At 42.4% G+C, this 282,121-nt stretch overlaps 22 protein-coding genes across 43 annotated transcripts in view; 11 read left to right on the forward strand and 11 right to left on the reverse strand.

The window, feature by feature from the left end:
- Positions 1-4,852: 4,852 nt before the first annotated feature.
- On the reverse strand, positions 4,853-7,026 carry LOC133162040 (heme transporter hrg1-A-like). Its single transcript, XM_061290932.1, has 3 exons — positions 6,636-7,026; positions 5,673-5,840; positions 4,853-5,539 (listed from the first exon to the last, which is right to left on the reverse strand). The coding sequence occupies exons 1-3, from the start codon at positions 6,763-6,765 to the stop codon at positions 5,403-5,405; spliced, it is 435 nt and encodes a 144-aa protein (XP_061146916.1). The 5' UTR covers positions 6,766-7,026; the 3' UTR covers positions 4,853-5,402.
- Positions 7,027-7,221: 195 nt separating this feature from the next.
- On the reverse strand, positions 7,222-13,057 carry LOC133162038 (uncharacterized). Of its 2 annotated transcripts, XM_061290928.1 has the most exons (4): positions 12,724-13,057; positions 11,913-12,469; positions 8,407-8,450; positions 7,222-8,338 (listed from the first exon to the last, which is right to left on the reverse strand). In XM_061290928.1, the coding sequence occupies exons 1-4, from the start codon at positions 12,902-12,904 to the stop codon at positions 7,519-7,521; spliced, it is 1,602 nt and encodes a 533-aa protein (XP_061146912.1). In that variant the 5' UTR covers positions 12,905-13,057; the 3' UTR covers positions 7,222-7,518. The 2 variants fall into 2 exon arrangements, with proteins under 2 accessions (XP_061146912.1, XP_061146914.1); XM_061290930.1 differs by lacking the exons at positions 7,222-8,338; positions 8,407-8,450 and adding an exon at positions 8,970-9,519.
- An 85-nt stretch (positions 13,058-13,142) lies between these two features.
- On the forward strand, positions 13,143-17,563 carry phf13 (PHD finger protein 13). Its single transcript, XM_061290931.1, has 5 exons — positions 13,143-13,485; positions 14,419-14,523; positions 14,723-14,902; positions 15,003-15,402; positions 15,470-17,563. The coding sequence occupies exons 1-5, from the start codon at positions 13,441-13,443 to the stop codon at positions 15,712-15,714; spliced, it is 975 nt and encodes a 324-aa protein (XP_061146915.1). The 5' UTR covers positions 13,143-13,440; the 3' UTR covers positions 15,715-17,563.
- A 346-nt stretch (positions 17,564-17,909) lies between these two features.
- Positions 17,910-25,887, reverse strand: dnajc11b (DnaJ (Hsp40) homolog, subfamily C, member 11b). Its single transcript, XM_061291502.1, has 16 exons — positions 25,789-25,887; positions 24,827-24,956; positions 24,632-24,705; positions 24,464-24,565; positions 24,215-24,343; positions 24,022-24,144; positions 23,328-23,401; positions 23,035-23,224; positions 22,572-22,657; positions 21,896-22,012; positions 21,658-21,813; positions 20,763-20,832; positions 20,624-20,681; positions 20,079-20,221; positions 19,881-20,010; positions 17,910-19,419 (listed from the first exon to the last, which is right to left on the reverse strand). The coding sequence occupies exons 1-16, from the start codon at positions 25,861-25,863 to the stop codon at positions 19,394-19,396; spliced, it is 1,683 nt and encodes a 560-aa protein (XP_061147486.1). The 5' UTR covers positions 25,864-25,887; the 3' UTR covers positions 17,910-19,393.
- Positions 25,888-27,514: 1,627 nt separating this feature from the next.
- Positions 27,515-77,789, forward strand: LOC133162363 (calmodulin-binding transcription activator 1-like). The gene is made up of 23 exons (XM_061291501.1): positions 27,515-27,668; positions 29,572-29,667; positions 36,664-36,767; positions 54,516-54,583; positions 58,528-58,663; positions 60,135-60,206; positions 61,821-61,974; positions 62,849-64,704; positions 65,360-65,486; positions 65,757-65,891; positions 68,373-68,521; positions 69,192-69,376; positions 69,448-69,526; positions 69,601-69,868; positions 69,979-70,487; positions 70,595-70,743; positions 70,807-70,868; positions 70,938-71,053; positions 71,215-71,283; positions 72,135-72,280; positions 72,364-72,435; positions 72,562-72,592; positions 73,767-77,789. The coding sequence occupies exons 1-23, from the start codon at positions 27,644-27,646 to the stop codon at positions 73,797-73,799; spliced, it is 4,641 nt and encodes a 1,546-aa protein (XP_061147485.1). The 5' UTR covers positions 27,515-27,643; the 3' UTR covers positions 73,800-77,789.
- Positions 77,790-78,421: 632 nt separating this feature from the next.
- Positions 78,422-87,371, forward strand: hipk1b (homeodomain interacting protein kinase 1b). 5 transcript variants are annotated; one of them, XM_061291257.1, is made up of 18 exons: positions 78,423-78,770; positions 79,716-80,446; positions 80,552-80,743; positions 80,819-81,000; positions 81,075-81,198; positions 81,308-81,427; positions 81,515-81,601; positions 81,678-81,862; positions 81,972-82,122; positions 82,193-82,379; positions 82,574-82,692; positions 83,259-83,393; positions 84,339-84,499; positions 84,829-84,900; positions 84,988-85,158; positions 85,236-85,450; positions 85,541-85,653; positions 85,733-87,371. In XM_061291257.1, the coding sequence occupies exons 2-18, from the start codon at positions 79,718-79,720 to the stop codon at positions 86,216-86,218; spliced, it is 3,429 nt and encodes a 1,142-aa protein (XP_061147241.1). In that variant the 5' UTR covers positions 78,423-78,770; positions 79,716-79,717; the 3' UTR covers positions 86,219-87,371. The 5 variants fall into 5 exon arrangements, with proteins under 5 accessions (XP_061147240.1, XP_061147241.1, XP_061147242.1 ...); XM_061291258.1 differs by having other exon boundaries at positions 84,342-84,499; XM_061291256.1 differs by having other exon boundaries at positions 78,422-78,770; positions 79,716-80,743.
- A 2,339-nt stretch (positions 87,372-89,710) lies between these two features.
- On the reverse strand, positions 89,711-90,971 carry LOC133162225 (E3 ubiquitin-protein ligase RNF186-like). Its single transcript, XM_061291261.1, has 3 exons — positions 90,862-90,971; positions 90,448-90,786; positions 89,711-90,052 (listed from the first exon to the last, which is right to left on the reverse strand). The coding sequence occupies exons 1-3, from the start codon at positions 90,870-90,872 to the stop codon at positions 89,944-89,946; spliced, it is 459 nt and encodes a 152-aa protein (XP_061147245.1). The 5' UTR covers positions 90,873-90,971; the 3' UTR covers positions 89,711-89,943.
- A 3,039-nt stretch (positions 90,972-94,010) lies between these two features.
- On the reverse strand, positions 94,011-97,459 carry ube2j2 (ubiquitin-conjugating enzyme E2, J2 (UBC6 homolog, yeast)). Its single transcript, XM_061292372.1, has 7 exons — positions 97,299-97,459; positions 96,689-96,819; positions 96,469-96,509; positions 95,820-95,922; positions 95,571-95,709; positions 95,412-95,492; positions 94,011-95,175 (listed from the first exon to the last, which is right to left on the reverse strand). Exons 2-7 carry the CDS (start codon positions 96,817-96,819, stop codon positions 94,885-94,887), a joined length of 786 nt encoding a protein of 261 aa, XP_061148356.1. The 5' UTR covers positions 97,299-97,459; the 3' UTR covers positions 94,011-94,884.
- Positions 97,460-97,788: 329 nt separating this feature from the next.
- Positions 97,789-132,396, reverse strand: LOC133162875 (arf-GAP with coiled-coil, ANK repeat and PH domain-containing protein 3-like). 9 transcript variants are annotated; one of them, XM_061292364.1, is made up of 26 exons: positions 132,159-132,396; positions 116,647-116,704; positions 113,927-114,046; positions 113,573-113,626; positions 111,395-111,453; positions 111,097-111,280; positions 110,898-110,942; positions 110,699-110,794; positions 110,435-110,509; positions 109,810-109,821; positions 105,768-105,880; positions 105,615-105,666; positions 105,397-105,497; positions 105,063-105,174; positions 104,734-104,966; positions 104,377-104,446; positions 104,113-104,207; positions 103,820-104,040; positions 103,636-103,725; positions 103,394-103,486; positions 103,095-103,318; positions 102,912-103,021; positions 102,707-102,817; positions 102,440-102,501; positions 99,058-99,104; positions 97,789-98,173 (listed from the first exon to the last, which is right to left on the reverse strand). In XM_061292364.1, the coding sequence occupies exons 1-26, from the start codon at positions 132,203-132,205 to the stop codon at positions 98,105-98,107; spliced, it is 2,553 nt and encodes an 850-aa protein (XP_061148348.1). In that variant the 5' UTR covers positions 132,206-132,396; the 3' UTR covers positions 97,789-98,104. The 9 variants fall into 9 exon arrangements, 7 of the variants coding, with proteins under 7 accessions (XP_061148348.1, XP_061148344.1, XP_061148347.1 ...); XM_061292360.1 differs by having other exon boundaries at positions 103,394-103,494; positions 103,635-103,725; positions 132,159-132,395; XM_061292363.1 differs by having other exon boundaries at positions 103,636-103,728; positions 132,159-132,394.
- A 224-nt stretch (positions 132,397-132,620) lies between these two features.
- Positions 132,621-138,192, forward strand: pusl1 (pseudouridine synthase like 1). 2 transcript variants are annotated; one of them, XM_061292370.1, is made up of 8 exons: positions 132,630-133,442; positions 133,518-133,578; positions 133,852-134,039; positions 135,591-135,740; positions 137,116-137,286; positions 137,496-137,550; positions 137,690-137,852; positions 138,096-138,192. In XM_061292370.1, exons 1-8 carry the CDS (start codon positions 133,351-133,353, stop codon positions 138,158-138,160), a joined length of 945 nt encoding a protein of 314 aa, XP_061148354.1. In that variant the 5' UTR covers positions 132,630-133,350; the 3' UTR covers positions 138,161-138,192. The 2 variants fall into 2 exon arrangements, with proteins under 2 accessions (XP_061148355.1, XP_061148354.1); XM_061292371.1 differs by lacking the exon at positions 135,591-135,740 and having other exon boundaries at positions 132,621-133,442.
- On the reverse strand, positions 138,163-143,922 carry ddx19b (DEAD-box helicase 19b). 3 transcript variants are annotated; one of them, XM_061292369.1, is made up of 12 exons: positions 143,733-143,922; positions 143,223-143,262; positions 143,069-143,140; positions 142,223-142,358; positions 141,852-141,944; positions 141,661-141,763; positions 141,434-141,548; positions 141,167-141,344; positions 140,824-141,061; positions 140,475-140,637; positions 140,049-140,240; positions 138,163-139,921 (listed from the first exon to the last, which is right to left on the reverse strand). In XM_061292369.1, exons 1-12 carry the CDS (start codon positions 143,793-143,795, stop codon positions 139,860-139,862), a joined length of 1,455 nt encoding a protein of 484 aa, XP_061148353.1. In that variant the 5' UTR covers positions 143,796-143,922; the 3' UTR covers positions 138,163-139,859. The 3 variants fall into 3 exon arrangements, with proteins under 3 accessions (XP_061148353.1, XP_061148352.1, XP_061148351.1); XM_061292368.1 differs by having other exon boundaries at positions 138,163-140,240; positions 143,069-143,137; XM_061292367.1 differs by having other exon boundaries at positions 138,163-140,240.
- Positions 143,923-150,289: 6,367 nt separating this feature from the next.
- camk2n1 (calcium/calmodulin dependent protein kinase II inhibitor 1) lies at positions 150,290-151,809 on the reverse strand. Its single transcript, XM_061292054.1, has 2 exons — positions 151,297-151,809; positions 150,290-150,719 (listed from the first exon to the last, which is right to left on the reverse strand). The coding sequence occupies exons 1-2, from the start codon at positions 151,463-151,465 to the stop codon at positions 150,646-150,648; spliced, it is 243 nt and encodes an 80-aa protein (XP_061148038.1). The 5' UTR covers positions 151,466-151,809; the 3' UTR covers positions 150,290-150,645.
- Positions 151,810-153,901: 2,092 nt separating this feature from the next.
- On the forward strand, positions 153,902-155,992 carry cdab (cytidine deaminase b). The gene is made up of 4 exons (XM_061291853.1): positions 153,902-154,123; positions 155,221-155,332; positions 155,460-155,517; positions 155,597-155,992. Exons 1-4 carry the CDS (start codon positions 153,937-153,939, stop codon positions 155,735-155,737), a joined length of 498 nt encoding a protein of 165 aa, XP_061147837.1. The 5' UTR covers positions 153,902-153,936; the 3' UTR covers positions 155,738-155,992.
- LOC133162572 (dnaJ homolog subfamily C member 16-like) lies at positions 155,978-161,599 on the reverse strand. Its single transcript, XM_061291851.1, has 15 exons — positions 161,226-161,599; positions 161,043-161,109; positions 160,644-160,780; positions 160,328-160,503; positions 160,059-160,243; positions 159,640-159,744; positions 159,382-159,540; positions 159,105-159,235; positions 158,851-159,028; positions 158,548-158,730; positions 158,400-158,476; positions 158,091-158,171; positions 157,908-157,997; positions 157,483-157,653; positions 155,978-157,296 (listed from the first exon to the last, which is right to left on the reverse strand). The coding sequence occupies exons 1-15, from the start codon at positions 161,411-161,413 to the stop codon at positions 156,807-156,809; spliced, it is 2,418 nt and encodes an 805-aa protein (XP_061147835.1). The 5' UTR covers positions 161,414-161,599; the 3' UTR covers positions 155,978-156,806.
- Positions 161,600-161,947: 348 nt separating this feature from the next.
- On the forward strand, positions 161,948-164,544 carry b3galt6 (UDP-Gal:betaGal beta 1,3-galactosyltransferase polypeptide 6). Its single transcript, XM_061290418.1, has 2 exons — positions 161,948-162,216; positions 162,398-164,544. The coding sequence occupies exon 2, from the start codon at positions 162,408-162,410 to the stop codon at positions 163,425-163,427; it is 1,020 nt and encodes a 339-aa protein (XP_061146402.1). The 5' UTR covers positions 161,948-162,216; positions 162,398-162,407; the 3' UTR covers positions 163,428-164,544.
- Positions 164,454-167,021, reverse strand: LOC133161798 (axonemal dynein light intermediate polypeptide 1-like). Its single transcript, XM_061290419.1, has 6 exons — positions 166,612-167,021; positions 166,212-166,351; positions 165,977-166,146; positions 165,726-165,904; positions 165,213-165,377; positions 164,454-165,132 (listed from the first exon to the last, which is right to left on the reverse strand). Exons 1-6 carry the CDS (start codon positions 166,690-166,692, stop codon positions 165,097-165,099), a joined length of 771 nt encoding a protein of 256 aa, XP_061146403.1. The 5' UTR covers positions 166,693-167,021; the 3' UTR covers positions 164,454-165,096.
- A 105-nt stretch (positions 167,022-167,126) lies between these two features.
- tmem167b (transmembrane protein 167B) lies at positions 167,127-169,144 on the forward strand. Its single transcript, XM_061290423.1, has 3 exons — positions 167,127-167,287; positions 167,922-168,053; positions 168,197-169,144. Exons 1-3 carry the CDS (start codon positions 167,278-167,280, stop codon positions 168,277-168,279), a joined length of 225 nt encoding a protein of 74 aa, XP_061146407.1. The 5' UTR covers positions 167,127-167,277; the 3' UTR covers positions 168,280-169,144.
- Positions 169,145-169,779: 635 nt separating this feature from the next.
- Positions 169,780-179,631, forward strand: mapk14b (mitogen-activated protein kinase 14b). Of its 2 annotated transcripts, none has more exons than XM_061290417.1 (12): positions 169,780-170,231; positions 173,155-173,284; positions 174,828-174,886; positions 175,159-175,270; positions 175,746-175,775; positions 176,096-176,143; positions 176,383-176,497; positions 176,677-176,748; positions 176,854-176,933; positions 177,566-177,644; positions 177,845-178,018; positions 178,112-179,631. In XM_061290417.1, exons 1-12 carry the CDS (start codon positions 170,116-170,118, stop codon positions 178,177-178,179), a joined length of 1,083 nt encoding a protein of 360 aa, XP_061146401.1. In that variant the 5' UTR covers positions 169,780-170,115; the 3' UTR covers positions 178,180-179,631. The 2 variants fall into 2 exon arrangements, with proteins under 2 accessions (XP_061146401.1, XP_061146400.1); XM_061290416.1 differs by lacking the exon at positions 176,854-176,933 and adding an exon at positions 177,215-177,294 and having other exon boundaries at positions 169,785-170,231.
- A 482-nt stretch (positions 179,632-180,113) lies between these two features.
- On the forward strand, positions 180,114-190,752 carry srpk1b (SRSF protein kinase 1b). 3 transcript variants are annotated; one of them, XR_009716130.1, is made up of 18 exons: positions 180,114-180,217; positions 180,756-180,810; positions 183,726-183,853; positions 183,942-184,050; positions 184,170-184,257; positions 184,372-184,459; positions 184,838-184,944; positions 185,019-185,184; positions 185,547-185,572; positions 185,653-185,860; positions 186,043-186,462; positions 186,581-186,675; positions 186,761-186,868; positions 187,073-187,142; positions 187,228-187,320; positions 187,502-187,917; positions 188,899-189,119; positions 189,280-190,752. XR_009716130.1 is itself a non-coding variant. In XM_061290415.1 (16 exons), the coding sequence occupies exons 1-16, from the start codon at positions 180,205-180,207 to the stop codon at positions 187,681-187,683; spliced, it is 1,956 nt and encodes a 651-aa protein (XP_061146399.1). In that variant the 5' UTR covers positions 180,114-180,204; the 3' UTR covers positions 187,684-188,481. The 3 variants fall into 3 exon arrangements, 1 of the variants encoding a protein (XP_061146399.1); XR_009716131.1 differs by lacking the exons at positions 188,899-189,119; positions 189,280-190,752 and adding an exon at positions 188,652-188,812; XM_061290415.1 differs by lacking the exons at positions 188,899-189,119; positions 189,280-190,752 and having other exon boundaries at positions 187,502-188,481.
- Positions 188,067-189,736, reverse strand: lhfpl5a (LHFPL tetraspan subfamily member 5a). Of its 2 annotated transcripts, XM_061290422.1 has the most exons (3): positions 189,328-189,736; positions 188,844-189,080; positions 188,067-188,707 (listed from the first exon to the last, which is right to left on the reverse strand). In XM_061290422.1, exons 1-3 carry the CDS (start codon positions 189,734-189,736, stop codon positions 188,697-188,699), a joined length of 657 nt encoding a protein of 218 aa, XP_061146406.1. In that variant the 3' UTR covers positions 188,067-188,696. The 2 variants fall into 2 exon arrangements, with proteins under 2 accessions (XP_061146406.1, XP_061146404.1); XM_061290420.1 differs by having other exon boundaries at positions 188,067-189,080.
- Positions 190,753-196,473: 5,721 nt separating the features above from the next.
- kif21b (kinesin family member 21B) lies at positions 196,474-235,407 on the forward strand. Of its 2 annotated transcripts, XM_061291225.1 has the most exons (34): positions 196,474-196,867; positions 208,492-208,714; positions 209,091-209,273; positions 210,291-210,440; positions 211,167-211,304; positions 211,739-211,921; positions 212,104-212,219; positions 212,330-212,525; positions 212,985-213,174; positions 213,251-213,314; positions 215,574-215,804; positions 216,328-216,451; positions 216,526-216,661; positions 216,770-216,958; positions 217,034-217,233; positions 217,303-217,410; positions 217,631-217,947; positions 218,018-218,201; positions 218,282-218,485; positions 218,627-218,728; positions 219,236-219,401; positions 219,490-219,550; positions 219,635-219,683; positions 220,140-220,390; positions 220,586-220,654; positions 220,732-220,842; positions 222,424-222,462; positions 225,241-225,377; positions 225,472-225,652; positions 225,776-225,940; positions 226,468-226,585; positions 226,676-226,846; positions 229,610-229,809; positions 231,119-235,407. In XM_061291225.1, the coding sequence occupies exons 1-34, from the start codon at positions 196,827-196,829 to the stop codon at positions 231,165-231,167; spliced, it is 5,046 nt and encodes a 1,681-aa protein (XP_061147209.1). In that variant the 5' UTR covers positions 196,474-196,826; the 3' UTR covers positions 231,168-235,407. The 2 variants fall into 2 exon arrangements, with proteins under 2 accessions (XP_061147209.1, XP_061147211.1); XM_061291227.1 differs by lacking the exon at positions 222,424-222,462.
- Positions 235,408-243,863: 8,456 nt separating this feature from the next.
- The window catches only part of cpne5b (copine Vb), a 48,937-nt gene continuing 10,679 nt past the window's right edge, over positions 243,864-282,121 (forward strand). The window contains exons 1-11 of the mRNA XM_061292344.1: positions 243,864-244,291; positions 254,256-254,296; positions 254,594-254,640; positions 257,137-257,240; positions 257,932-257,971; positions 260,483-260,559; positions 271,809-271,872; positions 275,443-275,546; positions 276,893-276,997; positions 281,528-281,569; positions 281,668-281,743. Coding sequence (XP_061148328.1) covers positions 244,173-244,291; positions 254,256-254,296; positions 254,594-254,640; positions 257,137-257,240; positions 257,932-257,971; positions 260,483-260,559; positions 271,809-271,872; positions 275,443-275,546; positions 276,893-276,997; positions 281,528-281,569; positions 281,668-281,743 — 819 coding nt within the window. The 5' untranslated portion in view covers positions 243,864-244,172. The remainder of the gene's footprint in view (positions 244,292-254,255; positions 254,297-254,593; positions 254,641-257,136; positions 257,241-257,931; positions 257,972-260,482; positions 260,560-271,808; positions 271,873-275,442; positions 275,547-276,892; positions 276,998-281,527; positions 281,570-281,667; positions 281,744-282,121) is intronic.

Genomic DNA, 282,121 nt, shown 5'->3' on the forward strand with positions numbered 1-282,121 from the left:
TATATATAGGCTTCCACACGCACACAGGGGGGGCTTAGGTATCAAAGAAGACCGAGATATGCATTGTCTGTCGGGCTCTCTCCGCCATATGGTTTGCTCTGAAATGAAATACGGCCACGGTGAAGCGTTTGAAGAGCTCCGGGGAAATAAAAAAGAAAAAACGGTTTTCTTTAAGTTCATAATGCCGTCAATTCAATTACCATCATATGGAGAAAGGTCGAAGAGCTGCGGAGAGAAGGTGTACGAGACTGTGACCAATCCTAAGTGATGTGTTTGGAAACCCACGCAGTCTCAAGCAAAAGGAACCGATACTAAAATTCCCCCCTCGACTTCACGCTGGGAGTCTTCGCCCTCTCGGCTGCTGTTATTGATGTTTGCGCACACGCGCGCCCTCCTCTCCCCCCTCTCAGCCACACACCCATCCTTCCATGGCTCCATCCCTCCTGAGGAGCCGATAGTGGCACAAAGGCGCACATCTGGGACCCATTTCCCCCCTGGAGAAGCCCTTCCTGTGGGGTATCCACTTAGAGTGGCTGGGGAGGAGGATGGCGGCCGGGGGGAGGCTGAGGGTGCAGGGGGGGAGGTTGGGAGGGTGAAAACTAATAATGAGGACGGGAGGTGTGGATGATAAGCAGGTTGAGTCAACGCTATATGCCTGAAGACAAAACGGTCCAGCGTTCATTAAATTAGTTGCATTTTCGGTGCCTACAACACTCTCGACTCTTTTCACGTTACAGTCCACGTGCAAATGATATTTTATAATGAGATATATATTATTATTTGATGTTTTAATCTAAGTGTTCAAATTAATTAACAAGTGTCATTTTTCATAGTCACAAGTAGGCAGTACCAGGTACTAGTACCTGGTCAGACAGTGCTCAAAGTGTGCTCAGCTGATGCTATAAAGGTGACCATGGTAAAGCAGATTTTCCGCCACAATATCGTTTGAGGGCAGAAACGAGGAAAAAAAATGAATTCTTAACCTGCCCTGTTGCTGTGTCTTCACTCTGGATGCTCCACAGTCCACAACGTCCACTTTGCTCCATCTGCATCATGCATTTAGTATCCTCGCAAATAATAGTTCACTCCTCCTGCATAGAAAAAGCGGCATTAGTCATGACTATTTAAATGGATGAAACCTCACTGGCCGTTTCAGGTCATTTCCAATCTTGCATATTCCAACAGTGACAGTTGTGTGGAAAAAACAAAAGCAGCAAAGCTCCATCTGTTGAGAATCATGCGATAAGATCACACGCTCCAAAGCAGCCACCAAGTGGACCCTGAGGTGAGATTGTTTTCACAAATGTTTGTAGACGTTATTCTCATGTATGGAGTGGCAGTATCTCTTCAAAAACTGCAAGCTCCCCTGCTGCGTGCCTGCCGTTATTATCCTTGTGTAGCTGCGTCTTATCTTCTTGCATTAGGCTATAATTTATCATAATATTTAGCGCACGGGCTTCCTTCAAATATCCCAGCTTTCATGTGTAATTTAGCTAATATCCTGCCCCGGCTCTGATTACACTGTTTAAGTTCAGGGGTCCGTCCCGCTGGAGCTCACAGCTGAGATAGGACTGCGGCACGCTGCGTCGGATCCATGACTCACTTTTAGACATTTTTAGATTGCATGATATTGACAAGTGGAACTTTAGTAGGAGACCTTCTCTGCCTCTTTTAAAGGCATGCAGTTCCAAATTCCAACTTGCCTGAAAAAATAATCGCATTTCTAATCTAAAACCGCTAAAGACCTCAGGCTCAATTTGATGAGGATGGAAAGTGATTCTGCTTGCGTGGCTGTCAAAGAGAGCGTGACCAGGAGAGAGGTTGCGTGGACATGCTGCATCATGTCCACATGGGTAAACACGAGGTCAGATGGTCTTTGTGTGCATGTGCTAATGTGAAACACATACGTGGACCAAGTGTTGATAGGAACCTTCAAGTGACCCAATTTCTTGGGAGAAAAAAAAAAAAAAAAAAGAGGACACGGTGGGTTGAAAGAGATAAATGAACATCTGAATTTCTATTGACGGCTTAGGCGAGGGCGCAAAACACGAGATAAAAAAGAACATTTTTGCATATTCATCAGGCATGAAGCAACACTATTTATAGCAAGGCAGCACATGAAAGTCGTTTTCACCGCTGAGTCAGCAGCTGAAATTCATTGCAGTCCCTTCGATTTGTGTGCAAAATTTTGCAGTGAGTCAGCAGACCCAGTGACCATATGGCCTCTGTGGGCTTTACCAGCTCTCCAGATTGCTGCTCAAGGGAAATCATAGAAAAATTGTCACGTTATGTAACACGTGTCGTGTAAGTTCATCACGACTGATGAAAAACAAGACAAAAAGAAAAATGCCTGTTTTTAATGTACATCAATGAATCCCAACTAGGGTGTCACGAGATTCAAATGTCACTGAGTTGGTCTGAAAATTAGAATACATTCGTAGTGTACAAAAAGTCACACACACAAAGAACCCACTGAAAGTGCAAAACGAATTCTTGCATTTCTTTGCACAATATTCTGATGAATAACATGAAGACAAACTCAGTTTCTTTCCAATCTGGAGAGATTTCTTTTTTTTTTTTTTCCCAAAAAGTGTGACCTCAGGGGTGTTCAAGTTATAAGATTCCGTTGTACTGAGGTCCTTGGTGACCTCATCGCTCACAGTCACAAAAACATGATCTCCAGGCTCCAAATGTTCCCATGTTTTGATTGATGCCACGATTCACATCAAGCCAATTCTGAAGCCTCAAAGGGAAAAGATCTTACAGATGAGTCTCTTTTTTTTTTTTTTAAACCTTCTTTTTTTGGTTAAAAAAAATGATGTGATCATCTTCTATCTCACTATCTTGCTGCCTGGCCTGAAAGGCCTTTGTTGGGAACCCCAACAACACGTGAGCAATATCTATAATCTCACACTTCAAATAAGAGTTAAGGGAAGCAGCGTCCGCTTGGGATGTGACGCTGACACGCATCCACCTCGGCTCGGACTTACGGCGTCTTGTGTGCGAGCTGCAGAGGAATGCGGCGTTTCTACAACAGAGCCATTGCATTAGGAACGTCAACAAAGCTCGGCGGCCCCGCTTCAAAGGACTTGGCCTTCACATTGAATCAATCCCTTCTTCCATTAGATTAGGTGATTTTACCAAAGTTACATAGCGCTAACATTTCTTCATGGCTTTTCCAATCCCTAGCTCTGGTTCTGGTTCCCCCTGTGAAGCCACATCAAACACACCCTGTCATGGCAGATCCCTTTGTGCTCGCTGCAAACGGCAAATATGTGTCTCCCTAAAATGTTTCAGATGCAAGCTCGCCGTGGTCCCGAAGGAAGAGCGTGCAGGGGCGGCAGAGACCACGACAAAGAGGGTTGAGATATTTGATTTTGAAATTACAATAACAAAATACTCAAGTACAAATACCAGGAAAATATAGTTCAGTGCAGTAAACAAAGGGTTTGATTTCCCATCACATATCGCAAAGAGCTTCGAACATTCAGATTCCGTTTGGATCTCTCACTATGGATATTCCTTAAATGTATGCCCGACTCAATCTGCGGAAGTTCCTCGGAAATCATTCCGGGACCACTGTCTTAAAATGCCAAAGAAGCTTCTTGATGTCAAGAAGCCCATCTGGTTCTCTAACAGTTCAAGATGTGAGCTTTTTATTTCTCTCTGTCTCCTTCCTTTTTTTTTTTCTTCGTCCTTTACCAACACAATAATCATCATATAAGTGAACCTGTCATAATTTCCATCAGCTGCTCTAAATATGATGATTGGAGTTTACATGTCCTGTTGCTTTTTATAACAGTTCTGTTTTTTTAGAATCGCAATGCAGGCTGGTCCACAGATGCTCATATTTGTTTAAAATCAAACACTGTATTTAATTGCATGCAATCAATATAGTTTGGTCCTCAGAGGACCCCTGCTGTGTAATATATGGACCATTCTGCCGTCTCTGTTGTTAAAAAGCCGTAACTTTTGAGCTTTTCATTGTACGGGATATTTAAGATATTTGAAAGGCTAAACTATAAACACCCAGTCTCACCGCACTCTGCCAGACTGCATTTAATACTTCGAGACTACTTCCTTCCCTGATTTGTGTAGAAAGGGGTCCCATAATTGAATAAAATGAGTCCCCTCCCCTCTTTACATACCATGTATACACACACACGCGCTCGCACACACACGCACACACTTTACAGGCTAGTATGTAAAGTTAATAGGGCGCATTTGGTTTTCAAACCCCCATTCCGCTCAGTGGAAACTGAGACGAGTAGTTTTTCAGTTTCCTAATGTTGAAGTTTATAACACTCAGCTAAAAATGTTGCCATGGTGATATGACCACCACATTGCAATTACCAAGATGCAAGCAGACTGTGGGAGCTGACAAACAAGCTAGTTGAATGCAATTAGGACAAAAACAGTGGACCAAAGAGTGTTGCATGAACGGGAAAGAGTCACACGGCGAAGGTATATTTTTCACACATTTAAAAGTTGCTCCGACCAAATCAAACTGCAGTAAGCGGATGTCAGCTAACTTTTGATGGACAAAATCAAAATATGGACTGTGTAATGAGCGGACTTCAAAGCTCAGGTTATTGGGCAGCATTTATTGTCGCTTTGGCGTCGCTGAAGTGTGTTTTTCTTCAGAAATGTTTCTCAGGCCGCTGGCTGAGCCTTTTCATTGGTGCAAATCTTGCTGCTAATACCCAACAGTGACTTTTCTTTATGGCTAATTCCTCTAACGCCAAGTTTTATTCTTTTGACACAGCAATCAAATATTGTTCAGGAACAGAAACTGTCAAATAATCCCTCTGCGTAAAAAAGGGAAGTGTGTGTGTTTCACATTTCTCAGAGGTATTTTTAAGCACTTTATTAATGCAACTCTTCTACAAAAATATTCACTTGAATACACAAAGTACCTTCTCACATGGTGAAAAGACAGCACAAATAATCTCACTGATCATATCAAATGTTATATTAGATTGAATATTATCAAGAGGGTATGGAATCAATAATTAAAAGCTTTTCTATTGTACATAAAACAGCAGACCAATTTCATTACCTTATTCCAAGGACAAGTCACGTAATAAAACGAAATTTAGAAGAGAAAACGTGAAAAATATATGTCATACCTCACTTATGTGATTGTGAAACATCATATGTACTTGTACGGTATAAACCTTATTGTTGGATTTGTATTGCCCTCTACTGGCGATCACGTGAAACTGCATTTACAGATGGCACAAGTGCGTGTGTGTCATTGTGTGCTTACTGACCACCAAAGGAAAGAGGTAACTGGGGTGAAAGTTCATCCAAACACTGAGTATTACCTTTAAAAAGTCATCCATCACATAAGACGATGGAAGCTGGTCTCTTTAGTTACTGTGTGACATTATTAACAACTTTCAGAAGTCACTGAGAATACTGATGTCGGCAAATTCTTTACGATAGCGGTGGGCTGACAGAGCGAGAAGGAAGGCCCACTTGAGGCTCATGAAGCTCCAAACACAAGACAGGTAAAGACTACGAGGGTCAGTTAGGGCTGCAAGAGAGAGAGAAACATTACATTGTTACTTATATTAGCATGGACTGATGTAACAGAATTATTCATTCATTCATCCACTCAAAAGCTTGCACATTTCAACCTCACTCCTACATAACGAATGAGTACTCACGCTCCTTGTAGTGTATGGCAATCGACAGGAAGGTGATGAAAGCAACGACCGCGAGCACAGAGAAGAATACACCAATGAAAAAGAACAACTTGAGCCCCTTTAGCCAGGTCCGCCAGTGATCTTGTAGGTACATGATGTGGGTGATTAGCGTCCACAGTGCCAGCACACCTGAAAGGTAGAAGAAGAAGAAAACATCCTTGTTTAGGGCAATCGTTACACGTACACAAATAGAAAATGAAAACACACGCAAGGAGCATGAAAGAATGTTAATGATGAACTAAATGTGTGAATAAATCATTATGGTGTTTGATGCGTTGCCGCCACCCTGCGGTACCTATACGCAATTACAACGATCATTCCCGATCGTTTAGTCACTACTGCTGCCACTAGTCACTATTTTGAGAAATAGTCACAATTGGGGTCGGAAAACTTGTAACGTACAAGATCGACGATTGCAGAAAATCGCTTAACTGCTCATGTACAATAACTGCAAGAGTTGGAGATTTTTTGACCCTTGTGCTCACACCATGACTCGGCAAGTTTCCAAAGGGACGCTTCAGTTCCTGTCTTGAGTCACATGCAGTGAGGCTTCGCCAAATCTACACAAGTGGATCGTAGCCCACCACATCGAAAAACGTCTCATTAATCCACTCGCACAATCTAAATGGTTGCGTCCACTGGGAACCGCATCAGCCAGCTTTAAAAAAAAAACATGACATCAATGATACAATAAGATATTCTTAGAATATGAAAATGTCATTTCAGCTCGCGATTAAAATGTTAGGAAACAATTTGGCTCGGGGAAAACTTACAGTTTTGGGAGCAGTATAAACCAACGTGGGAATGTTTTAATAATCGTGTATTTTATAAGTCGGTGTGCCGGATGGCTCTTTTTTTTTCTTGATCTAAAAACCAAGGAAGAAGTCAGTTTGTTGACTTAAGACGTGCACGTTTCTCGCTTACCTGACAGTCCTCCCATTGCTGCTGTCCACGGCTGATGGTACACGACGTTCCAGACCAGAAAAGCAGACGTCCCCACCAGCAAACCGACCGTAGCGTAGCCAATACTCACGTACGTTTTATTTATAGCCATTGTACCACAAAAAAACAACAAGCGTTAAAATGAGATTTTAAAAAGAGAGGCTTCGCGAGTTGAAAAGTGTGCGCTGCTTCAAAACAAACAGCGTTTGGTGAGCACATAGGCGCAAAAAGAGAAACGTGGCACAGTTGCTGTCCTGCACAAAAATCCTTCTCCAAAGCGCAGCGTTTTACAATCGAATGTTTACCTTGTGGCCAGTCTCGAATAGAACGCGTCCGTTTTACGTCATCTGACTGACTGGGCAAATCAATTCTGTTGTGCGAGCGCAGCGACCTCTTGGGGCGAAGAAGGAAATCTCGACTTCTGGATATTTATGACACTTATCAAGGTGACAGTTATCGAACCTTTTTTGCCATCGCAGCAATTTCTTCTTTTTCTACAATGCTATTGAATTATTATTTTCTAAATTAATTAAATATCCTCTATTTGACACAAGAAACTAGCCCACGATTGAGAGGGCACCGCCCTTTAATGCATTTGCAATATATACAGCAAACTGAATCAAAATACAAATCTCTGACTTTAAAACAGTATAAACTATAAACTGTCACTTGTTAAGAACAATATAATTAACATCTTTTTATATAATATATCGCTCTGAGTAACGTAGAACACATGCATAGGGGAGTGGGGGATTTTTTTTCAGGGTAGATTCATGGAGAAAAAAGAACAAACAACCACAATGTATTATTGCCAAAACCTTCCAGTAACATGAACAAATTGCAGTGCATGTCAGAACTTCAGCCCTTACTTTGAAAATTGGGGCAAATACCGATCGAAATAATACTCCTCCACCTTTGCTTTCATTTTCTCAATGAAGTCTCTGTCTCTGAAGATTCTCTGGACCAGTGCGTCCTCCTTGGCGAACACCAGCAGGTCACACCAGGACATGCCCGTCACCATCATCTGTGCCTGGATGAGCACGTAGTGCTCATCTGTGTTTTCCAGGCAAACTTCTTCATTCTCAAATCTCAAGAACTTGCATTCCGCAAAACTCCAGAGGGGGGAACAGCTGACATATACCAGTCCAAAACAGGGATCCTGCTTTGGGTCGTACACCAAGCCATGAGGCCGGGCCCCAAGCCATGGAAAATTCAAGTCAAAAACCAAATCGCAGGGCCTCCAGTTGACACACACGTTGCGACAATACAAACGAAGCGCTTGACTCCTCAGTTCCTCCTCTTGCTGAGATGATATGGAGGTTTTTTTGCCCATGGTAAAGATGAGGGGCTGTGGCTGATACGGTCCCGGTTGAACTTTGCGGCCCGCTTCTTTCTTTTTTTCTGCGGTCTGCTCCAGATTGCCGGCCATCTCCCGCTCGACACACGTTGAGGTGTGATGTGGCAGGGGAAGCTGCGGCCACTCGCAAACATTATCGTGATACGTAAAATCTTCTTTTAAGGACATGGGGTGATCTTGAGGAACATGATCGAAAGTGATGTCCATATCTTCTATTTTAGAAATCGGGGGGTTCTGTTCGGGACAATCCTTGGAGCGTTGGTTGAGTTTGGCCAAAAAAGTATGAGGAGGTGGTGAAGTAACGTTTGTAGACTTGTCGGGCCTTTTCCTGGAATAAATCATGCAACATCAAGCATGTAATGAAAATCTCATAATGTGCTTTTGAATCATTCTTACCTTGGGAATTCTAGGATGGTCTTCTGCACACAACATTCAGGTATCTTGTTTGGGGGGGAAGGAGATAAGAGAGAGATTTGATGCCTAGACTGCAAAATGCTTCAATAAATGAGTCAATAAATCTTTTTTTATGTCCAAATATTTGTAATATAACTAACAGTAGACCCTTGAAGGTTTTGGGCAATCAAACAGAAATACACAGAGGACCAACTTTAGTCAACATGAAATATTTAATGACTGTCCAATGTTTTTTCAGTCATAATTTAGCACAGTATATGTGGTTCTTAAATGGTGTTTAATTGAGATTGTCTATTTTGAATTTCTGAACTGTATCCAGAACATTTGTCATACGTGACAAGCATTTTATTTATTTATTTTTTTAAAACAGTGAGCATTGTAAGGTGCAATGACGTTATGTGGGTGCATAAAAAGTCCCGATACTCCGACAGTCCCTGTTGTTGCACGTTGCGCCTCAGTAGTTTGATTTTGGAGTCCCTACCGGCAACGTCTCAGGACAGCGAGCCCTTTTAAAGGTCTTCTTCGCTCTTCTTTGGTGTCTTGACGAAAAAAAAAAAAATCGTGTTATGAGAGAAAACGCTGGATGTCAATGTTTTGAAATTCATCCTCAAATCTCTTGATATCTCCCTTTTCGGCTCTTGCAGCCTCCCTCGGTCTGAGCACGCCGCGGATTCCGCTTCTCTCCCTGAAATTAACAAACCAGCCCTTGCTGGCCTTGAACTCCTCCGCACTGCCCCCAGGGTTGTCTCGGGTGAGGGCATTGTGCAGCTCCCTTGCCTTGTCACAAATGAGGGTCTCTGACACAATGTCGCCCCTCAACTGTTTATGAGTGATCCACTCGAGCAGAACCTTTTCCACCTCTTCCACTTTATCAGTTCTTCTGCTGCTCAGCGTTTTAACCCCTTTGGCCACATCGGCAGCTTTGATGGCTTCTTTTCGCTTCAATATGGTCGATACCGTCGACTTGGCCATTTTGTACTGAACAGCCAAGTCAGAGACGCGTGTGCCTCTCTCCCACTTGGCGATAAGTTCCTTTTTCAGTGCTATAGTGGTCATCACCGTTTTCCTCTTTGGCTTGTCATCCTGGGTACCCTTCTGTGGTGACGTGGGATAGGTATCACATATGAAAAGATCATGAAAATGAAAAAAACAAAAACAAAAAAAAAACACTTTAGTATTTATCCGTTCAACTTTCATACTGTATACAGTGTTTAGTTTGTCCGCCCCGCAAACTGGACTTCCAAAAGGGTCCACTGTGGTTTTTATTCAAGCCCTTCAGAAAATGTATTTAACATGCAACTAGGCACGGGCCAATTATGAACACACAGTAAACATATCAGTCAAGACAACACATCAGCCCCATTGAACGCAAGGCCTTTAGCCATTAGCCTATACAGCTGTAGGCCGTCACCAGCTTGCCCATGTTGTCTAGCCCTCCTTATGTGGCATTATAATCCATTCAATTTCAGAATTTTTTGACATCCATATTTCCTCACTTGCTCCTTCTGAATGGCCTGTTCTGGGCCTGGCTGCTGACTGCTTGGTCCTGGGGCTGGCTGCTGACAGCCTGGACCTGTGGCTCGTCATTTGTTTTGGAACTGGCTGACACTCAATCTCATGATCTTCTTCAGAGTCATTGTCAGACTCTGAATTTTCAGAAATGTGATCCTCAAATTCTGAATCCTCTCCCACTACATCATCAAAAATGTCTCTCTTCCAAAATCAATCCAGGGCCCTCTGCGCAGAGTACCTTTTGGCTATCTTGATCGTTTGTGATAAGAAACCCCACTGGCAAAGCTATAATTATAGTGTATAAAATTATAATTGTTAAAAATCCATGAGACTCAAGAGTTCTCTGGAGGCGTGAGTAAATCGAGTGAGACAATGTTTGAGATTTATTGTATCATTTATTAACTTGACATTAACAATCAACCACTTTATGTTAGGATATGCAGAAAAACACATTGTTCACAAAATTTGACAGTATGTGCCCCACAGATGTACTTTTGGCAGTTTCTGCATGTGGTTTGTGTCTTTGTGTCCTTGAGTGCAACACACACCTCGCAGCGCTTTCTCTTTCCACTGGATGCCACCTAGAATAAAAAAATAAAAGATCAGGATGGTTCAGGATTTATTTGGTTTATTTCTGACCCCTCCCAACACACACACAACTGCAACAGGAAACTTACCTGAGAAATTTGAGGCTGTGAGAAAAGTTTTCTTTGAAGCGTCTTTTGGTGCCCATCCAAGATAATTCCCATCCAGATTGAAGATGCTTTACAAGGCCTGACATCCAGCAAAAGAGAAAATATGGCAAGTGGCCACTGAAATGCTCTTCTTTGTCGCAGGCCAGCACCCTGTCTTCCTCCAGCGGTGAGTCACATAAGACCTCTGGTTTACAGTTCCTTGTTCCATCGCCGAGTAGCAAGCTCGTAAATACACTTTGAAAACTTTTTGGTTTGTAATAAACCAGAACAGTGTAATGGAGGGATATCCTCTCACACTTAGAACTTCAAATTGCTCCATCTTTCCTCCCCCATCTAGGTTGTACAAAATGTGACTCAAAGAAGACATTGAATCTCTTGGGGGAGATTTTGCCTCTAAAAATCACCCTTCCTGTCTCAGCATTCCACAGACTTGCAGTTAGCGACACTAACAAGGATGATGGTGCCAAAGTAGGTATGCAAGATACGTGATGTTCTTCTCTTTCCACTCGTAGAACCATTTGTTTGGTTGATACGTGTTGAACTTGATAGCTTGAACAACAGGTTGAACTTGATAGCTTGAAGATCAAGGCAAATTATTTGCATTATGTCAGGAAGTGAGTGGAGTGAAGATGAGATCGTCCCCGTGCCTGGCTCTTGGGTTACTCCAGCCGTCGCCTGTGGTGCTCCTCCTTGCCGTGAATAGTCCGAGTGAATCTTCAAAATTTTGTTTCAGAATTCCATACTCCGAATCGATTGCTAAATTATGCCCATATTCCCAGACCCCTTTCTCTTTCACAGGACCTGACTCTCCATTTATATGTAAACTGTCATAACGTGACAGGTCGTATTGAGGGTGGAAGATTTTGAACAATTGATGTCATCTTTTATCTTCTTCCATTCAAATGTAGGTGCAAGGCATATCACTCAAATGGTATGCAATATCAAAGTAAACAAGTAGTTGGCGGTTGATTTTTTTAGCGGCAAAAAAGACAAAAAGAAAAAAATTCTACATCCCCCTGTTCAAATGCTCATTTTTTGTGATCTAAAACAAGGGGAAAATAAACAAATAAACAACTCTATGCACACTGCGCACACACATTTTTTAAAGGACATTTTAGGGCTATAATTCTAACACGTTGATACCTCACTATTTTTGCTCATGGTTGTCATACCGCCAGAATCTAGTATAGGCCCATGCCTACTTTTGCCAGTTTTGGTTTTACAAATTTGAAAACCACACAAGAGTAACAATCATCTTCCAAACAAATAGTGAAACATTACCTTTTTGAGGGATATCATAGGACGCTCGGGATGTAGCAGGTCTTGTTTTGTGTTTTCCCCACTAGTGCTTGGCTGAGTGAATTCCTTGGCTGTGTAGAAGTCAAAAGTTGTAGTTTGAAGTCCAGGCGTGTCTTGCTCTTTGGGATCACTTCTAGGACAATCCATTGCGGTGCCACCGTCCATTCCACTCTCTTGTTTTAGTGCCAAATTCCTATTGTATTCTATATGCTCCTCATGTGGTCCATTTGCCAATGGCTCTGACACATTGTGTGCAAGTATACCAGCTCTTTCAAATGCACATGGCTCTGACGGTCCTGTTTGTTGCATAGCAGCCATTGCCTCAGATTGTCCCACTGCAGATGACACTAATACTTCCGTTTGTTCCTCTTTAGTTGTTTTAGCAACAGGATGCAAGACATCCGTTGGCTTCTCTTCTTGCACATCAGCCCATACCTGGGTATGCTCTATTTTGTATCTTTTGGGAATTGGCTCCGCTACTGTCTCCTCGGGAACGTTCGGTTCAGGTGGTTGCTCTCTCACAGCCAATCTGTTGTGATCTTTGGGCGGAAAAGAAGACAAACGTTCTACTTTACTTTTGGTATAAGAGGTGCAAAAAGTATTTCCTAGTCTGTTAGCAAGAGTAGAAAATGGTTCTGGGGGGGCTCACAATTCTTCGAGAGCGCGATACAAACAACTTTTGAGGCTCAGAAGGAAAAGTAGCCTAAGAGCTACTTGAAGCGACTTCCGATTAATATTATTCGTTCCCATTTTTCAAACGCTGTATGTGAATGTTTTAAATGAAGTTACTAACCTTTTAAGGCTATATTCCACCGAAGGTTCATCTCTTTGTTCAGTAAGGACCGCAGACAGTCGATCTCCTCTTGGTATCCTTTCACAATGAGCGCCACTTCTTGGGATACCTCCATGGCGAAGCTGGTAAAGCGCTCAGTTAAATGGGTCTGAAACGCTTGCATTTGGCTGACGGTCGCCATGTCGGAACAATGAAATGCAACGCAACAGCGACTGTTTATCTTTGAGGTACACGCGGGAGTCGAATGGCATCGACGACGACACGAGACAAAAGAGAACCCGGAAAAGAAACGATTCTCGCTTCCGGTCAGTCTTATCTTGAGCTCAATGTTAAGCAGTGCCCACTTAAGCGCCCTGCCTACTCAAGAGGGCGTCCGTGAGTCACGCCGTTTAGTAGCCAACGAGGATTCACTGAAGCAGAAGAAGAGCGGGCAGTGGGCAGGCTGCTGTTGGTGACAGCCGCCAGGCGAAATGAGCTACACCCCCTCCACATCTAACTGATAGGGAGAAGACATTACGGGACGTTTTCATGGGCATACAGCCTTATGCTCACTGACGGCACGGTTTCCAACATTTAGCTGGCCCCGTTGCCAATCGAGCATTTACTCTTGGAGTTTTTCAGTCAACGTACGTTACGTTAGCTTCGGCGTTTAAACAGTGGCACCGAAGCTCGTACGACACCACAACCGCGTCGCCTGTCAAGGTAGTATTCAAGAAGATGGGTGACATCAAGCCGTCGACATCTCCTGCTTTTCAGTCGGAGGTAAGTGACTGTCGATCGCAGTAACTCATCGATGTGCTGCCAAGTTGTTTTGCTTCACTGCTAACGACGCGAGAGAATGTCAACTTGCTGGCCGCTTGTCATCGCACTGTTAGCCTGTAAATTCACTGACATCATGTTGGAACATGAATGTGATCAACTTGCTCACGGTAATTTCGCATTTGCACTCACCGTCCGTCGAGTTGATCACTTTTAAGTGTGTCTTTGTTAACCTGCAAGAAAGAATTCATCGGTTTGCACCACTTTGGATACATTGTTAATGTTCAATCATTTCGAAAACATTCCATCATCATCATTGCTAACATGCTAACGTGTGCTAGCTAAGCATAATGGTAGCCAAAGTCCGTTCGATAAAAAGATTGCCTCTTATTTCGCGAACCAATGTGTGCTATTTGTGTTCAAGAAAAGAAAAGCAACGAACATTGCTTTGTTATTGTTGAGGCTTCACTGGTACTTGCTAGCCGTGGCTAGCCTTACAGCTCTTGTGACTGCTTACTGTCCATTGCGAGCCCACATTTGTTGTCGATGAGAGTTAACGTTGAGTCGTGGGGGGTTGGGAGGACTGCTCTCAAGATACTTAAAAGACAAACTCGCCCTCTTTGCCCTTACGCAGTATTTCTTTTCAAATAAAGCACATTGTCGCTATGTTATTCTTTTTGGATGACTGTTGCTAAATCTTGGATCAGTGACACACACATTACACACCCACTAGAAACCTTATGAGACGATGTTTATCCATCTTAATCAGTGCTCGACTTAAAGCCCCCCTTATTTTTCCACTAAGATTGAAAAAAATCGATCACCATTATGACAGAATAAATGTACAGGGGAACATTCAGACTTAATAGTAAAGAGACCTCCTCACTGTTTGTAACCTTCTCACCGCTGGCGCTAACTCATGTTTTTGTGTTCTAGAGCTTCAGTCCACCATACAGGAAAAGGAAAAGGACAGTGGAAGATTTCAACCAGTTTTGCACATTTGTCTTGGCCTATGCTGGTTACATCCCTTACCCACAAGAGGTAAGTCAGGCTCGTGCTGATATTTTTGATATCTTCTTTAAGAATCAAATTTGGACAAACAATTAAAAGTGGAAGGCCATGTCAGGAACAGGAGAGCCTAATTCTCCTAAATTTTTTAAAACAAAGCCCCAAAGACCCTTGAGTAAAGTTGAGTGGAGCAAATGCCAGCCAGACCTAAAATTGTTTTTACTATTTACAGAACTCTTCACTGCGCAGTACTTCCAGCCCTCCCAATAGCACCGGAAGCACAGTTGATAGCGATGGCTGGACTCCGGGGCCATCGCCATCTTGTCCCCAACACCACTTCATGGTCCCCCTGGACAGGAGCAGAAGCCATCCACAGATGGGGGCCACACTGTCCAGTCACATCAAGAAAGATGTAAGTTGAGCTCAGACAAGGGTGTGGAAGTTTGCAACCGATTTTGCTCTCAGGGTTTGATTCCATTCACATACTTCCACGTCTATCTTTATTTGCGCAGCACACATTCACCAGCTTGCATCCAGAGGATTGTAGGAAAGCCGAGAAGCTGAAGAAGAAAAAGAGGAGAAAGGAGAGGGAGCTCCAGGCCGGCGAAGAACACGGGCAACCCAACTTGCCTCCTCCGTTGCCCTTTGGCGACTTGCCTATAAAAGAGGAGCCGGAAGACGACATCAGTATTCCGCTCCACCCTCAACGCGTCACCAGTCCGTCCCAGTGCAAAGAGGAGCAACAGGAAGAGCGCAGGCAGTGGGATGGACGAGACCTGGAAGAAGGGGTAGTCAAGGTCCAGAAAGTGGAAGGCCTTTCTGGAAGCAGAACGGTGTTCCGCCAGGGCAAGCAGGTGGTGTTCCGAGATGAAGATGGCTCGGGAGAGGATGAGGACATCATGGTGGACTCGGGTATGTGCTTCAATATGCTGGTAGGCTTCCAATGACTAATTACATTTCCTCTCCCCTGTGCCCTCAGACGACGACTCATGGGACCTGGTGACGTGTTTCTGCATGAAGCCGTTCGCCGGCCGCGCCATGATCGAGTGCAACAAATGCCACACCTGGATCCACCTGTCGTGCGCCAAAATCCGCAAAAGCCACGTGCCCGAAACGTACGTGTGCCAGAGTTGCCGAGAAAATGACGGACCCGCAACCGCAGGAGCCGACGCCCGCCGCTCCCACCGCCCACGCATTGGTCCGCGTAAACACCTGCTAGAATAACTTCCAAACGCCCTCCTGAAGATTTTCTAAGAACACTTGTGGACCTTTAGCAAGCTCTCCTATACCCCCACTTGGGGTTACCTTAGCTCTGCCGATGTGTACTTGTGCTTCCCTACAGACTCTCCGCGTAAGGCAATCACTGAATGATACACTACTCAGAAACAGTTAGGGCTCCCTGGACTTTTGTTGGAATTTCAGGATGTCCCTACAATTACTAGAACGTTGACAGGAGAACCAAATTCGACCTTCTGTGCAATTTTGAATGCAGTCTAACATCACCGATTTTGCCTTTCAGCTTCTTAGCGAACGTCGAGTCCTGCCGAAAGTACCGAACCATGTGAACAGTTAGACGAGCATTCAAACGTTTTGACGTAAAATGAAGCTCACCTGTCAAGGTTATGGTACATTTTAGCGCCACCTGAAAATTTCATCCCTAACTTTTTGACGAGTGTCTGTAGATGACTAGCATAGCAGCCAACGGCTACAGTTGAGACCGTAGCGACTTGCGAACACTGGAAGCTGCTATGTCGAGTCCCTCTACAAACTGCCACCCTCTCTGGTGCATGCTGGGATGTGTCGGAAAGAAACGTTTGCACTTTTTCCTCACTTTAAAACAAACCTTTTGACCCTTTTGGCAAACAGGTATGTTCAGATGTGACTCGATTTGATTTCTTTCCCCAAGCGGCTTCTTGTTGGTATGAAACCCAAGTGGCCGTTTTGAAGGAGAAAACAAGTAAAGCCTGCTTCAGATGGTGCTATAGTATTAATCTGATAATTCAATAGACGAGAGCTAAGATCTAGACTACATCTGCTTCTTCTGTCCCTTTCGTTATTTAAGTCCATTGTGGACACACACAAGCCCAGAGAGGTGGTTATTCTTTCCTTCTCAAGCTGTCTTCCAATTTCGGATGCTGTGTGTATCGAAGGTTAGGGCGATATTGTTCACTTCTTTCCCTCCTACACTTGACTTAATTTCCACTGGTCAAGGATTGTCGTTCATAAGTATTTTACCTTATCAGTTCAGATGTTTCATTTTTAAGCTTCTTGCGTCAAATATATTTATGGAAGGGAGTGAAGGCCGTTCCGTTCAGTGCTTCTGCAGGAAATGTCATGGTTAGTTGACTGGAATAGGGTAGAGAGTCTCTCAAGAGTGTATGTGAGTGTGTTTGAGGGAGGGGTGGAGGACAATGCATGTGCTGCTATGAACAGATCTAATTTCTGGTCTTTTATTGTAAGATGCTCATCTGCAAATGAAATAAGCTCTGGTGTCTCATCACTTCATAAAACTTCACAGCAGTATTCACATACTTTCACCCTCTGCAGCGTTACTGGGAAATTGCTTTTTTTCTTTTTTTTTTTTATCCAGGCACTTTTCTCTTTAAACTCGCTGCCATTCGGATGAACTGTTTAAGCGTATGTGCCATGGACCTGTTTTGTGTCAGTTCAAGAAAAGCCATACTCCAGCGTAGTGACATGAAAGACTCTGAGAGACCGTTTTTATCCTAGGATGGGGTTTTACAACCCACAGTGGCAGACTATGACCAGAGGATATTCGTGCGGTTGGCAGACCGATGCCTTCTGGTGCTGCGTTGCCAATAATCAGCCCAGTTGGGATGTTTCGTAAATGACAAGCACTGTTATGTCTTTGAGAGCCCTCTTTTTTTTTGAAGATCACTTAGATGTATAAGTACTATTAACAGTGGTCCGTGTGATAAAAGTTGGTTTATTCTGATGGGTTGAGTTTGTCCTCTCTCTCTCCCCTTTGAGAATGTGTTATTGTGTACTGTGTGGTGAAAACTGTTTCTATGAAACTAATGTAAAGTATTGTAAATAAAGATTTACCATTTTATCCATTGTTTGTATTAATTGTTGTATTATCGCATCTTAAACCCTAATATAAATACTGATATATAATACCAGCAGTGGGACAAGGCCAAGATACACATGGACAAAATCATTTAAGGTTTTAAGCAAGACTTAAGTGGCTTAATTAATTTTGAGCAGCACACACTTAGCTCAATGTCAAAGTGAAGCGACCTCACTTGTGTTTTTTCACGGCGTGGGTTATAGAGATGGAGGAAATGTCAGTTGTCACATCTTGAGTTGCAAACCTTGAATATTGCTGTTTGCCATTTTTAGATTTTTTTTAATTTCAAAGGCAAATGTACTCTTGCTCCCCAGTAATTAAAACACTGTACTTCTGAATTGAATTTATTGTAGTAGTTACAGATGAGAGCAAACACTACAATTTATTTTGTACTACATAGGGACATTTTAGGAATGGCTTGGAATGTAACAGTTCGGGTGCTTTTCTCATGCTGACCTGAAAGTGACGCTGCAGCAGACATGAGCACAACACCTGCCAAAAGAACTCACTCGGTCACAACATTAAGTACACGCGCAATTCCAAAACAAAAATAATGTCTGTAATTTAATATGGTGATAATATGTGGGGTCGAACTGCTTGAATAGTTTTTTTCTTCCCATGGTTGAATAAGGTCTCCTAAATATAAGAAACAGGATCTGTACTCGATTGTAATTCTACAACTGTCTGAAAATGTTAGCACTAAATTACTTCCCCTTATAACCAGAATTATTTGCAGCATTCAATCATTTCAGCGCAAAAATATTTAATATTTTCTTCTATTACAGTCTTGATTATAATTGCTATTATAATGCCTATAATCACAAATAATTGTTAGAAAGAATAACATTTGAGAGAACACCTCCAAACTCAAGGGGGCACATTATGTGGAGAAAGTGCAATTATTGAGACAGAAGAAAAAAATAAAATAAAATTAAGATATGACTCATATGCTCTCTGCTGATTCAGCCAACATTTCATCTCAAAACAATTAAGTGAAATCCATTCCAGAGGAGCTGGATCCTTCTGTCCAATATTCACGATGAAAACGTTAAATAAAAGTAAACATTTGCATCAAAGCTTATGTGTTAGTAGCAGCCAAAATGAAAAAAAAAACTATTGCTACTAACACAACTAATAACGTAGAACCCAGAATTTGAATGACAGCAGATGACCATTTCCCACAACGGCCAGATCAGCACCATCGTAAGCACGCTGTCACTTCCGTTTCCCTAATATCCTATTTTTCACACATTTACACACAGTGACACCAAAGTGGGGCGCACACATGAAGTAACACACGTCGACGTGACCTTAACAAAAAGTACCCTTCAGTCCGAGTCATCCTATGACTTAATCCAGTTTGCATGGTGAGTATATTAGACGCTGTGATACATCATAAATGTTCCGAAGGACAAAGGGTGATGAATAAAGTCCACAATGGAAGTAGAAGCGCACTTCTCCTTGCGTGACTGCATACTTGACACGGTGATGAAACTTGACATCTGCCTGCAAAACTTTGACCAATCACCGCTGGCACCATCATGATTGGCCCTTCTGTTGAGTGCTACTCGGTCCTTCTTCGGTGGACAGATGATATTTGTGGCGCTCTGTCAAGTGTCAAGCAGACGTGCGCTGCAAACTCCCAGCGGATACTTTAGCTCCACAGCTGGGAGTCGCTTTGTAGGAAAAAAAAAGGAGTGGAGGGACTTAAAAGATTCACTATTACCACCACAGAGGAGGACCAAAGGCCGGATAAAAAAAAGTCCAAAAAGTGCATTTGTTCCTTCATTGCCTTTTGGTGCTCTGTGGCTCCTAGGATTCACTTTCAATCCTGTGAGCTGGAGAAAGAGAGAAAAAAAAAAGTTTTGTTTAACTATGAGAGCAAAACCACCAAGTGGCATATTCTCTCACTGATATGACTAAAGTCTGATAAAACGTCAGAGCAGTGTGACACAAAAGTGTTCTTATCACGTCAATTCACTAAGCCAGCCTTTCCCAACCATCATTGAGCCAAGGCACATATTTGACATTTGAAAAATCCCACAGCGCCACCAAACAAAAACAGCGCATAAAATATTATATCCGCTGAAATAAGGATGATGTCACCTCTACGGCTAAATGCAGGCATGTTAAGATGAACACTAAATTATTATTCGGTTTTAGGAATAGCAACAGGTGGATGCACAGTTTTAATTGTGTCTTCTGCTCCCTAGTGGAGGAGCACCTAATTGTTCTGCCTGGCCCGGATGGCTGGCTAGATGAAGCCAAAGGAAATGCTCGGAAGCTGCGGTCAACTCACATTGCTTGGGTATCCGCAACGCTTCGTTGTCTGCGGAGATGACCTGGTGCATGACTCCTCGGAACTGGTAGAGCAATTTGAGGGCCTTCTCTTCTCCCACGCAGGGATCGTAGAAGCCCGGCAAGCCCGCCTGCGCCGAGGGAAGCACTTCATTTGCATTGCATCGAAAAGGCAGAAAATCCAAATGCACACGCTCACCTTGGAAGTCTCTGTGAGGATGAGTTTGGAGTCCTTGACCAGGCATTGCAACGGCATGGTCACATCAATGACTTTGGCTTTCTCCTGCTTCTGGCTGGTGTCGGACACAAACTTTCCATACCAGGCATTCAGGATGATCAGCCCTACAACAGTTCAAAGTGTCATTTGCTTTTGTGCCTCTAGATGTATTCATCTTGAAGAGCATCTGAAGGACAAACCCATTGAGCAAGTGTCTCCTCAAATAACCATGTGCAACCTCTACCTAAACGTGACAGCAAATTAATTAGCACACTGAGGTCGGCGTTGTGATTTATGGCAAAGTGCTCCGACGCAGATTTACACATTTAACCTCTGTAGACGCTGCGGCATGCAGATTGGCTTCACAGCACGGGATGATGGAAGTTTTGAGTCCTGGAGCTACAGTGTACATCATGTGGCTGACAGCCACCGTGACAAATGCGTCTGATTTACACCTTGGGAGTCCTATTAAGTTCGGAACCTGTCTACAAACTCAAAGTGGTCATTTTCACACGCTGCGTTTTTACCCATCTTGGATTCTTCTGCCTCTATAATCCTCCTCACAGACTCCTGCATCAGCAGAACCTGAAAAAGGAGAAGGTGCAGAAGTTCAGTCCCCAGCAGCGGTGATCAATGATTTCATGTGAAAAGTTGAACAAGACTCACAGCGGACTCAGCCTCCTGCTTCTTCTTGGCAATGTCTGTGGCTGAGCTCTTCCTCTGCAGCTCCAACTCCCTGAGAAGCACAGGAACATAATACTAAGTAGGTCTGACCGTGGAGGCTCGATAGTGCCCCCCCCCCCAACCCTGTCACAATATTGTCAGCAAATGAGGCAATAACAATGCCAAATAGAGATTGCGAGAAATGGAGCAACTTAAGTGGTAAGGCAGCCGATTAAAATGCAGAGACTGCTGTCACGGCCCCGTCAAGGAAAACTGAAAAACTCTCTGAATCCCAAATTCGGGGTGCCATCACACCACAGTTAGTAAGTCGAGTAAACAAGTTAATTGGCGTGACGGTGGAGTGGCTCTCCTGCAATGATGCGCAATCTCGGTGTAATGCTATCCAGCTCGTAAGAAGCATTAGACTCGAGATTTTGCGTCACTAGTATATATTTGAAGGCGAATTGGAAATGAAATGTGTTCATCCACTATCTTGAAGCTGCCGCTCTGATGCAAAAAGCAAAAAAAAAAATACTTCAGTAACGGCGGAGGTTCAGCTCCCAGCGGCAAATTCTAATTTGGCTCGCTTTGGGGAGTGTCGAGGATATGGTTGCGATATTTCTGTGAGCTACTTGTGGCTGTTTTTGTATTTTTATTTCTTGTGTCCAATTATGGAAGGCAGTAGCGTGAATGAGCATTGATCACTTCAAAAAGAGATATGATTCATGCAAGGTCATGCAAAAAAAGATTTTTTTTTAATTATTTACATTCTTAGGATTTACTTGTAATCTTTTACACTGACCTATTCCAGTAGCTATGAATTTGAAAAACAACATCTCTTGATATAAAAAGCAAAATAAGTGAACACTCCGGCAAACTGAATAAAACATGTACTGACTCTTCCTTCTGCGCTCGCGTGTAGGGGATGATGACAAATTTGTGGACGGCCATGTAGAGCAGCAGCGGCCCCACCGTAGCATAGAACACAGCACTGGGCAGCACCTGGTCCGTCAAGTGGACTGGAAACAGATACGTCTGACTGGCACGCGCCAACCTGCAAGAAAGCACCCATGACGTCATCCCACATGGCCCACATTATACAAGAAGGATCCGTCAAACGCTGGGCCGGTCACTACTTGATCTTCAGCGTGACTCCCTGAGGGACGCCGACACTGACGGTTGCTGACAGAACACTGTGGCGACTGATCTTCCTCTCTGCTCCGTATTCCAGCACCGTTCCGAACCAGCCTGTCCTGGAGAAGGAAAGGCGCAGACGTCAATGGGGCCGCTACTGACGATAGCAACGTGGCCGGAGGCTGAACTAATCATATAGGATCAAACATTACACACAATTAACATTTGCAGTAGAGCAAATATTTGATCATCAATCATCTGAGCAAACGGTTGGAAACATCCGATTCTTTCTTTGAATAAAAAGATGTTTGATCGCGAAATACGTGCAATTATTTAATCTCCCTTTGATACTGACACAGAGTGCGAGTGTTAGATTATTCAAATATTCAAGAATCCTGATTTCTGATCAGTCCAGCTGTTAAATTAAATTAGTTGGACAGTCACGATCAAGGCTTGAAATGACATTGTGAAAGTGATTAGATTCTTTTATGAATTAGATGATTATATTAATTGGAGTATTTTTTTTCCCCAAGAACTTGCAAATTGATTGCCTGGAGGGCTTTTGCCATAGCCAAAGTAAGCATGCATGATGTGCTTCTTCATTCATGTCATCAACAATCAATTCCACATAATCAATAAATATTTTTCAACTCAACTACTAGATCACATGCCACTTACTTGACCGAACCTTTGACTTTGGTCTGGTCCTCGTCTTGGAACTTGTACTGGTAGCTCATCATGAGGTAGGAGTGCAGAACACCAAGCTAGGGAGACCATTTCAATATTACATCTTAATGGGATACACAAACTAACTGCTCCCAAAAAAAAAAAAAATAGAAAAGGGAGGGCTAATAATCCTCAGTCTGGATTCACGTTTTAAAGCGCCTTCTAATTTTATGATGTAATAACATGAACACCTTTCCGGTGCAGTTCCTCTCCATCTCCGTAATGATGAATGAAGCCATTAAATAAACAAGTGCATCTCAATAAATTTGAATATTGTGGGAAGCTTAATTAATTACAGTAATTCAATTCACAAAGTAAATTACTTTTCTTTTTTTTATTATTAGTAATTTAGTTAGTTGCGGCCGGTAGAGTTTATTTCCTGAATGTTACAAGGACAGAGAAATGTTGGGATCACCTGTACAGCTAGAGTGAAGTGACTGCTCTTGGTGTCGCGCACCACGCTCGTGGTCATGGCACTGGTGGGCCCCCAGCGCCACTGCAGATAACCCATCGTGTTTTGATCCAGGTGGCGTGCTGTCATCAAAGAACAGCTGGGGCGTAAGCCACGGGGGGAAAACTGCAAGCCGCACTGCGCTGTCAAGAAACTGTGCCGAGGATGGCAGAGAGCAGATAGATCAGGAAAATAAATAGATCAGAGGAATACATAGATCATAGAGAATAACAGGAGGTTAAACACTCGGGTCATACCATCGCTGTGTGACATTACGAAACACCTTCAGTCCAATAAGAGGTCCTAATATGTCTCCTGCCCCAAACTCCACCTGCATGCATATGGGATTACAAAAGGGAGACAAAAATAATTAGGATCGCAAGCAGCAACGATTATATTGAAGCCTCGAAACGATCATCAAAATTTGACGCCATGCTCCGCCCGCATAAAATGGCGTCGGAAAAGAGCGATGCAATTAAGAGTCCATCTGTCGAGGATAGTGATTCCCAACCATCAACGGTGATGAGGCAAATTAGGCAATTTCACTTTTGTTCCCATTTCATTTTCAAAGAATTTTTCACTATAAAAATGTTTCGATCCAATCTAGCTATTTCAGCAAGTCATGCCATCATAGAACGAAAAGCAACAGACGTTCATAAATAATGTTAGCGAACAGATTTTTGGAGTGGGTGTTTTGAGGACTCCTACCCGACTCGCTTGCAAAAAATAAAACATCAGGCATGATGAATTGGCCAAAAAGACAATTAACTTGTTGGACAAATAATAACGCTGATTCCAAGGATGGCTTTTGCACACCTGATGCTCAACCAGAACAATCGTGCGCACTTAATTATGATTCATTTATCCATTATGATTATGATTGAAATCTCACAGCGGACACCAAACAAAAATATCACAAAAATTGTGAAGACCAAAATAAAGATGGCTCACCTCTCCCCAGCCTTTAGCAGATGTAAGCCTCCGAACAGTCATGTTGATGTTGCCCCCTCCGTTGCCATTGTGTGTCGAGAGCGAGCCAGAGAGCACCGCTGTGTCAGAGTTCGTCAAAGGGGCCTAAAGAAAACCGATAAAACGCAAGTGTCTAGATTGCGCCGTGTGATTTTTGCATTCTAATTTGTTTTACCTCAATGGACTGTGAGATGTGCATCTTGTTGATCTCAAGGTGAGGAAAACCTCCCCCTGGCGTCTCCTCAAAGTCCTCATCGTAACGGTCAAAGAGGTCGGTCGCATCCACACCCACGCTGATGGTGCCCTATTGATGAATAAATAACTGTTTGATTGAAGGGATGCGGGAGGTACAAAAAAATGTCCAAACGGAACATCATTATCTTAGTTTCGGGTTTGTGTTTTAAAGGCACATGACGAACAGAACCTTGGGGTTTGTTCTTTGCTGCAGCTTCCTCTCTTCTCTTTCTCGTTGAAGACGTTCATACTCCTCACGAATTTCTGCCGGTGTTCGTTTCCGTTCCACCACCTGGACCAGCATATCATCGTATTGAGGATAAAGACATAAAAAAATTGGCGGGAATACAAAACTTACCTCCCAACCCTCTACTTCCAAACCTTTCTTCCCAAAGAGGTCATAAATCGATCGAGCGTGAGGATCACTTAGCACTTAGGGAACAGAGGGAAGCAACTTGGTGTGAAATACAGAAAAACACTTTTAAAAGGTAGATGGAGAGACACACGGCTAGATAGAAGGCAAATCAAATAATATTTCATTACATGTGCTTACCTTCAAAGGCTTGGTGTACCTGGTTGAAAAGCTGTTCAGCCTGTATTTTCAACTCAGGGTCGCGATGTTTGTCAGGATGGTAGAGCATGCATAGCCTCCGATACGATGCTTTCAGCTCCTCCAGAGTCGCCTGTGATCACAAGGAAACAAACAAGACCGAACGCAAAGTACATTAAATAAATAAATAAACATTCTCGGATACAAACAAACACAAAATCAACTTTGGGGATTTAGGAATCCAGGACAATAAAGCTGAGAGGCAGAACATACAAAATATTGTAGGAAGAAAAAACGGGGAATACTATAAGAATACTGGCTTGGTACTGGTTCTACAGGAGGCGCTGTAGCCCACTTTGACTCGTTGGTGCACTACTTTTTTTCTGTTTTCAGAAAACAGTCAACGAGGTTGCAAGTGCAACTGCTAGAATGGCAAATTAACTGGATCACCAGGTATGCAAGTTTTATTTTGCACATATATAATATTTGAACAGTTTAGTCGGATTGAATGGGTTTTCCCTAATTGGGGTGTATTGCACAGCGAAGCAATAGCTCAGTGTTCGAATATCAGCTGCAACCTCGCTGTGTGAAGTTTGCATGTTCACTCCAGCCTTGCTTCTCTCGGGATACTTCAGTTTCGTTCCAAAAATATGAATGACATTTGTGCACCAACTAGTAGCATGCAGTCAACGTGTGCCTCACTAGTAACATCCTACTTACTAGTAAGTGCGTTGAATTGTCTTACTACGAATGCATAGGGTTTAGGATTGACATCAAGATGATCGAATAAATGCTAAAAATAAGGTTCATTGATGTCTTTGCAGCATCACCCCGGTCTTAACCTTTTACATCCTCGCTAGCTGGACGACGCTCCAAGCGCTTCCTCGTGAAGCGACCTAAGCACAGCGATCACAGTGACGGACCCTAAAAAACTCAAGGTCGGTGTAAGACATCAACACGCATACCTCTTTCCTCACGTTGAGTAGCGAGTAGTAATCCTGGTTATTGAACTCGACATCATCGTCTAAGGACGCAGCCATGTTGAAGCTTACTGTAAGTTCCGCCCACACCTCGAGTGAAACGAAAGCTCATTGGCCGACACAATCTGGAGCGCAAACTGTTTTTGGCGTCCTCTGCAGGCAATGTGAGGAAACACTACCGTCGTCAACCTCATTACTACCTCATTACTTTTAACGACTTTACTTCACATTTCAAAGTTGAAGAACAAATAAAACGTGAAAATTATATAGCAGGGATACCAAATGTAGGCATACTCACCGTACTAAAGAAGTGGTACAATAGAATCCTTCCATCTGTCCCTCAATCCATGGGTCCATCCATTTTCTAGTGTCTTTCCTATTCAGGGTAGCAGGGAACTGGAGCCTATTCCAGTTGACTCTCGGCGAAAGGCGTAATTCAAAATGTCATTATTTAATCAAAATCACATCATTGCAAATAGGCCTACTAAAAAATAAACGATTATTGAGTGATTTTTCTGAGTACATAATCGTTATTATTATCCAATTACCATATATAGGAAATATATTAATGCGGCTGCTCCGTGTCTTTGGCTAGTCAATTTTTAAGAAGGTCCTTGCTCAACTTGTCAGTGTCATATCGCGTAAGCCATTGATAGGATGTATTTATTCATGTAATGCTCTGGGGTCTTCTCCGTTTTTATTAGCGCACTGAATCCTTTAAAACTGCGCAGATTCAGTTCTACAAGATTAAAGAGAAAGTAATTTCATTGGAATCCTTTTGAATCTCTGCCATGACTAACTGATTTTGTGTGACACAATGATTATACTTTCATAAAGACAAAATAAATGTAATATAAGGTGTCATTTAACAATTCATGAATGCCTCGCCAGCACTAATTAGTTTCTGTGCGTTAACATGTAATAGTAGTGTTAATGTCAGTGTCATATTTCTGCTTGGATTATGTACTGTATAATCATAGATCCACGTGGCTCTCTCTTTCTCAAGGTTAAGGTGAATGGAAACGTCTTCCTATGATCTGGAGCGAGATTGTCGATGCCAAACTCAAGACATTTTTTGCTTTTATTTATGTACACGGGGTGATTCTGTTTTTTAAGACAAGGGTTTGAGTATTCTTACCGCGTTAAACTATTTTTAAAGACGCCAATGAAAGTCGTGTGGTCTTTAGAAACTTTGTACCGATCAATCTCCTGCTGCTTTTTATCACGTTTCCAGCTGGCGGATGCTCCTCCAATGCGCATGCGCGCGGCCTGTGCGGGCGCGTGCGGAGCTGTCCTTTCAGCACCAATGACAGCGGCCGCCTGTCCACGCGCATCTGCAAACTCTTTCCTCTCTCGTGGCTTTCAACCCCGTTTTATCACTGCTCTTTGAAACGGCGAGAAAGCGACTGCAGCTTCTGTGCGCGAGACAAAACGATGAAGCAGCGCTCGAGGAGGATGAGGAGGCTGTCAAGGTTGTCCTAGAATACAGACGTGGTGAAGTGACGTTATAGGGGTGGCAGGGGAAGCGAGGGGCGCGCGCGTGAACGTCAGTGGGCGGGGCCTGCGGGAAGCGCTCCCATCGCGGATCCCCGCTGTCGATCACCACTCGAGCCAATCATACGACCCAACGCGGCAGGTTCGCCCGCCCACCGCCGCCGAGTAAACTTCTCGGTCCCGCCCCCTCCTTGAGCTGTCCTCTCCGAGTGTGCACGCGCGTGCGCCCCCCCACCCCCCTCGCCTCTCCCCACCCCGCTCCTACCACCACCACTAGGTCGAGTCGAAGAGGAGGAGGAGGAAGAGGAGGAGGAGGAGGAGGGATGAGGCGCGCGGCGGAGGGGAAATGGCTGCCGAAAACAAGCCGGAAGGTAAGACAGAAATATCGGTTTTAATTTGAGGTGGCACCGTGTCGCTATATTAAGCCTTCAGACGAGGCGATGACGGGACGCAGGGGGACCGACGAGGGAAGAGATAAGAGCCGGGCTTTCCCCTTTCTTGCTGTCCGTCCCAAAAACACGGAGGCAGGTTGGCTTGGTGCTGAAGCAGCGACAGCATAAATAACCGAGACAGAGTTACTGTGTGCTGTCGGTGGTGCTAGGATGCAGTCGAGCCGAGTGCTTTCGAAGCGATTTAACGCGGAAAAGGATGAGGAGAGGATGAGAGTGGTTCACGCTGAAGGAATTCAGATGCTGCGCGCGTGCGTGTGTTTATGTGTCTCTGCTTAAAGTATAATAGACCGCTGCATTTCAAATTCCTGACACATACAAGACTCAAGAGCTCTCAGTGTTCCATGTCGTGTCTGTGTGCGTGCATGTGCGCGCGTGTGCGTGTGTGGAGTGGGCGCGCGTGTGCGCGTGGATTTGTGCGTGTGTTTATGTTTATAGCCATGTGTGGTTCTGGTAGCTTCACATGACTATTTGGTTGCATTTAGGTGGAGGCGAGAGAGAGAGAGAAATAGAGAGAGAGAGGGAGGTTTATGCGTAGTAAAGTATTTGTGCCAGTTTCAAGCAGTACTATTTGTTTCAAATTTTACTCCCCCTATTGAACTCTTGAGGTCATTATCACTCACAGCCACCATTTAATCCAGGCTGGTATGCATTGGCTCATGCATTATTTAAAAGGCGGCAACGATATCGCTATCTCGTCTCGTGGATTCATTAATTTATGTTTTATTCAGTGTGTTTCGTTTGATTTGTTTATGACCACCCCCCTCCACCCCCCTCCCGCCGCCACCCATGTCAATGTGTTCAATGATTGCTTTCGTTCAAAGCCAACAAACATGCCACGCATGAGAAACACACCTCAGATTACAGGGCAAAATGATATTCATACCTAAGTGTTGACTGGATTATTATTCAACTATTAATTGGACAGGGTTGATAAGTGACAGAGTCTCTCCGCTAGGGAGCGATACTGGCAGGTATGTCTCCAAGGGAGGGGAACAATTTTTAGCAACATACATGCAGTGTCATATATTTGTAAAGGCCCTTTTGTGCCACGGAGCACTTAAAACCTTTTTCCCATCCTCAAATGCACACGTGCAAGCGAGCGTGCAGCGAGTAGCCAAAGGCAGGAGGAAGGTCGCGGGTTGAGAGTCCCATAGCGTGAAAATACTTGAACTGAAAGATGAGGCAGAAGGCCCATGGGCAGTTCAGTAGGCAGTGTACCACATAAATATGAAACCATCCCCCTGTCCTTATTGTAGCTTCACACACGCACACACACACGCTCACACACCCTCACACCGCACGAGGAAGCCTTTTGTCCACTGCCCCTCAGTGTTACATACAGGGAGGATGTTACAATTTACGAGCCCCAGCCAAGCTGAATGAAAGCCAAATGAATCACGGCAGCGAGGGCAGTAGACAGCCGTCCACTCTGCCCATCCCGTGGCAGATGTGTGCGGCGCCGATCCGCAGAGCTCACTCGTGGGCATGCGAACGGCATCCACCATATAGCTCGGAAGACCCTCTCCCCGTTGGACTAGTTTGTATCATAGCAACAGTGGTCAGGGAAACAGAAATGATGAGGGTGAGGAGAAACTAAAGCAGGGTACAAGTTAGTCACACACGCGCGCGCGCACACACAGATAGCGTTTCTACTGTGGCTAATCGATCAGAGGGTACAATTGATGCTCAGAAAATGGATCCGCCCACATTCATATCAGTTGGAGTTGGATTTGTAGGCTTAAGAGGAGGAAGAATGGGTAGAGGAGGAACAAATGCCAAGAGCTTCTTCTAAATATGTCTTTGTCTTTTTCTCTTTTTGCAGGACTGAAGAAGATTAGAAATCCAGAGCGAATGGTCAGGATTGCAGTTGGTTACACGGGACACACCCCTCCCAAGAGTGATGACACCGACGCCAACAGTAAGAGACACACAAACAAACGTGTGTGTGTGTGTGTGTGTTTTTGTGTTCGTTTAAGTGCCGTGCTCACGTTTGTGTATAGCACAGGCAGGCTAACTCTGGGCGCAAGTATAAAAGCTTTCTGGCAGAATGATGTGATGCAGGAACTGAGGTCTTGCTCTGTAACACATCTCACACACACACGTACACACACGCACACACACACGCCAAACATACACTCTGTCTCCATGTTTCACTGCTGAGACATCATGATAATTCAGCACTGTAACACATCATGTTTATTCATGCATGCCAGTACCGTATTAGCGCTCACACACACAGACACACACACACACACACACATTAAAGTGCGCACTCCCATAGAAAGTCACTGTAAAGGCAAGGCTCATTTCAGCTATTAGTAGTTTATTGTCAAACCTAATCTGTACACATGGCATTATGTATCTGTAATCCTCAACGGGCCTGCTTCAAGTCAGCACTGAGGCATGCTGAGTAGTCTCGGGTCGCTGCATGCTTGAGAATGTGTGTGACAGCGGGGCTACATGCGCAGTGATCATTTTGATTAGTTATTGATAAAAGGTGACATTGGACATTTGGGCACATGCGCATTATCAGTGGTGGGCAGACTTGAGGAAGCTGAACAGATGTAAGGACAAGCAGTCAGACACGGTTGGGTTATTGATGGCTATCAAACACACACACACACACGCGCACACATACACACACACACACACACACACACACACACACACACACACACACATTCACACGCCTACGCATGCTGCTGAGACACGAATAGGAATAGGATAGAACGGGGGTGGGGAACAATTCTTCTACCAGGGGTCATTTGATATTCATTGTTTGGGAAAAAAAAAAAAATCAAACAAAAATTTATTGTTGCATGTTATGGCTTCCAATTCCTCTGAGTTTTTTCTGTTTTGTTTGTTTTTTGCTCACTGGCCATAGTTTCTCTACCGCTGAAACGGAATAAGAGTTGGCTATTTAATATGAAAGCAAATGCGCCATAGCTCTGAGGTTGGCAGTTTGAATCTGGTTTCCAGTTCTTCCGTGTGGAATTTGCATGTACTCCAGTTTCTTCCCACATTTCAACAACATGCATGTTAGATGAACCAAAGAGTCTAAATCAGGGATGGGCATCTTAAATGAGGGCACTACTTTTCTTCAGTACTACTGGGGGGCACAAAGGACCATGCATCTTGTATGTGTTTGTGTGTGTATGTGTTTGGGGGCGGGACTTAAAAACAAAGTGTCCGAAAATGCTGATAAACCTCCATTATGCATTATTTTCAATGAATATTGAAGGTTCTCTGACCACCCCCCCGCCCCCAATGAAAATGCACACAAAACAAAATTTCATTTGAAGAATATTGACCAAATATATCTCTTAACTGGTCGTATGCGAGTATTCGGGGGCCACTGTAGTGGTGGAAATATGTCTAAATCTCCCAAACGAAACAAAACATTTTGTCCTTTGAATTAATCGAGTGCCCACTCAGCGTGTGCGTGTGTGCCACTCGCGGCCCATGAGCCGCCATTTGCCCATCCCTTCTCTAAATTGTCTTTGTCAATTTGAGTGCGAGTGGTCGTCCGTCTCTTACGCATTGCGATTGTCCGGCGACCAATCCAAGGCGTACCTCGGCTCCAGCTCACCTGCAGCCCTAATGAGGATAAGCGCTTGAGCAAACGGATAGCTGGTTGGCTCTTCATCGGGAGTCGAGGCTTGCTATCCCTGTCTCCTATCTGTTCCGTAGTCCCAGTTGGAGGATTACCGGAGGAAAAGTTTATCAGCAGAATGATAAAATTAGCATGCACGCCCAGCTCTCCACTCCCCCCCTCTTCCCCTCATCTTCCCCTTTCTCTCTTCCCTGCATCCATCCTTCCCCCTACACCCTAACTCATCCCATGCAGCGTCCCCCCCCCCCCCCCGCCTTTCTTCTCTCTGCCCTCCTGCCCTCCCTCCCATCCCTCTAGCTGCTGCGCAATGAGCCTTTCTTTCTCTATGTCACATTAATTTTATCCCGAAAAGAGAGACAGAGTGTGTGTGTGCGCGTGTGTGTATTCAGGATGGGGTGCGGGGGTGGAGGGGGGGGAGTGGGGCATAAAAATTTCCCCTGACGCATCCTAATATCAGAGGGGGGAAGCGTTAAGAGTTGCGTTTGGAGCATCTCTCTTTACTGAGGAGAGTTTTATAATTAACTGACAGCCTTCTCACAAGGGCATTGGCTTGTTTCTGCGTTAAATATGGAGATGGCAGTTTTATGAGGTAAAATATTCATTAGTCGCAGGCCTGCCTTGTGTGTGATTTTGGTGTAAATCACAGCATTTGATCAGCTCCTGGAGCAATGTTTCACTTTGGTCAACACTTTTTGGCAAGCATGTGACTTAATACGCCATTAGCTCCTCTTTTAGCATCCTAGAGTGGTCCTTTTTTTTTTGACTCGCGTGTTGGACTAAAATAACACGATTAAATTATTAATGTACTTTATATTATACTGCATGTAAAGTCCAACGCCAAGCGTTCCGTGATGCTCGTTGACTTCCAGATTGTCAAAACTAATTTCCCATAGGAAATAATGTAAAGTGAATTAATTTGTTCTAGGCTCAAACTGTCACTATGATGACATATTTATGACTTTACAGGCAGTTTTTAACGAACAGTTGAACATAAGCGTCATCCAAGTATGTCGAGCGCTGTAAACACAGCCAGATGAAATTAAAATGAACTCAAACTGCTTACCCTTGGAAGACACCTGACAGATATAATAGACGGTCTTCACAGTCTGTTCAAATGTTGTTGTTTTTTGCAGTATAATAGAAAATGGACCAACATGACTCATTTCAGAATCTTTTCCACAATTAATCATCAGTCAACTTTTACAACCCAAATGAATTACTGTTTATCTTTTCGAAAACGGGAAGTAAAAATAGACAATTACAATAATGGAGTTGCACATTTGTGCTTTTTGTCATGTAACTCATAATTAAGCAGCCACATTTAATTTAAAAAAAAATGAAATGGGACTCAGTACACGCCTGCTACCATTTCAAGTGCAACTGTTTTAGTAGGCTTTTCATGCAGAAGCTTTGTGCTAACACTGACTGCTATTTTGAACTGTTCATAATTCCGTTCACCAGTGCCAACAGAAACAAAATAGCTTAAAAGCTAAAAGCCGTGCTTCAACGTAGCTAGGATGTTCTTTTGGTGATAAGTTGTGTTCACTCGTTTATTTTCACTCCACCTTTTTTTCAATTGAGCAGTTCAGGCTGTAGGTGAAATTACTAGTATGAAATGGATTGAAATTATTTGTCTTCGTCCCATCTTTGATATCACAAAAACCTGGCGTTCGAACAGGGGTGTGTAGACTTTTTATATCCACTATATGAATGGAGAGGGATCAGTGGGTTGCAGAACAATACTGTCACCTAGTGGCACTTAATAAGTGGTATTGACAGATATGAAATGAATTGCGTTGCTAAAGATTTACTGCACAGCCAGTTTCGTTTTTGGTTAAACCCCCCCCGGAAACATTCTGTGGTGGAATGACGAAAAAGAAAACGCAAAACACAGTCACAGGATTTGCTGACATCTTGCGTGATGTAACATGATGACGGTTTGAACTTGACGGTATTTTTCCGGAACATTTTGGTTGCTCTCCAAACAACACGATATTTCTATATTTAGAAGCCCGGCCATAGCGTCCTGGGACAGATCATTTCCCTGGATAGCCAAAAACTTCAGACAACTAAAGTTTTTTATTTTATTTTTTATTTTTTTTGCCACATGTCCCATCGTAGTGCAGCTCCACTGAGGATCATTTGGAACAGATGGAAGACGATTACCCACAGTAGCCAGACAGAATATTTTGAAACGGGGATGCATTGTGTGAAATAACACAACTCTTCAGGGGGTTAAAGCTCATCTGTAGCGTTAGGAAGAAAGCGGCATCAGGAGGGCGGGTTAATGTGGCGATCGTGTCCATGAAGGTGTGCTTTGAAAGGGATTTCAGCACCAAGGTCAGCGGTGGGGGAGGGGGGGGGGACACAAAAAGGCTCTGGGACAAATACTCTGATGTGTGTGCCTTGATTGGCAAGCACTGTGTGTGTTTGCATGTGTGCTCGCGTGGGTTGTGTTTGTGTGCAGAATGGCTTTGTTTGATGTGGTGGTTCTGGTACATTTCAAAGGCGAGGCTCTGATGAGAATTCTTCAGAACAGCAGGGGGAGGGGAGTGCGGGGGGGCGGCGGAGGTTATAGCCAGGAGAGGTGGGGTTTAAACGCTGATTGGCATTCATGGCAGAGAGGCTGGAGCGCTGCTAAAAAAGAAATTAGGCTTTAACTAAGCTGCACCATTCAGCTGTTTAACTAAGCTGCGGCACCGTTCGACTGTTTGAAATTCTGTCTTCTCAGGCCTTCTATTAATAAATGCATAATTGATTAGGGGCAGCATACGTGCTTGAACACACTTCCTCCCAACACCAATACACATACAAGACAAGACCTCCCTCTGCTCTTCCTGCGCATCTTTGCGATGCTCCACCTCTTGTCCTTGCCAAATTGTGGCCGTGTAAATAGTTTGCTCCCCTGCTAAATTTCTTTTTTTTTTTTTGCCCCACCCTCCCCTGGCGTCTTCCGCCTTGACCCCCCCCCTCACTCTTCTTCTGTCGTTCTCTCATCTGCCCTCAGGTAGAGTACATAATTCTTATCTTCCCAGGGGAGTCATGAATGGACGCCCTCCACTCAAATGCTTATCAATAACCTTTGAGTGCAACGCTGCCTTTGATTCCGAGCGCCATATCTGTTGGCCGCACGCTCGCAAATGGACACGGATACACTTGCGCATACACAGGGGCTCTATCTTAGAGAGGACATTTTGAACCGGCCAAGTGATATTTTTGCGATGCACCGAGGGATTTTTTTTTCCATCGTCTTCTCAGTATTTCATTGCGCCTCTGTTTTGACAACCTGCCCTTTGCAGTGGTGGTTTTGGTGTCACCATCTACTATGATTAGTGGTTGCGCGCTTATAGATCTCCCAAAAAGGGCAACAAATAACTTATATTGATATTTTTGCACGTCACCTCACAGCGAGAATTTTCTGGCTTTGATGTTGCTCTGGCTTCCTCCCACAGTCCTTCATGACCCATCCCCGAAAAACAATCACAGTAGATGGATGGGTGGCGATACAGTAAAGTTTTCCAAGATTTTTACACTTTAATAAAAATCTTCACCACTATCAATATTTGATGTATTAGTAACTGTCAGCAGATGCCATAAACAACGCCTGAAACAATTGTTAGCTTCTCTGCAGTTATGAGACTTTTTGCGTTAGATTACCTAACAATGCGTGTAACCGTTACGCTTCCACGGTTCTCTAAATTTTTGTCCTGTTGAGTTTATAGCAGCAGGTTGTTTTAAAGTGGAAATAAAACGTGGCTCCTGTAAAAAACGTTTTTGTAATGTTAAATAAAAATAGACTGAGATAAAGCACCTATGGGTTTTATTACAGTGTTCAGTCTTCTTTGAAAATGAGTCTCTCCGCATAGAACAGCTTGACTAGGCAATATTTGCCCAAATGTGCTTCAAAGTGGTTTGATGGCTCGGGCCTCTCCCGTACACGGCCTCCGGCCCCAATTTTTTCAATTGGATTTAGGTCACCTAGTGTCTTTGGAGGTTTATTTACGGGATTTGCACATCACTCTCATCATAATCATCATTGTCGTCATCTTCGCCAAATGTAACCGATTTTCTTTCACTCGATGAGTGTAATTTGCTCTCGAGCTCCTTTAGAAGACGATCACAAGTCTCCTCTCATGACCCAAAACACACTGTAGAGCAGCACCACTATAAAAGAGAGTGAGAGACACACTTGCAATTGTACGTGATTGTTTCCAACCAAATGAACTCATAATGTATGATAATGGAACCAAATCTGTATCGGTGTGGGCCTCGGATTTTATGTGTGCGGTGCCATTTAGAGTCCAAAGTGAAATATTCTGCCACTCCCTTATGTGCATTTCATGCTTTGACTCGATGCCGCGCCGATAAGATTAGCAGCCCCACCATACAATTCGATACATCATAACAAGCATCAGCCCCTAAATGAAAATTAAAATGATGGATATTCTAGTGTGCACTGCAATGTGCGTGTGTTCTCCTACGGTATTAATAAGGTAAAAAAAAAAAAAAAAAAAAGATCCCCCTCAGACGTATTTTTTCTCATTGATTTTAGCTAACTTTTTGTAATTGGTTTTTCTCATTATTAACAAAAAAAACATTGCAGTATTATAATGGATTAAGCCGTTTTAGCACAATCAGCTTCTTATGTCCTTCTGATGGTTTGAACAAACAATCGTACCAAATCACTTGCTTGAAATGGTTTAACGCTATTAAAACAACTAGCGACTGTTATTTGAATGCAACCTAGCACTCTTTCTAACAGTGATCTGGCATTTATTTATTTTCCTTGAATGAATCAAAAGATAATTTGCTTGAAATTGCTTTCAAGGATGTCTGCTTATTATGGATTTTTGTTGTCCTTTTTAAATAAAAGCCCAGAGAACTACTCCCAAAATCATGCATAAGGGGATGGATTGGCGCCTTTTATTATTAGGTTACTTAATTTGAAGTACTGAACAAGGTAAGGCATAATGACAAAAAATGGAAATACTGACAAAACGGCTTTCAAATCCATAAAAAAAAGTCTACTCATAAAGAAAGAGGGATGGATGGAAGGATGGACAGATGCACGGACAGACGAATGGATGGATGAAGGTTGACGTGCAATATGCAGCTGTCTGAGAAACATGTCGGCATCAATAAACAGAAATGAGATGCCTTGAATAAAAAACAACCAGTGGATCGAAGTCTTCGAGAAGCCGTTTGGATTCACCTCCCTCCAGACATCTAAAAAATGTGTCTTCTTTTGTAATTCTTAGTAATCCATTGCGTTATCTTGACCCTGCTCTCCCCTCGTTGCAGGTGAGCCCGGCCAGTTGAAAATCTACCTTCCTAAGAAGCTACTTGAGTGTCTGCCGAAATGTTCCTCTCTGCCCAAAGAGCGCCATCGTTGGAACACTAACGAGGTGAGAATGTGACACAGTGGTGAGGGAAATATGCGTGACAGTGAGATGAACTCACTATTTTGGCTGGTGACTCATTTCTGGCTGAAGTCACCACGAGGGCTGCATGAAGAGGGGGGTAAACAAACATGAGGGTCGTTTGTCATTATATAAACCTAAAACTGTGACACGAGGGAAGAAAATAAACACACAAACTCAAGCTCAGCACTAAAATGGCATTGATTTTGTCATACAATGTAGCTTTGTAACCCCAAAAGGGTTGACGGGGACTGTACAAAGAACACAAAGGCTTTTGAGACCGACTTTTAATTCCACTTGTGCGGTACCTGCTCAGCTTGCCGCGGCTCTACTTACTGTTTACGTTTTTCCATTGACAAAAGCAGCTTCTATTTCTAGAAATACAAATTGGCACCCACTTGGTTTTTATCAGTGTTGTCCAGTTGTATGTGAAGAATAACTTTTGAGCATACACAATTTGCAATACATATTAATTCATTTTTTTTTTATCATATTATCATATATTATTACATTATTATTATATATTATTTAAAAAATTGTTTTAGTCTGACCAATACAGGTTACTGATTAATCGGCAGATTCATTCTAAAAATATATAATTCATGATTTCTTTGTATTTTTTTTCTACTGCCAACGTATTTTAATGGCCGTCAATTATACACAGATTTTTATATCCATATTTCTGTTCCCTCTTTCCCGCAATCATCTGCGACCAGAATGGAATTGAATTTTGCCTTAGCCAGACTGTCACTGTGTCAGACGTTATACTCCACAGTCTCCACTTTGCTGCAGCGGCCAGCTCTCTGGCTGCTCTTAGCCTCCGCTTGACTTATTTTGGTCTCCCCAGCTACATGCCGTGAAGTAAACACAGAATACGCTCATTCTCCCCCGTTTACGGTAGCGTGTCTCGTTCTGACACCAACCGCCCCAAACCGAGACGAGGAGAGCCGAGCCAAGCTGCGTTGTGCCAATTTTCATCCATGGCGTTTTCATCCCGCGAATGGAATGAACCATGGGTCAGAAGAAAAAAAAAAGACGTTATCTCAACATTGTTACTAGGCAACAATAGACGCCGTTAAACGCATGCTATTTTAGGCTCTTTTTTGCCTTGTGTGTAAACGGTGGCTTAGATACTGTGTGTAACGTAGCCGACAAAACAAAAGGAAGAGTGAACAATGAAAATCTCTGTGTGATGAGTAAACAACAAAAACAGTGACCAAGCACCTTGAGGATTTGATCATCGTGTGTTATTTTTTTCTCACCTCGTTAGTCAGCTCCAAATGTGTGAATTCTTAGTAGAGGAAATAGGACAGAGCTCCCGCAGATTTTTATACAGTGAAGGATGCCGGTGAAGTTTCAGCCCACATAGTGAACTAGATTTCAGGGTTTCCCCATTAAAAAAAAAAAAAAAATCATCCCTACATTATCTAAAGCAACCCTTCTTTAATATTACACAACCAAGACCTTGGGCTGATGAATTGCTATGCTGGATTTGATTTTTTTAGTATTGATTCCCCCCCTCACCCCAATTACAGGACATGGGGTGATTTTATAGCAGATGCCAAACTTTTTTTTTGCTTCGTGTCCTTTAAACAACTTTAACTGGAATGACTGTGGCGCCTCTCAGATGCTAATTCCGGTTCTCATTATGCATCCACGGATTCTATCAGCATTTGAAATTTACACCAGGGGGCAATAATATATACTCGACTCAATATACACAAATATCAAGAACGCCTACAGAGCCATTTCCCTACCCCACATGGGCAACCCTGACCACCTATACGGTTCATCTAATAACAAAGTTTTGTTTCAAGTTTTGCTCTTCTAATAAGTGCCGTATGCTTTTTCCAGCCTCTTGTCATCTTATACACAAAATGGCCAATCATTTGGATCTTCACAGACTCGCATTTTACGACAGTATAGAGATCTCAGCGAAGGAAAGTAGAAATGGATCTCATGTAATCACCAACAGCGTCTTGTGTATTCACTGCATCGCTCGACACTGGTGGTTTGCGACATCCATGGCGATGCGGTTGGCCTCTGTCGGGACAATTTCTCTATGTGCAGGCTGAGCACTCCATTATGGATGAGTGTTTGTGTGTTTGTGTTATTGATTACCAAGTCCGGCATTATTATGCAATGCAAAGCTGATTTAGCTTGTGGTTTTTCTCTGAGGAAAGTCATTACATTTCTCATGCAATCCATCTCAATGAAGGTCATACTGTGAGTTAAGCAACAACACCGAATGGGCTCACGTGAATAGGTCGTGCGTGTGTGTGTGTGTGTGTATGCGTAACCACATGAGCACGACTGGTAAGGTTAAAGCAGCGCCAAGCAGAGCACCCTCTCCCATGTATACCCAACTCAAAATCGAGTCCCCTCCATTAGAGGCTGACATTTTTCGGATTACTCGTGGGACTGAAGCCAATTACAAAATTCATCATGTGACTGGGCCACGTCAGGAGAAATGTCAGCGGGATGCAGGTGGGGAATCATAACAATCAGGGCAGTTTTTATTTACTAAATACACTAAACACTTTGAGATTTTATTCTAATGTCTAATTGACATTTGATTTTTTTTCTGCTCTGCTAACGGGTTGCAAGCAGCCACCGGGGCAGAGTGTGACGTAATTGGATTGATGACACATGGTGCCGTGCCAACGTGATGGCCATATGGTGGGAATAAAAAGCTGTGCTGCACAACACAAAGTAATCGGAGACAAGACCGGTGATAACATCACATCAAAACAATTGCGTCGCCTGAAGGGGGAGGAAATATTCTGTCATGGGATTGGAATGAGACAGGTGTATTTTTGAGGAAGCCGCTTGTGCACAGCAGAGAATTTACACTCCTGCGTCATCGTCTTTTCTATCAACAGCTCTCATTGCCTCTCCTTCCGCTCTCTCTCTCTCTCTTTCTCTGCTGAGGAGGCACAGGCTCAGTTCAGGGGGAGGTTCGGCGTTCCTCAGTGAATTCCTTCAAAGCTACTCTTCCATGCTGGCAAAGTTTGCTGCATATTTAAAGACACCATTGTGCTTCTTGTGCTTTCATTGGGCTAGCGAGCCGCGTGTGCTCGGGTTGCTCCTGTCCTGATCCGTGTGTACTGCTCTGCATGCTTCAACGTGTGTTTGCCTCACCTGCACGCAGCTCCGGATGATTGAGCCGGATTATCTTGTTGCTCCTGCAACAAAAACAGATTTTCTTCGCCGTTCCTGTTGACATTAAGCGTTTTGTGCCACATATGGAAATCAGGACTGAAAATAACATCTGCATCATCTACAACATTCAGCGCTCCAGTATAGTCTAAGTGTTAAATTGTAAAAGAGTGCCACTAAAAATATCCAACCAATCATAGCCAATAAAGAAAATCGTAATCTTTAACAAAATAATGCCCTTTTTATTCCCACCAAATATGCTAACATATATTTTTTTCTACATTAAAATGAATATACACGAAAAATGCATCTCCCGTATTATTCAGGGAGTTCACGTTTAGATTTTGTACCAGGGCCTTTTTTCACCATCCATTCTTTTAGCAGCAAACTTGGAATTTCTTATGCCACCTAGCTTCAATATGTGAACTTGTGCAAAAACAAAACTGAAATATAAAAATTGCCCTCGTAGCAGTGAACTCTGAATGACCCGGTCCCATTGTGTGTGGTAGAGATATTCTCCTCATTGCTAGTTCAGGTAAGTGGGCTTGTCACCACATCAGTGTCGGCCAGAACACCACTTGAGGCCAGACTTAGAGGAAAGATGGTAATATATTCACTGAGGCGGTGAATGTGTGGCTTTCCCTGCTTTACTTGGAAGGATACAATTGCTCTTTTTCTGCGCGTGGGTGTGTGTGTGTCTCTTTTGTGTATCATTGGCATGGAGAGAAAAGTCCAGGCAAACACATAGTAAAGCTCGTAAACACAGCAGCCGAGTCGGCCTGTGCTCTAAATTATGAACCTGACTTTGAATGATTGTTTGTCTCTCCGTGCACTGTGATTGATCGGCAAGCAGTCGCTCAAAGTCGGCAATTGTAGGCTTCAGGTCGCCCGCAGTGTGAACCAAAGGAGAAAGAGCATTATTAAAAATGAATGGATGGATTCTGCAGGTGTACCTAATGCCGTGTCCGTGAGTCTTGACCGAGCCAAACAACAATTTATCCCGAGCAGATGCTGCTCATGAGGATTAGTGATGTGCTGTATAATAAAAATGATCCCCATTACGACCGCAGCGTATGTATGCCGATGCAGCGTAGGACATCATTTGTATGGTATGTCATCACCCACTGTTTTAGTGAAGATCTACATGCTTTTTATTAATGACTCCACAAAGAAGTGCAACATGATTTCCCTCGTTACCGTGCGCACACGCGTGTGTGGAGAAAGAGATTACCATTCAGATCTCATGTCTCCGATAGAGCTGCGCCAGTCATGCAATCACCAGATATGTCCTTATACTCACCTTTTCCTTGGTATGCGTACGCTTCACAAAGTGTGTGTGTGCGGCATTTGTGCGCGTGTGCGCGTGGCGCATTTGTTTCTTTGCTCGTGTGCGCGATGCCATATGATCCTCTGATCTCTGTTTTGTCACGCATGGCTCCCCCTGACACCTTGGCCTCCCACAAGCACTGAGCTGAAACCCCCGTTCATTTTTACTCCGTCCACTCCTCCTTCTGCTCTCTGTCCTTTGCCTCTCCTCCTTCCCTTGCCTCGCTCCCTCTCTCTCTCTCTTTTGTGTATCTACTGGTGTGTGAAATTATTCTGGGATGGAGGGATGGATTCCTCCCCAAAGGGCTGAGTGGAGGCGTCAGCCTTTTGTTCAATAATAGATTGGGGGTGTATGTGTATCTGTCCGTGGTAATAGACTATAGACTAGTTTTAGATAACAAAACCATACTCAGGTGGACGGATGATAATAAAGCCTTTTTTTCCTCCGTAGGCAATAACTTGTTCGATTGCAGTAAATTGGTTGTTGAGATACAAAATAAGCCTGACAAACTTTGTAATACTGACACGTAAAATACTGTTGGGATTGTTATGAACGTGAAGCTACTACTCACTACATGAATCAAACGTTGAAATAAATATGTGGTATATTTAGTATAGTATCTTTGTCATCGCCACAAACTATTTCATATTCATATTTTGCTAACGCTAACATTTGTTATGTGCCGTGCTTGCAATTGCTGTCCTCCACAGCAAAAAATATTACCCTTTATTACTCTGTTTTGACTTAATACCAGCATGTTTCATTTGTGTTGGGTGCATTTTTTGGCAAGTAAATACATGTTATTGATTCATCATCGCCGTTCGAAATCATTTTGTACTTTGGTGGAGCTTTGTTATTGCTATGGAGAAACAAGTCATTTAATAAGGTAAAAAGTGCAAATACACTCATTTGTGATTTGTTGAAATTTCAAAAACAATTTATAACCTATAGGATAAAATGAACATTTTAATTACAATCAAAATTTTAAACCCTCCATTAAATTTACAGGCAATATTTTAAGGCTCTATTTTTGTGACTGCCGCAAGTCCGGCTCGCCGAGCTGCGTAAATCTGACCGGGTGTTACTAATTTTGCAGACGCACGCAAGCAAGCCGGCACATAAAAAAAAAAAAAAAGGTTTGTGCCGTTGTGGGTGTGAACACAGCCAACTCCTTCTCCCACTAATCAAAGCGGCTTCTCTCATTCTCTTGAAATGCAGCACACTTAGATTACGCGTGGAGATATCTCTGTGCGGCAAACGAGGCAAACGATCCGTGCTTGACCGTGGCTCTTTGCTGGTGTGGCAACCGACATTAAATAGAGAATGAGCTGCTGGTGACTCAATTATATCAGCCGACCTCGTGTATTTATTCCTCCAACGTTTGATCTGTGATCTTCATCAATAATACCCTTCTTGGATCATAATCATAGAATGATTGGATAATAGCCTTAGAACATATGCTCAATAATGTTAAACTGTATGACTTAACGCTTGACTAAATTATTAACCTTTTAAAATAAATAGAAATACTGGATGAATAAAATGTGTTTCCGCGATTAAACAAAAGGCGAGGACACACAATGATTCAAGATAACTGACCGTCAAAATGACACTGAGGAGTGCGAAGCATAAATGACATCCATACCGTGCCAACATTTTTTACGTCACTACATAACTCTGGCCGCAAAAACAAACTAGCATGATTTGTCTGTAAATGACTTGAAATTAAATATTCATGGTTTAATTGGTGAACATTTCCCATGGATACGCTGGTCTCGGTGTGACCAAATGGAGGGATCTCGTCCCATGGGTGACACCGACATGATAGCTTGAATAAGAAGATCAAAAAGCATATATATTTAAGACGACTGCCCCATTTACTGTGTGTGTTGCTATGGCAACCATGTGTGCGTGCGTGCGCGCGTGTAGTTGTGCTAATGGCGTGATCGATGGTGCAAGTGTGACACAAATGGAGTCCATGATTGCGCAGTACATCCGAAGTGATAAGAGAGACATCTGGTAAAGAAGTGTGATTGTAATGCCGAACATGTACGACACATAAAAAAGAAAAACAGCTGATGAAGGACAAAAGTAGTGTGCGCCTCTGTGCACTCTAGGCTCTGATCTTATAAACCTTGTCTGCTGCCAAAAACTGCGTTTGCACGTGTAGCTAATTTTAATTTTTGTCATCACCGTTGTTTGTAAGCCATTAAAGCGATGCCGCAAATTAAATATGCATTTATTGTAATCCGTCGTGTATTTGCAGCGATAGGTTCTATTCTCCTCACATAGGTAAGACATGGCGGAAGATGTGTCTCGGAAATAATTTACACCTGAGGGATGGTATTAAATGTCAGCTAGCAGACTGTGGAAAAGTGCTACGGATCCATTATGGAAAGTCAGAATGATATCGGGGAGCAGACAAGCAGTTTTCGGGGCCTCTGCTGTTTTGAAGGGTGTCCTTGATTTATGACTTTGATGCGAGACTTGCTAATGTCCGACTCACTCTGGCACGAGGCCGCCAGAAGCTGACACACTCCATTTTGTCAGCCGTGTCGGAGCCGAGATAAAAGAAGCGTGCTTTTTGGAAACTTACAGAAATGTTCATTTTTAGAATAAAATGGATGTGCTGTTCATGCACCGGTAGGATTCATAGTATTTCTGTCAGTACACGCTTGTGTGTGTGTGCGTGTGTGTGTGTGTGCGCGCGTGCACGTATGTGTGTGTGTTTCCCAGAGCGTGCCCATAGCGCCAACCTCTCCAGTTGACATTGAGAACTCTGCTGTTACCGTTTACCAGAGTAAAGCACAATTTAATGAGAGGGCATAGAAGCCGAAACACTGACATGCAAACACACATGCTCAAGTGAGTTCACACACTGACATACACACACGCATGCGCACACACAGCCTGTGCACAAACCCGTCGTGTGTTCCCCAGCTCCTTATGTTGATTCCAATTCTTTTATTTTTAATCATTCCTCTGTCTTTTAGGTTGAGAAATATTTTATGTTTGGAGAGCGCCAAGTTATAATCACTAATTAGTCCTCCAGGCTCTCTGACTCTTCTTAGTTTCTATCTCTCCATCTCCATCTCCATCTCCTTCTCTCTCTCTCTCTCTCTCTCTCTCTCTCTCTCTCTCGCTCTCTCTCTCTCTTGCTCTTTCGCTGTGCGTGTGAGTCACACATAGCCCAATTAACACCCGGCGTCAGCTTGAATCTGTTTTGACTTTCTATTTCTCCTCCAACTTGAAACATCGTCTCTGCCCTGCTGACCCAACTGGCAACCGAAACCAAATTCAGCTGCAATGCAAAAAAACAACAGAAAAAAAAACAGTCATTAGATTAATTAAATTCATAGGTGCAATTTCCTTGTCGGCATGTGTAATTAACCCACGTGCCTTAAATGCGACTGCTCACGGAAATGTGTTAATGGGGTTTCACAGATTGTTTGGATCCGTGTTTCAGCGGTTCTCACTGCAGTCCACGAGGGGCTGGGATTCACCGTTCACCAGTACCCCCCTCTCCCCTCCCCTCCCCTCCCTCACATTCTGCTCCTGCTCTATTTTCTCCATGTGGCGCAGACCCTCTATTTATCTTGCCTGCTTTAATTTGACACAAAATATTGTTAACTGGAGACACAGAGATATATTAAACCGTGGGAATGTGTGACTGCGAGTGTGTGGGTGTTGTGCGTGAACCTTGTGTGTACCTGCGCGTGTGTGCAACTTTGTGATTCAGGTCCCTGTTAGACTCTGAGCCCAACCACCCACCGAAACAAAAAAAATGTCCAGCAGTGTGCCGTAATGAGAAGTCAGACTATTCAGTGGCTACAATACGTTTTGTGTCCGTAATGTCCCCACATACAACCTCTGTATTATCTAAGTCCTGTGTAAATTAGATTTAATTCATGGGAGACAGATAAAACATTCAAATGTGTGCGTGACATCATTATGCTCTCATTCCGAGTACCTGCTCAGTGTGTGGGTTCGGGTACAAGTTTGTCCAGAACACTTTACAACTTTAATAACTTTCTACATTCATTGGTAGGGTCAGCGTGTGATGTGATGGATAAAAGTAAATCACAGATGACCCAAAGCACAGTAAATTGAGACAGAAATGTCATTATTTCAGTATAATGTACTTTTGGTGACATTTTTGTTTGGTCAGTTCAATTGAGGCGTGTTAGCGCATGTTAGTGGTTGTCCGACTCCAAGTTAATTTTAATGGGAACGGATAAAAACCACAGCTGTTTGTTTTTATGACTACAGAGAATCTGAAAATACAAAACTGTAGTTTGTAAAGATGGACTCCATACAAACAAAAGCATATGAAATCAATACAGTCTGTGCAGGTCAGTGTCAATTATTAAATATGAAAAATTGTTGTTGTTATTATTAGTTCACGAAGACTAATGATGAGTCCAGTGTGCACCCTTCCTCTCACCTTAAATCAGCTGGGATAGGCTCCAGATTCCCTGTGACCTTGAACATCATTTTTAAAATGAGCAGCAGGACTATTATTCAAATCTGGAGTTGAACCCCATGTGATATCATCGCCATCGCTCTCAGAATTAGAACTAAAGCAAAGCACACATGGTGCAGCTCATTGGGGATGCATGAGGCACTATTTGTCTTGGTCCAAAATACTCAATAGAGGAGAGATCAAAGACAGAAAAGCAATGAAAGATTACAGCTTACTCAGCATCCAATCAATGTTCTGATGTCATCAGTATACAGCTCACATATTTGGATGATATCTACGGCTCGCTTGGGTGCTGTTTGTTGCGACATAACTCATTTCCACCCTCGTTTGTCATCCATCTATACATGCGTCAACGTGTTAGTGTTTCTTTTTTTTCCCTTTTTTTTTTTTTTTTTTACAGCGAACCGACATTGCTTTACTGTGGCGTGAGGCACATGCATGGAGCTGTCACCTTCAGTAATCTGCTGATCTCTGTATCCGCTAAAGGACAGTGAAGGACAGCTGGATATGAAAGGGAGAAAAAAAAACAACAACAACAACATCCCGTTTTCCAAACTAAACACACAGTAAGGTGGAGAGTATCGTCTGCTGCTGTGACTAAGTCGTTCTCCCAACACTATCCCAGGAATGGAGCCGATATTTAGATGGATTGTAAATATATTGTTTCCCATGTTTACTCGCCTGGTGAAATATTGTGTTTGTGTAGTGTGGCCGTTTTCAATTTTGCTGGCGATATCTGAACGCTTCCACTCAGGAGACACCCAGTATTTGTCCAGAGTGTTCTCCCATCAAATGGCCATTCTACTTGGTATCACATATTTCTTAGTCTGCCCATCTCTGTCCTCCCTCGTCCTCCCTCTTCCTCCTCCCTCATGCTGATGTATGAAATGTCTGCTCCCATACCGAGGGTGTTTGTAACAGTCAGTGTAATCAAATTTCACTGATTCCTCAGGGATTAAACAGTGTGTGTGTGTGTGTGTGCGTGTGCACGCACGCATGTGTGCTTGTTGGATATTAGCTGTGTACCAGGTCTGAATTGTATTCCTGCAGTGTCATTAGTCTAAGACTAGCTCAGCTGTAATAAAATATCCATCATCTTGTTCTCTAAGGAAGAAGAAGTTTCCGAATGACACCGACGGTGCATTTGCATACGAGTGGTGCATATATTTAAATTTTGACTGTATCGTATAAAGCGGTAGGTGGGTGGGAGATTGATAAACACATTTCCAAATGAGAGCATCTAATTTGTATCTTGGCCAAAATGACAGGGAAGTGATTCATTCCTGTCTTTGACGGGTAAATAGTTTGCCCACAAAATCTTTGTTTTGCTCAAAGGAAAGAGGCACTACAATTATAAAGTGGCAGGGCTGCATATCACTGCGGCCAGTTGGCAGCATCAGCGCTATGCTATATGTTGTGGATTTTGTAGCTCCAAAGTCTTAACATTGTCCAATAGGCAAGAGCGGCGTCAATATTAGTGTTAAACGGCCGCTCTCAACGTGCAAGCGGAATTCAAAAGCCACACACCATTGCGGTTCCTACGAGGCGGAAAGTTACCCCGGCAGGATATAACTGATGTCCGACTCCTTTTTAGTCTCTAAAACTGCATTAAATTAGAGCAATTATTATCCGGCTGTGTAACAACTATGAATTTCATTTAATGGATGAAAAGAAAAGAAGTGGATTTAAGCAAACAAAGGTCGTGACGGCGACAATACAGTAAGAAGCCCACTCCTCCTGTCTGACAGCCAGTGTTGCTTTCTTTACACAAGCTGCCAATTCTTTATTTATATACGTGTATCTTACATCATGTTTAAAGATAGCTAGCACACTTTGACACCCACTGCATGAATCACAGTACTTTAAGAGAGGGTGATGACACCGGGCTCTACTTTGTGCAGTGCATCATCACCGTGCATGCAGCGACCGCTCTTGCAGCTGAGAGGAGTCCTTTCAGATGTGTACTTTACATTTCCAAGTATTTATGCCCTTGCATATGTTTGTAGAACATCATCATTTCTGACTGCGTATGCATTTGTCCGCAGTGGGATCATTACAACTTGTCATTCGGGGGGGGGCCGCTTTCATCCAAACAAACATCAAACAATGCACAGATTGTGCTGACTCCTGATTTGTGGTGAAAGTCAACAAGTCGAGCAAATTAGTATTCCGGGATTAAAAAATGATGTATTTAGACAGTGATAAACATTACCGTCATAAAGTGTTATTGCTGATATAAAAGTGACAGCGATTCCACAAGCTGGAAATCATCAGAATTGGAAGTGTGAAAGGTTTATCGCGTTTTTCAGTGGAGTGAAAGGATGAGCGCGGGGGGGGGGGGGGGGGCATAGTAACGCTCTATTCAGTTCAAGCACAAGGATTCGTCCTTGGCAAAGACGCACCGCGCCGAGTACGAGTCAGTCGGCAGAACTAGCTTGATAACCTGCAATGTTAGCTTTTCCTTATGATTGCTTTTACCCCTCCCGCCACGCTCGCTGCGTGCAGCCGCCCGGCTTGTTGGAAGAAGAGGAGATAAACTCGAGGTACTCGTACTGTATATCTGTATAATACCGCTTGTCTTTCCTAGTTTGTTTTTGAGGCCTGAGGATAATTAAATATGCATAGCTTCAGCATGGGGGCGAGGCAAGTTTTTCCCCACACAACAACACACAAACGACATGAAATCTTTATTTGTCAGAGAGGAGCGGCATTGATTTTTGAGCAGCCCGACGCCGGCCGCCACGTGAGCTCCGGCGGTCGGTCGGTCGGTTGTACGTTTTACGCTTTCGCCCAGGTGAGCGCGCATCTATAGGAAGCCGGTCGAGCGGACAAACCCAAGGATCACAGCAGCGAGCCATCTTTCAAATGTATTCATTAAACTCCCAAATGCTCCCCTTAACGAATGTAATTAGAATATGGTAATGAGAGAGGGTTGAATTACGCTCAGCAGCACACAGCCAGGACGGGAGAGACAAACAGAAAGGGAAACACAGTCAAAGGGTTAGAGGAGAGAGAGGAAGCCAGAGACTGACTGACAGGGTGCCAATTTGTGTCTTGTAAACAACTATTTATGCCAATGAGAGCGTGTGCCACCCTATTTTTTTTTCATTCATTCTCCCAAGCGCGCCGGATAACAATAGCGTCGGCACCGGCAACCGCCTCAGAGGGCCTCACCCTGAGATGACGCGTCTGGGGGGTTAACAGAACCGCTGGAGACCTTTTCATCCAAAGCCCTTCGCCGCAACCGCCTCCCGCTGCCAAACAGCCATCCATCATTTTTGACTTTCAAACCTACGTGTCTGACTGTGCCCGCACTCTCCTGCTTGACTTAGTGAGGAAATTTTGAGGAGTCTGACAGTCTTTATTCAAGATGCCCCCCGGCACAGCAGGGGTCCTGGCATTGTGTTTGACACCACACACCTGTTGCCGTCTTTGATGTGTTCATCCCCCACTGCGGGGAGAGATGGGGAGGTTGTTCTCCTCAAATGCAAATACTGGATAGAAGGATGAGGAGAGAGAAGCTGCGTAAGAGAATCTTGATTGATGTTCCCCGGGTAGATTAGGGCGGCCTCTCCTGCGCGCTTAGGTCTCTGCTCAAAAAGTTGGAGCTACTTTCTGTGCAGAGAGTGAGTGCAGCAAACTTCACCGTGGGGTGATGAAAGGCAAACGGGACAGTGGGACGGGTGAAAGGTCTGGACAGAAGGAGAGCCGGAGAAGGGAAGAGTGACAATGTCACCATAAAGCTGTCACTTGGGCGGACAGAAGCCATGGCGTGGATTCTTCCGAGACCTCCCGTGCGCGTACGTTGCCGAAGACCTGTGTATCCCAGCATGCATTAGTTATGACACGCTCACGGTGTTGTGTATATATTCATGTCTCTTGCGGCATGATGAATGTGATGCGCGTGACTCCCGCCAAGCGGGTGACAGGGGTGAGCCCCAGCTGAAGGTCACGTTTCATCCTCCAGTGACTGGAAAACGCTAAATGGCGAAGGTGTCCGCATGCTGCATTCCAAAGCGTGTCAACACAGGCAACTTTTAACCTTATCTGCTTTATTTATTTTTTTGGGCTCCGTCAATGCAAATGTAGAGTGTGGATTTGGGTTTGATTTGAGAATTTCCAATCATATCAAAATATAATGCTTACGTCAGATTGTATATTTTGAGCCCCGTTGTGGCCCCTTTTGTTTATTGAGTTGCAATCGTAGCGTGTGCGTTACAAAGGTTCATTCTGGGATCTACCACTTGGAAATGCTGCTTTCGATTACATCATTCATTACATTTTGAACCAGGGACCGATTTCATGTTGTATTCTTAGTTTCCAAAAGAAACATTTAATGGCTTATTGCACAACAAAGAAGCAAATTAATGATGCAATTTTGATTTTAAGAAGTGGAGATACCCGCTGCTGACCATGGAGAAAAATTAAATTTTAATTTAAGAAGAGGAAACTCTCGCTGCTGGCTATAGAAAGACTTTACCATTAGTACTGTAAGAAAATGGGTGATAATATATAGGATGTTAATTTTTCAGGTTGGTTCACAGCCTGCCTTGTGCAAACAAATTCAAATTAACCTTTTTTTTATTCACGACAAGAACTAATAAATATATGCAGTAGTAGAAGCAAAAACAAATTAAAAGTACATCTTCAAAATGAATGATGCGGAAAAAAAAAACCAGCTACAAAGAAGCTGAAAGAAGAAAAATCAAAATGAGGCCTGGGGGTTAACACGCAGACAGTTTGTCCGCTTGTGTATACAACGAGTGCATGACTATGCACGCGTGTGTGTGTGTGTGTGTGTGTGTGCGTGCGTGCGTGCATGCTGCCCAGTCCCTGATTAGGTGTTTATATGATAAACACAAGGAAAGCTTGAGAGGAATTCTGATCAGGGGCTTTGCAACAGTTGTTATGGAAACAGCATTAAGCAGCTGTATTAGCCAGTGGAGGTAATATAGAGGCTGTTGAAACTAACAAACAGTGGCGAGGACGGCAGTTTGGGAATATAATACAAACTACACATTATTGCTCCGGTGTACAATAGCCTTGATGAAATTTTAATTGTGCGGCGAGAACAGAACAAAATGATCCATGTCGTAATTCAATGTCTGCCTATCTTTCTGTTTAAGAGCTTCACATATTAATTAACCACGCCAGAGGAATAGAGTGCAAACAAGACATTATTGGGCTGGTTTACAACCAACATAGAATCATTAACGTCAGCGGGAAGTGGAACATAACTTGGACTGTTTAGTTCTAGGTCTTATAACGCAGTCCTGAGTTGTGAGCTTTTAGGGAGAAAAAAAAGCCGTTGCCATTGGTGAGTTTCAAGGTCGCATGAGAATTAGTACGTGAGTGGTTCTAAAAAAGTCACTCAATATCTAGGGTTTTGGAAATAACAAAAAATACCAGAACAAAAATGTTTCTTTTTCATACCACTATCAATCATTTACTCCTTTTCTTTTTTCTTTTCGGAAGGGGAACTGAGACAATGTGTGCACGTCCTCTTCAGATAAAGCTGGTCTCATCAGGCAAATGAAAAATGTTACCACAAAAAAAAGAAAAAAGAAAAAAGAAAAGAAAACCAGCCAAGAATGATTTTCCTGACATTTGTGCTTTTCCTGACAATGCTTGTCCAGCATCATATTGTATTGTGAAGACATCACTGGATAAGGGTACAAAGAATTCCCCAGGCATTGAATATACCATGAAACACTGAGGACGGTCATTTTCGATAAGAGAAAATTTAGTGACATTACCAAGAAGTGGACATGCCTCTGAAAAATGTATGAAAAAACCCAAAATAGTTTGGAAGGCTGCCAAGAGGCTGACAGCAACACTGAAGGAACTGCAGGGATTTCTGGCAAGTATTGGCTGTTTTGTACATGTGACAGTAATCCCCTGTCTTCTTTATTTGGCTGATTTTCAATGGATTATCGATCATATATCGTCAATCCGTCTGTCAATGTGTGTTTTTGCATATCAAAGCAGAGTGTGAAATCTGCAGATCAGCAAATTGCTGAACAAGTCTGAATTGGAAAAATTTTTTGGGGGGGGGGGCAGGGGGGGGGACACTACGGCAATCCCTGTCAGATATTTTCAAAGTTTATCTGCAAGTGCTCAGCAGTGGTGGTGGTGTTGAGTACAAATACCAGGAACATCAGCAAACCTCCACGGGCTAATGCTACTGCACTTCTTTGCTCTATATGTGTAAACAAGACAAAGGCAAAAATGGACTCTGGGTGTACTTAAAAGCAAACCTCAAGGTGCTGCCTCCCATCTCCATAAAATAAACACTTCAATGCCAAATAATGTGTGTGGCGAGAAGGAGCGTCAGCCTTCGTTTGAGCTGCTGCTATGGAATGGATGTGACAGTTCCAGTTTACAGACAACTCTGTTTTCCCCTGATATCTGCCAGGGTGATGCTCGTCATTAGACTTCAAAACACACACACACGCTCACACAAGACACTCGCCTGTGGCCAGACCCTTAAACGGAATCCCCCCCGGTAACGCTGCCGCATAAGTCTGTTGCAGTGTGGGCGACCAACCAAGCCGCCCCCTCGTTCCTCCCGGGGAAATATGCTCCGGGCCCGGGTGTGTGTGGAGGTTGCCTGTGTGTCTTTTGCATGCGTGCAAATGCAAGGACTTTTTTTTGTACATGCCATCCATTTCTTGGAGGGAGATGGCCTCTTCGAGACCTGAGTGGGTGGCTGATTTCCCCACTTGCATCGCTCGCAGTCTGGCTTCCCACTCATGATCCCAACTTTGTTAGCTACAGTATTGCTTAAGTAGCTCTCTCGACCAGTCTCTCCCAGTCAATCTCCTAGCGACACATCAAAGTACGACGGGGCGGGGCGGGGCGAGGTAGCATGTGCCGGGCCTGCTGGAATGCATTATTGTGTAGATTGACATAGACATGCAGAATAACTAGGTTTATAGAGTAGATCCCCGGAGAAAGATCCTCTCTGTCCCTGAGTCTGGCACAGGCAACACATACACGCACACACACACTTCCTGAGTATTCCTGACGGGTCAGTGTGTCGCTAGGCACGCTCACCGCGTTCTTTCACTGGCTGTCTGTCGGGACAATAACGGTGACTTCCGGAGGATCGACCTTCAAGTCTCACTTGTGTCACTCTGGGCGTGGAGCTTGTGTGTGTGCGTGTGTGTGTGTTTGCGCGGTGAAGGAGAGCAGCGTTTGTGTATGCGTGCGTGTGTGTGTGCATGTGTGGGGCTGGCATTTCAGCTGACTCCTCTGTTTCGGGCTTTTTAATGGCTCTTATGGGGCGGGCCTTTAATTGCAAGTCTCTCTCCCTCCTTCGTAATCCTCCCATCCTTCTGTCTCTCCCAGCCAGCCCCTTGTCTCCGCTCTTCCCACCTCTCTCCTCCCGCCGGCTGACAGTCACTCGGGGAGCCCCCAGCGCCTGGCCGGAGCTGTGGAGGCCGTATAACATATTGACTTGCTGCAGAGTGGCTTGGGAGGAGGAGAGGTGGCTGCTTGTCACCACTAATGAATAGATGCATAAATGAATGAGCTGCTCTTTGTATGCCAGTGTGTGCATGCCTTGCAAAGGGTGAAAATGTGAACGGGAGCGTTGGGATGCGCCTTTTCAACCTAGACTCGACCCTGTGCAATTTTCTCTCGCTCAGAGAGACAGACATTAACAGTTGGCAGATTGATGGTCATAATAATTAACGGTGTGATGGCAGCCTGGCCCTCATACGTACATGCACACACATGCATGGGTTGAGGCAGTGGGGGTTGGGACATGGTAAGAGAATGGAGGATTCTAAAAACAATACAGTTAAGTGGCAGCACGCTCCACCTGAACCCCCCCCCCCCCCCCCCCCCCCTCCATCTCATCTGGTCAGCTTGGAGCTAGAGTGCTCTCGTGCCAAACAGGGACAAATAACAGCAAAACGCACACATGCACTCACGCAAGTACAAGGGAAAGTGGAAGAGGAGGTCTGGAGGAAAGATAGATGATCTGAGGGGGCAGATGAAGAAGGGCTGAATTGTTGATGTCTTCTTCACTATTGCTTTGCGCCACATTTCAAACACTGATTGCCTTAAGAGGACAATTTACATTTCATAGGCCTGCACAACAAGTGTGTGTGAGAAGGAATTCACAGACAGGGAAAGAGACAATAGCGTTAAAAGGAGCAGAGACTTTCCTCGGTGAAGGGAAAAGGCATTGTTATTTCTCTGTGTGAGCCATTTTTTTTTTTCCTTACTCTCGCTAAAATACACCTGTATGACTGCTTTATTTTTCCTTGCTGAGCTTTACCCCTGGAAAAAGAAACAGTACGAATAGGACGGCCGAGGAGATGAAAGGAGAGCCGGAGGAATTAGGAATCAAGTTATGAGCGGACTTTATCTGGCGCAAAGCTGCCAAACTGCAAAGAACAAGGAAACTTTTCCTATTAACGCACTCACTCAGCTATTGTGTATGTGTGTGTACGTGTTGTTGGCCTTTCCTCACCAGTGGAGGCAGGCATCAGTGAGTCTGCTGCTGTGATTGGTTGCTAACCCTGAGGGTTTGTGCTCAATGTCTGTCTCCTGACTGGCTGCTCTGTGACCAATCAAGCGCCTCGACTTCACCGTAGCAATCCGATATAATCCGACGCACACACACATGCACACCCTCTGTGGGCATCAGCAGGTCATCTGGAAATACCTGTTATGGTTTATCTCCCTGTGACACACACACACACACAAAAAAAATATATACAGTAACCTTTCTGTCTTGCCTTTGTCTCACCAGGAGATTGCTGCGTATCTCATCACTTTCGAGAAACATGATGAGTGGCTGACGACATCGCCAAAGACCAGGTGAGGATAGAGAAGACAGTCTCCCCACACACACATGCACACGCACACATGCACACGAAGGGTGACTCTGTCAGCGGGTGACTCATGTTGTTTTAATCCCTATGACTGAGCGACTGTTTGATTAAAACACTGCAAGTGTGTGTTTCTCCAAAGAATCCTCCTGATGGGCTGCTCTACATGTACAGAAGGCTCTCGTACACGGTCGGACTGCAAAGCACCTAGTCAGCTGGAAATGGAGTATTAATGAATGTAAATGTATTAGGCTAACTGATGTATAATTCAGACATAAGGGGGAATGAGGGGTTCAAGGGATGCACGTGGGTGTGTGTGTTGTGTGCGTGCGTGTCTGCGTTCATGCACGCGAATGCGCGTGCGTGCGTCTGCGTTCATGCATGTGAATTTACATGCAAGAACTAAATATTCATCGTTCCCACTGAACCCTTCTTTGCTCATTTCCTCGAGTATGGCGATGGGGAAAAAAGAGCATCTGAATAAGGATTCGCCAGGTTGATGTTTCCTTAAGATGACAATTTAGATAAGTCCTTAAAATGACAACATGGTGGATGAGTATGATTGTGAGCATCCAAGCTTAAATGATTTTGCTACTTCCCACCACTGGTCTCTATCAATGACATTAAAACATAGCAAGGGCATGATGGGAGAGAAGAAAAAGTCGCGAAAAAGTCAAGTAAGTGCAGCGGTCACCTCCTGGCCGCATTTGTGATTACCGATGCCGCTGAGCGCCTGAGGTGATACCTCTGTGCTCCCATTGTGCGAGCTGAAGGACTCTTCTCAGGAGCAGCCTGAGGCCAGCAGCACAGTTTATGTTGCGGATGGATTTCTCATTGATTGCTTGCGCTGCCGTATCGCCTCGGCTTCCCAGCAGCCACAGCAGCAGCAGCAGTCGTATTGCTGTTATTGAGCAGCAGTTAGATATAATCCCATTTATACATGACATCAGGCACGATTAGAACAGATTACACGTAATCCCATCAGATGGAAAAGGAGCTCAGCAAAAGGAGACGGTGACATTTTTGCGCCCGCGCCGCTCTGCGTGTGTTTGTATCCGCATTGCCGCCACCGCTAAGACAACAATCAACGACCTTCATTTGTCCTCTCGCTGGAATCCCAGTTTAGAGTAACGACTGTTGCCCCCGTCTCGCTCGTCTCTCGTCTTCTCGCCTCCTTCTCTCCTCCCTTTACCGGACACACTCAATAGCCCACTCTGTCTCTTTATCTTTGCCTTCTCTTTTTCCGCTCTTCTCCCCTTGCCTTCTCTGTTTTCGCTCTGCTACACCGTGGAACGGTGGAAAAGCTTTTTATATCCCACACATCACAGGCCAGTTACAATCAATAGCATTTATGTCTGCTTGAATCGGAGGCTTTTCAAGGAGCACGGGCACCATCCTCACGCACGTACGCCAACGTGAAACGCACACACATCTGATCTCATCCATCGTCTCCATAACATAATTAGAATCAGCAGCCCTCAGATGACTCACACGGCAAGAGACAGACTAAACTCATCTTTGATAGGAAGGTGGGGGTCTCCGCTCGCCTTCCAAGCTGGCAGCCCCCCCCCCTACCACCATCACCACCACCCCTAAAAACAGAACAGATTTGCGGTGTCAAAGAAAATCAGTTCAAAGCAAATTCAATTTCACTACACACTGTGCGCAGCGTAAATTGCAATCATCCCAGTCCATATGTGCCCACGTCAAACTGGAGGCGAGAGCGGCGTAGTGAAGGCAATGCACGAGACCAGAAGATGAGAATGAAAGGAAGGCCATGAGAACGGAGGGACGCAGTCAAGACAAAATAAAGAGATGGTCTGATAAGAGGGATAAAGACTGTGTGTGTTTGTGCACGCGCACTTGTGAGTATCTGTTAGTTTATTGATTGTCTCTGTTGTCATGAGATAAGGCAAAGATGCATTTTCCACAACAACGCCCCCCCCCCCCCCCCCAACACACATGCAGTGAACACATACACTTGTCCTTAACGTTATAGAAGAATGATTGATCGCCGGGCAGCAGATTTGACATTGAGCGCCGAGAACACATGCTTGTAGGTCCCGCCATCTGTGACATTGCTATTGCGGCTCTGTCTTCTCACGCATATGCTCACCTGGCCTCCGTGCGTGTGCGTAGGCGTGTACGTTAAAGGACATTCGAGCACTTGACTGGAAAAACTCATTTGAAATTCCGTTTGTTTGACAACCATGGTGTTTGATGGGGTTGGGGTTAAGCAGTAAGATGAAGAATTAAGATTCGAATAGAAGTGATGGCTTGATTTCTAGCACGTGATCAGTCAGGGTCCCGATTGTGTCACTACCGTGTTCTCTGTGATGGGCCATCAATCTAAATTCGAATATGAATATTGCATTAAGTTGTATAAATTAATTCCCAAAAGTCTAATTTCCTCACCCCATTAGCATTTCTCTTGGCTGCTCTGTATGCACATATGGAGGGTAGATTTTTTTCAGATTTCAGTTGTGTGTATGTGGCACTAACCAATAATGCTCCAAATGATGTACGTGGCGCAGTTGTGTGCTGTGTTTTTTTTTAAACATATATTATAGATTATATATATGAAGTTATTATTATTATTATTATTATTATTATTATTATTATTATTATTATTATTATTATTATTATTATTATTATTATTATTATTATTATTAGTTGGGTTTTGTTAGTCAATGATATAACAATGGTCATGACACATGAAATTCTAGGTGCCGAGTGCTCAGTGAAAGAAAAATGGCGTGTACTAAATTTTTTTTCATCAAGTGGGTCGTACAAACAGATGCATTTTGTTAAGTAGACTACACATCTAGTACGTCAAAATGTATCTGGATCTATAATATTTTATTCTGTGCAACCATTTGACAAAATAGAAGAGAGTAATTTTACCTTTTTTGTTTTTCATTTCAGGACCCGCCACTGCATACTGTAACTCATATATGACGTATCTTCTTATTAGTCATAGTGGCGATGGCAAGCCTAGCCACTTGCACACTGCATTCATTGTGAAGTGGCAAAGGCATAACTTGTGCCTTCCAGACAGAACATGCAGAAGCCTGACACTGCGCGTTTGTACAACTGATGCGATTACCCCATTAAAATAATGAAATGCATGGCGAGGTCAGTGGAACGGAGGCGATTGCTTTCAACACAATGGGATGAGGACAGTGAGGCTGATGTGAAACGCGCTGGTGGTTGTTCCACCACTTGATGCTGCACCTTTGATTAGGCTCTATTTGTCTTTTCAAGCATGTCTGTACAGTATTGTTTGATTTTCATTGTAAACATCAAAACACATGAATCAGTCCATTAGTTGTCAAAAATATTTATATCTTAAAATGTGAAGCAAATTCACATCAACGGATGGCATTTTCTGACTCAGCACACTAAATTACCCAGAAAACAAAATAAAATAAATGAATAAATATTGTTAGCCAGCGTAATCAGTCCACTTTCATGGAAGACTGAGATGAGAAGATGAGATTGTGAGCATTAGGACGATTTTAAATAAAATTACAAAAGGGTATCCAAATGATTCATCGATTATCAAAAATAATCATTTATAATTTGACAATAGATTTACTGCTAATCAATTAATCATTGCACCTTGAATTGTATGTATCGAGCCTGTACTCAGACGCTAATGCTTGTGCTGTGTTAATGGATGGACCTACTTAAATATACACGTCTGTGTGTGTGCGTGTGTGCGTGCGTGTGTGCGTGCGTGCGTGTGTTGAATTTGGGAGTTTAACCTTGACATTCTTTGCCAATAACACTGGGAGATTTCCATCTCACTGAGCAATGAAACGCTGACATTATCAATGACATCACCACGTTACACAATATTTATTCTCCCGTGTCATACTAATTCTCACAGCGCGCCCTTCGTTGACACATTTTACTCTTCCCTCCTAACAGGCCTCAAAATGGCTCCATGATCCTTTACAACCGCAAGAAGGTCAAGTACAGGAAAGATGGCTACTGCTGGAAGAAAAGGAAAGATGGGAAGACCACCCGGGAGGATCACATGAAGCTCAAAGTGCAGGGTGTGGAGGTGAGAGGCTGCCGTGAAGAAGAAACAAGTCTGTGATCTCTTTTTGTGCTGAGTTGTGCTTCGCCGCCAATCCAATCCATAATGTTAGTCACTCCTTCACTCCTTGTAGACACCTGCGTGGAACGCAAGGGCACACACAAACACACACACACACATGCTGGAGCTACAGGGCTAAGAGCGATATACCTGTGTACGTGCGCCTAAGTGTGTTTGTGTGAGAGCTGTCACTCCTCTGCGCTCTCCCTGCTCCTGCTCCTGCTCCTGCTCCTGTCCCTGTCTCCCTTCCCCTTGGCTCTCTCTTTTCTGAAGGATAAGAGTGTGTTTGGCCAGCAGCCAGGAATGATGTCAATGCCTTCTTCAGCAGAACAGAGAGGGGTATCGATCCAGTCTCAAGGCAGCGTCTGTGCGTGCCTGTGTGTGTGCGCGTGCGTTTGAGTCACATCGGCCAGCTCCGAAATTGATTATTCAGCAGGAATGTACCAAGAGGTGAGAGCAGCGAGCGTGCATGTGTCAGGAAGAGAAAGACGGAGGGAGACTGGAAAGCAAAGATGCGACGGCGAGGCGGCGCTCGTGGAAGGCTCACTAGTTGTGCATAAATGAAAAGCAGACATAGGCAAAGGGAATAATTGAGATCAACTCTTCCCATCTGCACCTCTATTATTTACAACCCCACACTCGCACTGACAATCATCTGACATGCATTTTTCTGTTGCCGTGCACAAACACACACAGACATACACACACACGCACAAACACATCCAAAGGCAAGTGTTTCTCTCCCCGGTAGTTGCTCAGTAATTGTTTGTGTCACCTCTTCCCGGGACCCCCTCAAGCAAGAAAGCATTGTGTCGTGCAGGGGGCAGGAATGGCGGAGCGGCGGTGGGAGAGGAGGAGGACAGTGAGAGACAGGAAAAACACAACCCCTGGATTGAGAGCCTCCTCATATCAGATGGAAATATATGGAAATGCACTCTGCCTTTGGCCAAACACACTTTGGATAGCTTGCGGGCTTTTTCTCTGAAGAGGCAAAATGGCAAGAAAATGAGAGTGCGAATGAGACAGCAAACAGAAGCGACTTTTCGTGTTGCTATTATACATCCTGCATGTCAAGTATTCGCCGCCGCTGTCTGTACAATTGTGTCTTAACGATGTGATGACCTTGATGGGAGACCGTTTCGACCTTCCACAGGGAAATCCCGCAGGAGCCAGAGCAGGTTCAGCCTATTGATCGATATTCATACCCCGGTGCCAATTATTGATATTTTACAAGTCGACAACATCTAACCAAGGACCTTTTTCCAAAATACGTACATCGGCATGTTTAGCTCCTAAATGAATACGACCTGAGTGGCTATAACCTGAGTTCTCCTTTGCTGTTCTCTCCTTTGCTGTCCTCACCTCCATCCTCTCCTTGTGTCCCACTCCCCCCCCCCCCCCCCCCCACCACCGAAATCCCCTCTCCTCTCTCTAGTGTCTGTATGGCTGCTACGTCCACTCCTCCATCATCCCCACCTTCCACCGTAGATGCTATTGGCTGCTGCAGGTAAGCCACCCGCCCCCTTTCCCAGCTTCTCAACATTCAATCAAGACGACTGTATAACAGGGAAGGATAAATTATATAGAGCCATCGTGACACGTTGAAGCTGTTTACGGCCACGTCGCTCCGGCTCGACACGGATTTCTTCTTCAAGCATGTTATGTTAATTCACAACTCTAAACAGGGCTAAACTACCAGAAACTGGATAGTATATTGTTAATTTTACGCACCACATGTTTAATCTCTTAAATTGTCCATTACATTTTCAAAACAGCACACTAACCTCCAACATAAAGCATTGATAAACATCCTCCTCTTCAAAATTTAATGAGGCAGACTGTACTAAAAAGTCGGGTGATAATAAAAGTGGACGCCATTGCTGGCTTTATCGTTCCACTCAGGATATATCTGGTGAACACGCTTTGCTGAGGAAACTTTTTTTTCCCCCGCCTGAACTTTTCACGCTTTTCCTCACTTGCACAACCTATCAAGGTCTTAAGGCACTTCTCTCTCCATGTGGTCCTCCCCAGGAAAACACCCTGGAGCGGCGTACAACATGCACACACACATTTCACACATATAGATTTTTTAAGCTCACCCCCGCCCCCTCCGGCTCATGTGGAAAAAAAACACACACACGCATGCCGCCCTTGATTGGCCATGCAAGAGCGGGTAACCAGAACTTCATCATCTCCAGACCTACATGTTGAATCTTAAACATTCCCTTCGTTTCCAAGAAAATATTGGATGCCCAGCGATATTCATTTAAAATATGGAAATCTAATCCATATTCATGCATTCCTTGCCAATAGGTCGTGCATAATTTGTCACATGAATTTTACAAGGACGTTGTCGCCACATGGTGTAAATTGAATTTGCCCCCTATCAAATATATTTCATTTTTCAGCGCGCTTGACTCCCTTGTGACTCTCAGAGTTGAAAATTTGGCAGGGGAACTTCTGCTTCCTCCCTCAGTAATGTGCCATTTTCTGCTCTTTGCACATATATCACATCACATCAGTGAATATGATCATAAATGAGCCTGTCTGTTCTGTTGCATTGCACAGTGTGGTGCTGCAGCAGCCCACTGTGCCATTTTCTTGTTCCACCTCAGCACGCCCTCCCCCTCACCTGAGTCCGTCTACTGAATCTTTTATCAAGAGGAGCCTCTCTCTCTCGCTCTCTCTTTCTCTCTCGCTCTCTCCGCTGTCCAGCCACATACACACTTGTTGAATCATTCATGGGATATCAATTCCATAGGTCTGCCGGTGGGCTACAGTACGGCGAGCACCGTGCTGACCTGTTCATTCGTTAATTCACTCTCTAAATCGCACGCACACCAACACACGTGCGGACGGACGTTTCTGCTGGCCCTGCAATGCAAGCGAGAGCAGTGACTGGGCTTGAGCTGTTAAATGTTTTATAGGCAGGTGAGAGAATCTTGTCTGACACGCTATACCCGACCTCCTTCCTGACCTCCGCATACTCCTCTGCTTTCCGTGTCCTTTCCTTCTCCTTCTGCAAATACACTGCATCAATGTACTCTTTTGTTGATAGAGACAGATGAGCAAACATAAAGGCCATGTTTTACCAACGGAGACGTGTCTCGCTGTCTTATAGAACCCGGACATCGTGCTGGTGCACTATCTGAACGTTCCGGCGGTGGACGATAGCGGGAAGCCATGCGGCCCCGTTCTCTGCTCTATCAACACGGACAGGAAGGAGTGGGCCAAGTGGAGCAAGGAGGAGCTCATCGGACAACTCAAACCGATGTGTGAGTTATGGTTTCCAGCCCCTTTGCCGCTGACTGGCCCAGCCCGCAGAATCATACTGTGTCAGCAACCAAAGCGGTTATTGTGATTAGGATTAAACAAAAAACAATCATACCCAAACTTCAAATGTACGACTTCAAAAACACTGCTGGCTCAGCTTTCCCAAATCCACTTGAGATAAGAGGCAACTGCAGAACTTGTGATGTAGAGACTACTATAAAGAACCGGCTGTGCAATTTCAGCTGTTCTTTTTATGTTTTTGTTTTTAGGGGATAATTCTAAAAGTCAGTGCCATGCTGCCACCTACAGGCAATTACGCATTGCACCAAAGAACCAATAAAAAGGGGTGGTTGCATAGAGGGGCCCAGGCTGGAGGTGCCCAAAATATCTAGCATGTATTATTCATAAGTCAGCACCAGAGAGGGAGAAGATAACTTCAGTACACACATACACACACACACACACGCGGAAAATTACCTAATCTCTCATCTTTTGATCTGGTTTTGAAGGACGAATAAGGACGGCTGCCCAGAACAAAAGTGGCTTGTTGACTTAAGTAGTACTCATATCTCTTGCCAGTGAATCACATCTATCCCTCCATTGGCTTCATGAACAAATTCAGGATTACAATATTTTTTGTATCTTGTTTGAATGTAAATGTTTTACAAATCTGCTCATGCATTTTGCATGAGCGTCACGAAGAGATTTGGATCACTGACCGTAAGCCGCACGACAGATGAGTACTGTCACTTTACATTACAGTCACTGGAGGGCGCCGACGTGCACTTGAAATAATGCGATCGAGTGAAATTAAACGCTCTTTCCTCATGTTTGATGTTCATTTTTTATGTAAATCTCGTATTGGTTGTGTGCCAGGTGCGGGAAGCAGCCTACACCAGAAATGCTCCAGTGTCAAGCAGCGCATCATCTCATCCAAGCAGGAGTCAGGGGCAGCAGCAGGGGGTGGCGCGACAGCGGGTGGCGGCGTTACAGCAGGCCAGAGATCTGAGGAAGCAGATGGCACAGAGGTCCAGAACAGCGATGTTTCAGAGGGTCAGACAGAGCCCAGTCCAGGGGGGCGCAGGAGCAGGGCAGGCGGGGGTGACAGGAGGAACGGACGAATGCCAAAGCCCTCCCTTCTCCCGCAGAGCAGCATGGAAGTGTCCTCCTCCACCTCCACCAACCAGGTGGAAGTCCCTGACACTACCCAGAGTTCCCCGCTCTCAATCACCAGTGACATGGCGGACAGCCCTGCGCTCGCCATCAGTGCCGGCCTGTCGCAGAGCACTGCCGTGTTCATGTCCGAAGTCACCACGCTAACCGGGGATTCGGTTTATTCAGCTGGCCACACCCACCTTCTGCCGTCCACCCACGAGAGCGCCGCCACCGGCATCCTGTTGGCCGTCGCCCCCGAAAACCAGAGGTTTGCCTCCTTTCCCGGAGGCGTGGGCTTAGGAGAGGGAGGGGAGTTGGTTCTTTCCAGTTCGCTTGACACGGGCGGAGGAGTCAGCCTTCCGGAGGCTGCCATGACCTTTGACCCTGACTGCTTCCTTAATAACCCCAAGCAGGGTCAGACCTACGGAGGAGGTGGAGGAAAGACTGAGGGGTGTAACGGTAACGATGGGGGGATCCACTGTTCATCTAACGGCTTCGTGTACAACCCGTCCCTCGTCAACAACATCAAGAAGGAAGCGACGCCTATGGAGCAGCCGCTGGCCCCGCAGAGTAGTTATGTCGGAGAGGGGGCGGGCCTCAGCCCCAGCACCACTCTGGAGCAGATGGACTTTAGTGCTGTCATGTCATCACCGTGCGTCCCGGGTCTCACCCAGTCCGCGCACCACCCTTCGCCAAATCTCTTCCTCCAGACCTCCACGCACACCAACCCGCCCTCCCAGCAGCAGACCAACGGCACTGAGGCGGCACAGGAATCCGATGACGCCAGAGCTTACATCAGCCTGCCGGCGGATCACCCGATCACCAACGGAGACCACCATGCACACCTCCACCAAACCAGTCAAGATCAAATCATGTGTGGGAGGAACGGAAAAGGAACATCAGTGGCCTCTTTCCCCCTAACGGGCCAGGACGCTAATGTTGAGCAGCCCGGCGGCGGGGTTCGCCACGAGGTCGGTGGCAAAGTTCTTGAGAATGGCGCAGAGTTGCTGCTCAAGCCTGGCGCTGCTCACGAGGCTTACGCCAGTGTGGACGCTGAGCACTACCTTCACCCTACGGATGGCAATGGAGTTGGGGACGAAGCGGGAGGGGGTTGTGGACCTGCAGGAGGAGGAGAAAATGAAATTCTATGTAACGGAGTAAGCTTGTCCGGGGTCGGCGGCTCGGTCGTGGCCAGTCCTCAGTCGATAGGCGCTGCCGGTGCGAGCATGGAGAGGGCACTCTACAATTCCTCTCTTCCTCCACAAGGTGGAGGCGTAACTGCCACGGCGGCTGCAGCAGGAGCAGCCATCAGCCTGGAGGGCTTTGAGGCTTCGTTTGGAAGCCAGTTCTCTGATCTAATCAATGATTTCATCTCGGTCGAAGGGTCTGCGGGCGGGGTAGGGGCTGCCGTCAACGGGGTGCTGATGCCTCAGGAGGGCGCGGTGGGAGAGGAGCAGGGCACTGGGGAAGGCCACCTACAGGGCTCGGAAGTGGAGCAGGGAGCTCTGGGAATGCTCCAAGAGACCGGGAGGCTGTTTGCTGTGACAGACTACTCCCCAGAGTGGTCTTATCCAGAGGTTAGTAACAACATTAGTATCATTATTTATTCATCATTGTTGCCTGGAGTAAAATCAAACTGACACATGATGGAAGACGCCTTGTACTGCTGTTAAAAAATGGAATCACGCTCGCGACTGATTGCCGAGTTAATGAAATTTCAATATTACATGGATTCCTCTGGGTGGCTTCATTAATTCATCCATCTATCGCACTGAATTGTACAGTTGTTGAACAACTTTGGCACGTCACTCTTAGGACAATATGCTTTGTATTTATGGGGAAACCTAACAAAGGTGCAATCCAGGGCGATTTTCTTTTTCTTTGTATTTGTTTACGCTTAAGACCTTTCCAAAGGCATTTCCGTTGAGAACTGTAGATGTGAATTAAAGCATTTTATTCTTGTTTTCTTTTCTTTTTCATTCCCATTCTATTGTTGTTTTGCACATTTGCAGTCCCTAATGCCTTTCGAAGTTGAAAGAGCATTTAATCATCTGTCGATGCTTCATTTTTTATTTTTTTATGAAATGCTTTCCTATTATCTTCACTTCCACCTATGATTATTATTGTATTGGTTCATTTCTATTTTGGGACTTGCTGTTTACTCCACTACAGCTTCCCGTGACAAAGTCACCATATTGTGTCAAATTCCACTAACCGGTGCTTGTGCCGCAGGGTGGCGTGAAGGTCCTTATCACGGGGCCGTGGTTGGAGTCAAGCAGTGAGTACAGCTGTCTGTTTGACCACATCAGCGTCCCCGCGGCCCTCATCCAGCCTGGCGTGCTGCGCTGCTACTGTCCAGGTATGTCATCTATCTACACGGTATCTTATGATGGATTTTGTCATTTGACATGCATACACACAATATTATTGACACCTACTTCCGATGCTCATCCCTAGACTCTAAGCACAGGCCACTTGGTACAGATGCTCCTGTATCAATTATTCAGCCTTATCGATAATGTTTATTGAGAGAGCGACAATATAAAAGTAGATATGTATCGCGAAGTTTGGGGACGTCTATTACACTTCAGACTCCACCATTTATTAATCTTTCATCTTTTTTTTCCAGCCCATGACACAGGACTCGTCATGCTGCAGGTAGCAATGGGTGGCGAGGTCATCTCTTCTTCTGTGGTTTTTGAATACAAGGCACGCGACCTTCCTGCCCTCCCATCCTCTCAACACGACTGGCTGTCTTTGGACGGTGAGAGCATTCAGCCTGTGTATTGCCAAACCGTTATACTTGCAAAGTGGCCACAAAGTGCTTGCAATTCTTTCGAATGCTTAAGATTTAATGACTTTCAAAGATCGGGACGTGCGTTTTTTTTCCTTGTGAGCAATGTGTGTAAAATTATGACTATGTGAATGAAAGAGAATAGATGAAATTATGAAACATTCATAAACTAGAGGAAAATACAATATGTGTTCATTTCTTCACACTCTCAGTTAAAATGTCTGCTGTGGTTCTGACATCGACTCAGGCTGTGCTTTGTGAAGTTTTCATTTTCATGTTCTCGCTCTGCTTACGTTGGTTTTCTCTGGTAAATTGTAAAACTGCACCAATCCTCCAAGGAACCATACTTTGTAAATTGCACTCGACGTTTGCAGCGCACCTGTGCGCCCAGTGAGAATAAGCGGTCTAGAAAATGCATGGTTGGATTTTATATGGTCCTCTGAGGAGTAAAAGGGTCAACGTGATGTGTGTGTTAGGTTCTAAGTGTGTGTGTGAGTGTATTTGGACTCTCTCTTCACTTTCACTCTGGTTTTGTTCTACACATCTCATGCAAATAAGGAAGCATATTGGTATATATTCATTTAGCATTTCACTATTTTTAATGACGTCAGATTTGATTTCAGGCAGGTTGTCTGGGCTTGAATGCAAAGTCTGGTAACACTCGTGTCTCCTCGGCGACGCATGCCCTGATTTTACCGCGCGCGCTCGTGTGTGTGCATGCGCCCCCATTCTGCGCCTTGCGCACTGCGGCAATGCGGCTACGCGGTCACAGCGTACATGCACGACTGAAGGGCAAACACAATGTGGCTCAGTCGCCGTGCCATTGACAGCCCCGCTAAAGGTTGCATTCATAAACACGACTTTGGTGAGGGGCGCTTAGCCATGGTCAGCAAAGTGCGGAGGTAAAATAGAAAATGGTTCAAAAGTCATCATCTTATGTCTGCTCCAGTTTAGTTGGGTGTGCAGTCTTCACATGCGGCGATGACGACCTAAACCTCCTGCTGCTCCAAAGTCTGGCGGGCTGATTTGAAGAGAAGAGCGCCGCTGCTCTCTTTACGCACAACGTGTGATTTCTCTCTCTCGCGCGCGCGCTCGCTCGCTCTCTGGTACCCTCCCCTCTCTCACTGTTGTTGGGAGTATCGACGTGAGTGTCGCACACTTCAAACTAACGCGGTTGAGCAGAAACTGGAACAAAGAGACAGTCGCTGTTCGGGTTCGTAGATGATATGATTTCATATTATTTTAAAATTCATGTTTGGAAATTGCTGGTTTTGCCTCCATGTGATGCATGATTCAAGTGTTTGTTTATTTGGGTGATGCTGCATGCTTGCATTCAAATTATTTATTGTTAATCGATTTCATCCGATGGTAGTCTTTGTGTTTGCTTGCTAAATGTTTGAGTTAAAAAAAAAAAAAAAGAATCTCAGAGGTTGATTTTGTTGGAAGCAGAGCTGGAGAACAATAACACAACAAGTGCGGGGAGGCTATTTACCTCCTGGAGCCGCTTACACAATTGCAACCAATATTAACGTGCTGTTTATGACTTATGTGTATGCCATGCACATCCAGTTGACCTTCCATAACAGCGTGTGTGCATTGATATTTCTTTATTGGTGTTGTTGTTATGATCTATGATGTTTTTTATAGATGGAAATTGCCTGCTTGAAAATGGATGAGTCCAGGGACTATAACAATCTCATTAAAAGTATGACGATAAGCAGTTGGTAGTTGCTCGAATGATTTTGTTCATGATGAGTTTTTCCTGGGGAGGAATAGTGTTTAAAAAAAGAACAATGGCAAACTTCTGACATGGCGGTCTCACCGAAGAATAACTTTTAACAGGAATTGATGGTGAAAAAGAGGAGGCAGTTTAGAGCGGCTTGAGAAATATATCAAAGCATTTGCCAGCTGACAGTATCGATAAAGAAAAACAGATATTCAGTGTTGTTTTGAAATGTACAAAATGTGTGTCAAATTTTGAAGTCCATCTTTTTCTTTCTCTGCTTGTACATCTGGAATATGGTATTTGTCGTACGGTTGGCTTTTTATTCACACTGATCGATAATCTCTACCTCTGATTGGTGAACTGGAATGTTTGGAGCCTGATGTTTGTGTCACTCACATGGCTCCTCCCTCTTTTTTCCCCTCAGTCTGTGTGCTACAGACAGCGGAGAGGAGAGGGAAATAAAGAGCCTGAGTGACATGATGTGCACTGCAGCAAACTGCAGCTGCATGGGAATGAAGGGTCACACTTGCAGCCATGTAAAAATTATTCATAAACTTGTCTGATGCTGGATGTACTTTCACTTTTAATTGCTGATTTAGACCCTGGATGGTCCTTGGGTGTGTCGATTTATGTCAAGCCCCTCATAAACAACCTTCCTTAGGACTGCATATCTTCTAAGAGACAGTAACTTTTGTTTTGAAAAGCTCATCTATTATTTTCTGCAGATACCCAGTTCAGGATGTCCATCTTGGAGCGTCTGGAGCAGATGGAACAGAGGATGGCGGATATAACCAATCAAAACCCTGGCTCTGAAACTATGGCAACCAAGAGTGGAGGTGTAGAGGGAGGGGGAGCCGCCGAACAGCAATCTCAAGTAAGGCAGAAAGATGCAATTTGTTTCAATGAGGAATTTCTTGAACATGAATGAACGACAAAAGGAAAAATAAATCTCAGGCGGGTATTTAAAATTAGAATGCAGACATTTGCGGATATTCGGGTCATTTATATTTCCTTGTTTTGGGTACAAAGGATTCTCTAGTCCCATTTGTCCTGTAAAAGGGCGCTCGAAACTCCAGCTGGCGATAAATGGGCTCAAAGCTGTTGGCTTCGTTTAATCTGCATGTCTGTTATACCGGCCCCTGGTGGCCAAGGTACATGCACCATCAAATGACACACAATGAAATGAATCATGGCTGTTGAATTGTTTACATTGTATTTAATTATGTCATTACTGTATGTTTTATTAAAGAGGTGACAACGTTATTAAGTGCTATTGTTCCCATTAAGAAATAGGAGGCTAGAACGGCTTGATGGGATATGCATTCATTTCAATGGAGGAAGCTGATTTGAGATACAAGCATGTTCACAGAGTGAATTAAACTTGTATGTTAGGCTCCTCTTCATTTTTTTTCCCCCTTGTTTGCACCAAACATTAACAGCTTATTTCTTGGAGGAAAACCTTGTCGACTTTTTCTTTTTAACATGAAAACATCCTTGGTGGAAATAAAACAACAATTCAATCACTGTAACAATTTCTTCCCCAGACGTCCCCTGACCACAGCTCATTTGAGGGTCGTGTTGTAGTCGTGTGCGAGAAGATGATGTCCCAGCCCTGTTGGGCTTCCTCCAATCAGCTCGTCCACAGCAAGAACTCGAGAGGAATGACCTTATTGCATCTGGCTGCAGCTCAAGGCTATGCCGGGCTCATTCAGACTCTCATCCGCTGGCGGTGAGTAACAAATAATTATAGCAGAACATCGAGAGGGACGCAGCGTCTCACGTGACCATTTTGCTCTGCAGCACCAAGCACGCTGACAGTATTGACCTCGAGCTGGAGGTGGATCCTCTTAATGTCGACCATTTCTCCTGCACACCACTGGTGAGTGATCGATATGTCCTTATGCGGACTTTTCTCCATGTCCGTGTGTGATGACATCCCATTGGTCTTTCCAGATGTGGGCATGCGCTCTGGGTCATACTGACGCAGCACTGGTGCTTTACCAGTGGGACCCAAGAGCTTTGGCAATTCCCGATTCTCTGGGACGCTTGCCGCTCAATATCGCCAGATCTCGGGGCCACACGCGACTGGCTGAGCTCTTGGAGCAGCTACAACAAAGTCCTCAAGCTCAAAGTCAGCCTGCTGATACGTGGATGGACAGGTGGAGAGGAGGCGCCGAGATCAGCAGAATACACAACAGTCACTCCTCAAATGGAAACTCAGGTGGGAAAGAAGAAAAGAACATATGTTTGGCTGAACTGACCCATTATATCATGTAATTGGGATATACATGAGATTTTGCTAATATTCGGTTCTTATTCCAATTCCCCTAGAACTGAGGCGAGCCCGCACCGAGAGCCAGCCCAGCAACCAGACCTGGAACCAAACAGGACACAGAGCTTCACAGACAACCCAGGGAGAGCAAGGGGGTCCACCCCCAGCGAAAAGACTCAAGCCCACCCAGCAACAGCTCGCTAACTCAACCTCCAGCAACCTCAACTCCCTCCCCAACCACCACAGCCCGAACACTCACGCTTCCCCTCTTCCAAGTCCTCAACAAAGCCAACATCCCAACCTCAGCAATCGGAGCGCACCTCCCGCCAGCTTCAGTCCTGACTGTCTTCAGCTCGCCAGCCCCTCCTTCTCCCACCTGCAGGCCAGGATAGGGGCGTCTGGAGGCGGGGCCAGGTGGAGTCTGAGACAGACTCTGGGGCAGCGTAGTCTAGCCAGGAGGATTCTCGGCAAGGAGCGACTAGCTGTTCACCTGCGCCAGAGAGTCCTGTCAGATAGGGGAGAGGGGACGGAGCTGCTGACCTATCAGGATAACACAGAGGACTTGCAGGTAGGACTGGGACTTGCACCACATTTACATAAAGTCAGCGGTACCTTGACTTACAACCACACAAGTGATTTTTTTTTAAGTGACAAGCGTGTGTGTGTTTGTTGCAGATGGACATTTCAATGCTCACTGATCACATCATGGAGACATCCGCTGCTCGACTCAAACAGGAGGATATGGAGACTGAGACAGACTCCGGAAGGGTGGGCCTCGGCGGCGATGTCAGACTACTGTCCGGTTATCTTGCTGAGGTGGAAAGGTAAATGAAACCAACGTATTCTGATCGTCTACGCTTGACTTAGACATACATTTTGCCCCACAGGTTCCTTAATGCCAAGCCCCAGACTCCTGGCCCGAAAGCAAACTCTCACTCAGGGCCTGAGGGTGAGTAGTGTCCTCAAGCTAAGGAAGCTCCGTCAACCCCCTCTGATTGGAACTCCTTCCTCTCCGCAGCTATGAAAGCCGAACGCTTGAAAACGGACTCCTCCTTTCTTGCCATGACAGAAGCGGAGCAGAGAGAGCTGTGTGACACCATCAGGAATGCTCTGCACTCTCTTCGAAAACACAAGGTAGCCGTTTTCTCGCGTGACCCCCGACCTCCACTCCAATTTCACATGGTGTAAATGCTTCGATGATCTACTCTTCCTGTCATGTATCTATCTTGAGTGATACATGTTTGCTTGCTTGCATGAGCAGCTTTTATACAAATTCTTACCATCACCCCCTTCAGGGTCCTATTCAGGAACAACGCAAAGAGATTGCAGCAGTGATTCAACGCTGTTATAAGAGATACAAGCAGGTATGGGACAATCATACTTAAAACCTTTTGGAACTAAAGCTGCATTATCGTAGTCAAAATCTTTTCAAACAGATTTTTTTTATAACTTAAGTCCTTTTCTTAGAGCGTAAAGGCATCTCATCTAGAATAAAACATTACGTGTATGTTATATTTTTTTTAAATATTACTTTCTTTTCCTGTTAAATTGGACTCCAGTATCATAATATATCTTAGAAAAATGGTTCTAACAATAAATGGCGCCGTACCAGCACAGGGAATAGGATCCAAGTCACTTTGCATACGCCCAGCTCTTTCTGCAGTCTACATTTCATTTTTCTTTTATTATTCTTATCAATTGATTGTACTGAGCAGCCTGGACAGAGATGCATGCACCAGAAAAGCCACCGTTTGACAGATTTGCTCAGACACCAAGCAGGTGTGCAGGGGTCTGCGGGCAATTTTATTTTTATCATTTTTTTTATTATTATTGTCAACTGAGCCGCCAGGACACAGACTGCTTCAACAATTTGCATGTTCATATTTTTTCTTTTCGCCATTGGTCATTTGTCATGGTACCTTTCTATTGTCATCACAAAGAAAGAAATGCCCACCAAGCATTTGAATGATCAAGAGTCCTGTAATATCTGTTGCATTAGTTCAGCCATTCGAAAAAGAAAAAAAGAAAAAAACTTTTCCTTGTGTAACTGAACTAGATGTCATGGATATTGAATACATGCTCAAATGGCTTTCCATATACTGCACCTATTGCAACTCCAAGGAGCCAGTATCTTTCTGAAGCATTTTTTAAAAGTCTGTTCGGTAGTGAATTTTTTTACTGTCATATGACGAGTTTACAACCCAACTGCTTTCAGTATGCACTTTATAAGAGGATGACCCTGGCAGCCATCCTGATCCAGAGTCGTTTCCGGAGTTTCCATGAGCAGAGGAAGTTCCAGCAGAGTCGCAGAGCAGCAGTCCTCATACAGCAATACTATCGCTCCTACAGACACTCCCTCAGGTGCTGAAAACACAAAACCCGTATTCACAATCATTGTGTCCCATTAAAAGAAAAAAAGCTCACACTTATGCCTTTGCCCGCAGCAACCTTCTGACAAAGAAACAGAACCAGGCTGCACGCAAGATCCTGAGGTTTCTGCTCCGATGCCGCCACAGGTGAGCCGTAATGTTGGACTCGCACGTGCACACACACCCTGCACATTGCCCACACACACGTTCAGAGCCCACTGCCACACGGGCATTGGTGCTAACAGCTGCTGTTGTTTTACTGTTCCTGCGAAGCCCTTTGATGGACCATAGGCCCCTGAAGCGGGTGAGTCCACCCCCACCCCCCCTTCTCTGGCTCTCTCTCTTCCTCTTTCTCTCTCTTGGTGGCAGATGCCTGTTTGCATGTGAGGGGAGGAGAGGGTCCTCTCCCTCCCTCCCTCCCTCGCTCTTCTGTCTGTCTCGTCAACGATTGCGGAATGATGCTGCTACTTCTGCATGACTGACAGATAGATAGAGGAGCACTCTTGCACATGATCTTCCTGGGGGCATGACATCAGTCGGGGAATCAATCGTCTTGTTTGTCTCCTTTTTGTGCCTTGAGGGGGTTGGGTAGAATTTCCAGGGTGGAGATTTGCCCAAAAAATAGCTTGTGGGTATTTATTGTAGAGGAATTACAGGGATGGGCAACTGGTGGCCTGCGGGCCTCATGCCACTACATTATGAGTGGCTCCTTGATTCATTTTGGATTTAAAAATAAAATCATTGATAAACATTCAGGAGATGTTTTTCATAAACTTCAGGGGAAATGGGGTGTCCTACGAAAACTGCGGAAAATAAAGAATAATACAAAAATATTGAAAAGAAGAAAATTGCAAATATATGAATCTGCAGAGGTTGGCTAGTTTTCGGTTGTAAAATCACCAATCACCACTAGATGGCAGACCTTTTTTTCATTCCACTTAAACTTGGTCTTACGCTGCAACTACAACGCGAGTTGGCAGAACAAATTTAGTACCTCAGTCTAACAATTTTGATGAGTTGATGTCTGTGATAAGATATTTTTAAAAAATGAGATCTTGCACTTAATGTCGTTTCCTTGTTCAGCAGTTTTGTGCTGTCCTTCAACGGTATTTTTTATGCAACCAGCTCTTTGCACGACGGGGGAGAAAATACATTATGTGGCTTTGTCGTTTGCTCAAAACATGTTTGGTTCAGAGATTTCTCGTTGAATCTTTTCAGTAGATGCATTGAAAAATGTATTAAGCACATGTTTTGCACGTATGCACTTATTTGATCTGTATTAATTCCTGCCATACGTCTAGTTACAAAGTGCATGGTCCTATGTGGCCACCGAATAGCACTGATGAAAAATTCGACCCCCGCTCCAGCATTTAAGTTGCCCATCCCTGCTGTAAATGGAAAGAGACGTGCACACACACATACACACACAAAAGAAAAAAAACACCCTAATGTGTTTTCAATGTGTGTTTTTACACCAGGGTCAGAGAGCAGAAAAAGGCCAGGGGTCCTGAGATCCCACCGCCAGGCCCCACCCACAGCCCACTAAGCCTGTGAGCAACCCCCCCCCCACACACATTCCCCTTCTTTTTCTCTTTCCTCTCCAATCTATATTCCTCCCTGCCTCCCTCTCCTCCCCCATCCATTCTCTCCCCCCCTCCCCTTTTTCGCTCGCCCTCTATCCTGTCCTCTCGAGAGGAAGACGCTTCCCATAGAGACGGAGGATAGGCTAGGTGTCCATCATGGCAGCTCAGACAGACAGACTACCAGGGCGAGCCCAGGGATCTGGCTCCGTCCGCAGCACTGATCCTCCTCCGCAGTTCCACTGGGAGGCCATCGCATTAACCTCATGGCATTCTTTGCACTCTTCATGGGTATGTTTCCAAGCGGGAGGAAGCGGATGGCTGCCGGCGTCGGCGCGGCGCCGCCCAGTTGTGGTGAAAAGCTTCAGCTCCCTCACTCGCCAAAGGCAACTCGGACTTGCCGAACTCATGCAAAACCCGTTGCGTTTTGTACCCAAACACTGATCCATGAAAGGATAAGAAAACATAAACCAAAAAAAACTCACGTCTATGTCGCATATGCATGCAAGTTACTTCTTGGTTCTTTTTTTGCTTATTCCTCCTCTCCATCATGCCCAAGAGCTCTCGAGACAAACCATCCTGTTAATCATCATAATGTCACCAACCAGTCTGACTCTTCTTACATTACTTACAAACCTACCAATCAGTCACCTGATCAAAAAGGGGAGGAACCACTTGAATGTAAGAGGAGCATTGTTTCCGAGAGGGTGGGAGTCTGAATTAACGATGTCTTAATTTGTTACATGGACTTTGTATGGAGTTTGTTCTCAGAGGCGACACTTTGCTCGCCCGCGTGGTGTCCGTGTTCGTTCAATTCAATGCATGTGTTTGAGCCGTGAGCTCCTGCATGCTTGCCAAACTGCTTTCGTGTTGTTTCTTTTGTATTTCTATGTGGAGTTGTGTCTCACTGTTCTCATCGACTTATCCTTGCCCTGCGTAATGTGAACTGTGTTAAGGACAAATGACAATATTTGGGGTGCTTTTTTTAAAAAAAAAACAAAAAAAAAACAGCAACAACAACAAAGTTGTTTGTTTTTTTTGGTTTATTTTTGGGGTCTAATTATTTATTTGAGAAGTGGTTAAGCTTGAGACTGGTTTCCCCCCCCCTGCCCCCCCCCCCCCTTGTGTGCTAAAATATGACATGTTGCGGTGATTAAATGTCTCTGTTAGTTCTTTGCGTGAACCTCTAAATCCTAGCTGTGGTTTTGAGGAAAGAGTAACATACAGTAACATTGCCTTGACTTCTTCCTGACTCTGAGAGGTCTCTATGCTTGCTCTGTACAGGACACGGGTCCAGTACCTTCCCCGATACGGGGCATTGATCCCCATATTAGCCCATACGGGCAATCAAATCCTTATTTTGGACTATTGCATATTCCTGTATATAAACTGACGAGGTAAGGGGATACGAGGACCCTGAAACTTTTTCATAAGAGGACTGTATTTAAGATTATAAATTATTTTACTCCCATAATGAGAACTTAACATAAAGACCTGGCTACACAGGATGGCTGTATTGCTTGTACATAATGTAGATATTACAAACTGAGTAATGTGCATGATATTTAAGACGCAGAAACAACAAAAAGAACATGTTAGTGGCGGCTATGGACTGTGAGAGGATTTTAACGACTTCACTTTAAGAGTATCCAGTATAAGTGTTACTGAAAAGAACATTTTGTTCAAGCATGCAAATGAAAAATCTAACGTTAGAATTAAATAAGTGGGAAAAACAAAGTTAGCTGAAACAATGATCTTTCAGACAAAAACATTTACACGTTGTGCTTTTGTTCCTTGGCTCGCAAGAATCCAACACTTTTTGCCAGTAGTGCCAATTATTATGAATGCTATTTTGCCTAATACATTTTGTTGGGAGAAAAGAAAAAAAATACCAACACCCAAAAGATATCAGTAAGATGCACAGAGGCAACACACACAGACTATAAACAGTAGACAAGATAGTAAATAGCTCAACAGTAGTTTGACTAGAGGATGACATTGAAGATGCAATTGTTAAAATAACGGTGATGAAGACGCTGACAAAGATCGTTTTTAATGTGAATGCATTGACCCAAAAAAGACAAGAAGAGGGTGCTACGTTCTTTACAATGTGGTTGTGCTTCAGCAACATACTACTTTTCGTTCAACCATTCTCACCATTCAGTCAAACAGAATGTCTCCGTCCCACTCCTTACATATCATTTCAAACCTTCTCTCCGTTCTCACTGCCATGATGTAACACGTGCTTAAGCGCTCTGGAAAGCTCTGTTTAGGAAGTGCCTGATCAATAACAGAAAATTGCAAGTTCATATCAGGAAAAATAGCTATTGTGTGTTCTCCGAATGGCTGCCAGTTTACCTTTTTATTTCTCCTAAATGGTGTGTTAAAAAATGACAGTGTTGGACTTGATTCGAGTTATGTGCGCTAATTTGTCAGAGGCTAGACTGAATGCTCATGATCATTTTTGCCCGCTTGTGTGTGTGCAATGTTCAGTATTAGAACGGTCAAATCTCTCAATTCTCAGTCACGAGTCAATCGAATGCCTTGGAGTCAGAGCCTGTGTTTTCCTGCACGGGTTCGCATGGAAACGTTCTCGTAGCATTAAGCAGAAAATAAGAACACAGCCGTTTTCCAGACAACATGTCTTGTACATTCTCTCTCGCTTTCTCCATTCACCCCATGTCTCTCTCTCTCTCACACACACACACACACACACAGACACACACGTACACACACTCAAGTGCACACGGTCAGAAACACCAGAAGGCCACAGTCTTTCTCTCTGTGCTTATGTCTTTGGGAACGGTTCAATCTCTCCCTTAGATTTTACTCAGGGTTGAAGAACAGGGAGATAAAATGTGGAGTGTCACTAACTCATCGCTAACACTTTGTGTATGCACGTGTATTCCGTACGTTAGGGATACTCCGGTTTGTTTATCTATCGAGTTGAGTCAGCTCATTTTCTATCGTGGTTCTTAACTGGCCCTCTCTCATGCATATAGTCTCATTTTGTGAGGCAGTGAATGTGATTTATTGAAACTGTAACGTGTGTCATTTTTTTTCTACGAGAAAAGGGAAATAAGGATTGAGTGATTTCTAATGGTCATAAACGCACAAGATTAATACAAAGAATTCAAAATACAGTACTGTAAGTTTCAGTCACGTGCTACCTTAATTCAAACACAAGTCTAGTGCTAAATATTTGGAAGATCTCAAAATTGCGCCCTCAGTATCTTTCTCAATTAAACACTCCTCCCACATCATCACAACTTCTTTTTAGATTCTCAAAACACACACACACACCGCAATATCCTCACGCACAGAACGGCTAACACGGAGATCACTATACTTTTGTTTATGGAGAGAGTGTTGGCTGGAAGAAGAACAAAAGAGATTATGTCAAAAAAAAAAAAACTTGTCAATGAAAAAAAGTTAAGGTATGAATGAGACAGTTGATGGCAGACGTGCGGAGATGTCCTCTGTTTCCCAATGGTGCGCCTGGAAAATGAATGGTACCTGTATAACCTTTTATGCCTTGTCTCTGAGGCAGAGTGCCCAAACACCACATTGCATGCTCGAATGGTAGACCCTCATAGATAAGCTAAGGTTTAGACCTCTCCACTCCCCTGTCTTCCCTCTGTCTCATCTCCTGCTCTATTCCAACCTTGCCTGCTGTTGTGTTCTCCATGCCTATCATTCCTCTTCTTTTGTAGCCTACTTTGACTTCCTATGTTCTACTTTTTGGGTTTGCATGCACAAGCATCACAAAAACTGTTGATGTTTTTAAGAGAATATTTTGTTGCTGAGGCCATGCAAAGTGTTTTGAATATTGCCCTTATATGTGGAAAATGTCCTCTGAATGCTTTACATAATTTCTGCTGTAAAATGAAATCAGAATAAAAAAGAAAATTTGCACTTTAATGTGTCTTTGCCTGCTATTTGTTTAAATGTATCTTTTTCTTATTGGGGGGCCATTTGAGTTTTTGTAAAGTACTTTGAGGATCGTGCTAAATGTACGGGGGGCAATTATATCCTAAAACAATTCTATTTAATTATTGTATATGTACAACAGGGGTGGGCAAACTTTTCTACCACATATAATTCTTAAAATAAATGGTCATATGGGCCAAGTCATCCCTCGCAGAAACGAGCATGTGTATGAAAAATTTATAAAAATCCATTTCATCAACATGTGGTGAATAATTGCTTATTTTTCCTCCTTTGGATGGGTAAAATGTTTCACCCACCTATCCACCCACCCTAATGTAGAAGGACCACAGGAAAATTACTGGGGAGCCTATGACGTCAATCCATATTACCGTAAACTAAAAAGTATGGGTTTGTACTTGCCACTCAATACGACAATCCAAATGATATATGGAAATTTCTGAAGATATATGACTATTTAAAATATTTTTAATATTATTGTTAATCAGTTGTCCAGGTCATCTTTCAGACGTTTGTTTCTTCAAAATATCACGTTTTGTCATTCCATATCTGCGTTCTCGATTGTAACTATCGGCATTACGGTAACAAGCGGAAATGACATCGTTTTGCAGCTGATATAAGGATGCGCGTTTTTTCCGGTGTATAATGGGATTTTATGCCACAGGACAGAGCGTGTTAGAGTGGAACATAGTCACTATTTTAAAGGACAAATGTTTATATTTTAATACCACAGATCGACGTTCATAAAGTAATGTTGGGCTTTTGCTCGTGTAAACTCGGAGCAGTAGCGTCCTGTATGGCTGTCAAGCGCTCCTTCGACTGAGAAAACAATGCAGGCCTGATAGCTCATGTTAGCATCTTCTACTCGCAAAGCTGCTCCAGTGGACCGCCGCAGTGAGGACTTGAAAGCCTTGGGCGAAGCCGTTTTGTGACTGCGCAACCACACACCACTCGGTATGTAACCTGTTCCACCATAACACCATTCCACTTTGCTGCAGCCATCTATTTTGTTTATTTTTTCGAGGCGATTTTGAAAGCTTTCACCTAACCTCTCCTCTCCCCTAAAGTTACGTTTAAGCTAGTTGGTTAGCCTATCTACGAAGATCAACGCTGATGATTTGTTCACTAATATCCCCAGACGGCTTCACTGAGAAACAATCGTGGTTAACAAAGATATGTCACATATTTTAATCGCTTGATTGTGTGATTAGAGTCGGGCCATTTTGTGATCGTAGCAGGGCTTTAAATGTCGGGCCCAACATGACTGCTGCAAAGTCTGCATAGTGGAGCTGCTGACGCTGTAAATGTGTCGTAATCTCGCAGGACCAACGTTTGGATTTTTTATTAACATCGGTTCCGCCATTGTGGTTTCCATCTAGTCAGTTCAGTCCTGTATTTGTACATTGACTCGATGCAGCAAAGTATGTATGTCTGCATGTCGGATGTCATACGTGCAACTATGTCTAGCATCGATGCTTCCAATGCGTTTTGCTGTTGAAAAATGCACACAATGTTGTTTTTCAGAATGCGCAATTCTTGAAATTAATCATACAGACTATTTCTCATATTAAAGCGTCCTCATACTGAGTGCGAGTCACGCCCTGGTCTCATACTTTACTTGGGAACGTCATGCATAAACGCCATCTAGTCTTGACTAATGTCTGGAATTTCCTACTCATCGTTTGAATTCAAATCATTGTATGGCCTAGATGTGTATTATTCAAATAATGTTACAGTGACTCGCATGTTATGGCTACCTAGTTAACACTGTATTAGCATGATAGCATGATGTGTTTTCTAACTGGTGTACAATTTTGGGGTACCTCATTGCACAAGGCACAGGGCTGCTGAGGAGCCTAGCTTCTTTATAATGTCTGAAATATCATCTTTGTTTCTCAGCTATGACCTCACAGCTGCAAGTCTTCTCGCCTCCCTCCATCTCCTCCAGTGCCTTTTGCCGTGTTAAGAAGCTAAAGGTGGAGAACAACATTTGGGATGTGTCCACTACCGAAGCGTACAACTCCATAGCGGGCCAGTCGGCGTATACCTTTACCCCAGCCATGGCCGTCCCACCCTTCGCACCATCCCTGGTCTTCCCCCCAACAGCGCCTGGATCTCGGGGCCAAGTGGTGGTTCGGGCAGCTGACAGCACCGGTAGTCTTCCGCGGGGTTCCAGTCGGCGTGTCACTGAGCACGCGACATCCTCTTCTTACGCTCACGTCGAGGCGGCCTCGGAAACAAGAGGGCATCGGCACGGGCAAAAGAGAAAGATGGAGGAGACCAATGAGGGCAGCGGGAGCGGCTGTGGCAGCGTGCAAATTCTGGAAGAGCTTTCTGCGCCAGCCGCAACGTTCTCCACACGCACGGGCGGCGGAGGAGGCGGCACCGGCCAGTCCATACCTCACTCGGCCCCGACCACCAAAAGCAGTAGCTCCAATGGCGAAGGCGACTATCAGCTGGTGCAGCACGAGATCCTCTGCTCCGTGTCCTGCAGCTACGAAGTTTTGGAGTTCTTGGGGAGGGGCACCTTTGGCCAAGTGGCCAAGTGCTGGAAGAGGGGTACCAATGAGATTGTGGCAATTAAGATTCTTAAGAACCATCCTTCCTATGCTCGCCAGGGACAAATTGAGGTACCATCTCATCTCCATATAACATTTACGACCAACGTATACGAGACTCATTTCCTTGGAGCGTTTTTTTCTTTAACTCCTCATGTTTTGTTTTTTTTCTCCCAGGTGGGCATCCTGAACAGACTGAGTGCGGAGAATGCAGACGAGTACAACTTTGTGCGCTCCTATGAGTGCTTCCAGCACAAGGGTCATACGTGCTTGGTGTTTGAGATGCTCGAACAGAACCTGTATGACTTTCTCAAGCACAGCAAGTTCAGCCCGCTGCCTCTTCGGCACATTAGACCAATTCTACAACAGGTATGCATACCTGCTCCCGGTCAAAATCCCTTTTGAATGCAGTTTGCAGCCAAGCACTAATTTCGATGTGTTTAGGTGGCGACGGCACTGATGAAACTCAAGAGCTTGGGACTGATTCATGCTGACCTAAAGCCTGAGAATATCATGCTGGTCGACCCCCTCAGGCAGCCGTACAGGGTAAAGGTCATCGACTTTGGTTCTGCAAGCCACGTTTCCAAGGCTGTGTGCTCTACATACTTGCAGTCCCGCTACTACAGGTACTGCATGTCGTCAGAGCCTCAGTTTATAACGGCATGGTGCCTGTCGATCTAACCTGTGCTTTGCCGTGCAGGGCCCCTGAGATCATTTTAGGTCTGCCGTTCTGCGAGGCTATTGACATGTGGTCTCTGGGCTGTGTGATTGCTGAGCTCTTTTTGGGTTGGCCTCTCTACCCTGGAGCCTCGGAGTACGATCAGGTCAGTTCAGCAATTCAAGCTATCCCACAAACAAGAGACTCAACATTTTCAGTGTTCCCCTCATGCAAATGTATTAAGTACAATTTTTTTTTCTACTCCCTCTTTACAGATCCGCTACATTTCTCAGACTCAAGGCCTGCCAGCTGAGTACCTACTGAGTGCAGGCACAAAAACCAGCCGCTTTTTCAACCGAGGACCGGACTCTAGCTACCCACTTTGGAGGCTTAAGGTCAATAAACCCACATATCAATCAATCTGAAAAGGATGTGGGCTCTGAAGGTTCTTGAGTAATAACATTGTCATATCTGTTTTGCAGACACCATCAGAACACGAAATGGAGATGGGCATCAAATCCAAGGAAGCTAGAAAATACATCTTCAACTGTTTGGATGACATGATGCAGGTGCCTGTTTTGGGAGGATTATCATGAAACTTGGCAACACCTGAGAACATTTAACTAAAATCCCATTTTGCTCCAGGTCAACCTTTCATCTCATTTGGAGGGTACAGACATGCTGGCTGAGAAAGCAGATAGACGCGAGTTCATAGATCTCCTGAAGAGGATGCTCCGCCTGGACGCGGACAAGAGGATCACGCCTACAAAGACACTGGGTCACCCTTTTGTCACAATGAGCCACCTCATGGATTATCCACACAGCTCTCAGTAAGTGGACTATTTCAAAAATCTCCATACATAGCGCCTACCAGTAGGTACGCACCTGCTTTGTGTGTGGTGATGGTTTCTTAAAGAAGATCTTGTTGTTTCTCCCCAGCGTGAAGTCGTGCTTCCAGAACATGGAGATCTGCAAACGCCGGAGCACCTACGACAGCAACAAATCCCTCTACTCTGCCAACGCAGTCCCCAGTGCTGCGGCAGGAAACCTGACTGTTACCTTCAGTAGCCAGCTCAACCAGCATAACCAGGCAAGCTCAACACTCTTTCATGTGAAGTCATCAAAAAAATTGATACTAATTCCTAGTGGATGTCCATCAGGTGCCTTCTGCAGGGGGAGCGGTGCCTTTACTAAATTATCAGCCAGCGTTGTACCAGCAGGCAACCATCAACATTCCCGGTCTGACTCAACAAAGTGTTCCTATTCCAACGCGTCCTGCCGGCCTTTGTAGCCAGGCAGAACCCTTCCAGCAGACTCTGATTGTTTGCCCACCTTCAACCATTCAAGGTACAAGATGCATAGGGAGCTGCCGTGACTTTCGGGTTCAATTTTTTCAGTGCCTAAGGAAGGAGTTTGCTGCAAATCGTTTTTTTTTTTAAATGAATGGAATAGCCATGAATCCGTTCCAATGCCACAAATCCGTCACGCATCACACACACGAGATGTTCACCAGTATGGTTGTGTGTGTAAATGATGCGCAGGGCTGCAGTCCTCAAGCAAGAGCTCCAGCTTCCCCATGAGGATGGATAACTCGGTTCCTATCGTACCTCAGAACCAGCCTGCCCAGTCCTTGCAGCTCCAGCCCAGCATGCTCACGCAGGTAAGAGTTTGGCGGTCGTTTGCATGTCTGATGTCTGCCCATCATCCGATTGAATAAAATCAGCTTTTCTCGTTTGTTTTCACTTGTGTTGGTTGGTTTTCTGGCATTTATGTGCTGCTATGGCAGGCTTTGTGGTTTGTTTTTAAGAAAATGAAAGTTTGCTTTCTTGCTTCCGATGTTGGTTAGATTGCTGCGTCATGTGCGTGTCACCTGCATCTCCTCCAAAGGTTACATGACATCCATGAACCCAAAATGAAGCCTTTTGCCTCGTTGGAATGCATTTGAACTCATTTATGATTCTTGTGGTCATTTTCTTTATGTTGCAACTAACTCCACTTTGTATTTCCATATTTGATGTGACTGCCACTGAGAACTTTAGGCGTGTCCTATCCTGAGCTTCATTCGGCCATAAATCTGGTTCCCAGCTATAAAAAAACAACAACAAAAAAACAATTTCTGCACGTTGCAGTTTGCGTATCCGGCCGGATTGATCTGCTCTCTAAATCACACGGCAGCTCCGTTTGCTTTTCTCACACTGCCTCCCCCTATGCCCTCGCCTCCTCCAGGGTTCCTGTACACCGCTGATGGTGGCCACGCTGCACCCACCCGCGTCAGGCATAGCCTCCCAGTATTCTCTACCAGTGGGGCTAGGTACCGGGGTGGGCCGGCCCACCTTGTTGGAGCACACAGCCACAGTGCTGGTAAAGAACCACCAAGAACGACGAGCACTTTTCCTGTTACCAATAAGGCGTCGGCTCCCTCCCGTCCCACTTTCTTTCATTGGTTTGCTTTTCACTCTGCCTCTGCATTACACATTGAATTTCAGTCTTCCTAGTTATATGTGCATTGCATCACATAATATAAGATTTGTCTATTCAAAGCCGGACAAATTCTAATGAGGTACACCTCAAGTACCCTCTGTTGACATTTTATTTGTGATTTTTCTTTTTTTTTTTTTTTAGATGCACATTGACTAAACACATGATCGCAAAGGACTCCTCCTCCTTTTTTTCCTTCTCCTCACATTGTTCACACACTCTGACATTCTCTCCCCCATTCTTTCCCCGTAGGTGTGCTTAGGGCATGGAGCGCGCATGTGTTGCTGAGTTGGTCTGCGCTTTGCTTGCAGCTTCTCATATCCTGTCCTCCTTTTTTTTTTTTTTTTCAGCACAGGATGGTGCACCTCCCAAGCACATCAAAGCCGCAACAATTTCACTCTGAAACTTTCTATTTCAGCCCCTCAACTTGTGGCATGCTGCAGACACACTGCAAATATCAGTTAACAAAACCAACTAACTCCGGTTTCTTCTTTAACAGGCACCATGACTTACTTTTTTTTTTTTACACATCCTGGTCTGTTTCCAGTGCTTCAGTGTTTATGCTTTGCATGGTTTTGTTACGTTGGTTTGTTGCAGGGCCGTGCTTAGAAAATAAAGGAATGGCTTGGGAAAGTTGCTCGCTTATCTTGTGCTTTGCCTGCAGCAGATATTGGCTGGATTGCCCTCAGTCGTCTTTGGGTTGATTTGTCAGCATGGTCTCAAATGTCCGACTTGTCCCAACAATGGAATTTTTTTTCAATGATCACTGATATACTATATATATATATAACTTAGATTAAAATGTGACTCTCTGGGCATTTTACCTAGCAGGCCTGGCCCACTGGAACTCAACAAATCCTCATCCCGTCATCATGGCAGCAGGTCCCGGGCGTAGCCATCCACAGCGCTGCGCACCAGGCCAATATTGCAGAGTCACCACGAGACTCCCACCACACCGACGCCACTGCCCAGCAGGGACACAATTGGAGGTATGTCAGCCAAGCAGTGTTCATTACGTTTGCATCAGAAAGGTTACGTTGTGCAGTAAATAACATTGCTGACTCGCTTGGAGGGGAAAATACAGTATATTTAACAACAAGGAACATGGGCTACTATGTGAACTTAGTCTTAAATTTAGTTTCAAATGGGATCAAAAAGTATGACTAATTTGCCTTAAGCTGTAAGAACCCCAAAGTAATCAATGTTTTTCCTATGTTTACTTAGTTGTTTAGGTTCTCTCTGTTGCATGTAATATAAATATAAAATCATTGAATTAGTAATGGGATTCTGTTTCATGTTATGTTTTGTATTCTGACAGGAGCACAGCACAAACCAAAACTCAGCAGGAGAGGAAGAAGGTCAAAGCCAGGCGAGGAGAGAACAGAAATAGGTGAGTGACTCAGAAAGATTTATGACAGTTGTTCACTTTTGCTGTTTGGTTACAAGCTCAGGGTTTGTATTCAATTCTCGTCTTTAGGGGTGCAGCCACCACCTCCTTGCTTAGCACCAATGCTGTGACGTCGTCTAGCCTCATGGCCACGTTGTCGCAGCCCATCGTCATCTCTGACACGCCCAGCCCGGCAGTCAGCATCATAACCATCCACAGCGACACCGACACTGAGGATGAGCGCAAGTTTCACCCTGCCAGGTGAGCACCCATTGACAGCGTGATAAAAAGATGTTGGAGCTGATTTTGAACTGAATCTTTTTTTCTTTTGACATCAGCGTTACGTTGGGCCAGCGCACCAACGTTATCAGCTGTGTGACCGTGCATGACTCTGATTCGTCGACTGCCAGCCCCCTGACCCCGCGTCCCCGCACGCTAAACGCAGCCAGCACCGTTTCCTCTCGCCAGGCCAAGTCTCTGGCCGTGGTGGCGCCTTCAGTCAAAATCCAGGCGCCTGAGAGAGGAGCAACTTCACGTAGCCGCCCAGAAACTGGTGAGCGGCGTACTCATTCCTCAGCCACCCGCCATTGTGGCGTCGAAAGTTCCGGTAGTTAACGCTCATTCTTTTCTTCGCCACTCCCAGTGAACTACATGAAACCCAAGAGAATGTCTCATCAGCAGCCAAGTAGTTCGGGGGAGAACCTGGAGCGACACGGACTGATGCTGAGCCAGTCACGCCCCTTAAACCTCAGCCAGGTGAGGCCGCTTTTATGTTTAGAAAGAGGAATTATTTGTGTCCCATGCTGACGTAAATATTTGTGCGTGTGCCGCAAAGGTGCAGCCCCTGGTGTCTTCATCTCAGGAGCGCACGGGGGCATCCCACAGTCGGCAGCAGACCTTCCCCGCGGCCGCCTCTGCTCCACACTACAACTTCCCCGAGGTGTCGGCCCTGGCCGCCGTCTCGGCCGCCGGGCCCGGCCTGTACACCTACCCGGCCTCCACCGCCCTCTCGTCCGCCTCTCAGGTCATGGAGCAGCTGCTGGGCCGTGGCCACGGAGGCCACGCCGGGCACGGAGGCCACGGACACTCGGGACACTCCCCCTCCGCCTATGCAGCCACATACACCTCTTCTTCCTCGTCCTCCAGGAGAGACTCGGCCGGCCGCAAGGAGTCTGTCAGCAGCCTGCTGCACGGCCTGCCGGCGGTCTACCAGCAGCAGTTCGCCGCGGCCTCCCCTTATGTTAGTGTGACGCCGCGGGCGGAGGCATACGGCGCCTACCAGCTGAGCCCCAGACGCCTCGCGCAGTACCCTTACCTATAAGATTCTTCATTCCCTTACTTACAAGGGACGACTGTCACTTATCCGATTGCTGCTTTCCATCACAAGGCTTGTCCTTTCTATTTGTTTTCCCTTAGATCTTATCTGACGCCCTTATTTTATCCACTTCATATTAGGCGTTGTGCTTCATTGTTTTTGTGTGAAGAGAGATTCTGCTCCTGTCACAAGCTGCGATGACACTTTTAGGCCAGCTTCCTGTGCTCGTGGAGGGACTAGCTGACACTAATCCAGTAAGTCCCTGTGTTTTAGCTAACGGTAACTGTACTTGACACTTGTCCGTTGACTCACAAATGTCTTTTGCTATTTTTAAATTATGTTTTGTTTCTTGTACGGTGGGAAGACGGTGGCATAGGGATGGCTTTAAGCTGCAAAAGGTGGCCCAATCGTGATGGCTCAATGTTAATTTAAGTGCACATGTGATCGTGTGTTGATGTAGTGACAGTGTTTTAGGCCAGATGAACCATGCAATAGTTTATTTAGATTTTGCTTTTCTTTTGAACTGAATGTATTTATGAAGTCCAGATGAGTGAGATCGTCATGCTGACAAATGATGGGGAAAAGCTTTTAGGGTTTCAGAAAGCAAGTGATCCTGTTTCACTTTCAAAGAAAAAATAAATCCCAATTGTCATAGTGACACTTATTAAATGACACATCCGCTAGCCACTGTTAAGTAGGACCTTTTTAATGGGTTTAAGTAAGGCCAGTTTTTATGTAAAGAGCTAAATAAATAAAAGATACATCCCTTGATAGGCAGGGGATGCATGCTCACTGATTGACTGCTGAATATTGGCGTATAATCTTTTGGTTGATTACTTCATGTTGTGCAAGGAGCACTTAGGAGAAGGAGTTATTAAAAGAAAAAAAAGAAAGTCCAGCCAAAATGTTGCGGAAGAGAGATGTTTTCCTTCGGTTAACTGCAGTGAAGTCTTCTGGTGACTGTGGGTTCTCAAAAGCTTTTTAGTCAATTCTTCCCTGTTGTGTTTGCATTGTTTTGTGTTGTAATGTCTGAGTATTTAACTGTCATTTGACCTTATTCTAGTAGTTAAAGATGCTACTCTGTAGAACTAATTCAGGGAAATGTTTCTGCTCAATAATCTACCATCACTGTTTGCAATAAAATAACCACAAACACAAACCCGTCTTGTCACTCAGTAACTAATCGCAAGCGACCACGTTTTATGGGGCTGTATAGAAGCATGAGGTGCTAAAAGTGGAAGGTGGGTATTTGCCATACACTTTCTCATCACTTTTCTGGAAATCGTTTATTACCTCTAAAACAATCCATTGAATCATAAGGTTTCATGTGAATTAGTATAAAACCTGCTTATACTAGGGCAAAGATGCACTTTTGAAGTTATTGATCATATTAAACTGCTTTCCCAAATAAAATAAAAACCTAGCTAGTGTTTTTAAGCTTCTTAAAATACTGAAATCTAACCAGTAATACTTTAAAACAAAATGTTTGCCAACAAAACAGAAGCTTAGCTTCCAACATTCTTCTTTGCACAATCATTCATTAAGTTGGTTCCTCTTCTCTGCACTCTCCTCTTTGGCTCATTCCACAGGTTTTCAAGAAAGGTTGAGGACTGAGATGGTCAGGGGAGGACCTTGAGTCTGTGCAGTTCAGCGATTGCATAGAAAATACACAACTTTGATACAAAATGTGTTTCAAGAGTGAGCAACAAGAAATGTTGCATTGGTCCATATGAAAGTCAGATAACAGAAGCTTCTGAAGGCCAAGAAATGTGTCCATCATCCAGCCCAAAGCAGTTGAAAACTTTCTGCAGCTTGGACTTGAAAACCGTGTGATTTGAATCCGAACTGGTGAGAAATAGAGAGAAAAAAAAGTGGGTTTGAGTTTTAATCTCCAACATTTGACAATGTTAGAAAGAAAAGTTCTGCTTACCACACTGGCCCGATGAGTTGCTTTGCAAATTTCTCCCTGGTCCTTTTTTGCTCTTCCTCTGGTATCTGATCCCAAATGTCAGTGTTTACCCACAATGCCTCAGGTAAGGCCAGGTTAGCTTGAAAAGTGGTGACCCCACGACAAAGTGGGCAGCAGATGGTTTGGGTCGCATTCCCAGCCTTGGTCAGTTTCTCCAAACATGGAGCGCAGAACGTGTGATTGCAGTCCAGCAGGCGTGGGACTCGATGACTTCGTGAGTAGTTGTAGAAACACACAACACACTCGAAATCTTCATTTGGAGACATGTTGACCACACTTGATGAGAGTAGTGTTGCCTCGAGAAGTTAGTGGATTAGCTGGCTGAGGTTTGTTTTGAATGCTTCCTGGTGTTTACGATGCTTTTAAGCACCCAACTGTTTATTTTGGGCACGTGACACACGAGCAGTCTTCCAGGGAAGTCTTGATTGTATTTCCAAAGAGTTTCGTTCATATGATGCAATGGTGCAATGGTTACGATAATCCGTTATCTTAACAACAAACTGCAACCCGTGCGAGTGGTGTATTGCCACCTTTATTTGCATACGTTGCACCTTCACACTCCAGACAGTCACGTGCAAGGGTAGCGCCAACAGAGAGAAGATCGAGTCCAGATCAGATCATAAATCGGTTTAGTGAAGCCCGAAAGAATATTTCTAAAAGTCAGTTTCACTTGAAAATGTTCAAAAAGTGTTTTAAAATACAATAAAAAAAATTAAAATACTGTGGTGTGCAAGGACTGGAGTCGGAGGCGGAGCCCACTACAATACAATTATAAAATAATTCTGCAGATATCGTAAAAATATTGACACCATATCCCGGGTTTTCACCTATCGTGGGGGTCTTGGAACCATGCATCAGAGAATCACGGCAGTGTCCCCAGGCATCCACAAGGGGGCGCAAAATCATTCAGCCCCATCCATCGTCAAACAAATGAGTTGAGTGCAATACGAGATAAGAAGCTGTAATGAAAGTTAATCTTTGACTTTGAAAATGACAGCAATAGGTACGTGCAACGACTGCTCTACTAATATTACACAAATTTGAATAACACAATTTTGAAGTAGTTAAGACCACTAAATGTAGTGCATAAAAGTTTAATAGGCTGCACCATGGAGACTTTTTAAATTAGATGAAAAAGTGCAGTGATGCTAAGTATAAGAATTATTTGTTTAAAAGACAACAACAACACGGGGGGAAATAGAAACAAACAATAATAAATATAAATATGTCGCTCTGGCTAATTCTGACTGGTTTTACACTGGGATGTTTGTATATATGCCTATATCTTGAGTGTTCATCAAACCGGAGCTGTCCTGTCTAAATAAATAAATAAGTTTAAAAAAAAAAAAGTATGTTTATTCACTGTCAATCCTGAAGAGTAAATTATACTTATTCTCAATTAATTTAAAAATAATATAAATGATAACTATGTGGAAAAAACAGATATAAAATGCATATATTTATTCAGAGGATTCATAGTTTTCCATCATTAGGAAATGTATAGTAAATTAATTAAATGGAGATAGAAATATTCACAGTATTTTTTATTTGAGCACCATTCAGAAAAGTACAAATTCACATGACTGTTAAGTTTCCTTCTGATGGACTTAAGTGTAGGTAGACAATGGCATACAACAATAAACATGTATAAATAATAAGTAAACAGTATGTTTGCTTGTTGGTTTACAGTAATTTCATTTCTTAAAAGACTATATACAAGTTGAATAAAAAAATAAAAACATGGGCTTGGTCCAAATGGAAGTCAAAAGACATTGGAAACATCAGTGGCCTGCAAATGTTGCTCATGCACTGCAATACAGTTGAACACTTTTTGGAGTGTAGACTTGAGAGCAATGTGCTTGGAATCCAAGCTGAGGAGGAAAAGAGAAAGATGTTTTATTATATTCATATTGACAAGAACCGTGACAATATAGTAAGCTCTTTGAGCATTCATCAGAATAGTGCACACTTTGTCCTTCACGAATAAGACTTCAACGCACAAGTGAAACGAATATGTGTTGAATACGTGTTTTTTTTTTTCACAACTCAATTACTGTCAACTGTTGGATTCAAATGGCCTCCCTCCTACATATGCTTGGACCGCTCAGGTGTCAGACCCAATAATTGACTTTGGGATGTTTTTCAAATTTTCCGGGAATATTTTCCATTTATCGAGCGCTTTACAAGTAGTACTGAAGTTTAACATGTATGTCAAGGGAATATATGCTTAAACAGCTTTTCCAGTGAGAAATGATTTTCTACTTACAGCATTGGCCTGAGGAGCTTCTTCGAGACCTCCACGGAATTTTCCCTCGTCCTTGTCCTGATCTTCTTCTGCTCCTTTCCTGCTATCTCATCCCAGATCTCGGTATTGACCCACAAGGCCCCGGGCAGGGTCAGACTGGCCTGAGTGCAGGTGACCCAGCGGCACAGTGGGCAGCAGATGGTCCGGATCACGCCGTTCACGTTGGCCAGTTTCTCCAGACATGGAGCGCAGAAGGTGTGACTGCAGTGCAGCATGCGTGGGATCCGCTCGCTGCGCGAGTAGTTGTAGAAACACACCACACACTCCAGATCTTCATTTTGAGACATGATCGAAGGCACTCTTTGAAAACATGGCAATTATCAGTTAATACACTTATCACACACAAAGACTTCACAAAGAGACTTTAGAACTTACCGGGTGTCCATGGGAAGTTATTGCAGAGCCGGCTGAGGCGTGTTCTGAGTGCTGCTGAGTAGCAAGCGACTCTTAAAGACGCGTGTCCTCGAGCCACACGTGACATGACGTAAGCACCCTTCCAGGGAATTCTGCTAAGGTAAACAAAACCACCTGACGGAAGAATTGTATTCAGCCAACACAAAGAAGGGAAATACCCTCCCACTTGATCTGATCAACAAGCAGTCTATTCATTTTCCATAAGTTGTGTCAAGATTCTTTTTTAAATTCACGATTTGATTAAGAAAAGCATGTCAGTGTGCCCAAATGATACTTTTATTTATTTATTATTTTTTCATAAATTGTGTTAAGAATTTGGTTTTAAATTGACAATTTAATTAAGAACAGCCTGCCAGTGTGCCCAAGTGATCATTTTAAATATAGTCATCACGCTTCAAATGATGACAATTTTAAATATAGTCATCATATTTCAGAGTGACAGAAATTTGATATTCATCAAGTTAGAAGAGTAGGTAAGGGTTAAAAGTATTTTGATTAGGGACAAACTTGGACTTTGTGCAATAGCACATAGCTGACTTTCTGTCACGTGCAACTGCAGACAAAACCGTTGCAGTGCGGTCTTAATCTGCTCTTCCGGCACCTTATCGCTCATTGTGTTTTCTGAAGCATGCACACCTCCTCCACTTTTATCACCTAAAATTTAGGTATTATACACGATATTTCCCCAATGAAGAGGCCTTATTAGGTACAAAAAAAAAAGACTGTTAAATGGAAACAACTGGAACGCACATCACTAATACAAAAGAGTGCAGACGGCTAAATGCTGCCAACTTGAAATAGCCGACTGGTTAGAGCAGTGCTTCTCAATTATTTTCTGTTACGCCCCCCCCTAGCAAGAAGAAAACTATTCGCGCCCCCCCTCCCCACCGTGACTACCCTAACTTGTCTTGTAAGTCGTAAAATGTTGCACTGTCGCAAACGTGACAGAAGTAACAATGAGAGCGCCACTGCCCCCTGCTGTAGTAAACGCGCAATTACACTTTATTCTAGTACTGCCAAAAAAAAAGCCTGTTCCCCAGGGTCACACGCGCCCCCCCAGGAGTAGCACCGCGCCCCACTATTTGAGAAGCACTGGCTTAGGTGACTGATTCACAATTTGGTTTTGTCTGATATCAGAGATTAAATAAAGAAAACCAACTGGCTGATTGATTTGTTTTAATTGAGAGGAAAAAAAAACAGCAAAAGCATTTCACTAGCTGACCAGGTGATGGCGACAGCGTGGCATCTGAAGACCATGGATTGTTTGTTCTGCTATAGCCTAGGTGACTGATTCACAATTTGGTTTTGTCTGATATCAGATATTAAATATAGAAAACCAACTGGCTGATTGATTTGTTTTAATTGAGAGGGAAAAAAAACAGCAAAAGCATTTCACTAGCTGACCAGGAGATGGCGACAGCGTGGCATCTGAAGACCATGGATTGTTTGTTCTGCTATAGCCTAGGTGACTGATTCACAATTTGGTTTTGTCTGATATCAGATATTAAATAAAGAAAGCCAACTGGCTGATTGATTTGTTTTAATTGAGAGGGAAAAAAAACAGCAAAAGCATTTCACTAGCTGACCAGGAGATGGCGACAGCGTGGCATCTGAAGACCATGGATTGTTTGTTCTGCTATAGCCTAGGTGACTGATTCACAATTTGGTTTTGTCTGATAATAGATATTAAATAAAGAAAACCAACTGGCTAATTGATTTGTTTTAATTGAGAGAAAAAAAAACATCAGCAAAAGCATTTCACTAACTGACCAGGAGATGGCGACAGCGCGGCATCTGAAGACCATGGATCGTTCTGCTATGCCGGTTTAAAAAAAAAAAAAAACGTAATTAGCTAGGGGTCAAAGGTCAAAGTTTACGGTTCAAAGTTCACCCAGGGGTCAAAGGTCGGTTCAAAGTTCATGGGGTCATGTGCACATTTTCGATTTTTAACTAGAGTTGAAAGTTCAGGGTTCAAAGGTCACCCAGGGGTCACCACGGGGTCACCGCAGGGTCACCGCGGGGTCACCGCGGGGTCACCGCGGGTTCAAAGTTCAGGGTTCACTTTTTTTTTTTTTTTTTTTTTTTTTTTAGGTTAACCTTTATTTAACCCAGTGCTTCTCAATTATTTTCTGTTACGCCCCCCCCTAGCAAGAAGAAAACTATTCGCGCCCCCCCTCCCCACCGTGACTACCCTAACTTGTCTTGTAAGTCGTAAAATGTTGCACTGTCGCAAACGTGACAGAAGTAACAATGAGAGCGCCACTGCCCCCTGCTGTAGTAAACGCGCAATTACACTTTATTCTAGTACTGCCAAAAAAAAAGCCTGTTCCCCAGGGTCCCACGCGCCCCTCCAGGAATAGCACCGCGCCCCCCAAGGGGGGCGCGCCCCACTATTTGAGAAGGACTGGGTTAGAGACACGTGCTCTGGCTCGGTAAGAGCTTGGTTCGATCCCAAGAGTGAGCAGTTGCCTGATTGTGCTTTTAGAATTGGAACCTCGCTTTGTATGCATATGCAAACAAATGCAAGTATTTATGCGTAAATACATAAGGTGACCCATATGGTGGTGAAGAGAGTTAGGGTTTCACAGCAGGGTTTAAAGCTAGGGTTAGAGTTTCAAAATAGGGTGGGTTAGGGTTGTAGAAGATGCTTTATTGATCAGGAAGTTAGTAGTAGTACTAATTCTAACAGCAGCCCTATCAGAGTTAGTCAACCCATGACAATAAAGTAAACTGAAACAGAAATAGTCTCACCAAGGAAGAAATTCAGTGCAGAACCGCCACTGGTTGTATATAAAATGCATTCAATTTCTCATCGCACTGCATTATCTATAACTTGCCAAAGGCCAAGATTATGTGGCCCACTCAAACAATTAGATTGTATTCTTTAGTGTAATTCTTTTTAAATTGCCTGCCATATTGTAGAAAAATACAATGATGACACACGTCGACCCGATAAAGCACATTGGCACAAATGAGCGCTAGGTGATCTAGGTGTGCCCAATAAAGCGGCTCACGTGAGTGGGATGCTTTGAGAGCAATTTGTCACACCGTTGGGTTTAGAAGTGTGACAACAGGGCAAGTTTGCTGCACAATCAAACAAAAACACACCATCATTTATAATTCATTTATTTCGGAAGTGTGGTTGGTGAGAAAAAGAAGTCCACTAGCTTCACTAAAACGCAATGCACAACGGTACAATGATCAGCGGTCATGTGGACACTTTGTGTCGTCCAAATACACTCACTCTCCAAGGCTTTGTCTATAAATTAAAACAAAACTGATCAGAAAGAAACTATACAGAACCAAATATTGATTCGCTTCACGCGTTCTCAAAATTGGACGCGTATGTACAGAGCGATGCAAGAGTGGTTGGCTAAACCAAACCCAAACTGCGCTGGTCCCGAATTCCCAACGGATTTTGGCTCATGGGTTGACTGGAGGAAGCTGGTTCGTCCACTCCAGTCGCTTTGTTTGCTTTGTGTGTGTGTGTGTGTTCATGCGTGTTTGGGAGGGGCATACCTTCTTGGTTCATGCATTTGCCTATGAAGACTTTTTTTTTTGTGCTTGAGAAAATACTAACTTTAGCCAGAGGTGTGTAATCAGTCAGATAAAAAAAAAAAGAGAGAAAATAATATATATATTCTGCTTGACTGAGGTAATTGAAGGTTGCCAACTAGTTGCTGATGTGCCTCAGTAGGTCACTGTGATCTGCGATCTTGGCGTCAGCTCTTCCCTCTCTTTGTAAACATTTTGCTGACAAAAACAAATAAAAGCAGGAGGAAATGTGTTTGCCAATAGAGGAGGAAAAAAAAAGGTCACAAAAGCAACCTGTGAGCAGAGGAGTAAAAGACTATGTTCCTCCAAAACCCATGAGCCACGTTGGTTTCCCTCCTCCACAGTCACAGCCGGGCTGCTTTCTGTCCCCCAGAGTCCCCGATGGTCCCGGGACACGACGTCCCCATCCACTTGACGTTAGTCCAACTCTCAATCCTGCGCTATGCTCCTCAGCACATACTTGACCGTGTAGGCAAAGGCGGCGAAGCCGACGATCACAAACAGGTTGGCGAGGGCTCCACCCAGAAGTCCATGGTTGCGATTGGGTTGCTGCAGGCCCTGGGCGGGGTTGGCGCCGCCGAGTGGGATGGGACCTCCATTGAGGCCGGGGAGGCCGTAATGAGCCTGCTGGGGGTCGCCGTCGGGCACCACGTCGGGTAGGGGGAGCGGTTGAGTGCGGGCGTTTAGCTCTTCCTGCAATTTCTGTTTTTGCTTTATCTCCTGGCGACGGAACATAAACAGCAATTCAGAACAACAAATAAGCAAAGCTAAGGAACAGGGCTGATCAATTAACCCAAATTCAAATCATCTTTTAAATGCAGAATATTGGAGTGAGATTGAAAGAGAAGCTAGGGGGGAAAAAAAAAAATCCAATTTGTTTTTATTTTTAAATTGCAATTGTAATATCAGAAATGGTTTAGCACAACACTGAAAATATCGAAGTTGAGATGGCTCACCTCCACAACCTCAGGGAACAATTCACAAAAGACTTTGTCCTTCAGGTTGAAGGTGAGGCTTTGGGCTGAGAGTTGTCTTTTCTGGGAATAAAATTAAAATAGCACTGTATTGTAATAAGGCTGCACTGTGCTCGATCACGCTCGTTTGTCTGGGCTCACCGTGTGGTCTGAGGTCTCAATGCTGCCCAGGGTGGGTCCTTTCTCCACCATAAAGCTGAGCAGTCCTGTGAGGATGGTGGAGACGGACCACGCCGGGTTCCACGTGTCCGGGTGGAAGTCCGTGATGGACAGACATAGCCTGTGGGTTCAAATGGAACGTTACAGCACGGCAACGTGACACTACTGTGAGTGACTAAGTCCAGTAATAAAAAAATAAAAAATAAATAAATAAGGAACACATCCGCTTACCTTGTATTACATTTAAATCTGCCGTTGGGGGTTATCATGTAGATACTTGGTGGTTTAAAGGGGAATTCCCGAGGAAAAATGAGTTTTCCGTGATAGTAACCTCCTATTAGGAACACAAGTTGGAACATTTTGATTATTAGAATAAACAATTTAATTCTAGCACAGTGTGAAATTTGTATGAAATTAGATTGGATTCATCCGGATAAAATATATTCTTGCTTAGTTAAAAAGCAACTATGAACACACAAGATATATGACGTTTTACTTAATAATGTCCGACTGTTGGGTTCAAAAGGTTAAGATGAACTGAAACAGCAGCACTAGCTCAACTGCTAGTGTGATAAAAATGTTTACTCTGACGTGTGAGAACTTCGCAAAACAGCAAATTGGAAGACTCTCTTTTCATTTATGAGTTTAGTACACACTCATCACAAATTGACGCATTCTTTTTTTTTTATTTCAAAGATTTCAATATCCTGAAAGTCAAGGTCATGTGGCGCCAGAAAACCTAAAATACCAGTGTGATAATTAAGTATGACACATGGAAACCACTTTTCGATAACTGCTGAACGCCTACTATAGCAAATTAATCACGAGACCAGTAATTAACCTGACAGAATATTTTTACGCATTTTTTTTTTTTTTTTACCTTCATAAGGAGTTTTTTCAGGACCTCTCACCACATAGTGCCTGCAGGAAACAAGAGAAAATGTTGCATGTGCTACTCCATTTGAAATAAGACAAGAAAACCTTCTTGGTAGGGATCAGTAGCTTTTGAATATTCTCAACTTCGGTTTGACTTGTTGCAAGTCTAAAATATGAAATGTACCCCGAAACACAAAAGTGTGGTATAAGGATGGGGAGCGTACCATTCTAAGATGTTAGAAGGCAGAGGCTCAGCACAGATGTAAGGCACAGGGTCTTTCTTTATCCTGAGGTAATCCTGTTTAAGTCGCTGAGTGGCTGTGGTTGGAGCTCTCTTGTTCCCGGTGTTGCTCATCTGTTGACAAAAAAAGAACAAGCAAACACAGATTGAAGGCAATAGGACCACCAAGCAATGTGAAAATGTTTCTTCTCATGTTCCTTAGAGGGAATTAAATATATATATATATGGGGTAGGGTAAGGGATCTTACGCCAAACAGATGTAGAATGATTTTAAAACCGACACTGACGTTTGCCGATCTTGCGTCACGCGAGGCTCGTTGCGTTCTCACTCGTGTCATCTAAGAGTGGCTACATGCAAAACCTCGAAGCAAATCGGCTAAATTAACGTTTTAACGTGTGACTCCGTTATTACAAAACAGCCGTTAAGACTACCCTTTACGGTGAAGCCCATACCGAATCTGGTGTGTAAACACTAATTAGCTACCAAAGGCTATCACAGGCCAGTGCTGCGCTTATATGGCTAATGCTAGCAGCCATGGCGCTTCGTAGTAAGAGTTGCACGAGTTTCTTATTATGTGTTGTATTGGACATACCTCTCCAGAGACCCTAGTGAAAAGGGGGATTCGGGCCTGGATACGAATTTGGGGCGTAGTCTCAGCGATCAGACCCCAAACCGATAGGACGAAGACACTGCCGGAAGGGTACGCTTAATAGCGGAACAGAAAAACTCAATTCCGGATTTATTCTTCGCGTTCCGTCGGGGCGTGTCTAAAAATGCTCAGAAGTTTTGTTAGCGCCGTCTTCCGGTGTGGCGGTGTTACAGCATCGAAAAATATACACCACAATGTTTGTCAACATTTGTGTCAGCAGTTCAAATATAGTGCTAGTCACCTGCAATTTTTGATTGATTGATCATTTATTGATCCCCGGGGGTGGGGAAATTCAGGCCCCAGCATTTGCATACCACAAAGCAGGTATACAAAAGACACACAGATGGCATGAGCGCAACTTGTGCATTTATAATGGGAGTAAATTCCATTCAGGGGGCAAATATTACAAAAAAACTGGACTGAAGTCAGAGGGTGTGGTGTTTCATTGAATGGTCATTTATTATGGCAACAAATATTTGACTTCCTTGGAAAAGTTTGACTGACATTTTAATATGAAAGCTGCAATAGTCCTATTGTTTCCCATGTTTGCCTTTAACGATCCTTCTGATATCCAAACATCTGAATAGAAATAGGTCAGCCATTTGGATAAATGCACAGAAGTCACGTTTTGACCTACACCCATCTTGAGTATATACTAAGCGCTGGCTTCCAGACTGTAAGATGATGATGAGGCGGTGAAAAGTTCCCTTAAGGTTTCTCGCAGCGGCTGAACTGGAGACTTCTCCTCCTCAGCTTCTCGGGCTGGAGAGATGCGAGAAGAGAAAACTCGCGAAAGACTTCACCACGGGAGATGTCACCTGAAAGTCAAGGCGTTTTCATCATTACAGCTGTGATGTGGCTGCCAAAAGAGGACGATAAATATGAACCTTGCACCATGAGACACCCATAGCCCAGCAGCACGTGATTTGTTTTGAAGAGAAAACACGACAGCTCTACCACATCTAGCAATACAGTCGATTTTGGTCAGAAGAAAAGAAAATACTTAGGAAGAGAGTGGGGAGCATCCTGTTCGTTATTTATGAACTATATCAGTAGTTTCCCAATATTTATTGGGCCGAGGCACTTGCTAATCCAATTTATGGCACTCCACTAAACAAAAAAAGGCACACAAATATGTGCAACAGACTTAGATAATGATGACTACGTCTAGATTTACTCACAAATGTATCATTCTTGTGCATGAATGGGGTTTGTCGTCCTTTTGCCATGTAGTGGAGGAGCATTTAATTGTTCTTCCCGTAATTTACTGGCCTAGATAGACGAAAAAATACATAAATCATTTTCAAACCAACTTAGAGGAATTGGATAATTTTCCTGCAGGACAGCAAAGTAATGTGCTGTAGAGCAGTGGTTGGTAATCATTTACATACACCAAATTAATTTCTCGTATGGTGGCAATAAATCAGATTGCATCATGTTTAGTATTCAAATGTAGCAGTGGAGTGGATGGTACGCTAAGCGCTTGTGTGTTTTACAAAACAAACAAAAACCACTAGTGATTACATAAAGACCTCAAGTATGTGATGTTTTGCAAAAAGACAAGCAGGCTCCAGATGTTTTGCCCCAGACAGACAGACCAAAAGACCCCTGACAAAACACACGGTAATCAGAGCAAGAAAGAACCAAAGCGTCCCTCTACACGACTACGTATCAAAGAGACGGCCCAGGATGCTTCACTCACTCTATCCCGTGGTAAGGATTTAACCCTTCTGCTGCCTTTGGCAACCCCTGCGGTGAGAAAAGCAATGACATGTCAGTTAGTGTCCCACGCTGTCTTTCCTTGAATATTAAATGACGCTTTAAAACAGTCCTGGCAAGTGAGTAAAAATTTCATAGTTGGTGTTAAAAAATAAAACCAAAAAAAAAAATCTTGTGAGGTCACATGAATGTTTTACAAGTGAAGACGCTGAATTATTCAAGGCATACAGAAGTGCTGCGGGCCTAAAACCCCTGCACCGCTTGATACTGAGCACTAAAGTGAATTTTAATTTTAAAATGAAGCATTTAAATACGCTACGGCTCACTTTCATAAGCCTCTTTTAATGCTTTGAATGAGTCCAGTGTTTCTAGGAAAGGTTGGCCACTCCAGAGCAGATTTGAAAAGCAGCAGTCTCCCAACACAGAGCAATCACTGAAATCAAATATTGAAAAACGGATCAATTTGCAACTAATTTAAATAATGCTACAATGCCGAGAGAATGCAAGAGAACAAGAGAAATGAAAGCAAGTACAGACTGGGTTAGTTCATGAAGAGTTTCTCACTTTTATTGTATTCCTCTTCTTTTTCTTTTTTTTTTGTTCACCTCAGTGTGTCTAAAGACATGAAATAACAATTTCCAAGACTGTTGGGTGTTTTTGGAAAGAGAATCAAAAGACAAACATGAAACGGATCCGAGCGTCACGACCCGCTATGGACCCTCTGAGAGGCAAGCATGGAGTTGAATTACACGAGTGTACTATTTACAGCCCTTTTTTTTTTACCACTCCTATGTCAACACACACAATGGACACGACACTGAACACTTCCTCGAGGGCGTCGCTCGCACTCGCCCCTAAACTTGTACTACTTGCAGTCTGTAACTATTGCCATGTGCGAATCTCAGTTCTGTTTTGAATCATGTGAGCATACCAACAGTGTTTCTACCACTCTTGTCACTTCACAAAGCATCGTAGCACTTAAGCTGCATCTACTCAGAAATTGTTTCACGTTGAAGAAAAACCAAACAAAAACAAACCTGTGATATAATACAAGGTCGGACACTTTCCCTTCAAAAGTCTTTGGCAGAGGAAACTAAAAGCACAAAAAATATGAAATTACTGCTCGTGGAAAGGATTTTGACTGTGACATTAGAGAGGTCACGTTGGTACATGCTTATTCCACAGGACTGCACTGCACAATGTGATCAAAACGGTAGAAAAATATCACAGCATGCTAGGAGCGGCAATCGTCTTGACTCGCCCACAAAGCATGCAGAGAACACTGTCGGCTATTCGGCATCGGAGCCTAACAAAGTGTGTAAACATGTCCGGAAAATGTGCTCCATAATCTCACTGATACAGATATTGTAACATGGAAGCGTATTTACAAGTATAGTAAATGCAGGTGTGGTTATATAGCCATGAAGTTGTTTTGTTCTTCACTAAAGGGCAGTGAGCAGCACATTCGCTTTCCATGGAAGTCGAAATTCTTCCGAACTGCTACGTCCGACCACTGAGCTCACGTTTTATGGGTTTATCACCTCCTCCTCCTCACCATAAAATGCAACAATGAATGAAAGTCCGTCAACTAAATACATTTCTTTCCATAAACTCAGAAAATCTCTCAGTGCTGAATGCTGATTATTGGATCATCAAACGTGACGTAAGGCCTTTCCACATTCCGAAAACGTGAAGAAATTGGGGTTCTACGACTGCTATCATCGAGATACCATCAAAAACATTTTTGTCTCAGAGTAATATTTCAAGACAATCATTAACAGAATATAATAAACTGCATCAGTGAATGCATTGCACGGCTCCTCTGGGAAGACAAATAAAATAGACAGACAGGCAGAGAACAGACGATAACTTGAGAAAAGAAAGATTACCTGAAAACACACTATGACATAATCAAATTATAATACTGAAAATAGGAAAAGTGCACAGTATTAGCACTCAATAAAATGAAGCATTGACTATTCTTGACAACGTCAACAGCCTCTCTGTAACGTCTCTTCCTGTAGCTCGTCACAAATTATTTTCTTGATTCAGTATTGTTGCGTTTTCAAATAGAAAAATATTGTATTGGCATTATCCTGCGACATTTTTGCAGTTGTCACCGAGGAACTATGTTGACGTTCGAGGAGGAGCTTTACTAGACAAAAATGCTTTTCTGCTATCTTGTGGCAACCAACGGCAATTAGAGTATTGACCTTTTCGGTCTATTACTGTTTTTTGCGATTCATCATCCCCAGCGAATGGCTGGGGAAGCCAATATTAATTTTGAATGATTATAGTCCTGCGTAATAAATAATGAAAATTCAATCATCATATCATCCAAAAGAAAAACCTCTGGCACAGTTTTTAGCAGTATGTCTCTATGGCAACTGAATGAAATGTTCAGTTAGCAATAGGAAATACATATCTGCAGAAACTGAGCCTGGCTATACTGTAACATCACCTCCTGTCATTTCATTATCATTAGCACTCTTGACCATTGCAAACAGCTATAATAATCTACAAAATGTCCGCCATAGTAGTATTGGTTAGTAAGGCCTCTGCCTTTATGTCATTTGTTTCTGTTGTATAGTATTGATGATTTCTATAATTGAAAATGTGATAGTGTTGGTAGCAGCAGGAAGAGACGGCGCATTACTCTCTTTTGTATTTTGTCAGCTAAACAACCCCAAAATTAAGTTTGAACAACGACAGGGCTTGGCTGACAAAATCAAATTATGAGGAACTGGTTGACATGAAAAATCCTTACTTCATTTTCGCGAGAGTTTTTTTTTCTTTTACAGAAATGTATTATAATGTTAGTTTCAGTCCTCACTCTACAAAGCAGACGAGGCTTTCTTCTCCTCTTTTTGTCACAGTTTTACTCTTACATCCCTCCCTGACACCGCTTTATACGTATTTTGTTCTTTCATGAATGTTAATGGCCTCATGCCACATCACACACGGTGAATCGCTTATAAATGAGACTATTTACACCTCAAGCTGAGGAGAAATGGTTCGCTCTGGGTTAATGCCGCGACCATGAGAGGTTAAACGGCAGCGTGAGAGGATGTTAGCAGAACACCAACAAGCAGATGTCATTTGACTTGGTGTGATGTGGCTAGGGTGGAATGGTGAGCAGAAACTAGCAGAAAATCAGAGGTGCATGAGGGCAGTTTAGCCAGTAAGAGTTAGAAAAGGTCCTTCAGGGGGTTTGTGTTGCTCGTGAGCCTCAATCTAGCTGACATCAGTGTCTAGAGGAGAACTCTATATCTAGAGAGGCTAGAACTCCTCTATGGTGAGGCAGATGAACTCTTGGATGCACTTCCTGTACTGCTGTTCAGTGGGGCTGGTGCTGGGGTATTGACCTGGTTGTCCCAGGGGGGCTTCTGCCTCTCGCATCTCCTCGTTCATCCGTGCCAAACGCAGGCTGGAAGGACAGACGGGACAGAGACCGACAAATGAGATGAGCATTTTTTTTTTCAGCTTTTGCTTCATTTTCTTGTCATATCCATCTATCCTCAATATTTATATATACTTTTTTTTTTTAACAACTGTTGTGCTTATCACGGCCCATATGCAGCCCCCTGAGCTATCCTTTGGCCAATCCTGGAAAAAAATGCGAGCTCACTCACAGGGTGACGATGTCTGCATTGGCGGCCTGCACAGCGATGCTGAGCGGGTCGTAGCCCTGCTCGTCCACCTCTGTCTGCGACGCACCTCTCTTCAGAAACAGACACACCTGGCTGCAGGACAACACAAATACGAGATGCTTGAAGTATGAGTATTCCCTACTTCCGGAAAGGAGATCACTTAGTGACACGTAATACGTCCTCATACCCAGTGTGTCCCAGGTAGGTGGCGTGATGCAATGGGCCTCTCCCCCTCATGTCCCTCTGGTTGACATCAGCTCCATTCTGAAGCAGGAACTCACAAGCTATCAGAGAGCCCTGACAGAGAAGTGCACATTAGAAATGCTGCTCTCAAGATCCCCCTCCCCTCGCAAAACAAAGTTCTCCTTACCCCCATTACGGCCTGTATGAGTGGCGTTTTCCCATCCTCCTCCTCACTTGGAGCGTGAACGTCGGCGCCGTGAGCCAGCGCCTCCGCCATGAGTGGCAAATTGTGCAGACGGGACGAGCGATGGAGCAGCGCCCCGGGATGGATCTCCCTGGGATCCTCAGGGTCTGATGGTACTTCCTGTTCAATTTCGACCTCGCCACTAGAGGACTCTTCTGATTCCTCGTCTGGCGGCAAAGAGCAGCAACAAAAGTTCAGCTCGTTGCAATGCAAATGACAATTTGCAGGGATCCTCAACGTACCTTCTTCGGTGACGCTGTCCACCACAGAACCAAACACCAGGATGTCGGTGCTGCCGTCAGTGCTTCCTCCCAGGCCGCTGTCGCTACTCAGGCCTGCGGGGCCAAACCATGCCAAACCACGGACACGTTAATTATTACATAAGATACCTCCTCGTGCGCCATCTTTTGATTTCACTTTTAATAAGTTTAGTCAAAGGGCGGGCAACGTATGGCCCAGCTGGAGTGATACCAAGTGGACTTACTGCGAGGACCCGAGCCCGTGTCAAAGTAGGAGAAGAGGGAGTCCAGCTCATCCGGACAGAACAGGGAATCCCGGCGAAACTTGGCTGCCGCTGCTGCCGAACGTTCACAAGAATTAAAGACTCGAGTAAGTTCTGAAGTGGCTCATCGTGACAAAACAGCCACAAGGTTTGTTGCCCAACTCACCTGCTGAGAGATTGGCAGGTGAGGCACTGCCAGGCTCGTAGCGGTGATATTTCCTGCGGACTTTTTTAGGTGCCCGGACCGAGCTGTTGTGTCGGTGGCACTTCTTCACCGTCCACGGTCGGGACTTCCTTTCACCTTCCACCAACGCCTCGCTCCCGCTCATCTTCTTTAGGAAGCGTTTCTCCACATATTTGGACTTAATCCAGGCTTCTTTCTCTTGTCTGGAGCAACAAAGTGGACATTTTTTTAAATTTGTTTATGACAAGTTGTGATATCCTGGTTCAAACACTGACCTTGTACTGGATGGTGCGGGCTTTTTTACCCCGAGTTCTTCAGAGGCTCCCTCATAAATTTGATTGATCACAGTGTTGCCTAATTCACACATCAGCTGAACACAAGAGCAAGAAAGATGGGCGTCGAAGGATGTCACTCAAATAATAATGCTCGATAATGTTAACCCTCGCTTTGCTTGCATTTACCAACTTTCCCACTTAGAAAATTGCTGGAATTTCATAACTCGAAGTTTAATGAACAACACAAACAGAAGAACGACTTACCTTGAGTAGTTCTGGTTCCCACGAGTCAAGAGTCAGTGATCGTACTTTAGAGCAATGGACGCCGAGACTCCTGGAAGAAAAAGTTGAATGCCAAATGAGACTTTTTTTCATTGTATTGGTCATTTATTTGTAGGTGTCTGACTACTTTAATTATCTTACATCTTTATCTCTGAACATATCGAAATGACACATTAAGGTATAGAAAATGACTTAGTTTACCCCTTTAGAGGAATAATAGTGCTAAAAGACCTTCTTGGAAAAAGATTATACATAAAAACCGAATGATTTTTATTACTATGCATTGAGTCTATCTCACAGTTGGGACAATTTTTTTTTGCATAGAGTCAGAAAGTGAACCTGTGGATCCCGGAGCACTCGATGCACAGCAGCACTCCGAGGTTGATGGAGGCCCAGCAGGGAGCACTCTGGCCGCAGTCACAGCACAATTCATTGCCCGGCAAGTTCTGCACCCTCTGGAGGAGGCCTTCACCACCTCCCCGAACTGCCTTATCCGCCCTCTCCCCCCTGTCCCTGGGCTCGCTGGCTGAGTCGATGCTGCTAGTGGAAGGTGAGGCTGTGCGATCCAGGCGCTATGGAGACAAGGGATCCGAAAAATATAATTACAGTTCAAATAATAGAACAAACGTGGCTCAGAGTTAATTACACGGCGCTGCCCTGATTCATACCTCAATGTAATAGTTGTCAGCGATGTCTTTATAAGCTGAGGCAATGCTTGCTTGAACCGCTTGGATCCAAGCCTGCCTCAGTTTTTCGGACTCAGCCTGTAGCATGCAGCTTCTACAAGGGGATGGAGAGCAACTTTTCACATTCCACACAACTGAACTGCTATTAGCTGAATCATAATGTGTGCTTTGTTCCATGAGTTGAGTTAGAGATGGTGACACAATGTTAGGTTTGTAACGTGAGATGACTCAGCAACGAAATGACTTGATGGTGACTCGTGACGAAACTAATATGAGTAACTGCGTGTTGGGCCACTCTGTACATATTTACACTTACTTGGTGGGTGAAACCACCTCAAAACAGAACCTCCTCTCGTTATCTTCACACGGTTTGACGGAGCACAGCCTCAGGTCCTCCACTACCACCGTCAACGAGTCCTGTTATTGGAGGAGAGCAGCGTCACACTTAGAGTTTTAGTGACAACTTGAGATCAAAATTCATCTTCACAAAACTCATACCACTGAATGAGATACATTCACAAAGCCTAATTGTACCTTAAGCTTCTTTTGGTAGACCAGCTGGCTGTTCTGTATGGAAAACCATCGCCTTGTGGGGAGAGGGGGGAAATGAAGTTAGGGGAAATTAAAACAGGTAAAAGCAAAGTATTGCAGTTACCGTCCAATATATTCAAGTAGGTCAGGCTTTACCTGTTCCAGGTCTTAAAAGCATTGCTGGCTCTCTTGAAGAGGTAGCCCTCCATGACGACACCATTGGGGGCATCCACATTGAACTCCAATTTGGGGTCATCGTAGGAAAAGTCCTGTGGAGACATGTTGCTTAAATTATGTATTGCTCAAGTTTGGAATCAAGTTCCTGACTCATTTGTAACGAGTGGCTCATTCATTAAACACTGCTGATGGTTTGGATTTTAGAGACGAGATAAGATCGTATTTGGCGTCTACACGACAATTAGACGCTAATTATATATTGATAAGGAACGACGCAACTGTGTCGGCGACAGTGGCTTCATTGTGGGAGTTGGGAGAATCAAATGACGAGGGAACTGCTCAGTTCAGGTGGAGTTTCCATTGTGCAGAGGTGAATGCCACGCCATCTGTTCCTCAGCTTACCTTTCCATATTACCGCACAGTCTGTGTCTTTCTATTTGTCAAGTCACCCTCTCAGTTTCAACACTAAGATGCAATTCCACAGAAAGGGAATTAAATCCACTTGCTCAAAGAGGGGGGCGACAAAAAGACGGGAAACGAGATCCATAAAAGACAGTTCCAAGGTCATGTTTTCCCTTTGTTGAGGGCCGCTTTAGACAGTTAATGTGATGGATGATCACTGAACAGTTGGACAGCAAATAACATTATAGACATTTCTGCCCAGGCTCCTCAGTACAATCTGGCTACAGTGACAATAAATCACTATAGGTAAAAAAAAAAAAAAAAAAAATCATACAAATTTGGATAATAGTAGTACAATACCATTCCATAAACAGCAATGACGGAACAAAACAAGTCCGCTCAGGTGTACGAGTTTTCCGAGGTTCAAAACAAGAGCAGGTGACGCAAGCGTCAACCAAAAGGATTTCGCAATACTCCCACTGTGACAACTAAAGCAAATTTTCTCACCAGTGGATAGCTGAGCCGTCCAAGAATCTTCATCTTTACAACAGTGACTTCCAACAGCATGTTACAAAAAAAAGTTAAATTATTATTAAAAAGTTATATTAAATAAATAAATTATAGTTGTCTTTCTGAAGAAATGTGGATGAGGAAAAAAGGTATCTTAATATCGGGAAACTAGCGCAGCCCTCATCCATTGAGACCAACGGCAGCCCACTCGTGTCGTTCCTCAACCTCCACGCGTTGGTCTGCACACTGGCGCGCCGCGTGGAAGCGACACGGGTGCTTCATTTGCATACAGCTGTGAGGTCTCGCTGCCCCTGTGACCCCACCGCGGCTGCCGGATCGGGGGGATCAAACATTTCATCGCTGCCTTTGTCAAGCTCGCGGCTACATCCTCACTTTTATGGTGGAGTTGGCTTTCCATCTGCCCGTGGAGGTGACAAGTGTTCCTGCCTAATCAAGCTGACATTATGGCTCCCCCAGCACCGGCACGGAGCCCCTGCTTCCCACCTTAAATCAGTCGCGACCTGAAGAATGCAGCACACAAGTGGCACAAGGGTAGTGCACCACAAAGCTGCTACGGAGACATGTGACACGGTGTGATATAAAACAATTGTTTAAAAGTTACAGGAAAGTGGGGAAAATTAATATTATATTCCATGTTACGATAAAGATGATCATATTAAGGCACTGAAAGAGTCTCATCTCAATAGTTCACCACTAAAGATGCGACCAAGTCAACAAGTTGTTACTGTTATTATTCTGCATCAAGTATAAATGCATATTGCATTTGCTTCATTTCACCAGGCACATGTGAGAATTAAGAATATATATTTCACTTTGCAAAGAACTAATGTTTGATTTAATTATTACAGTTATTGTAACCTAGCTGCGCAACGTTTAATCGATTCATCCACAACTCATTAATTACTGAATTAATTGATCATTTTGATAACCAATAAAAAAACTATTTTAAAATCGTCACAAAAACAATTTGTCAATCATGCGATGGGCTAACAATTATTATTTATTCTAATTGCTGCTGTTTGCAATGGTGAAGAGCTGCTGTGCAGTTAATTTGCTGAACTTCAGGTGATCTCATATATTTGTATCATCATCAACTATCATTAATGTTGTGGCGTCTGATTGCATTTTCACCCTCTCATTTGCCAAAAGTCACTCTGTGCAATTTCAATCCAAACATTTGTTTTCACTACACGCCTCGCACACACAACAAAGTTGTAAATGCTGGAGAAATGGAGGCAGAGCAAAGTAAGGCAACAATCCTCTTGGGAGCCACAATCAAGTCGCCTGTCAACAAAAGACGCCAGTGAAAGGACAGCAGGGAGGAGTTTATAACAAACGAAAGGAACAAGCACCGATTTAGCACGACGACAAAAATATAGGGAATAGCATGAAGGCGAAGGCACCTGCCTTCATTCCCTCACCTGCACCCTCATTTATAACTTGAATTGTACTCTTTCACATCTCACCCTAATTCAACTTGAGCCGAGCCCACAATCACAATCCTCTCATCTACTGCATTGATGTAATGGCCATCAAAAAATAGCAGCTTTCATCTATTATTCACAAAGTCGGCTGTCTCGTGGCTTCCTGGAGTTTAAAAAAAAAGAAAAAAAACTTTTTCTTTATGGGGGGGGAAATTGTGTCAAATGCCTTGTGGCGAACATTCTCTGCTGCTTTTCCTCAATTTCTTTTGCAGATGTTTCTCCCGCCATTGTGTCAAAGGCATTTTGTCACAGGCCACATAGTGAGCTACAACTAGTGAAAATACTGAATTTCCTCATATATAACCGCCAGTGGATTGTGTGCTAATATCTTCTGTTGCATTTGGCTACGATGAGGAGAAAGTGGGTTAAAACTTCTCTTCATCTCTCCAATGACCTCCTGTCCTCTAGTCAGTGGCACAAAACTACAGACCCACATCTGAGTGTCAGGCCAGCTGCGGTACTACTCAGAATAACAGTCCCATTCCCGCGCCGGTCGTAATCCCAATCCGTGAGGTTTAGCGGGATTAGTCTTTGCATTATGGTGCACGCTGACAGCTCAGCGTCGAGCGGCTCTTTCAGCGGGCAATCTGATTGATCGATTGCAGGAAAAAAAATAAAAAGGGAATAAACAATCATGCGGAATCACAACAAAGCCTGTGAGTTGACAAAAAAAAAAACAATAAGAGGAGGAAACTAAAGAATGCCACATTTTTTAAAATGAAAGTGAAAACAAAAAGCGCAGCCCACCTACTGCCGGCCATGACTGGAAATGAGCAACACTAGTCTAACTTCTTTCTGGCCTTTCCTAAAATAATTTATCGTAATAATTGCCAGCAACAGGCAGAACAATTAAATGCCATTAAATGGCAGAAGGTAACAAATCTGTGAATCCACCTGTTGTCATTCATACAAGTCATGACTTGCTGCATGAATATTAAATTAAATATAAGATTATGATGATATTAGTACTTTTTGTGCTATTTTTCTTGGCTCAATAAAGGTTGGGAAACACTGCCTTGACCTTAATATAATACGCTCCCTATCACTCACTTGGCTGTCATTGTGAGAGTTTTAGGAAATGCAGTGTGTTCAAAATTGTCATCACAAAGACATAATTATGTGTGTGCATGCGTGTGTGTGTGTCTGTCTGATTTTTTTTATTTGCAAAGCAGAACAGATTGAGTGACTGATCTATTCAGAGCAAGTTTATAGCGGGAGCCACAATGCGATGACCATAAACCTGAATCAATGGGTTTGTTGCAGATGGCGTGTTTATGTCTGTGTGTGTGTGAGCGGGAGACACACACGCGCGACCGCCAAAACAGGCAGACATGCCAAGCGCACACAGACATGCACACATGTTCAGTGAAATCACACCGCCAAACAATAATAACCCTAAAGACCGTTTCATTGGGAATGTCGTGACACAAAAGTACACATTCATCACATTGACTTATATTAAATTCCTTCAGACACAAATTAAACGCTAATACATTTGTAGGCACTAAAATGTTGTCTTATCCATCTGTCGGATATGTCTGCAGAGATTCATGTGCCGAGACGCAAAACAGTTCATGTTGAGTATGAAGGCAAAACAAACTCACCTGCATCAGAGTCTGAAGAAGAATGCGGTCGGTTGAAGGCAGAGGGAGACAAACACACACAATATATTAGATGACATTGTGATTTCTCAAACAGCTTAGATGAACGCCATTAACAGCGTTGTTCATCAAGTTTGGCATTAAGCCTTCACTTGGCAGCTGATTTTATCTGAGGGATGGGCTAAATCAGGCCAAAAAATAGAAAAGTTGTTGGCAACTACTGCCCCAACAGATGGATTATCTCTGTGAGGCATAGCCAAGCAAACGATAGCTTTTATTCAGCGGCTTGACCCATAAAATATATCAAAGTGACTCCATGTGAGCTGCTTTTCCTTTTCAAGTTGACCAATTAGCTACAAAAGAAACAGTGAAATCTCAGCACAGTGAGATGAGGAACAATCTGAAATTCTATGGAAAAAAAGATCCAAATGGATATAGTGGTACGTCTGACGTCATTTGAACGTATGGTTTGAGATTTCAATACTCAATAATTAACACATTGTAAATGTTTAACAGAAAAATCGAATTTATAATGGTTCACAATAAATAAAAATCATAATGACAACTACACTAGTATTAATAATATAGCAAAAGGCAACCAAAAGTTAAAGATGTCTTGCTCTCTCACCCTTTGCTGGATGAGCGCATGTTTATGCTCCAACTCCCTCTTCTCCACCGCTGAGTCGATGACGAGCTGATCCAGCTGCACAAAGCGGAGCAGAGCGAATAAGATGGAAATGGGAGCCAAATTAAGGTGGAACTTGAACTAACCGCCAGATGCTTTGACATCTGGAAGCAGCATGTTCAAATAATAATGGAGGAAGGGTTGCTAAAAAACTTATTCAAAGGAGTTCCGTCATGTGCGTGAGCAATAGTATTTGGTTTTCCTCACCTGGGCAGCCAGCTTTTTCATGTAGGGGTCAATCTCATCCAGAATGTTGAAGCCTTGTTGGAAAAGAGTATACTGGGCACGCATGAAGGACAGCATCTGTACAGGTTGAGAAGCTTCCACTTGTCATCACAGAAACATGCAGGTCTTTTTTTTGTATACAAGCAAGTTGAGCAGAAAATTAAAATTAATGTGGTCTCACCGCATCCAGGATTTCAAACTTCTTCCTGGCCTGAAGCACATTAATCTGTTCAGGAAAGAAAACAAAACCTTAATTGATGTATCTAATGAAGAGATTGGTGGAAAAAGTGCCAGTGTTTCATGCATTTAGATGAAGTTGCTGTGGATCATTAGCGCTACCTTGTGGGCACTTTTTGTACGGCAGTATGTATGTAGCCCACCTGTAGTACGTAGTCCAGGGCGAGGTGCCTGAAGGCTTTACGGCTGAGGACGAGAGCTTGCGTGGCCTCCTCCGCTTCATGGACCTTGTTCCTGGGGGCTTGGGCGTTCTTCACCTGAGCCAGCTCCATGTCCTCTCGAACGCGATCAAACTGCTTCTTGGTATCCTTGAACTTGCGCACGTCACTATCGTGAAGAAGCACGTAACACATGAATCAGCGTATTTAAACTCACAAGACCTGAAATATTTCATAGGCATAATTTAGGCCAATAGGGAAATCCAATCTATGGAATGCTTACTCTTTAATGAAAGCGTGAAGCTGCTGCTTGATTGACCGCTGAGCTTGATCGAATAAAATCTGTGGAAAGTGAAGACAGAGGACATAAGATACCTGTTGCCGTTCACACAAAAGAATAATAGATTTGTTTTTTAACTAAACCCTTTGTGAGTAACTTGATACTCAGTTGTAAAATTAGGTGCATTTTGTCACATTTTCCTTTGGTGGTGTGCAATATTTATTTTTCTGCACCGCTTGCTCAATGTCATTGGGAGACACAAACTGTAGTTTAACCACAAGGTGGCGTTATAAACTTGTATCCCTTTGGAAGTATCTATGCATGGGGAGGAGACGTGAGGTAGAAAAGGCACAGGAACAATGTCACTCTCACCCAGGCAATGTTATCTCTATAAATGCTGCTCTTGTGTTGGAGCTCATTTGATTGTGCAGGAACACCACAATCATATTAGAAATGCATTGACATCGTACCGTCAATAGTTAAAGTCCTGATGGATAATCATATAAACAACTGCAGAAAGAAATGTTCCAAATGGTGGGAAAACAGCATGACAGGGTAACTGCTGCAGTGAGTAACAAGTCAACAAGCTAAGCTTTTATGAGTTTGTGGCTTGACAATACAACCTTTGTTTACCAAATAACACTCAATTTTCCATGTTGTCTTGGACTACTCGTGTTTCATTTCCTGTTTTTCTTACAAAGGTCAGCAAATAGGTTATTAATAGGTTATTATTTCATTGTCTGACATGATCAATCCAATTTGCATCAACACATTCCAGTTAGAGGACAATTAGTGCTGTGCTAGGAATTGCTTGGTACTTTCCACAGTGGTGAGGTTGCCAGCCCACCCCGAAATCTAAAGCAGCTCCATCAGGCTCACTGAAAAGGAACACCAGTAATCCAAAAGTTCCACGCAAACCTGCTTTGGATTATGGTGTCCTGTTGGGCGTGACCCCCACATATCATCATGTCGACTCACGTTGCCTTGAAACATTCGTGTCACGTTCAAAGACCCTCCCTGTTTGTTACTGTGGACGTCAGGCAGCAGGCCAAGCCTGCACAACAGTTGCTGACAAGCAAATTCCTTATGTTTAAGTACGATACAATATGAATTCATAAAAATTAAGGTAATAAATACATGAATTCAGTCAGTTCCTCAACTACTACAAAAAATGTGAGAAGGGATCAGTCACAAAGCCGGCCATCTGGATTGCACTTATTCGAGCAGTCAAAGTTATTAACATTTTGGGACACTGTAAATCCAGACCATGTACAAGGTTGGAAATATGTTATCATAAAATATTTCAAAAATGTTTTTAAAGATAAAGAGGGTGGGTGAGTCTTTATCTGCGCTATTAGCATGATGTGAGGTTTCAGAAGAAGGGACAGTAGGCCTGAAGATGGTACACAGAGAACACAATTAGGCACGTAAGCAGATGACGGTCGGAGTATTTGTGTCATCACCAACCCCATCAAACCCAATGTTACACCAAACAGAAAGAGTGATTAAATCAAACGGAGCTGATAGATCCTCTTGTGTTCAGCACACCGAGTTGATTTGAAAAGCTTAAAGAGGTCAAATGGGATTGACCCCTGGGGAATTGAATCAAAGGGAAGAGAGATACAGTTGAACAATGACAGTAGGACAAACATTTTCTATTGTTGCCTACTTCTGGGTTTTTGAGTTTCATTTGCGATGCCCTTCAAGAGTAGACTAAAAACAGAAGCTGCCAAGGACAGAACAATGTCACAATAGAAGAGGCAACAATGAACACACGAGGTGGGGAAGTCTATTAGCAAATGAGGGAGGGGGCGGGGGGGGAGACAAAACATAAAAGCCTTCTGCGTGATTAAAATATAATAAAATAAAAAAAGGAACCTCATGAATACAAGCAGCAGTATGCAGAGCCACCTACAAAGCAGACTAATCAGCAAATCTGGTTTCTACCTTATTATTAAAAGATCCTCATACCATTTGATGTGTGAATAAATTTTTCTACTTTATATTGGCTCTGCTGTGTGTGTGTGTTTTATGCAATAGTGAGCCCACTCGAAAGTCTTGGCATCTTAAGAAGACATGGATGCATTTAATGCCCTTTTTAAGACAGCAGACAAAAATGCTCCTTCGTGTTTATTCGTCCGGTCTGGCTCAAGACTATTGTAAAAGAAGAACAGTTCTCACCATATGGTAGTTGACGATCTCCTGGAGGCTTTCGCCACACTTTTCAAGGCAGTCCTACAAACACAAGCACAACACACACATTTTACATGAAGCAAGCATCTGATTTCATTTCAAGATAACCCCAAAGACATCGAGACATCCCGACGCTCCCATTTTCTGGGAGCCTTACGACAACTGGACGTCTCCATGTCTAGACAATACTTGTTTATACAGCGCTACTTGTTTGATTCACGTGGGGAACCGCTGGAATGTCCTGTTCGAGTCAGAGGGATGCAAGGGAGACCTCGACCTAATTTTGGAATTTGTATGTTTGTGTGCCCGACATGCTAACAGAAGTGACGGGCGTTCACTCACCGATACCATCTCTTCTTTCTTGCATTGCTGGGACAGGTCCTTGATGCCGTTCACAAAAAGCTTGTTGGCGCTGACGTAGGCCCTCCCGGCCTCGATCATCCCGCTGCATAACTTCACCAGCTAAGAGGAGAAAATACAAATTTGGACACTTTAAAAACGCATTGAGGACGCGTTCTATTAAAAAAAAAAAAAATGCGACACAGCGATGATAATAATAGTCGCAGCGATTACATAAATCAAGGAAAGCTTAGGTAAATTGGCAGTTGCAAATAAAACACAAATGTAGTAATTGTTTTTTAACTACTATGGAAATGAACTTCATTATTTTTCTTCCAAATGGCTAAATTGACATTTGACACAAATCAGGATGATCGTCTAAGTGTAAATAGTACATGCTTAACATCCTGAACATTCCATCTTACATTCTTTTAAGGCACTTACTTATGCTTGTCATTTTAGAGATGAAGAGTCCCACAGAGACACACTCGTAAACATTTCTAAGCATACTCGGGTCAGTCGGAATGTTTCTTTGCCAACCTTTTTCAAATGCTTTTTTTTTTTTCATTCATTCAACAGAACTCATTTCCGGCAAACTGAACAGCTTCTCACTTTATATAGATTGTTTTGACATTTTCAAAAGTGAACCTCAAGTTCAGATACGAAACCGGAACTTGAGTCAAGTTACATATTGATCATACATTGCTGCGCTGTGTATGGCAAACAAGCTATTTGTGATTTATTTTCTCGATTACAAACATGCAATTCATTTTATAATGGTCGTATAACTTTGGACAAATAATAAAAATACAGGGCGGGGAGGCAAAACAAATAAAACAACTAAAAAAACAGAACCCTCCCAACAAAAGATGACGATTGGGTAATTCCACACAGTGAATTCAGGCAGTTAAATAACTCAGCCAAATGTTCCCATCACAAGCTAAATCGCAAATAAGGGAGTCGTCATTGAGGGTGTAAACATGTAAATTATGGGGTGCAGACAGCTCAAGAGTGGTGTGCAAACTATGCATTCCCACTTTGCGGGTAATATAGAGTAGCACAGTCTTTAACACTTGGAAAGCGCGTGTCGCCGAGAACTTGAGAGCTATGCAGAGGAAGGAGTGAAGAAAACATTGCATCTCGTGCAAACGCTCATCAGCATTAGCCAATGTGAGGTCACTGTAGTTTAGTGGCAGCTTACAAATACTAAGTAAGCAGTGGCCACTTATGGAAGAACTGGTGAGACACGTAAGATGGAATGACTTAGCTCGTACATGTATGTATGTACGCATAAGTAATACCAGCATCAGACGTAAAGCATTAATATTAAATGTACATTAGTCGATTTGATGTCTGAATCAACACAACAGCAATTCCTGCCTTGCTCTTTCACAACATATCTGCTAGTCTAGTGAGTTATCCGACGGGGGCAATGTGATCTCATCGCGTGCTGCACCGAGCCCCCCAGGGTCCGAAAATGGCCATTACAGACACAGTATATGTGTCAGCTTGTCAACAAATGGGCTGAAAGAACCACAGGGGAGTCACAACGCTACATCTGCTCAAATCGGACCAAATAGGTTGTGTTAGTTGACTGACACTGCGACGATGTAACGGAGAACCTTCGAACCATAGCAAACTGTAAAATATGTCAAAGTATAAGCAGATTTGGTTGTTGAAGGACACATGAGAATATCAAATTGATGAAATTAGGCAACTACAGTGTAATTCATAGTAATTCGTAGTGTAAGGACCCCCCGCTGCCAGAATAAATGACCCAAATGGAACCTCAAGTCATCATTAAAAGTTCAGTGGAGGGTCCCAACTTGCTTGAAGCAAAATGATGTGATGGGGTGGACGTGATGTGTCACCCACCAGCCTGCTAATTTAACTGCTGCGGGAGACATTTCAAAATTGCAAATGTTATCAAAGACCAAATTCATAATATGATGGGCAAACTTGAGCATGATTGAGCTGTTGTGTAAATGGTGTCTAAAAATTCAAGTTGATTTCACGTATTTGGACAAACAGAAACAAAGAAATGAACGTCTACTGCCATTGCTGATTTATAATCACTTGGAATAATCAAATGTCCGACCAACAAGTTTTTATGTCTCCGCGGGTCCAAAAGTACAAAAATAAGGTTACAAAAGTGTCGTGCATTCTGGCATCCTATTAAATTACCATGACAACAGACTCAGTTAATACAATCTGACTCAGAAATCTCCATTGGTTTATCGAAAGAGACATTACCTCAGCTCTGAGACTCCCAGGGGACAACGAGCCATGTACTTCCACTTTACATAAAGCACTAAATCATATTAAAAGCGCATGGCAATAATGCAGAGCGAAATGTATTTCCAATGTCAAGTTTGCTTAACCAACCCAACAATTATTTATGATCATTTTTAGATTAATAAACATTGATCTATTTTGACATAAACTAAAATTGCTGACACAGGCCAAAATGACAGTAGAACAGGCGACTGTAATGTTTCTATATTGCACTCCAAGGCGTGCATTGTGTTGTTTAGCTATGGGCGAGCCAGTTGGACATAGCACAGCACATCTGGTTTTAATGGACTATTGCAAAGAAAACCAATTAAAGTTCACACATCAACTAAGCACTGATGACGTTTTTCAGGGAAGCATTATGATTCAGTCAAAAGAAAACATAGTTGATTTAGTATTCTGTACGGGAGGGGGGTGGGTGGGATCCATACCTTGTCCAGCTTTGCCTCGATCTCCACCACGTCTGTCTCCACATCATCAATGCCGGCCCTGAAACAAGAATAAACAAATTTACTGAAATGATGATAGACTTGGAGACACACACACAAACTCTGACTTATGAGTGTCCAAAAGATTTATAATATAGACAAAATATTAGGATATGACCGAAGGAAGTGAAAGTGATGAATGCATTCATTACGAGCAGTATCTTTGTACTTTAGTCTACTGTAGTGATGATTTTATGAGATCATATTTCATCAACATTTAAATTAATATTTGACAAATGAACAAACACTGTGAATCTGGCTAAAGACTTTTTTTCATCCCTGCTGCATAATAAAATGCAACCAGACACCACACATCATGCTTGCTCAGACTTTCGCATTAATCCCAATGATTAAGATTAGCTGTAATGGCCCAGCTGTAAAATCGATGAATGACATCATGCGGAGGGTAAGGATCTGAGTTTCAGGATTCATAAAGTAAACACAAAGGCAAAAGGAATATGTAGGTGTTCTTTAGGACTCAGCATCTAGTATTTCAAGGATAACAACACCAATATGCAATAATAATAAATCATAAGGCCTCACAAAGGTCTCACAATAAAACGTTTGAAAAGTAAAAGTATCAGCAATGTTCAAGATGTGCTATGGTTTATTTGAATTCCACAATGACAACATCAACTGAAGCTTATTTGGATCGGACCCAGCAAGAGTTCAGCGACACACCCTCATTGAGCTGCTGGAACAAGCCCCTCATAACAGCAGACCCCTTGGGAATGGCGATGATCTCACCATGAAATGGCAAAGGCAGACTCATCTGCAACTCTTTCACACCGGGCAACACCCTCATTGAAAAAGCCACACTTGCAGATACATTTAAATGTCTCGCCCAACTTTGGAGCCATCCAGAACAAGAATGCAGGAATGCTCTCTCACCTGTTCCAAAAAATAACATTGATAGAATTCCTCACTCACAAAGAAGACAAAGTGTTGATCCAATTTGTCTAAGAAGAACACACTCCTGACACAGCAGGGTGAGCATGTGTGTGGTCTCCACAGGAGGTATGATCCGTGTGTATGCAGATGTCCGCGCACGTCGTTACACTCGACTACCATTGCTGAAATGCGCAGCCGACCATTCAACCAGCACTCATTTGCCGTTCTCCAATCTAGCGGTGAATCAAACACGTGCACACGGTGTTCCTTATAGCAATGTCAAACGGCAATACGGTGCGGGGGGTCCGAGCATAAGCTCATTAAATCAAGCATCACGCACGCCACACTGTCAATGAGACGTGGTGGCCAATATCTTAACCGTGAGGCCAATGCAGGCATCCCTGATATTTACGTTTGAGCAACATTGAGTTATTGATATAGTGTTATTGTTTTCACTATTTCGAGTGTTACTATATTGTGTTTGCATTAACGTTTAACGTTGAGTTATTTATTCTATGCGCTTTATAATCCGGTGCGGTTCATATATGGACGAAGTTTTAAAATGGGCCATTCATTGAAGTTGCGCTTTTTAATCCGGTGCACCTTATAGTGCGGTAATAATATACATGTACAAATATATATACACATTTAAAAAATATGTATATATTTTTAAAAAATCAATGCAAATACAAATAAATTAGAAACTATCAGGTGTGTACTTAATGGGGAAGCCACTTTAAAACACAGCTCACCCTCAACATTTAATACTCAATGCCTGTGTCCACTGTGTGTGGACATACTGTATGAGGAACAACCTCAGGCTTTGAACAATGATGATGCAGCCGGCCAGCCCAGGCAGAAGAGGGGGGGGGGGGGGGATGGGCACATGCTTGTTGCCAGTGGTAACATACAGTAGAAGGTCTAACATCATCGCCAATGGGGGATGGGAGGGTTAGCTTCACGTGCCCTTGCGCCACGTGCACTCTCGTCAGACCCAACAACCATTCGCAATCTATTCTGGTCCCACCGCTGTGTGTGTATGTACTTCTGCAGGACCTTTGCGTGGATATCGTTCTGCATCTCTTCACATTAGTGTACACACACACATACATTGTGTATCTTGCAGTGGAGTCCACTCGATGTGTCACACGACATCCCATCCACATCAGCATCACTAGAGGGACAGGGGCAGCAGGAACAACAGGCCCTCTGATACCAGTTAAAGTTGGACCCGGCGGGCAAAAGAATACTACATGCAACAGGACATCATCCACCACATGTGACGATGTTGATTAGAGTCGGCCAGTAAAACAAACCGTAGTCATAACAGAAGTTCCTATCGGCCCTAAAAAACAAGTGCAGTGATGTACTATATGCATTATGTTATATGTTATATATATTATTTCCAATAGTCTGATGTATAATCCCTGCAATTTTAATCTGTCAGTATTTGTGATCTGACTCAGCAGATCAAGATATAATGGGCAGTGACCTATTTTCTTTAAAAGACATCAGGTGAATGGAGAGCAATTGCAATCTCTCTCGTACGTACAGAAACACAAATGGATCAGGAGCACAATATGACAGATGAGGCACACGCAAATTCAATTCAGGAATCATGTCTGTGTTAGACCACAGTCAAAGACTAGTAAAAAAAAAACAAAAGCGCACACACACACGCTCATGCCGAACATCCTCATTTATAATTACACACTTTGATCCTCCATGCGCAAGTTCAGACTGAGCACACGTCAAAATATCTCCTTCTCGGAATTCCAAGTAGGGAGGCAACCATAGCAACCGTTCATTGACCCAAATCACCATGGCAACAGGCATCAGCATTACTCACGCTTTTTTTTTTTTTTTTTTTAAACTGACCAATTTCCTCTTTGTCTGACTTGATTGTACTTGAGCATCTCCCCGCCACTCCCTTTAGCTTGCAATAATCTCCGTGTGTGCATACAGGATTTGCTTTCAAATCACTTCTCCGCAGCACTAATTGCTTTGTTTGCCGATATTTAGCACAAAGTGAGCAGGTAGAATTTTGATGGTTACCGTAACAACATCCCATCCTTCATTTCTTTGTCTTGCCGTCACAGGAAAGATTGTGAAGCTCGGAACACACTCAAAAAGATTGACCTCCTTTAACACGTCCCATAATTCTTGGTGTGCGCATTTTTTAGCATGTGTGAGTCAGCGTACAAGATGACAATGAAACACAACAGCAGACTCATTTGTACATTTAATTGGACCATTTGTGAGGTCAATGCACAATCGCCACACCATTAAAGAGCGCACAAACGAGCTCAGTCATCATCACAAGAGCCTTCAATAAAGATTCCTCACATTTGGAACACACACCCAGCCTAACACGCTGCCTTAAAGGAAAACACTGGTATCTTATGCGCGGCTTACAAAGATGCCTTCACTGCTCCCCCCCAACCTCCTCCTCCATACACACAACAAACATCACACTCTTTCCATGAAAAAACTTTGAGGAAGATACTTGTGTGCCATGTGATTTCATCGGAAGTCATGAGCTCCATAAATGAGCATATTTCAAATATCCCCGAGAATGGGGATGATGAAAGTTGTAAGAAAAAAAACATTCAAGTTTCACAGACTGAAAGATGTTTTTTTTTTATCTTTCACACTTTTAGTACATTTTCCTCACGGGTGCAAACACATCAGTTTTAAAAAAATGAAATGCTCATGGACGCTTCCACTAACACCCTCGTTGTCTGCCTGTTATATTTTATTTTGACACATTATTTGGTCAGTAATTATAACGGTTAAAAAAATGTATTTTAATGACCTGATCTGTCAGATAAATTAAAAAAAAGTACAGTTTCATTATTGTTTATGACGCACTAATGTAAACATACAAACTGTCAATGGGTAATTTATGAGACGCTTTTAATGATGCAGTGAGATGACTGAACAAAGAATTACCGCAAGTCGTGTAAGTGAGAAGACGCTTCCTCTGCTGTTCCCTGCTGCACTTTCGATGAACTCAATGCATGTATAAATATTTCTGGCAGAGAACATCGAGATGTGGAAATGTCATCATATCATTCCAGAGAATGGGCCAGCAGGAAACGTGTTGGAAGGCCTCAGAGCGTGAAAGGGGTCAGAAATGATCCTTCTCAAACATATTCTGACGGCCTTGCAAGCCAGGTGCCACTTGTGTTTGTTGGAAAGTGCGACACTAGCTCGCTCTTTTGTGCCAAGACAGGAGGGAAGAGATTTAACCAGGGAAAAGTCCGACATGACTTCCATTATCTGCGCTGTCAACGTGCGAGTCAATAAAAGACACAAGGGAGTCATGAAATGACAGTAAAAAAATGATCCGCACGACAAAACACTCCAAAGTTCATTCAAGCATGCATCTACCAACTCCAGATGCTTCCCAAAAGTGTGCTAACGGAAGAACATAGTGCGTTTATGTTTGAATAACAATATCGATATCGTTTTGATGGGACGTTGGGAAATTGGGAGATAAAATTCTGGTGGGTCAGCCAGGACACATGTAGCATAGGCGCCAGTGTCTTTGCTAACCTTGACACAATCAGATATTTTGTGAGTCTACGAATTAGAAAAAGAAAATCTCAATTAGCGATTGTCACAAAAAATGTTTGTTTGAATTTTTGTTAACTTCTTGAATACTTATTTTAGAATAAATCTATTCCACCAACAATCAAAAGAAGCAGTTGTGCTGACAGCGGCGTCAAAGTTAAGAGCTTTTATTTTGTTTTCAATGACTTCTTATTTTGGATGGCTTTTACAGTCAATGACAAAGCTGCATCGCCCCAAGTCTTTTATTCTATTTTTCTCAAGCACAGCATGGCAACTCATGTTTAATGCACATTGATGCATTTTCTATACCGCTTGTTTGTATTGACTTTGGGCGAGAGCCAGCGTACACTCTGTACTGATCGCCAGTCAAACACAGGGCACAAATAGACAAGCAACTATTCACAGAGGGAGAATTTAGTCTTCAACTGTGCTGAAATGCATATTTGAAATGCTACCCTCAACCCACTGTACTACTGTTCAACTTATATAATACATCATATAGTTACAAAAATAGATTTGTCGATTCATCTAATGTTAATTTCCCCATAGCATTCCCTTACTGCTAGTTTCAACCAGTAACAGCTGTGGCCCAGGCGGAGCGATGACTTCTGATATTGAAGCACAACCAGCTCAAGGGTTTGATCATGTTGGGTCACGCTGCACTCACACACCCAGCGGAATGTGGCTTTACATCCTCGCTTAGTCGCTTACCACATACTGTAAACAACTGCCCACGCCACCGTTAGAGCAGAAGCTAAAAAAAAAGAAAACGATGCTGCAACTATGCTAGAGCAGAGTCAAAATTCAGAAATCATTCAAATGACAGCGTGACCTTGAGAGCAGTCAGGAAAATTAATTTTCTCTACGTGCAGGCATCAGAGGGGCTGCTGATTCAGCTCAAGCAGTTGGCGGTCGAAGAAGAACAGCGCGTTAAGACCAGCACCATGGGACACATCCAAACAGCGTCAGCCATCAAAACAGAAATTAGACATTCGGACACCCCCGATAAGACCAACAAACAAAACCCACAGGGAAAATATACAGAAAAGCTGTCTGAGCACAGTGCTTAAATGTACTTGAAGACTAGCCGAATGTCAAAGCCCCCACCTCTTTAACCTTCACTGAGCTCCCTGCGGCCACTGAGCATCCGCCCAAATGCACAATGACGCAGGCGGCATGAGAATCGAAGAGGAAGGAGAAGACCCCCTGCGGTGTACACTGTGAGCTCCCGTTCCCAGCAATAATTCACTTCTGCGTTCTTAGCATCTCTCCCGCCCACAGCCAGCTGACGGCCTCTTATCGCAAGAGCTAGTGGGATGTGTTTGGCTTGGATGGAAGCTCACAGGAAGACAAACAAGTAGATATAGAAAGTCAAATCAAACAAGTAGCCTGTAATATTAATGTATGCATGCGTGCGTGCGTTTCCATGTGAAGACCACAGTCGTGTGTATTTTCTTCTATTACATTTGTTTCTTTGTGCCACACAAAATGTTCCGTGTTAGCGCCAAATTGATGACTAAGCCATGTCTATATAACACTCCCACATGCTTTCAGCGGAAAGCCAGAAAGAGAAATTAGAATCCCTGACAACAGCGTAGAGTTGCCTGCACATAAAAAGAAAACTAAAACGTCACAGTTGTCAGTCGAGTTGTGGTGATCAAGTGCAGGAGTTTGGATTCGAGCCACCAAAAGCGACACATCTGTTCATACTCATACTGGGAACATGCAGGAAGTGCAACATTCTCATTTTACACAACTGTCCGTAACCAAATCCTCATCGCACTTCAGTTTGTTGAATAAAAATGAAAGTGCACCAGCTGGATGAATGAAAATGGGAGCAACAGCTTCAATGGATGCTCGATTCATGAAAAAAAAATGAGGTTATGACGCATAAGCTCTAACAGTTTATTTGATGCATGAGTATGTATTTAAGGGGTCACCTGATAAATGTTTGTCCGATAGTTCCATAAAACATACGCTCACGCATTCACCACTCTTTATCTTGTGAGGAAGGAAATGGAATCTGCTGAAGGGGCCACACAGAATGGCTGCGCAGAGATCTTACAAAGCACACAAATCTCATCTGACATAAACATTTACACTAAAACAGCGGTTCGTATTGCCTCTTTCGGTGGCGGATGTTCCGTTCGGGTCTGCGAGATTTGCCAATTCATCCCGAGTAAAGTACCTCCTGAGACACTTAGGATAAGGTTACGAATCGTTTAGAAGATTATTTTACAGCTCAGGACAAAAGAACAGATTTGCACTACAAGTGCAAAGCTTTAGGTGCATTTGTGTTTCTGCCAGTTTAAGATTAGAGCATAATTTGGAGTTGGCCAACCAAGTGTTGTCATTTGTAAAGTTTTGACATAGCTCCAAAGGCTGTTAAATTGGTATCTGTGTTTGTAATTGCTTAATCTTGCTCTCTCTCAATATATTGAAATGTGTTTGTATGAAAGACCCAAAGAAATCTCAATTCAATGAGATCCAATATACACATAATGAAATGTTGAAAGCGATGAGCTTACATTTGGCATCGATCTGGACAATATTTTCCAATCATGTTTGCCCTCAAAGCCTTAAGAAATCCTCAGTCTGGGCGCACGTTGCTCTCTGTTCTTGTTTAGACGGAGGGGATCAGCTGTTCTGACAGATGACACTAAGTCACCATAAATGGAGCAACAACATTCCAACTATTCCTTTTAATTGCAGCAAATGATGGAATCTGGACCTTCTGTTGTTGACAACTAAGTCCAAAATAAAGACTTTAAAATGTGCTTCTATGCAATTCTTTCCGCAGTTGTGAGATACAATGAGTTTTTGCTCTTTGGTCCAAAGTCAACTTCCAGTTACCGTGAAATTTATGCTTGTTTCACACAGACATGATTCTTAATCTCCTTCCTCTGGAGCCAGGAATCTCTCGGACACAACCTTCTTGTTCATCCAACTACATCTGTCTGGTTCAACGGGACATACACATTGACTTATTGGCTTTCCCGCCATGACTCTGCACGCACATACCAATGGAACAGAATAATACTTCCTGCCTGGACTCAAGACAAACTGTCCATTACTGATCAGTGACTGGGCCTCAGCTGTTTGGATTTTCCCACTTGGATCCGGTTGGCAATCCATCCAACAAATGGAAAGAAACACCCGCCCTGTCCATATGTAGAAGTACATGCGTGTGACGCTTCGAGGGGAACGTTACAGATACGGGAAAGTGTGGGGCTGCTGACACGGCGTATGGGAATGTTTTCGTTTGGTTGGAAAGAATTCCACAGAGATGTAAGATGGAAGAATGTAGTGAAAAAGACGGTGACAAGGGAATCCATCCGTTTCTGAGAGGGAAATAAATGCTTGTATTGTTCAGAGGATTGGATTGTCAATCACGTGTGGTTTCGGCGCCGTTGTGTTTTTTCGATCAGTGGGGGTCAGGCCCTGGTGCAGAGCATGATCGATGATGACGCGCCAAGCAGCCATCAGGAAATCAAAAGCACTTGACTAGCCAAAAGAGCTAAATGTTGACGAAAGATAATGTAGTCTACGGGAAATTGCACAGCAGGCAACACGGGTGGAGGGAGACGGAACAAATAGATCAGCCAAAAAAGAAATGGGAGCAATAAAAATAGAAATAGAGATGTGAGGAAAACCGCCGAGTTCCAAAACCAAATAGCGGAGCTAAAATAAAACGAGTGAAACAAATTCCTAATTTGAGAAGATCCACTGGTTTCCAGATGTGCATGTGAGAGAAAAATCAAAAAGCCTCAACTTCATTTCTTCATCCGCTTCCTGTTACTGATGACGAATGTGTCGCAAAAACGACAAAGATCGACAAAGATTCACTTCAGTAAAAGAATCGAGTCAAACAAATCATAGGTCTAATTTCATTCCAGTTTGAAGCCTCTTCATTCCTCTCCAACTCTTCTCCCTGCGTCGACTTGTAACCGCCGAGACACATGCACTTAATCGAATCAAATCCTCGGAGTGTCTGACGATGATGATGATTCACATCCTTTCTCCAAATTGCATCACAGTCTGAAGGTGAGAGAAGTACAAATCCGAAAACACGAGCATCAGAGAGAGAAAACGACAAAACAATGAGATTACTTCTCTCCCTTCTGTTCAGACGAATCTTTTTTTTTTTTTTAAACAAAGAACTAAATGACACCAGATGATATCCACATTGAGAAAAGAGCAAACATCCACTTCAATCGAACGGATGGCGGTGAATTTTCATCATCGAACAACACGCAAATATGCTTTTTGCGTTCGCTTACATCAATAAACCCAAAGATAAAAAGAAACTTTAAGTCGACCGCTCAAACCCAAACGGGTCATTGAGTCTGCTTAACCTCTCACACTAAGAACTTAGCACATTTTTAAATTTAACACACCTACATGACCTAAACACACGCTTCTCAGTTACCTCCATTTTGCCACCATTCAACACGTGTACATACGAGTAAAGTCCCGAGAGGGTTTATTCATGCGTGGCCTAACGTGTGACGTTCCGCATATTCCACAGCGACCATTTAACGACTTCCTGGGAAGCGAAATCTCTATGACGAATTTGGCATTTCACAGGTCCACCTAGGGCAGGCATGTCAAACATACGGCCCGCGGGCCGGACCCGGCCCGTTGGATGATTTGATCCGGCCCGTCATAAATTTCTGAGTATGTCAAAAAAAGAAGCGAGTCACTAGCTCATTTCTATCAAAAGTTATGATTCTTTAAAATAAATAAAACTCAAATGCTCCCTCCGGCCGCTAGAGGGCAGTAAATGTGTAAAAGAGCTCACGTCCACCATGCGGCACTGACACGAGTTAGTACCAGGAAATAAACATTCGCTGGTTAAGCAGAGGTGTAGTACTCAAGCGCTTCTTTGAGCTACGAGGCAAAATTGTGGGAGACGCAGCTATCCAGCGGTGGCACCACGCACTTCTCATGTCTCACAGCTGTGCGTCCGAAGGCACCGGATCGTCCCGATTTGGATAAATATAAAGACAACATAACAGATTTGCTGCGAGAGTTTGAGCGGAGGTTTCAGGTTTTCAGTGAACTTGAGAACAAGTTCGGCTTTTTTCGCTCGCCATTTACAGTGAAGCCTTCTGGTGTGCCAGCTGACATTCAACTCGAGCTTATTGACTTGCAGTGCGATTCCGCTATGAAGGATACATTTGGGTCCGTGGGATTGGATACGTTTTATCAGTATCTTGTGCCAGGTTACCCCAAATTAACAGCCATGGCTGCAAAGGTTCTCTCCATGTTTGAGACTACTTATCTTTGTGAACAGGTGTTCTCCGTGATGAACAATAATAAAACAAAGCAGCGCTCAAAGTTAACAAATGAACACTTGAATGACATTGTTAAATGTGCTGCTACTCAGGATTTGACACCTGATATCGACGCACTTGTAAAAGCAAAAAATGCCAAGTTTCAGGAGCCAGCAGCAGCAAGTAGACTGCAGGAGTGCAGTGAGAGAGAAAAAAGTGTGATGACACGACATTTGTTTGCACGCATGAATAGAAATCATTAAAAATAAGATTAATCTGGTTTCATATTAAAGACAATTAATATTGTGCAGTATATTCTCAGCTTCAGTAGGCCCAGCCTAGTAGTTTGAGCTGATGTAGTCTAATCTTATTGCCCATGCACTGCTAAAACCTTTATTTTGTAATTTTATTTATTATTATTTCAAAGCAGTATGACAATTAAGGCAAAACATTTTTTTTTATAGCTCCCACTTGAGTTTGTTTAGTGTGGTGAGTTGGTTCAGGTGTAAAACTGCATTCACTCAACTGTTAAAATAAACCAGTTGTTAACACATTCAATGCCAAACATGAAAATATTTTTTTTTCTCCATTGTTTGTGAATAAATGTGTTATGCTTAGAAAAGATCCCTTGTCATCCGTGATTATAATATGTAGGGTAGGCTACAAATGTAGGCTGAATGATAAAGCATAGTACTGAAAAACAAAGCTAAATAGTTGGAGTTGACATTCTTTTACTGATCCGGCCCACCTGAGAAAAGAAACTCTGGATCCGGCCCCAGAGCCAAACTAAGTTTGACATGCCTGACCTAGGGCCTGCAGCTTGAGCGGAGAAAAGAAAAAAAAAGACAAATCAGGTCATTCATGAGTCTGATGTTCACAACTGATAAAGCGGCTGCAAAAAAAAAACAACAACACACAAAACGTTTGTAACATTTCTCAAAAACACATACGCTGTTGTTCTACTGACAAACATCTTTTGAACCAGAATAAGCCAGTCGACAAGAACCTGGTATTTCAATTCATTTTGATCTGGAAAGTCAACTGGTGGGTCCGAGCGCCAATGTTGTGTGTCGACTATCGAGTAGATTGAATCAGAGAGATCGTGCTTGCCGATAATCCTATTTCATATAAGTCCGCGTGGCAGCACGTGCGGTCGAGCGACGGGAAAGCTGCTTCGTGGTGGATTCAGCAGGAGTGGCCACGTGCGGGGAATGATGTCAGGCTACTGCCACAGGCATGCAAAGACCACATATGTTAAGAAAATGTGCTCAGCCCACGCATGCCAATTTTGCATCCAGACTGGCACGACGTAGCTTGTTACTTTCACTGCTGGTCATAAGCATCTCAGCAATGTGTCAATCAGACGCTTATATAACAACAAGCGCGAGAGCCCGTCAGAACAAACAGAGAGACGCCTTGCTGCCCTCCGCTGTGCCACAGCATCCTCACAAGTCTTTGAAGTCGTTGGAATGTTTCGTGCTCTTGACATGACAGACGGTGGTCTTTCCTGCACTTGTGAGGAGACTTCTAGTAGTATTGACGGGATCTTCTTGATATTTTACAAGCACTTATTGCATCCGCTAAAAGGTCGAGACGGTTCGAAGGTTTGATTGCGACTCGCAAATGCCAAATGTTATTTTGCTTAAAGAGGATGAGCTTTGTTAATGGAGAAAGCTCTTTGGGATCTAAAGTTGCTTTTTAATTGCTGATCTGAACGGATGACATGATTGCACAGGAGACTAGTGAAAGTAAAAATGAAAGACAGTAAAGCCCCCCCCCCCCCTCCACGTACACTTAAAACAGTTTCCACTCTTCTGAGAAGACTTTGGACATTTTTTTTTCCATTCAGAGCAAAGCAATATCACATCAGGCTACAAATACATTGCCATCATAAAAGCGACTATATCAAATAGAAATAAATTGTTTGGCCCTGCTATACCTTCAAAAGAAAATCTACATCTTTGTGCTGCAAATCCGGAGCACAGAGATTATGGCCAAATGGAACAGATTTTATAGCATTTGCCAGATTTACGGCGCAAGCAATTTAGAGAAAATGTACAATTCCTAAGCAGAGCTGTGCATCGTCAAATTATATCACATTAACATAATGTGCAGTAAAGAATAAGCATTGGGGTCACGTTGTAGCCGTTGGTTTAGATTGAGGCAATTTAATGTGAGTGGTCTGGAATCCGTCTTGATGTTTGCTGGTGTCTATTTCCAGCGAGGGTCAAAGAGGGGATTTCAAAGTGGTTTTCTCTGAAATACTTTCAAGCAGTAAGGACACTGTGTGAAGAAACAACTTCACTCTGCTGTCACTTCATCCTCTTACACTTTTCCAAACTCTGGCTCATTGGTGGGAGGCAATTTTAGCCCCCTCTCAGTTAGGATGGTTGCATTTTCATATTTTAGGCAGCTGGCACATCAGTCCGCATTATCTCAGACAGGTGAAGAGATGATACGCAGGATTAAAAGCATGACGCAGGAAGTAATCCAGACATTTTTGCAAAGGCTCGGCGCCAGACACATACCCAGAGCATCGAGAGGACACTTTAATCTGCAAATAAATAGACAGCAGATTTTAAAAGTCATGTCAGGAAGCCACATTTGCAGCACTTTCAAAATATTTTAAATAGATCAACATGATTGATTGTGGTCAATATTTCAATAAACCACAGGATTCCCTTCTTTTGTTCACAACCTTTTGCCACCCAATGCTGGCTTTTCAAATAAATATAGCCAGACAGATTGTGACCGCTCGTTCTTTTTTTTTTCCCTTGCAAGTAACCATAGCAACCACTCTAGACGAGGCAAAAAAAGAAAAACCTCGGGGGAAGCAGCACAACGTCATCTTCCACGCCCGCTCCACTTTGAGAAACACTCACAAAAAAAGCCTTCTGCACGAGAATACCCTTGTACACATGTGGCTAAAATACCTGAAACCCGGAGAGATGTGATTATAATCTCAGCCATCGAGCAGGTTGAACGACATTCACCTGCACGTATGAAGGTGAAGAATGATAATTCAAAGTCAGCACAAACATGAAGACTGTGTCCTGAATCAGTTTTGGTTTTGGAATGAGGGCAGACACCCGTTTCAATGACGTCCCATTGTTTGTTTATCAAATTGTGAATGAGGCCGAGCCGCTCAACTTGTTCGGAGGCCATGCGGCAGAGTGGGTGAAGAGGAAGCAGACCGGTCCGTGTGTTGGGTTCTGTGCACACGCTGACCGGGGATAAATATTACTGGAGGCCATTTTTCATATTTACAAGACAGTTCAAAGACACGGAAACGTGGCATATGGGTTTTGTTAAAGCAGAAGGTCGGTCAACAACTAAAATGCTAGCGCGACACAAAACTGTAGTTCTGTGTGCATGTGTTGATCAAACTATTCGAAGAATCATTTTTCAACTACATTAGTGTGCCCTGCAGTTTGGTAACTGTTAAACAAAAAGTCCAATTTAGATTCAAAAATGGAATTTTAATGTGATGTATGCTGTAAAAAAAAAAAAAAAAAAAAGTGTATTTTGGGGGCCAAAACATTCAAATATAAATGATCCACATTTATGGCAACAAAGCAAGCAAGTTGCTGGCTCCCCAAAAAAATGCCGAGTTGTTTTTAATTGTATCCTTAAGTTGGAGGACAATACAGAGAACAATCAGTTCTGGAATTTTCTTATTTCTTTATTGTGAAATGTGGGACATCCGATTTCCACAACAGCAAAATTAAAAATAGTTTTATTGAATTGCCCAACTTAAAACGTCATCGATTTTTTTTTTTTTACACAATGTAGGATTGGACATATTCAATCGAATGGAGTCGACAGGTTACATGAGTGTTTGACTGTTAGCAGGATTACAAAAAAGTAGAAAAAACTGAGCGATACAATCTAAATAAACCGCCCCCTTAAAGAAAATTGTTTCAAACTTCTGTTAATAGTGATGGATGGTAATTTGAAAAACAGCCTTGAACAATCATTATACATAAAATGAAACTAACAGAAACAGCTAGCTCAATAAAAACCAACGGCTACCCAAAGCAATGAACGAGCCCGTCTCGATGGAATCAAATGACAACCTTCTTGTCCGACCACACTGAGCAGGTGCGCCAGCTTTATCTCCACACTGTCGAGGTGAATGAACACAGCAGGTGAGCGCTGCACAGACAATGCAGCACAAAGAGGTTGATCAAATCGAACAAAGAGATGTTTGTTACAGATGCCCAGCATATTTTCAATACTCTTCCAATACTCAGTCACGCAAAAAGATGCACAAGTTAAGACCTGCTGAGAGTGGGCGTGAAGGAGCCGCTGTAGCGTCGGGCGTGGGAGAACACAGCAATGACTCCTATGCTGCTTTTCTAAGATGACACAACTACAGCCAAGAAGCCGGTCACTCGAAACATTCTGACTTGCTTCAGTCACCTTCAATGACGAAGAATGTCCTTTCGAATTGCGGGAGCCCGACCTGATGCATGCAAGCATCGTTTTATGGTTCTAACGTGTTGTAAGACTTGAGAAATCTGAACGCTTGTATTGGTTGAAGCATTTAAGGGAGCTGATCAGTCGCATGATCAAACCAAAAAAACAAACAAACAAGTGAGCCATTTTGAAATTTTGAATTGGGCAAAACCAGCAGTTGACGGTCAGCCACTCATCGAAACTCATTGCTGAACACAGTGGGTTTCTCCCACAGGTTCCAGCTGCCTGAAACCCTCAACATCATAAATGTGGAAAATTGGCTGACTGAATGTTTCTGGCAGCCAGGCAGAGCATTTGAGTCGCAACTACACATTGTTGTCTGCTGTCTATTTGCAAGTATCTATAACATGCAGGGTGTAAATGACAGAGCAGCCACCATTATGACCAACGGTTACATCATGACCTCATTTTTAGCCAACACGCCATTCTGTCCTTTGTGTAAGGCGGATTTTTCCAAATAGCACTCCGCATTGGAGCAGTCAGAAGATATTGCTTAAACGCGGACCCTCTCTTTTCCTCTCCTGTGACCTTTCGTCCTCGCCATCCATCAAAGGGAATGGCGTGAGCACGCTCGCTCCATCCTCGTCTGTCATCTGTTAAACTAAACTAAAGGAAAGCAACACGTCAGAGACAGACGCTGACAGCATGGAACTACTTGTTTCCGTTGATTTGCATGTGAAGCTAGAAGCCAGGCTGGCACGTGGATGGAGTGCGCCCCCCCCCCCCCCCCTACCCACAAGGGGGCTAAACATCTGGATGCATGCCCGGGAAAAATGCTCTGTTTCCCGCAGAGAGCATTCTCACCTCCCCGCTGATTGCTTGGCCAGTCAAATGCAGCTGCGTGGACATCCACTATGCATTCATGCAAAAGCACGAAAGGCTTTTCTTTCACACACACACACGCGCACACACACACACTGTCGCACGAAGGCCACATAGATAAATGAATGATCTCAACAAGACCTATCAATTAAGCGAATGGCTCCTTAGTGGCCTGAGCATGATATACATTAGTCTCTTCTGGGTTTATACTGAGCCAACGTTGCTTGCAATACACATTTGCAAATTACATACATAACATAAATGAATTTTTACTAGTAATACAGCATTCCCCTTTAAATGCCACGAAGGAGCGGATGATTTATCCACCCTGTTGATGCAAGCACAATCCCCAGGAGAAAAAAAAAAAATCATGCGTAAAAGAAGGCGTGCCGTTTAGCGCAGTAGTCTTACCTGAACCGGGGCGAATCCTTGATGCATTCTTCAAAATCCACCGTCATTTTTGCGTCTTCGTTGTGTATTCCCGGATCAGTGCGCCAGTGTCATCGCCCGCGGCGGCTTGTCGCTGTGAACCGAGGGGATGGATGGCGGCTGGTCGTGTCCCTGACGCGCGGCAGTTCCTTCCCAGTGGCACCGTGACACTAAAAAGTCGAGCCGAGTGCTCAGTGACTGAATTACTACAAGCAGAGAGGAGGAGGACGGCTGGAGGGGAGGAGTGCGCGTTGGCGAACCAAGTTGGAAGAAGAGCGCGCCGACTAGCGACGACCTGCAAGAACAGAAAAATATCAAAGGTTAAAACAGGCAGAATCATAATGAAATACGCTTAGATGAGATACAACCTGATTACATTTTTAATCCAGTAGAGTGCATTTTTATTTTTAACTTTAGAGTATTTTTCAACTGACTATGCACAGTACCATATATTGCATTGGCATTCAAACTTTGCAAATTGTGCTTTTTACATTTATTTATTTTTCTGTTTAGTGCTACGTACAAAGTGACACAAAAGTCATGTTGCAATTTCCTGACACAAAATCCAGTCTTCATGAAAATGCATATTAGAAACACTGCACTGCTGCAATAACAAGATGACTTCATTTAATCACATTCACACAATAATGCAAACATTTAACGTGATTCCACTTAAATGCGGCAGATTGATCCATTAGGTGGCCATAAAAGCAGTTTTCACAACTTCATCATGCTTCTTCATGTCTTTTTCCTGAAAATATAATTTTTTGCTCATTCATTTTTATTGGGACAGAAAGCTACTACTTGCCGACGTGTGATGTCGTCATCAAAATGCGACAGAACAGAGCAAGTCCTACTGCAAATATAACTCGTACATTTTAAATCGGCAAATGCAGAGTTTGGTATCGAACCATTGTGTGAATATATATTTTCATTTGCATTTTGCTATGTAGCATATCAAATGGCCAAATTTGTCTTAACTGGTTGTTGGAAGACTGCTTCCGGACTACAAATCCGAGTGTGCCTACATCCGGATGCAACTCGCAGCATGTTCAACAGTATCCTCTCTTTTGCTGCGCGCACCAGCGCGACGTTTAACAATTCACCCTAGTTGAGTTAGTTATTCAATGCATTTTTTATTTTTCGCAAAAGTGTCCCCATGTAGCTTTTAAGTATGCAACCCTTTTTGCAAATGACATCGAACGAGGTCATGTCTAATCACACACGTTACCTCATCTTTTTCCAATACATTGGAACTAAATACAGGTAGGCCATTATTTGCATACAGTACATTTGATGTATGTAGCATAACCGGCATAAAGTGTTTCGTGTTTTATTCAGTGGTGCAGTCAAAGTGCCTCCGCATCAACTGGAGAGAAAAGGGGTCCAAGATCACTTGGAGGTAACTAACTCAACACGATTTATTAAATGATCAAACATCCTCTATTATAGGCCTAGTATCTAGTAATATTAAAACACATCTGTGGAGAAAGTTCAATATTTATAAAACTACACTGTTACTTGATCAGAATTGAGTATTCATATATATATTGAGTATATGTTAACCAAAGACTGGATGGCTGGATCTTAAAAAGTTAACTTTCCAATGAGATCTTATTTTATGTCCGGTCATTTCTCTCTACCCCCCCCCCCCCCCCCCCCCCTGTGGCTACAGAATGCATTAAGAAGACTGAGGCCACTCAACCCAGTGTCTGTGTCCATTTCCAGCAGGACAGATAGTGGCGTCCACGCTCTCTCTAACTCTGCTCACTTTGATTTCCAACGCAAGAACGACAAGCCGCCATTCACTGAGGACATTTTAATTGAGGCGCTCAATTACCACCTCAAACCAGAGCAAATTAGGTATGTCGATTCAATGATCTTTCGCAGCACACTGGTGTGTATAGTGTCAAAACAGTAGGAGTGGGAAGAAGTCAAGCACCGAATAAATGTCAGAACAGATAGAGAGGTGAGAGTGTGAAGGAGAACGAGCCAATTGGGAAACAAATGGGGGAGATTGAAGCAGAAAGAATCCCAGCATCCCACTTGCATCCCACTAATCCTTCAACCTGCAGAGAGAAGGTTAGAAAGGATTTTCTCCGCTCTGCTTTTTGCTCTGTAGGCTCCAATAACACACACGTATACATCTGCACCACCCAATGGAAATAACTTTTTCCGCGACCAGTGCAAACTTCAGGATGAACACAACACATTGTAATGTCTCCTAAAACCAGAGTTTCCAGAATTTGAGTTTGGACCTAAAACAGATTTGATTGGGTTAGGGTTATTGTAAGGCATACAGTTAGTTGGTAAACTGCCTTTTTGTTAAATAGAAATGTGTGGTGATGTGTTTGTTTTGCAAACGCTGTCACTTCACATTTCAGCAGGTGCCATTAGAAGACGTAAAGCTTTCAAATGCCACGTGTCGCATCCGATCCCCTCCCTCGTAACCTACTTTCTCTTCTCGAAGCACTGGAAACACACACACACACACTCGGGCACTGAGCTCTCTAATGTAACTCGGTGAGCAGAAATAGGCCTGCTAGCATGCACACATGCATGTATGATGCATGCAGCATCGTTCTCGACCCTGCCACCTTCCAATGGTCACCTCCTGCGTGAGCATGCCAACCAAGCCTGTCTTAGTGAGTGTTGTGGCCTGGAAGAAAAGTCCAATTTTTTGCAACCAACAATGTTTCCAAGATTAACCGATGTTAGTACTATAACAAATAAATATGCATAATTGACAATACATGTTGTGAAAAGACCATTTTCTGACAGCTGATCAACTAAACAGCTGATTAAGATTTGAGAAGAAAAATGCATATGGCACATCCAACCAGGATTTCTTCATGTGGTGTCTAAATCTGGTGGTTCACCATTGTGCACAGTTTCAATTCAAAGCAGATGTCGTGATTGGAAATGACACTGACCTTAATTCCATTCAAATACCACACACAGGCCCATTCATTGTTTCCCATCGCTGGATCTGATATCAAAAGAGAGAGTGGTCTAAATGTCACAAGCAGGAAGCGTTCAGTGTCCCTCTGCTGGATGCTCATCAAAGCTCGTCTCATCCTGAACTAATGCTAAATATTTGAGCGTAAGCGCTCGGCTCCTCTGAGCTCGATGCTCTCTGACAATGGCTGCGCTTTTGTATAAAAGCTGCATCATTGGCATTTTAGACAAAGACCCATGCACAGGTTTTATGACTTGTATTAGAAAACCATCTGTTCCAATGTGGGAGGGAATAAAGGATGCTTTTGATCAGTAGTCGCATTAGCCCTGCTAGCTAGCAGCATGACCTTTCCTGTTTTCGTGACCTTTCCTGTTGTAACTATCCCTGCCAGCATACTGACAATGCATTCTAATATTCCAATGATGTAACTAATACATATTTCCCCCCTTTGCCAGCGTCACTCGCGCCTATCGCGTGCCAGATGACTTCCACGCCCGTTTTCGAGCCCTCTCCCGGACGTATGTCTACCGCATCGCCCTGGGTATTTCCCATCCCTCTCAGCTTCCCCTGGTCGAACGCGACATGTGCTGGAATCTCCGCCACACGTGAGTCAACAGTGTGCGTGGATGATTCCCACTCATACAGAGCTCGATCGTATGCATGCACGCAAAGCCAACCCCCCTCCCTCCCTCCCTTGCAGAAACAATAACATGTTAGACACATGAATAATCCACATGTGCTCAGTCGCAACTGCAAATTAGGGCCAGTCGACTCAAGTCAAACGTTTTATCCGAGCCGACGTCCCAAAAACAAAGGACAGGCAAAGATGTGGGAAACAATGGATGTCGGGGTGAGAAAGAAAGAGGGGGGAATGTTTTTGGAAGAGATTTGCTGCTTACATGATGTTCTCTTGGCGGGAATTGGAAGCAGGAGCGTGATGAAACACATTTTAGGGAGCACGTACTGTAAGAGCATTTGTCGTTTCTTTTTTTTTTTTTTTTAGGGAGGGCGGAAAGTAGGCCAAGATAAGCTGCGGGCTTAAACACAAGCCGAGCAGCAACCACACGTCTTCCTCTCTCGCTCTCCTGATCAGTCTTCCCCTGCTTCCCTCCCTCCTTCCTTTCGCTTCGTTATCCCGTCTCACATTTTCAGCATCCGCCTCGTCCTTCCGCCCCCGAGCATCCCCGTTTGATCTCGTCTTTCGTCACTGCTGAAAGAAATGTCCCCCTCTCTCATCTGCTTTTGTCAAAGCCGAATCACGATGACCTCCACAAAACCAAAGGTCGTGTCTTGCGCCATCCATCAGCAATCAGGAAGTAGTCACTAACATACAGATGGAAAAATGAACACAAATACAGTCTTAAGTTATTTGTCGAGAGGCTGTCAAAGATTTGCCGAGTCATCACGTCACAGTTTAAAATGCGAGAAAACCTCGTCACGTGTTTCAAAACTGTTGCCTTTCAGGTGACGTGGTCGTACAAATTATTTTCCGTGTCTGTTGAACACGCTTAAGCAGAGTGTAAATGAACCTCGTGTTTTCCACTTTGTTCATTTCGGACCCACTGTCACGTTCCACATTTTAAATGAAGGCGTTATGCTCGTAATTAGTGAGACATTCTCTTCATTCTTCCCCGCTCGCTGTGTTACGCTCTCTCTATCAGATCATATTTGAGAGCTGACATTCGCTTGTTGAGGAAACCAGCCCACCCTCTCCACCATCCCAGCAAGCCTCACATTGGCACGCTTGAAACGCTCACGTGGCGTCGTGACTCAGAAATATGTGCAAGTTAACCAATAAATTACTCCACGGCTACAAATGGAAAGTGGGCGTTTAAATCGTGACGTCTTTCAAGTGTCGAATCACACATCTACAGACGAACCTCTAAAAAGTCCAACCGCACCAAAATATGACTTCAAAAGAACGAAATCTGTACAACTTGTCTTGTAAATATGATTTTGGTCACACTTGTGTGTTGTCAGCGAGCTCGATATGGAAGCAATGAGGGAAGCGGCCACCATGTTGATCGGAACTCACGACTTCGGCAGCTTCAGGGCAGTCAACTCCGACATGCCTTTCAAAAACCCTGTAAAGACGCTGGATGTCGCCAGCATACAGCCTGGGAGAGCATTTGCATGTGAGCACTTCCACAGGTAAACAGGGTTGAACGAGTAAAGTAGACATGCAGTATTGTTAAGCAAATAGGATATCGGAATCATTCATATGAATGAATAATGACCTACTAATTTGAGGAAAAGGTCTACCAAATGACAGATTACTGTCAAATGTTTTTTGTACGCATACCAAGATGGTAGACGCATGCAAAATGGATACTCTAACATGGTTCCATGGTATCTTGCAGAGAGATTCCATTTTGGGAGTTGACTTTTCAAAGCAAATCATTTCTATACAAGCAGGTACGTTGCATTATGTTCCGCTGCACATATCCAGTTTATTCCCATATCGTCCCATTAAAACTCTCCTGGAATTCTGTAATCACAGTACCTTGTTACTTCTTTAAAGATCCCAAGCTAAACTGTGTCATTGTTGCTTCAGGTGCGCAGAATGACGGGGGCCCTCGTGGCCGTGGGCCAGGGAAGGATCTCACTCACCGAGCTGAAAGACATCATGGAGGCTCGGGACACTCTGGCGTATCCACCGAAACTCCTCGCTCCACCCCGTGGCCTATTCCTCACCAGGGTGGACTACAACGAGTCGGGTAAGTAAGCAATTAGTTAAATCACGGATTATGCTTGACCGAGACTTTTTTCATATCAATTGTAAATGACTTAATCCTTTATGGGAATTGTACAAGCAATGTATTAAATAACACAAGCAATCAAATACATTCACCACTGTATGCATCTCATGGGGCTTCATGTATTGCTTCACAGTATCTGTAGTGTAGAAAAAGTTAGGTTTGATATGTTACTGAAAAAAAAACTATTTTGTGTTCCATCAGATCTGCTGCTCTCACCAAAAACCTCAACTGAAGTTTTGATGAGTGATGCACAAACTCCAAACTGAACCTCCTTTAATAAAGTTTTTATTTAAGCCTCTCTGGTTAATACTGTTTTTGTTGTATGACACATAGGACGCTGCAAACAGTTGACCACCTACACATTTTTATTCAAATGAATACATGACCGTATCCGCAGCTCAACTTTTCGACCACACAAACAGTTGAGCTGATCTTGTTCTAAACACATTACTCTTAAGACTACTTCCTGTGTGTCCATGAACACAAAGGTATCTTCTAATATCAAACATGGTTTACAACATGGGGAGTGTTTCTGCTGTGTGCGCATCTAAACAGACCGTGGCATACCACACACACATGCCCACCATGTGTTACGCTACATCCAAATGAAACTGCATACACGGTTTTGTTTTCACAGATGATCCATGTGGATATTTAGTACTCAAGCCTTAAATTTGGCTGCATGTATTTCCTGCAAACAGGAATGAATAAAAGCGGACCACCGCCACCAGTGTTGACAGTGCCAGTGGGAACCAAATGAGGTTTGTTGAAGGTTCATTCTGACCCTTTACAGTCCTTCAATGATTTGAAGGACTGATCTCACATGTTCAGTCACTGATACATACAGCCAATCTTTTTTTTTTCTTCTTCTCTAAAACTGCGACAGTTAAAGTTGAACCTCATGAGGAATGTGTTTTTGCACTTCTCAGAAGTGACACTAAATAAGTCACACAATTTATTTGTCCCCGTAGATTTTAAATGTGTACACAAGTACACGGCCTCTATTATGCGACCATGTTTTTTTAACATAGTAAATCTGATTGGCATAGGTCCTCAAGTCAATTCAGCATTTGGTTTAAGAGTTCAATAGATACAAATTTCAAGTGTCATTCAGCATGTGAAGTCCAATATTTTGGATTACCAATAACAAAAGTATATGAATACATAATGCACTTGAGGAAGGCTTTGTGTATTTATCTCACTCACAATCATTGAAAACTTTGTAGTTTGAATGAAGAATGGCGCACAAGTCCAACCCTGACTGAGGAGATTGTGAGACAAAATCACATGGAAACTTAATGGTTCAAATCTTTTAAAAAAAAAACAAGAATCACTTGACATGTTTAAAAACAACTACATGTTACAGCTGAGTAGTCTTAACACTCTATAAATAAAATTGTGAGGGACGCGTGACTGGGCTTTACTCCAGAATTATTTAAAATGTTGAGGAGTTATTTGTCAGGTCATCTCCATTTTGGCATTTGGCTACGCACCCTGAAGATAAATTGAGGTTAATTTCATTTCTTTCATGTGAGTATACTCTAAATTTGCATAGACCCTAAAATCCATCCATCAGTCATCACCCAAAATGACACCCCGGCACTCAGAGCAGCAGTATACCCAACTTCACCCTTTCGACACACTGTCAATGTTGTAATGACCTAAAGAGGATACATTCATGAAAACTGTTCATATATGTTTGAACAGCAGAGTCAAATGGGGTTTTAGGAGTTACTTGACAGTTAAGCTTTTTCAGCATTACAAAATCAAATTTTATTATAGTAAAAAGAGTGAAATAGGGTATGTTCCACAGACTGAAGTGTATGTAAACGTGCAGTATATGTGGTTTTGCCCCCTCCACCCTAACGGCTTAAAATACAAACTTAAAAAGCCAGCATAAAGAAGCATACAGTCTTTGCAGAGCGCAAGTCTAGCTGGCGTCCACTTTGTCAGCACACTTGTCTTTCAATTGGCGATTTTCTCAATTTCATCCAGATCGTGTGTGTCGAGTTTTTCAATTTTCTTATCTGGAAAAGAGAAAAACAGCGAGTGTTTTTTCCTCCAGTGGACGAATAAAAATGCACATATGTGTATATATATACACTACATTGAACCTGGCCAATACAATAGATAATGGCAAGGATGAATACTTACTAAAATGCTCCTGGATCCTGTTGAGAATGTTCATACTCATTCTGCTGTCCACCATGTTGATGGCCAGCCCCCTTTTGCCGAACCGACCCGTGCGGCCAATCCTATGCAGGTATGTCTCGTTGTCTGGGTTACCCTCCTGGTCTACAGGCAGGTCAAAATTGATCACCACCGATACCTGCTCCACATCAATTCCTGGTGGACAGACAAAAAAAAAAAAACAAGGCGAGAGGTGATAGGGGAAATTGACGTTAATATTTTCAATGTATGAAGAATACATACGGTATCTTCTCTAATAGCATACAGGGTGTTGACACTCAGAATACATGTTAAAACAATATTACAAAAGCAATTGATAGGGAGAAGTGGAAGACTAAATAATTGTTAAATATCCACATATTTCATAATTATCTTGCACGGGTCCCTCACCTCTGGCACAGACATTTGTGGTGACAAGCACCTTCTCCTTTCCATTCCGGAAGCGTTCAATGACAGCTGCCCTCTGCTCTACTTGCATCTCCCCGCTAAGCAGCGCCACCTGGTGGTTCTCTTTGGAAAGCTCTCCCGCCAGCCAGCCTGCGGTCTTCCTTGTCTGGATCGCATGAAGGAAAGCAGAGTCACCAGTTCATATACCAGCCAGACACTCAAGGAACATAATGAATTTATGCGCCGCCAGTCTTGTGACGTCCTTAATAAACTCTGGAACATTTCTCAGGAAAATGTGATGCCATTTATAATCTATCAATCGGAAAGTGCTGGGTGAAGGGAAGTGCCTCACATGGCAGAAAATCATAGCCTGGGCTATGGTGATGGCGCCATAGATGTTGCACAGGGCTTCAAACTTTTCCTCCTTGCTGTTGCACAACACATAGTACTGCTTGATAGTATCCAGCGTCTCCTCCTCTCTTTTCAATTTGATGATATTTGGGTCAGGCACGACGCGCCTGGCGAAGTCCCACACGGTCTCCTCAAACGTAGCTGAGAACAGCAACATCTGGCAGTTTCTGGGCAGCATCCTGTGTAGCAAAGAACAAATTAAAATCGTAGCATCCTTTAGTGGAAACTCGAAATCCGAACTCCCACATTTGTCAGGAAACCTTTTTATTAATATTCATTCTTACCTCTGGATGCGAATACTCTGGTCTTTGTGACCCTGCGTTGCGATCATGACATCAGCCTCATCCAGCACAAACACCTGAATCTTCTCGGGATCAATGAACTTCAATTTGCTGCACCAGTCCAGCATGGTGCCGGGCGTGCCAATGACTATCTGTTCCTGAAGCTTCACGCCTCGCTGCACTGGAAAATTTTCAAAGAAACTTTGTCAACACAAAACACACGCCGAGGACCAGACGAGAACGTCGACATGGCACTCGATGTGAACTTACGCCTATTTCCTCGTATGGCGTAAACTAGTTTGACTTCAGGGTAGTTTTTGCCCATCTGCTCAATGACTTTGCCAGTCTGAAGCGCCAGTTCATAGGTGGGTGACAAACACAGGCACTGGTGGAAAAGGAAAAAGAGATTTAGAAATCTAACTCGCAGGTCACACAAGGACTAAGGACAAACCCATCTGCGGTCATTTGGATCACTGATAAAATGTCTAAAAAATAACCTGGGGATATTTGTGGTCTGGATTGACGTGGCTGAGCATGGCAAGCACAAAGGCAGCGGTTTTTCCTGTTCCTGACTGAGACTGGGCGATTAGATTCTGTGGACTAAACAGAAAAATCAAACTGACTTTAGTCACATCATATAATTAGTTCAGAAAAGCAGCACATCACAGTCAATGTACAGCATACTCACGGTTCAGCGAGCATCATGGGTAAGGCGGTCTCCTGGATTTTGGAGGGCCGGTTAAAACCCATGCCATAGACACCCTGAAGGAGCTGTGGTTTACTGCACATATGAGAAGAAATATTTTTGGTCTATTGATCAAGTTCGGCAGGAATACAACAAATTGGGCATGTAATGAACATCGAGCACTTCTGCCACACTTTTGCAGAACACAAATTTTATTTTTCCCTTTTCAATACGAGCGCATCTGCCGTGGTGTGTAATGTTTATTGGATAACATCCACAGACATGAGCTCATTCGTCATTTATGGCAGACGCACCAAATCACTGCCAGGACACACAAGAGGGATTATGAATAAATTAAAGAATGATACACTTACAGTCGCAACTCCTCAAAGGATTTTACAGAGTACAGTGGAGAGTTGGGATCCTTCTGAAGAACTTCAACTTGATTTGTGGTGTTGACAAGATTACTTCTGATTAACTTGTTCAACAATGACTGGGCCGCTTTGTCTTCTGCGGAAGAAAAAGAGAGTAGAAATTGCGTTTTTAAGATGGGAGGAATTGTTAGTGATCTGAAGGACCATGCAAAGCATACGAGTAAAAGCGACCATGTTAAACTTGCGTATGCAGTGGCACCTCTACTTACGAACGCCTATACTTGCGGACATTTTGAGATACGAACGGAAGCTGCGCGAATTTTTTGCATCTACTTACGTGCCGATTTTCCACTTCTGAACCGACGCATCAGCAGCCCCCCTTTTTGAGATACGATCCGGACCCGCGCAATTTGTTTTGCATCTATTTATGAACCAATCTTCGACGCAAACTCATTAATTGCACCAAAAAGTAATGACGAGTATGTGAACACATTGCAAGGAGTATGTGGAAGCATACAATAATTTCTTAGCATGACTTATTTTTTTCTGTGTCTTCTCAGTGTGGAAAGTTATAATATAATATAAATACCATCATTGGACCACATCTTTTTATTTTGATGTTCTACCTTTTTGGTTTAGAATATAAACTGCATCATTGATCAAAGCTTTTTACTTTGATCCAACTTTTGCTCTATTGGATCACAGCTTTTTACTTTGATGTTCTACCCTTTTGCTCTATCATGTCTATTCGGTCAATAATTTTGACAGCGTAATTGTTGTGAGGAGCGTTTGGGGTGACAAAACAATTCAATTACTGTATGGGAATACATAATCACATCAGCTTACCACGGTCATCTTCATCTGTAGTCTTTCCTGGAGTCTTATCTCCCGCTTCTGACTTTCCAAAAGTACTGCCTGCTGATGATACAGATGTTCCTTAGCAAAATCACTTTATAGCCTTTTCATGCTTAAAATTAGTCTCATCACTTTGCAAACATACCGTTTTCTCCAGGTGCATCCTTTAGTTGAAGGTTTCCAATCTGTAAAAAAAACAGTTTACCACAGTTGACTAGGAAAACACGTTAACGGCAGTAATGGTCAACTGTTATATATATTTATAAACGTGACCCTGAAACATAAAACTTGGAAAGCACAAATCTAGAAGAAGCCAATGCTTCTTCTTAATCAGGTTAAGTTATTTTGGAACCTCTTGCATCATTCAGTTGCCAGCCAGTTAAAGCTGTCTGAATGAATTACCTCTTTGATGGTAGCTTCAGCAAAAGCTAGCAACGCACAAGGCACGCAGCCATTCTTTACCGGCTAATTTGGGGCATTTTAGCGCTTGCATTTAAACTAAGCAAATATCCAAAGGCACGGCAATACACGCAGATTTGTGTTGAAACAATGTCTGTCTTAACGCCAGACAAATAGTAAGCATTCATTTTTTACAGCGCTAGGCCTGTGACAAAAACATCTTCAAGGCTAACTCAACATAAACTAGCATATTTACATTTACTGATTCTGCTCCCGCTTCCTGTTCGTCAACAGCCTGGGCCCAAGAGTCCGAAGCCATCGTTGTTTCCCTTTGTCGTTGTTTTAAAGACTGTGTGAGAGAAGAGTAGGGTGCAGTACTTCACAGTCACAATGGCGTGCCGATACCAACTGAGTGCCTTGTACAACAGCAACGTCTACCGAGTGGAAATGAAGTGCAGGGAAACAGTTCCTCCGTATTAAAGGTTCCTAGCAGGATTTCCCTCAAACATACATAAAAAGGAATACTGTGAAAATGATTGCGATGATTTTACAAAACAAAAGTGTCAAAATTCAAAATTATGTCTAGGTTCGAAGATTACCCTGTTAGAGCTAATATAAAATTTGAAGACGACAGTATTTTCCATTTATACTTATTACTAATTAAATGTTATCAAGCGTCTTTGGGTTTTTGAAAAGCGCTATACAAATTTAATGAATTATTATTATTAATGTTTGATAATGTTTTCATGGACACTGTCAAGGCAGTATCAATGTAACTTTATAATGATAATACTTATATCATAATCATCCATCCATCCATTTTCTGTACTGCTTGTCCCCACATAATAATAATTAACCACAGAAAATATAACAATGTCCTCACACGCACATTCACACAAGCACATAGAGTGCAAATACTTTCTCTCCGTTCCTGCTGCTCTAATGTGTCTGGTTGTGTGTTTGTGCATGCACACGTGTTAGTGTTTGCCATCACACAGGGCGCATACTCAGGGTGACCTCTGCAGTCAGGCCACTGTGGCTGTCTGTCTCCTCTTTAATTGAATAGAAAATTGATTTCACACATTTCACCATGCAGTTTTACGCGGAGTGATAGATAGAAGATGACACTGGCTTGGGATTGTGCTGCAGAAGATTGCATTGATCGCAGTTCCCTCAACTGGAGGTCAACACACGGTGCTCTTTGTTCTGTGTGTGAGTCCAAACCTCTCGTATGCCTTTTGCATAACATAGTAGATGAGTGAAACGTCACAACATGTGAGAATGAGCATGCTTGGAGGTGCTTATTATCAGTTTTGGAGAGAAATTTGTCGAAAACCTGAAGGAGCATTTATACGGTAACATCCAATCACATGCCTCGCCACAAATATCCATGGCAACTGAAAAAGTAAAAGATATGAGCTCTCCAGGGAATTGGGGAAAGAGAGAGAAGGACTTGCAATCTCAAAATAAGGACTCATTTTATGAAGACATGAAGTTGAAATTGGATTTCTGCATACTATCATGCATTATTGCTCACGTAAAGTAGCTTTGCTCTTGGTTATGTGGTTTCATATTTTGACTCTACTGAAAATATGTAAGTGATAGATGCTATTTAACTGAATAATTGCACATTACAAAATATTTGTAATGAGGTAGATGATTTATTAATTATGTTATTGTGCATATTTTTCAATGCATTATTTCACAGGTTGCTGGTAAACATGGCATGGATGCATCAATGGGTGCGAAAATACAGCGGTTGGACACAGGCGTGGAATGAGAATGCATAAGGAGGGGCCTGACTACTGGTTGGTATTCCTCAGGCTTAGAGCCATAGAGGCTGATGGTGCAGAGTGGACATCACATTGGAATTTCAATCGGGATGAGGCAGCTTTACTGCTTTGGCCTGTGAGATTTAGCTTTTGTGTACATGCTGTTCTACCATCTCGATCAAAATAGCAATGAAATGAATAAGAAAATAAGATCGGAACAGGATGTTTAGAAAGGACAAGAATCCATGCCAAAAAAGATCAAAATGAAAACAAAACATGTCAATTCACATGTTTGTTTCAGCCCACACAGACCCGCCCCATCCAAAATCATGCTGGATATTTTTGACTTGATCTTGGTGACTGACAGGAAAACACCAAAGCCACCTTGCAGACTGATCCTGTTGAGATGAAAATGAATATTGGTGCTCAGCATTTTACAATTGAAGTTTTCCACTGCAGTTCTTTGTATATGCCCTTTGTCGTTTAATGTTTGAGTGACTTTGTTTTAATGTTGATTTTTTTTCCCTAGGATCAGTGTTCCTATTTGTTTCAAGGGAGACTTCGTTCCACCAACTCGTTGAGGAAACAGCTGGATTGTTACGTAAAGCACAATAGGGACAAAACAGCCCGGAGCCCTTTTGTAGAACGTGAAACAAGATTAGTTGGACTTTCCGTTAGCTCAGTGTAGTTTGGAGTTCACTTCTATTGATGATCATCAATCGTCCATGCTCATTCATCTTATCAGGGCCAAAGAGCTCCAAGGCTCTCGAGCCCCGGCTGAACAATTTTCAATTCCTTAATAAGTTATTGATGCCGGGCAGTCAAATTGCATATCAATAATGTAGAGGAGCTCAGTGCAATGTTGATACAAAACACCCTCAGCTCATTCATGCTCAAAGAACTGCCGATATATGTACTATGTTTGCTCCCACGTGATCCAGTGGTGGCCTCAAGCAGTGATCCAGAGCGTATGAGTCAGCTTTATAATGTTATATATCATACCTGTGGGAACTCGTGCCTTGCTGAAAGTTCTCATCTGAGTGGTCACACTGCAGGTGGAGTTAAAGAAACAACAACAACAAAAAACACCATTTAGCAAAGAGAAAAGCGGAAATGATTTTCCATGTCACTCATTTAAGTGTAAATGAAATCAGCCTGTACTGTATTTCCTATTTTGAAAGCAGCAAGTCAATTTGGAGAAAGAAAGCTTACAAATGTCACCATGACCTCTACTCTCAGGCTTATTGAACAGTCACACTCTGATTTTGGGTGCGGGCCAGTCACACATGTAGGACAAATTAATGAACCAATGGCCAATTTCCATCTGGGTCAGCATCTTTTATTCACAAGGCACGCGCCGTGCACAGTTACATGTCATCCTGCTCCCGAGGGCCCTGTGGAGACCCACTCTGCCAAAGCGAGATGGTCCATCATTTTGTTTTCTTTTGAAAATAATCTCCAAGTAATAAATTAGCTGGGGGCCCCTTAAGCGTTTCCCTTTTGTTGACCATCCCACTTTGGATATTCAAGACTAGTGTGTGTGTGTGTGTGTGCACCTGTGTGTGTTTGTTCGGAAGACGTCAGCTTGCTATTCGCAGATTCATGGTGCTTTACCCATGTGCATGAATATAAAGACACGTGATACCCAGAGTTTATATTGTAGTCTGTCTGCAGCAATAATAATAGGTATTGTATTGTTGTTGTATTATAAATGACTTTCTTTCTATTAAAGTGATGCAGGGTCCAAGAGAGAGAGAATAAAAAAACATTGTTTTCAGCGGCTGCAAGTCTTTTTAATTGATGAACTCCGCATGACCCCGTTTCTGGTGCACACTGCACTGTGATGCATCACGCCCAATATGATTTGGGGAATAAATTAAAGCACACGAGGAAACGGCTTGTTCCAAAAGATGGAAATTAGCTGTCATAACAGAACCCTGGAATACACAGCTTCAGGTACACATACACAGACACTACATTCAAAGTTCTATTTTTAAAGACAATAATATTACACGGTGGAAAGAAAACACATTTATTCTTCTTGCTGTGGTTTACAGCAGCAGCAGGTCTACAAGTACATCTTATCACACAGAAGGATGTTTTTAATACTTGGTCACCTTATGGAGAGGACGATATATTCGTGTTAAACAACATTCGGTATGATGCAGCACACTAAAAGCACAAAAGTGGAAATGCAATGAAATGAAGTTGTTTCTTTGCGCTTGAAAACAACACTGCACCAAAATGAAGCTCGATCTCAGCCGTTGATTCCTCAGCGTGGACGTGAAACGGCAACTGAGCAACTAGGCAGAGAGAGAAACGGAGAGAGTGAGAGACTGGGGATGTGGTTGCTATAGAAACCATCTGGTGGGTCTGAACGGTTTCTCACTGGCATTCATTTCATCATTGAGAACTCGCTCTCTCTTTCTCTTCCCTTCTTCCCTCCATGCCTCTCTTATCTGCTAATCTCTCTGTGAATCTTCCTCGCATTATACTTCCTGTTCTCCTCACTTGTTTAACGTTAATGCAGCATGCTCCCTTGTTTGATCCTTTTAGTTGCTTTTCCAAATTTTCATGGCTCTGTCCTGACAGTCCCATCTGCCCGACTTGGATTCTTACCCTCTTGTTTAAACAGCACCCAAGGACAATGTCCCCGGGCCAAGAATTTGCTAAAAATGACTTCAAACTGGATTGCAATCTAAGAGCCACCACAGTTGAAAGATTGACGTCATCTGCAATCACTAATTTAACGGCAAGCAAAGTGGCGTTTAACAGACTTACTGCACCATCGTTTCAATATTTCACTAAATAAACAAAAGCAAGCTGTTCAGATACCTTCAGGGACTTTTAGGTTTCCTCCGAGTGGTCGTCCTGTCAGTCGGAGAATACTTGACCCCACAGCCAGTTCAGCACATATACAGGAGCCAAAAGCCTCTTCATTCACACAAATGAAGCTTTGAGGTCAATGCCCCAGCTCCAAGGTTATGAGACAAAATGCTGAAGAGGTTGTCTTGCCGTGTAAGAGAGGTCAGAGTTGTCAGGAAGGAAGCTAACAAGCTATTATTTATGTCCAGCAAGTATTTCATATGTCATACCTTGAGAGACAATAAATATGTCAGACTTATAGTTAATAAAACTTCCCTTTGAGCCCCAGAGGTAGTAATTAATTCAGCGTGGAGTATAATTGCATAGCTGAGATGGCGTCCCAGAATTATTTCACGTTCAAGTCTGCCCAGCTGGAAGTGAACGGGATCTGTATGATGTATGTGTATCCCCCCGAAAGCGGTTTCCAATATTTTGTCCCAGGTGAGCAAACAACAATTGTGTTGTGGGACAAAACTCATCTTGAAATTTCGCTTTCCCGATGAGGTAACGTAGCGCAGTAGAGTATTATTATGCCCGAAGTGTGCAGCCTCTTATCCCATGTGAGGGAACAGGCTGTTGCTGCAGTAAGCGGCGTGCATCGTCATGGTTGACTGCTGTCTCGGAAGAAGGGACCGACCGGCATAATGTGGTCACGCCACGCAGTGAATAGGCACTTTGGAGAGATAAAAGAACAAGGACCATTCCATTACAGTTAGCTATGCTATCAAAGCCCAGGCTCGGGGAAAAGTGTTCCGCAACCCACCGCAGTATCCATCCGGCAGCACGAGGTGCATCTGTTACCATGGTAGCGGAACCTAGGCAGCCCCTTTCATGTCTGTCAAGAGGAGGAGGAGGAGGAGGAGGAGGAGGAAGAGGAGAGACATGCAATATGTTAGTCCGGCCTGCGGTTGAAGCTGAAATAGACGTGCGTGCTTGGACGTGTTGTCGTCCCTTGTATTTACGCATTCCCTGCCCACATCACGGCGGTCCCCGCTCGCTGACACTGGCTCGTCACACAACATAAATCATTTAAAGGTGGAAATGTCACGTCTCATCAGTGTCGCTCACGCCTCAGTGCACCCGCTAGCACCATTTGCATCTGCACGACCATGAACTTAAAGCAGCACTTGATTCAAAAGACCGGCTGAGATTGATGGATGCAAACAACAACTTTATTATTGCAATTCGCCATTTGGAGATGAAAGTGAAAACAACAGCACAACGCATGTTTTTATTTTTTTATTATTCTTTGTTCATTTGTATCCCATTCCCGATTCCTTCCAATCGTTCAGATGAATGGGACGCTACTTTCTCACAGTGGAAAACGCCGATTTAACCGTCCTTGGCAGCCAGATAAACAATCTAGTATCAACTGTACACAACACATCTGAAATGTCTGCCAAGTCCAACCCTCGTCATATAAAACTAGACTTTTGTGTTTTTGCTACACTTGTAAACATTACAAAACAAAACAAAAATCCACCTTGTCATTCCTTCAACAGTAAATAGTTTGTTATCGCCTTTATTACAAGATATGAGGCCACTGTACAAATAAGAGTGAACGATACAGTACAGTATTAAGACTGCTGCTTGAGGTTTGTCATTCAAAGCTGTTTCACGAGGTGCTTCAAGAATACACACAAGAAGTTCTGCTGCTGTGCATGCATGATTTTAACGTCGCCATGCATGAGTTGGTATTTTAAGTGTTAGCCCTAAAAGAACAACAACAAATAACTTTTAGAAGTCAATGTAAAAGCACAAAAAAAAAAAAAAGAACGACTTGTCCGGTGCAGCACAGTATTCACCTCAGGTTTGGCACACACAAAATGATGCACAATATAAATAGTTTAGCAACAGTACAGTCATATCAACCAATCAAGGTGAAAGCCCGGAAGCTCACACGCATAGGTGGAAGGTACGTCATAAATAAATAAATAAATGTCAGCTGCAAAAGGTAACAAAAAAAAACCAGGCAACATCGAGAATCAAATTGGGCAAAAGAAAATCCTCAACATACATAAACAACAAAGATTCACTGCAACACATTGTTTCCCCCAAAACAAAGAGAAATAGATACCAAACTTGTGCAAGAAAATGTATTCCTATATACAAATGTATACACTGATATATATATATATATATATATATATATATATATATAATCTTGACCGTTATAGCAGAAATGTGTGCTTTAGTTTCTATTTAATATTAATTTCTGCATCCTCTCCCTGATTTCTCTCCTTCGCCCCACCCCCTTCTCCATCCTTCTCCAGCTTTTCGATTTATGGCAAAACCCCTTCTTCTAGGGTGTGTGTGCTGGTGGGGGTCCACCTGGGGGTCTCTTTGCTGCCGCTGTGTGTGCATCTCCCATATGGCCGTGACTGCCATGGAGAGGAGGGTGTGTGGAAGTGCTGCTTGCTGCCACATGAAACAAAGTGCTTATATACAATGTCTTTGGATTACAACGGGTAAATATCATCATTTAAAAAAAAAAAAAAAAAATTCAAGAGTGTCTTTAGGGAGGGGGCATTTCTACGCATCCGCCGGGGTCTTCTCTGTACCATTTTTCAGTGCATCGTCATTGCCGGCCTCATCCTCGATCACCACTGCGGATGACAGAAGGAGCGTGTTAATGAAGAGGGCTTAGTGTCTGTCTGACTGACAAATTAAAGCTCATTATCATTGTTTGTGCCAAGCGGCTTGTGGAGGTAAACAAAATAATAATAATTATGTGAATGCATGCATGAAGCACCTGTGCTGGCCTTAGAGGAGCAGGACATGCAAACAAATGCATAAATGATGCACATACTGTACATGCAAGTGCGTGTTGTGCTTGTGCACCACGTCAAGTGCGCATGTGTGTGCGTGGCAGGCAGTACAAGTCACACATTGGGATTCACCATCAGGAATGCAGCACATACATAAAGACTCTTTTTTTTGGGGTGCAAATGGTAATTAAGTCAGCGTAAAGCGTTCATCTATGGGGAGCAGTGAGCGTTTTAAAAGCATTGCGCATCTGACTTGTGCTGCACAGCCAATAGCAAATGAAAAAAAACACAATAAAGAACACAAACGCAATAATTTCAGGGGGGGGGGGGGCACATCCAAATAAAGGCTAAAGTGGCGCAACCAACATAACACGCATGCCAATTTAATTCAATATAATAAAAAACATGTACCTACCCCGTTTGCTGCGGCCTATTTGTCCCAGCTTGGGCGGACGTTTATTCTGCGAACCGTTGAAGAAGTTGTTGGTGTCTTGAAGGCGACAGGTGAAGGAAAGGTGTTCCTCGTCGCCCTCGTTCCCATAATGACTGACTTTTTCTTCGTTGAAAGGCAGCACTTCCGACATTTTCAGATGCGTCTTGGAGCAAAACACGAGGCGCGCAAAGCTTGAAGCTCCTCGCCGATCGCGTGAACAAATACAATAAAAAACAAAAAGAGAAAAAAAATAGAACGACACACACGACGCAGGCACGATCGAGTCTTATGTTGTTTACCCGCAACACACGTGTGTGTCTCAGGAATAAAACACTGGAAATGTCCTTATATCATCCAATCGTGCAGCTTGGGCAACATTATTTAAAAAAAAATCCTTATTCCTTTTCTCTCCGCTCTCCGTCGATGGTTGTCTAAAAAAGAGAAGCGTGTTGGTTTGGTGATGGAGAATCGCGGTGGTTGCGCCCACTGCACGGAGTCGCTGGCGCGGAAAATGTGAGGGAGAGATGCAAATAGAAGAGCGATGCAAAACGCGGATCCCGGGGAGACCTGGCGAGGGAGCTGTTTGATTGAGGGGGGTGTCTCTGGTGCAAAAGCAAAGCAAAACAAAACAAAACGCATTGACAGAAAAGACACAATTTAGGATCCGCTTCCAGCTCAGTAGGATTTGCACTCAGAAACTATGGCGCGTGGATGTACTGTGTGGGAAATCCAGTTGACACGACGAGGCAGAGATGCCAAAGCATGGAAGACACAATTGTGCAGCTTATTTGGACAGCAGGAATGAGGAAAAGACTCGGGCCAGTAGGTGGCAGTATCGTTACAATTTGACCTTTGGCCTCTAAGTGCCCTTGTTTTTCAATACTCTGATTGTGTTATATTTAATTTCATAACAATTTCATTGTAAAATACATTTTAATCTTAACCCCAGTAACAACCAACACAAGGATGAAAGTAGCAGGAATACTTTTATTGACTAGTTTATTGGAACATAGCTGTGTGTAAAAAGAAAAACATCAAATATAGTTTTATTACTACATGTAGTATTCATTTTTTCTATGGCACAGCTTTACAGTTCTATATAAAATCATTCTAACCTTCCTTTTACTATATCTACAGAACCTAATGTGGTACATTTATCAGTGAGAAACACTTAAGAATAGACACCATCAGAACTTTCAAGAATGTAAAGTCTTTGTTTAAATAATTAGAGAAACAAGACATATAAAGGCGTAAGATTGGCTTCGGCTCACTCAAGACCTGAATGAAAACAAGCGTGATAGAAAATGGATGGACAGACGGAAAGCTTATTGACACACACAGACACATCTCCCCTCTTGTACCACATTGAGCGTCATCTGAATAATTTATGCGCTACCCAAGAGACACGGCTTTGTATGACCTCCCGCAGTCACGTTTCCTGGACAGCCATTCATCTGACCTCAACCCGAGGAAACCTCAACAAATATTGTCATGATTTACTAGAAATACAAGTTGCACTGTAAAGAAATAATGTTACCTGTGATTGTACGACAAGCATCAAACATCTTGAGTAGCACAAAACATGTACTGTAATTAAAAATGACAAAAACTAAAAATACTGTAACTCTCAGCCATGGTTGTATATGCAGATGTATTTGTAGGGATTGTGGTTTAATTTGATTTAAATTTCAAATGAAAAAAAGAAATAATCATAATCAAAGCTTTAGTTTCTATATTATTTGGGAGTGACAAACCTGTTTCAAATCAGGAGTTGTAAGAAACCTGGAAGTAATATTTTATGGCTTGCAACCATTAACTGTAGAATTTTTGGTTAAATATTGATTGAGAATATTTGTCATGGAAAATATCAGGTTATAATTGTTGTTATGAAAGCAAATGCAAGTAGATTAATCTGCAGTTCATTTTTGATCACAGATTTATTCATTATTACAATTATTGGATTGATGGGAAATGGATTTATTTGTTTAAATTTATTTTTAAATGGCTCAGCTTCCACTCGTTACAACTGCAAGCTGTCGGCAACAGCAGGTGGTGTCTGCTGCCAACTGCTGTAAACCCCACGCTACTGCAGTTTTACTCTTAATTCGTAATTAAAGTACAAACTAGTGAGGTCGTAAGTGACAGGTAGCCACTTGTTTTTGATTTTACCACAGTTTAAAACAATTACCAAGCATCTCATTAACATGTCTCTGAGATGCTCCCATCAAACTATTTCAGAGATCAAGAATTACGGTACACCTTACATCATTGTACATTGACGAATATCATTGATTATTAAACCAAAGGTAATATGAGCTAAGGTTAAGGGTCGGGCCTTCGCATTAATCAGTACCCAAGAAGTAGTTCTCATTGTCAAAAGGTTGCTGACCCTTGCCTTACATCATTAATTTGACCTTGTCTGGATATTAGTCTGTTTTGAGGAGGCGGTTTATTTGGTTTGAAGGCACACAAAACAAATGACACTCCTGACACATGGATTGCTGACGTCCCAGCAGGTGATTGGCTGGGACTGACCCTCTCCCCATTCCCATGTGCCACTGCTCCATTCACATTTAAAACCTGACAACCAAACCTATTCGCAGTGATACAAGAAGAACCCAAATGGACCAAGTCAAATACACGGGAGAGCTGGTGCACACCGAGGATATGGGATCAAGAGGTTTGAGCAAGGAAACGGTGAAAAAACTGATCCACCACTCTCATGAGGCAAAGAAGCAAGCATACTGCCCTTACAGCAAATTCAGGGTTGGAGCTGCTCTCTTGACCGTTGACAACTGCTTGTTCACAGGTAGAGTACTTGATTCGAGCCTCTTCTGAGTAATAATTGAATTAACTGTTCTTCATATTTATTTTAATTGGTATTTCTGGGGTGGAAAAGTCATGTGATTTCTCAGATGAAATCAGCGATTAAGGGTAATAAATCAATTCATTGTTGGGGAAAAATGGATAAGGAAAAAGGCAGTACAAATTGCACAGACCACTGTAATAAATAACCAGCCTAGGATACTCGGTAACTATTGCAGGGAAGGGGTAGGTGGGGGTAAAAGAACATTGAAGAACATCTTTTTTGTTGCTACTTTAAATAATTTTTCTCCGTTCTAGCAAGGAGTCCAGATTTTGATTTTATTTTGATGCAATTGGAAGCAAGAGTAATACTTATTAAAACACTGAGTTTATATCAGTATGAATCAGCCCTATTAGTAGTATTGTACTATTTTAAATTTTATATACTGTATTTTTAACTGCTGATTATTTGCTATGATCATCTTTATTAACTTATAACTTCATTCGACCCCTCCATAGGGGAACTTTTTTTTTTTTTTTTAGCATTCCAGTAAACCGCTATGACCTTTTTTTTTTTATTGTCATCCATCACAAACAGCAAAGGCCGCCCTGGCAGGGATTTCAATCATTATCAACAAGTTCAGTTTGTGTTGTTGGCCTTTGCAAAGCTTTTAGCTATTCACGTGTCGTGTGCTTGGCAAAATGTTTGGAAATGGGGGTGGGTGGCGGGGGCTGTCAAAGAGCTGAGAGTGCAAAGGCTGTTTGATTCCCAAACACACCAGGTTCACAGAACCACCTGGTTTTTTTCCTGAGGGGTTTATTTGCTTAAATGAACAGTCAATGAACCCAGTGATTGAGAAGTGCCAAGAAGAAGGACTTTTATGTAATGGTGCACAGGAAAAAAAAAGTAATAATACCAACAGTGTGTTTGATAATTTAAGCAAGTTATCATTATTTGTTTTATTTCCTGAAAATGTACTTTTGGAGATGCGAGAATTGTGCTCAACAGCTCTATTTGAGGGTGTGTTCTTTTTTTTTTTTTTTTGCATTGTGTAAGACTAGATTGTTATTATTAACACAAATCAATCTACCTCTATGCAGGATGCAACGTGGAGAATGCGTGTTACAACCTGGGAGTATGTGCTGAGAGGAATGCCATTTCAAAAGCTGTGTCTGAAGGTTACACTGCATTCAAGGCCATGGCAATTGCCAGGTAGCATGAACGCTATGATGTAAAAACATGACTCGGTTCACAGGGTTCGTTTGGCGACCTTGCCACACACGAGATGTTTAACATTAACCTGATGGTTTCTTCTTGCTTGATTGATCCGTTTGTGTAGTGACTTGAGTGACCAATTCATCTCTCCATGCGGTGGCTGCAGGCAGTTCATGAGAGAGGTACGGTACTTCATGAGCACTTATTGGACATTGCATTAGGTACAGCTAGACCACATCTAATAGATCATGCGTCTTTCAGTTTGGGTCCAGCTGGGATGTTTACCTGTCTAAGCCGGATGGGACGTACACGAAGATGAGCGTCAACCAGCTCCTGCCAGTCTCATTTGGTCCTGAAGACCTGGACATGAAAAAAGCACTGGACATACCCAATGAGCACTGAACCAGCAATTAACTGGAACTTAAACTGCACTTACCGTAACTGTTGGCACGTTGAAATTCTGTCGTGTAGACTCGTCAATACTACAAGTGCTGAATATGTCCTTGTATTTATTACTGTAATATTGTATTTATGGTAAAGGTATTTTCCTTTGTTAATAATATACATTGTTTTACGGCTGACGATACTGGATAATTCAATGTGCTAATTAGTATTGTATTAGTAAAAACACTGAATCACATATAAAAAAAAACATGTATTAGCTGAATGGAATAAAAGGATATATCAAAACAACATGCACATAATTTAATAAATAAACTTTTCAAACAAACTCTTCAAGTTGGATATTGTCAAATGCCATAAAAGTCTATTATTATTTACTCAGCAGCAAATCATTTAAACATATTAAAAAATAAAATCAAGATGATACTACAATTAATCAGTGCAAGATCTCACTTATTGACCTCCAAAGTTCATGCATTTAAAAGAGCAAAACATTGACTGATTCTGTGGGTTAGGCATCGAAACGTACCTGTCTCTCGCTCACTCATGTACAGGTGTCATGCAGATCTTATTTTTGAATTTACCTTCAAACATGTTTAACCACAGATCATTAACATCCATGATTTAGCATGTGATGGCTGTCATAATCCAATCGACCTGTTCCAAAGGTTTTTATCGTACTAGTTGTCCTAGTACGCTTTTTGTCCTCACTTGAAAAACAATTGAGCAGTTGAGTAGAATGACTATTTTCACTACTAGTTGCTAGTTGCTCATTATATTACTAGTGAGGACAAATATGGAATAAATGCTCATGCCATACAGTAGTTGTACAATCTTTCCTCAGTGTACTTCTTAATGATTAAACATTTCAGTTACTGGGTCTGGTGTAAAAAAATAAAACAAGACCAAAAAAGCATCTAAGTATGGGCAACATAAAAAAAAAAAGCATCCCGAATTGTGGACACAAATAAACCTTAGATAATAATTTTACAAACAGTAGACTGTTCTGCACAGACTTGAAGAAAAAGCAAGAACATAAATGGTGAGCACTACCTTGGTGACGCCGACCTCAGCTCTCCGTGGGGGTGTTCGCAGCGACATGGAGGGGAGGCCAGGAAGGCACATGACATCTCGGCAGCGTGCCCTCCATTAATCTCTCCATCCACAGTCCCAGGCGGTCGAGCTTGTGGTGCACGTCTATACTTGTAGCCCTACTGGAGCCTCTCTTGGACCTAACCCCATCCTCTCTGGAACGGGATCGAGAGTCTGAGCTAGACCGAGACCTGGATCGGGACTTTCTCCTACTCTCAGAAGAGAATGAAGACTCAGAGGCTGACGACGCGTCGCTCAGATCGTCCCCGACAAAGACGGGTCTGAAGTGGCAAAAGTACTTCTTGTAGCCGTTCAGGGCCAAAACGTGGCCAGAGTAGCCTGACGAGTCCTCATCTTCGTCTAGATGAGTTCCGGGGCGTGATGCGTTTGAGCACGAGCGGAGAAGTGTGGGCATCCAGTGGTGATGCTTCTCAGCGTTGAGGAAGGAGAAGTGAATAGTCTGAGTCCTGTGGTGGAAGAAACGTTCACATGACTTAACTGGCAATTGAACACAATACTAAAGCATGCTTGCCACTACTTTCAAAGACTTCTCCTTTAAAATTGAATTTGCTGATAAAAAAAAGAAATTACGTATACACTACTTTCCTCTCTATTGTGTGCTCACGTTCCGGAGAAAGAGTACTGACACTTACCCAGAGAATGAAAAGACCTCCTTGGCAAACTTGCGCAACAAGGCGTTCTTTGACGCATTGGTGAGCACCAGAACAACATTGATGTGGCCCGGCCGCAGCTTGACCAAGTTACTGGTGTACGTGACGTCAGTCAGCTCTGTGACCTCCACAAAATCCTTCTTGGGGGGTCGGCTGCATGGACCAGGGACAAGAGGATAAAACTTTTTGTTTTAAATCACATGCAGTCGCATTATTTGAACAGCAAGGAAAAACTGTGATTTGAAGAGAAATGTCCAATTGTCCTGGTTGGCTCAATTTAGTAAATTATTCTCACAGGAGACATCTTTAATAAACAATAATAAAAAGCCCAACAATTTTAATAGAGTATGGCTGTCTCCTTGGCCCTGTAGATGTATCGAGTTCTCAATATATGTAACCACAATTACCTGGAGGTAGTGGATCGACTTGATGCATCATCGTCACTTTGAGTTTGCTCCTTTGGTGCTGGTTTCCGGGGTTTGGTCTCACTTGGTTCACTAAAATCAGACAACAACAAAAAAAACAAATAGAAAAATGAATTCTCCATGCCTTAGCTGGTAAACTGTATAACAGAAAGCTCACTCTCTCACCTGAAGGCCTGAATGATTACTGTCCCGAAAAGAATGAAAAGAGCTGAGAAGATCAATGACAGGATGGGCATCATCTCTCGCCTTGAAAGAAGACACATCACATCTTAGTGGAAGTACTTTTGTTGTACTTGTGTAAAATATTCATTTGCAATGACAAATGAACTTGAAAATGTGTGTTTGTGGTACATTTGCAGTTTACACTATCAAGATAGAAGATTATATTTTCTGGGATGTTGGGATCAGTGTACCAAAAGAAATTTCCTCCTGTTTCTTTTCATCCCAACATATAACTCTTCAACTTTGTCTTACCAGTTTGAGTAGAGAAGGTCGTCGTAAATTTGATGGATGTAATCACAGGCAGCGTTCAGCCACTCAATCAAGAACATCTGAACAAAGATTGAACATTTAAAACGGTCAGATCAGAAAAATATTCTGCGGGGTGTGTGTCATATCTTACAGGGGCCATTTCATTATTGAGCTCTGGCAAGGTGGCGTCTGAGGTCAGATAGGTCGGGTCCTTCTGAAGGATCTCCAAATGCTCGAGGAGACGGTACTTGTCTTCTTCGCTGCCATTCCACCCGCCAATCACAGAGCGGTACAGCACCTTGCCACCTGAGCTCCGTCTCTCAAGAATAACCACCTGTTAGTGGTGGAGAAAAAAAAACACGTGTCTAATAATGATGACACATTTCTCCTCAAAGTTTAAAAATATATACATATATGAACATGTATTGAACGTTCGTCTGTGCATGCCACTGACCTGCGGGGAGACTACAGCCTGGTTGGGAAGAAGAGCCTGGCAGAAAGGCTGCTGCTTATGCTGGTAAACGTACACAAACCGTAGCACCTCTTTCTTATTGAACGTAGCAAAGTCCAAGAAGGCCTGATACTGGGGAAGGAAAGTTTGGTCGTCGTTGGTGATCAGCAGCACGCAATACCTGCCAAAAACAAACGGTGTCATTTCGTTCACTTTCTTCACGTGAGAACTCAAAGCGATGATCTTCGGTGTCTTACTTCCTTCGTCTGTGGAACTGCTTAACAGGACACAGCTCGTCAAACAGCTGCTGGTTGACCAGTCTAGGAACTTGGAGGAATTTGTTGTTGGAGACAAACATTTCCATGAGCTTCCAATACAGTCCTGCAGCCTGGAAGATAAAAGAAGGCAAACAAAAAAAGGGAGTTTGAACAAGATCAGTTCCACTAGTGCATTTTTACATTTGGAAACTCCAAAAATCCATATGTGGATTTGTATTTTAATACGACACAGCGCCATGCTTGTGTAATAAAGTACCTGGATCATGTCCACTGGGTTTTTGGTGTCCTCTTTAAACAGCAACAACATGGGGAAGTTTGTGTTTACGTTGAACTGGCGCAGAAGCTCGGTGTTACGTACGTCACCTTGTTCTACGTAACCAAATCGAACGTAGTCTCGGAAGGCAAATGCTAATAACTGGAGAGAACAAGGAAGAAAGTACTTTAATTTGGATGTACTGGAAGAGGAGATTACACATTTTAACATGCGCTGAAGTATTTCCTACACAAGCCTCACCTTGTAGATTATGGGGGCATTGAAGTGCTTGTCAAATACAAGAACATTGGGCTTATTTCCAACATGCCAGCTTTCCAGAAAATTCTGGTAGTTGTCAGATGTGATCTAGGGAACAAACAAGAAAATTCACAATCATATAACAGATTTCCAGGGGAATTAAAAAGAATAATTTTTTTTTTTTTAAATGTCAATTTCACTTATTGCATTCCAATATTAGTGTTATTTTGCTTTTAGGTTTAATCAGTATGATTACAGCACAAACAAAAGGGTTGATGTGATTTGTTTTCATTTCTAAAAGTGCATTCCGATTCTCCAATTTAGGAATATTTCCAAAACAACACATCTGAATTTCCAAACGTTGCCTGACAATTTTCACCCCTTTGCAACCCTAAGTTTTGTGTATCTTTTGGGTTTTTCACCTTTTCCACCAAATTTTGAGGAAGAAGGTCTTCAATGAACTGTCGCAAGTGTTCTCGACGAATGGTTTGATGGAAGAAGGTCACTCTGCCGTTCAGCAGTCCAATGATGGAAGGAGCGCGGTGAGCCCCCAACTGGTTGGCGAGGCGACGCTCATAACCCAGATCCACAATACCGATGCCCACACCTGTACAAATCAACTACAACTTTATCTCACATGGGAGAGACAAATACTGTTTGAATGTGATTGTGGGATCAGCATTAGCCTTACCCAGCGGCTCAAGTTCCTCCACAGTCTCTTTCCACACAGGCTCTATGTGGATGCACGCAAAGCACCAATCAGAGGTCACTTTGATGAGGTAAGGTCTCTTGTGGCTGTCTGGAAGGACATCGCTGTTAAACTGAGCGTGGTGAAACAAGTACTTGCTGTCAGCAAAGTCCCTGGAGCTGGACAAAACAAAAATAATATTGATAAGATTTTTAATGACATGACAGCAAACAGTCTAAAAGTATAGTCGGAATCGGAAACACTGCTCGGAGCACCTCTAATATATCATATATATTAGAGAAACATGGAAAGGGGTTACCTGGAGAAATGAAAGAAAGACTCATCGAAGTAGAAGCCGTTTTGGAAATGTTGACGCTGTGACTGGCCAAAGGGCTCGTTTTCATCTACCTGCCCGTACCGGTCAAAGTTGGCCCTTCGCTCCTCGTTCGACAAAATCTGTGTGCAAAAGAGAAAAAATACAAGTTACAGGAATTCCATACTGCCTTTTATTACGCACTGGTTCCGAGTCCTGTGTTGATACAAGAAGGCACCGCACCCATGTCCGCCGTACCGCTTTCGATTTTCACAATTTATATATATTTATTCAGTTAGAACAGTTGGGGAAAACGACGTGAAACAGATTCCACAAGGTATTAATTCAAAGTCACGTTTCACCAGAATAAGCAACACAATCTTGCAGTTCTTGTATACCACACACCTCATACGACTTTGAAACCTTGATGAACATATCTTCAGCAATCGGGTCTTTATTCTTATCTGGATGCCTGTGGAGGAAAACACATTGGGAATAGGAAATCGTCGCAATGACTGGTGGAATAACAATCACAGATGTCCAGCTGTCATTTGGTAGCACATAACTATGGGGTTGCAGATGACTCACCATTCTTTAGCAAGATTCTTATATGCCTTTTTGACTTCAGCTTGGCTCGCACTCCTGCTGACACCCAGGACTTTATAAGGGTCATAAGCAGCGGTTGTTTCTACTAAATGTTCAGTAAAAACTAGCAAAAAGATGGCGAGAGCCAGTGGGGATGGCCCAGGATGTCGGCGGTTTCTCACAGCAGTCATCGCTCGTCACTATCCGATTGCACTAACAAGTAATGGTTTTAATTAACAAACCCGCCGGGTAAAGATGCACGAAGCTATAAGCTAGCATTAAAATCCTCGTTTACTCGATCATGCTTCAGGTTGAAAGAGACATTCCGGTGTTTTAAAAGCCGGAGGTCATTATATTTCCGGCTAATGTTGTACAAATTGTCACCGAATCATTTCCGGTTTTTAATTTCAAACTAAAGGTTATATAGTAATATTATTATATATATATTTATGGAACTATATTTAGATTATGATATATAATAATTATTCTTTTGCATGGAATAAGGGGATCTATCATAAAGGTTTCTGTAATGTATAGTTGACCCCGTTGTAAGTTACTGTCCATTTAATGCGCTTGCGCAATTTATTATTTTACGATTTACTACCACTTTTCGCTTTTTTTTCTTTTTCGGAGACGTTTCCAAACCTAAGTTATATAGAGTATGATAATAAAATATGTATTTTTTGTGCTCTAATGTTTTCCGTTTGGAGGCAATGTTTCCGGTATTCACTGATCACAGCCGCCCTCGTTTCGTGGGGTAGAAAAAAAAGAACAAATCCACGTCTGCCCACGTTCTGCGAGTTTAAACCATTATGTTTACATGTTTGGGTTTTTTCTTCACCTAACTTACGCACCATGTGTGATTTTGCTTTTTGTGGAGACAGTTGCCAGAGTACGCAAGGCGCCTGGACTCGGTAGCCAACGTCAACGTTAGCAAAGCTTCACGGCCTGCTGTGGCTTGACTATTCGCAAAAAGGGCGACTTTAGTACTCAGGTAAATAAACCAACAAACTTGGCATGATGAAGGAGCGAATCTTGATTGATTGATTTAATTTAAAATCCATTGTACAGAGCTAGAATGTTAAAAATGGTATCAATGTCCGAATAGTTATAAACCTAAGTGTATGTTTTGATGACATGACCGCAAATGTTTTTTTTGTCTCCCTGCACGACAGGCTGAGCATCATGAATTTTGTTCGTCTCGTTTGCCGCCACAAGACTGCGCTGTTCCTGTGCACTGTGTGCACTTTTGCTGTGGTTCTTGTCTTCTTGGCCAAATGTACCTCAGAAACCCTGAAGCAGGGTCATGCCGATCCACCGGGATTGGCCCCCCACGCCAGCGCTTTACATCCCCGTCCGGAGCAGCACGACCGATCGGCCTCGTCCAAAGACATGTCGGCATTCCTGGTAGTCCTCATCACAACAGGACCCAAGTACACGGAGCGTAGAAGTATCATCCGGAGCACGTGGCTGTCCAAGCGGGACTCGGATGTTCTGGCCATGTTTGTTGTAGGAACTCTAGGGCTTTCCAATGAAGACCTTCAGAACCTCAACGTAGAACAAGGACGGCACAAGGATCTGCTCCTACTGCCTGACTTGAAAGATTCTTACGATAACCTAACCATGAAGCTGCTGCACATGTATTCCTGGCTGGACCACAATGTGGACTTCAAGTTTGTCCTCAAAGCAGATGATGACACGTTCGCTCGTTTGGACATCCTGAAAGAGGAGCTGCGAGGGAAAGAGCCCACTCGCTTGTACTGGGGCTTCTTCTCAGGCCGGGGACGAGTCAAGGCGGCTGGGAAGTGGCGGGAAAGTTCTTGGGAACTCTGTGACTACTACCTGCCCTACGCTCTGGGCGGTGGCTACATCCTGTCATCCGACCTGGTGCGATATGTGCATCTTAATGCAGGCTACTTGAAAATATGGCAGAGTGAGGATGTGTCTTTGGGTGCGTGGTTGGCCCCGGTGGATGTTCGCCGAACGCATGACCCGCGTTTTGACACGGAGTATAAATCCCGTGGTTGCAACAATAAATACTTGGTGACGCATAAGCAAAGTCTGGAGGACATGCTGGAGAAGCACCAGATGCTGCAGCGTGACGGCAGGCTCTGTAAGGAGGAAGTCAAACTGCGACTCTCATACGTGTACGACTGGGCTGTGCCCCCCTCGCAGTGCTGCCAACGGAAGGAGGGCATTCCTTAATAATATCTCTTCATCGCTCGGCTAAAGTCCATTTTCAATCCCTACTCAAATCTGTCCTTATTGGGTTTACAGTACTAGCCCCATTGTAGCTTTGTGTTCTCCTCACAAATCGCCAAATGATTCAATTTGGATCCAAATGGGAGAATAGTTGCGGAAATGGATGAGGCCGGATTATTTTACTCTTGAGCGAAGGTCAGGTCATACTGACACATTTAACAAATGTCACATAAAGTGATTCTTTTGAAAAAAAAGATGTTCTGATGTTTATCAAGGATACTTGAAGAACTAAAGTTGAAATAGCTTCCTGAGAAACTGCTCTAATGTCATCCCAATACTGCTCACAGCCACTGTGGGGCAGGATTGTACTTAAGTGTATCTGAATTTTATTTCAAATGCTGTAAATTGTCCTTGGACGTTTATTTCTCTGAGCACTCACACCCAAGGGGAAAGACAAATTTTGCACAAATCGTGTTTCATGTAATGGTGGGAATATGATTTTAAAGATCAAATCCTGCCTTCTGTACAAGCCTTCTTCAGCCTTGTCAGTCACGTCAGCTGTGTTGTACACTACCTTTATTTCCTCCCGTTGAGCCTTTTCATCACATTTGTACATTTGTTGAGATTCGTGGGTCTTCACATTAGGATATTCATACCTGGCATTATAAAAATGTTGTTGTAAAATCTTTTTTTTTTTTAAATTATATTTATTGTTAATTTATTATGCAGTAAGAACACTGGTTGTTATGCCGGCATATGAGGAGGCACAGTGAATTTGTAGTCTTAAAAGTCTATGATCAAAGGTACACACACAAGACTTCCTGCAAGTTGCACATTGCGTGAAAGGGAAAATGGTTGAATGAGTTTTGTTCAGCAGGTCTGTTTCTTTACAAGATAAAATGCATGTACAGAGTATGTGATGGTTATGAAGAGATCAAGTCAACATGTTTTTACAACACTGTGCAGCAGTTGCTGGTTTTTATTATTTTTTTATACTATGTCATCCTCCCTTGATGTATTATTAAAATGATGTGGTACTGTCGCATGTATTCGTTGTCCAGCAAATAATTGGATGAAATTTTATTTGCGTTAGTGTATTAAAAAAAGTTTTTTTCCTTCATTACGATTTATTCAACTTTTTTTATTTCATAATTATTGGCAACAAAACAGTTAGGCAATACCACGCAAGAAAAAAAATGGTCATTGTTTTCCAAAGTAAAAGCAGATGTTTGCAAATGTCTTATTGATTAAACACCAAAAAAAATTACTCTGCTTTTATAAAGTGCTGAAAAAAATCTCAATTGTTACTTTTGAGAGCCTGAAATCAAAAGATTTGGACAATCTTTAGTCGACAAATGGCTCTACACAGTTTAATATTAGAATATGAGGCGACTAAGGATGAATCGATCATTTTTGACACCTCTAGTCCACTCAGTTCCCAATATGCGTGTGTGTTGTGGCCAACGGTGTCTCGCCATTGTGGAAATTGAGTCTGTGCAACAGTGGCCGACGACGTTGCACGCACTCTGATGCGGCCACAGCAGCGCAATAGTTGACAATTCACTTTGACCTTTCAACTTTAGAGCAAATGTCCCCTGTGTAGCATCCTCCAAAGAGATGTCAAAAAGTACAAATGTTCAACACTGGGACAATTCATCCCATATAGGCAAAATTACTTTTTGGCTGTGAGGAGCCCCTCCAGTTGGACCTAACGAGAAGGATGTATAAGAATGAGAAAATGAGAATCGGTTGAGACAAAATTAGAATTGCTGTGTAGTGATGAATGACCTTCATCTGTTGGTTGTTTTTCCTCAAGCTCTGAATCTCCTCAGTGCACTTCTTTTCTTGCACTTCCTGTTTTTCAGCTGCCATTTTCTTCACTTCCACACATTTCTTTTTTTGGTAATCCAGTTTCTCTATCAGCTCCTCTTTTAAGTTCTCTAAATCAGAAATCTATACAAGATAAAAGAAAAGCAGACAAATACATGTAAATGTGTTGATGCAACTTTGAGAGGTTAAGTCACAAAACAATTGAAATATTTGGCCTTCAGGGGAAATTTCATGATAAACCAAAAATCAATCGACTTACAGGGTATATTATTTTGACCTCTAACCTTTTGAATCTAATTTTGTCCAACTGTTCAATATTTTATTCATCATTCAAGGAAGCCCACTTCTAAGCCTTTTTATGTTCAAATATTTCAAACATTATGAATTTTATTGTTCAAGAATAATGAAATTTCACCCGAAAACTGAAAATGCGCAACTTTCTTTCAGTATTTTGTAGTTCGCTAGTCTTACTCTGTCCTTCAGGGCCACCTTGTCCTGTTCATCATGCAGGGCTTTCCTCACGCCAAAAACCATACTGCTCTCATAGAACGTCTGATAGGCAGCAATGGTCATTTTGATCTCGTCTCTTACCCGCAGCAACAAGAGACCCCTCTCGGCACAAATGAGGACCACCTGTCTGATCAACTCATCTAATTAACAAAAGTATGATTAAAAAAAATTGGTATTCAAAAGTTTACATCGATCATAAACAGAGTCCATACCAAAGCACTCGGTGTATAACTGCCTTCTCAGAGGGCAGATTCCAGTCTCCATAGCCCGTGTTTGCAGCAGCTTCTTGTCCAACTCTTCCTCCAAGTTCACCACATCCACTCGAGTAGATGGTTCACTGCAGACTTTTTGCACCCACTCTTTGTTTGCTTCCTCCCATCTCCTGTGAGGGGGAGATGACAATAAATAACACTGTTTGTGAAACTGACTGATGACTTATTTAGATACCTGGGTGGAAACATAAGATTGAGAAGGTTCTCATTTTTCTGCTTGATGTCTTCGAGCGTTGCTGTTATGGATTTACGAAGACGTAGTAAAGAGTCTGCAGGCTGCTGAGGTTTTGACTTGAGGGGTTTTGGAGGACGTCCCTGAAGCAAACATGTTTTAAAAAAAAACAAAATTATAAATTATTATTATTATTATTGTCTTGTGCAATATTTAATACGCTCTTAGGTTATGTCATTTCTTTTTCTTCTTTTAAATGAATCAGTCAGTAGAACATTGCAGTCATGACGTCACATCATGACATCAGATATAATATATGACCAAATATGAGCTGGGTATTTTGTATCGGTTAAATATTAGATAACACCAAATAGTGTTTTGAAACTAGAGGGATACTACTCACCTTTGCTGATTTTTTATCTGCACTTTTGGGAATTATAACTGGAGGATCGTATCTGAGGAGAGATTCGGCGGGTGCATTCATTCTGAGCTCCACAAAAATATTCCAATTCTATATTTTCAGAGGGAATTCCCGAAGATTCCATCCCATCTCTCATGTTTTTTCTTTTACCAAGACAACTCGATATTGAGCGTTACCTTAGCCACTTGTAAAGCATTACATTTCCTGAAACTGAGCATTGTTTATGATTTGTAATCTCGCCACTTGCGAATACGTCACCAGCAGTGACATCATTGCTTGTCATTGACGGCGTGTTAAAAAAAAGACGTGACAAGGGAATATCTTCAACGGCATATCCAAATAACGTTTATGGTCGGTCATGTCAAGTTTAGCAAAATTGAATACGACACTGTACACATTGTGCTAACGAACTGGTGAAAATACTACATTAAATGGTGTTGTGAAGGGTGTTGAGAATCCCAAACCACTAGGTGGCAGCCGTGCGCTATGGACGCCAGGCAAAGAAGTAAAAGGAGGTTTGAAACCGGAAATGTCAACTCAGTGACTGCGAAGTCGATGTCGTTAGCTTCCCTCTTCCGAAACACACGATGGCGTTTTGATGGACATAAGTTAACAGTTACATAACGTCGATAAAAGGTCGCTGCGAATATGACAAATGGTAAGTGTTATTCATTAAAACGCCTAGTTGAATAAATGTCAGCGGAAGTGTAGTCACCTTAGCAGGGAAAAGCTAACGTTAATTTAGCTGTAGACGTGGCCCGTGAGCCGTCGCTTCACTTTCTCAAACTGAACCTGTGCTGCTAAATTATCAACCTAGAATACGCTGAAATTGTCATTTAAATCACATCCTACCACCCATAATGAAACCATCCCGTGGTTTGTGTCGATTTGCTGAATTCTACATTGAAACCTTCCAACAGACCAACACACTAGAACTATGTTATTGTTTACAACAATGCAACTCAAAATACTAATACTGCATGTACATGCACAGCATTCAATATATTTCTTTAAACCAGCTTCGAACACTGTCATTGGCAAAAAAAAATTGTGTTTAAATGATTTCAATTTAAAGCTTTTGAAGTGTTGTAGTGATTTGAACACTTGCACTCCGAAGCACCTATCAAAATAACACTGGATTACATGAGCATTCACGACCAAGTAAAGAACTTTTTAAATGAAAAATAAAATCGTTAGTGTACAATTGTCTAGATGTCATTCACATGAGCTAGATTGTTTTAGTTTTTACATTAAAAGAAGTTTTTTGTCCATTTTGTGCCCTTGTCCTACAGTGTATTCTTTTGATGGCATCCTGGTGTTTGGGCTGCTCTTCATCTGCACATGTGCATACTTCAAAAAGGTTCCTCGCCTCAACGGCTGGCTGCTGTCAGAAAAGAAAGGAGTATGGGGAGTCTTCTACAAAGGTAATCTCAAATGGTGCAAATCAATACGGGCTGCTTGGTTCTAGTCTGCATTTTAGAATTGTTTAAGATTAGTTTTGCTTTCTTACAGTCCTTATTAACCACTTATTTTTCATGAAATATCATCTTTTGATTTTTCTTTGTAGCTGCAATCATTGGGACACGGCTCCATATTCCTGTCGCGATCTGCTGCGTGGTCATGGCTTTCTATTTGATCTTCCTGAAATGATGAAACCAAACTGGATTGGAACGATTTGGATTGGCGCAAGCAGGTGTTTGACTCAGTGAGGCCATAGCTGGTCCTTGTGGGACAACTCGTGGACTATGTGACCCTTGACGTCACATCTCCTCATGGACTCGTCAGTGCTGCCCCCCTCTGGCGACTGCGGAGATGGGGTCTCCCAAACAGATGAGGTCATCCTTAAACCACCTCATAGTTTTTATTGCAGAGAACTGGGAGTGCCCTATGGTTGTACTGGTTTCAACTCATGCTGTTGTCTTCATTCACATTATTATTTATACGGTATGGTCGTTGTTGGCCTGAACATCAATTTAGTTTGGATGAGTAATTTCAAATCTGAAAATGATCATCTATATCTGCTTTTTCCCTGGATACATCTGTAATGCTTCTTCAGTGACTGGATAAAGAAATAATATATGATGTATTTTGACACAATTGTGTACACCCCACCATTGTTTTCGCACAAGTCTTATGAATTTCAACTAGGTTCTTGTACTACACAATTTAGCCCATCTAACTGCATATGGGTTTTTTTTTTAATCAGTCTATGACTACTGTTACAAATGGATATTTTTACAAATTGGACCAATATTAAATCTGCCTCATGATATACCAATGATAAACAAGGATAGTGGTTATCTGACCATTTCATGCTATTATTGAAAGAAATGATTGAGGGGAGTCCAATGGAATTTTGGGTAAAATGTTAGCAACACAACTTGTATGTTGTTTTTATTAAAAAAAAATCTAAACATAATCACTTATAAAAGATTTCCAGTTGTGTATTTGGGTTTTATTACCTTTATTCAGTATGTTTGACACTAATGCAAAATAAAGCCAAATCACAATTGTTCTCAGTGCAATCAGCTGCTTTACACATCCCTGGAAAGTCTGCAGTAAATTTTACTTATTAATTTCCACAATGTACTGGACTAGTAATCCAATCAAACGGATTGACTTCTTGACTGCTCTGTCACAGTTGTTGAATTTTGAAACGTGACACATACCCAAAACTTTCTGCTCCTTTTGACACTAATGTACACTCAGAATTATTCAAACCATTATGAGCCCATGATAAAAAATAAAAAAAAGAGTTGACACCCCTGTAACGTTATTATACTGTATGCTTGATGGCATATTCATAAACACTACAATAAACGGAAACCTAATTCTCATTTATTTGAAAATAAAGTATTATAATTATATATAATTATATAATATAGTGAAACTATTGAGCAATCCACAAATTTGAAATCACCCCTAATTTTATATTGTTGTGCTTTTTATGATTATTTAAAATATTTGCCTTTATATTTGTGTTCAAGTGTTCTGAATTCCTAAATAAAACAAAAATAAACACGAAAGATGACTAGATGATTGACAGGGAATCTCCCGGCCTCTCAACAGTACTGTCAGAAGCTCCCCTTGTTTTCGCGATTTCGAGGTTCTCGCGAGACCTCTATACCGAGAGCGCGCTGTGACCAAGACAAATACGCGCTCACGTTTCCGCATGCCGAGCAGAACACGACAGAGAGCGAACGAGTACTCGAGCAGAAGCTCATCCAACCTGACCCAGCGGCTTTAGAAGAGGAAGTTACCTCCATCGAGAAAGTGCACGGAGCATTGAAGAGCTTTCTTTGGAAGCAATTTTGCACCACGGGGCGCCCTTGGTTCTCGGCCTTTTACCTCCACAAATCGCGTCAGGCTTGTCGAATTATTACCAAGAGTACCCCAGCGTTGTGGGTGCCACACGGGGAGGAGAGGGCACAAGTTTCCGCTGCCTTGTTTTCCCCCGTCGCTGCGGAGCTACTTAAATCCGCAGGAATGTCTCAGGAGAGACCCACTTTCTACCGACAGGAGCTCAACAAAACAATGTGGGAGGTACCGGAGCGATACCAGAACCTGTCTCCCGTTGGGTCTGGTGCCTATGGTTCCGTTTGGTAAGCGGATGCTTTCAACATGCCTTTTATTTCCCTTTTTATAGTCTCCAAAAGGAGCGTGCACGTTCCCAAGTTGTCATTGTTACCCTGTTTATATCGCGAATCGTCCGACTTGGAAATGTGCAGCGTTGTAGCTGCCTTGGCAGTGGTGGCGTGCCTGTGCATGCTCCTTCATCGGGCCTGAGAACGGCCTGTTTATCACATTTGATTCCAGTTTAGGACACTACGATTGTATCCCAGGCTCCAGCATGCACAAGCTAACTCTTTGCAATCGGCGCTCTGCATGCATTATGCATTTTCCAGTTGGGTGCAGCCAGCCTGCACAGCACCAGAAGGTCACGTGTTTTGCAGTAAGTAAAGTAGGCCCCCTTGTGCACAGTGAGGGCTTTGAATAGGAGGCAGAAAAAAAAAGAGCACGGTGATGACTCTAGAATGATGTCACTTTTGTAGTACAGGCGTGACTCACAGTCCCGAGGTGAGACACACAACTATTAGTCAGCACTAAATCCTGCCATGGCACCTCACTTACTCTTCAGTCTTTCTATACATGAGCACTTGTAGATGCTCAAAGTAAGCAATGACATCACCATGCAGCAAAGCTTCAATCAGGAATGCGAGTAATGCAATTTAGCTCCCCCTTAATCTATTAGCATTTACACGAAAAGTAAACATTTATTTAACACCACAATTAAATATTCTGCTTGCGGTTGGTAGTGGTTTGCAACTCCATGACATCATTGTCACATGTCGACAAATTGCTTGCAAGTTTTTAAGTGACAAAGTACTTTGGCTTTATCAAACTTTCACTTCAAGGGAGAATGTCGTGAATGCCGAAACACGTGCTGAGTGCCTCCGTTCGCTTTCTCCATTTTTCCGCTTTGTGTGGTGTACTTACAGACCCCAAGGCACATATTGAATAATCAATAAGGGTCCTTCTATTTCTGGTGATGTCTCCTTTTTTTTAAACACAAGTTTATTTCATATGAGGTAGACTTTATGTACATGAAGGTCAACAAAACTGAAGTGACTGAAAAATGTGGAACCTGACAGCACTTGCACATCTTTGTTGAAGTACAGAACAGCTTGATCTGCTTCTCGTTAATTGTCTTTTTGTTGGCCTTTTTTATTTTATTGTCACACCAGTTCTGTTAGTTCCTGTCATAAATTGATGTCATGACTACTACCAATAACAGTTCTTTCCATGATCATGTGAGATAAGCTAAATTAGATTTTTATGTTACTTGTTGCAGTTTGTTTGTGTAGTCTTGTATTACAGAGAAATTACTGTATATGGGAAATATCAACTTCTCCACCAAGTTCAATAGCCAGCATTTATGACACGTGTGTCTATGACTGTATACAATTGTCCTTAGCCTGTGATGCTTTTCCAAAAACAGCAGTCACATTTTGCATGTGCTACAACAGCCTGGCACTAAACTGGCCTTCTTACAGTCCAGCGCTTTCCTCTATGAAAGAAGAACGAAGACAAGAAGTTAGCAGGCTGCATCGTGCTACTTACTGACCTCCGCTCACCCTTCTGAACTCACAGCATCGCTCCTGTTTTATTTTTATGACCACTTTGTTATTACTCTTCCTTTTTATTACAGACTAATTAGCTGCTGTTTGCTTAGACCTGTCTTGTTTGTTCTGCAGACCAGCACACTTAGAAACGACTGGTCTTCAATCCGGCGATGACCCGCAGGTTGTTTGGGACACCGGTTGCATGTGATTATCTCCCTCGTGCCGAAGAAGACAAAACACTATGCTTATCATAATGTTCTTATTATGGGCCTTTAGGCATGTCACTTGTGGCACAGTGACACATCCCGATAGGCTGCTGACTAAAGTTAATAAGTGTGGCTCTATGGGAAGTACCACTTGAGGAAATGACTCACCTCTTCCGCTTGTAACTAGTGGAGAAATAGAATTAAATATTCAGGTCACCTTGCACATGTGGACCGGGTCACCGGTACAGGTTTTGCAGTTCAAGCTGCCAAAGCTAAATAATGGTGCACCACTCCCTGCTTGATGTTTGTCTGCACCAGATTTTGCAAGGATCCATTTGTAATGGAGCGTAACTAGTCAACCTAGAAGGAATGCGAGTTATTGTAAGGGGGCCCGGCCCGTATTCCCTCAGTGAGCGCAGGCAGGCCCATCTGACTCGTGTTCTTCCGCCTCATCGTCTTAATCGAGCACAGTTGTCTCGTTTTCTAGTTTAGCGGGCAAATCTACGAATTTGACCAAAAGTATTTGCTTGATGTCACTTAGACACGCATAATGTCCATCTGTGCTTTTCTTTTCGTCACACCCATTTCTGTTCTGATTCCGCTGGCAATGACGTGTAGAGTTACACTCGAGAAATGCTTTCTCATTCCAGCATTGGGGTGTTTGAGTTGATCCAGCCATCTTTTAGTTATTTTGTTCTTGATCCTTCTTTATTATGTGACAACCGCGGAGCCTTTTTTTTTTTTTCTCTCTCTTCTTGAACTGGAATCACTGGCATGTTGCCATCAAGGCCATACAGTACGAAAAAACTAAAGTAGTGCGCCAAAATCTATCAAAGCTCGAGGACCCCTTCATCTGATGATGGATGCTGTTGTTCGTTTGTTGGTTGACATATTTGTCAATGTGTCCGGCAATTTATGTGATAGTGCAAAGCATAGAAAGAGAATAGGTGACAATAGCTCAATTTATTTCTGTAATATTTATTTATTTCTCTTTGCTTGCAGTGAGTTGGCCCCTGAACGGTTTTATGTGTTTCTGAAATATATAAACAAATTTTAAAAATCAGATTTTCACTTTTAGGGGAAACCACTGGCCTGCATGTTGTCTTTGTGTACAAGTCAGTGAAATGATTTTGACTTTGCTCAAATGCACCTTTTACAATCAACGGTGCGTTTGACTACTTTGATGTATCTTACAGTTCAGCATTTGACGTGAAGACGAGCCTGAAGGTAGCAGTGAAGAAGTTATCCAGACCGTTCCAATCCATCATCCATGCAAAGAGAACTTACAGAGAGCTGCGGCTGCTTAAACATATGAAGCACGAGAATGTAAGTTGCTACCAACCACCAGAAGACTCGGTCGTGCATTGTAGATAAATCACCTGCAGACACTTGCCCACACGATTTTAGATGCTGTGTGCCGTTGCTGCATCCATTCTGACCACTTAACGTTACATAATCACAGTAACTTTGTCAAGCGACTCCAGGCAAAGGATATGTGCTGCTGGAAAAGCAAATGTGTGCATGTGGGATTCTGATACCGATTTTACAGAGGGGCGAAACAGTTAAGTATGGAAGGTTTCAAAAGAAACATCTTCTCTTGTATATAGATTCTTTCCTGTGTACAATTAATAATCACATTTGATCACGCTAGGAATTTTGCATTGCAACACTCATGGTTGCCCACATCAAGAGGAAAAAACTCCCCAACTGTTTTTCGTTGGAAATGACACCACAAATTCCTGCAGTCTCTGATACGATCACTCCACTTTTAATTCATTCTCAATACCCAGCTGAAGCAAAACAAGAGCAAAATGTGAGACTAACAACACCTTGTTTTGTTTTGCGCAAGAAAACCAATTTGGAGTATCACACTCGTGTGGCCTGAGGGGAAGTGGAAATAACACTGCAATATTTTCTCAGAAGAGTTGAAGCTGCAAAGGTTTATTCATTTTTGTAGACACGGGCTAATCTGCAGTTGAGTAAAAAAAAAAAAAAAAACAATCTTAGGCCACAATATGAGGGTGCGTGGAATTTGTCATCAAGCATATTGCCGTGTTGTTTCGTCATAACAAAAATTGCATGCAGTGTTTTTTTTTTTGGGTGTTCTTTTTGTTTGTGCATTCTAAATTTATCCGCATGATGGATTAGATTACCTTTTGCTGTGCAGACAGACATTCTGTTTTTCTCCCGCTGTTGCCAGGAGACTCCCCGGGTTTTGAGTTTGGAAAGCTAAGATGAACCAATCCGATATTTGTTGTGACTGTTGTCTACCAATCATCTGTGTGGGTGTTGTGTGCAGGCGGGCTCATGGTGAGCGGCGATAGCATAACTGTGTTTTACACTACTGTACTGATCTGTGGCACTCTGTTTTGGAAAGGGGGGGGAGGGTCCCTGGATCTGCATTCCTCTATGACCTGCTTTTTGACATGCCGTGAATCATGTCATGTAAATATCAGTATTCTGTTATCAAAAATGGAATGCAGCTGATTTTTTTTTTTTTTTTACATCCTTGAGCACCAACTTTAGCATTCTGCTCTCGGTGTGTGCTTTTGTCACTATTCAGACTTGTTTTCAGTCTTGGCATAAACTTTGCTGCACGTCACAATGATCATACTCCGCTAAGACAAACCCGTTTAGTCGGTGCCTAACTTGTATGCTTTGCCAGAGCCATTTTCTTTCAATTAGACCGCACAAAGAAAAACGGCGCGGCAATTTAATCTAACTACAAACGCTTTTGTAAATCTACGGCAGCGGCTTTGCTGTCTCCGTGTTGCAAATTAAAGACAGGATATTGAAGAAGACGAAAATAGTGCATCATATCAGTGTGTAAACAGGATCTTTGCCTTCTCTTTTTTTTCCCCCATCTCAGGTGATCGGACTGTTAGATGTTTTCACACCTGCAACAAGCTTAGAAGAGTTCAGTGATGTGTAAGTCATACAACCCCCCCACCAACAATTATCACTGCAAAGTAAAGCACATTCCACCTCATATGTAGTGTTTTAGGTGAATGTAGGTTAAACAGATGCACTGTGAACATTGGAGTTGTTTCCATGGTAACAGCCATCTGGCAGTCTGTGCATTTGTGTGCATAGACTACTCCATTGAGTGTGCACATGGTCTCTGCGCGGGGGGGTGACGTCACGGATATGTGAGCTTGTTGCACTTGTCGGTCACTAGAGCGCTCGGTTCTGTTTTGCAGATACTTGGTGACCCATTTAATGGGGGCGGACCTCAACAACATCGTGAAGTGTCAGAAGCTGACCGACGACCACGTCCAGTTCCTCATCTACCAGATTCTCAGAGGCCTAAAGGTCAGTCAATGTAACGTAGAGCACGGCTTCATATTTGATTTCCTACGGTCGAGCCTCCTCGAGTTAAACACAATTTGTTCCCGAAGAGTAGTCAACCTCGTGTTTACATTTCCAAATTGTCAAGATGATGTTTTAAGTTATATCTTTAACATTCATCCATCAATTCTTAGCAATGTAATTGTATGATAACATTGAAATAAAATGTCTGAGAAAGCTCAGGCATGCAATGTGGAACATTTAAAGGGCTATTTATAGTACATATGTATCTTAACTATAGGCAGCCTCATGTCTCTCTCCTGTGAGAGTTCACCTTACTTTTCGACATGTTTATGCCTCCAGTAAACTCCAGTTAAAAGTTTACTCGATCTGCGCCGAACCGTTTCTGATAGATTTTTACTCCAGCAACTGGAGCAACACGCATTATCTTACGAGCATGTGAGTTTCATTTTCTCTTCTTTTTTTTTCCCCTCTGCAGTACATCCATTCTGCAGACATCATCCACAGAGTAAGTGCTGTTGTGTAATAGGTTGTAAGTATCGAGATCACATTTCACTTCATGCATACTCAACCCTACCTAGTATGAAACCCTGCTTTAAAACCATAACCCTGCTTTGAAACCTTACCTCTAGTTTTAAACCCTACTTTGAAACCCTGATCCTAGTTTTAACCATGGGTAAAAAATGATTCGATACTACATGACCCGAGTAAAGGTTTAGAACAATCAACACAGCATCAAATTTCATGTTTTGTGGTGTGACGCTACATCATTGCTGTCTGTTTGAATTGATCTTATCTTTAACTTATCTTTCTATCTCCCCTCTCCAGGACTTGAAGCCCAGTAATCTGGCTGTAAATGAAGACTGCGAGTTGAAGGTGTGTTGCCACCGAAAATGAAATACTGATCACAATATGCTGGATGGCTACTGGGTACCGAATTAGCTACTCATGCAGCTATGTAATCAAAACCAAATGCAACCACAAGAATCAAAATATTGTTACTTCTTTTATAGAGACAATTAAACCTGACTAGCATTATCTTTGCAAGAACCCCCAAATAAACACAGAATGTAGACTAGCACAGACTTTTAGCGCCAATGTTTTTGTTTCCCCAGATCCTGGACTTTGGTTTGGCCCGGCATACGGATGACGAAATGACTGGCTATGTGGCCACTCGGTGGTACCGCGCCCCGGAGATCATGCTTAACTGGATGCACTACAACATGACAGGTACGGACGCTCAGATATGATGCTAGTTTTCTTCTCGTTGCGGCATTATTCATTTTCACATAAGCACATTTGGACTGTGACTCTTCACAAATGTAATCATATTGCATCAACATCAAAAGAAAATGCCTTGAGGAAAAAAAAAATCCATTCACAGTTGTTTGACTGCCTCCATGTTTTAGTGGACATCTGGTCGGTGGGCTGCATCATGGCGGAACTTCTCACCGGACGAACGCTGTTCCCCGGCACGGATCGTATCCTTCCATTCGACTGTCGTTGTGGGGAAGGCTGTAGATGAGTGCACAACATGAACTGTATACGAATGCAGCTAATGGTTTTCCTTCATGTCAGTGAGATAGATATTGATCAGTTGAAGCTTGTCATGCTGCTCGTTGGAACCCCTAGGTCCGAGCTCTCAATGAAAATCTCCTCCGAGTCTGTGAGTGTCAAGCAGCCAAAATTTCCTTGCATTGCATCCGCTTGACTCTTTTCCTGCAAACTCATTTTTTGCTCCTGCTTGACACACGCTCCTCTTTTAGCATGTATTCGAAGTATGGAGGCACTATAGCAGCAATGAGCTACTATGGCTGAAGATCTTTAACAATAGCCTCTTAAAATGGTCCTCTTTACCCTGTGTTTGTTCACTCTTCATGCACAAATTTCAAAAGCCCGTGCTCTTTCCCCTTCTTGATATGATGCCCCTTGACTCAGACCCCATAGACATAAACCAGCTCCAGCAGATAATGCGTCTGACGGGGACCCCCCCGGCCTCCCTCATAAGCAGGATGCCCAGCCACGAGGTGAGACATGCCAAGCTGCCTCTGCTGGAGATGCTCTCATTTAGCTCATTCTGTTTCCTTTTTGTCTCAGCGCAGTTGTCACGGCCATTTAGTATTTTGTCAGTCTCGGGCTTGTTAACATTTGACCGCTTAGTGTTCAATACTACTGCAAAAATAAATGCACATAATTGTAAGCGTGTCATAAAGGAAGATGAGGTGAATTCACAACAATAGCAATGCAGATTTTTCACATTGTGTTATGACTGGGCTGTGTTTTTATTTCCTCTCACAGGCAAGGAACTATATCAACTCACTTCCCCACATGCCCAAGAGAAACTTTGCGGATGTATTTATCGGCGCCAACCCTCTTGGTAAGTGTGCCTTTAAAAAAAAAAAAAAATCTTCTTTTTTTCTTGGCTCACTGAGTCCCTCTAGTGGTCTCATCAACCACAAAGCCCTTTTCATGCCTCGCTGTATTTGATTGGCTAAATGGAGTCACTTTTCTTGTATTCAACAGCCACCATCGATTGTGCACCTTACCTGTAGTTCTCATGTTGTTCCTTCTCGCTAGCTGTGGATCTGCTGGAGAAAATGCTGGTGCTGGACACAGACAAACGGATCACGGCATCCGAGGCGCTGGCCCACCCTTACTTTGCCCAGTATCACGATCCAGATGACGAGCCTGAAGCGGAGCCTTATGACCAGAGCTTTGAAAGCCGCGAGCTGGAAATTGAGGAGTGGAAGAGTAAGTAGCCATAGTTAGGATCATTAAGAGGAGGTGGTCGCGCTCCTGACAGAACTTAGATGTGATGTAGGGTTCTTCCTCCCTGTCCATTAGGGTTAACTTACGAAGAGGTGGTCAGCTTCGAGCCACCATCGTTCGACAGGGATGAGATGGAGTCATGAGAAAGAGTGAAGGCAACCAACCTTAGAAACACATTAAAACCTCTCTGTGACTCGGCACCACTTTCCGAACACTCTCGACACCACCACAATGTTCAAGTGCCTGCCATCTTTACATCTCTGCGGGGTCATTTTTCAGGGATTGAACTTGACTTGTGTGTTTCTCCCATCACTCATGAAAGTGGTTCAGTTTTTTATTAGTTTCAATACAAACTAATAATTTAGTGAGGCTAGCAGCTAGCATTGTGCTCTTTATATCGTAAGCAAATTGGAGCAACTTCTATTTAGTGGATAATGAAAAGAATACTTGATAAACAGGATTGAAATGTTTTAGGGAGATATTTATAAAATGAATTCCACTTTTAAATTCCATATTTTTGTACATAGGTGTGTTTTAGAATGACAAGAAAAAACAGTGTTTGCATACAAGTGATTCAGCCAGGCCAGTAACCATATTGGACCCACAGTATGAATGATGCCATAAAAGGCATAAAAGGAGATTTGTTATTTAATGAATAAAGTATGTATGGCATCTCAGTATATGTAACAGTTGCAACTTTGTTTTTATGATTTGATTCAGTCTTTCAATGTACCGTCTCTACACCCCTGAGAGGTTTGTTGTCTGTTCCTAGTCTTAGCTCCTGTTAGCACTTTAGTTTCTGTCCATAGTTTAAGCATATTCTCACATCCTGCAGGACCACTATGGTGTAATATGTCTTGAAGTTTAAAATGTTATCCACCACAGTATGGGCTGGCAGTATACTTTAATCATATTGCGTTCATAAATCACAAGTGTTCATTGAATGTTTTATGGACGTCAGGTTGTCTTATATTTATGATCTTTTCAGATGTTTTGTATATTGATGTTAAAGAATGTTATTTGTGGAAAAAAAAGAAAAAACAAGCTTCAGTTTATTATTTATGGAGAGCTGTCCTTTACCAAACACAAAATGTATTGTCTGATGACTGTAGTTGCGTTTACCAGAACCAAACAAAAAGTTTAAGGCAATTTGATTGTTTTAATAACACTTTGTAACACATTTTGGCTGTTTACTCAGCGGGCTATTTGAGGAAGCTAGTCAAATTTACACATGCTGCCTTTTAGTGTTTCATCGGTAAATACATATTTTTATTCAGGGCTTTTCAAACGTGATGCTTTATTGTGTGTTGAATCAAGCGCTCGTACTTTGAATATTTTTTGAGGGGGCGTCTGTTTTTCTCCCAATGAATGCTCAAACCACATCTTGTCATTGATTTGAATCATATATAGAAAGACACATGTATGGCATTTAAATATTTACTCCCTAGATGCTGAATTCTCAATTTTATTATGGCACATATAATCGTTAATTTATTGGTTTTGTTGGCACCACTATTTTTAGGTCTTTTTTTTACTATCTGGTTAATTTCCTTTAAAACGCTACCGTGAGAAAATAAAGGTGGCTATTTTTCAAACAGGGTAAAAATGCATTGTTAATACAGTTAAATTTCTGTGCAATTCTGAAATATATTTACTGCACAGTTTTAAAAAATATTTCTGTAGAAGCTTGCTACCACTAGGGAACGCTAAATGGTGTACATAATAACTAATGTCACAACTTAAATAAGCAGTAAAAATACTTGTGACGTAAATGTATTGTTAAATAGCTGTTGTTTTTATTTTAGTTTATTTTGAGCTGCCTGGGAAAGAACTGAACCATCTGGTAGACAAAGGACATGGGGCTGTCCACGTCTTTTAAACCGGTTATGTTGACACATGCCATAAAAACAAACTACAACAAGGGATATTTATTATGCACACGACAGCAACATCGATTATTGTCAATCAAAGTGAATATGATCATTAATATTTCATTTCGATCCAAAGCACCATACTAGTGTTTACAATTTTAGCATAGCTACACGAAGTTGGAATATTCCTTAGGTTTCCTGAACACACCCTCTTACCGCGATGTCGTTTGAAAAGACTATAGTTCTGGTATTTCCAACACCTCCTAAACGCAACACTCGCAGACTGGTTTTGCCGCGATGGAAAGAAAAGGTACGTTGACTAAACGCTTTTCTTTTGCATTAGATTCTCGCAGTTACTCTAGACATTGTCGGAGGCAGATTATGCCACAATGATAATGTCTCATGCAGTGTTAACCCCACCAAATAATAGTTGAAAGATGGACCATGCGCCTTACTTTGTGTGCGTACTGTAGCATTTATGCTAGTTGTGTCCACGAGACAAGCACTGTTCGGAATCCGGATGCGCTCAAACTTTCTACAATAATGAGAAAGCGTCAACTCCTTCAGTTCCACCAGCCCACTAAGTCAATGTAAACTATTTGTGTTGATGATGAAAGCTGAATTAATTGACAACTTGGATGCACCTCGTTAGCAAATTGGGTGTGTGCATTGAGAACCTGTCAACTTGATGCATCATTCTAGCCCCCCCCCCTAATAAAACATCTGATGCTATGTTGTGTTATGGTTTTTGTTAGAGATTCTATTATTGTTTTTTTAATCGAAGAAAGCTGAACAACATGTATGAACTGTTCCGATTTTAACCCATGTGGTGTAATTCTACTTGACAGTACTCGCTTTACAGGCGAGGAAGAAGAGGACAAAGCCTCGAAAATCTGGAAAGAAGTAAGTTCTCATAAATGTTTGCATGAAAAAACTGAAAAAAAAAGTAGGCTGTTTGCTTATTTCATTATTTTTGAAGTAATCCATCTTCATACCAAGTCGTGCTAAATACTTAAAGTTGGTATGTGCAGGCGCGTCAAACAATTATTATTCCTTCAGAGGATTGTTAATGACTGTAAAGAAAATCAACAACATACAATTCTATAGTCACCAACATTTACATGACTGTCCTTGCATCGTATACTAGTGGTTATAAATCATTGCCCACTATTTTCATCTTTCACCGCCCCCTCGTTTTCTCAACTGCAGTTTATTACATAACCCCATCATCTATCCGTTTTGCCCTCACCCTGCGTGTTAACTTGCCCTTCGTTCATTCCCATCAAGTGAGAAGACTAACTGAAAATGATATAAAGGCTGCGAGTGACGCAAGTGTCACAGTGCTCGGCTTGCCATGGAATGCATCAGTGCATTTCACTCAACCTTGACGTGCATGTTTTGATCGTCCCTTGGCCTTTTTTGGGTGATATTTGAGGAAGTAGAAACATATTGTGAAAAGACAAGTCTAAAAGAACTGCAGAATACGTAAAGACAAACAATGCACTTCTGGTTTCCAGTTCTATGGTTGTCACTGCGAGGTGGGTCCAATAATCACAATGTATAAAGCATCCCAATTGGAGTTCAGTGCTGCAGTGTTTAGCCTCGGTGACATTTTGCTTCTCCAGTGCAAAGGAGTGTGATGTTAACATTCTCTAGCCTGGGATTGAGAATAATAATGATGAAGAGGTCAACTGAAGAAGAAGATGATGGTGGAGTGAAAGAAATGGTTGATGTGGTCCCTCACCTGCATTGCAGTGCTGAGCTGTGTAGTCCAATCATCTCCCTGCTGCTAGTGCAGGGGGGCGGGGCCAGAGGCTGACGGCAGCCAAGGAGAGTTCTCGGTCAGAGAGAGAGAGAGAGAGGACGAGAGCAATGAAGAGATTGTAAGCTGCAAGTGGAGAAGCGAGACACTGCGAGTGAGCGCTGATGCCTTGAGTGTCGGCACTTGTTTTTGCTTCTTTTGGATCATCTCAACTGTGCTACTCATTCCCCAACCCCCTCACCCTTGAATATTTCCCCCCCCCCCCCCCCCCACTTTTGACTAATGGAGTGAGAGCATCTTTGAACACCTGCCCTTGTCTCCTCCACTGTCCTGTCCCCCTCCCTGCTTCAAGTCCCATGGGTATCCGTGCATCCTGCAGGTAAGCAGGCAGATCTGACAACCATTTTGGATTGTTTTCTTGAATCAGGTCCACATGTTGAATTGTACACATTGTCCTGTAAGCGCAGTATGCTTATGTTTGCCCTTGACTTTTGCCATTCAAAGAATGTTTGAATGTCAGTTAGTGTGTGCGTACTGCAGTAAAAGAAAAAAATGCATATGCACAAGTATCTCTTGTAAAGTTACTGCTTCTCTTCACATCATTTTATTCATGACCTGGATTTAATTTTTCCTTTTCAAGCTGTATCTTATATTTTTTAATCTTCACGATGACTGCTATTTTCTTAAATATCTGCATGTTTTAGGCCTTTGTGTTGTCCATTAAATAATATTTGTATAGTAACAACAGTTCTGTGATAAGGCTGCTGCAGAGACAAGTTGAACTGGATACAAGCAAGTTGGCAAACGTTTTGTTTGACTAGAAAAATGACGTTTTTATTCATTGCCCGGTATGTTTTAATGTTGTTGACAAGAACAGTTCTATAAATAAAATAGTAGCTGACGAACATTCAGTAGATTCATCTGTGATATTTGGATCTGTTTTATTGGTTGCCCTTGACTTGGAACGTTGGGGCTAAGTTGACTTGTTTGTTGTCTGTTATTTAGTCGTCACGTGTTACTAAGTCAGTGCCTCATGTAGCGTTGTTTATTTGAAAACATTGCAAAGCAAAAAGTGGTATAAAGTCTCACCGGCGGTGCTACTTGTTTCCTTCTGGTCTCCTTCCTAAAGCTGGTGGCTTGTTTTTTCTCTGTAGTTTGACCTTTCAGCACTGCAGGGGCTCCTTATCTTACTAGTTTACATTACAGGTTGAACCATGTCCAAGTTTTTGTCTTTTCGACAAACAGAAACAACAATAACTTTGCTTTGGGTCATCCTGTTTAGCCAACGGGGCAATGTTTTTATTTATTTAATCACCTATGTTCATATTTGCTCATCACAACTTGAACGCCTCGGCACACCGTAACGTCAGTGTTTAATGATATTACGTTTAGGTCGAAGGATGCTCGTTTGTGTTATTTTTGTGGTCACTCAGATCAGAAGACATTTCGTGCTTTGTGTCCGGCTTGTTTAGAGTAACTGACCCTCTGCAACTCCAATGATGCCGCAGATTCAGTTGGACCCATTTTGATTACAATTTGGCAGTATTGTTACCCAGCGGCAAAGTATTGCAACGATTTCTGTGTGCTTGTTAATTAGGGGGTGGCTAAAGGGGGAAACTGCGCTGACCCCAATTCCAGCATTGCCCTCTCGAGTAATAGCTGCTATTTTCGTAACGGCTGCGGCAAAGACTTTGGATTTGCTAGTGATGAGAGGGCAAAGCGGGAAAATGTCAATTTTTCAGCTGCTCACTCAGCAGGATTTGAACTTGTTTTGCAATGCAGGATTTCTGTGAGCATCAGACGTGGCTTAGAGGCAGCAACACATAAGGAGTTTGGAAAGTGGGATGTTCCCCTCACGGACGATCATGTAATTAACATGATTAGTTTATTTCATTAGTTTGGTGAGCTGTAATTCCTTCCATCCTTCTGATTTAAAAACTGAATTAGGAAAAAGTCTTTCTCTTGTATTTAACCAAAGAGCATGTCTGTTTTATCCCAAATGTCCTTTTTCTGTGACCTCTGACCCAACCTCCTCCTGTTTTTTTTTTCCCCTAAGGCCAGAGCCTCAGAGCTGTGGTGGCACCTCCAAGCCAAGTCCGACAGACTCGCCTGTCCCCGATCAAGACGAGGAGATCCTGGGCTCTGACGATGATGAGCAAGAAGACCCCAGTGACTACTGCAAGGGTAACAACTTTCTGTCTGTTATCAGAGCAAATTATTAAAAACCAAGAAAAACAAACCCTCCTGAATAACATCATTATGGTTTGGTCAGGGGGATATCACCATGTGAAGATTGGAGATCTTTTTAACGGTAGATACCATGTGATCCGTAAGCTTGGCTGGGGGCACTTCTCGACTGTGTGGCTAGCTTGGGACATCCAGTAAGTTGTTACTAGACTAGAGATAAATTCATATTTTGCATATGAAAACAAATACTCGTGCGGCCGCATTGATACATTTTAATTCACAAAAAAATCTTGTTTTTGTGTGTATCTTGCAGGGAGAAGCGCTTTGTCGCTATGAAGGTTGTGAAAAGCGCTGAGCATTACACAGAAACGGCCCTGGATGAAATCAAGCTACTCAAATCTGTAAAATGGACAATTTCATTTCTTTTTTTTTTTTTTTTAGTGTTTTGTTTCAGCCAAATTATATTTTTTATATGTTTACCCATTATACCTCTGTCTCTGTCCCATTTGTTTCAGGTGCGGAACACAGACCCCGCTGATCCCAGCAGGGAGCGAGTGGTGCAGCTTCTTGATGACTTCAAAATTTCTGGCAGGAACGGCACGCGTATCTTTTAACACAATTGTGCTTGGAGACTACTCGTAGACTCACTTTGACACCCTCTGCCCTCCAACCCTGCGCCTCATCTCTCTACATAGCTATTTGTGGGTCTTCTGCTGACAGCTCGCTGTGCATTGGCACATCCTTGGGTGTCACAGGCTCTGATGCAGTGACGTTGGCACCGTCACTTTTTTTTCTTCTTCTTCCCCCTCTCCCGCAGTATCCATCCAGTCTGCAGCTGGGCTCTCTGACAGAACACCCACACACCCTCTGAATGTCGTTCTCATTCATTTGTAGTCGCAAAGTCCATTGTGGGTCGACAAAATGCGACTTGTTTAAAGAGCGATGCCTACTTGTGTTCTTCCTTGACTTGTGTTCCACCAGATATCTGCATGGTCTTTGAGGTGCTGGGGTACCATCTTCTAAAGTGGATCATCAAGTCAAATTATCAAGGCCTACCATTGCCTTGTGTCAAAAGCATCATTCGACAGGTACTGCAGCGAACCTTTCAGAAAGCTTTGCTGTCATTTTTGTTTGGATATTGCTGATGGTCACTTTCATGCAGGTCCTCCAGGGTTTAGATTACCTCCACACGAAATGTAAAATCATACACACAGACATCAAGCCAGAAAACATTCTTCTCACCGTCAACGAGTCCTATATCAAGAAAATGGCTGTCGAAGCGACGCAATGGCAGAAAACTGGCGTGGTGCCGCCCTCCGGCTCTGCAGGTTACACTTTTAGTCCCTCCCCTGTGTTTGTGCTACAATCTTTCCCCATCATTCCATGATTTACTGTTTGGCTTTCCAGCTGTAATTCCCCCGTCGCCTTCAATTGACATCACTGAGCAATTAGCTCGATGATTTCTTTGTTGATGCAATTTCAACAATTCTAAACTTGTTTGGAGAAGATAGCTATGAGTCATCACTGACTGTGAATGTTTAAACGGCCACCTTGCTCTGAGAAGTGAGCGACAGCCTCTGCATGAGTCTGTTAATACATCTTGGTGTGAGTCAGCTTCCATCGAGGTGATAGATGTACCTCCAATGTCCTCGAGTAATACAATCCTCCTCTTCTTTTTCTCTTCCCACAGTGAGTACAGCTCCAGCACCCAAGCCGGTAATTTTTTTCTTTCCTCAAACTGACTAGTAGGAATGGCTGTGCGGGATACAAATGGATCATTTCTTGTCTCTCTCAAGACGGCCAAAATGTCAAAGAATAAAAAGAGAAAGATGAAGAAGAAGCAGAAGAAGAAGCAGGCAGAGCAGCGACAGGTGGGAGGAGAAGCGTCACTCAAAGCTGGAGAAGAGAGAGAGGAGGACACAAAAGAAACCACGTCTGACGTCTCTACTGCCCCCACCTCGGTGTCGACCACGTTGCAAAATGACACGGAGCATCCTATCGCAGGTGATTAGGCAAATGATGCGGCACCAACATCTTTGCAAACAGTAAATAAAATAAATGTTTTTTTTGCTGAATTAATACCTCTGACAGTGTCAGTACGAATGTTTGCATTAGCCTCTTTACTAAGGCACTTACAGGATGAGAATATTGAAGTGGTTATTAAAGCGTTATTACATTTGTTACAGAATCTCCCATTGTCAAGCTCCCCCAAGAGGTGGCTGAGCCAAGTGTACTCACAGAGGGCGCCACCAAGGAGGAGGGTACCATGGAGGTCAACTGCAACGGTAACGCCTCCGAACCGGTGAGCGAGGCCACCCAAGAAAGCCCGGAACATGGGACCAAGCAGTCTGCAGAAGAGCTAGAGGACCAACAGAATGAAAACCAAGTAGACGACAAAATACAGACTCTCGACAAAGTACGCAGCAAAGACGACTTCCAGAGCTGTAACGGCCGCTCAGAGGACCCCGAGCCACCCGCTTCCTTCGGCTCAGATGTTGCCCCTTCAGAGATGATTGATGCTGTCAAGGTAGAGCGAAAGGAGGAGGATATGGACACACAAGGGGAGAACAAAACGCAAGGTCAAGATGAAGAGAATAGTTTGAGTGGTTAGTTGGAAGGAATATTATTGTTAAATATATGTCAATATATTTGTTGGAGGCATTTCCTGTCACTAACTATCTTTTTCTTTCTTTGCTGCCTCTGTCGTCGGGCTTCCTCCAATAGAATCATCTAGTAGCTTGTTAGTAAATCCCTTGGACCCTCTGAATGCTGACAAGTTGCAGGTTAAGATCGCCGACCTTGGAAACGCCTGCTGGGTGGTGAGTATTCGAAACAATCAATTGCATCTCTCAACGGATTTGACAGAAATGTGTCCAGCGACTAATCGATTTCCGTCTCGCGCAGCACAAGCATTTTACGGACGACATCCAGACTCGGCAGTATCGTTCACTCGAGGTGCTGCTAGGAGCTGGCTACGGCACGCCGGCAGACATTTGGAGCACAGCCTGCATGGTAACGCAGATCTCTGTAGATCTGAAAAAATAGGAGCTAATCTGTTTGATATGGGGGTGTCATGTGTTGATGGCAATTGAGTAAAAAATAAATAAAAAGCAATCCACGCGCCACTTGTCAAGATGCCAACACAGCTTATGATGTAGAATGCAACTTTGTCATCACAAATACTTGATGTTCTCATGGTTTTTCCTCCATCTTCAGGCCTTCGAACTGGCAACCGGAGACTATTTGTTTGAACCTCACTCAGGAGAAGATTATTCCAGAGATGAAGGTTTGTGGATTCTCGAGGGACAAATCCTGCCTATAAACGACCAATATCCTTTTTCTAACTGCGACTCACGTGTGCATGTCTCCAGATCACATAGCTCTGATCATCGAGCTGCTCGGCAAGGTTCCTCGCAAGCTGATCACGGCAGGCAAATACTCCAAGGAGTTTTTCACCAAGAAAGGTAAACTCACACACACCGCTGCTATCGTCTGCCTTTCTCCTGTGCCTTGTGAGTTAGTTAGAAGTTCATAAAGTCATAAAATCTGATATGTGGAACACTACCGCATCAAAGTCATCCACAGAATATATTTTGTATATACAGAGTGGCTTCCTCATTTTTAAAATGCGCCATTTGACCCCAGGTGACCTGCGACACATCACAAAGCTGAAGCCATGGGGGATGTTTGATGTGCTGGTGGACAAGTACGAGTGGTCCAAAGAAGAGGCGCACAACTTCAGCAGCTTCCTGCAGCCAATGCTGGACCTTGTCCCTGAAAGAAGGGCCACGGCTGCTCAGTGTCTCTCTAATGCCTGGCTGGCATAAGATGGCGTGCAGATAATTGTGATACACACACACGCACGCACACACCGCTAGATGCACACAGGATGGGTGTGTAGATTATGGGCTTAAAACCGAAACTGTGCACTCTTCATGGCCTTCAGATGCAGCCGGCACACACTTGTCACACCAGCTAAGACCGCACCTTAGTTGCCATCCACATTCTTTTTAGATTACCGACAGAAGAGGAAGCAAATGTTCTTGGATTCATTTCGTAGGGTGAGTTTGTTTTGGTGTCTACAGGACATGAACTCGTTCGGATATTTTAGTTACTCTTAGAATTTAAGATCTACAGTAGTTCTTGCGCTCGAGTACAAGCAATCAGTAACAGGTTTTGCTGTTAAAATCACCAACTTTTTTAGATCACGAAGAAGCCAAATACGTGCAGTCTTGTTTACCATTGCTTTAGCCGTGCCATCATTTATATCTTTAGTGGTCAAACTCCCTCAAAGAACCTGACCGCCACGGAAAGGACTAGAAAACATTTCTACATTTGTACACAGAGGAAAGAGGATCAGTCTTTATACAGTTTTGCTATGAATTTTTTGTTTTGTTTTCAGCTTTGCACAATGTCATCAAAACCCACGATATTCAAACTGGGCCTACGCAGTTGTCTTTAGGGAGTCTTTGAAGGCGATACTCACATCAATAATCTAGCTACAGCAATCCACCCGTCGTACGCACACGGCTCAAAATAAACTTGCTCATAGGTTCTTAAAGGTTCTCCTGTTCAGCCAAATTTATTTTCTGTAGGTAAAGAAGAATAAAATGTTTCTAAACGTCTGTTTTGAGCACCTGACTCGACTCATCATTGCTCAAAAGACAAAAGACACTGAACACGAGTACATCCGATGTTTTCTTTTTTTGCTATTGGTCTAATTCACGTTTTGTGTTAAAATAAAGTTGATAATAATGATTTGCCACTTGCTTCCACGTCACATTTGGATTTGCAGGGAATCCGTGAGAACTTTGATCTTCGTGGGCGGTCTCCGGTAGATTCATGCATTGTCTGCAGTGAAGAGAAAAAAAACAACAGAAATCGAGTCATCGCAATGAATTAAGAAACTTTCTACCTCCTCAAGTCTTCTGTATTCCTTTCAGTGCATATTATGTCCTCCACCCCATCCTCCCCTAAGTGCTGGTACCTTTCTCCTCCACTTGGAAGTCCTCAGGCAGCAAGTTGTCCTGTCTGTTGCCCAGGCTGAAGGCCAGGAAGGCGAGGATGAGCGAGTCCATGATGCTGATGATGGCCAGGATATAGGCCCAGCGCACCGTGCAGTTGCCCAGGGTGTATTTGTCAGTCCGCTGGCCGCACATTCGCTTCACCTCCTCCGAGTCCCAGCCGTCAGGATAAATCATGCAGCCGATCACCATGCAAGCGCCTAACGGAGAAGGGGCCGCAGGAGGTCGGCGACCTCGAGGTGAGTTGAGTACTGCTGAACCGAGCGTTGAGAACTTTCAAATAATTTTTTTCAGTCAAAATATTGCACGCCTGTCGTATATATGATTCAGTGTATAGGGCACTTGAGTAGTAAACATCTTTGGATTCACCTATGCAATGTGATATGTCATGTTTTGCAGGTGTCCCTAATTTTGTGACCTAGCTGTGTCTGCTTTATGCTCACTGACTGGAGGCCAGTTGCATCCAGGCGCAGATCTTGTACACGCTGCCGGCGTTGCAAAAGAAGAAAAGGCTGAAGCACACGATGCTGCCCACCACCAGCAGCGTGGAGATGCCCACGAAGAACATTGCCGTCTTGAAGGCCCCAGACGGGATGGAGCCAAAGTCCAGAGCGCTGCCTTTACAGATGAGCTCCGAGGTGAGCGCATTGCCGATGCAGTAGTGGAAGAGGCCAAAGTAGCCGGCTTGGGGCGTGTTGACGCTGTCCCCGATCCAGTAGGGCTGGATGAACACCACCACCGTGATAACTGCGAACGTGATGGTGAACACGGTCCATAGCACTCCTACCGCGCGGGCGTTGCGCACGTAGTTGGTGTGGTAGATCTTGGCCGCCTCCTGGGCTGGCAACATGGTCATCTCGTTTTGGGGATAAAAAAAAAAAATCTGCTCCCAAAACGATCTTTATGAGAAGTGTATTTATTTTGATGTGGCTCCAACAACCGCCCCCGACAATGAAGAGATAATACCACCCACTGGAGAAGGGTTATACCCTCTAAATGTCCCACTCATGTATGATTCATTGTAAAATGAGGCGCCTGCCAGATGGTGCTGAGGCTCAGCTGATACTTTCACTCCCAAGGTATTCACTTTCAATAACATGAAGACATAACACAAAGTTCCCCAACATTAGAGTGAAGGCACATGCAATATGGGCATGTAATGTATATCTGACAGCACACCACCAAACAAAAACTATACAGAGCAGATCTTAACCAAATCTAATCACAAATTTACCCAGGGTGAAATCTGAGCCTCTTTAATTGAACACAACACAAGTGGATACACAGATTAATTGGAATTTCCGCCATCTAGTGGACGAATACGCAATTGCATGTCACCCTCCACTACTCCTGGGATATAAATAAGCGACGATATAGTAGGAAGTTATCGACGTATAATATCAACATTTGAATTTTACATTCAATTAAAATTTGTTTTTAGTTATGATTTGGATGAACAATAACACAAATACACACCGAGTAATTGTATTTGACAGGATGAACACTAGGTGGCAGCACAGAGGCGGAAAGTACTGCACAGACATCAGTTTGTACACTTATTAAAATTTACCATCCATTCATTATCCGAACCGCTTCACGAGGATCGCAGGGGTGCGCAAACCTGTCCCAGGCGGTTTCGGCCAGTAGATTCGAACCCAATTGCAAAAATGGGAAGAAAACTCATAAAGCAAAACATACTTTATCGTTTCTCGTGCAAGGGCAGACATTTTACAATGGCTGTAAAATACACACAGGCCTCCTGACGTTACTGTTTAATCTTATATGGAGCTCCTTTTCTTGCTTTCAGTTTTGTTTTCTCCGTAATGCAGCCTCGTTATCAGATTGCATTAATAAAGCAGAATAATGATGGAATTGACTTTCAAACGACCCCCAAAACCTCCTAAGCCAATGCTGTACAGTGGATAGATGAATATGTTAAGCGAGACGCAAGTTTTGCTTATGGAAGTAATGCACAGTATTTACTCTCCTTATAATTTACTGTACTTAATATATTTGTTTACACTTGAATGAAGGGTGTATCAAATTGATGTAGCGCTCTACACAGGGCTCGAGTGAGGGCACTGACGTGTCGATGCACTTAGCATTATTAAGTGACGCTCGCCACCAGAGTGAGGGGGAGGCTGTTTATAATCAAGTTTCCCCCCCCCCCCACAGCACCAGCAATCCAATTTACTCAGAGAATGGAGTATGGGCTTTGTGTGTGTGTGTGTGTTTTGCGAATGAAAACAAGCTTGGAATTTGATTTGTTTGCTTACTTGTGTTTTTACGTTGCAGTGTGCATGCTCAGCTTTCTGTATAGACATGTCAACTAAATTGGTTCTTAAAAGCAATAGGATACCCCCCCCCCCCCCCCCCCCCACGCACATCATTTTAACATATATTTGTGAACAGAAGTCATGAATGTCTACTAAAATAGTCTTGTTTGCATACGTGTCAGGACTCGAGTATGGAAGATTCCTCAAAACCACAGAGGAGGAGCCAATCAGGAAGATTCTTTAAGACCACAGAGAGCGAGTCAATGATGTTGGAATAAACCACAATACCATTTCGTAAGGAATGTGGACTTCCTGGGATCATGTCAATGTTCCATATCAGCACATGAATGGAACAGGCACATCTTCATTTTATGTCAGGTGACATACAAACATCCATCATCCTCTCAAGCACAACTTGTCATCCAGCATGGCTCGGCATCATTTTTCATCTAGATAGATTTTGGAAGTTTTGTTTCCATTCGGTGGGTCTATTCTGGTCGCCTCTATTCACACTCACAAACATGCACAATTTCCAGTCTTCAATTATCATGTTTGTGGAATGCGGGAGGACATACAGAGATTATACGCAAGCACTGGGAAAACAGATATGCTCTCAAGTAGGGAGAAGTTAAGTTAAATGTAATGTTTAAATGTGTCTACTTCATCTGCTAGCATGCAGCTCCCTGTAAGTTTTGGTCACAATAAAAGCTGATATCTTTTTTTCATTTGAAAAAAGCAACCGAATAATAAGATACAATGGAATTTCTCTTTTCTAAATACGGCACAGCGCCATGAGTTCGACTTTAAACCCCTAGTATCGACATCATTTAACACTCCCAATCACGTAAAGGCGATGATGTCATAACAGTACTTGCTCAGCATATGATGTTTTGCTGTCATGCATGTGCTGGTAGATTGATTACATATCTGGATTTTTTTGTTGTTGTTAATATACAGTTTAAGTATGTAAATATTTGCCATCACACCTATTTCCAACTCATTCCGTGACAGTTAATGGTGGATGTAAGCTGTCGTCTATCTCAATGCAAACTACAATTGGCCTTCTACAAGCCTCCTTCTCTTCTCCACTTGTCACCAAAGGGTGAGTCATTTTAGTTTCATTTTATTAGGCACTGATGTCACATAAAGGATTTTACGTACCGTCAATAAAGGTTTTATGATGATTCCTTCAACCGTGAGGTCAACTAGTATCCAACAATAGATTGTTTTTGAGGGTCCTACTGTATTTATTTAATGCAGCTTGTCAGGGCATCTTATTAATTTGTTAACTTTTATATTGTACTGTGGCTAAACAGCGAACGGCAGGTAAGTGAAACATTTGGCAGATAAACAATTAGAAACGCTATGGTTCTGTTTAATTAAATCCGTCCAAATTATAATATTGGTTAATTTCTTAATCGATTTAGTTTTAGGACTGCATGAAATGGGAAATGTATGCAGAAACAGAGGAAGTCATACAAAGTTGACAAACTTTAGAGCTCCCCAGTTCTCTTTCTATCCCCTTTGGACCTATCTGGTGTGTCAACACAAAGAGGCTTTTCTACCAGCTCAGCATCTCCTCCTGCATGGCTGCTTTAGAGACTGTTTCCATAGAAACGAGGTGCAAAGTACCCTTCGGAGGAGCAAGGCGGGACGGACGATGAATATAGTGTCCGACATTAGTAAATACACCTGCCAGGCAGTATTTATTGTTTCTTATCAAACAACCAGAATACAGAGTTGTCATCATCTGACAGATATTTTTCAAATCTTAAATAAATGTCCTGGATAGAAAAAAACAACTCATGCAAGTCATGCAATCGTCAACCTCCAACCATTAGACGGTGTAAACATCACTGGATGATTGAATTGGTCCAAAGAAGAATAAAAGAAATCGTGACTTCATTAAAAATGCTTGATTCTCGTTACGACATCGATGAATCGTAATGTGTTTTTTTAAATTTAAATTCAACGAGGTGTACAATTGAACTTCACCATGCCGAGAGGTGTTTCTAATATTTTGCTCCTCCTGTTAATTTCAATAAAATGAACACAATTTTCTAAACACCTTTCACTGTGATAATTTATTGTACCAGTTTGAATTTCTGTATCTAAATTAACCGTTAACTCTGCCACTGCAAAAAAAAAAAAAAGTAATACCGTTCACACTATAAACTCAAAGCTTGTCCCAATTTGTAAATGTACTTCATACACGTGTCTCAAATATATATTGCATAATGCAGGTACATTATGATACTATTGTCTTAAAGGCCTTTCACTGCAGTACAAGCTTGTAGCTACAGCTGCGGGGGCTTTTGGCCTCCTTGTCTGTGTCATGTGACACAGATGGACTCTATTAGTCTTTTGTGAATGACAATGAGAGGGACTTGGCAAGAGTTTGTAGCTGACCATCAGGGAACAACTCCTCTTTGTTGATTTTGTACTCTGAACACACACATATATTGACACGCACACACATAGACTTCTTTTAATGGGGTAGTGCGTCAGTCAATGAGTGAAGATTCCCGAGGCCGCTGCAGCCATTATGATTTGCCCTACGGCTTTTGAACCAGCCGCCGCGCATTCGCAACCCAGCGGGGAACATCCGAGGCCGGCCGGGCAGATATGGAGCAAAGTGTGGGTCAACTTTTGCCCGAGAGCTGGAACATTCATCCACAGTGGGTTGTGTTCATCCCTCGGAACTGATATCTGACAGTAGGGTGGGGGAGGAAGCATGTTTTTGGTTTTGAACAAATGGCAGCAAAACCAAATCTGCAGAGAGCTCTCTGCTGGTTTATAGTGACGCTTGTATTGAAGCTAATTATTTATTTGTACCTTATGAAACGTTCTCTGAAATATAATAGTGATGTAATTTGCTTACCGAAGATGTCACACTGCCAAGATGTGCTCGCCACCATCTGACAAACCCTGATAATGTAAAACACATAAGTGGCTCCTCTGTAACACACTATCAAACATGCACAGACACTTTCTCATTAAACCCGACTACGTTTGCCCCCCTCGAGGGGATTTTGGGAAAGTGAAACAACTGTTCTCCATTCAACATCCTTGACTTTCACTTGGCCACTCATTTGAGTCAGATGAGCGCCAATTCAGGCAATTTTGTTCCGGAGGAGAGTATAAGAGATTAGCTTTTAGTAGCTTCAAAGCCAAATGTAGAAAATGCATGTGCGGGGATTATAGAGACATCAAAGTATAAAGATGGGGGGGGGGGGAAATACATTGGGGTGCAGTCTCATCTTCCATCTTTCGCTTGTGGCCTCTATTTGAGGCAGGCGACCTATAAAGGCGGAGGAGAGAAAAACGTTCCTTGCCTAATCTTCATTGATTCAGTATTATTTTATCTTGGGAAAATCTCAGAGTAAGCTACCAAACAGAAATGTCACTAAAACAAAATATCCTCAGGTAATTATGATTTCATCTTCATTTACATACATGTTCAGGGTGGACCAAGAAATTCTGTCTGAGAAGATGCACAGAATCCGACTCTGCATAAAAGTTGGTTTTGAAGCGTATTATTGTCTCTTTGTCTGTAGCTAGAGGACGTAAATGCAAATTGCAAAGGATTGATGGTACAGACGGAGCCAAGAGGCATCAGGAGTGTTTATCTTTCGACAGTCTGTATTGACTATACGTGGAAATAAGGATTAGGCAGCAGCATATTGTGGCAATTACAAAACTGGAATGTCCTGAGGATTTTGCATGCCACAGTTATGAAATGGGCTTTTCTGACAAAGTGGCATTCAGAGTAACGATTTGGTACATTTGCAAATTTCCCCCTAGAGGAATACATGGGACTTGGTGATCAAACTATGTAACTGTGTTACATGTCTTGTGAAGTTCACAAGTCAACAAGATACACTTTAGTATATTAGTGTGTGTACTTGTGTGTATGTTTGCTGTGGCTGCTGTGCAGGCTGACGAGTTCCGAGTAGCAGATGAAGGGAGATTGAAGCTTTATCCTCATAACTGAATGCTAATCTTGTGTGGAATCCAATACTGCTTCTGGGGAACGTTGCCGGTGTAGCACCTCCATCACCACCAGGATCTCCGTATAGCACTCATCATAAGCTTCTCAAGCATGCAAACTGAGCTTATGTTGCTGCTGGACTGCGTTTTATAGCATGAATATGATTATTGTGTGAGACTGTGAGAAGATGTTTATTATTATTATAGATGTCCTGTATTGATTGTCACAAGGCCGTACTGAACAGTGCTTTCAAACCTCCTGTGTTCTCCATCTGCTCTGGCTTCCCACATGCCGATAAATTGCATGATAGGGTATTTGAAAACACGATAGCTGAGAATATTAATATATGTTTTGGCTGATTTGTGATTGGCTGGCAACCAGTTGAAGCCCAAAGTCAGCTGGGAAAGGCTCCAGGTCACCCGATTATTTTTGAAAAATCAGATGCTCTGCCAGATGCCAGCAATGCAGCATTTACTGTGATCACAGATTTTCATTTTCATGACTGTCGTATTGCATGTTGCAAAAATACTGCGGTGTGTTGGAGCCTATCCCAGCTGACTTTGAGCTGAGAAGTTGGACTGGTCACCAAGGGTCGAACAGTTTGGGATTTTTTTTTTAGTTTTGACTTTTTTTTAATACACTTCAAAGAGAGACAAAGAAAGGACTTCCTCTTTAGATTTGATTCAGCAGGAGGAAGTGTACGTACTAACTTCCCATTTACGCTAAAAGCAAATTAACTCCATATTCTGTAAAACCATAAGCAATAATGTAACGATTAGATAGGCTGCGTGCATTATTTGCTGCAGTTAAACTACTGAACCGAACCCGCTGACGCTCGATCAATTTATAGTGTGGGCGTGGCCTCATATGTGGGTGTGAGCTTCTGGGCGGGGCCGCGAAGACTCCTCCGCCACAAGAACACCAGTCGTTGGTCAGAATATCTGTCAATCAAGTTTACGATGCGTTCAGTAACACTCGGTTATTACCAGATTTTAGAAAAGGCGCAGCACTTTTCAGATTTGTAATTACACTAAGATCCAATGCTTATGAGTTCTTATGTGTTTCTAACCCTCACTACTTTCACACAAGGTAATATCATCAATTTTAATATGATCAGGAGATGCGTTTGTTCGATTCTCCCCTTCTTATTATTATTGTAGTTGAATTTTGCGGCAGGAAAAAAACTGCATATAATATTCCATGCATGACTTGTATCTCTGAGATGTAAAGTTAAAATGTTGATGAGAGTCAATTTGACATGATGACCGGTACGTTTCGAAGGAGTTAAATATTTCCGATAATCATGAAGGCAGCGTTCTCCAGTTGAGTTTATGGTCTCGCCGCTCCATCAAGCTGCGGTGTTTCTCAGGAGCGTTGCTACCTTCAGTGGCGTGCACATGTGTTTCAGACATGTAGCCAAGGGGACTCACTGAAAACAACATTGCTATCACAGATCCAAGTCTGCAACGTGGTGGACGCACCCGGCTCGGACAAGATGATCTCCAACGCAGGATTGAAACAGACAGGAGTTCAGGAGAGGCAGTCGTTAATGGGCAGATCTTGACGGCTACCCCGCCGACCTGAGACTCCAAGAGTCGCCGCTGCAGAGCATCGCGGCCACGCACTGAATCCAAACAGCTGTTATCCTCCACGACCAGCTTGGGACCTGAGACGAGACAATGGCGAGCCTGGCTGACTGCTGCGTGAAGGTTGCATTGAGGTAAGCCTCGGATCTGTTGTTTCTCTGTAGGTGTGTGGTGCTCTGCAGACCACATTGTGTCTGTCCCCCTCGGGCATCAGTCTGAAACATCATGCACACCTCCAGCCCTCACTGATTGTCTATTTATGTTGAATGATACTGCAAGGTTATCTACCTTTTATAATACTGTGTATGCACGTGACTGTATTGATAAGGTGTGCATGCTGTGCCACACACACACACGACCTCAGCATTTGCATGCTGTCCTCCACAGCATGTTGAGTGGAATACTTTCATTTAATATGAGGCTGATGTGACAAGGACAGCTGCAGCCAGGTGTGGAGTAAAAGAATGGGCTCTCTTGTCTTAATCTCAAAAGTGATATAAAAAGAAAAATATTCATGGTTTACTGGAGCCTGATTTGTACTCCCCCCCCCCCCCCCCTAAACACAAAGGCACAGCCTGGAAGACTGCCTTTGTTGGAAAAGCACCTCCAGGCTTGGACAGGACAGCACAGCAGCTTTTGTGTTCACATGAGAAAATATTGGCAGCCCCCCTAAATATTATTCATATGAACGTGCATGTGCTAGACTTTTGAAGCATTCTCGTCATTCCATGTTTACATGAAAACGATGACAGTTTGTGTTCATCTCATTACTAATGTCATAGCACTCAAGCAAAATTTTGTCCTCTTGAGCCCTCACTTTGGGAGGCATTCATTCATGGAATTCGAAAGGGGGGGGGGGGGTCGCAGACCCTTTTAAGACGAACCGCACCGCAGCTCTCGATTCCCCAGGGCAAGCTTGGGAGTCACTTTTCCATTTACAGCTGAGTGTATCTCTTTTGTGCTCGCTCACAGTGACAGTAACAGGAAGTGGGGAAGGCATAAAACAACAAAAAAAAGTGAAGCCTCACAGCCAGCTGCTGTTCAACTGAACGTATTGATTGAAATGAGGAAGAGCAGGTGATAGCCTTGTTTGAATGTGACAGCTGCCATCAAATGACATTCCGTCTTTTAATTATATTTATCTAATCAGCCAGTGTGTGACGAACATATACAAGGTCGAGCGAAATCTGTCATCCGTAGGTAATTGAAGTCACACACCCCGCCTCAAACCTATTAGCAAGAGTCTCACGTGGTAATTAAACAGCGTTTGTATAATTACAATGCCGGTGGGCGAGCTCGCACTTCTGCTCTCGGCCATGTGGTTGTATTTACGTGCTCTCTAAGTGGCACCGAATGTATATTTGACAGGAAATGAGACGCAAATAAACTTCCTGCTCAGCTCCGCCGGCTTTCCCGCTGACCTCGCAGACTTTTAACCTGAGAAAGTTGGCCACCGATAAGAGGGGGGCGGTTGTAATTGGTCCCATGTTGTAGTGCCCTCAGGCCAGCCCGCATGAAGTGTGCGTGAGCGAGCATACACGGCGCAGGGCAAAGGAGGTCGGAGCGAGGGCCGACCCAGTCTGAGTCGGCGGTATCCATTTCCTGAATGTCTGCGCTGACTTCCCCAAACAATGACCAGTGACATGACCTACAATCTGCATTCAAACGTGGCTGCTTGAAGAATGGCGCCACACGGTTACACATACAATACATGCATACAAATGTGCACACACACTGAATTCAACTTGCAGCTGAGGCCGAGTAAAAAGGAAATGTAAAAACAATTCCAGTTCACACAGACTGGCAAAAATGAGTGAACCGGCTTTAAATGCATCCAAGGCCTGCATTTGATGATGTCACTTTACATATAATGCAACTACTGCTTTTCCTGCAAAACAGTCTTTCTGAATACCCTTAGTCAGCTTATGCTATTGCGACATCTCAAGATGTACACCCGCACAAGAGGAATCCGGTAAGGCCAATGGTTGTGCAAAAATCCAACTTGCGCTCTCGATAACATAGAACAAAGTTCATCATGGAGACACACGTGTTCATAAAAATACAAACGTTCCCACTAAAGTCTGTTTTCAGATTTCAAAATCAACCTTCTACCACGACGAGTGATGTCTTGTTTTTTCTCATTTTCTCCTCATTGTGTCCTTGGTCCTTTGTTCTGTCCGCTCTTCTTAACTCATTCGCTGCCAGCCCTGTCAAAATTGATATTGGACGTCTATAGCCGTTACATTTTCCCGCCCATCGTGAGACCTCAATAAACTTGCCTCCAGAGTGACACGTCTGGCCCAAATTGAAAGTTTACTGCGAGCTCCTCAGTCTGCCCTTGTAAATGTCAGTAATTTACTTTCTGTAACACGGCAAGAGCCGTGCGCACATTTCCTGCGTAATCCTGTTTTCTCTTTCACGGCAACTCTGCCAAGTCGTCGTCCGAGAGCGGCAAGTCACTCTCGCCAAAGTGCTAAGTCAGCATGCACGGCCGACCATAAATAGACACAAAGACCAATCTGTTTAGCCCGTTTGCGGTGCGGTCTTTGACCTTGTGATGGCTGATAGATGTTCTCACCTTAACAGCCTTTTCCTCGAGGATCTTCTCCCGCTCTAATTTAAGCTCTGTGACCCGGCGAATCGCCAAGTTTGTCTCATGAATACGGCAAGGAAGCGTGGATATAAAGGCATCAACTCAGCCAAACGAATAAAGGCGTCACTTGTATGTGCCTGAAACCCATGACTTGTTTTTGAAAAAATAAACCAGCATGCCTGCTGATGTTTGTTTCTATGGAGAAATTCGTCACAAAATGATAAGGTGAGCCCCCCCTCCCAATTGACACACAAAGACTTTGGGTGCTTCGAAAAAAGTTTTGTTGTCGGACGTGTGTCCTGTGTAGGCTACCAGTCTCGCCTGTTTCCTGTGAGCGTTCATACGCTGCCACACGGGCTCTGTCTCCCAAGGGGCGGCCTTTTTTTTTTTTGGCGTAGGTGGGAAATATCGTTCCAGGTGGTGCATATTTGTTTGGTGTTCATGCGGGTCAGCGCGGCATGAGACATTTCTGGCACTCGCTCTCAACATTCATGGCCTACTGCAGATTTGCTGCGAGTGGAGAAGAGTGAGAGCCTTTGTTCACCTGCAAACACTGAACAATGGGAAATTTATTAGGAGAGTGTATGGAAAAGCAGTTAGTTAAAAACTTATCCTCAGCTACTTGCATTGTGTTGCAATTTCGACGTAAGGTCGGACACAAAAAATCTCTGATGGGGGAGGGGTACGAGCAGGAAACATGACATGGAGCTCAGCCGTGCGGGTTTTCGACTACTGCGCACCACTTCCTCTTCACCCTCATGATCATATGCTCCCTTTTTGTTGTTGTTAACCCGGGTGAATGTTTATAATGGTTAGAGTGAAAACTAAAAAAATCCAAACATTTGATGGTGCAAGCCCCAAATAATGAAATTTTGTCATCGTTTCAGTCACGCTTGGACTGATTAATTAAGCAGCATTTTTTTTTTTCTTCATTTATTGTGGCAACGCTGGGATTGATAATAATACAAACATTGAGCATGAAGGAGTGTCTGGGGTTCAAGAGTTGAAGGTGCTGTGTACTTCACCTGCTTGGAAACAGCTGACTGCTGTGTTACAGAGCTTTGCAAGCACACGCTCTGTCTGATTGAGGTCGCGGCCAATCTACAAAGGCGTTGCCAAGCTGCAACAAACTTGGAACTCAATAACATTTGTTATGTGCATTTATATGAAATGGATAGTTTCATTTTGGTTGGTTGGAGTATATATGCTGCTTCAAAATGAGATGTGGCATTTTGGCACACGGATGAACAGCCCTCTTATGGTTTGCTGTTGTTGCAGAATAATTTCCTGTCAAGCCACTGGAGAACTATTCGTACTTCCTGTTCAACGGCTGCTTCTGATGATTCGTCTTAGTCAAAATATGAATTGTAGTCTTCTGGAAAAAAAGTTCCTTGAACACTTTTATCTCATAACAAGAAGTTTGAATGTTCTCACTGCATTTAATCTCTCTTGCAAAAAAAAAAAAAAGCAAACGTGCTCATTAGGTTAATTGAAGTGGAACATTGACTGTGTCCATGTGTCAACCTCATGATTAAGTGGTGACCTGACCACAATGTACTTCCCCTCCCTATGAGCTTATAGTAAAGAATGATGAATGGATAACTAAGACTTTAATGAACTTCTTGTCTCTAAAATGAATTACTCAGATAATTTACTGTTTATGTTACTGAAGCAATGAAGGGTCATTATTTCTTTATCCAAGTAAAGTGAAACCTGTTCAAATCAGAATTTGATCAGATTATTCATCAACTGCACGCCTCAAAAGTCACTCGGAACTTTATTATTCCGTCTGAATTGATCACGCAGGACGTCGACAAATCTCTTCACAGTTCAAATCTAATCGGATCACAATGTTAAGAATTTTAAAGCGTGAGCTCTCAGCGCAGTAATAATTTCAATGAAAAACTTCTTTTTTTTTTTTATAGTCATAACAAGAACATGACATCCTTATTTTTTTGCTTCAATCAAACCCTTCACCTCAACCAGGGAGTCGAGTTTAAACTTAATGCAAAAGCTGTAAAGTTATTTCGTCATTTTGTGTTTGCATGTTTGTGTGTGTGTGTGTGTTTTAAGAGAGAGATAGTGGGCATAGCATAGAGCCTTTTGACAGTGCACCCGGGTGAGTGTAACCAGAGGATGCTGTGTGAATGAGTCTGATGTTGGTGCGGGTCTTTGTGCTCTGTGCTGAGTTTGCACACACTTGCCAATAAAGTCAGAGGAAGACAGAGGGTGGGTTGGTGAAGTAGAGGGTGTGTGTGTGTGTGGGGGGGGGGGGGGGGTATGGTTGTAAAATAAAAAGAAATGCTGTGGAAAGGGGCTGCTGTAAACATGCAAAATAGCATGCAATGAGCGTGCGTCCGCATATGTGAGCATGAGTGTTGTTATTAAAAGGAGCATCGTGACGTATGAATAATTCGGGACAGCTGCACGTGTTTGCCGTGTTCCCATACATGTCAGAATTTGGGCCAGATCGTGTCCAATGCAATATTGTTCACGCTTCAGTGGAGCAGCCGTCAGAATCTGCTGTAATACAAAGAGGTGGGATGTGCGTCTGTTTTGTGCGTGTGCATTTTGGTGGGATTAACGGCAGCCGGGGTTAGGTGTTACATTGTGATTAAACTTCTGCTAAAGTGGTCTGCAAAAGTTGTGCACAAGTGCGTGCGTGCGTGTGTGTGTGTATGGGCCGGCCAGCTGGCCAATAAGCACCTGCAATGCTAAGTAGCTTAATCGCTGCTGTCTAAGAGCTTGTTTTGTTGTGATCACAAATAAAAGAGGTACACTTGGAAACATCACCAAGACATGAATTGAAATTAAAGATGCTCATTTTTAATTTGGGGTCAAGTCCGATGGAGGGGAAAAGCATACAGTTAGTCTGAAACATTAAGATGGGACATTACTCATTGAATTTTGAACATCTATAATAGTGTACTCAATTCAAACACAAATGAGCAAATGATGTAAATAAATAATCTTGGCCACTTTGATTTTTATTTCAAATTATTCACTGACTGCTGCAATCGCTCCGTTTGAAGTGTTTTGATGCTTTTAGGCATCTCGTGACTTTTCGAAGGAAAATGAATATTGTTCAATTTAGCAGATAACATAACACACTTTATTCTGAACAGCTTGTGTCATGGTTATTTATGATAATAAAGATGTGCGTTGCATCCCAGACAGCTAAATTAGTTTCACGCACACATAAATAAACTGGCTTTGGATGACAATATGAATTGCGAGACCAATCTCGCTTCGCTTATACAATATCAACGTCTTGTTTGGTGTCACAATGAAGTGCTTCTTAGAACAAAACGTTTTCGCCCCCTGGGCCACTGAACAATTTTTACATGAAAGATTATTTGTCCAGCCTTGTGAGCCTCTTCAAAGGGTGTCTTTGTGCCACTTGATGGAATCTGCTCAACTTCTTCTGCATCAGTCATGAGGCCTAGCATGTTTCCAGCCTTTTGTTTGCTGCCCTTTATAAGCTGCAGTGTATTTTGTCTCAAGTGTTTATGCGCTTTCATCTTTGGAGAACATTTTCTTTGGCCTTTGGGAGATTATCCAAAAGGTATCTCCCCCACTTCTTCAGTGTCTTCAACAACACGTATTATTTATTAATCACCTACTGTAAATAAAAAGAAAAGACTTCATCCCATCCAAAATACGGTGAACGTGTTAAACGTTGAAGTCGATTGGAATCAAGCAGACTCGCACCTCTCTAACCTTGCCAAGGCCATCTGTTGTGAAAACGAAGAAAAGCATGCTAATTTGAATTTTTCTTGTCACCCCCCCCTCCCTCCTCCCGGGGGGGAGCAGACGAGACTGACGGTGAGCGGAAATGAGGGGGATTGACCCAGAATCGGCTCAGATGATGCGCACTGATGTGCCCGTGTAACAATGAGCCATGTTCATCCATCCAGCTGATTGACAGCAACCATAGTTTGACAGCAGGGACCAGTTTGCGACACCATTTTTTTTTTATGCCACTTTCATAAATAGTTCAAAATGATTTTCCCGGGATACATTGGATTGGTTGTCACATTTTATTGTTTACAAACAAGCAACTCGGGTTGCACTCACTATTGTCCTGCGCGTTATTCGACAAAATAGGTTATTTGAAACCCTTCCCCTCAGATCGCCTTCTTGCACGTTGGAGCGTTCATGTCCTCAATGTTGTCACGCGACACGGACAGCTCTCCGCTCTTTTAATTACACCGACAGTTGAAAGAAATGTCCCACGTGGTACATGAAAACATTAAGCCCTTAAACTTATTAACTTGACAGACTGTGTCTTTCCAAAGTAAATCGACTGAAGGAGATGGTGGGCAAATGTAGTCGACCTAGACAATGTAGGGCAACCCCGGCCCCGAAGTCTGGCTGGGTTAAGAAAAGGCTCGCGTTGATGTCGATGAACCACTTTGCCCGTTTGTGTTCCAGCAAGCGACACTTCGTGCCAACACAAGCAGTCAAATCAATGAGCACAGAGAATGTGAGTGCCGCAATCTCTTATCGCTTGTTGCCGATGGCCAACAATGGCTGAAGGCTGCATGGCTGCCCGTCTGGAAGGTTAGCATTGCAAAAAGTGTGCCACATTGAGGTAATAAAAGTTTGAGATCAATTCTCTGTCATGGCCGTATTAGTATATCATTTTGTATCATTGAAGGTATACTGTATATAAATCTAAACCAATATGCTTTTTATTTTATTTTCCATAAGGCCCAAGTAATCTCAGATTCATATTTTTTTATTCCATATATTATACTTTATTTATTTGTTTTAAATGTTTTTTTATGCTTGTAGTGTAAGTTTTTTTGTATTTCAACGAGTGTCTCATAAACACAACACGGCGAGCTGTCAGTGAAGATTATACCGCGTCTAAACGGATGCAAAGACAGATAGAAAGTCAATTAAAGGTGGGAGGCAGTTGATAGGTTTACGTTCTCGCTCACGGCAGACCGATGATCCGGGGGAAATCGATGCAGGACTGATGAAATGGGCAGAAGGACCGGAAAAGGTTTACCGGTACTTACAAATCACAGAGGTGCCTTTCGTGTGCAATCCTTAATTAAGGAAAGTAGTAACCAGACGCGTTGAGGGTAAATTCAATCTTGATGCACAAGAGACTTCATTTCTAAAAGAAATTAGGATGAAGTATTTGATTGAATCTGTTTGGTGGCCAATTTCATTATTAAAAGAAAAAAAACAAATCATCCTCTCTTGTTGAGAATTTGCTTTGGAGACGGGTCAGTTTTATTTGAAACCGTTCCGTAATTTCTCCTCCAGTTTTGACCACACTTGTGAGCTTCTTGCCACTGTACTGCACCTCAGGGGCTCTCCAGTTTCATCCCTCAGTCATCAATATGCCCTCAGCATCAACAACCCAAAAGAGATGAATGGTTTTCTGCATTGTTTATTCCTTTTCATTTTTGTCGCTAATGATTTCTGTCTGCACTTGTCTTCTGGGCAGGACTTTATTTTCAGATTGACGACATTCACTCTTTTGGAAACGACGCTAATGGGAGTAGAGCAAGTTGAAGCTAAATTGTGGACGGTTGGAAACCAAAGCAATAGGCTGACTTCAGGCAATGATGTGTTTGATGTGTTTACTGCTCTGGATGAACAAGCAAAGGATAAATCAGAGTGCCGTAGCTTTAATATTTGGAGCTGTCACAGCTGTCATCTTGCGTTTTGCTTGGGAAAATAAATATGCAGATTCGCATCAGGAGCGAGAGTGTTGCTCGACTGCATTCGGCCCTCTCAATACATCCACGTGAACTTAAGATAGTATAAAGACCATTTTGTTTCAGGTTAGCACATGTGGAAACTGACTGATTTACTTGGAGACATGCGGTTGGCGACAACAAACTACTGCCAATACGTGTTACTAAAAACTTACTGGTTAAATTCTTTAAAATGTGAGCAAACACTGACATCAGGACTGTGTGTCAAAATAAAACAAATCAAGTCCACACAGTAAAATGCGGGCACTTATCATCGGACATGGCCGTATCATCATTATGGCCGTAGTTTCTTAACTGTCAGTCCAAAAAGAAAAACGTTTCTCTGAGGCGCTCCTATTCAGTGTGAATTTTTGGAGGGTGTTATCTGAGACAAATCAATGTTTTCATTCTTCAGTCTGAGCCTAATCTCCTTTTTTTTTTTTTTTTTTGGTCCTCCTTTTTTATTTGCGCAGTGATTTCATCGCTCGCCAAATGTCGGCTTTTCGCCTTCTAAGAAAATGATCTCTGATGGTTTGGATGAAAGAAAGCAAGCCAGAGTGATCGAAACGGAGGCAGCGAGAAACAAACCACTTTGGCCTCTGCTGTTATCGGAAACAACAGAAATGGAACTGGTCCTGTCCACATTCTGGCAACATGTGAAGGGAAGACACGACCGGATGAATAAAATCACAGCACCAGAATAAAACGTTGTCAAGAATAACATTTACAAAAACGGAGCAAACGAAGAAAGGAAATGATGCCAGTCGAGCTGAATGGAATTATTTACGTGAGCGTGTTTGTGGGTCTTATTTTCACATAAATGGGCCGAGTGTTGTATGAAGCAGTAGCAGGCTTCCTGCGCCCGCCGTGCCAGCTGACAAACAACAGAGCCCCCGAAACACTCCCAGCTCAAGCGAATACGATTAACTCAGCCTCTGTGCGCTCGTTTGTTGGTCTTTACTAAATTATGTCCATTCGGGGGGGGGGGGGGGGGGGGGGGGGGGGGGGGGGTTAGAGCCACACTGGTTGTTTGAAGGTTGAATGGATGTCAAGTTACATAGTCAACACAGCAGGCTGATATTGGTGTGCTGGGATTATTGGTGAGCAACTTGGAGTCTGCTGAGGATTACAGCATAATTGGATAGGTTGTCATTTGTGCACCACTATTGTATTTTAGGAGGTGTGGGGGTGTAACGCAAATACAATGTGAGCACTGATATGGTCAATAACACATTAGCAGTCCCTGAGCGACTTGTGTCGTTCCCAAGGCAACCGGACCCTCCTGGACCAGCCCAGCTGAAGGGGAGATGTGGAGTCAAGGCGCCATTAGCATTTTGCTTTATGTGTTTGTGTGGTCAGTGTAATGTTTTGGGGGCATCAATTACTAAAATAATATTTGTTTTATTACTTGATGTGTTTTTATTGAACCAGCATACTAAAATGAATTATCTCACTTGATAATACAGTTCATCGCACGCTTTGGCCTCACAACTTGCTGAATTCCATTCCGAATGAAAACGGAACTTTAGAATAGATTCAAGAATGTTCGTGAACTCGACACTCCCATCTGGCATCTTTGACTTTCACTTCTGTCAAGGTTTGAAGAGGCACAATTAGAGCTTGCGGCTGTGTGTTTGTTAGTTTGTTTGCCTTTTTCAGCCTAATCCTAATTAGCACTATTGGGTTTGATAATTAGTCTAATAAGGGAATTCCCTTAGAGCTTGTGTATAATGAGTTTCCGAGCGTGGGTGTGTGTTCAGCCTTGAGGATGTGTAATCCGTTATCTCCAAAAATGAGATAACTAGCACTGTGAAAAATCCACAATCCGCTTCAAATGTTTTTTGTTTTTTTTGACAGCCTTGATCTTATTCACACTTTTAATTGCGAGGTCTCGGGTTATATTTCTTGTTGCTAAAATGTCCTTTGGAGTGATTGCGTGTGTGTGTGAGACTAAAGTCAACGCGAGTGTGAGACATTTGCTGTTCCAATCAATGTTATGGATCCCGTCCTTTGTCGCTCCAGCTGAGGCTTTTGGGAGTTTGTGAAATGAGTATAAATAGCTGCTCCATTCTTCTTCCAGGAGACACTCTGACTTTCATCTTTGTGTGTTTATCTCCATTTGTGTGTGTGTGTGTGTGGCAGTTAGACATGCTTGTCTTCGTGTAGAGCTCGCTGAGAGACTCTCAAATTCAGTTTGAGCTCCATCCCAAGTACTTAAAACTATAGGGCACTTTCATTATGTAATTACAAACTAAAATGAGTCTAGGAAAATGCCAAGCATTTTTTAAATGAGAATGCAAACTAATTATCCTAATGGGCAAACCGCTGATGAGAGCAAAAATGCGTCGATGCGGCACGAAGCCTGACAGTCATTGTTTTAAAAGACATCACTCATACTGATATTTGGCAAATAAATAAATATGTGAACAAATGAAACGCCAGCTAAAAATCAGCACATGCCAGTGAACGTGACCCTGTCGCATTCCCTTTCTGCCAATAATAGGCTTGAATATTTCTCAAATGGGATGTGCAGTTCCATTTGTATGAACCTCGGTGTCAAGATTGTCTGAAGGTGGTCCTGAATTTGATCATTTTGTATTCTCACTCATGTCTGAAGAGTTGAGAGATTAGTGGGGACTGTTAGCAGTGTGTGTGGCTTATACTGCACTTGAGTCAGACATGTGATGTTTTATTTTTATGCATTCTGGATACACTTTTTTGTCCTTGTGTGTGTGTGTGTGTGTGTTTGCGGTTTGGTCCCAGTGAGAGAGCCAGTTGATTTGCATCCCCTTAAGATCGATCTTGGGTTTAGCATGTTGCCTGCTTCCTAAAGTGATTACCTCTTCACACAAGTAGACCAATATGACCGCATGATCGTGCGACAGGTCATATGTTTAAATTAATGTACACCGCAATGACTTTTTCTTTGCAGGAAGTTGACTTCCACGCTCATAAATTGAACTCCTGCTGCTCCATTCCGATACAAATTAGTTCGAGTGCTCCCTTTTAGGCAAATGGCAGCACTGCTATATATAGATCTCTATCACCACATTGCAGCTGTCTTGCTCATTCTGTAGGCAAATATATAAAATGAGCAAAACTTTGCAACAAAGGTTTGGTTTCATTTAGCAGGTTGTGGTTATGTCTTCGTGTCCCCACGCAAGCTGTCAGGAATTTGCCTCTTAATCCTTAGGACTCAATCATAAGCCTGAAAGGTATTTCTGTGAAAGGCAGAATAACATCACACATGGATATCAACATAATCGACACGGACAATGAAGAAAAACAAAATGACTGAGGCAAATACACGACGTGTTTGGAGAATTAGTTTGTATGGCCGATGTTTGATATTACGATTCCGGCATGCTTTGAAGCAGTTTTTATATCACATCCATTCCAAGCAAATCATATTTGGGTTATTCAATGCACCTTTTCTGTCATCTCTTAGGATACGTCCTCAGATGGCCAAGGAGAAGATCGAAGGTTGCCACGTGTGTACGTTGGTCACACCCGGCGAGCCGCAAGTGCTCCTGGGGAAAGACAAGGCTTTCACCTACGATTTTGTTTTCGACATCGACTCGGAACAGCAGAGCATCTACCAAGCGTGCGTGCACAAGCTCATAGAGGGCTGCTTCGAGGGTTACAACGCCACCGTCTTTGCTTACGGCCAGGTAGGTTGCAGAGATCTCGGCCGTCACTAAAGGTCCTGCCAAGCGTGCGTGACAACACAGCGTCTCCTTCCCACCTGTACTGTCAGATTGTGATCGGATCACCCGGTATGCGTGTTAATCCAAAAAGGGTTTATGTTTGGGATTATTTGAGGTTTTAATTTTCTGTTTGTACAGGTGCTGTTTGCTTGTACGTCCACGGTTGGTAAACATACCGGAGGCACTTAAATATGCTTACAAAGGCTTTCGGGAGAAACCTCACAGTTTACCACGTTGACAATAACTGCTCGAGATTTTATTGATGGTCGATATTCCGTAAGACTGTAGGCTGTGCTATATTTGAAAGCTAAATACCAGAGTTTGTTTGTGCTTCATTCAGACGGGCTCTGGGAAGACCTACACCATGGGGACCGGTTTCGACTTGAGTCTGGACATGTCGGAGCAGGGCATCATCCCACGAGCGGTTCACCACCTCTTTGAAGGGATCCAGAGCAGGAAGGAGAAAGCCAAAGAAGCTGGCACCCAGCCCCCTGAATTTAAAGTCAGCGCCCAGTTTCTTGAGGTACGTGATGCAGAGGGAATTGAACAAACACGGGTCTGTGTGTGTGTGTGTGAGTGCAAAGGGGGGGTGGGCTTATTAACTCTAACCAGATGGGAGTAAAAGGGGAAACGAGGGAATCAGACCCTCTTCCACAAACAGGAAGCGACAAGCTGATGACAGATGGGCAGGAGTGTCTTCTGTGCTTTGTCCCAATGAATGTTGCCCATTATGACTGACATTAGTCTTCATCACCGTGGGCTGCAAGATGGATAAGAGAAAGGGATGAGTGGGCAAAGTAGGAAGCATATCTGCAAGCAACGAGATAAAAAGACAGCTAAGCTTTCTGCTGGATGTTTTCGCTTCTTCCGAATGTGAGTGGAAGTGCGTGTGGGTGATTTGATTATGCTTAAAAATAATTATATTACTGCGCTCAGTAATGTAGCTTGGTTGTTGGTAATGTCTGTTTTTGCTGTTGCTCTCTGGTGGTGGTCTTTCTGTAGCTTCACAGGTCAAAAGCTTATCGCTGTTGATGTTAAACATATGTGTGTGTGTGTTTGTGTGTTTTTGGTAGAAGTTGGGAGAAGCTGAGCTTTCGGCTTACTTCTGTGACCCTTGGCCTCATTGGCCTCAGTCATCACTCATGTGATCCATTACTGCAAATGGGTTGTTTAAATGTGGTTAGGTTTGTTTTGATAAGGACGATCAGGAAACAATAAAAAAAAGAGGTCCATTTTTTTTAAAATTCACATTTCTAGATCACAACATACAATGAAAATGACACATGGTTTTCTACGTACAAATTTGTGCTCCGGGGACATTGTCTTATGTCAATATGTTGAGAAAAAGTATGGAAGTAATTGTAAATAATAATTCTTATACAAGCATGTCCGTATTTTAAATAATTCAACATCAAATCTCAAAAGACCAATGTAAAAAAAAAAAAAAAGGATCTACGGTTTTGGGTTTGTGACGACAGAATCATTGTTGATTTGATGACTTAAGTACTGCTATTTAAATTCAATTCTGGATTCATTTTAGCTTTACAATGAAGAGATCCTGGATTTATTTGACGCCACGAGGGATCCAGAGAGTCGGACCCGGAAGTCCACCATAAAAATCCACGAGAATTCTAGTGGTAGTATCTACACCAGCGGGGTCACTTCCAGACTCGTCCAGTCTGAGGAGGAGGTCAGTGCATGTTTTTCAATACATTGGCTCGTACATTATGTACACATCCCAGAAAAACGTGCTAGAAAGAATATTGTGGCCAACTTTTTATCGATGCTGTCAGAGAGGCTTTAATTCTGAAAAAAAATATTATTGTTGGAGTGTTATAGTACATTCCATCAAACTGACATTTGTGTTCTTCAAGTTCCTGTTACCTTGTTTGGCTATGCGAGAGGGGCATTCAAATGGGAACATTATTATGCATGCCGTTCAATGAATTCCTCTCACAGCGTCCATCAAAACAGGAATTTGCAAAGTTTTGACGGCTTTCTCTTTGGATGTTTGATTGGCCTATTTTCTAAATGTTATCAGTGTGTCGAAGTTTAGTTTAGTTTTTGGCACCCATCTTGCACGGGATGGCAGAGACCCACAGAAGCTCCCAAAAGTCAACAACTGTCTGCTGTCAAAAATGACAATGAGGGTCGAGCTTAACAAAGGAGATTCTGCTCCTGCGAGCTGCTTTTCAGCTTCACTGATTTTGATTGATTTTGTGGCGAATGATTTGTTTTCGTTACTTTAGTGAGCATGTCAAGACTTGTATTTTGTGTGATGCGTGTAAAATTCAAAACAGCTGAAATGTTCCTGCATCTGAACGGAGTGACGAAATGGTTGCAGTGAGGACAAATTGCACCAGGTTGCCTTGTTTTCATTTCAAATTTAAAAGTCATCTTGTGTGTGTGTGTGTAGTTGCTGCAGTGTCTGAAACTGGGCGCGCTGTCCCGCACCACCGCCAGCACACAGATGAACGCCCAAAGCTCCCGCTCACACGCCATCTTCACCATCCACCTCTGTCAGATGAGAGTCTGCCAGCAGCCCTTAGAATTGGTGAGCCCTGCTGCAGGGTGAACGGATTGCCGGAAAAATAAAACACAAAAAGACACGACGTGAGAGGGAGATTCATTGGGAGTCTTATCAGAATTTCATTATAATCTCCTTTTACATTCAAATCTGTCAGTAGGCAGAGGAAGGAGGATTAGGATTAATCAGAGGATAGAAAAGGTAGGTAAGGGTAGGAAAGTAGAAATATGATAAAAAGTTTTTAACTTGAATTTGATATTAAATGTATTTCGGTAACACCGCACAAAAAGTTTGCACAGTGTCAAATATTGCCTCCATCTATTACAAAACTCAACTGTTTATTTATCATAATATTATGTCAATGTAAAGTACGAAATTAAGTATACAGCCACTGTATATGTTTATGCAAATAGCTTCTGCAAAAGATGTTTGAAGCACCATATATCCAAACCCCTTGCTAGTCAAACGGAGACGGGGGGACCAAGGAATTAAATGGTGTGGACTCCAATGCCATCGAGCAGCCCGAGTTTGAAGCGCTGATGGCCAAGTTCCATTTTGTGGACCTGGCTGGTTCGGAGAGGCTCAAACGCACTGGAGCTACAGGAGAGCGAGCCCGGGAGGGAATCTCCATTAACTGTGGTCTGGTGAGGCACAAACAAAATGTGTGTGTGTATCTGTCTGTCTGTAAACACATTTTGTTCATTTGATCTTAGCTCGTTATAGCATGTTTATTGTGTGTGTGCGTGCGGGTTCACCGACTGTAAACACATTATATTCATTTGATCTTGGCATGTTGTAGCATGTTTATTGTGTGTGTGTGTTGTAGTTGGCCCTGGGAAATGTCATCAGTGCTTTAGGAGACCAGACCAAGAAAGGAGGTCACGTCCCCTATCGAGACTCCAAACTCACTCGCCTGCTACAAGACTCACTAGGAGGCAACAGGTACATGACGGTCACCATAATTTTAAACTATAAACATACCTCTTAACCATGAACACAAATGTATCCTACCGTCGGACTTCGATATAAATATATGAAATGATTCTCTCCAGCCGCACCGTGATGATCGCCTGCGTCAGTCCGTCCGACCGCGACTTCATGGAGACCCTGAACACCCTCAAGTATGCCAACCGAGCGCGCAACATCAAGAACAAAGTGGTAGTGAACCAAGACAAGACCAGCCAGCAAATCAGCGCCCTGCGTGCCGAGATTGCTCGCCTCCAGATGGAGCTGATGGAGTACAAGGCGGTGCGTGCTCGGAGATCGAATAGGAAACGATGGCACACACACGTTTTGATGACAATGGATGATAATAGGTGGAGCTGAGATGAGGAAAGTGTTAGATATAGGAAAGGAGCTATTTGCACATAGAAGAATTTATGCTCTCCACTTTTTGACCTCTGGCTTGTCCACCTACAATGTGAGTAAGTGAGCTGTCGCGGGTAGTGGACCGTGGTGAATGTGGCTCGGCCTGGATACGGTTATAAGAACTGCGAGTAACACACGCGGCCGTCTGCCGCCAGACGTAATGATGTTTGCGTGCTGTGTCCGGATTAGACAGGCACTCTCTGTTCATAGATTATGCAAGAGAGTTTTCTAGTGTTTATCATTCAGGGTCTGACAATGGCAACTCCAAGAGCCCAACGCTGAGCAATCTGCCGGGCAGCAAATGATGTATTTTATGTCGGTCCTCATCTTGGCATGCAGGGGAAGCGCGTGGCATGCGAGGACGGTTCGGAAGGTTACAGCGACCTGTACCAGGAGAACGCCATGCTCCAAAGAGAGAACGACACACTGCGCCTCAGGGTGAAGGCCATGCAGGAGACCATCGACCACCTCAACATCCGAGTCACACATCTGCTGGCCAACGAGGTCAGCGTGCTGCTCTCCAAGTCAAGTATGTGTACTCCTCTTAAACTTGTATAGTGGCACATTTTCTTTTAGTCTTTGATTCCATCTGACTTGACTTCTAGGTGAGGGCAACCAGGAGATTGGGGCTCTAATTCAGAACTACATTCGTGAAATTGAAGAACTCAGGTAAGATATTTTTTTACTCTTACACCACATATCAGTCATTTGCTGAGAATGGCAAGTCAAGCCAAATTTATTGATATCGTCCTAAATCACAATGAAGTCTCAAAAGAGCTTCACATGTGCAAAAATTGACAAATATGCTCAACATCCCCTGATCTTAAACTCCCAGGAGGGCAAGGAAAAACTCAAAAAAACCCTACTGGGGGAAAAAATGAGAAACCTTGAGAAGAGACCACAGATGGGAGGATGCCCCTTCCAGGATGACCAGGCTGCAATGGATGCAGAGAGGGCACATAGAACACATAATGTAAAACAATCCAAAGAAAAAGTGGATGTCCAATTCAAAATAAAGAGCTGCAGGAAGGTGCCCTCAATTGTCCTGGCAGTGTCTTCGAGGGGGGTAATCCGCGCTCATCCCGATTGGTCGGCAAGAAATCCAGACAGCTGTTATCAGTTTGGGTGTCATCCAGCCGGGGAGGGGGGGAGGAGGACAGCGAACACAAACTCCAGCCGAATCGGCCACCACAGGTTCATTCATGGCAAAAGCATAAAAATGTGTCTTTAATCGTGTCTTAATAAATGTTTCTACTGAGGTAGCAGTTCTGATATCTATCGGTAGGGCATTCCAAAGCTCTAGATCCTGCGGATTTTTTTTTTGGCCCTCGGGGTCACTAAAAGACTAGCGTTTTGCGAGCGAAGGTTAGGGTTATATTTATTTGTCCAATTACTTTTGAGCCTCTGAAATAAGGAGTGTTTGTATAAAATTAGCTACAATTCCTATATGTTTAATTACATATTTATGTTCTACACCTTGAATTAAACCTTAAAGTCTGCACTTCAATTCCGTTGTAGTTGTTTCATTTCAAATCCAATGTGTTGGCATGCAATGCCCAAAAATAGGAAGATTGCGTCAATATTTTTGGACCTAACTGTATAATTGGGTGTTATCCGCATAACATTGAAAATTAATTATTACGTATTATGTCCCCAAGCGGGATCATATTAATACTTAAATAGTATGGGTCCGAGCACCGATCCCTGCGGGACACCACACGTAACGTTTGTGAGCTCAAAGGTCATGTTGCCATGGACCACGCGGTGGGTCCTGTCAGATAGATAGGAATTAAACTAGCAAAGTGCTTACCCTGAAATACCAACGCAGGTTTTAAGGTGTTCTTATGAAATATTGAAATCTACGTACAGTGTTGAAGGCGGCACTAAGATTGAAGAATACTAGTTATGAAGAGATCATTGGTCACTTTCGCAAGTGCTGTCTCAGTGGAGTGGTTCGCTCCAAAACCAGACTGAAACGATTCAAATCGATTGTTGGCGACCATGTAATCATTAAGCTGCTGCGCTACTCCTTTTTCAAAAATGTTTTGCTATAAACAGGAGATTTGAAACCGGCCTATGATTACTGAGACGGTCCGGGTCGAGAGTTCGTCGCTTAAGTAGGGGTTTAATAATAGCGGTTTTAAAGGCTGTTGGCACGATACCAGTGGAGACAGAGAGATTAATTATATTTAAAACGGACGGTTTTAACATGTTTGTTTAGCCGCACTAATCATTTGTGTAAGCCTTTCAAGGGACACGCTTTTAAAATTTGAGAAAGATATCGCATGATCTGTCAGCTCTAGTAATCGGCGGTCTTGACTGAGTGGTTGGAACGATCACCGTGATCTCATCCCTAATCGTTGACAGAGAAGTGAAATTTCAAATTTTATTAGGTAGTGATCGGACATAACAGGAGTGTATGGCAGTACTGTTATATTTGAGGTTGCCAATGCCAGATCTAAAGTATTTCCATTTTTATCCGCTGTTGCCTGTATTGCTTGCGTAAAACCGAACGTTTCAATCATTGTCTGAAACGCCACAGTAAGTGGCTCCCACAGTAAATTTCTATGGATATCAAAATCCCCCATAATTATTATATTATCCGCATTTGTCACTACAGGTCAGCCACAAATTCAGAAAATTCATCCAGGAAACCAGAGTAAGCTCCGGGCGGACGGTAGATAACAGCGAGATAAAACGACGGCAAGGCTGTGGATCGAACAACGAGAACTTCAAAAGTTTTAAATTCGTTAATCGAACGAGGTCTAAGGCTAAGATCGGAATTGGAGATAAGGGCTACACCCCACCCTTTTTACAAGGACGCGCAACATGCGAGCTCACAAAATTTGGATGCGAGGCCTCATTAAGCGGCAGCAATTTATCAGGTTTTAACAAAGTCAAAACTCATCAACTGTCTTTTTCACTTAGATCCAAGCTGCTGGAGAGCGAGGCCATGAACGAATCATTGCGACGTCAAGCCGCTCGGCCCTCCTCTCGAGCGACCTGCGCTTCCTCCTCTCTGAGCCCGGCCCCTGGACACCCCCCTGGCTCGTCCCCCTCGACCATGTCCATGGAGGCCGAAATGACGGACGTGTTGCGCAGGGCCAAGCTGGACATCGAAAGGCTGAAGAAGAAGGAGAGGAGGCAGAGGAGGATGAGGTGAGGAAATAATCGCCTCGTATTCATTTCTTTTGAAACTCTGCCCTTGCCATTGAGGTTCCATGTAGGTCACTGAATGGAATTGGGATGTAGCCAGGAGTAAAACTAGCTTTGGCTCATTCAGCTGGCCACTAGGTCGTGAGAGAGTAGAGTGCACAGTCCAAACGGCTAATTGGGATTTAATGGGATGTAGGTTTGATAAGATGCATGCTCGTAAAGCTCAGAGCAAAGGGGAGGGTAAATGTGCTCATAAAATCTACAGAGCTAAAAGCAAAAGTGATGGCTAATGAGTTTGTTTTTATGTTGAGCACATCACTTAAGAACTTTTTCGGAGCACTAATGGAGAGGGTTAGATTGCGCTCAAAATGGATCAATATTATTTGGCCTTTCTTTTGCATACCACTATTTTTTTTTATTAAATCAATGAATCCATACATTCTATATGATATGTTATACACAAACAACCATTTACAGTCGCATTCGCAGCTACGGACAAATACGTTTTTTTTTAACTGTCCTTCAGTCCAGAGTTGGAGAAAGGGTTGAAAAAACGCGTTAAGTTACACAACCACGAGAACGGCGACAACGGCCAAAATGGACAAAACGGACTGAACGGAGAGATCGATTCGGATGACAATCACACAGAGGTAACGTCAAAGTTTGATTCATAACAAAGACGAAAGGAAGAGCTTCCGCCTGATATCTCGATCTTTCTGGGCAGGACATCATGTCGACGTTGCAGGAAGAAAGTGGTTGCGATGAAGAGGAGGAGGAGGAGGAGGAAGGAAGGGAGGAAGATGATGAGTTTGATAGCGATGAGAGCCTGGTGGACTCGGACTCAGATTCTGATGAGAAAGGTGTGCTTCTTTGACTTTGGACACTAATGTGAAAAAAAATATTGAATGTGTAGCGATGTAGTGCCGTGTCTTGAGTTCTGTCCTTTTTGATTGTCTCTCCACTCTCAGCCAACTTTCAGGCCGACCTTGCTGACCTGACCTGCGAGATTGAGATCAAGCAGAAGTTAATAGACGAGCTGGAGAACAGCCAGAGGAGGTTGCTGATGCTGAAGCTCCAGTATGAGGAGAAGCTCATTCTGTTGCAGAACAAGATCCGAGACACCCAGCTGGAGAGGGACCGCGTGCTTCAAAACCTCAGTGAGTCTACTCACCTGGATTTTTTTTTTTTTTTTAAGGTCATTCATTTATTTACTTTATGACTGGGCTCCACAGTGTCCATGGAAAACTACACGGAGGAGAAGGCTAACCGCATAAAGCAGGAGTATGAGAAACGTCTTAAGGAGATGAACCGAGACCTTTTGAAGCTCCAAGCTGCACAGAAGGAACACGCGCGTTTGCTTAAAAACCAAGGCAGGTACGAGCGGGAGCTGAAAAAACTCCAAACCGAGGTCAATGAGATGAAGAAAGCCAAGGTGAGAGAACGAGAACACAGACTGGAGAGATGAAGATCGGCGCCACCTCACCTATCTCATCTGTTCTAGGTGGCGGTGATGAAGCAGATGAAGGAGGAGCAGCAGAGAAGGAGGCTGGTGGAAGCCAAGAGGAACCGAGAGATTGCCCAGCTCAAGAAGGAGCAGCGAAGACAAGAGGTCAGTCCGGTTTAGGTCTCCGACTGGGCGATACGGAAACATTTTGTTGCTTGTCTTTGCTATGTCTCATGGAATGAGGATGGGGGGGGGGGGGGGGGGTCTTATTTCAAAAGTCAACCACCAGGGGGACGCAATTGTAATCCCATTTTGCAAATGTAACTCAAATGTAGTCATCCTTTGTGTCATATTTTCAATTTATTCTCCCTTTCATACTCATTAGTTTCAAATCCGGGCCCTGGAGTCCCAGAAGCGACAACAGGAGCTGGTCCTGCGCAGGAAAACACAGGAGGTGACCGCCCTGCGTAGGTTGGCCAAGCCCATGTCAGACCGCGTAGCTGGACGCGTGGCCCGCTGGAATCAGACCGCCCCGGTTACCGACTCTGGCGCAGAGTTGTCCGCCAGCACGACGGCAAGCAGCTCCGAACCCGAGAGCGGAAAGACTGTGAGCGGGTTAGTGCGACAGTGGAACAACAAAAACAATGGCTATGGATACCTGGGAGAGAGCGAGGGGAGCATGGATGGAACGCGGGTCATTGGGTAAGATGGCCTCAGTCATGCGATGGACGCTGTGTATGCCGTGTCGTAATCTTTCACTTCCCTTCTACAGCAGCCGGAAGAAGCTGCAGCGGAAGCCGACGGGCGTCGGCACCAACGCAACGGCGGGCCGATCCGTAGCCTTCTCCAAGTTGGCCCGTCAAAAGTGGCAAACTCTGGAACGGCGCATTATGGACATCGTCATGCAGAGAATGACCATTGCCAATGTAGAAGCTGACATGGATCGACTCATCAAGGTTTGGGAGGCACTGATCTATGTCATACACAATTTCCTATTCCAGATGTAAAACTCTTCCAATTTTTTTCCCTTGGTCAGAAACGAGAGGAGCTGACGGTCCAGCAGGAGGCGCTCTCGCACAAGCGAGCCGTACTAATGGCCGAAGGGGAGGGTCCAGAAGCAGAGGACCGACTCCTTTTGGAGATCGGCGAGGATCTCGAGGTTCTGAACGCTAACATCGATTACATAAATGACAGTCTGTCCGACTGCCAGGCGACTATTGTGCAGATAGAAGAATCAAAGGTACGGAAGAGACAAATTGACACGCTAGGACAAAAACTCGTACTCAATAAATGACTGTTAGTTAAATGAACAATTATATGAATGATTTTAAAGAGAAATGGTTAAAAATAATCATTTTAATAGAACGCCAATTTGTTACAGGATGAGTTGGACTCAGTGGATACATCAGTGGTAATCAGCTCATGTTCTCTGGCTGAAGCGCGCCACCTGCTGGACCATTTTCTCAAGGCCTCCATTGACAAGGTCTGTCAGTATAAACAAGAACCACTAAAAAGCGTATTCTGGTCAAGTCATGTGCTTCGTCTTTGATATTCTTTATATTTTATTAGCGATATGGAAAATAGGATTGATGGATTATTATCTAAAAAAATTATAATAATTCAGCCACCATCTATTACCAGGTATATTTCAATGTCACTTTTCCCTCCAATTTTAAATGACCCTGTAACTTTTGGTAAAAAAAAAAAATCCTCAAACTTCTTCCATCCCCTCGAGCGTCTGTATGTGGAACAGCTTGTCCCCAATGCTTTGACCAAGAAAAAGTTTTGTTTTCAACATTGTAACTCTGGACTGTTGAGGGTATAAATGCATTCTGTCTCATGTATACATCAACCAAACAGATTTTCTACCGACACACATTTGTTTGTTTTGCAAATGACAAGATTGTAAGCATTCCGTCCTTTCTGTTGTGTAAGCATGAGGCTGGCACTCATCAGCACAGTCACACTTGTGGTTTTGTGTGTGTGTTAGAGCTTGCAAGTGGCACAGAAGGAGGCTCAGATCCGACTCCTGGAAGGTCAGCTGAGACAGACCGACGTGATCGGTTCATCCCAAAATCACATGATCCTCGATGCTCTGCGGGAAAAAGCTGAATGCATCCCTGAACTGCAGGCTCTCCTTCTCAATGTACAGCAGGGTGAGCACAAATGGTTGCATAAGTGAATTTTGATTGGGCCCAATGTGTTTTACCGACCGAGATGTCTCGCGCCCCAACTCACTTTCAGAGAACGGTTACGTCAGCACAGATGAGGAACCTTCTGAGTTCAGTCAAGCCTCAGAGAACAGGTGAAATTTCATCTTCCTGCCATTTTAGTCATTGGAATGATATATATATATATTTTTACCTGAGCTCCCCTTTTTCTTCTCCAGTGTCTCTTTACTGAAAGAATCCAACAGCCAAGAAGACCTCAAAATAAAGGTAAAGCATCTTATTTGCTCTCAGCCTTCCTTTATTATTTATTGCGTGCAACTCACTTGTTTTAACCCGTGTCACGTCTAGCCTTAATTACGGACAGATTAACCACTGTATTAAATCTGAATATTTACTTCCAATGACGTCTATATGTCCTTTTATTAACCACATGGTGGCAGTATAAGCAAGCAATTACAAGTTGCCTCTCCAGCTTTGATGTTGAGTGTGAAATAATTTATCATTTGACACAGTTCCGATGTACTCTCCGGTTACAGAGTGTCCTCCATCTTTTAATGCCCCCCCCCGCCCTCTCCTCCCATTTTCATTTTGACCAGTGTTGTGTTCCTGCTCAGCTCCTTGCTGCTTGGCTTCAGTTTATTTATATTTTGCATTTCCGTTTGATTCCGTTATTACGCTGATTTTTACTCGGCCTATTTCTCTGGGCTTCCACCTCCCACGCAGGTGGAACCTCGTCTGTCAGCTCAGATGAAGGCGGTGTCGGCCGAGTATCTGGGTCCCGCCCTGGAGCATTTGTCAGGCTGCAAGCAGGCGCAAATCACAAAGTCTTTGGCCTCGCTGACCGACATCCAGGAGGACGGTCTCAGCACGGTCAAGGCGAGCCTGGGCCTTGGTCTCAGCCTCTCTCTGCGGGACCCCTACCACAAGGACAGAGTGTCACGCACCATCAGCTTGCCTATCAGAGGACACACCTTGTAAGCTGAAAAATGCTCATTCAGTACAATATGACTTAGTCAAGTAGGATGTGAGCATTTGCATTTTGAAAATGAGTCAGCCAGTTGTTTTAGTGTCAGTAACACTGCTAATTTCTTTACGGGCATAATAATTGTAATTAGTGTGTTTAGCATTTGTATACTCCCTTGAGCACTGTTTGTTTTTGTGTGTGTCAGTCCCAGGCAGTCACGAGGCTACGACACCTCTCCCATCACCAGAAGGAAATCTTATGACCGTTCATACAGGTGATAATCACCTTTGCCGTGATGTCATTCATTGTTCTGCTTTTCACTCACACTTGTTTTTATGGATTTTATCTCAGGCCCACTGATGGCTATACACCACCGTCCTCCCCTCCTCTGAGGACCAGGAATGACCGCAACGTGTTCTCGAGGCTCACCAGCAACCAAAGTCAAGGTTCTGCACTGGACAAGTGAGTACAATAAAATGCTGTTCTTTTTTTTTTTTTTCCTTTTACATGCTCTGACGACCAGGAAGAGTTATTTTTATGTCTTCTCGTTGGTTTACTGGGCCCGTAGGGTGGTTGAAGGTCAGGTGTTTGGAGAAGAAAAGGCTTAATCTGTGCTTTTGTGGCGCTTAAGTGTGTGCAATTTCCAGTGAGTTTATCCACACATTCATTCCATCATGGACCCTAGAAGACTTCAAGTGGCATTAATACCATTCTCGTGGGAACCACTGGTGCGAGCAGTTCTGTTTTATATGACCAACAGACACTGATGTGGATAATAGGTGATAGAAAGAATTTTTATTACACTATCACTTTTTTAATGTTTGGCAGGGAATTCATGCAAAATAATAAGAAGGACACACATCAGTTGTTTATTTTGTGTTCATTCAAATGGAAGGGTGAAATCTTTACGCCCACAGTGATGAAAAAAAAAAGGTCGTATGCCCTCTTCACCCTCCCATCTCCTCCCCCATCGATACACGAGAAAAAACAACCTCCAGTCGCAAAGTGTAGCCCAACAATATTGAGTGGCAACCAAGGTGGTGAAGAGATGGTGGAAAAAAAAAAACTATTCCGACAAATGTCAGCTGTTATTTCAGGCCGCTTTTGCCCATTCTTTGTATTTATTTTTCCTACCTGTATTTTGCCTCATTCGCTGAGATGTTTTCTTTTTCATACTATGGATGTTTTTATGCTCAAGGCCTCTGATGTTCTTTCTGGTATGAACATAGGTCAATGCATTGCTTTTCCATGCAGCTTCTTGTCAGTTGTAGCCATTTTGAATGGACTCAGCTCAACAATGTGGGGAGGTTGTCGAATCTCTGCATAGTCTTCCTGAGACTTAAACTCAACCCTCAACTTTATTCCTTATTCTTTATTCCAGACTGAGATGTAGAGATGAGGGGAGTGGTCAGTATGAATTCCCTCAATGGCTGTTTGCTTAGCAGGATGGAAAACTGCCATAAGCACAAAATAATGATTACCGTAGCATCTACAGTATGTCACAGGAACCCTTCAAACAACTTCGATCTGAACACAAACGGTCCCGCAGTACATGTAGACTGACAATATCGCAGTTCTCACGTGCATGTCTAGTGGAATTTGCTTTTAATTTTCATTTCTTCAAGCATTTTACATTTTGTGAATGTCAGAGGGCTAGGTTTATATTTCAATGTCGTCTTTTGTCACCTCCTAATAATCTGAACTCACTGATGGTTGAACTCTTGTTTACAACATAGTGCATACCTATGAATTCCCCCAAATATGACATTGAGGTCTTTTCTTTATTTTTTATTCTGTGAGTAACCTGTCAGCTAAAACAACGTGGCGGCTCCCAAACATGACATCTTTCTTCAGTCAAGCATTCGGTGTTTAGTGATCACAGAAAAAGCTTTTATGCGCTGATCTACATCCAGAGCTTTTCCCGAGTCCCTCCTCCTTCGTAAACTCATTGCCAGTAACCCATCCTTAGCGTGATTAACCTTTCCTTTCCTCTCCTTGACACCCCACCCCACCCTACCCTGCGTCTTCCTCTTCTGCCTCCAGGTCGGATGACAGCGATTCGTCGCTCTCCGAGGTGCTCAGGTAGACTAACTGTGTCTTCTCCTTCTCTGTCTGTGTCTTCTGCCATTTGCTTGTTAAGCCACCATGACACCACCACGGTTCCCGTGGTCGTCTGTGGCCGCCTCTTCACCACCTGTCCCTCCTCCATCCACTTTCCTCTCCACCCGCATGTGATTGTGCTTCCTTTGTGGTGATGCTAGTACACGCAAAACCTGAATGGCCCTCAGGCTATTAATGGACTTTTCACCCAAAAATTGCTTGTGCAAATATGATTTTACAGCACAATCATATAAAAAAGTCTTTCTCATGTTGCCAGTATTGTAGACAGCTCCAGTTTACTTGTGAATCTAATGAGGAGAAGCAATGTGGAAATTAGATGGATGGTACCCGAGTCAAATCATTATAAAACTTTTGGAAGTAACATTCTTCAAAAATAAATAAAATAAGCAACATTAATGAGGTGGTACACGATACGAAACAGACTATGTATTTTTTTTAATTATTATTATTTTCATTGGACTCTTTACTGCCTGCAATGAATAATTGACTTGGTGTCTGATTGGCAAAAGTCTCCAAGCAAAACCGTAGAGAAAAGAAAAAAAAACTCATAATCTTAGCCAAAATGTTAAAATGGCAGAAAAAACAAAACAAAACTCGATACAAAAATAGCAATTACATCTCAACAACTTTTAAGCTTGCCAATTAACACCTTACACTTGTTTGTTTTTCTCAAATCTAATCTGTATGAAAAACTGCCAAATTGACACTGTTCTGTGTTAACGAGAAGCCAGACTGGTGTTCTTTCAGCCTTGAGTATTTATACCAGTGAAAGATAAAAAGACAGATTAATTTGTGAGCTTTAGAGGTTTTGTTCAAGAGGATTGCACAAATGGTGTCATTTTATAATGATGTACACAAATCTTTTCTCCTCTCAGTAGTTCTTACTAACTCTCAATTTGATGGGGCTTTCACAGAGGCACTTGTGTCTGTTTCTCAGTGGGATGCAGGGAACACACACTGATCTGCCTCCACATTTCTCATTATTTTGTTGGTCCCCCAAGCTCGGCACTGCAACATCCATTAGCTGCTCTTACATACTTCATAACTCTGCACACTATGAGATCTTTCGTTCTGATAGAGCGCGGGAGCAGTTGGTGCTATTCGGTCCATTGCTGCGAGAAGCTCGCTATATTCCAGTTTGCATCCTGAATGGGGGGGGGGGGGGGGGGTGAACATGGGGCAGATAATGTAGAATGTATATCTTAATATTAATAGGAAGATATAAAAAAAGAAAATTCAATGTTTCATTCCATGCCGTAGCAATGAGCTCCCTGTAGCCTTGACAACAGACAGGAATGAGATTCGCTCATAAAAATACACTGACCTATTTCACTCCTAGCTTTTACTTTGTTAAATTATCATCCTCCTTTCCCTCTCTCCTAATAGTATTTTATTGTTCATTTTACAAGTTACTTTTTTTTAATGTATTTATTTCCCCCTCCCCAAAATTACAGGTAGGGCATATTTTACAATAGGTCTTTCCTTGCAATGTTTCTAATATTCTGAGGTTTCCATGAACGATGGGGGCTAAAAAAAAAAAACAAAAAAAAAAATCGTACTTTTAATGTCCCCCTTTGATGTGGAGGTGGCCAAAGTATTTTTTTTTTTCCATGGAACCCCCCCAACCCATTAAGGTGGTGGACATGATTGTTGCATGTCACCTTATGTTTTTCTCTGCAGGTTGCACTTGCATTGTTTTTTCTTTTTATAATTTTATTTGTTTTGTTTATTTTTGTTTATTGGCTGATTTTTTTAATTTGGTTTATTAATGCAGTAGATAGCAATGTTTGTGCATTTATCTCCCAGCTTTGTTTTTATATTGGCACCAGCCAGTTAAGTAGAATAGATACCTGGAGAAGTATTATCACTTTTACTGTCTATCGGGCATTTTTCCATTATCCAATTTCCTGTTCAACACTAACAAGTAAAATCTCTCAGATGACACAAATCATTCTTCATACAATCTTGCTGACAGAACAATATAGATCAACACAATTGCCCTGATTGCATCCAATACCTGCCGGTGGTTGCTGGGCAGGATTCGACTCCAGCCTTGCAAGCCAATAAAAAAACCCAGCAGGAATATGAAGTCCAACGATCACTAATGAAACATTCAAGATACAAATAAAAAAAAACATATTAGAATGGCAAACCAGTTGCACTGTTTACTCTTTCCTTCTTTACCCACTTTCATCCTCACCCACTTCACGCACACGCCCAGAGCCCACTCGTGTTATTAGGAAACCCACCAGAGACCAATTTTCTCACAATCCTCCCCCTTCACCATCTCCCTGCACTTGTCTCACTCTGCTGACTGCTTTCCAGGATCTCTTCGACTTTGGACTGTCAGCGTAACATAGGGGGGGGGGAGTGTCAGTGGGTAGAACATCCAGAGACAGTTGTGTGTACCTTTTTAAACAGTGGTCACAATGGCATGTTTGCGTGTGAGATGAAAAATAGGTCGATTAACAAAGAGCTCTTGTGGATGAAAACACTTCAATTTAACTTGGAGCAAGAGATTGTCCTCGAGTATGTACTCTCAATGGCCGCAGCATAAGAGCTGTAACAATACATTGCGAATGACATTTAAAAAGTAAATATCTGGGTGTTTTTTTTTTTTTGTGTGTGAAAAAGCATGTTTGCCTGCGGTTATGTTTCCATCTGTAAAAATGTAAGAGCGATCATATGCTCTCGTTTTGCCTGGAGGAAGTAACACGGCCAATGATGATTTTTCTTCAGGGGTGTGATTAATCCTATCGGTGGCGTGAAGGGGGGCCGGACAGCCCCCTTGCAGTGTATGTCTGTAGCCGAGGGCCACTCAAAGCCCGTCCTGTGTGTGGACGCCACAGATGAGCTGCTGTTCACTGGATCCAAAGGTAAACACTTAAGCAACGCGTTGATAAAACCCAAGTGGTTGAAAAAGAAATTCATTGAAAGCATCTTCTTACGCATCTTAATACTTTGTTCCAGATCGTACCTGTAAGATGTGGAACCTGGTGACAGGTCAGGAGATTGCCACGCTCAAAGGTCATCCCAACAACGTGGTGTCAGTTAAATACTGTCCCTCCTCGGGTTTGGTCTTTTCCGTCTCGACGTCCTACATCAAGGTGTGGGACATACGCGATTCGGCCAAGTGCGTCCGTACACTCACGTAAGTGCTTGTCTACTAGTTACAGGCTGTGTAATTATTTATTATGGTACAACAAAAAAGTAACATGTTTGTACATTTAATTTAATTTAATTAATTAATCATTTAATTTGTACGTTCATCCAGTTCATCAGGACAAGTCGTGTCAGGCGACGCGTGTGCCGGCGCCACCACCCGCACAATAACATTTGCACATGGTGAATGTCAGATCAACCAAATTGCACTCAATCCATCAGGATCTGTTTTGTATGCCGCTACTGGAAACACGGTTCGCATCTGGGATCTCAACAGGTACAGAACATCCTTTTGTTTTATTGTTTGAATGATATTCATTTTTTTTTTGTGCGTCAACAAAATATGTCTCATAGTGTTCAATCTACTTACAAAGCTCCTTTATGATTTTTATAGATTTTCTTAATTTAGGATTTTTTTTTCCCTTGTAATGATTACCGACAGACACAAATCAGACATCAATTGCAAGAAATACTTTTCATCATTTTATAGAAGATACTAAAAAGCTCCACAATACTGATGTTTTGTTTTTGTGAACACTCTTTATATTTATATATGTGTTTTTGTGAACACTCTTTATATTTTGTATTCATATTTTTTCATTTGTCTTCAGGGACACAGAGAAAACAGAAAATCTCAGAGTTTATTGATGCGTAGGAATTCTGCCAAGATCCAAATGCATTTAATATAGACCCTATTAGTATCAAGTCAGCCTGTGACAGGGGCTCAGCTGGGTTTATTGGTGAAATTGTAAAAGGCTTTGTGCGGTGAAAATGAGCTTCAACTTCTTGTACGTGTGTGTTTAGGATGCAAGCTTTGGGCAAGCTGACTGGCCACATTGGTTCCGTCATGTGTTTGACGGTGGGACAGTCTCTGCTGGGCAAAGATCAAGTCATCACTGGCTCGAAAGACCATTACGTAAAGGTAGTTGCACCTTTTTCAGTCTGATTTTTAGTAACATTGTCAGGATAATCGTTAAAGATATTTCACGGTGCTTTGTACTTCCATTTCCAGGTCTTCGATGTGGCGGAGGGGACCCCGGGTAACATCGGGCCGGCTCATAACTTTGAGCCACCGCATTACGACGGCATCGAATGTTTGACCGTGCAGGGAGACGTGCTGTTCAGTGGATCGAGAGACAATGGCATTAAAAAATGGGATTTGGAACAGCAGGAGCTCAGTCAGGTATGCTTTGTGTGTGTTGTGGCCTATTGTTTCAGAAGAATGCCAGCTGAGTAATAAATACCTCTTGCACCATATGCCGTCACTCAAGTGATAAAATCTAGGTTACATGTGACTGGTGTCAACAACAGCAAAAAACACTCAATGACACAAAGACTTTTCTGCTCCAGAGTGGGGATTGCTGCTTTATAAGATTTAAAGAAACCGTCTATGTTAAATTAGCTTGATGTTTAAGGCATCTATCGTCTGCCATTAAGAATGTCCTTTTAGCGAGCTGCTTCCACATCTTCCATATCAAAGGGTTAGTGGGTCAGGCTGAGCGACTGTCTGGCAAAGTTGCACTTTTTGTCTGGCTACGGGGTCAATTAGTTGGACCCTCGACGTTGAGTTGATCTGGAAGGGCACTTAATAGGAGCTCCTGTCATTCCGACAATGCGGATGTGCCCGTCAGGCGCATTTGTGTCAAATTCGGGCCTCACGCAATTCCATCAACACTTTTCAGTTCTCATTACAGGAAGGCGGTGTATATTTCTTTTCATGTGTTATGTGAGGAGTGTCATTCAGCTGCCTGTCACCGCAGCGCTTCTTTCTTTTCCTCATTTATACACGGTATTCACTCTTTGGTGCTTGTGTGTCAAGTGGCAGGAAAGTGTGTCAACATCAGGGCCCAAGATTCAGAGGGAAAGAAAGCGTGTGTTTTGCGTACGTGCGTGTTTCCTTCCGCGCTGTCTCTTGTGTATCGCCTGCCTATGTTAAAAATGCATCATCTTGCACCTTGTGAGACTTCATTCGCATGCACATTCATTTGCATATTAAGCAGCACGTTGTCAAGTTTTTCACAAGTTATTTTTTATTTTTGCTTCAATCTTCAATCATTTCCCCCCTAATTTCTCCCAGAAGACTAAATAAGAAAATAAGGCGCTGTTCAAAGACTCATTTAAATCCGAGTCGGTGCTGCGGTCCGTGGCGTCTCACCTCTACCTCATTTACCAAAGAGCCAATACAATCTATTTTACAGCCTCTTGTCTAATTATGAAGTTGCATCCGAAAAGCAAGCACGGGATATAAAATCATATTGTTGTATATTACGGCTACCTCCTCGTGGAGCTGTTTTGTTCTCAACCTTTGTGTGGAAAAGTACAGTGCACAACCTCGCGGGAAGCAATGGAGCACTTTGTTTATAATTAATCTACACAGTGTAAGTGTAAATATAACTCTCAAAAACACTTGTGGACATACACGGTGTAATTTCTGTTGGTCACTGGGTTCATGCAATGCGGCTTTACCATCTTTTATTTATTCCATCACAGCATCTGGTGTTTTCTGTGCCGTCAGGTTGTCAGACCAAATATTGCACCCACCAGACCAAGCAATTAATGGCTCCATGAAGAATCCAAAGAATGTTTTTTCGTCTTCTAAATATTAGCAATGATTAAATTTGTTTTAACCTCGAAGATTCAAAGGTATGATCCGCCCATTGCAAAACAACTGTGACAAAGACCTCACACTAGGTCGTCGTTTATGTTCCATAAAATGTTCTCCATTTTGGCGCAACTTCACTTCTAATATTTTCTTTAATTTATGTATTAAGAGAGAGCCACTGAACCTTTTCCGACCTATAGATCCCATCTCCAACTGACAAACCTTTGCTGACCCCAATAATGAGTTCCCGCTTATCGAGTGCACTTGAAGACCCGCGATGCCGCAAGCAGTAGTTTGAAATACACTTCACATCTCAATGCGTCATTGTCATTAAGAAAAATACACCGCAATTTACGGGCAATGTTTTAAATTAGCATTTTAAAAATCAATCGGCATGGAGTAAGTATAAAAATATGTTTATCACGATATTTTGTGTGGGAGCGTTGAAGCTTACTTTTTAACGTTTTTACTGTTATACGATACACTTTTATCCGAGATACCCTTTTGTGGTGGCAAAAAACAACAACGTTCAAGCCAGAGCAGAAAAAAAACCTGCTACTATATTGTCAGCACAAAGGTCAGAATACACAACAGTTCAAAAAGAATCACATTTGCACAAATGAGCCAACAACAAAACCTAATTCGTTGCTTACATTCACGCTTTATGAAATGGCAAGAGCTCCATAGAGACTCAACTGTATTATGTATAAAAGTCCATTTTCCTTCAAGTCTGCATTTTATTTGTTTGTATCTAGTTCCATTTTGAGCTCAGGCATGGTTAGGGTTTAACTTAAAAGCTCCCCGGGGAAGGTATTATATCTCCATTCATACCATTTGCCAGGTATTTTTGTCAGCATGTGGTAGTTTGTTCCAAACAATATGTGAGACCATGCAGAGAAGAACGCATGAGGGAAATTAGAGAGCTAGAGAGGGATGGAGAAAGAAAAAACACACCGACAGATCACAGGCTGTCTTTGTAGCGTGGAATATTAGTTTTTTTCATTGTATTTCATTTTTTGTTTCACTTTTCTTTGCATGGAAAAAACAAGGATTTTGTTTTGTCATACTTTGAAAGGCAGAAAATGTGCCCGTTTGTCGAGTATTTGAAACAAGAAAGTTTGCCACTTGAGCGCTAACATGGTTGAACAGGGCACAAATAAACAAGCTTTGTATCGTAATTATTAGCTGCTGCAATTCTCTTTTTAAACACCAGCCACTTTGAGGTTTGTGTCATTGCGAGTCACTTCTCATACACAAGGCAGCTCATGTTTCTTAACTGAATGGTGCTAAATTGAGAAAGTTTCCCTTTTGTTGACTCAGCATCTCTCTCCCTTCACTCAACAGCAAATCCCCATCGCCCACAAAGACTGGGTGTGCGCCCTGGCTCACGTCCCGGCGAGGCCGTTGTTGCTCAGCGGCTGTCGGGGCGGCATGCTGAAGGTGTGGAACGTCGACAACTTCACTCCCATAGGAGAAGTCAAAGCACACGACAGCCCTATTAATGCCATATGTACCAACTCCAAGCAGATTTTTACTGCGTCCAGGTAACTTGGGTTGCTTCTGCACTACCATGAATCTCACTCAGGGGCTACCACAGTATGCAATTAATCAACTCTGTTGGGAAAGGACCTATTTTATGCCACTGAAGCTTACGTTCAAAGGGTGCCCCCTTACTCTGCACGGTTGGACAGATAAATCTCCCAGTGAGAAATAATGAGATTTAAAAAAAAAAATCAGGAGAACATTTTCATTGGTCTTTCTGGTGTCAAACTCAATGTGAAAGAAGTTTCTTAAATGAGTGGTTTGTTAAATGTTGATTAGAGGTAAAATGATGATCATTTTGTAAAAATGCCCCCCTCCTCATATGCGGAATAATCTTGACTGACTTTTCCCCCTCTGCTTTCCGTTTTCCTCCCTCATTATCCTTCTCCATTCTACCGCCACTATGATCCTACTGGACAACAATGCGTTTGTCTCAAAATGGCACCGCCAGTGATTGCAGAGTGAAATTATGGAACTATGTGCCCGGCTTGACCCCGTGTCTTCCTCGCCGGGTCCTCGCCATCAAGGGCCGAGCCACCAGCCTCCCATGATTAGCACCTTCCTTCCTTCCTTCCTCTGGTACTTTCTTATCCTTTCCTTTTCCTTCCCCAGTACTTTTCTGTCACCTTCATTTTCATTGGCCTATTTCTGCTATCCTGTCATTATGAAAAAGGTTTCTGCTGCTGTATCGAAAACAAGTGATACAATCCGTGCAGTAAAACAATGAACTGCAAAGGGTTGAACATCCCTCTGGCACACATGAATTCTTTTCCGCTCCAAACTAATGACTATTGTCGGCCCATCTTTCCCCATCAATTATCTGGAATTATCACCATTCTTCTACAGACACCAAACTCATTTTGTCTTTAAAGTAAATTCCAATTTATAACCAGAAAAATACGGACTAAAATAACACTGTCTAGTACAGCCGTGAAGTTTCATAGTTGTAACAGAAATAACTTTAGGGCAACTTTTGAGCTTCCAAGTTTAGATGATTGCGTTTTTAGTTTGTTCTAACAAAACCAAACTTGGCAACTGTGAAGTCAGCCTCATAAGCTCACATGAGTTTCATAAAGTGGGTGATGAAGACAATTGACAACATTGACATTGGCATGCAAGCAACTTTCAGTTATCAGCTTGAAAATAGCTTTTGAAAAGTGGAAAAAAGCAAACGTGTGTGTGTGTGTCTCTATGGAGACCTCACTGATGTTATTTATCTCTTGTGTTTTCCTGACTTCCTTTGCTCCCCTCCCCTCCCTTTTGTGAAAACACCCCACATCTCTCTCCCTCCTCCACCGTGCCTCTCTGCAGTGACAAGACGGTGAAGATCTGGCTGTCAAAGGTGTGGAGAAAGAGGTGACAACACAACTGACGGGCGGCGGTTGTGATCTGTGACCTCACTTCCACCACCGAGGCAATCCCACTTTTATTTGTCACTGTGAAAAACGGAACATTTCCCTGAAGGGCAAGATAAACAATTGTTCCTTTCATGTTTTTGTTTTAATTTTAAAAGTGCCATCTGTCTTGATGCCACTCGGACAAGGCCAATGCATCTTGCAGACGCTGCTGGCAGCACGATTTCTCTCATCGTAACAAAATGATGAGTGCCGTGCTCATTCCCCTGTTTCTTGAGGAGATTGAAAAGCAGAATACGTAACGGAACATCTGTGTAAACTCCTTGAGTTTCCCGGAAGAAGATTTTTGTCTTTTTTAAGATCAGTCATCATGTTTATCAAGCTGTTACACAACTAGACATCTCAATTTCTGCCCCAGATCTTTCTCTTAATTATTTATGTCAATGACTTTCTGTGCTGATCAACAAGTAGTGTTTCATTTTCATTTTCCCTACCTCATTTGTTTTTGGACTGTGCTTTCCAAGTGGGCGAGAAAATCTTTATGGGTCTCTTTGCACAAAAACCTGGTGCTGGACTTGTTCCGGCTCTTTATGTCTGCAAATGTGCCCTCTGTTGGCTCAGCCTGTCTTGTGCTGACCTTGCAAACACAAAAGCACACATCCAGTAGCACAAGCGAGGTGATACTACCCCTGGAGGAGCTCACTAGACTTCATTATCTTGTGCGAAAAGTCCAGACGACAGCAGAAATACGAAACACCCCCTGCAGACGACCGCAGATTAGTCCCAGCCCCCACCAGAGCCCCCGACAATCCCTCTCAGTCTGTTTACATATCCAGTAACTGGCATGGGTGCAATCATGCCAATTAAGCTCATCGATCATAAAGTTACAGTCTGTAGTGCAGGAAAAGCAAATTTCTGGACTTGAATGATCTCTGGACGTGCTCCTTGGCAGACTCAGAAGTCAAGCACAGTGGAACCTCTTAGGTTGAACTCAATAGATTGCCAAACATCTGTCAAGCACTTTAACTGTAATGATGAAGGCGTCTCATTTTTCTTCATTGTTACTTGCAAATGGGGAAACGTAAGAAAAATGTCTTCCATACCATAAAGATCAGAAGTTGTCACAACAGAAAAGCCAAAGAAAAAGCCAAGCCCTCATTCTGAGCGATTCCTTTGACACCCTCTGAGCCAAAGTCTGTGATTAATTACTGACGTCTTGTAACGTCTTACAAGAAATTGCATTGAACCTTTGTTTGACATTAAAGTCTTCGGAATTAGGGCGTTCAAATCCAGAGGTTCCGCTGTACTTGATGTCGCTCTTCCAAGGAGAGAACGACCAATTCAGCCTACTCACGGCATGTGCAAAATGTAACAAATCCAACCAAATCACACTTTGTCTGTTCACACGTATTAGGAGTAACACAGAATGCTAATCTGAAAAAACGAGGAGGATGGCAGATCTCCACCTCTGACAGCAGAGGTGGAAATCTGCTTTCTGCTTTGCCCCTTTTCCCGGCAAGTGAAATTCTGTGTGAAGCTAATTTGATTAGCGCTGTCACATTTCTCCCGGCTGCTCTGCGGAGGAGATCTTTTTTGCTGGAAAGCAGGTCACAACTGAGAGGGATTCTGAAATCTCCCTCCACACTTCAGTTGCTCCATTAAAGAGTCGGAACACATTTCTTACGGACACTGATTGCAGAATTAATGTCCACTGGATTTTCTTTTTTGTTATTGTTGTTGCAGAACACCTAATTTGGACATGATTCTTCAAGCAATCAAAATAAGCCAAATCCCCCCCCAGCCCAAGCTACTGCACCCTGTACATGACACAAATTCTTTGAAATGATGCAAGGTTGTGTTACACTGCAGTACAAACTAGTTTCACACGCTGCTGAAACACTCCAAAAGCAATTTGTTTGTTTTTACCAATGTATGTGGACCTGTGTCACTGCCAGGCGTGTTGTTGGTTTATATATATATATTTTCTATGTGGAGCAACTCAGGTACAGGTTGAAGGATCATTTTAGTTTGTCATCACTCGATGTGATTGTTTTGAGTCAAATTTTTTTTCTTCTTCTTCAAAATGCCTTGTTTGTGTAAAAGGGTGCTCTTAACCGTATCTCCCTGTTCATACTACTTCTACCTTTTCATTTTTGGTTTTTATCTATACACTTTTCTGTGTAGTCTTGCTCTTCTGTAAAAATCTTAAAAGTAGTTTTTTTTTCAATTTGTTGTGTAAATCAGTGGAGGATTTATATAGGATTTGGCTTCCAGCATTAGTTACTGTATTTTAGTCTGTGCCAATTAGCCAATCAAAGCCATTTGCCATTTTTCATATTTCTAGGTCATACCTGGAGAGGAGAGGATCTCACTGTGAGTGGCCCCCTACCTAAACACGCAATGTTCATGGTACTAACTGAATGATTGCACATCTGAGAAAGGAGATTGCAGTTTGGAATGATCAGCCTCAGTGCTTAACACCTGCATCCAATTCGCCACCGTATCACACTGGATAGATTTCAAAGTCATCGCTTTTCCTTCCCTTCAAGATCATTTTTTAATCTGGCCATCATTCCCTTCAAAGTTTGTGCCTGGTTCTAAAGAAAGGTTTGTCCAACGACAGTTTACCGCTTGACGTTGTGTAAATAGTCGTGCCATAACTTTCATATTCAAAGAGTATTACTGGCCATGTAAGGAGAAAAAAGTTGAGGGGGAAAAAAAGGTCCTTTTAACTTTTGTAATTTCATTCGAGGCAAGACTGTTGAGGAAAACCTCAAATAGTAACTAAAATGACCTTTGTTATTTTCCCCCCGCTCATCAAACCCAGTCTTGAAGTAACGTCTAAAGTTAATCCTTGATTATTATCGGCCTTATTTGTAGTGATACAGAGCCTGCCAATCTCAGACTGAAAATACTAATACTCTTTCATAATCTGAAAGTTAGGCCTTAAATGTTTGTTTTTTTAATTAGTAGCCACTGGCCACTGTTGTGAATAATCCACAAATGTACTGTATGAAACGTAGTCTTAGACTGCGTGTTCCAAATACAGTGCAAAGAACGCACCCGTTTAGATCTTCAGCAGACGGTTCTAGTCAAGTCAAGTCAAGTTTATTTGTATGGCCCTAAATCACAAGCAGTCTCAAAGGGCTTCACATAGACAAACACTTGACAATTATTCTCAAATTCTATTGCTATTCGTCAAATGTGATGACATAGGAAGACTCTTATATGTCTGCCTGTGTTGTAAATGTAGAGAGAGCTGCATGCAGACCTTTGTTCATGCAAGTCCAGTCTTCCACTGGCACCTTGATTCATTTTATTACGATAAAAAGAAAAAAATAGAAAGGTGTTTGCAGACGAACAGTAAAAAATCTCATGAGAGATTTGTTACCATTCGTAATGGTACAATTGAGCCTCCAACCAGCTCGAGGCACTATGCAGCTATGATTTAAAAAAAAAAAAAAAAAAGAACTTTCTACCAAAGCTCAGTATCATTAAGGATAGGCTCTGGAAAACAAATAGTGGAAGGAACATTTTACTCCCAAACACATGGAAGTAAGAATGACTTGCCATCAGATTTCAATTGATCCCCTGATCGGTCTCTGCAATACTGTCAAGCGATGAGTTAAAAGTCATTCGCTAGCCTGCAATTAGCACCCAGCCCGCCCATTGCGTCACCATCAAGAAATAGAAGCTCAGTCGTAGCTCGACTTGCGCCTTGTGCCTCAGCCAACGGCCTTATACCAGCACAATGTCTTTGTAGCTGAAGCTTCGTCCTACAAATTGGGATTCTGTTTTAAGTCTGCGGATATCTCAGCTTGCTGGTTCATTAACGGCTGAGAAGTCTTTTCATCATCCGGGCCCCCGGCCCCCGGTACGGGATTGTATTTGCGCACAATCATGAGGGCTGCTTACTTCTTTGCTGCTAGCCGCCAGCTCTCGGTCACACATCTCTTGTACAAATATACGTTGCAATGTCTGTGAAATCAATACTTGATGTGACATGAATGCAGGGTCAAAGGTCATTTGTGCCTTTTAATTGCACAGACTACTCATTCTTACAAATGAGTGTAAATGTGTGTACAGGTCTTTTTTTTTTTTTTAAACGTATGAAAATATGCATGAGAACCAAGCCATGTACAAACATGTTTCAGTGTATATAATGTAAGTAAATATTTAATGACAAATACAGCGTTCCCTGAACACAATAAATAAGTTAACAAAACATGATCGACTTTGTCGGAACCACTTTCAGTTGTTTTTTAATGCTTTGTGTTCAAGCAGTAATATGTAATAAGATAACCTGCGAATGAAAGGAGACATTTATTTCATTGCCGTGGCAACCTCTGAATTGCCTACAGTGAACGTCTTCAATCTCTTATTACAGCCTTATTCCAAAATAGATTACTTCATATTTTCAGAGGTCAAAAGCACTCCGGAGCAGGATGTCATCTGGGAAAATCTTTTGAATGTAATTAGTACAAATGTGTTCATTGTTTGTACATGATTAAAAAACTGGTAAAAGCAATTTACCATCTATCTCCTTGAAAATAATCCAATCTATGTCAGAGTGGCACATTTTAATCATGTGCAATATGTTACTATTATGTAAACGCAAAGGCCTTTTTAATTTTTTTTATTTGTCAGTGTACAGAGACATCCTTGACGAACCTGCTCCAAAGCGCTCCTGACTTCAAGCCTGAGGTGACATTTCAATTTTGAGCAGGATAACAACCCAAAGTACACAATCAAGATATCTAAGGAGTGGCTTCAGGACTACTTTGCGAATGTCCTTCACTTGACTTGAAAAACAGGAATAACAAAATAGTGGCGTTACATAATGGGAAAACTTTTAGGTTTCTCCAATCGTGATATTTGCAACTTACAGAACAACAGTTGGCTTAGCTTGGCTTTATTAGCTTGAGACAATGTCAATACTTGTTAGCATTCATTCAAAGCAAATATTAATTTGTAAATCAATTACCAAAACAATGCATGACATCGTCCTCTTTCAGAAGCTACTAGTGAATGTTCATATTCAATATCAATAGCGTTCCTTCCCTTTCTCCGCCACGTCACAAATTGTCAGCCTGCATTTATGTCAGTGGTTTTAAATAGAAGCAAAATGCACCCAGTGGAGCGTCGCAGACCCCCACTAAGGTGGTAAGATTCTGGTCTGCATATCAGCATACCTAGATTCTCATCGGTGTGGAGACGGGGAAGTGCATCATGCATTTAAAATCAAAGAAATGTTATCTGTCAAGAACAAAACACTTCCCGTTTAACTTTGCTAACACATTCGGATAAGACTAGAGTCTAATTCCCTTGCACTTACTAAACTTGAAATTTGTTAACTTTATATTCTTTCCAGACGGTTTGATTAGCCTCAATGCATTTCATTACAACCAAAAATAAATATGCTGAATAATTGTTGCAAATAAAAGAAAACATAACAGATGGACACACATTTTTCCCCCACCTACAACTATTTCTATGTCAAGATTTGCTCCCAAGAAAAGAATACATCTTCATTCCCTTTGCGAACGCTGATCATTAACTCGTGCGGGGCAACACTTGCCACAGTCGCAACGGGACACACCGACACTGTGATGTATGACGGCCATTAACGCCTCAGTGGAGCCGAAAGCCATTTGAAGATGCCAGTCACAAACAAATATCCATATACGCGGCACAGCCGTCACATCCCAGCAGGATGCGTTCCATCTGCTCGTCCCACATAAAAATAATAAAGAAAAAAACCTTCAGGAATTTTATTCCAGTATCTTCCTCACTTTGATTACATTGCAACATTTCAGCCAAGCCTCTTACTTGCTGATCCATGCCGAGCCATGTCCTCGTTGGGCCATCAATCACCGTGCCAACATAAGGAGTAAATTCAGGCAGATACCTGCAGTGAATATTAAAGTCCTTACATGGCCACTGCTTATGTGTGTGTGAGTGTAAACATTAATAACACGTGGTGGTTATCACTGGAAATGAAAGTTCTCACTTGCCCATCCATCACCGTGTCCCGTTGCGATACACCGGCAAATGGCAATAATAAAAGGACCGGTGCAAAGACTCGAGAGGATTCAACTTGCACAGATTGACAAAATAAAATCACATTCTCAATGTTCAAAGTTCATGTTGTAGCTGTCTGAACATAAATGAATTTCATAAATTAAGAAAAGTTTTTGTTCTGACAGCTCAAATTCAAGGACTCAAAATCTTCAGTTGTGCTACCTTTTGGCCTGCTAACACGTTGACTCATTACAACCTCCCTTGAGACTTGGCACCATGCACTGTAACATGCAGCAATGTAATTAAATCGATGCATTTATGTCCTTCACTTTGTCAGGAATCATTTGTGTCGATACGCAGAGCTATTTTGGCCGCATTTCTTCCCAGCCTAAAAGTGAATTGCTTTTCAGAATGGTTCTGTCAAGCTTGTCGTGTTTACCATAAAACGAAAAAGCTTGTTGAAGATAGATGTTTCATTGGACGATGACACCTTCAAAAAGTGAATAATTCTGGAGGGATGACAAAAAAATGGCTGTTGCTAGCACTTGATGTTTCAGTTTACCTACTCCAATTTGTTTCCCCCTGGTAATATTTCAACTTTGTTATCATAGTAGCAAAATCATTATCATGTTAGGCCATGTGATATTCGGCACAGTCGAAGAAAGTAGATCCTAGTAAAACAACAATCCTGCCGTGATCATTAACGGTTCCATTCCTTTTCATGCCCTTGATAGGGAAGATGAGAGCACCTCCAGAAAGTCCAACTCCGACATAAAGCCAAGAACGTGCTAATTGGCGGCAAACAAAGCGGCTTGAGGAGATGCGCTGAACTTGACAGATGGTGAGCAACCAAGGCAAGTAATTCAGCTAAAAGGACCTTTTGGGGGGTGGAAAAATGAGCAGACTTGTGGAAAGAGCAATAAATGAGCAGTATACCTGAGGGCCGTGAATATTTATTCTGCTTTAAATAATGGATGATGCAGAAGGCAGCCTTGCTGATGTGCCAATTAGGAGGGTAAATGAGAATATACCTCACATTTACTGCCATAAGAGAAAGGGTAAACATTGCCAAATGATTAATAATTTCCCCGTAGTTCTACATAACCTCGACGGAAAATAATATCTTACAAAAACAACCGTGCTGGTATATGATTTGGTGCTATAAATCACCATTTGACTGAAACAAATCATTCGGGGAGCGTAAATGACCCCCGAAGAGGATTTTAAGGGTGGAGGGTGTCTGAAATGTCTGCACAAATATTCCCATTTTCAGATTGTGAGCACATCTGCATGTATATGGAGGAGAGCCAAAGACAGATTGTTCTTTTTTTCAAATTTCTTGCCAGGTTTTCCCATCACCAACACACACGCACAGTAATGCACTTATGAACATGGTTATAATTCATAACTACACATACAACAAGGATAGAACAAGATGTTTCCCGGGGGAGGTTATTTTCACAACTTGAAAGAATGATTCTCAGAAAGCCAGTTTATTTTCTTTTTAATGACGCAACATATGGAGGATACACGCATTTGTGGGATGAGCAGCACAAATGTATATTGTGCTCAGGTACAATGTGACAAACCTTCAAACTGTTTATTGATAAAATGTTTGTTTGAATGTCAAATTGATGTGATAAATGAGACCAAAAATGAGTAAAAAATTCAGGATTTTTCTAGTGTACATAGAGAAACTTAAAAAGCACTTTATGTGACAATACAAGTTTTATTTAACCATCATTTTATCTGCTTGATAAAAACATTCTCATCAGTCTTCGAAAATACTGTGCTTTTTTTCTAACCGGACCAACAAATTATACATCACAAATAAGCATGAAGACATTTTTCTTGTCAGTCAACTCAGTGTAAACAAAATGTATTATTGTTCACTTTGTCTTCTTTGGTTCTTTCCCCGTCTGTTTGGTCTTCTTCCATGGCAGGAAGTTGTAGGAGACCAGTGCGGTGAGGAGGTACGTGGCCATGCCGGTGTACCCCCCAAACACCAAACACAGTGGCTGCATCAATACAAAGAGACAGAAGACGTTGACGGACGCTCGCTCATCCAGCTCGATACGATCCGACTTGGTGGCGTTCATCACCGCAAAAAAGTACATAAGCGCCACCCCTGGGTAGAAAGCCAGCTCCACCATGACGCTAAGGAAGCAAGACCCGGTAAGAAAACCTCTTGGGATTTAACATGCCAACTTAGAAATGAAGAAGTTCAATAAAACACTCACCAGTAAAAGATTTCAACTCACTCTCAAAAATACGGGTGAAACGTGACGGTGGATCAAAAAGCAGACTTTGACCTTTGAGCCGTCATCCTATCATCAAACATTACCAACCTTCCCCGTCTTATCTTATTTATGAGCCCACTTGATCTGTGCTACCTTCAAAATACCTACGCCGGGATATTGGTAGATTCCTTATCTAAAATGTTCTTGAGTGACTTGATGGAAAAAAAAAGAAGCTCCTATTCTTGCCGGGACACGTCTGAAGCCAAGTGGTTGACCGTATCAGTTGTATTAAAAACACCGAGATGCATATTCATTGGCGCTTCACTTGTGATTACATGCAGTGATAAGCAGGGAAGAAAAACGTGCTTCCAATATTGACAAGCTGGTGGTTGAACACGTTCCATTTCAGAGACAGAATGACTAACTGTTCAGAATTCAATTGTTTCTTTCTATTCACACAAAATTGAACCTGATTGAATTGACTCCACCAAATTAAAAAACAAATAACTGTTTATTTGAGCTGACATTGTTGCTTTCATTTTGAAGAATTTTTATGTTGTACATGCATATCATTAAACTAGCTGGAGGATACCTGACAGCATACGGTTTATTATAGTTGATTCGTTTCTTCTGAACATTTCTCATTTGTTGGCTATTTTATAGACATATAAACTCTGGTTGGACAATAAAATACCGTATTGGCCCGAATATAAGACAACCCTGATTATAAGACGACCCCCTCTTTTTCAAGATTCAAGTGTGAAAAAAGACTTTTTAAATTTGAATTTAGAATGAAATGCCTTCTTACCATACAGTACTTGCGGTTAGGAGGTGCGTGGTCCTTTGTGGCCTCGCTAGAATTTAAGTTGCCCATCGCTGTTGTAATCAATTTGAATGCCAGTGGTGACTCAAAGCAGCCACTGCCGCAAATAACTCTGGAGCATTCTAACCAGTCCCCAGAGGTCAATTTGCACTAAATGCTGTTCATTTATTGGTGGTAATGGCCTCCACATGCAGTTAGCATCTTAACTCATCATCAGCATACGGTAAGAGACAACAGCTGCTCTTTATACTGCATCAGAAAGGTTTCACTTGTGATCAAGTTGGAATCAAAACTTCCCGATTATCTTTTACTTGTCAGTGGCTGTTATTCTTCACTCATCCGCCATCACACTGCTTAAATGTGCTCTGCTGCAGTCTGAGGGAGTACCGGGCCCCTAGCCAGTCAATCAGTCACATTCCCTCCCATAAATATTGCATGCATACTGTGCGTGAGCGTAATTCCCTTCTGTTTGCTTACCAGTCACTGGGTAATCATTCAGAAAATGTTTCTCTTTCATGTTAGCCACCTCAGGAGTCGTTTGATTCTGGATTAAACAACAGCACCGCTAAGCGGGATTGGATCCTGGGGGGGTTAGGGAGGGGGTGGATGTTGTGCGGCCCCATTGAAAGGAGATTTAGGAAACCCCGCGTTTGTTTGCACGTCACCATCGAGGCTCTTCGTCAAGCAACGGGGATCCGACTTTTAGATGGACTTCACAGAAACAAACTTCTCAAGTATACAGTGTGTATGAAATGTTGAGATCGGCCTGTATTATACAATTGGAGCGGGGTGGGGGTGCAAGCTGTCAGCCGGTGTCTACATTTGAAAGCAGCGGGCTTGAATAATAGCTTGGTGTTTGACGAAACAGTTTTAGCTTTCAATTTGTGAGAAATATTTTTGCGACGTTTTAGCTCAGGGCTGTGCTGTGACATTTTCGTGATGTAAAATATGTCTCTGGCTAAATAAAGATTGGGGAACACTGTTCTACATCGTCTACTTTTGCTTTGAGAACGTTTTGGGTATTTTTTTGGTGAGCATTGCCAAAGTTATTTGAAAAGCTTTGAAGGCTCACCAGAAAATGACTCTTCTGTTTTCTTTTTGTTGACCGCAGCTAGACAATTCGGTTTGATGAGCATGCCTGACGTCCCATTTTCCGCCCTGCCTCCCACTAAGCAATCTCTTTTTGTAATTGCTTTTGTGTTTCTCTGTGTGATTTAGATTACTCTTCAAAACTTATCTGCCCAAAATGCTACATTGAAAACATTTGTAAAGTATGTCCATGGCTAAAGCCGCTAAAACCAAGATCACATGCTTTATCTTGCTCGGCAGAACATTATTCTATTTCTAGCCTTGGAAAAAGACAGTGTTTTGGCCAGCATGACACAAGAAAACCTTAAACACAGTAATTAGCACTTACTAAACTACAGGAAGGAGGAAACCGGGGCGATAGATAGAGATGAAAGAAAGGCAGCATTTGAATCCCCTACGGTGTTATTAATGTCACCACCAGCACAAAGCATTGACCACATCCTGCGCCATCTCCATTGGCTAGAGCGAAAGCATTTAACGGAGCAATCCGACATTTTGTTGATCTGTCTGATCGATGACACAACACAACTGCCTTTGGGAATTGGCATCTGCATTTTGCCATTTTGTTTTTCTATAATAAGCTGCTAATTGCTTTATTTAAATGTTTTCCACCCCGCCGTGTATGTACTGTAGATAATTGGCATTCAGAAGGTCTTTCTGTTCACATTCCTCTTTATTGTCCTGCCAGCCCGTGGAATTTCGGCGTTTATGTGCGCAATCTACATAAAACCATCCAAATATATGAATCAAAGGAAAGAGTGTGCAGGTAGACATGTGTGTACCTTTTTATGGGTTCAGTGACATGGAAGAAGATAAATTGCTTTTATGTGCTTGTGTGTGCGTGCTGCTGATGTTAAGCTGAGGGGCTGTGTGGGCAGAAGCATCCTTTGCCGGCATAAATGGATTTTCGGAATCCAGACAACTACAGCTGCTTATTGCAGGGAAGCCATGTGCCTCTTATCCATTTATGAGTGAAAAGTGTGCAAAGCTGCTTGAGACTGTACGTGTCAGCAAGGAAGGGAGCGAAACAAACTACGGATGTATGGTCTGACATATTAAACCAAAAATGCCAGCTGGGCTCACCCTAGTCCTCCGAATGTGATGTTTCACCGCAAGAGATTGCGAGTGAGTGATTTAACAAAGGCTAAATGCCGACTGCCTGGAAGCATTTGGGAAATGTATTTAGTCCAATATGACAAAGCCATCTGATTGTTGGCAGGCGCTCGCACCAGTTTTGCATTTTTATTGCAATAGTTCATCGTGTCGAAAGTCTGAGCAACAAACAACTGGCCAATGATGGATGCACGCCATTAAATATGTAATTCCCCTCCGTGTAATTAATATTGATTTGACCTCAGCCAGCATATATTAATTGGTAACTGCACTTGTTAAAAGGGCGTGTTAATTTCTCCTCTGGTACAAACATGTGGAACTTTAGTCTTGGTTGATGCTTTTAGATAAATATATGAATGTAACAAAATCTTTGTTATTGTGAGAGTGGTATGCAATTTATCGCATGGACCAGGGGTGTCAAACTCATTTTTTTCGCGTGCTGCATTGTAGTCATAGCTTCTTTCGAAGGGCTATTATAACTGTCAACCCAAATAAATGTATGAGCACCTCGTATTATATACAGTAAAAGCGACAAAACAAACTGACAAATAACTCGTTTTCAAATCAGACCAGTAAAAACTGGTCAAATATTTAAAAAAATATATATATATTAAAAGTGAAGACAATTTGCAATTCTAGTAATGACACGAATTTGATGCACAATTTGTCTTCGCGGGCCACATACAATGATGTGGCGGGCCGTATCTGGCCCCCGGGCCTTGACTTTGACACCTGTGGCATAGACAGTTCTTTCCTAATAGCAATAGTTGATCAAGCGGTATTAGAAAGTTTTCAGAAAACGAGAAAAAACACAACATTCAACAAACAAGAAGAGTACATTTGCCTTGATTACCATGACAGAGATAAAGTGAAAACACTTCGTTTTTAGCAAGCACATTAATGGATATATTTTTTGAGTGATTTTGTGACAGCAATTTTGAAATACTTGGGCAGTTATTCTAGTCTATAGGCAAACATTTAGCTGACCTTGTTTAGCTACTTTATACCCCATTGTTGTGGGAATTTTGAAGATGCCTTTATTTGATTATTTAGCTTATTATAGTGGATTATGTATAATTAGTTTAAATACACAATAGTTGAAAATAAAATTGAATTTCTATACAACTCCCCCCTAAACAAAAAACAGGTACAAAGCCATTAAGATCGTAGATATTTCGGTTTTTATCATCTTAAGTCAGTGGGAAATCCCTTTTGAAACTAAACAATCGTCTATTATCGATTCCAAATCGTTGTCACTCATCGTTTCTTTGCAATCACGGCAACTCGTCAAAGAAATCCGTGCGTAACCGAATCACTGTCGCGCGCGCATGCACTCTCAACAGCCAGCAGTGAGCCTTGCATGGGCAGGGTCGCCAACACTTGAGTGTGATTCATTCAGGGAGGAGGACGGATACGTTTGAGTGCATCTGCTGCCTTTCCTCTCCACATGCTCCACTGTGCACGCACGCAGAGGAGGAGAAGAACTGTCTTCATCAAAACTTCGGTTATGGACACATAACCAACTGCACGGCTGACTTCGCGGGTGTTCATCAGCTTATTTCGTCTCCAGCTTCAACGTGTCTGAAGTGGCTGCCTCACCGAGTCGGACCGGAGGCCACCTGGTCTCTGATCTGGTCTCCGGAGTCGGTGGAGACTCAACACGCTCCATCGGGGCCAGGCTGTGCGCCTCCCGGATCCGACCGGAGCCACCGCGCGCTCTCGAGATGGACGTGATGGAGAGGGAAGTCATGGACAAGCTGGAGGACATGTCATCCGTGTACGAGTTCGACCCTATCACCGGCAACATCCCCGCTACCAAGGTGGAAGTCACCGTTTCTTGCAGGTGAGTCTCCGCGATGGTGTGAGGGAGGCGGGGGTGACAACTCCGGGGGGAAAGTTGCGCAAAAGGTGCCGCACCCACTGTCGGACTTTTGCCTTGAATTCTTTCGATTCTTTTTCTGTACCTAAGACATGGCAAATGGACTTAAATGAGCTGTGAGGGAGAGCCTTGACACCAAAAATGAAAATTGCACCTCAATTTAATCTGGATGTGTTGAGATTAATAAATGTTTGCACTGCAATGTTTTCCCCTGACCTGTTTTCTTCAATCACTCCTAGCAAATTGTTAAATATGAAGTCAGAAAAGAAATTTGCCAAACTTAACACTTGCACAGGTAAAATAGTCATATTTTGCATTCAATATTCAAAAGGTTTAGAAAGTCAAGGCTCTCAGCGCCTTATCACACGCACGCGCGCACACACATACACGCACACACTTGCACATCCTTTCATGCTGGGTTTTTACGTTGTTGAGCCATTCAAGCGAGCCAGTTTGAGCTGTGTATGCATTATTGATGTACTGTCTAACATACAGTGCGCTCTGTGCCATGCACATCCTCCAGCAAAGAGAAAAAGAGAGGGAGAAAAAAAAAAAGCAAATAATTTCATTTTAATTAGTGGACGAACTCGTGGCTTTAATGCTACACTAAATAAAAAGGAATGGAGAGTTGCAAGGCTTCAATGAAAGATTTTTGATTTTGAATGCATCATTTCTGATTGCAGAATTAAGCAGTATTCAGACACTTTGAGTGACATTCATAGAAGATGCCCCTTTTTTTCTGCTCATGGAATGGATTGTGAGATGAAGCAAAAAGGTGATACATCATGAAAGTATTTGCTGCTGCAATCTGACTTTAAGTGATAAATAAGTCATACACATTTGAAACACACTGTCATATAATGGAGGTATGGGGATGGGGGGGCAAGCGAATAGGTGGGCCCATATGCTGGAGATTGCAAAACAAGAATGCATCTTGATGCCTACTATTCTATTCCAGGCGGCCTTGCCCTACCTGCCCATTCTTGACATAGCACCAGCTGAACAAAAGTGCTGCTACAGTATGTCATTCAGTCATCTCAAAACTTCTGCGCCAATGAAGTATGAGTCACATTTGAAAGAAAGGATTCACACACATTTGTGTCATGTTCTCAGCAAGGTCTGGAAGCTTGATGATAGCTGCTGCCTGTTTTGGTTAATAGCCCTCATTACAAATGACACAGCCTGCTTTTGACAACATGTTATCAGGACCAGTGGCGGAGAAAGTGGGTGGACAGGGGATAAGGAACATCAACGGAAATAATAGGAGGAATTTAGTGGTCTTCAACCCAGGGTGGATGTGCGTGGTGGTATTTATTTAGTGGATTATATTCCTATGACATCAAATGACAGTTTTGATTCCTACGGCGTTAGTTCAGCTAAAGTCTCCACCCACTTGGTGCATCAGGTCCACAGACCAGATGCTCCCGGAAGGAGCCTGTCTGTTGCTGGTCATTCCCTTGAATGTTAAGCAAACCCAACTCACCATCCATTTTTCAAACTTGTTTGAAAATTCTTTGGCTTTCAACTGACTTTTGACTCTTACTGTCCCTCCTTTGTTAATTTATTTGTTTCCAATCCCATTGCTCAATGTGAAGCGCTTTGTTGCATTGGAATAATTATATTTCTGTCATTTTGGACAACACAAAGTGTCAGTCATGAAATTGATTATTTTTAAACTTCCACGATAATTTAATAATAATGCCAAGATACGTTTTGGCAAATAAACATAGTGTTTTATATAAAGCAGTAATCCCATGAGTCCAATTGTCCGTGGCTATCTTGGGCTGCGTTTGTCAACAAGCTATGCTTCCAAGTTGCGTGAATGCAAAGCAGAGCCAATTAAGCCGTTACTGTCATGGATTGTTTTTTTCTTGACACCTAATCACAATCAAGCTCCTCGGGATGCGGAAGATTGATCTCATAGCTGATCAATCTTCCTCTAATTGGGGAATTGCGCTCGTCACACGTTTTAACCATATAGGAAACATTTTCTGTTCTTCAGCGACATGTTTCCCCAACAGGGGCGGGATGTGGAATTTCTCCACTTGTTTCCTTCATGCAAGCATCACACGGCTTTGATTAAATTCCTCTGCTAAATATCGGGATGGTCGACATTTGCATATGGATTTGAGTTTATGACAAGCCTGGTTTCCGCCTCGGATAGGTGCCTTTATGAATCTGGAACATTCGGTGTAGAAAAGCCCCCGGGAGATCCAGAGCCAAGGCTTATCCTCATTCTCAGCCCCCTCACTCGCTTTCACATCACATCTCTTTAGGTTAAAGCACTTCTGGTGGGAATATTTCCTGCACCATCAAGAGATCCCTGGTGCTAATTAACCGTAGAGAAGGAAGAAACACCCAACCGATCTACAGTATATCTGCAAAGTAACTCATTTGATATGCATCACAGCTGCTTGTGATCTGTGCAGCCACAATATTAGGTACACCCATAGATGCCAAGAGAAAAAGCCCTTCAGTGTCCAGAAGGGAATTGAGAAATTCAAAACATTGTTTTTATCTCATTTCTTTTGTCGCGTTAAATCTACAAGAATGAGTCAGCCTTTTTTTTATTTTTTAAATACATTTCCCTACCACACACGGGCTATGTCTCAGTGTTCGAAAGCTGGAATGTGTGAAGTGGCCAGGGACTCTTCACACCTGCCACCTCCAACTTTTTAGACTTTCTTTCCTTCTCTTGTCCTTCTGATCACGAAACCCATTAGTTGGATTCTTCCTGTACCACACTAGCTGCTGCAGCAACATGGTTTATGGTACAAAGGCGACACAATGCTTCCCCATTAAATATGAATGCGCATTTTCTTTTTGTTCTGTTTCCCCGGTGGTTTAAATTAAAACACCAGATTTGCTAGATCTTTGAAAGCACATCTGGCTACTACACGTTAAAGAAAAGTTTGTGGCAAAAAAATGACAAATTATGTTTTGCATAGCAGCAAACGTCCCACTAAAACATTCCGCAGCACAAAAACAGCCTCCTTTCAATTGTATGCATGATGACAACAGAAAGACACTGATTCTTATGTTGAGTTTTGCATCCTATAATCCCTCTCCCGGGTCTGTCAGTAACACTGCTCAGCTGTCAGCGTCTTACCGCTTCCACAACATTAATCTGTTCTGTGATGGAATCGTACATGTCAAATCTTTATATCAAGCCTTCAGTTTGTCTTACTGCACATTAATTCCAGAGAAGCTGTTTTGAACAGAAAGTAGTTGCTGTTTAGGAAGGAGACAAGATGAGTATTGATGGAGAGAGGTTGAAGAGGTTTTGATCGATGATCTTTGTCTGACAAAGACAGACACCAGCCAAGGAAACACCACAACTCAAAATCAAGTCTAGTAGTGAAGCACGTTAGTGTTTCAAAAATGTTTTGGTGGCACACTGAGTTATAAAGTTTTTGGAAGTAATTTAATATTATCATTTACTATTGGATTATATTATAATATTTTACTTATAATTATATATATAAATAGTGTATACATATTAACAGTATATAAATAAATAACATGTATATTATAAGATATATAATATAATATTATTATTTAATATTCAATTTAACAATAATACCATTAAGATTTGTTTTGGGGGGCTTGTATAAAAATAAGCACATACACAGGATAAGGCAATTTGACTTCATTTTACATTCATTGGGTTCTCACCATATCTTGGGTGGTTAAAATGCATAGTTACATACTTTCATAGTTTGCGCCTTACTTCTACTCTTATTAATCCACTTTATTTGATTGATGGAGGCTGTCACACATATCGTGCACTCTACTGTAATCACTTGAGACAAGTGAAGTGGCATGATTGATATGACATGACAACTGATTTCATTTTGACACCGCTTTGCAAATAGCCAAGACAATGCAAATGTCATTTAGCATCTCATAGCCAGCGATCCCCGACTGCCTTGGATCAGATGCGTATCTGCGCCTGTTCGGAGTCTGTGCTGCTATTTCAGCTTTGGCTGTATGCCTCTTTTTGCAGGATGAGATGATTGAGCAAGATGGTCCCGTGTGGTACAGCAAAGCTGGATATGCGAGAAAAATGTGTGGGTGAGATGAGTGTATTTGATTATAACGCCACTGACACCCTGAGGGGAAATGGATAATGGAAAATGTGTGTGTGTTTGTGTGTTAGGGTCTTGCTTCCTCTACTTATTACATTCAGAAGGTTGTAATTTTATTTATGATGGCTGATAAGAGTTATTGTTGAATTCAATCAAACCGCTGGAAAAAAAAAAAGCAATAAATACATTTCCCACTCTGATGTGGGGGAAATTCCATGCACGGTTTCAGATTATTTTTTTTTCGTTCAAATTCAGATTTGCTTTCTACTGGTGTGACATTTGTCTTTTAGACACATTTATGATCCCCTGAGGAAGAAGTCCAAAGACAGCAATCAGCTCCAGCCCTTTTTTCACCACCACGAGATTGGAAACCACCACGCAAGCTCTTACTACTGTAGTGATCTGCAACTAGCTACACTTATGCCTCATAAAAAGCACATTTTAATTCCAGGTTTGCATGTGTCTGTGATGCATAGGTCAGCCCGAAACAGGAATAGGTCACTTTTGGTTTTATAGCATAGTCTAGAATGAGTTAGAAAATGAATACACCAGTTTGTCTGTCCGTCTGTTTGCTCCCTATGTGAGCACGAAAAGTGATCCAGATTAATGGACATCAGTTGTCATGGAAACATGCAAACGATGTGAAATTTACATGTTGCATCATCCCTTGAGAATATCTACTGCTCAAGTAGTGTACATTAGTTCTCTGGGTCTATAGGTAGTCATATACCAACATATACCAGCTACCAACAATTTGGCCTACTACCCACATTACCACTGCTTACTGATCTCACCTATCAGTAATGCACAATTAGCCGTTCTCCTAATTATACACCGTGCACATCTTCCTGACCCCTGACCTTTGTTGTGTCAGCCAGTAACACAATTTCCCCCGCTGGAATTTAAGGGGTGATCTTAAGCCTTCACGCCAAGCCAGGCAGCGAGCTCACTGTGACTGTCTGGCACACTGACTTGGAGTCTCCCCAGAGGAAGTTCTGCCCTGAATAATTCAACACCTGGTGGGGTGGAATGATCCTGCTTGGGTCTACCATCAATTTGACACTAAAGTCATGCCAGCATTACAGTTATGCAGGTGGAATTGTTGCTCTCAATTAAATTCCTGCATAGTCGGTTGATCCATAATCTCTGGAAAATGGATTATTGACGATACGAGTTCCGTGTACAGAATCGAAAGGAATCTCCTGATCAGTTAAGTTGTATATCGAAAGAGAGATATGATGCCATAAGAAGCAGAAACGTCAGGTGAGTGAATTCTTTGAGCAGTTATCGTACTGCTGCATAATTTCCTCGTACACTCTCCTCCATGCGGCTCCAGCACTATCAACAAATTGCTTACTTCAAAACTTCCTTCCCAGTGTGTGCACATGCTCCTTTTACATCTCTGTTGTAGTTTCCTTTTTTTTCTTTCTCTCTTCTGTTGCCTCCTCTCATCATATTTGTAATTATTGTCTTCCAGCTCTGTCATCACTGTTACTATGCACATGGCCCGCTTTCATTTTGCCACACTGACATACAGTAGCTTTTTCAAGGTGGATGAGTGTGGATCACCTTCTTTTTAATCTTCCATTCTTGCTTAAATGTCCTTGAGGGGAACGCGTTGCCTTTTGAGGCAGACTGTTATTGCTGAATGAAAACATCATTGCTCAATGAACATCTTACCTTTGCACTTTGTCAACCAAAATTGATTTGATAAGACTTAGAATTGGAAAAACTAGGTCAAATGTCTTCAAGCGTTTTCTATATGGATTTTATAGATCGAATGGAAATTGATTTAATTTTAATGTTGCATCATTCCAATTCCAAATGTATTGATTGTGAACACCTACTTTAATCAAGAAATGCCATATTATATATTGAAAACATCTAAGTCGCGGGTGTCAAACTCTGGCCCGCGGGCCATCTTTGGCTCGAAGTGTAATTATATTTAGCCCGTAAAGGCAAATTGTGCATCGACTTCATGTGTCAATACATAAATTCCATTCATACATTACGTCATAATGCTCCGCAGAAAGAAACGATGACTACGATGCGGCCCACGACAAAAATTCGCTCGACACACCTGGTCTGAGTGATCTGATTAACTAATGATTATTAAATCTAGTGTTCAGTTCAAAGATTTTAAACAATGACTGTGCTTAGAATTTTGTATAATGCATGCCCTTTCCTTTCTTCTTCATCGTTGTCTCTCATCATTAACTGTTATCAATTCCACATCTCCAACACCACCAACCACTGGATAGAAATTGTTTTATATTCATGTTTTCGATGTGAGTGTAGCTGCAGTGTTTTTTTATTTTTTTTTCCCAGTAGAAATTGGTTTATAATACTGAAAAAGATTAATCCCAGTAATCATCCTACGAAATGTTCATACGGTGCTACTTTTTGCACACTCTGTGCAACCAAGAGGTAAAGCTCTTGCTGTAACCTACTCCCACTACAGCAGCTGGAAAACGCCTTCAGTGTGTGAACCTCTCATCCTCAATCTACACATACTTATGCTTCCTCTATGTGCATCGCCAAGGAATGAGGTGCCGGTGATATGAATAAATCTTGGCGTGCATGATGTAAAAATAAGAGTGAACACTATAAAACCCTGTTAGGAATCATTGAAAAAGAGCCGTGTCCTATAAATTCAGTTCATTTATAATGCACAACATATTAGATTGGATGGAAGCCTGAACGGGCGGAACCTTCGAATCTGCCACCGTAAATTTATGCTCACTTTTAGTCTAGTCCAAGTCTCCAAATCACTTCGTCTCAATTTGCATGCCTCTTCAAACAGAAGCACTGATCCCTTGATATTTATTATCTCCTCCTCAGTATGCCCCTGTTGAGCAGAGCAGTTAAAGTGTGAGAGGCTGGAGGAGCCTCCCCGTTTGCTTAAAAGAAGCATCTGTCTAATTAGCGGGCTGGCTGGTAGGCCAACACTATATCAATAAAGGCCGTCGCGTTCGTGTCTGCTGAGCTGGGGCTTGGTTCTCCAACATGAGCAGAAAAAGCTTTGATATTCTTCTCTATTTTTGATCTCATCCACAACATTTTCTGTTTTGACTCTCAGAGAGGGTAGGAGGGTGGCCTCCCTCTCACAAACACACACTTTGTGTGACACGTTTGTCTGTTCTTCTCCGCTTGTGATTGATTTTCCGTTACATTGCTGCTCACTTCACTCCACAATATTCTCTTGTATACAGACAGTCGCTTGCCGCGTGCACGGCACATCTCACACAGACACACACACACACACACGCGCGCATCCAAATACTGCCTCGGTTGGATCTCAGATCTTTTTTCGAACCTCATTTACATCTTGAAAGCCCTATAGCATTGCCAGTAGATTGCATAATGCCCAAATGTAAATCTGATGACACTTTTGAAAGTTGGATTGTTTTCACAATTAGTCAAATGGTGTCCTTGTTTGTTTTTAGAACTTTTGAAGTTAGGTCGTCTTTCCTTTATGTTGCTACCATTTATACAATGCATTGTGCGGGAAAATATCTATTTTCAATTGTGGCGTTGACTTCACTTTTGGAAAAGGGTTTCAAAGCAGAGCAGAGTTGATATTACCAAAGACGAATGAACAGTTCACGTAGAGTAGAAGTAGAATATCTTGATCTTCTTGATTTAGAGTATTTATAAACCAATCTAGTACCTGGCACACATTGTAATGGCCAAAAGGGAAAATCAATTCTTTGGTCAGCACTTCTAAACCTTTGTACTTAGTTGTGCATTTATTTGCTAAGATTCAGGACAGTCAAGGCTTGCTTGTGAATTCAGGGCAGGACCATTGTTGATGTGGGCTTGGCGTGTTTAAAAGCAGACACGACGGAGGCCACACTCAGCACAGGGTAATAAAAGAATCACTTTGATGAGAATTCATTGCAGCAGATCTGGTTTTGAATAGATGAGCTCCTCCTGCTTGCTGGGTGCTTCTGTTTGAAGTTTAGGCTGTTGTCGTCTTTTCCTTTTACCCCCCTGGAGGGCTTTTTACCATTGTGTATTGATGTTTATATACGGTGAATGCCTGGAAGTGAATGTAAGAACATTCTGCACTTGGCCTTCTCCTCTGCATTCATGCTTGTCCTCTTCAAATCTGTGGATTTCAATCAAAGCATAATAAGAAGCATTTTCTTTTTCATTATTTAATCATAAAATCAGTTGGAGAGAATTTGCTTCTCTTGTAATTCAATTTGAAAATGATTGAGGTTGATTGATATCTTGAGTTAACAACTTGATAGAATTTACAGCTATGTATAATTTTGTCATGTCAATCATTGGAATCCAATAGACATTGGTGTCAGCAGCCTCCGTTTCCACATTTTTGGTAACTTGATATTACACGTTTTGAGGTTTTTCAGACACGGGGGCTTAAATGTAAATGTTAGGATTTGGAGCAGTTTTATGCCATAAACATTTTCGATTAGCAGCTGTATTCTGAGCTCTTTGCAGATGACAGAGCTCCTCACCTTATCTAAAAAAAAAAAAAAAAAAAATCCCACAGAGGAAACTCATTTCGGTCGTCTTCTGATCTTCCTGTGTCGGTCATGACCCGACGCTCTTGGCCATAGGTAAGGCTGGTAAAGTAAATCGACCGGTAAATCGAGAGCATCGCCTTCTGGCTCAGCTCCTTCTTCACCACGAAAGACCGATGCAACGTCTGCAGACGCATCAATCCGGCTGTCAATCCCAATTCGTTCTTCTTCGCTTGCTTGTGAACAAGACTCCAAGATAACCCCACTTGGGGGAAGATCTCCTCGCTCTTTTTCACCTGAGCAAACTGGGCTCAGGTTTGATGCTGATTCTCATTCACCTCTCTTTGTTTGTTTGACTGAGGTGTAAAACTGAGGTCACCAAATGGAAGTATTTATTTTCTCCATCAACTCACAAAGTCCCAAGTTGAGATTCTTTACTTGACGTGAGTTCACTGTATATAAATATTGTTTTACATTATATTATATCATATATATGTGTATATATATATATATATATGTATATTTATTTATTTTTTTTTTTTCAAACTCTCAGACTGAATCATATTGGTGGGTAGCCTCACCCATTAAAAATATCATTGACATTTACCAGCTCACACTTACCTGACTTTTTGGAGAAAAAATATATACTGTAATATCAGCTCTGATGCACAAATGGAAAATGAGACTAAATGAAAGGTCAAAGTTCTGCATGTTCTCCAATGAGTCAGTATAACATTTAGAGACAGTTGTTTTTTTATATTCTAAGGATTGTCTTTTGTTATGTTAAAGTTAGTACAAAAATCATTTTGAATAAAAAAATCAATATGCCATGTTCTTCAGTATTCTCCTTCTTGACTTGATGCCCTGAGACTTTATTACCGGACGGGGGTGGAAAATAAATTTCATCAAGCAGCGAAAAGATCAAGCTCGATTGAGGCTGATGAAAGGACAGAACACGATGACAGTAATTGAAAGAGCAAATGGAACAAGACAAGATGTGAAAGTAGAAAGATTGAGGGAGCAGGCGATTGCATATCTCAGAAGAAGAGAAGCATGAATCATGTACGGTGGGTTCATACTAGCTGCGGGCAGGCATTGCAAAAAGGTCAGACTAGTAAAACACAAGTGTAGCTCAGACATGAGAGATTGACACAGTTATTTTTTGTCGTGAACTGAGAAATCACAGAAATGCTGAAACACATTCAAGTCAAGTGAAATATTGTATCACTCTGTGTTATAAAGTTTTACTGTGCTGTGTTGTTGTACCTCTGAGTGAAAAAAAAAAAAAAAGATATTTGTTCGCAATTTTCTTTCTTAAGTAAGTAACTGTGATATGGTTTTAATTTACAGAAATCTTCTGGATAAAGACACGTTTTCCAAGTCAGATCCACGTGAGTCTTTTGAAATTTTCCTTCAGTCATTTAACTCTTTCATCTTCTGCGTTTAAGCTTTTTCTTTACGGGTTGAAAAAGTTTTCACTGTGTTTTGGGAAATCTTTGTTTCCTCCGACAAATATTGCTTCACTGTACTAGAGGTAACCTCCCAAAACAAAAGTGCACACACAAATTGATTTATCATTTCCAGGCAGGCTTCCTCTGATTGATGACTGACTTTTTCTTCTCTCTGTCTTTCATCGTTCATAATCTTTTATCTATCCATCTATCTGCTGATTTTGTCCTGCTTCACAGTGTGTGTCCTCTACACACAAGGCGCAGAAACCAAACAGTGGAGAGAGGTGAGTTTTTCTTCTTTAACACCTTTAAACTACAAAAAATAGACTGAAGAGTTGAATGAATGTCTCTGAAGCCATGCAATTATATTTCAATAATGTATGGAATCTCCCGAGAGGTCATCTTACCTCACAAGAATTCAAGTTAGTCAGCAATTTAAGTCTTCAGAATGTAAAAATGTTATTTAAAATAATGCCTGGGCAGTAAAGCTTTTATGATGGAAATACCAAGTCTGTTTCCTATAATACCGTATTTTCCGAACAATAAAGCGCACCTTCGGTGAATGGCCCATTTTAAAACTTTGTCCTTATATAAGGCGCACCGGACTATAAGGCGCACCGTTAATGCATCATGTCAGATTTTTAATCCAAATCATTCTCCATTTTATTTTTTTTATTTCAACTTCAGACGCAACAAACTTATGATTGGTTTAAATTTAGGAAGTTGGTCCATATATAAGGCGCACCGGACTATAAGGCGCACTGTTGGCTTCTGAGAAAATTTGAGGTTTTTAGGTGCACCTTATAGTCCGGAAAATACGGTAATAATAATAACAATAATAATAATAATAATCATAATCATCATAACGATAATCATAAAAATACTCATCATCATCATAATAATAGGCTGTAAGGTGAGGGAAAACAGAACAGTGTGTGTGGACATGAGCAATGTGTCAGCCAGAAACTTCCCGCCAGATTCTCATTAGCCCCCAGCAGCCCAGCAGTATCTAATGAACTCTGGAGCTTGGCATTGTCTCTGCCACTCAGCAGGGAAATCACATTATGGAGCTCGTCTTTGCCATCACCTGCCTCATCACTAGCATGTGCTCTGTATCACATCAACACCTCTGGGCCTTTTGCAGTGCCTGGCTCATGGCAGAGATGGGGGATTTCTATTCTTACTCATTTAAGTAGATTAGTTCATCCATTGTTTGTCAGGAAAAATATTGCTTTCAAATACTTAGGAATATTTTGTTTGTTAATGTGCGGTGCTATTCCAATTATGTAGAAGGGAGGCTAAGATTTTCTTAGTCAGGGTTGATCCTGTCTTCTCTTGTGACATTTCACCTTGGATTTTAATTGGCTGTTCCAATTTAAGTTTGATGAGAATTCACCCGGTCATTAAAAACAGTCAAAAGAACCACTGACATTAATGACTGCAAACTTTTTTAAAGTCTCCATCTAATCTTTTGAGTGGAATACAAATGGACTGTCAAGGCAATTAAGGAGCCAATTATTATCCATTTGGCAGCAATTTAAGATGATCACGGAAAATCTCGTAACAAAACCCGACAGCTTTATATACCCGTCAACTATCATTACGTCGGCGTGCATTTTATTCGCATCTAAAAACAGACCGTGTTTAATATTTCTCCTGACTCCAAGGACAGAAATTGTAAACGATACACAATGAATGTGGGAGTGACAAAACACGTATCGGGAGGTATTTGCTTCTTGGCAGCATTTGTTATCGTATGTTGAAAAGTAGGCAAGGTTAGTGTACGCATCAACCTATGCAGCCAGCGCTCTGCATTGTGGAATGAGAGCCATGCATCCATGCACAACCACTCCTTCACGCTCAACTTGCAAATAACAGCCTTGGACCTTTTGTTTCAGCTCAAGCAATTATCGCCTTGCACAGAGGTGCTGTTTGCATGGTACCGAGGCGTGTTTGAGATTTTACAATGTAACCAAAGAGAGTGGACGGAGCATACTATACAATTTAATAGGCAGTGTGCGGATTGAATTATAATCGCAGACTTTGCTGAGAGATTGATAAAGACAGGGGATTAAGAAGAGATTTTTGCACAGTGAAAATTGATACAGTATAACATTCTGCCCAAAAATATCCCATGAAAAAGCCTTGTAATTTTTTTTTAAGGTCAATTATTTGAACTGGATCACAAAATGGGGTTGTGCATATCTCCTTAAAGTAGATTCTAATTTTCTGTTCATTTAGTATGTAGAATTAGTTTATGAAAAGTAAAAATTGATCAATGCTACCGAATCTGGTGGACGCAAATCTATTATTCAGTTGTTTGGGAAACCTTGATAATTCAAGTTAACCTCATATTAAATTGATTAAACGATTTAAACAGGCACAGGAATTAATCTTTGTCTCAGATCAGAAAAGGAAACGCTCGCAAATCCTCCTGATACCAAACTTCGGGATGAGTTTGATTAGTTTAGTAACTGGTGATACTTTGTCCCCTAATTTTCTCTGCAAGTCATGTCACTGCGACTTTATCGTGACTTCTTTTCCTCTGGGATGTTCAAAGAAGACTTCTCCAGCTGTAATTAATGTGGGAGAGGTTTAAGATCAAGAAGCCCGGAAACATAGCCCCGGTTCCCTTTTCAACGTGTGAAAGCGCCACCCTTAATCAGGCCTCTGACAAGAAAGGTGTTCGCACGGGTGTGACGAGGGAGAAGATCCCAACCGAAAGCAAGTTTCAGAGTGTTTGGTCTCTCTGACATCCGTCTGTCTTTCTTGATTTGCAGTTTGGCAGGACTGAAGTAATCGACAACACCCTGAACCCCGATTTTGTTCGAAAGTACATCCTGGACTACTTTTTTGAAGAGAAGCAGAGCCTTCGCTTTGACTTGTGAGTCTGTTGTCTTTGGAAGTCACTGCAGATTATTTCGAGCTCCTTGACAGATTGCTTTGACTAATTATTTTTTTTTGAGAGTTAGAAGTCAGAGGAAGAGACTGGCGTCATTAGGCATCCAGCCTTGCTCTTCCTTTGCCTCACTGATGACTCTTCCTGTCAATTGCTCTTTCGACAAAAATTATATATATTTGTCCTCATGGTTCTTAAACATCCCAAAAACTTTTACACTCATCCATGGTGGCCAAAGGCTGCCTGTAACTATGATGAATTCTTACATGCTGTCCAATTGTGCCTAATTAATGTGGAGGTGAACATTTAATCAGCAAATTACATGTGCACAATTTCACTTGCTTTCACAGTTTTTTAATTATATGTAATCCTATGTAAATTAGATCATGAGCTCCACTCATGATTATGGATGAAGAAAAAAAACTCAGACTGAACCCAAATCACATTTTCCACTGATAGTAACATCTGGAAAGTTGGCAGTGGCTCATTTTAGTTTTTATATTAGACCATGGGGTGTTTTTAAATGTGTTCATAGATTCCCTGGACAGTAGATTGACAAAAAAATAATCAATGTGTGATCAACTCACATAGTAAATACAATATAAAAAAATAAATGTTCCCACTTTTTAATTGTGTAATTTCGAAATGACCTTTTTGCCTTTGGGTTTCATTACAGGTATGATGTTGACTCCAAAAGTCCAGACTTGTCCAAACATGTGAGTGCACAATGTACCGTTTTCTATTTATGTTCCACTCGACACCACAGATAAGTGCACACCAGTTTCGGCTGGATTCCAAATTTTTATTTGTTAACTTGCTCCATGAGACAAAGTAAAATAGTGCATGTTTGGTTCTGACAATGAGCTGTGCAGACTCTTTATCTGTGGTGTTTCCAATTAGAAGCTGTCTGTTGCCTGCTGCTACTTGATGGAATAAGGCAAACCCTCTTGAGTGCTTGGGTTGTAGCAAAATCCAAATACAAAATGTTCTTTTTTTCCACCATGTAAATAGTTTTACATGAACAAATAATTTTGAATAATTTTCTTTCTGTTCATACATAGGGAGAGATCACTCGTTGGCGTCACTTTTCACAGTGACCTCCGAGCACCTCTGCTTTTCCTCCTGGAGTTTTCGGGCTTTTCCATCTCATTATTGGTTTACTTAAAAAATAAAAAAAATCATCCTGGCATAAATATTTGGGTCCAGCAACATAAAATCGGATGTGTACTTTTATGTCTAAATGATTTATCCCACAGAGAGCTAGCTAGGTTGTACGTTATTGAAATCTGAAGGCAACTCCAGGAAGAAACCATCTCGCAGCGGTGACATTGCAATGACGAAAATCAATCACGCAATGCTTTTCACCATTTTTTTCCACCTCTGGCAAACCTTTAACTCAAAACTGTATTGGCTTTCTTCATCCAACCGGAAACTATGGCGACTGAAAGCATTGCGAAATTATGTTTCTTTTTAAATCATTTGCTGATCATTATTGGATGTATTTGGATTAACAGGGGTTTGCATTTTTTCCGCATCATCAGCTTTCTTTTTTGGGGGGCGTTAAAGCACAGCATGTTGTCTTGTCATTCTTACCTCATCACCTTGAGCGGCTTTAGGAATCAGGAGCACTTTGTTCTCAACGTGTCATGTTATATGGTATATGATGGGCATCTATTGTTGTTGTTATTGTTGTTGTCACTGTTGTTATTGTTGTTGCTGCTGCTGGCCAACATTTCTGGAAGCCTGCAGAACTCAATGTAGGTGCTAGCATCGCTTTCACCTCTGACACTGCATGGCTGCTGTCTCTCATTGGCTCAAGAGGAAGGGCGATGTCTGAAGGGCACTGCGGCAATCCGTGCAACCTTTCAACACGCTCGTGGTCTTGAAGGGTTACACGATGTCTGCGTGATGAAAGGGCTTAATTCAGTTTTTTTTTTTTCCTGGGGTCGGGGGGAAATGTTCACGACATCACAACACACACCAAAGAAGCATGATGCCAAGGCGCCATGAGGAACTCTTTGGGCTGGATTGTTCAATACCTTTGTTGCTTTTCTCGTGGAGAAAAGCAAACATAGAAAAGTGTTGAGATCAGAACACGACTACTGATATTTGCAGGCCACCACTAATTTAGTTTTTAATATCTTTTGATAGAATTCTGTTGTTTGTGAGGATCTGGATAAATAGATGGATATAATTATGTCTCCCCTGCTATTTGAGTCATCAATAAAATTGTCCACAAGCTCAGAATCACATATGGCACAGCCTGTCGGTTGATCAGCCTCCATGAAGCAGGAAGTAGCTTGCTAACTAACCAACAGATGGTCAATAAACCCACAAATAGAACACTGACTTTTGTTTGCAGTTTTTGTTCTTGGTGGAGGGCTGCAATCTGCCAAGTGATATTTTCAAAGTTATTATACAATTAGTATAGAAGAAAAGCCATAATCGTAGATCCGGCTGTACCCGTGGCACGGCAACCTGCAGTCACACAATTACACAATTCCATTTTATTGCTGTAACATATTAAAGGGGAAATATCAATTTCTTTGAAGGCAAAATGAGTGTGAAATTTCACACCTGATAACAGCATTGAGGAATTCATTCCGCTTTGTTACGCTCTGTCTGACACTATTTCACAATGCATTTAATTTCAATTTTACCTCCACATCCTGTTAAAGTTGCTGCTTAACAAAAAACATTGCTGTCTAAAATGAAAAGGGCCTTGAGTTGATACAGTCATGACAGCATTACAAGAACAACTTTTAATGCGTGCACGGTATTGTCAAGGATGTTTGAAGGCATTTACTACATGGCCAAGTGGTCATGAATCATCTTGCTTGTCATTCTCACTATGCTTTCAATCTCATGCCATCTGTTGTGTATCTGTGATAGTCCACAACTCACCGCAGTGTGCGTACTGTGTGACACCTCTCCAAAAAAAATGCCAAGACAGCAAATCCGCTGTTCACAACTTTCCAAAACGAGCTTTATCCAAATGGCTAACATAATATATGTTGACTGATTTGAATTTGATGCACTAAATTTAATCTGAAGTCTGGTCTTCAATTTGACCTTTGTACGGGTGTCCATGGTAAAAAAAGAAGACAGCCGAGATATACCAGCGGATCTGACCTTCCTTTAAAGCATTTTTTTTAGTTTGTTTTTCTCAATTCCATAAATGCCAGCCTGCCTAATTTGCTCCCTTCTTTGCTTTTCCACATTCTTAGGACTTTTTGGGACAGATGTTCTGTACTCTTGGAGAGATTGTTGGATCACCAGCCAGTCGACTGGAAAAACCTCTTGGGTAAGTGAGCTCATTCAAGTAATCAGAAAAGACAAAAAGATACAACAAATGAGTTTTTGGATTTCTGCCTTCCCGTGATGTTGACGTGTGTATATTTGAAGACACAAAATGAGGGACATTTGACACATAAATAAAACTCCTCGATAATGTTGTGGAGTCCATATTAGAGTAAATTCACAAAGGTACACTGTTAGAAAAAATAATAGCAAGCAAATTGTGAGTTGCCTCAAATAGCCCGGGCCAAAAAAACAAGTAAATAAAAAATAAAATAAGCTGTACAGATAAACTTGGAGAAATTGGAGTAAGTCTTTAAACTAAAAGTACTACTACTCCTAAAAAGATCCATAGCTTGTGTTTTTACAATGACTGTCAAATGGCTGTAATAATTGGACGTCCTGTTCTCCGTCATTGCATTCCCGATAAAGTCGAACCTAAAAGCTAACTGGAACTTCCAAATACTAATATGATAAAAATGCAATTTGCAAAGAAAACAACATTGTGTGTAGACTGTATGTGCTAAGCTGCACTGAACAAAGACAGAAATGGCGACAGCCAAAATAGGCTTAATTGGGAGCGTCGACCTGAATAGTGTTTTTGCAACTTTCATATCTAGAATCAATGATTTGGGAACATTTATGGCTTGGCTTGGCTTGAAAGAGAATTAGTCTTTAGTCGTGCCAAATAATATATTTTGGGACGATCTGCAGCTGAGCGATAACGTGAGTGCTTGCCAAATATTATTTTTGTGGCTGCCTTGAATAATTTTTTAGCACGAATAAATATGATCTTCTTTGGGTTGAAAGGTTGTGCTGTGACATCACTCTGGTCATTTGCGCTGGCCAAAAGGCACATTTGATTGTTCTGACCAATCATTTGTTGTAAATTATTATCTTTCAAATTATTCCTCCTTAAGGTCAGACCTTAGTTCGAAGTTCTAAATTCTTGCTTCCCAGCAGTCTAAAATTTCGGATAAATTATTTCGATGCTAAGGTGTCAAGATATGCTCGTGTGAGTTGCTCTTTTTGAGTGATGTCAAGCATTGGATTGAACTCTGTGTTTTTGTGCTACTTTGAAGGTATGTTCATTTCTCCTCAATGCATTTGGTGTACAGAAGTGCTGCCAAGTTCAAACGGCTTCCATTAGCCGTTCATATTTTAGCTCACAGAACTGATATGAGATTGAAGACGAGTGACACTCCAACTCAGCAGTTTGTTTTCATGTTCCCGTGGTAACAAAGATTATTTCATATTATTTTGAAATGTCACAAAATTTTTCTGAGCCTTGCTCTGTTGATGAGATCTACAACACACACACACGCACACACACACACACACACACACACAAACACGTGCACATGCATACATGCACAAACAAGAGAATACTGATTTCGGTGATTGAACCTTCTTTATCGCTAAAGCAATATGAATACTCGTGGATTTCATTGTGCTCTTACTCTACCCTTTTCGTGGCTATTAGTTGTGCTGCGGAATGAGAATGAGTGAGAAGACAGAAACGCAAAATGGAAAAGCAGTGTAACTGATGACGATCAACAACTGAGAAATATAGAATACTAATTCTTATTGTTTATTTCATTATGTTCATTTATTGCGTAATACATATTAGCAAAATTGATTTTGAATTTCTAGTATCATGGAACCGATTGCATCAACTTTGGCAATTTCAGTGCTGCTGAAATTTTACAGTGTTGTTGCATATAGACGATTTGAACTTTTTTTTTTTTTTTGTACTTGTTGAAATTTTAATGTGACCTCGTGTTGCTGTCAAGTTTTGGTGAGCTAGGATTGGGAATTTATAGAAGTACTTCTATTGCAATCTAATGTTTTTTTCATAGCTGACAGACCCTTAAAATTGAGGAGACTCTATCATGGAAGACCGTATTGTCTTTTGCCTGACATGGCGTTAATAGAGAGTGAAAGGCCATAGCCAGAGGTAAGAATAAGGTTGAAAATAACATCAGAAAGAAATTGCCTGTATTTTCGCAGAGAGCACTTATTTTGCATGCCGGCTGTTTGTTTTGAGGCACTCACCAGGTGTAAAATTGAACCTCCAAATCTCAATTAAATGTGTGTGCAGTGAATGCCTGAGGAAGGCGAGACACATGCTGCACTAGTAAAGTGTTTATGTTCATGTTTCAGTCAACATGTTTCATTTGAAGGCAATCATTAGTTTAGTAAATTGCCAATTTGAACTTCTGAACCGGCAATGCATCATTCCGAGCGTTTATAGCCCATGCAAGAAGAAGCTATTTATAGCCATATATTCGAATAATAATCTTATTTACATTTATGGATGTAGTTTATGGGTTTGAAATGCAACTTACTGAAATTGTGTTGACACGTTAGGAGAGATTATAGCTTCTAGGCTCCTCCATCTCCGATGCATCCTTGCAGACAGCGCACTCTCAACTCCTTTAACTCAAATTTCCTTTTAATTATTCAATTGACATGAGGATGTACTGAAACTGCACAGACAAATCAAGCGTTCCCATATTTTATTTGATAAAATTCCGTATAACATTTTCATCCATCCTCATCTGAACACTGGTATCGACACGTTACAAGTTTATTCACATAATTCTCTAATTTCATTATTTATTTATTTATTTATTTATTTATTTATTTATTTGCCACTAATGCAGTAAGTATGAAACTGACCAACAATAAGAACAATTAAAGAATACTATAGTTAAACACTAACTCTAGCTTTCATTCACAAACACACACTCCCCCCGACCAAATGATATATTTAAATGGCCAGATTGTGAGCACTTTCTCATGTTTGAATTCGTGGGAGAGCGAGCTGCAGTTGTCAGCAACACACTCGGAAAGATGATTGCACATCCTCGCCGCTTGAAGTCAGACATCTGAAACAGGATCTGAAGCTCCAATATACCAAGCTGCTCTTCGTAGTTAAGTAGGCACAGAAGTGAACGCTTTGCCCAGTAGCAATTTATTCGCTCTTATCTGTCCAAATCTGCAGCTTTGAGTTATTGGACAAGTGGATTTACTTATGCTGTCATTTTGGCAATGATTTATGTTTGCCCATGACTCATCATCACCTATCTAGGATATGCAGACACACCACACAACACAGGTGAATGAAAGAAAGAATGCGTGCTGAAAGTGGTCCAGCTGGCATGCTCTGCTGGTGATATTGCTCTTGTGGACTTTTGGCTGCTCATGAAAAAAAAATGTCATTTTGTTTCAGTTATGAGGTTTTAGTTGTTTGCTGATCTGCGGATTTAAAATTGTTGCCAGCTTTGGTGTGTCGGTGAAGGCAGAGGTTTTACATCCAAGTATGTTACCGAACGTACCACAAATACCTAATCACGGGGAATCATTTTGAAATATATTGTGTGTGTATCTGACAAGAAATGTATGCCGCAAGTCCTCTGGGTTAAGGATCAGGCATACGAGTTGCTATTTTTCCAATCTTGAATCTGGCAATCATTTTTGAAAGAAATTCCCACATTACAAGGGGTTGTAACGAGAAAAAAACTTTATGTTCCTCACATTTTTTTGTGATATTGGCCATTTCCAGTCCTCGGGTTCAGGCTCCAAGACAGATACGGAGACATAGCAGCCAAGCCAATTATCCACAGTTGACATTCCTGTGTGTGGACCACCAACACCATAAATGTTTGTGGAAAGCTTATTATTCCAAAATTCAAAAGGCCAACCAAGCCAGTCATTATGATGACAAAAGCGATTAAAATTTGTCATTATAATCGGAGCTAAATGCAAAAATATCATAATTTGTTGGCCAATATGGACTGAGGAGCAAAGTAATTGGATCATGTGGTTTGATGAGACTGACCTCGTTCCAGAACGATTGGCACATCAGGGTTAAAAGAAAAAAGAAAAAAAAGTAGTTGGGTGTTGAGCTGCCATCTGGCCATGAATCTCATTTTATTTGGCGACTATTTTTTGTTCTATATGGGCGCTGCAGTTGGCTGGTGATATTATTTATTCTTTATTTATCCAGGTGATGAAATCCAGAACAGTGTATCATTTGTGATCTTAAACCGGCTGCATACTGCAAAGTAAAGGAAACCAAAATAAAAGCAAATACAAATAAATAATTCAACAAAACATCCAAGGTGAGGTTATGCTAGCTTCATAGGTATCTGTTTAGTTACCAAGGGGCCCCTGTATTCTTTATTTTCCTCAATGCTGCGCTCGATGGAAGAAAAGCTGCTGCAATCAAAGTGTAAAGATATGTACAGGGACTTTATGAAAAATGAGAATCAATTTATCTGTAACCGCCTCTGCAAACAAGGTAATGCTTTCACCTTCTCGTGTTTTATTTGTTTGTTCACATAATGTGAAAGCGTGTCGATAAACCATTTTGTGAAATCTGCACTAACTTCACATCCACCTCATTAAGTGGTCCACTTGAGTGTATGTGACACAATGTATTATGAATAATATCATTTGGCATTGACTCTTAATACACCAAACAACTTCATTAGTGTGTGAAAGCACATTTTAAGTGGTTGTTAGTTGTATTTTTGTATACTGCTTATGTCCACAAAAGATCCTCACATACATTTGTTGTCTTCCTCCTGTGAGTTGTGCTAATGGAAATCTGAAATAGTGGACTGATAAAGCTTTCATGACACCTCCCCTCTGCTTCTTGCTCTCTCGCGTAAAGTGATAAACGAAGTGGCTCTAATGGCGTCCCTTTACAAAGTAACATTTCATACAAGCACACAAAAGCACAGAGAGGCATCGGATGCTTTTTGTGTGCGACGAGGTTTTAAGAGGCTAATAATAGCTTCTAAACACAATTGTCTCCCCTTTTTAATCCACCATTCATTCGCTCGCTTACACACTAGTCTATCGGTCTGATTGGACGGCATCTCACGGAACCCACGATGCGGCACTTCACTAGCTCTCCATTGCTCGTCTGGGTCTGTGACACCAGGCTAATATATATTCTTGGAGTAAGTGCAGTAACGTGCCAGGTTTCCTTCAAGAGTACAGTAAATACAAGGTACCGGATTTATTTCCTTGGGGAGAAGTTTGCTGGTCAAACAAGAATAATGGTCACGAGTCTAATTACTACTTGAGGGCTTCTTTTGCTTCTTCTCTGACCGAAAGCGCTCCTGAAGCTCAATTTATCTGTCTTTAGTGCCTTGGCAGATGGGAAACTGGTGTTTTGTTTCAGGCTCCAGCTGTCTCTATTTTCTGGGAGCAGTGCATGGAATATTTAACCAGAGCAGACCTTTGGGGCGGCATCTAGATCTTTGTAAACAGGTCACACCATCAAAAGCCAAGGTGCAGTTGAGCAGTTTTCCTCAGCTTGAGGTTACGCTCGGTTACACCGAAAAGAATGCGTAGGAGTCGGGACTGAAAACTTTACGGGTTGCTTGCTCGACTATGTTGGTTCTTTGGTTGAACTGCCTGGTTCGGTTGAAACTATCTTCTGTTGTGCTAGGTGTTTGAGAATTACTTGAGGAGGTGAGTGTCGGTCCTGTCTGCAAATCTGAAACAGCTTGTTGAAAAGAGACTTTTTCTGTTCCAATCACGAGTAACTGCAGAATCATAGAATTGACCCCCAAGGCATTTTACACAAAAAGCCTATTCTCAGTTGCATTTTATTCTACAACCCAGAAGGAAGATTTTCTTCTGAAATTGCTCATGAAAGCTGTGAATTGCTGTCATCAAGCCAGACACCACAGAAGGGTCTTAACTGAAAATAGTGCCGGTTAACAGATTCCCTTGCTAAGGGCTGAAAATCACTGCAAGATGACTTAGTGCTATGATTCTGGTCATGCACACATATTTTTACAGAAGGTTCTCCAGCACTTGAAATATTTTTGAATATAAAGTGCTTCATATTGTAATTGAGCCAGATATTTTTTCAATTAACTTTTAAAGAGCAACTGGTGCACTATTGCACAAAGTGAATATTTCCCTCTGTCAGCATAAGTCTCAATTAAGAGAATTTGAGGGGGGAATAGAGAGAGAACAGTTACTTCTTCCCACTCCAACTCCATCTGCAAGATGTACTGGGAAGTCCTTGATGTCATGATGAAAAGTGGCGCCTGTAATGCCCCCAGGCAGTTGATGATTGAGCGGGTTAGGTGATGGGAAACGGATGGTTCAGGCCTGCTGAGCTCTGTAGAAACGTATCTGACAGCGAAGGGACTGCCCCATAGGAACGTCAATTCCTTGATCAGAATCACAAAGAAACTATTTGAACAAGACTGTGAAACCGACATCCCGACGGTGCCTGTGTGGCTGCTCATTAAGAAAAAAACTTGGATGGCGGCAATCTTTATCCTGCTTGAGAGCGGGAAGCAGGACCAGATCGACTCCACAACCATAAATAGGCAAGTGAATTCCTTTTGGTCAAGAAGACTAAAATGCAATGACTTTAATATATGTTATATTATTATTTCGATATGATATTAACAGACAATGCGAATGTTCGGCGACACGGCGGAAAGTTTTGGGATCTTCCAGCATTGATTGCATCCTAAATCAGAGTTCAAGTCAATTTCCTCTTTCTGCAGCCACCAATCGATCACTCGTCTCTCACTAAGCCGAACCCTCTGTTAAGAAAACAAATGTCTGCCCTTGTGGATTCAATTTGACTTCTCAATCTACGAGACGGCTCAACCGCACCGCACTAAACACACAAATACGAGGATATCATTAGGAATGAGCTCTTTTCTTCAGTTCTTCTGCACCATGCAGTTGTCTGCTGGGGAATGAGCAGACAGATGGGAATCCGTTCTTCTCCTTCGCTCATCACGCAAACCTTAAAACGCTCCGAGGTAGCCGTTTTAGCAAACAGAATTGTTTACCCCCTCCAAAACAAATGAGCAGGCCCAGCATCATTGATTGCAAACAAAGCGTACAATTGGCTGCTATTGTTACAACGCTGATTGCCCAAGGTGTCATTTACTCCCCCACTGAGTGTCGTTGCTAGTGCAAGCGATAAAAGTGTCCAATGTGTGCAAGTACTCTATTTTGTCTCTCAACACTCCTGTTTAAGCTTCCACATCGACGTGTTTCCTGAGTAAAACATGACATTGCCAATGGAAGGGCAGCAAATAAAATATTTACAACAATATGAATAATGAATTGGACGCAATTGACAGTGTTCCTAATTGCTGAGTGTGTTTCTCCACCATGGATGAGACCTCAGATGAAGATGGGAGTGTTGTCTTTTAATGTGCTTTATTTGAGAGCATGATAGATACCGGGCTGCTTTCGTCTCCCAGCCAGAGGCTGAACACTCATTTGAGGCCCGTTTTTACTTTCATGGTGGCTGCTAACACTTTCCCCCGGTACAATTTGATTCATGTTGCACTTTTGCTGGTATAGTTGTAATAAAGTTAAATGAGGTCACAAATGGCTGAGGCATTGTAGAATCAGCAGTGGGTAATTGAGGAGGGAGCAGTCTCCAAAGCGTATTGTATGTGTGTAGTTTCTCATCCGTTCTTTCCCCTCATGTTAGTAATTTTGCTGGAACCTTATTTAATAATGGTTTTATCATGGCTAGAGAATCAGAGCAATCAGCGACAGTGTAGCATGAGATGGATTTTACTCCGGGCGTTTATGTTCTAACTAGATCTTTAATTTATCTTGCAAGATCCAAGCGCAGACTGTTATTTTTAAACAAGTCATTTGACTGCAACGCGTGCACAAAATTTGACTGCGTTCAGATTCAGGGTTTAAAATGGAATTTTCTGTAATGCTACCTGATTGGCTGTAGTTCTGAAAATGTGATGACCTTTTTTCAACAAGACCTCCTTCCACCGTCTTATCAAAACCTTGAGGGTTCAAAATTAGATTAGCTTTCGGGTAACCGAGAGGTCCTACAGAAATTCCATTTTCTAATGTCATTTCAAGACTTCATTGTTCATCATTGACTTCTTTTTTTTAGTCAGGCCAGACCTCTCGATTCTTTGGGTTGATTACAATGTCGAATCAATGGGATACTTATGCTTTTTTTTTTTTTTAAACTGTGGCTCTCTTTGCCAAAGTGCCCTTCTGGACGACATCCAGCGCGATCTCAATTTCAACAGGTCGGTTTATCTCTAGTGCTCTTTGTCCATGAATGAAACTTGACTTTGAAGACTGCGAAGAGCTACAAAACTAGTGCTCGGATACAATTGAATAAAAGAGGGATCGACCCCGTGTTCTGCATAGACATTACAAAACATTAGTTTTGTTATGCTGATTATTTACTTAGCATCTTTGGCATTCAGCTTTTCCTCGTTAACCTTGAAGCAAGCACAGATTAAAAAATATATTAGACATTCGAACAGTGGGCAAAACCAACAAACAAAACAACCCAATTATTCCTCGCTGCCACTTTAATGCTCATAAACAAATGTACGCGGAGTCTTTGAAGCGTTACGCTGATGGTGGGTTATATTATGCATGCAATATTTTTCTGACTCTACAGTGACCCTCACAGGTCTTTTCTTTCAATCATCTTCAGTTATTGCAAGATGAGCTCTTTAATGTTCACGTTGCAACACCAACTTCCTGTTACATTTATTTGATGAATGTTCTGTTTCATTGGTTATGCTCATTTGAGGACACATTATCATCTTGTGTGCCATCCTCACGAGGTCTCTTCTTCATCACTGGAATATTACTTCTTGTCAATCAATACTGAGTCTCAAATTAGATTGTGTTCAATAATTTCCATCTCGTCTTTCCAATAGTTGTTTGATTAGATGGAATCCAGGCACCTAATAGGGAAGTAAGAATGTCTTGATAGTGAGGAACACATCGTCATTTAAGACGGACTGTTTTGAGATGGCCATGACATGTAAAGTTGTATTTAAACTGGAAATAAATACCTCGAATAGGTCCAGTGTGATTTTTTTTCCTTCATATCTTCTGTTAATATGTGACCTTGCAGGCATGAACATTTCATTGCCAAACACGACAAGACATGGTCGATCTTTTTTGTACTTGTTGATTCTTGGATTTCACAACCTTCAGATCTGTCAAAATCGGCACATTTCTCGTTTTAAGGCTGCACCTCCCGGCCAGTTTCCAGAGGACGTGCTGTTGAAATGTTTTTATGTGGGTGTGCGCATTGACTTCTTGGTGCCAAAAAGCACTCACAGCTTCTCACATCACTTGTCCACATGACAGGGATGTTTCCCCTGCCTAAACTTTGATGGAGGGCTTTCAACACGTGGCTTAAAGGTCTCCGAGTTGACTTTTTACACACCTCTGCACGCAACTGGAGACCTCTTTCCTCAGCGGCTGTAAACCAGAAGGAGGCAAAAGCGTGTTAAATCTTTTTTTTTCCTTTTATTGCATCACACTCATTGGAGCTCCTTGACAGAATGTTTTAAATTTTCGCATCCAGTTTCATCAAGGAGGAACTGTAAGGAATCCAGGCCATGTCTAGCAGATGAAATGTGCGCATGGGTTTAGTTTTCTTACTTTTGGTGTTTTGGTAATCGGCCGCAGGCTAATAAGTGTGTTTGCGCCGTTGTGGGAGGGAACACCGCGAACTTGTTCGAATGGAAGCTGCTCTCCCTTTAAGTTCTGCACACGAGAAAATCTTTTTAAAGTCGTCTGTTAATATGTCGATGTACATTCAGAATTAATACCCCCCCCCCAACTGGTATATTATTGTATAACTGTAACACTACCACAGTCATGTATATCAAGAGGATATTGAGCATTATATAGTATATATAAATTATATCGATTAAAAAATGTTTAAGCTATAATTGGCTTTTACCAATGTTGTGGCTTTAAATGTTGACTTTTGCGTTAACAAACATCCCGCTGATTGACTCATTATCATATTCTTATCCTTTAAATCCTTGAGATGGCATCCTCCTGTTCTCATTCTGCCTTCTGTGAGATTTCCAAACTAATATAACACTTACTGCTTACTATGACAAACAACTGATTACCAACATCATTAATCAACTCGCAAAATATCAACATTAAACTCAAATATCCTCAGCTGAGACACGCAAATATATTCAATGTCGATGTTGTAATTGAAAGCGGACATGGGGGAGCGGCAGGCAGGGGTGTTCGTGTATAACTCAGGAGGAGTAATCTACACAACACAGATGACAATTTTTTTTTTGTAGAGAACAAACCGAAATGGAGCAACAATAGAAATAATTTTCAGGAATATCTACACTGGCACAGAAATGTATGTCACCAGAAAATACAGGAACAACTTATAAAACGAGGAGCCGGCAATTCAGACACCCGCTTTGTGTCGCAAAATTGACTTCCAGCCCAATTTGTTAGCAGAACAGAACCACTGGGAAGTTTTAATAAGGCTCTTAAAAGTTTTTGAGTGCATTTTCAGCAAGTCGCATCATGAAGAGGCTAGCACACATCTAATGATTTTCTTTGGGAATATTTATTTTGGTAAACTCACCAATGAATTATTAAAGAGATGAACAAAATTAGTCTACCAGGGAGGGGTTATTATAGCCAAAATCAAAATGTCGGGGGCCAACAACTCACAGCTAAAGTGTGCAAAATGGATTTACAAACAGATTGAATTCTATGACCTGGAGGCTATTATTATGGTCTGTTACATTACTGAAATCATTTGGTGTTTAACTTTGGTAAATCAGGATATTGCCTTTGTGTTTTCATACAGCACTGCTCACAATCTGTCACATTAATTCTGTGTCCTGGCCAATATAATCAAATGTCCTAAATGAATAAATACATTTGTATGACAGATTACAGAATATACTTTCTGTTCTTACATCTTTCTTTTTCTTTGAGAATCATTTGATCTGGATATGCAAATGAGCACATGCAGATCATGACCTCTATTTGCATGAGATGTTTGATGTTAAACGTTCAATCTCGCACGCAATGTCTTTCAGCTCAAACAGACTCGTGTTTGTTCACGTTGAATTTAGGAACGACACGAAGGTATATGCAAGAAGGAGCTAAACACTGAAAGAAGTATTTTCCTTTTAAGTTGGACCATCTTATTGGACGCTTTGTTACGTACCCTTGCAAACCACGTGAGCTGGTTCTTCCTTTGAAAAGATGAGTGCAATGCATAGCAGCAAGATTTATTGATACACTGCGACAGAATACAACATATATTATCGTCGATGAAAGGTACAGAGGTGACCTTTGCGCAGCACCACTGCCAAAGCCACAAAATGTGAATTTAATGTTCCTGAGCATGAATTAGTATCTCATTAGTTGTTGTAGCTGATCATAAAATCATTTCACTATCTACCACAGAGGGATCCAAGGGAAGAAATGCGGCACGATCATCCTGTCTGCAGAGGAGCTGAGCAACTGCAGAGTAAGTAGAGCATCAGGTGACAGTTTGAAAAAGCTTCTTGAAATTATTCTGGGTATACATTTGATGTGGTCAAAATTATACCAATGCAGTATGCAAGTAAAAAAATGGCACTCAAACCTGTTAAGGGCGCAACATCATTACTGCAGCGGTGGTTTTTCCTCCCATGTAAAATATGAGCCTTGATTTGGAAAAGAATGCTAAACACGGCTATAAAGACAAAAAAAGAAAAGTTATGTTTGTCATAAAATCCCGAAACTCTTTTTATGGTTAAATAGATACAACAATATATCAACTTCAAATAGCAGCAGACCCGACAGTTTTTTTTTTTTTTTGTCCCCTGAGGAGGTAGGCACACTCCCACGCTTTGGCTAAAAATTCAAAGGAGGCATTTTTGCAGTGTTTCCACCAACTAAGATGTCCTTGCAGGAAACTTTTCACATTTTATTTTTTTATATACCTGTTTGAATCAGCCTGTTTTGAAGGGCAGTTCTTTTAATGTGGAGGGTGCCAATGCACACAATTTTGTTGTGCTACTTGTACGCATTTCCGGAACCACTGGGCGGTGGATTAAAAAAAAAAAGTATCTTCACTCGCATTACACTTGTCAATTAGTGTGAGAATCTGTGCATGCTGCCAGACAGCCAAACCATACCCCCTCATTGATATCTACTCATTTTATCTCCCCAACCTGTATATGGTCGCGTGTTTACGCTGGCGGCTATCTCCGACCCGTTCACCCCTCTCGCAACACAACCGACAGGACATCTGTTGTCACTCAGTGGAGTGAATGAAATGGCCCCCGCAACATGAGGAGGTGAATGCAGATCATTCTCTCCACTAAGCCTGCGGTCTGAAGCCGGGGATGCTCCACTGAGCTCACCGCACACACATTAGAGCAGGATATTGGAAAGCAAGAGCGTGAAACCGAACAAATTGTGCATAGACAGAGGCGGAGAAGGAATGAAAGAGGGAGCAGATGCGGAATATTGAAAACAAAAGCCAATGTGCAATTAAAAGATGAAGAATTACCGAGGATGTGTGTGCGAGACTCGGAGACAACAATAACTGTGAAGTGAATCGATATGAGATGATTGCACACCCCGCAGGTACCAACTGGTACCTCCAAAATCACCTCGGATAATGACAGTGTGAGACCGAGATTTGCTTAATTAAAACCCAGCCCAGCCTGACCTTGTCCCCATGTAAGACCACACACACACAAGCAGTTTGCCGACATTATCCTTTAATTGAATCCCTATTTGGAATCTGAAGCTATTTTCATCCTTTAGTGCTTTTGGATCATCTAGTTCATTCCCCCCTATAGTGCCGCACATTTGGTAAATTGCTGTCAACTAGCTCGAGACCATTCATTAGTAAACAAACTCTGTTGTGGTTCACTTGGTGAGAAAGCAGTTGCATTGTTTAAATATTAAAAGTTGATTCTCTTCTTATTAATGAACACTGCTGATGCTCAATCTTCGCAAGAATGTTTGTTCGTGTTACAAAACACTAATGAGGCAGGAGCATATGCATATTTAATATCCCCAACACTGCCATCATTGCCATCAATATTTTTATGTGTCTATTATCGCAGCAGAGCTTCCTTTGTATGTGTGTCATTTTATCCTGGCTGAATCAGGAGTGCAACAGGAGCACACAAAACCGTTCAAATGCTCGGGAAGGCTAATGAGAAACCGGGAAGAAAATGTTTAATGTGTTGAGAAGAAGAAGCAGGTCTTTCTTTTGTTCTGCCACTTGCTTCCATGTTCATTTTTTTTTTTATATGACGTGGGTTTGCAAGTTGCCCCTAGACAAAAGAAAGAACGAAGGATTCTAAGAATCCATGTACTCCAAAATGCAGGAAATGATAAGCGAGTTCTCCTTTATTCATTGATAACGAGAGTTTATGGCATTGTGCATCTTCAAAGAATTTAGTTACGCCAGGTTTCACATGAAACTTTCAAGGACAAAAAATTGTAAAATCTTTTTGGAAAAAGATGAAAAAGTGAAAAAAAAATCACAAGCAGCGTGTCTCCATTTATTCTGACTAAATCATCATTTTAATGATAATAAAACAAAACCACATTTGTGCCAGTGATGACCTATCTAGCTAGCCAGCTAACCTATCACGATGCCATTTCTAAACTTTTTCTAAATTCCTAGCATATCTGTGCAATTCCTCAAAATGCTGCAGCTATCCGTAATGAAAGACAAAAAGACACTGAGTGCATGAGTATGAATAATGTTCAAACATATAAACACCTCAGAGTATAATACGCTTTTTTTTTTCGATCATCTCGCAATGTCGTATGAGGCACAGCTGTTAATGTGTCAGCATGTGAGCAGCATGTGAAATGAATGCGTACCCAGATGAAATGTAATGAGCTATGCAAAAAGATGGTGTCAAATGTGGCAGATGTGCAGTAGGTACTGTATATTCCCCCAGGGTGAGGGAAAGAAGCCAGATGAAGTTCCTCTCACTTGCTTCAAAGTGCCTGGCCTGGAGTGATAAATTAAAAAAAACACAGGCAGGAGGTCACTGTGGGGGAAAAAAAACGAACCGGGAATCTGAGCAGGCGTTCGGCATGCACGCTCAGAAAGACTCACACAATCTATCATAGTGGGAAGCTCACATCCATCCCTTTAACAGATTTGCCACCCGGCGCACCGACTGACACGAGGTGCAAGCTGTGACATTAAAAAGCTATCAAGCTATCATTAGTGGAGCACCGGCTGCCTGGTGTAAGACCTCAGGCAAAGTTGACAACAACAGCAATTTATTGTTAAAGCGTGTGAAAAGTACTGTCGTGAACACTGCATCGAAAAGATTAGCCACACTGTGCGTCCAAGCGTTGGTCAGGAATCGTTTTTAGAACATAATAAGAGGCAATCGCTGTGAGAAGAACATTAAGAAAGTACCTCAAGCCTTAAAGGCTTGCCAGTGATTTACTATATTTGGACGTGCTTTAAGCCCTACATGATAAATAATCTGTGAAAAAAAATGCACAGTAAGGCAGAGAGGGGAAAAAAAGTTATACAGTATAAATTAATCTCTCAGCAGTATCAGCTCACTTTTGATTCATGTGAGGTCATTATTTTGTATGCTTTCCTTTTGTGTATTTAAATTTAAAATGTGTTAGTCTCACAGTTATTATTATTTTTTGCCATATTGATTGATAGATTAGATAAATTGGTAGGTGCGTCATGCCTTACTTGGATGAAATACAATGAAATAAAATAAAAAATCACTTCATTTTACCAAGTAAAAGAGGTAACATGTAATGTGTTGACCAAAACCTTCCTCCAGTTTGACTGCCAGTTCAATTTTCCACTGGAATTACTTGTAGCAATACAAAATTGTCATTATCTTGACACTGTCATTACTCAACTCATTGATTTTTACTGTAATGGCTTTGCAGTTGTTGTTGTAAATTGCCACTCTAATATTACGCCGTGTGAATGCATGCAGCGTTCCAAATCTGCAAAACAATCCACATAAACTGTAAAACAATTTTTAATGGTACTTATGCCACCTTTGTCTCCTTATTTCTCCATCTGTTCACATCCTAGGACAGCGCCACTATGCAGTTTTGTGCCAACAAGCTAGACAAGAAGGACTTCTTTGGGAAATCAGACCCATTTATGGTATTCTACAGAAGCAATGAAGATGGAACGTAAGTTGTTATCTATCTAAAATATGTATCTACCCACCTACCAATTATAATTGTGGCGAGCTACGAGGTGTGACTCCATATTTCAACAGAATGACAGATTCTATTTCTTTTGTCGCATTGCTCCATCTTGTCGCAGTGAATTTGTCTCTACCCAATTAAAAGCAGTCACACGCTGACTGAATATTTTATTTGGTAACTCGGGGCAGATGTCCTCGCTGCCCCACACAGTAAAAAAAAGGACAAGGTGAGTTGGGTGGAAAACAATGTAAAAGTTGAACTGTAGATGTCAGTCAGTACCACACTAAACGCTGAAGGGCAAGTTGATTATCATGTCTCCAGCAGCTCATCATAAATTCCAGATTCTGTTACACAGCAGGACTCCAAATTTAGACCCTCCAATTCCAAAGCCAAGTCCTTACAAACGCAACTACTGCTGCGCCTATAGAATATGTAATCATATTGCATATGGGCTACAGTGGAACTATAAAAAAGCACACGTGAGAGTGAACTGGATTTTATGGGCACTCTTGAAGGAGCTGCAGTGTACTCATGCTGTATGAAGACACCCTGGTCACATCAGTTCTGCAACCACCTTGCCTTACATAAATGACTCCAAGCACCTTCCTTTTTTCCTTCCAAGCAGCTTCAGCCTAAACCAGGGGTCATACCATACCATTTAAAAAAAAAAACGATAGGTTAAATACAATTAAATGCATGTATTTTAATTAAGGCCAACGATTTTTTGAGTGTATTCTTTTTAATAACGTTTTTAACGTCGCCAAAAGAGCCATATCTAGCTCGCGAGCCATAGGTGGCCTAAACAGAATCAAACGGAAAATGTTGTGGCAAACACCTCATTAGCCCTCTTGTAGCTTTCTTAGGACCACAAGGAAAACCAATTTAGGGGACCAAGTACCAAACAGACTTACACGGGTTTAAAATGCTTGAAGCACTGAGTGGAACAGCAGTTATTCCAAAAAAAAAAAGTGACACGCCTTGTTGCTTTGTGTGAGGACGGCTTTTGGTATTTAATAGGGATTTGTGCTCGGTGAAGCATTGTGGATAGCAGAAATCCATTGGTTGGACTCAGATATGAAATCATTCTCAGGGGTCTATAAAACAATATTACTGCGAGGCGAGCCAAACCATATACAAGGCTGGACACTTCCCCATTTGGAAGTATCTTACTTGGCTTCCACATCGGCGCCTCTGTCCTTTCCATAGCAAACAGCTCCTCTTCTTATTTGCATTTTTAGCTCTCATGTCTGCATGAAGGGAATTAATGAGCAAATTCTTTTCACTGCTACTTTAACTCTTGTCTCCTCTTCTACACTCTTTTTGTCTAGGTTTACGATCTGCCATAAAACAGAGGTGGTGAAGAACACGTTAAACCCAGCGTGGCAGCCTTTCACTATTCCAGTCCGAGCACTTTGCAATGGCGACTACGACAGGTAAACCACACACACAAAACACAAAGTCCGATGACCGCATCCACTCGCTCTGACTTCATTGACTCCTACTGGAACAATGTATCGATCGTGACCTTCAAAGCCCCAAACGGTATCCCTCCAACAATGTCCAGTCTACTGATGGCAGCCATTACTGAACTACAAGTAGGCTTGACTTCAACCAGCAAGAATCAATATCAACTCAACATGTTGCACTGTTACAATTTTTTTTCTTTCAGCGTCACACTATTTTACTGTAATCACATCAGTGGATTTCTACTCAGTACTAATAGTACTCTGTATTGATTCCTTCTCAAATGCACACAATGTGTGCCTTTATTTCGCCACTGGATGACTCGTTCTGCTCGGCTCTTTTTTTCCCCAAAAGAAAAGCATAATAACACTTGAATGGAGATATGACAAAGTGTGAAAAATTACAATATTTAAATGCATTTGGCTAAACTGATTGCCAAATGTTTGTATATTAAATGTAACATGCAATTTTCTTCATAATGTCGAACCTTTCGGGTAAAACGAACTCTTCTCTGTTGGCTGACCTCCAGTTGTTCTTTCCCATTTGGGAATAGAAAGGAATGCAAAGAATTAATTTGTGCACTCTGGCGCGATTAAAAACGGGCATTTTGCGCCGTTGTGGACGTGAACACAGCTGATTGAATTGTGCTTCCCTAACACATGTTAATTTTCTCTTTATACTAAACACTGATCTATATGTGTTATATTTTGTTCAATAATATTAGAAACAAATGCATCATTGTTTAAATGAGGCGTTTCAGTTCCACGTTTACACTTAAAATTGAAGCGTGATGGGTTTAACAGCATCAGTTATTTTATGCAAAGCAAAGTAAATAGTGGAGTTTGACATTAGAGAATACCAATGAGATGTAACACTGGATTAAATTGAATTAATACTTCCCTCATTAAATTGACTTTTAGCAACCCATGAGACTGCACTGCGACAAAATCTGATGCTATGATGGATTTCTCTTGTCTTACTTGGCACGTTAGGAATAAAGACACATTGTGTAATATGGGGATCAGAACTCATTTCTCACCTAGCTTATCCATCTTGCCTTTCATTTAGAAGTCAGTGATAGAAAGAAAACAAACTCAATCAGGAAGGAGCTATAAAAAGTGATGAAATACAAGCGACAGGCACATTTTCTCTTCTGGAGGGTAAGAAAGTTTTTGTGCGAGACTATTTTTTTGTCATCATGCGTGTGTGACTCCATTTGAACTCTAATTAAGCAGGGTGCTGGAAAAATAAATGGGTGGGTGTGAGATCAAACCCAAGCAGACAGAACGGATGAGAGCTGCTTGTTCCTCCAGAGGAGCTGAAAGATGTAACAAAACATTGGGGGGGGGGGGGGAATTGTGTCAGCCAGTGTATCACCCGTGAGCTCAGAAAGGGGTCACTAACCTGCCAGAGTCGATCATACACTGGGGAGTGTGGTGGGCATCAAAGCCGCACACACACATGGTGTGAGTAATGAAATGTGACAAGTCACAAGCTGAAACAGTTTGAAATGCTGCAGGTCTTGAAATATGACCAAGGCAACACATACAAGGAAAGCGATTATACAATTGCTCGTTTTCCCATTCATTGTGTGTTTCAATCAATGCACTGTAACACGGGGTAACATGTAACATGGCATGGAATTGTAACTGTGGCACCCAGACAGAGGAAGACAAGAATCAATAGCAATACATGCATTTACATGCTTTAGAGTTTAAGACCAGACTACCTGATTGAGGAGCATACGATGTGGCTGTCACCTTTTTTGAAATTGGCTGTAAGCCAGGTCATCCGCTAACAGCAATTATTGCGATCAAAAGCTGAAAGCCAGGCTTTTTTCCCGCTACCTTGAACTGAGGAGAAAAATATCCCTTTTGATCTTGTAGTTAGAACACATAATTTCCTTTCATTAGATTTCCATATGATTATAATTATCTCTGAAAATGTATCTACTGTGTGACCCAAAAAGGCGCTTGCTTTATTTTTGTGAAATTATTTTCTGTCTCCACTTGTATACTGTGTGCTCTCCATTCATAGATAGCAGAAGTGCGCTCGGGCTGCAAGTTGGTTTGATTTGGGAATTTGGCAGAGCATGCTGTAAGAACATAGAAGTGTGCCAGGGCTTGGCCTTCTACTGATGTGGTTTGCTCTAATTGGATTAGTGCATTAGTTGGACATGTTCCCGCTCCTGGCTTCATGCACCAAAGGGCAAGAGGAAAAGTTGTGGCAGGTCAACAAAGGACAGCTAGGATTTTTAAATGGGGCCCTTGGCTGCAGTGTGTGTTGATGAAACTGGACCATCGTTGAAGAAGAGATAAAGAAACTATCGTAGGTCTAGTTGATGCTTTGGTTGGTATGTGAGATATAACAAGGAAAGATTTGTGCTGCAACTATTACGATTATTATTTTTATAAAATATTCTAAAGCTTTTTCCTATGGTTTTGAGGAACAGTTATGAATATACTCTAGTAATTTAATTAAACCTCCCAGAGCTCATTTCACCTATATTAACAATCACAATGACTCTGAAATTTTCTCTTTTCATCGGTGGCAAATATTACAAGGCGATCTTTGTAATTACAGCAGAAGAATGGTTCAGTATTAAATGTACTCCACTTTTTTTTTTTTTTCACGCTTTCAATCACATGTACCTCCATTACTGCGGATGAGTCATTTCATTAAAGGAGCCTGAGAATTGCAGGAGATAACAGTGGCAGATGGGTTTTGGAGTGTATATTGTTCTGTGAGTTCAAGGAGGGCACTAAAGCATCTTGAAAGTCTTATTAGCCATATTAGGAAGTTTATTTGAAATCATAATGCAAATGTGTCGGAATAATGCCTGTATTGAACCCAAAGTTGTACAACGCAATGAATGGAATGTTATTGCCACTTGTTCTTCCTCGATCTAAATTTTTAATGCCCTTTTTTTTTTTTTTTTTTTGCAACTAAGAGAGAAGCATCTTGTTTTAACCACCAATGTGTCAAGCACATATTCTCTGGCTCACATGCTTGAAGATAACCTCAAAAGAACAACCTGCCACCTCACAGCAACATAGGCCAGATGGCAGGGAACTAGTTTGGCTTATTCTCAGTCCTCTTTGACAGCTTTGGGTTGGTGGAACTTCCTATGTAAGGTAAACTTAGGAAAGATGAGAAACACCGGAGGGACTCAGTTGCGAAGGTACCCACAGAGTTGTTTTTCTTTGCTCTGCAGGAACATTTCTCTCCTGCTGCACTCGTGGAAGTCAAATTTGTTACTCTCAAGATACTGCCTTGTGTGCTACGGTTGTTGGAGAAAAAAAAAAAAAAAAACCTCACTTCAACTGAATTAATCTCATCCATCAAACCCATTAACAGTGCACAAACTCAATTAAATACTTCTGCGCAGAGGAGTGTTGGTATTTTGGCAGACCAAAAAAAAGTCCGTTTCCGCTGTTGTGGGCGTGAACAATGGCTACTTGATCACAGATGTATGCTAAGAGGCAGATGCTCCAGGCACCAGCAACTGTGTATGCCAATTATAGTATATCAATTAGCTCTTGTGTGCAGAACACCCTTTTATTTTTTTTTTTGTAAAATCAATGACACGTGGTGAATTATAACTCATCGTAAAATTATACATGAGGGGCTTGTATATGAGTGAAGTGTTTAATACTGATGATCGTTTGCGGACACGTTCATGTGATGACATAATTGTATTTTGTCATTTAGACCATTATGTTCTAACAGTATCCTGTGTTTGCTTTAAGCAGATTCCACTTGAAACATTACACTCGTAAACACCTCTCCAATTTTACACGAGAAATACGAGCTTGGTTAATTGATCGAAGCACTGAGGGCAAAAGGAGCTCAGATTGGTGGCTAAGAAGAAAATGATACACAGTCAAATGCAAACTCCACTAAAATATTTATGACAAACATTGGGAATTGGAGATCTGCAGAAAAATCCACACTGCCAATTCTCGGGGGGCGGAAAGAATCTGTTTCATATTGTGTACGACACGATTCAGTACGAACGGGAAAAACATCTGCCCACAGATAAATATACAAAAGCTTCTGTTACCAGCACAAACACGTCATGCAAGTAAACACTATGCTGATTCCTGTGCCAACGGGTTTATGTGCAATATGCTCAACTACCAAATAAAAATAACCACCCTCTCTCCAATATCTCGCCAGCTGCGTTATCATAACGTTCCTCCTTCAGCATTACTTGTAGAGCCTCTGAACATCAGAATTGAGCCTGTGCGCTTTGTTGTGTTGCATCCACCAGCCTGATGGTCATGTTACTGGGACATAGTCCTGTTCAAACACAGGATGGCATTCAACATATTTGTATGAATTCTTCTTGGTACATATGGACCTGGAAGGAGCCAAGTAGATTAGAACATGAGAACTGGGAAATGAATTTCAGCATCTTCTTGGACTATACTGTTCCAAAACAAATTCTTTTCTGTTTCCCAAACATCTGTCTTCTGTCTGATTTTTTTTCTCTCTAGAACAATCAAAGTGGAGGTGTATGATTGGGATAGAGACGGCGGGTGAGTGGAATTGTCTCTGTGTTTATTTCAGTGCCTAATTGTTTGTAACTCACAAGTTGTCCAAGTGATTCGTGCATTTCTTTTTTTTGTCTTGCCAGCCACGACTTCATCGGGGACTTCACCACCAGCTACCGAGAATTAGCACGAGGGCAGAGTCAATTCAATGTGTATGAGGTAATTCATTGGCATTTTTATTTTTATTATTATTTATCTATTTAATTTGACCTTTGAGGGAGTTGTCAAAACAAACACCTGTGTTAACAATTCTATTTCTGTACCTAGACATTATTTCCTTTAGCAATAGCAAATATTTGAGTCTGTGCAAAGCAACAAAGAAGACATGTCAGGGTCTTCATGATGCTATGCTTCACTAGCTCCACACTCAGGATAAATACCTGTCCTGAATGTCATCTCCATTATCTTTTACTCTTGATTCCTCTCTCCCTCCCTGAGAGTCTGAAAGGCTTTTTTTTTTTTCTTCTTCACTTTTTGCATCAGCAGATTGTTCAGCGTGTCAGACAAATTGCTATCCCTCCATGTTAAATTAGGGGT

This window comes from Syngnathus typhle, linkage group LG11 (assembly GCF_033458585.1).
Source record: "Syngnathus typhle isolate RoL2023-S1 ecotype Sweden linkage group LG11, RoL_Styp_1.0, whole genome shotgun sequence".
Classification (NCBI taxonomy): domain Eukaryota; kingdom Metazoa; phylum Chordata; class Actinopteri; order Syngnathiformes; family Syngnathidae; genus Syngnathus; species Syngnathus typhle.

Coding starts and splice junctions, on each gene's coding strand:
- phf13 (XM_061290931.1), top strand. CDS start 13,441: ATGGGTGACATCAAGCCGTCGACATCTCCTGCTTTTCAGTCGGAG. Junction 14,903..15,002: donor CCAGTCACATCAAGAAAGAT/GTAAGTTGAGCT, acceptor TTATTTGCGCAG/CACACATTCACCAGCTTGCA. Junction 15,403..15,469: donor GGACATCATGGTGGACTCGG/GTATGTGCTTCA, acceptor CTGTGCCCTCAG/ACGACGACTCATGGGACCTG.
- b3galt6 (XM_061290418.1), top strand. CDS start 162,408: ATGAATTTTGTTCGTCTCGTTTGCCGCCACAAGACTGCGCTGTTCCTG.
- LOC133162038 (XM_061290928.1), bottom strand. CDS start 12,904: ATGGCGACCGTCAGCCAAATGCAAGCGTTTCAGACCCATTTAACTGAG. Junction 12,470..12,723: donor GTGGAATATAGCCTTAAAAG/GTTAGTAACTTC, acceptor TTCCGCCCAAAG/ATCACAACAGATTGGCTGTG. Junction 8,339..8,406: donor ACCATCCTAGAATTCCCAAG/GTAAGAATGATT, acceptor GATTTATTCCAG/GAAAAGGCCCGACAAGTCTA.
- LOC133162225 (XM_061291261.1), bottom strand. Junction 90,053..90,447: donor AAGCTCCTCAGGCCAATGCT/GTAAGTAGAAAA, acceptor TTTCCTCCTCAG/CTTGGATTCCAAGCACATTG.
- LOC133162363 (XM_061291501.1), top strand. CDS start 27,644: ATGGCTGCCGAAAACAAGCCGGAAG. Junction 54,584..58,527: donor ACGACATCGCCAAAGACCAG/GTGAGGATAGAG, acceptor CCCTCCTAACAG/GCCTCAAAATGGCTCCATGA. Junction 70,869..70,937: donor CTCTCACTCAGGGCCTGAGG/GTGAGTAGTGTC, acceptor TCCTCTCCGCAG/CTATGAAAGCCGAACGCTTG.
- camk2n1 (XM_061292054.1), bottom strand. CDS start 151,465: ATGTCGGAAGTGCTGCCTTTCAACGAAGAAAAAGTCAGTCATTATGGG. Junction 150,720..151,296: donor AATAGGCCGCAGCAAACGGG/GTAGGTACATGT, acceptor TGTCATCCGCAG/TGGTGATCGAGGATGAGGCC.
- mapk14b (XM_061290417.1), top strand. CDS start 170,116: ATGTCTCAGGAGAGACCCACTTTCTACCGACAGGAGCTCAACAAAACA. Junction 173,285..174,827: donor AACATATGAAGCACGAGAAT/GTAAGTTGCTAC, acceptor CCCCCATCTCAG/GTGATCGGACTGTTAGATGT. Junction 176,934..177,565: donor TGAAAATCTCCTCCGAGTCT/GTGAGTGTCAAG, acceptor TTCCTCTCACAG/GCAAGGAACTATATCAACTC.
- ddx19b (XM_061292367.1), bottom strand. CDS start 143,795: ATGGCTTCGGACTCTTGGGCCCAGGCTGTTGACGAACAGGAAGCGGGA. Junction 141,549..141,660: donor CAGACCACAAATATCCCCAG/GTTATTTTTTAG, acceptor CTTTTCCACCAG/TGCCTGTGTTTGTCACCCAC. Junction 141,062..141,166: donor CAGAGTATTCGCATCCAGAG/GTAAGAATGAAT, acceptor TTTGCTACACAG/GATGCTGCCCAGAAACTGCC.
- LOC133162572 (XM_061291851.1), bottom strand. CDS start 161,413: ATGACTGCTGTGAGAAACCGCCGACATCCTGGGCCATCCCCACTGGCT. Junction 161,110..161,225: donor AAGAATCTTGCTAAAGAATG/GTGAGTCATCTG, acceptor TTTCCTCCACAG/GCATCCAGATAAGAATAAAG. Junction 159,745..160,058: donor CTCAAAATTTGGTGGAAAAG/GTGAAAAACCCA, acceptor TTTGTTCCCTAG/ATCACATCTGACAACTACCA.
- srpk1b (XM_061290415.1), top strand. Junction 185,185..185,546: donor GCCGCCCTCCGGCTCTGCAG/GTTACACTTTTA, acceptor CTCTTCCCACAG/TGAGTACAGCTCCAGCACCC. Junction 185,861..186,042: donor CACGGAGCATCCTATCGCAG/GTGATTAGGCAA, acceptor CATTTGTTACAG/AATCTCCCATTGTCAAGCTC.
- pusl1 (XM_061292370.1), top strand. CDS start 133,351: ATGCAACCCTTTTTGCAAATGACATCGAACGAGGTCATGTCTAATCAC. Junction 137,287..137,495: donor GCATGTGAGCACTTCCACAG/GTAAACAGGGTT, acceptor GGTATCTTGCAG/AGAGATTCCATTTTGGGAGT. Junction 137,853..138,095: donor GGTGGACTACAACGAGTCGG/GTAAGTAAGCAA, acceptor GTGTTCCATCAG/ATCTGCTGCTCTCACCAAAA.
- LOC133162875 (XM_061292359.1), bottom strand. CDS start 132,205: ATGACGGTGGATTTTGAAGAATGCATCAAGGATTCGCCCCGGTTCAG. Junction 110,510..110,698: donor TGAAAAAGCTGGCTGCCCAG/GTGAGGAAAACC, acceptor CGCTTTGTGCAG/CTGGATCAGCTCGTCATCGA. Junction 102,818..102,911: donor ACCTACCTGGGACACACTGG/GTATGAGGACGT, acceptor GTTGTCCTGCAG/CCAGGTGTGTCTGTTTCTGA.
- cdab (XM_061291853.1), top strand. CDS start 153,937: ATGGACCAAGTCAAATACACGGGAGAGCTGGTGCACACCGAGGATATG. Junction 154,124..155,220: donor TGACAACTGCTTGTTCACAG/GTAGAGTACTTG, acceptor ACCTCTATGCAG/GATGCAACGTGGAGAATGCG. Junction 155,518..155,596: donor GCAGGCAGTTCATGAGAGAG/GTACGGTACTTC, acceptor TGCGTCTTTCAG/TTTGGGTCCAGCTGGGATGT.
- tmem167b (XM_061290423.1), top strand. Junction 168,054..168,196: donor ATGGGGAGTCTTCTACAAAG/GTAATCTCAAAT, acceptor TTTTCTTTGTAG/CTGCAATCATTGGGACACGG.
- lhfpl5a (XM_061290420.1), bottom strand. CDS start 189,736: ATGACCATGTTGCCAGCCCAGGAGGCGGCCAAGATCTACCACACCAAC. Junction 189,081..189,327: donor CTGGATGCAACTGGCCTCCA/GTCAGTGAGCAT, acceptor CTTCTCCGTTAG/GCGCTTGCATGGTGATCGGC.
- ube2j2 (XM_061292372.1), bottom strand. CDS start 96,819: ATGAGCAACACCGGGAACAAGAGAGCTCCAACCACAGCCACTCAGCGA. Junction 95,493..95,570: donor TTGAGACCTCAGACCACACG/GTGAGCCCAGAC, acceptor TTTTATTCCCAG/AAAAGACAACTCTCAGCCCA. Junction 95,176..95,411: donor TGTTCCCTGAGGTTGTGGAG/GTGAGCCATCTC, acceptor TTCCGTCGCCAG/GAGATAAAGCAAAAACAGAA.
- dnajc11b (XM_061291502.1), bottom strand. CDS start 25,863: ATGGCTGCGTCCTTAGACGATGATGTCGAGTTCAATAACCAGGATTAC. Junction 24,957..25,788: donor TACTCAACGTGAGGAAAGAG/GTATGCGTGTTG, acceptor TTGTGATCACAG/GCGACTCTGGAGGAGCTGAA. Junction 21,814..21,895: donor GGAGTCACGCTGAAGATCAA/GTAGTGACCGGC, acceptor GCTTTCTTGCAG/GTTGGCGCGTGCCAGTCAGA.
- hipk1b (XM_061291256.1), top strand. CDS start 79,718: ATGACCTCACAGCTGCAAGTCTTCTCGCCTCCCTCCATCTCCTCCAGT. Junction 81,428..81,514: donor ACCCACTTTGGAGGCTTAAG/GTCAATAAACCC, acceptor TCTGTTTTGCAG/ACACCATCAGAACACGAAAT. Junction 82,123..82,192: donor AGCTCAACCAGCATAACCAG/GCAAGCTCAACA, acceptor GATGTCCATCAG/GTGCCTTCTGCAGGGGGAGC.
- LOC133162040 (XM_061290932.1), bottom strand. CDS start 6,765: ATGGCTATAAATAAAACGTACGTGAGTATTGGCTACGCTACGGTCGGT. Junction 5,841..6,635: donor AGCAATGGGAGGACTGTCAG/GTAAGCGAGAAA, acceptor TCTACCTTTCAG/GTGTGCTGGCACTGTGGACG. Junction 5,540..5,672: donor TGCCATACACTACAAGGAGC/GTGAGTACTCAT, acceptor TCTCTCTTGCAG/CCCTAACTGACCCTCGTAGT.
- LOC133161798 (XM_061290419.1), bottom strand. CDS start 166,692: ATGAATGCACCCGCCGAATCTCTCCTCAGATACGATCCTCCAGTTATA. Junction 166,147..166,211: donor AATCTTATGTTTCCACCCAG/GTATCTAAATAA, acceptor TCCCCCTCACAG/GAGATGGGAGGAAGCAAACA. Junction 165,905..165,976: donor GTTATACACCGAGTGCTTTG/GTATGGACTCTG, acceptor TTTGTTAATTAG/ATGAGTTGATCAGACAGGTG.
- kif21b (XM_061291225.1), top strand. CDS start 196,827: ATGGCGAGCCTGGCTGACTGCTGCGTGAAGGTTGCATTGAG. Junction 218,202..218,281: donor ACATGGATCGACTCATCAAG/GTTTGGGAGGCA, acceptor TCCCTTGGTCAG/AAACGAGAGGAGCTGACGGT. Junction 229,810..231,118: donor CAGATTTTTACTGCGTCCAG/GTAACTTGGGTT, acceptor GCCTCTCTGCAG/TGACAAGACGGTGAAGATCT.